Source organism: Salvelinus namaycush, chromosome 11, assembly GCF_016432855.1.
Source record: "Salvelinus namaycush isolate Seneca chromosome 11, SaNama_1.0, whole genome shotgun sequence".
Classification (NCBI taxonomy): domain Eukaryota; kingdom Metazoa; phylum Chordata; class Actinopteri; order Salmoniformes; family Salmonidae; genus Salvelinus; species Salvelinus namaycush.
The window spans coordinates 10639673-10921146 of record NC_052317.1 but is presented as its reverse complement, the minus strand read 5'-3'; the positions used below and the strand labels follow the sequence as shown (position 1 = coordinate 10921146).

Here is a 281474-nt window from a genome sequence, read left to right as displayed (position 1 = left end):
AGTTTTGAGAATGACACAAATATTAATTTTCACAAAGTCTGCTGCCTCAGTTTGTATGATGGCAATTTGCATATACTCCAGAATGTTATGAAGAGTGATCAGATGAATTGCAATTAATTGCAAAGTCCCTCTTTGCCATGCAAATTAACTGAATCCCCCAAAAACATTTCCACTGCATTTCAGCCCTGCCACAAAAGGACCAGCTGACATCATATCAGTGATTCTCTGGTAACACAGGTGTGAGTGTTGACGAGGACAAGGCTGGAGATCACTCTGTCATGCTGATTGAGTTTGAATAACAGACTGGAAGCTTAAAAAGGAGGGTGGTGCTTGGAATCATTGCTCTTCCTCTGTCAACCAAGGTTACCTGCAAGGAAACACGTGCCGTCATCATTGCTTTGCACAAAAAGGGCTTCACAGGCAAGGATATTGCTGCCAGTAAGATTGCACCTAAACCAAACCATTTATCAGATCATCAAGAACTTCAAGGAAAGCGATTGTTGTGAAGAAGGCTTCAGGGCGCCCAAGAAAGTCCAGCAAGCGCCAGGACCGTCTCCTAAAGTTGATTCAGCTGCGGGATTGAGGCACCACCAGTACAGAGCTTGCTCAGGAATGGCAGCAGGCAGGTGTGAGTGCATCTGCATGCACAGTGAGGCAAAGCCTTTTGGAGGATGGCCTGGTGTCAAGAAGGGCAGCAAAGAAGCCACTTCTCTCCAGGAAAAACATCAGGGACAGACTGATATTCTGCAAACAGGTTCAGGGATTGGACTGCTGAGGACTGGGGTGAAGTAATTTTCTCTGATGAATCCCCTTTCCGATTATTTGGGGCATCCGGAAACAAGCTTGTCCAGAGAAGACAAGGTGAGCGCTACCATCAATCCTGTGTCATGCCAACAGTAAAGCATCCTGAGACCGTTCATGTGTGGGGTTGCTTCTCAGCCAAGGGAGTGGGCTCACTCACAATTTTGCCTAAGAACACAGCCATGAATAAAGAATGGTACCAACACATCCTCCAAGAGCAACTTCTCCCAACCATCCAGGAACAGTTTAGTGACGAACAATGCCTTTTCCAGCATGATGGAGCACCTTGCCATAAGGCAAAAGTGATAACTAAGTGGCTCGGGAACAAAACATCGATATTTTGGGTCCATGGCCAGGAAACTCCCCAGACCTTAATCCCATTGAGAACTTGTGGTCAATCCTCAAGAGGCAGGTGGACAAACAAAACCCCACAAATTCTGACAAACTCCAAGCATTGATTATGCAAGAATGGGCTGCCATCAGTCAGGATGTGGCCCAGAAGTTAATTGACAGCATGCCAGGGCGTATTGCAGAGGTCTTGAAAAAGAAGGGTCAACCCTGCAAATATTGACTCTTTGCATCAACTTTATGTAATTGTAAATAAAAGCCTTTGACACTTATGAAATGTTTGTAATTATACTTCAGTATTCCATAGTAACATCTGACAAAAATATCTAAAGACACTGAAGCAGCAAACTTTGTGGAAATTAATATTTGTGTCATTCTCAAAACTTTTGGCCACGACTGTAGTTTACCCATCTGGTGCCCTTGGAGAGTTCCTCAATGTGTTTGACACCTTGATAAACTAATTTCCTGATGATGGCTCACCACTCATTGTACTGGGCGAGTTCAACCTCCGGACGCCTGACCTCAATTTCTTTCCACAACTTTACTCTTTAGACCTCACCCATTCCCAGTCCCCTACCACTCACAAGGCAGGCAATGCGCTTCACCTCATTTACTAGAGGCTGTTCGCCTAATAATCTCCTTGCAACCCCCCTCACCCCATCCTCCAACCCTATCTTCTTAGTCCACCTAGCCCACTCAGCCTTCCCAGATGGGCATGCGCCATCACATTCTTCGCCCTCTCTCTCCCACCACTCTCTCCTCTTCTATCATATCATCTCTCCCTTCTGCTAAATCATTTTCTTTCCTGTTTCCCGATTCTGTCTCTTTGACCGTACTCTACTCTCGTTCAGAATCCTATGACTCTCACTATCCCCTTTCCTCCAGGCCGACTCGGCCCTCCCCTCTTGCTGTGTGGCGGAGTGACTCACTGCGAGCTCACAGAACAGGGCTGCGGGCAGCTAAGCGAAAATGGAGCAAAACTAATTTCCGGAGGACCTATCATCCTTCCACTCCCTCCACTTTACCTTCCCTTCCTCTGTATGCCCTGCTAAAGCTGCTTTCTATCACTATAAATTTCAAGTTTCTGCCTCCAATCCTTTTCCACCTTCTTCTCCATCCTTAATAGTCCACCAGCTTCCCCTCCCTCTCTGCGAACAACTTTGTCAACCACTTTGAAAGAAAGGTTGCCGACATCCACAGAACTACCCTATGCCTTGACCTCTTTCTACCCTCTCTCTCCAGAGGAAATCCTGTTACCAGTGATGTTCAGCCACCCAACAACCTCGACCCCATCCCCTCCTCCAGACCATCTCTGGAGACCTCCCATTCTTCTCTTCCCTCCTCCATGACCATTGGCTCAAGACGGCCAGAGTCGCTTCCCTCCTCAAGAAACCAACACTCGACCCCTCTGACTACAGACCAGTATCCCTTCTTTCTATGCTTTCCAAAACACTTGAGTGTGCTGTCTATGAACAACTCTCTTGTTATCCCTCTCAGAATTACCTTCTTGACCCTAACCAGTCAAGTTTTAAGACGGCTCACTAAACTGAGACCCCTCTCCTCTGTGTTACGGAGGCTCTCTGCCAAAGCTGACTCTCTCTCCTCTATTCTCATCCTCCTAGATCTACCCGCTGCCATCAACACTGAACCATCACATCCTCTCCACCATCTCAAGGCTAGACGTCTCAGGCTCTGTATACTCCTGGATTGCATCCTACCTGGCAGGTCGCTCCTACCAGGTGACGTGGAGAGGATCTGTGTCTGCACCCTCATGCTCTCATTATTGGTGTCCCCCAGGGCTTGTTTCTAGGCCCTCTCCTCTTTTCTCTATACACCAAATCACTCGGCTTGCCATACCCACGGTTTAGCTGAACTGACGCCACTGTGTTCATCCTTCCCAAGTTATCCCATGTCACCCCGCTCCTCTGCACACTCCACTGGCTTCCATTCTAAGCTTGCATCCACTTCAAGACCCTGGTCCATAACTTCAGGCTATGCTCAAACCCTACACCCCAACCCGAGCACTCCGTTCTGCCACCTCAGGTCTCTTGGCCCTCCTACTCCTACAGGGGTCAGCTCCCGCTTAGCCCAGTCAAAACTCTTCTCTGTCCTGGTACCCCAATGGTGGAAGAAGCTTCCCCCTATCCCTGCCCATCTTCCAAAAATGTCTGAAACCCTACCTCTTCAAACGAAGAGTATCTTAAATACTAACAAAAAAACCTGCACTTGTTTTTTCCTACTAGCGTTGAATTTATTGAGGAAAAATTTACTTATGACTGTGATATGTGAATGTCTCACCTTGTCACGTCTTCTCCCGCTCCAGCGCTCGACGTCGCCGGTTTACTAACCACCGGTTCTGGCAACCCATCATTACGCACACCTGCGTCCCATCATTAGGCACACCTGGACTTTATCAATACCCTGATTACTCCCTCTTTATTTAACCCTCAGTTGTCATCAGTCCTTAGGTGTTATTGGTTTTCTCTCACGTTCAGTACGCTTCCCATGTTTGTTCTTTGTATCTGTTCAGTATTAAACTCACCTTCTGCACCTGTACGTTACAGAATAACACCTCACAATATGGAAGCAGCAGAAGATTCAACGCTCTTCCAGATGGTTAACGAACAAGGTCATCTACTCCATCAACACCATGACCAGCTGGCAAAACTGGGTACGTTCTATACCGCCTCGACACCACCAACGAGGTTCTCTATACCCCTATCAGAGGGCCTCATACCACGGGTTGTTACAGTGAGCCAGCCCCCCACCCTACCCATTCTTCCGCCCAGGTCAATGATGCCCGACTGTCCCTTCCAGAGAAATATGACGGTACTCCATCGAAATGCCATGGCTTCCTACTCCAGTACTGCCTCTATTTCGCCTATCAGACGAGAGGTTGCCATGGTAATTTCCCTGCTGACCAGACGGGCGTTGAAGTGGGCTACGGCCGTCTAGGAGAGAGGAAGAGCTGGGTTCCTATGAGAGGCTCATGGCTCTGTTCAGGGCGGTCGTCGCCCATCCTGCAGAGGGCAGAGAGGGAGGTGAGCGACTTTTCCAGCACCGGCAGAGGGCCCAGACTTCTGCGGAGTATGTCCTCACCTTTCAGACTGTGGCAGCCTCCAGCCGATGGAATGAGCAGTGGACTGCGCAAGGATGTCCCGATGGAGTTGGCATGTCGGGATGACAACATATCCTTGACGCTCTCATCTCAATAGCCATCCGTCTGGATAACCTTCTTCGGGAGGTTCGCCACTCCCCTCCCTCCTTTTGCTGTCCTGAGACAGAGCCTGAACCCATGGAGGTAGGGGCCACACACCTCTCCGCGTCAGAGCGGCGTCGCCGGAGACAGCTGGGGCTCTTTTCCTATTGCGGCCAGGAGGTGCACCAGCTTCAGCGGTGTCCGGTGCGCCCTAACCAGGGCAGCCCCGTGACCTTCCGTCTGCCAGGTTAGGCGTGAGTATGCCAATATCATTGTTTTACGCCAAACCCTTTATGGTGCCTATTTCACTGGCTGGCTGTCCCTCAAGTGTTGTCTCTACAGCTCTAGTGGACTCCGGTGCCGCTGGGAACTTCGACCAGGGCCTCGCCTCCTCCCTGAACTTCATACCTGCTCCTGCTACCTGCTCTCCAGAATGCATCTATGTCCCCACAGGGGTGAGAGATCGGCTGTTGACCTAGGCACATACATCCCTCACCACTGGACACCCAGGTATCACCCGCAACAACATCCATTCCCTCTCATGCGCCATATGTACCCAATCCAAATCTCCCCAGCACACTCCAGCTACTTCCCCTTCCAGTGCCTCAGCGGCCTTGGTCACATCTGTCCATAGACTTTGTTACTGATCTTCCCCTGATGGTTTTTGTGGACGGATTCTCCAAATTCTCCCGTTTTATCCTTCTCTCTGGTCTTCCTAACGCTCTCCAGGTCGCTGAGAGCCTTCATGGAGAAGCTGGTGGTCACGGTCAACCTCACATCTGGGGTACCGGCCTCAGTCCAATGGGCAGGTGGAGAGGACCAACCAGGAGCTGGGGAGGTTCCTTAGGAGTAACTGTCAGGACCGGCAGGGGGAGTGGGCCTGGTTCCTTCCCTGGGCGGAGTATGCCTAGAACTCACTTCGTCACTCCTCCACAGGGCTCTCCACCAGGAACCTCCCGCTGCTCCTGCCCGACCGGAAGTTGAGACCCCGGTTTGTGGGGCCTTTCAAAGTCCTCTGGAGGGTCAATGAGATAATATACCAATTACAGCTCCCCACTGACTACTGGATCTCACCATCTTTTCATGTTTCCCTCCTCAAGCCGGTAGTTCCTGGTCCCCTGGCTGATGCTGTCCCCTCCGCCATCCCTGAACATCGAGGGAAGCCTCGCCTATGCCATCAGATCCCTTCTGAACTCCCGACGTTGTGGGGGTCGGCTACAGTACCTGGTGGACTGGGAGGGGTACGGTCCAGAGGAACGGTGTTGGGTTCTGATGGACGGCATTCTAGTTCCCAACATCATCCGAGATTTCCACCCTCACCGTCCGGACCAGCCCGCTCCTTGCCCTTGGGGCCATCCCCCTGGCCGGCGTTGTCCTGCAGGAGGGGGCCGGGCGTCGGGGGAGGGTACTGTCACATCTACTCCCGCTCCGGTGCTCGACGTCGCCAGTTTACTAAACACCAGTCCTGGCAACCCATCATTACACACACCTGGCAACCATCATTAGGCACACCTCGACTTTATCAATACCCTGATTACTCCCCTTTTATTTAACCCTCAGTTGTCAGGTGTTATTGGTTTTCTCTCACGTTCAGTATGCTTCCCATGTTTGTTCTTTTGTATTTGTTCAGTATTAAACTCACCTTCTGCACCTGCTTTCTGACTCCCAGCGTATACGTTACACACCTAGTCATTTTAAGATGAATGCACTATGTCGCTCTGGATAAGAGCATCTGCTTAACGACTAATGTAAAATGTGAGCAGACGAGTATAGGCTATAAAAAATAACTTTAATTCAAAAAGCCATTGGATTATGTACGCAATAAGGTCAAAAGGATTATACCTTGACATGTAGCTACAGATTGATAGTTTGCCTTTTTCACCCTCATCATATTCAATTCAAAGCTGTACAAACTATGCAGGACATACACTCCACTGCAGTTAGAGGGTTGATGGTATAAAGGACCCACTAAATCTCATACTGACATGTATGACATGATATGGGTTTACGTGTCTTATTTAATGTGTATTGGATGAGTACTAGTGTGTATTATTACAACAACATATGGTAGTGACGATCCTGTCCATTTCGTTGGCTGATGATTGCTGTAAGTAAAATAAATCTAGCACAAATATCAACTAGATCATTTATGGATGATTTAAGACATGTCAAATACCAGGTCACTGTGCACATTGAACTGTATTCAAATGAACTCCAGTCTGACCTCTTCGGTGATGAAGGTAAGCAGACACAGGATCAGATTTAAGTTAATGGGTGTTGAATCTTTGCTCTAATTCTATGTGCCAGGATCTCTAAATCTCATGAGTTTTGGTGTAAATTAGCGTAGGCCTAACATTCTAACCTCAAGAATCCCAAGTATACAAAAAAAATTTGCTTACAATGACACCTATTAGTTGCTAGCCAGCGTTATTACTTTCCACGTCAAGACTTTTCTTCACATTAACCCTACTGCTAATAACAACTACCACCATCAAAGCAGACACACAGACTCTCTCTAACACACCATGTTTGGCATGTGGACCATGTTTGGCAAGCTCCCTGATAAAAACCCTGAGCTGTAATTCTCTGTCTCATCACACAGTAATCCCACTCTTGTCAGCTGATCTCATGCTTAATAACCAGCTTCTCTAAGGCTGGCAGTCACTCCAGGCTCAGACAAACACTGATCAGAGGGTTGGCCAGGCAGGGGATGGGAGCAGGGCCGTGGAACAGTCAGACAGAAACGGTAGGCTACAAAGTTCGGCAATCTCACTTTGAGACATGGAAATTTAACGACTACCATGTTGGCACCGAAGCTTCCCGATTATTAGTATACATATGATGCAATTGATTGACATTCTGGGTTAGATTGTTAGTGTCATGGAGCGTTTGGTGCCGAAATTAGGGAAGGGTTTGTTAGCCCAACTTTGACCAGGCATGAGAAATTATCCTCTATGGGGACTGAGCTACACCCACCATCCATCTGATTGGTCTTTTGGTCAGTTGGGTTTTTCCTTCAAGCCTCGATTATCATAGGGGGCAACTTTACTGGCTCCCGGTTCCACAGGGATCACCCCAATGCGATGAGATCACCCTGCAGAGCCTGAGCCACCGGGACGCCAGGGAGCTGCCTCTTTAACTTCCACACACATTCCTCCAGTGCCAAGGAGGTGTGGCGCTACGAGAGACCTGAGAGCTTGCATCAGGCACAGCGCAACCCAGATGTTTCAGTGTTTTAGACGACTGTCTCTCTGTTGGACCTAAATGGATAACGGATCTCTTTCCAGGATCCACTATTCCTCCTTCATGTTAAACAGATGGACATGGCTTAGTGGGATGTGCGAACATATGCTGTGTGTACATATGCTGCACAGACACACACACACAAACACACACACAGTATGTGCACAGTCGCGCGCACACACATACAGTCACAATTTCAGGGGGGTGCTCACATTTATATTTTAATTGTTATAGGGGGCCCTAATTTGAACCCTGCACACGGTTTGAAAATATTGATTGGTTTCATTAGATATGCTCCAGCTGTTAAATAGGTGAGCTGAATTCCACCAGGATAGAGATAGGGACAAGAATCCGATTTCAGATAATGAAAAACAAGATTCTGGTGATGGAAGTTCCACAACGATGCTTTTCTATATCTATTATGATTAACAACTACTTTAATTCATGTTCTCTTTTTGTAGAATGGTACCACTCACACTATCAGTTCTAACGGGTATTCTTGGCATAGTATTACAGTTGATTCTTCTACACGCTGTAAACAGAACAATTTACATGGATGCTTTTGTAGAGGAGATTCTGGGGCATACTGTGCTGGGCGAGTACTTCTCTCCCTGAATGAGTACAGCAATAATAGCCCAACAGTGGCCTTAGAGCAATTACATAAATGTACTGCTCAAATCAGGTAGTGCTGGTCTCTGCAGTACCACTAACATAATGAGATAAACAAATAAACAGCACAAACACTAACTGGTTTACTTTGTAAATCAAGTTTGAAACCACTTATTATCAATATAACATCAATAAACAATGAATCTAGTGCGATATTCTCAGGTGCAAATCAACATCACTCCAAAACGTGTAAATGTAATTCCAGAGCCATTTTACCTACTTGCTTTATGATCAAAGATCCGTGCACTATTGGACTACTACTCCATAAGGCACAAGAGAAGACTCTCTCTTGTCCTGTTGAAGCAGAGGTCCTGTAAGAGTCATAGGCATCCCAAGGTCATTACGACAATACTTTTACTGACAACTGTTGGGCTGGATCTCTTTGGACTTTGTGGTCATTATGCCACCACCGACACAGACAACAGGGGCTATTGAGTAGGTGTTCAGGAGAGGATATCACCACTGTATGAAACATAAATCCAAAATAACAGCCACTTACCTTTCTCGATGGTGTGGATACATCTTATTAAGCAGGAGAGGTGTTCTTTCTATGGAACAAGGAAATTAACACACACTGATTAATGTTACAAAATGTTTCTGGTGAAAACGTAATCTTGATGTGTGCACATCAAGATTATGTTTTCAACAACAACAAAATATTTGGACATTAACAGACAACTGGACTAGATAATAATGAACGGAAAAAAAGTGAACCGTGTGGTCTATGTATCAATAGCCTTTCAATTTATAGATCAAGGTATGTGTACACCAATATTAAAACGAATTGTCCCGACTATTGAAATATGGTCCTGACTGCAGCATAACCTAAACTTTTCTCTCATAGCAAATTTAGCAGCGCCCAATGCAATAAGTCAGTGAGAGTTGAATAGTTACTCGAAACACTCACCTCATGTCGTTGTAAAATATTAATGAGATGTATTGATCCAGGTCTAATATGGGCTCCTTTATGTTTTAGAATAGTGGCGCTGAAATCCTTCCTCTCCTGTGTCCGGATACGGATGCTTCCCAATTTACTACCGGAATTTCACTGCAAAGGGCAAGACTTGACTGTAAATAGGCTACGGTGGACATTAGCTGTCAATACAATTATATGCGCCCTGTCCCTTCACTTGAAAAGGCTTACCACAACGTTGGACATCGATGCCATCACTAAACTGGAGAAACGTGTATCAGTTGCCACAGTCCGGGCGGTCCATCATGTGTATATTTCTCAGATTTTATTCTCTTTGGCTGTACTTCAGTAACCTTGTTGTAGCGCAGTGCCCCGCAAAGCTCTGGTTCTAGGCTATACTCCTCTTGACCGCTCAATGTGAGTCGCAAGCATGCAGTGTTATGCACTGGTAGGCTACAAAGTATCGCTACTTTTATATTGGTTACATTTATTATCCCGTCAAGAACCTCGCGCGGTGCAGCGCTTCATGGTAACGATTTCCTACAGTTGTGTTTACAACCCGTCTATATACCACCACCTGCTGGTTACAGTTTGGTGGTGGGTCAAATTCCATTTAATTTTACAGTGACAAAACTCGTGCTGTAAACTACTTAATTATTGACCATTAGCAAATGCATATGGCCTACTTAACACTAATTTCGGCCATACAGTATTTCATTTTCACATAGCTCACATTAAAACAAATTCCTTAACCCTTGTGTGGTGTTGGGGACTGTGGGACCCATTTTCAACATTTACTAAAATAAAAATTATACAATAAATTATTTTTTCAACCTGAGACTCATTGGCCTTGGCTCATTTTCTGTAAAATAACACATTTTTATTGAGTGCACACTGTGTACCTCCCTACCCTACACATTTCTATTACATATGTGGTATTCGGGTCCACTGGACCCGAGGGTAATAAAAGTGTGGAAAAGTGTGTGTGTGGGTGAAAACAAGTAAAAACGAAACAAAAAGGTTTGCTGTGTGCCTTCACTTTGTCTTCCTCCTCCCTGGGCCTGCTGTTTCAACATATCACCAAGAACCTGTCTGTCTCCCTGCTTTTCTCGCACTCTTTACCCTTGGTAGTGTGTGAAACTACACAATGTCTTGCGGGATCCTGCACAATGTTATTACAATACTTTTTTAATATATTTTTTTTTACAACGTATCAAAATAATGTATTTTCCCACACTCTACCCCAGCCAGGTGCAAATTGGGGGAGGGACACAAATAAATATCTTTGCATGTGTGGCTCCTTACCACAATCAATCAATATGGCAAAAATAATCTCTGCTCAGAGGGCCTTAGAAATATTTTTTGCAGAGACAGAAGCTGGTGTGGAAGGAGCGTCCTTCCTCTTTGGAAGATGAAAAATCTTCCAAATATGAGGATCGTGTCTCTGTCAATTCGGAGTCTGACAGTGAGTTGGAAGGAGAGGATGAGATTGACCCTCAGCTTGTCCACACCAGCCCGTCAGCAACCAGATCATCAGCAGCCTGAAGGAGGAGAAATACAGATGTAAAACAAAATTGAAATTGAATGGTCTTCTTGCTCAAGGAATGAGCCACCCCGCATGGCTGCCAATGTGATAAGGATGCAACCAGGACCGACGCGGATGGAAGTTACTCATGTGCAGGACATAGTCTTCTTTTGAACTGTTCATCCCAGAAACCATCCAGAAAATCATTCTGGACTGCACTAATATGGAGAGAAGGCGTGTTATTGGGGAGAGATGGACCAAACTCATTTACATGCATACTTTAGAGGTTCTTATCCTTGTTGGTGTTTTCAGATTCAATGCGGAATCCACAGAATCCATGTGGGATGCAGAAACTGGCAGAGAACTTTTCCATGCAACGTCTCCGGAAAACATTATTTCCAAGATCATCCACTTCGATAACCGAGACACCAGACCAGCTCATACAACACGCGCATTTGTCATCTGGATGATGTTGAACCCAGATTGGGACAGAGGGAAGCTCCAGAGGAGACGGCTTTCTCGAGGAGATGGGCAAGGCATTGGTAAGACCTAAAATCCAAGGACCCCAGCTTCTGCAGCCATCGTGAGGAGGATTCATGAGGAGGATGCTGGTGCCCCATCCGTCCGACCCACAGAACCAACAACTCCAATACCGGAAGTGTGTGATGTTTCATGTGTGTGTTTCTGACTCTCCTACCTTGGTCTGCTGTAACTACAGTTGAAGTCGGAAGTTTACATACATCTTAGCCAAATACATTTAACCTCAGTTTTTCACAATTCCTGGCATTTAATCCTAGTAAAAATTCCCTGTCTTAGGTCAGTTAGGATCACCACCCTATTTTAAGAATGTGAAATGTCAGAATAATAGAAGAATGATTTATTTCAGCTTTTGTTTCTTTCATCACATTCCCAGTGGGTCAGAAGTTTACATACACTCAATTAGTATTTGGTAGCATTTCCTTTAAATTGTTTAACTTGGGTCAAACGTTTTGAGTAGTCTTCCACAAGCTTCCCACAATAAGTTGGGTGAATTTTGGCCCATTCCTCCTGACAGAGCTGGTGTAACTGAGTCAGGTTTGTAAGCCTCCTTGCTCACACACGCTTTTTCAGTTCTGCCCACAAATGTTCTATAGGATTGAGGTCAGGGCTTTGTGATGGCCACTCCAATTCCTTGACTTTGCTGTCCTTATAAGCCATTTTGCCACAACTTTGGAAGTATGTTTAGGGTCATTGTCCATTTGGAAGACCCATTTGCGACCAAGCTTTAACTTCCTGACTGATGTCTTGAGATGTTGCTTCAATATATCCACATAATTTTCCTCCCTCATGATGACATCTATTTTGTAAAGTGCACCAGTCCCTCCTGCAGCAAAGCACCCCCACAACATGATGCTACCACCCCCGTGCTTCACGGTTGGGATGGAGTTCTTCGGCTTGCAAGCCTCCCCATTGTTCCTCCAAACATAACAGTGGTCATTATGGCCAAACAGTTCTATTTTTGTTTCATCAGATCAGAGGACATTTCTCCAAAAAGTACAATCTTTGTCCCCATGTCCAGTTACAAACCGTAGTGTGGCTTTTTTATGGTGGTTTTGGAGCAGTGGCTTCTTCCTTGCTGAGCGGCCTTTCAGGTTATGTCGATATAGGACTCGTTTGACTGTGGATATAAATGTTTTTCTGGGATTGATTTGCACTTCTACGTTCATCTCTAGGAGACAGAACGCGTCTCCTTCCTGAGCGGTATGACGGCTGCGTGGCCCCATGCTGTTTATAAGTGCGTACTATTGTTTGTACAGATGAACGTGGTACCTTCAGCCATTTGGAAATTGCTCCCAAGGATGAACCAGACTTGTGGAGGTCTACAATTTTTTATCTGAGGTCTTGGCTGATTTCTTTTGATTTTCCCATGATGTCAAGCAAAGAGGCACTGAATTTGAAGGTTGGCCTTGAAATACATCCACAGGTACACCTCCAATTGACTCAAATGATATCAATTAGCCTATCAGAAGCTTCTAAATCCATGACATCATTTTCTGTAATTTTCCAAGCTGTTTAAAGGCATTGTCAACTTAGTGTATGTAAACGTCTGACCCACTGGAATTGTGATACAGTGAATTAATTAAGTGAAATAATCTATCTGTAAACAATTGTTGGAAAAATTACTTGCGTCGTGCACAAAGTAGATGTCCTAACCAACTTGCCAAAACTATAGTTTGTTAACAAGAAAATTGTGGAGTGGTTGAAAAACGAGTTTTAAGGACTCCAACCTAAGTGTATGTAAACTTCCGACTTCAACTGCATATACAACACACACAGTAAAACTCTGTCCCTCATGTGGTGTGGATGGGCCTTCATTTGTGGTGTAGACCGGCCTGTGTTCAATGGGGCTCATTTATCGTTTCCATAAAATACAAAAATTTGTCCTTCCAATTTGTTCAGTTCAAAGCAATAAACATTAGTGATGAAAACCTTGTTTCATTTATATTTGTTCAAGATAAACATGATTTATTCCACCTGTCATGATTATCATAGATTTGTTTGCACATTTTTTTGCGCTTTTATTGATAAATGTGATCTAGCAGAGGTAAATATGAACCATGTATGCTGTCTATATTGCTTGTAATATATATCAGGCAACATCTAAGTATTAAGTATTTTTATGTAAATTGTTATGGTCCATCAGACCCGCGAAGGTGAATAACAAAAACACCACACAAGGAATTACAAAAATAGACTAACGAGAACACAATTCTGAAGTCCACATGTAGGCCTAAGCTTGAGATTTGGGTTCCACAATTACCTATGGGGCCTAGATGTCAAGTCTATAAAGCTCAGTGCTAGTAGCAGTTGAGTTAATCATAATTCCAGTGACTCGTTAAATCACTTAAAATGAACGAAAAGGAGCAAACCTTTATTTTTCAAAGATTTTACAAGTATGATATTTCATTGAGCGACACAGATGACCAAAGAACTACAATAATAGTCAAACAATTTCCACAGAGAAAGAAATATCACCTCGCTCACTTCTACACAAAACCCCCTCAGAGGCAAATAATATTAAGATCAGACAAGCAGGGGGGGGGGGGGGGGGGGGGGGGTTGGCTATTTTTATGTCCTAATTGAAGGTTCTTTGCATTCCAAATTCCCTGTACCTCATGGGGGACTCAAAAGTGGTGTTTTGTTTGCTCATCTTCAAATACAGTTCAAAGGACCATTTGCTGATATTTAATCTACTTGAATTTCAACCCTCTGCATTTAGTTGTAGCAACATTTCCTTTCTCTTCAGTAGTTCCCCCTTTGAAATTATAGGCCGATTTCATAAAGGAACAACAAAAATAGATGAATGTTTAGTGATGAAACCTGCCAATTGATGTGTACTATTGAATGGGACATACACATATTGTCAGATAGGGATAGTTGTCACGGGAAAATAACACATTTTCATAATTTATCTGAGGGAACTGGTTAATGTCTTTAAGATACAGATATCATCAGATATTTCGGTAAGTACAAACATTTAGTCAGAATGGGTGGCATCTTAAACATCTTTCCACAGGTGTTCATAACAGACTGTTTAACCACGTCACTAGCATACAACTATGACTTCTGAAAATCGTAGCCTCTCACGACTCAACAAAATGACATGAAAAATGTCAAATGATACTTAATTATCACAAGCATGGAAGGAAGGGTACTACAATTACTGAGTGATGGTTACACACATTTCATAATATCAGAGTGAAAGATCTCAGACCTAAAACGAACATGGCAGCAGCGCTAGACTTGGGCAGGAGCTCACCGGAGCGGAGACCCGGCAACTAAAATGTTCTACTGCTTGAACTGCTGTACCTCTTATAGAATATTAGCTCAAAAGTATTGTGGAGTCCTGCTAGTCTTGGGCGATATACCATATACTTCAAAATACAGACAGTATGATTTTCAATACTGCCCACAGTATGGTGGGGTTTGTGGTTATTATTCTTTTGAAATAGCGCCCCTTGTGTGCACTTCCGGTAATACCGTATACCCCGGTATGGTACAGAAACTAAGAAAATCTGGATACCGCCCAACCCTAGCTCCTGCACCTAAATATAAACAGTACCGGCACACAAAATGAGTACCAGCACCTATTTCAGTCCAAGTCAAGCACTGCATGGCAGGGAAGTGACAGAAGTAGGACTTACACAAAATACTACTTTACACGTGGGAAACTTAACCATCAATGATACAAATTACATCAACATCGTTTCTCTACGTGTGACAGGGTAGGCCTACTACATGTTTGAAGATGTAAGTATTGGCGTTTTCACCAAAACTAAAGGACATTGAGGGCAAAGTCAAATGTCAACTTCAACTGGAAAATACAGTTCACACAATCTACCACATCCCCCAACATTTTTTAAAGGGGGCAAGATGTGGTGGGGGCTAGACAAATCTACACCACACCCTTTAAAATGGGCACTAAATAAAAACTACCTGTGTCTACAACACCAACGTGGACCAACGTGGACCAAAATGAATTCACGTCCTCTGGCACAGACAGAAATGCCTCCCATCTGTCAAGAAACTCATTCATGTCAGTTATCTTTTTCATATAGGGCCAATGATAGCCAGCACTGAATACCTACATTTAGCAGGTGCCAGACACTTCCAACCTTCCTTTGTAGTCAGTTATACTTCAAGAATTCCAGTCTTATGACTGTAGTATTCACACTCTTCATCTCTATAACCTCTCTGCACAGAAATTCATGTTCCCATGTGAAGCACCTCTTATCTGAAGCTAGGCTAATCATGACCAATAAAAGGAAAACATGATTTAATACAGAATTTCATGTTTAAACGTAGGGCTCTAGGGATAACTTCCTCGCTTACTGTGGGTTAATGAATTGTAGCCATGGAAAAGATATCTGCGTCCTACAAGCGCTTTCATGTCTGTGGAGCTGTGATGCTTTTTAAACTAATAATCTGGATGTCATTTAGAAGATCAAGTGATAACTGCTTCATTCGATTACAATAGGTTGGTTATGATATTCTTTTTACTCTTTTTTTGTACTACAGAACGATACACTTAGCAGAAAAAAATGAAAACTTGTCTCGCAAAACTACCACTTCGGATCTCGAGACAATAATGTCTTCCTTTAATAGTTTCCAAGAGCCATTCCACCACTTTTCCTTAGTAGACCACCTTGAGAAAGACCCAAGCGGAAAGCCAGCGAAATTCACAAGCTTCTTATTTCCGAACCTCTGCAACAACAGACCTCGTGTAGAAAACTTTCCAACTCAAAGCTGAAAAAGATGAACGGTCAGAATCCTTTCCCGACTCCTGCACCATTTGATTCCGTTTGAGATGTTCCACCACGACCTCTTGGTCCGCACGAGCCCTCTCCTCTCTCAAACATGTTCAAATGCAGAGCACGGTTCAACTTTGAGGTTAGAAATTTTCCCAAATCGACTGACTGCTTTCCCCCCCCTCTGGCTGGCAGGAGAAGGTTTTGTGGATTGAGCTTGAAGGGTTGTGTTAGAACTCCTCTTCTCAGTCTCTCTGCTCCAAGAGCAAGGAACTCAGCCAACTAACTGGTGGTCCCGGGAGGCGCGGAGATGTGACTCCTGTGTCCCCCAAGAGGATCCACAACCTTCGACCCTCAAATCATCACCGAAGGACCCGTCTCTCCGATGGCGCTACTTCCGACGTATGCTGCTTCTCCATGTCTCCGTGTGCGAGCAGGGCCTTCTCTCTCCCTCCCTCTGACTCGCTCGTCCTGTCCAGCTCAACCCCCATTTTGCTCTCACTCGTGATTGGTTGGTTTCTCTCGGCCTCTCTCCTGTTGCTTTCACACAGTGGTGCTTCAGTTGTAGCAGTGGAAAACGGGTATCCATGTTTCTTTTTTTGATTTTACCCAGATTAAAATGCAGGCGAACTAAGCTCAGCACAGGCTTAGCTCCTTTTCCCACGACCTAAGAGTAAAATAAAAACAAAGATAATTGTAATACCCTGATAAAGAGCTTCTGGTATCCTACTTACTCCACCTGATACTATGATATTACTAAATAACATCTTACAGTAACTGTTGGCTTAGCTCATAGAATGTACAGTGCAAAACGTTCACAGATAACTGTCGTCTTACACTCTAGTACTGGGACAGTCCAGTCACACCATGTTGATAGGCTCGTTCACCCTGGTAGGTGGAGTCTTGGGAGAGGGCCACGTCAATCTGGGACTTGAACTCATCGCCAAGGTAGCTGTCCTGTAAGGAAAACAACAAAGGAGAAGCTATTACCCTGCTGATTTTCATGCCTGGTATGTCTATGTCAGACCAAAAAGTCTGCTAAACGATGAATATGTAAAGGGTTCTGCTGACTTACCTGGGAGAGTTCAGGTTGGGACAGGCCAGGCTGGCTCATCTGGGAGGGCTGGCTCATGGTGATGTAGCCCTGGGTCAGGGGTCCCTGGGAGAAGGGCTGGGAGCCCAGGTCCTGGCTGGCCTGGCTGCCACTCATGTGGCCGTGCTGCCCGTTGCCCCCGCCATGGCTCGCCATACCACGGCTCCTCTGGCGCCCGCCTCGTGCCCCTCCGCCCGCCTTACCCTTCATACCGCAGCCACGGCCTGCTTGGGGGCCGTTGACCTGGCCCAGGTAGCCTGGCGGGGGCATGGGGGGCATGACCAGGTTGAAGGGGATGGGGATGTTCAAAGAGGCCATGGGGCCTGGGCCAATCATGCCAATCTGGTCGTGGGTCTGGAAGTACATGTTGGATGTACGTGCTGAAGGGAGAAAAAAAGAGACCATTTTTAGACAACGGCAAAACAAGTACAAAGACACACAAGTTTACAGTTTGACGTCGCCTCTCACCAGTGCTGCTGCGGTCATACACAGATCCAGGAATAAGAGCTTCCCTGGCATCATACATGGCTGTGCTCATGAAACGGCCCCCCTGAAAAACCCACACATAGAAAAAAACACCTCACTAAGTCGAAACAGAAGCTGACGCACATGTTCTTTTTTTTATATAACGGTGTACCGTCTACACTGAAGTAGAATCGGGAAAACACTGTGCAACCCGCATAAACATGTACACGGTCAGACACACGCGCGTGTTCAAGGGGCCGGACAAGACTCACAGGGTTGACGGCGTTGACCAGCTTGCGAGGCTTGCTGAACTGCATGAGGCTCTCCCTCAGGTTGTTGAGGGGTCCCTCCACCAGAACCTTCTGCTCCTTGTAGTAGTTGAGCAGGTGGTTCCACAGAGGCTGCTTGGACAGGGCCTTGGGGTTGCCCACGATGATAACCCCATACCTACACACAGGACACAGTTCCTTTACAGTTCCTTTACTGTCAGAGTAATGATCATTTGTGAATCCTCACAGCAAAACGTTGACATAACGCCAAAGACAAACATTCAAATAGTCTTGCAAAAGTTATTTAAAAAAAAAGACAGGATGATAAGATGTTTTTAATTGTCTGTTGAGCATCAGGAGACTGAGGGACTGCACATGTCCCGGTGTTATTTACCTGGCCCTGGTGAGAGCCACGTTGAGACGTCGTGGGTCGTTGAGGAAGCCGATGCCCTGGTGCTCGTTGGCTCTGACACAGGACAGGATGATGAAGTCCTTCTCTCTGCCCTGGAAGGCATCGACACTGGCTATCTCCACCTCCTGGGGACAGCCAAGAGACAGAGAAACTACGAACTAGTACTGTTCCAATCACCATCTGGCCTCCACTTAAAAACAGTAAAGGTAGCCATTTTTTTTTTTTAAAGTCACTGCAGATAGCACTGCACAGACTTGAGTGCCACAGTGGCGTGCCATTATTTTTACGTTCTTTCTCCCTAACCCTGTGAGCATGCTGTACCTGGTAGAGCTTGGTGTGGAGAGAGCCACTGAACTGCATGTACTGCACCAGGTAGGACCTCTGGCCCTCGTAGGGGGTGATGATGCCTATCTGGTCAGGCTTGGCCCCGGCCTTGAGCAGCCTGGTGGTGATCTTCTCCACGTTGGAAGCCTCAGTCCTGTACACAGAGAGAAAGAGAGAAGAAAAGCTTAGTCACAAAAAGAAAAGAAAAAGATTTGGTCAAAAAATGACAAATGCTTCCATTTGTCAAATACCTGTTTAGATAGGAGGTTCCGGAGCTTGCGATTTCCTCCTGGCCCTGGGTCACATAGAAGAACATGGGTTTGTCTGGCTGAGGCCACTGGAAGTCAAAGCCTTTCTTGATGCGGTCAGCTGTATAAATAAAAGAAAGGGGTCAAGATGGGGAGAGCTAGTACATTTACATTAAGGTTAATCCAGAATTAAGTGTAGAAGCCAATGACATGTTTTAGCTTTGTTTTCGGTGTTTTCCACCTTGTTCAAACTTAGTAAAAACTTGCTGTTATAAAGCAATACATGGTTGTTGTTTTCTTGGTCTTTCGAGACAGATTATGTAAACTTCCCATCTAGTTAGTAGACAGCAGGGAGTCCATTTCCCGCTTGATGGCCAAGCACATCAGCAGAATAAGCTAACCCTAACCTCTGTTTGTGAGGGTTCTACAAACTGGCCCCGAACCCTTCTCCCTCAGCGACTTACCCGCGGTGACTCCGTTCTGCAGGGAGCCCTCGTAGAAGATGTTGGAGGGGAAGGCGCTGAGGGCTGGGTGCATACGGTACTGCACCTGCAGACGGATGGGCCTGATGCCCAGCACCACCAGACGCTCAAACAGGGACTGGGACAGGCCCGCTTTGGCTGCCTTCTTACACATCACTACTGGACCCAGCTGGCAGTGGTCTCCCACCAGAATCAGCTGGAGAGAAACAGAGAAATCCTAGATTTAGTATGAACAGAAAGGTGATTCCAATTCAAATCTAATGTCGTGTGGTTTGGGAACTAGCATTGGGTGTAGGTAGAGTGCCTCACTCAGTGTTCTGCACCTGCAACAATGTCGAATTCAACCAAGCACAGACACCTGCAGGCAATAAATGACACTACACGTTTCCATCAGCAACAACTATTGATAAACATTCTGTACGAGAAACAGAGAAAAGTTGGGGCCTGTCATTGAACTAAGTGACTGGGCATAATTTTTCTTAGAGTTTTGAGATTCCTTAAGAGACTGAGACGTACCTGTTTGGCCCCCAGTATGACAGGCACCATGCACTCGGGCTCAGTGGCCTGCGTGCTCTCATCAATGAGGATGGAGCGGAACTGCATCTTGGCAAGGCGGGGGTCCCCTGCTCCCACACAGGTACAGCAGATCACATCAGCATTCTGAGGAGCAGAGATGGGAGTGAAGGGAGTCGTGGTCAGTCATAATCAACTTGAAGTAGATATTTATTCACAGTGGAATTAAGACATTTTTAGGACTTTGTTTTAAGGGAGTGTGGAAAAGGAGCAGGCGTTACCGTGAGTAGTTCCCTCTCGGCGGTGCGCTTCAGGGCCCTGTAGCGCTTCTCATCAGAGGAGGACAGCTCCCCAGTCTCGTCCTTCAGCTGCTGCAGCTTCTGAAGCTCTGGTATACTGCACACAGATACAGCAAAACACAAACTGAGAAACCAGTGCTCTTTACTGTGCTGGAATTATGTAGCCTATAATGAAGGTGTAAGACAGAGGAAAGACCTCGGGAACATGACCTGCACATCTATGCTTTCAAACTGAGTAACTCTCGTGGCCCATTGCCAAGTTCTCAAGTGGAATCGATCCTTTGTCACTAGTTAACAGGACACCTGATGAGATAAAGAAACCATCCCTCCCCGGGTAGCAGTCCCAGGTTACCTGTCCATGTTGCGGATCTGGTTGTGCAGAGCCAGGAAGGACACAGGGGAGTCGATGGCCTCTCTGCTCTTGGCACAGAGCCTCACCACCTTCAGGCCCGACATGTGGATCTTCTCAGTCAGCTGGTCCACCGCGATGTTGCTGGGAGCGCACACCAGCACTGGCCTGAGGACACACACACACAAACGCAACTGGTGTTAGGGATGGATAAAGGTGCTTTTATTAACCTTTTGGTTAGTCAACTGAGAACAATGTGTCATTTGTAGTGATGACCTCTACCAATACTAATGTAGCCACTCTTGTAGTGAAAGTTATTTACTAAGTACTGTATATGGTGTCCCCTATTAAGTGAGCACATCTTACCCGTTGCCCTGTCTGGCCAGGTGGTAGACTACAGTGGCAGAGGTGACCGTTTTCCCCGTGCCAGGGGGGCCCTGGATGAGACTGAGAGGACGCTGCAGCACGGTCTTCACAGCATACACCTACGTGACGACACACGACGTTGGCATCTGACAAACTGTCAGCGAACGTGATCGAAGGAATAACTCAAATCTACTCAGATTCTGTCTACGATAACACCCACCTGTGAGTGGTTGAGGTCAGGCAGGCCCTGGGCGGTGAAGCGTTTGGGCAGCTGACACTTGATGACCACATCCTCCACCTCGTGACCCAGCAGCTTGTGGTAGATGTACCCGGACACAGAGGTCTCGTCCACGGCAAAGGTCTTCAGGGCGCTCTGCATCCTGGAGGAAAGTTGAAACAAGTCCCCATGTCAAGCAAGCTGAGCCCAACCCATTGCATCACATATTGACGTGTCAGAAGATTCCTACCTGTCAAAAGAGGTGGACTTCCACACAAAGTCAACCTGGAAGTTATGTGGTACTTCCACAGGAGCCCCAGCACTGCTCCTCAGCTCGATGGCTATCTCGTCGCCATAGTCTATTAGGGAAGGATTAAGGACAATACACCACAAAACCTTACACCTATTCATCCCAGAGACTAATGTGGAGATGCTGTGGTGCTACTGAGAGGAGAACGCCAAATAAAGAAACAATTACGTAAATCAATTGTGCGGCACACAAGATGCTGAAGAGTAAAAGATAGCAACGTTACAGCATAGCAATGAAAAGGATACTGTCTGGGACTTTGATGACATGTCCAATACCCTTCCAGAGTGGGGCAAGATCTCCCTTGTACCTCAGGCAAATCTCATCACCCTGCATCAGGCGCATGTCTACAGAAATACAGAGAATGAAAAGAGGGACCGCAAGGGAAAGGGAATTAGCTTATGAAAGGCACAATATAGAATTGATAGATTTTAGAACATTCATCATACAAAAATGTAATCGTACATGCACACACACACATTCAGACTTAGACTATAAGACAGGCCAGCATGCGCGTCAGGGAGAATGTGAGGGGAGGTTGTGGCCGGAATGGAATGGAACACGTGAAGTTGATGAACATAAAAAGGAATTACCACCTGAGTCCGTCTTGGGAAGGCTGAAATAAGCAATCCGCTTTTTATTGAGTCCCAAGTCCCACCTGACAGTTATATTGTCTTGGGTCTGTGAAACAAACAGACGAGAGAGAGATCAATCAAATATGTAAAACCAAAACTGCCTTTACATCCAAAAGCAGGACGAGCTCGCCTGAACAGTCCAGCAGAACACAGTTGGCCTTACCTGGGACTCTTTGAGTTTCTTATCGTAGTCGGCCTCCAGTTTGACCAGGGGGCCAAATATGTTCTGGTACTGGTAGGCATCCTCATAGCGCAGCAGCACGTGCTGAGGCTCCTCGTCCACGCCGGGCTTCTCAAGGTCCTCCAGAGTGGCCGTGGGGTTTTCCTGAAGACACCAAGACAGACAGATACAATCAAACAACAACCACTAAAAGACTGCTGCTCTATAATTGTCTTTTATATCAAAAGGACCAAAGTAGTAGGCCACTGGCCTATAGTAAATTGCTGGCTAACTTATGCTAAATAAGGCATCTTATGAACCTTCCAGAGCTCCTCCAGCTTATTGATCTGCTGGGCGGTGATCTGGCGGGCCCGAAGCTGCTCCTGCTCCGAGGGGATCTTCACCAGCCAGGAGAGGAAGCAGCGGTCCTGGATCAGCGGCTGCCACTGGGAGCTGTCCCAGTTGATGTCTTTCAGACTGCTCTGACTGGCACATGGCTGCCTGCATTACCAAAACACACACATTACATCTATCAATGCACTCTATTACAAAATCTCTTTGATTCAATGATTAGAGCCATTGGGTCTGGGAAGGCCCAAGAACAGGGCATCTGATCACTGTGATACAGAATGGTATAAAGAAGGTTAACAAACACCATAGATCTGCTTTACCTGCAAAGCAATACCACCACAGAGTCTGCCTTGGCGGGGATGAACCCCAGGAGGAAGACGTTGCGACAGCCACAGTTGTAGCACTCCAGCACCGTCTCCCCCAGAGGACCGTCCTTGTGCAGAGTCACCTCCTTGGACTTTGCTCTGACCAGGTGGTTCACAATGTGACTGAGATGAAAGATGAGAGAAAAAGCACAAAAATGTATGCACTCACTACCTACTGTAAGTTGCTCTGAAGAAGAGAGTCTGCTAAATGACTCAAATGTAATTGTGAAATGTAGGTATATCAACATTTCAGGTAAATGTCTTTCTGACCCATGTTAAAAGGGTATAAGTCAATTCAGTCTCCATTTGTATCATATTTCTACTTCATGTGTGCAGCCTCCCACGTCGAGTAGACGGCAACTACATTTAGCTAAATACACCACAGATGGAAGGTCAACAACCTCCGGTTGGTTGGTCTTTGAAGCCTACCTGCCAGACGTATTGCCGCGTCCATTGCAAAACCACTTCTTGCTGGTGTTGCAATACACCACGCATGCCGGATCGTGAATGCCACAGTAACTGGGCGAAAGGAAAAAAATAACAATGACAAATTGGTGTTTAGGGCAAGGTAAAGTCGGATAAAACAAGCTATCAACACTTCAAACCTTTTTTTCCTTCTTTTTGTTATCTGTCCGACAGAACTAAAAAGTATTTCTGAACATTACCTGCATGCATGGACTGGGAGGTCTTTAGTATAATAGGTGTCCTCCTCGTCTTCTTCAAAGTTCAACTCTGCAAGGAGTTGACTTGCTTTTACAACAGAGTCTTCCCCATTCTGCAGAACTCCATCAGGCCCATTCACCTGGAGAGTAACGTGGACATTTAAAGACACTGGCAAAATAATGTAAATAACTTGGAAAAGGACACACCACCACAAATAAAAAGGTTCTCGCTAAAAGTGCATTTGACAGCTAGTTAGCTAACTTGCTATTAAATGCACTTGCTGTAGCAAACTCGCAGCAGCTAGCTAGTAACGTAAATGCCTAGTATCTAAAGCATACCAACTACCTGTTGTGACTGTCATGCAGATACATGGTATAGTCATGGCTACCTTATCAAGAAAATGAGACTGCTCGTCAAATAATGCTGGTGTCCATCTCAGAACGCATATTAACTAATGTAAGCATGCTAAATCATTATGTAAACATTCTGGCTAAGCTAATTCGTTAGCCAGCTGCGTGGCCTGTGGGGCAGATGCATGTGTTTTCTATGTAGCTCGACAACTAGCTATGCTAACCTAGCAGCTTCTGCTAACTAGCTAGCTACCTCCAAGATCCATATCAAGGACGCTGTTAGCTAGATTTCCACAAAGCAGGCAACAATTATTCCACGAACCTGGTTGTCCAACTGACTCTGAGTCTGGCCTGTTTGAGTCTGGCTCGGTAGGGTAAAATCTGTGAACTCATATTCCGAACCCTGGGTATCTGCTCCAAGCAAGTCTGCTTCCTCGGTGTCCAGGAACGTGAGAGTCTGCGAGCTCGGCCCGTACGCCTCAACACTCATGTTCTCCACCAACAGTGATATTTCAGAATTATATTTTAGGTACAGTAGCTAACTCAGCAATGTGTAGATATCCCTGCCAAAAGTGTACTTGAAAAAATATCGAAAAACCTGCGCAAATGAATAAAGAACTGACAAGATACGGGATCGAGAGCCTCAACTCCCACTCGAAATAATGACGTAACACCTTGCACCGCAGAACAAATGCATAGAGCACAGGAGTGTCCATGACGTTTACACAAAAGTCAATATTTTTCACCATCCTTGATTCGGCCCACTGTACAGTCAGTCCACTGAGCTTTATGGTACAGTCAGAAATTGTTTAGCACAAGTGCTTACCCTTCCTGATGATATTATGTCAGATGACATTCAACTGAATGCTTTTCATTTGCAATAGATGTAATGAAGAACATCAGGTACTGTACTACCATATACACTACAGCAATAGTTATTTTGTGAATTTCTTACAAAAATACAGAAAAGGCTAACTCTGACATGAGTGATTTAATCACAGCATTAGACCTGTTCCATATTCTGAAGTAGAGAATACAGATACCGAACACAAGATAAAAAATGTCATATCATTATAAATATTGATTGTATATGCAATAAATTACCTGAGATATTAACACATGATTGAGGTACATTTATCAAAGAAAACATATTGTTTCCTCCTTATATTGTACACTATAGTAATATACAGATATTGTATAATTTCACAACAAATATTAATGACACGACAAAGGGGGAGCTGGAGCTGGTCCAATAAACGGCACACTACATTAACCATAATGTCAAAGCGAGAGTGATTGGTGAGGTGAATAAGGAACTAAAGGGGGAACTATTGAAAATAGTGAGAAGCAGCCAATAGTATAGCTGTCAGGAGGACGTGGCTTAAAAGCACACGTCCGTGCACACTGGATATACAAAGATGTTTCTCTCATCTACAGCACCGTTCATTGGACCAGTACTCTGTTTGTGGAATGCAGTCAAATATCCATACCCAGAGCCATAGATATACTATCCATGGATAGAGCCATGGCTCTGCCTATGTTTATTCATATAGTCTTCCTTTCTCTAGTTTCTACAACAGGGGAGTGCCGATGCCCCTCTCTTTAGCTAACGCTCCCCAGACTACCATGGGTAGATGCTGATGATGTTTAAGTGCTTTATCTGTCCATTGAGGACAGCAGCAGTGAGTTGAGGACAAAGGTCACCGGAAGTCCTTCTTTAGTGAGCGTGCTGATGGTGCTGGTGGCTGCAGTGGTGGTGGTGGTGGTCATCATCCTCAGCTTGACCCACAAGCTCCAGCATCTCCCCCACTATGGCCTGCAAGGCTCTGCCTAGGTCCTGGGCATTGTAAGGCTTCCCCAGAGGAGGAACGTGCACAAACGCTGACCTGCCATTCCCCAGGTACAGTGACGTGTAGTAGGTGTAGTCACATAGGTATCTGACAGGGACAATGGTTGAGTTAGGGTAAGAGAGACAAAAAGAGGAATTAGCTTTTATCAGAATCAATGGATTTGCCATTCAGGTGAATGGGATTTCTGAAGCGGAAACTTAAATTAGAAATTCAGATTATAAAGGCATACACCACCCAAACTATGACATAACACTATCTTATCAGTACCTAAAAAGTATGCTACAATTACAGATTTGGATGTTCATAGATAGAATACATTTGTAATTTGAGTAAACCATCCCTTTAATGGAGTTTCATTGAAAAAAAGTAAAGGATCATAAATAGTGCTGTATTTTTTTTATTTCACCTTTATTTAACCAGGTAGGCTAGTTGAGAACAAGTTCTCATTTACAACTGCGACCTGGCCAAGATAAAGCAAAGCAGTGCGACAAAAACAACAACACAGAGTTTCACATAAACAAACGTACAGTCAATAACACAAAAGGAAAAAATATATAAAATCTTTGTACAGTGTCTGCAAATGTAGAAGAGTAGGGAGGTAGGCAATAAATAGGCCCTAGAGGTGAAAATAATTACAATTTAGCATTAACACTGGAGTGATAGATGTGCAGATGATGATGTGCAAGTAGAGACACTGGGGTGCAAAAAGGTAAGTAAAAATATGGGATATGGGATGAGGTAGTCGGGTGTGCTATTTACAGATTAGCTGTGTACAGGTACAGTGATCAGTAAGCTGATGCTTAAAGTTAGAGAGGGAGATATAAGACGCCAGCTTCAGAGATTTTTGCAATTCGTTCCAGTCATTTGCAGCAGAGAACTGGAAGGAAAGGCGGCCAAAGTAAGTGTTGGCTTTGGGGATGACCAGTGCTGCTGGGGCGCGTGCTACGGGTGGGTGTTACTATGGTGACCAGTGAGATGAGATAAGAAAGGGGCTTTACCTAGCAAAGACTTATAGATGACCTGGAGCCAGTGGGTTTGGCGACGGATATGTAGTGAGGGCCAGCCAACGAAAGCATACAGGTCGCAGTGGTGGGTAGTATATGGGGCTTTGGTGACAAAACGGATGGCACTGTGATAGACTACATCCAGTTTGCTGAGTAGAGTGTTGGGGGCTATTTTGTAAATTACATCGCCGAAGTCAAGGATCGGTAGGATAGTCAGTTTTACGAGGGTATGTTTGGCAGCATGAGTGAAGGAGGTTTTGTTGCGAAATTAGAGGCCGATTCTAGATTTAATTTTGGATTGGAGATGCTTAATGTGAGTCTGGAAGGAGAGTTTACAGTCTAACCAGACACCTAGGTATTTGTAGTTGTCCACATATTCTAGGTCAGAACCGTCCAGAGTAGTGATGCTAGTCGGGCGGGAGGGTACGGGCAGCAATCAGTTGAAGAGCATGCACTTGGTTTTACTAGCACGTAAAAGCAGTTGGATGCCACAGAAGGAGTGTTGTATGGCGTTGAAGCTTGTTTGGAGATTTGTCAGCACAGTGTCCAAAGAAGGGCCAGATGTATACAGTATGATTGGTTGATTGAAAGTAGAGTCGAGCACACCACTCACCGGCCTGCGTCCTTTGATACTGACACTGCCACACCCAGCCTTGAGGAGTTGACCCTCTTGCATACCAGGTCCATGTCTATGACTGAATCGATGCATTCAGGGCCCCCCTCCATACAGCACTGAGAGTCTGGACAGAAGCTGCAGTTGTCCACCCGCTTGTAGCCGTGGTTGCGACCACATTTCTCCAGGGTGACCGTGGTGGCTATGCCAGAGACTCCGACATGGACCACCAACTGTTGACCAACGGAGAAGAGGATGTGTGGGGTGGGGGTTGTTAGCAGGAATTTAAAGAGATTATTGTATTCACTGTAACATGAGCTACTGAGTAATATCAATAAAGACAACAAATTATGTCATTATGTTTACATCATACAGTAGAAATAAATAGCCTACAGTATGTCATATAGTAAGTGTGCAGACTGTGCACCTAGACACTACGTCAGGGCTTTTATACCATGCCATAAATACGTATAAAGTGAGGAACAACACTTGACTCTTGCCCTGATTTCTTTTGGCTACCTGTGGCTGGTGCTGTTTCCATAGAGATGGAAGCAGACTTTGAACTGCCTGGTACTCCACTGGCACCTCACAGACGTGCAGATCCACATTCTGAGCCAAGCCTAACCTCTCCAGTTCCTGTACACAGAGGAAACAGGAAGGGTGCGAGAAACCACAAACCCAATTTTATTTGCTAAAGCTTTATTATACCTCGAGTTATTTATTGTGCATCATTGTTTTAAAACCTGTTGATTTTATACCTGTGTAGTGTGTCATGATAACACTAATAACTGTAGTAACAACATTCACACATTGTTAAATAGGTATTAGTGCTATTCTTTATTCCACTTGTGTAATAAAGAAAAACGCTAAACTCCATTACTACGTAATTACTAAATTACATTTAATGTTATACAATTGTGTTACTAAATAATAAAAGTGTTACTATGTAATTACTAAATTACATTTCATGTGATACAATTCTGCTACTAAATAATAGCAGTGTTACTACTCATGTACAAGTGTAATCAATGTAAGTTGTTACCAATAAGATTAGACCGCCTAATGATGCAATGATGCGCCATGCAGAACACTCAAACTCACGCACCTGTACGGCCACCCAGCTAGCATTGATGGTGTGATCTCCAAAAGGTTCAAACCCTAAACAAAATATAGATGATATTGATAGCCTTTTAAAGTCATCGCATAGCAACACCAGTGCCGGAGGGAAACACTGTTTTTATAGCTGGCTGCTTTATCACTCTAGGCCTATGTGAATGAGAGTGACAAGACTCTTCATTCAAAGTCTAAAGGTTAGATCAAGTTAAATATTATCCATTACAACAGCTGACACGTACAGTCAATTGTCAAACAATATATGCCAATCAGTGCATGGGTTTATAGATGAGATGACACTATAGGCTGCTATAATTTTCGTTTTAGTTGTATAGGAGATGAGCACCCTAAAACCAGACTTCTTGTCAATACGACTGTAGCCTACATAATTCACAGGAGTATCACAACGCAACAATGTATCCATGAATGGCTGAATGGCTACATTGCCGCCTCTGTCTTGATATGCTTGTCATTGGTTGGTTTGCTCTTCTGCTTCATCACAAATCATAGATTTCAACCTGACAGATAGCCGATTACATGGAGTTGAGCGAGAACTAGTGTGGGGGGACCGGAGCTTCGAAGTCACATAAAGATGACGTTTTTTATTTTAAAAACGACTGATATCAGCACCCAAAGAATAGCCCGCAATTAGACATTGTTCTGTGTAATTGCGGGCTATTCTTCAGGTGCTTGAAATCATTTTATGTGGCGTCGGAGCTCCAGTCGGGCCACACTAGTCGACGCTCAACTCCATTGTAAATCGCGGAGTTGAGTTTCGTCGGCTACCTGACAGACAGACATTTCCTGAATGGAAGATGAGAATACTGTACAGTAGTTTAAAAATAATTTAGTTTCAAGGTGTAGAAACACAACACTATAGGCTAAAGTCATTCAAACCTAAAATTGTTATTCTTATGGCTCAAATAGTGCAGGCAACTAATTTCAATCAACAGTTTAGTGAAAACTGACAGCAAACTATCAGCAATTTACATAAATTAATTACCTGTCACTATTACCGTGCTTTTAGTCGCCATAATTTGTGAGTTATTGTAAATTCTGCAAAGATGTCATCAATTATTTCTGAACGCCGTTGAGTTGGGAATTCCTCCTCGATTCTCTTTCTCTATCTATTGATTCGTTATTTTGCAGGAGCTCAAGCGTTCTCGTTCTTTCTTCGACGCTTTGACAACACTGTACACCTCAACATCCAGCCGTCTATCGCCATCTACTGTAATGGAATGCATGCAGGGCCGGCTCTCTCGACCAATAGGGGGCCACCAACCCAATAGATAAATAAAATAAAAACAAAAAAATATGAGTAATTTTAGGAACGCAATTTGCTATCGAGAGTAACAATAGTAGAATACATCAGGATGCGCATCATTTGGCAGTTTCTCTCTTGTTTTGTCAGTCACATACAAATTACCTCAATTACCTCGACTAATCTGTTTTTAAATTTTTTATTTCACCTTTATTTAACCAGGTAGGCTTGTTGAGAACAAGTTCTCCTTTACAACTACGACCTGGCCAAGATAAAGCAAAGCAGTGCGACACAAACACAGAGTTACCCATGGAATAAACAAAAGTACAGTCAAAACACAATAGAAAAGTCTATATACAGTGTGTGCAAATTAAGTAAGATTAGGGAGGTAAGGCAATAAATAGGCCATAGTGGCGAAATAATTACAATTTAGCAATTAAACACCGGAGTGATAGATGAGCAGAAGATGAATGTGCAAGTAGAGATACTGGGGTGCAAAGGAGCAAAAACATAAACAACAATATGGGGATGAGGTAGTTGGGTGGGCTTTTTACAGATGGGCTGTGTATAGGTGCAATGACCTGTGAGCTGCTCTGACAGCTGATGCTTAAAGTTAGTGAGGGAGATATGAATCTCCAGCTTCAGTGATTTTTGCAATTCGTTCCAGTTATTGGGAGGACTGGAAGGAAAGGCGGCCAAAGTAAGTGTTGGCTTTGGGGATGACCAGTGCATTATACCTGCTGGAGCGCTTGCCACAGGTGGGTGCTGCTATGGTGACCAGTGAGCTGAGATAAGGAAGGGGCTTTACCTACCGATCGCTGCCCGCACCTGCCCGCCCGTCCAGCATCACTACTCTGGACGGTTCTGACCTAGAATATGTGGACAACTACATAGGTGTCTGGTTAGACTGTAACTCTCCTTTCAGACCCACATTAAGCATCTCCAATCCAAAATTAAATCTAGAATTGGCTTCCTATTTCGCAACAAAGCATCCTTCACTCATGCTGCCAAACATACCCTCGTAAAACTGACTATCCTACCGATCCTCAACTTCGGCGATGTCATTTACAAAATAGCCTCCAACACTCTACTCAGCAAATTGGATGCAATCTATCACAGTATCATCCGTTTTGTCACCAAAGCCCCATATACTACCCACTACTGCGACCTGTATGCTTTCGGTTTTACGAGGGTATGTTTGGCAGCATGAGTGAAGGATGCTTTGTTGCGAAATAGGAAGCCGATTCTAGATTTCCTTTTGGATTGGAGATGCTTGTACCCCGCACATTGACTTGGTGCCGGTACCCCCTGTAAATAGCCTCGTTATTGTTCTTTGATTGTGTTACCTATTTTCTCTTACTTTAGATTATTTAGTAAATCATTTTTTAATCTTATTTTTCTTAAAACTGCATCGTTGGTTAAGGGCTTGTAAGCATTTCACGGTAATGTCTACACTTGTTGTAGTCGGCACAAGTGACAAATACAATTTGATTTGACATGGATAATTGAGTGACTGTCAATGTAGGTAATGTGTAAAGTGACTATGCATAGATAATAAACAGCGAGTAGCAGCAGAGTTTTAAAAAGGGGCAGATAATGCAAATAGAGTAGTCACTTGACTGTTCAACAGTCTTATGGCTTGGGGGTAGAAGCTCTTAAGGAGCATTTTGGACATAGACTTAGGTCCAGCCTATGACTAGGGTGGCTGGAGTCCTTGACAAGTTTTAGGGCCTTCCTCTGACACCTCCTGGTATAGAGGTCCTGGATGGCAGGAAGCTTGTCGGTGATCAGACCTACCACCGTTGTGTCATCGACAAACTTAAAGATGGTGTTGTGCTTGGCCACACAGTCGTGGGTGAACAGGGAGTACAGGAGGGGACTAAGCACGCACCCCTGAGGGGCCACCATGCTGAAGATCAGCGTGGCAGGTGTGTTGTTGCCTACCCTTACCACCTTGGGGCAGCCAATTGGAAATCCAGGATCCAGATGCAGAGGGAGGAGTTTAGTCCTAGGGTCCTTAGCTTAGTAATGAGCTTTGAGGGCACTATGGTGTTGAATGCTGAGCTGTAATCATTTAACAGAATTCTCACGTAGGGGTTCCTTTTGTCCAGGTGGGAAAGGGCAGTGTGGAGTGCAATAGAGATTGCGTAATTTGTGGATCTGTTGGGGCGGTATGCGAATTGGAGTGGGTCTGGGGTTTCTGAGATGATGGTGTTGATGTGAGCATTGACCAGCCTTTCAAAGCACTTCATGGCTACAGACGTGAGTGTTACGGGTCGGTAGTCATTTAGGCAGGTTACCTTGCCATTCTTGGGCAGAGGGACTTTGGTGGTCTGCATGTAGGTCAGGGACAGGTTGAAAATGTCAGTGAAGACACTTGCCAGTTGGTCAGCGTATACTCTGAGTACACGTCCTGGTCATCCATCTTGTCCTGCGGCCTTGTGAATGTTGATCTGTTTAAAGGTCTTACTCACATCGACTACGGATAGCGTGATCACACAGTCGTCCGCAACAGCTGGTGTTCTTATGCATGCTTCAGTGTTGCTTGCCTCGAAGTGTGCATGGAAGTAATTTAGCTAGTCTAATAGGCTTGTGTCACTGGGTAGCTCGAGGCTGGGCTTCCCTTTGTCAGCTAACAATTTTGAGATTGGTAGTTAGTCTAGCCAGCTATCTAAACTTGTAGTAATCATGGCCGATTACTGATTGGGCACACAGGGCAGGGGGGCCCCATTCATTTTGTTAGTCATTCTCACTCAGATATCATACTAACATGACATAAGTCATGGCAAAATGTGTAGAATTGCAGGAAATTAGCTTTAAACCGGAGAAAACAAATATCTCTGTTCCATGGCAAAATTTGTAGAATTGCATGCAATTTGTTATGAAATTGCAACATTTTCTTTGTGCCCAAATATCTTTAAAACTTGTTTTGCCGCAAGGTGGGGGGGTACCCAACCAAATCTTGCTCAGGGCCCCCAAAATGCTAGAGCTGACCCTGCATGCATCCTCCCATAGTTCATTCTCCTGAGTTTATTGGCTTGACTAATTTGCTTAGTCTATTGTTGAAATGACACATGCAATGATCAATTTGTGAAGGCTGTCTAAAGCCAGAAGATAGCAAATGTATATGAATAAATGTTTTGTATTCATAAGGCATTTCAAGTCTTCTTTTCACTATCAAATGTATTTTCCTCATGCATTTATAATCTCTTCATTTGGTAACATTGGCACTTTGCATATAATAAAATGTAAATAATAAAGTGATTTTCCCAACTCCCAAAATTAGGACAGGTTCAGCAGAATAGAGCAATGCCAGCTGTAGAGGCCTTTAACTTCATAGGACCTGATAGAGTTTGCATTTAGCCATTTATAAACTTCATTACAGAAAAGGTAAATGTTGTTACATCTCACTTCAGCCATCTTCTCAGCTTCGTCACATATGTAAAGCAAAATATGAATCCATGAATTGAATTTGATAATAAAGGCACTCCCATGTTGATATCTGTTCACCATAATAACATGGTTTGTGTTCAGTCCACACCCCTGTTTCGGGACATGACTCATACATTCTAGCCTGATTTTAAATGCCATACTGCTTATGGATGAATAAAGGAAAAATGCAGTTGTTTCTGTCAAAATAGGAAACTTTTGGTTGGTGTGCGTAATCTATTCCAAGAAAGAGACATCAAAGGGAGATTATTTCACTAAAGGAACCTATTTTAATTGATGACATCCTAACCATATGTATTTTTTATGTATAATATTCTGAAGAATGCTGGAAGATGTAAATCTGGAGATTGTGTGTGTGTGCTTATTGGTGAGAGTCAATCACACACACACATACTGCCCGATCCTCCATTCACCACCCACGCATCATCCTGTACTGCAGTCTTCAACAACCTCGATCCCCTCCCCCCCATTCATTCACATGCTCTTGCTTCACAGCCTATGTCAATGTTGCCATGGAAACAAATGATGCCCTTGCTATTCTGTGGTGCTGATGCAGCCAGTCTATGGACGTCATTACTTTTTACTGGGGGAATTTGGCTATTTTGGCTGCCTACAACCCCGCTGCGCTGGGCTATTCATAGGAACAGCAGACAGCCATCACTCTTTACAGTCTTATAGGCCTAGAGCTTGAAACCATTTTTCATCACTCCTTATTTCTCACTCGGGCTTTCTGGTCTGAGGTGGCATATCTCTCATGCTTAACCAGTCTAATATTGTGTTTCCGGGCAGATAAAATATCCTTTGCAATAACCAACCGAAGAGCTATAAGCTAACCATTCACATTTTTTTTGGTTGAGTTCTTAGTCAAACATTGGCTGTTATTTTCTAAGAAAAAACATGGTTTCCTTTTCCCTCTGCAGTATTTCCTTCCTCTTTTCTGTTAAAACCTATTAGGTAATTGCATCCTCAATAAAATGCCCCTTAATCTATTTGGCCAAGCTGTTCCATCTCTCTTAGAAATGTGCTTGGATTGAAAGACACAGTATTAAACCATTTTTGAGATCAAATGTTTCCACTCAGTGTTTGACTGCACACCTATTACTGAGCCCATGTTAATGAATTCTTACAGGGCAGGGTGCCTTGTAAGAACGTGCCAACGATTAGGTAAACCACCACTTCCCTCCGTATTATAGGCCAATGTGCAATCATTAGAAAACAAACTGGACGATCTAGGATTAAGACTATCCTACCAACGGGACATTAGAAACTGTAATATCTTATGTTTCACCAAGACTTGGCTGAACGACGACACGGATAATATAGAGCTGGCTGGCTTCTCCGAGCATTGGCAGGACAGAGCAGCTACGTCTGGTAAGATGAGGGGTGGAGGTGTGTGTCTATTTGTCAATAACTGCTGGTGCGCAATGTCTAATATTAAAGAAGTCTCAAGGTATTGATCGCCTGAGGTAGAGTACCTTATGGTAAGCTGTAGACCACACTATCTACCAAGAGAGTTCTAATCTATATTATTCGTAGCCATCTATTTACCACCACACCGCACTAAGACCGCACTCAACGAGCTGTATAAGGCCATAAGCGGCACTCCTAGTGGCCGGGGACTTTAATGCAGGCAAACTTAAATCTGTTTTACCTCATTTCTACCAACATGTCACATGTGCAACCAGAGGGGAAAGAAAAAAAACTCTACACCACCTTTACTCCACACACAGAGACGCAAACAAAGCTCTCCCTCGCCCTTCATTTGGCAAATCTGACCATAATTCTATCCTCCTGAAACCTGCTTACAAGCAAAAACTAAAAACAAGTAGTACCAGTGACTCACTCAATACGGAAGTGGTCAGATGACATGGATGCTACGCTACAGGACTGTTTTGCTAGCACATATGTTCCAGGATTCATCCAATGGCATTGAGGAGTATACCACCTCAGTCGCCGGCTTCATCAATAAGTGCATCGACGACATCGTCCCAACAGTGACCGTATCTACATTTCCCAACCAGAAGCTATGGGTTACAGGCAACATCCGCACCGAGCTAAAGGCTAGAGCTGCCGCTTTCAACGAGCAGGACCCTAATCCGGACACTTATAAGAAATCCAGCTATGCCCACAGACGAACCATCAAACAGGCAAAGCAACAATACAGGACTAAGATTGAATCCTACTACACCGGCTCTGACGCCCATCAGTTGTGGCAGGGCTTGAAAAATATTATGGATTTCAAAGGGAAACACAGCCACGAGCTGCCCAGTGACGCGAGCCTACCAGACGAGCTAAATGCCTTTTATGCTCGCTTCGAGGCAAGCAACACTAAAGCATGCATGAGAGCACCAGCTGTTTTGGACGACTGCGTGATCACGCTCTCCGTAGTCGATGTGAGCAAGACCTTTAAACAGGTCAACATTCACGGGGCCAGACGGATTACCAGGACGTGTACTCAAAGCATGCATGGACCAACTGGCAAGTGTCTTCACTGACATTTTCAACTTCTCCCTGACCGAGTCTAATACCGACATGTTTCAAACAGACCACCATTGTCCCTGTGCCCAAGAAAGTGAAGGTAACCGGAGCGCCAAGTCTAAGAGCAAAATGCTCTTTAACAGCTTCTACCCCCAAGTTATAAGACTGCTGAACAATTAATCAAATGGCCACTCGGACTATTCACATTGAACTGCATTGTTGGTTAAAGGCTTGTAAGTAAGCATTTCACAGTTGTATTCAGCGCATGTGACAAATACAATTTGATACAATGTATCCCCTCTGTCTGTTTCTTTGTAGATACTGTATATATACAGTAGATCACTTGTAATGAAGAATAGACTGAGTGACACACACACACTCAAGCATACACACAGCCCAGTTCAGTTTGTTGAAGTGTCAGTTTATTCTTCATTGAAGTGTGTGTCTCATACTGGGCACATACTTCATTTCATCATCTAGTTTTTATTAACATTTGGTTGAGTTGTAAACTAATTTGAATTCAGCATGAAATCAACAAAAAATATCACCATTTCATTGGATTTAGGTAAAACAATTGGGTGAAAAAATGTGATATTCCCTTACGTTGATGACTTTTTTGACATGATGTGGAAACTACTTGAGTCGACCAGTGTTTGCCCAGTGGGGTGTGTGTGTGTATATTCGGTAAATAATAGTGTTTAAGTGCGCTTATTCACATACAGCTGTCAAATGATAGAATGGCGCTGAAGGAGATGGCTGCCGTTTTACGATCCCATAACCAAATTGTGCTATTGTGTATGTTTTTTCACGTTTTTTGTAACCTATTTTGTATATAATGTTTCTGCCACCGTGTCTTATGACTGAAAAAAGCTACTAGATATCAGGACAGCGATTACTCACCCCTTACTGGAGGAATACTTTTTCTTCTACGAGTCGGACAGGAAAGATTTACTTTAGATGCCCTACAAGGCCCTCATCCCTGTCATTCGCAGGAGAAAGCAAGGGAGGTATCGGGGACGAAGGCTCGGGTGCCTTGTAAGGATCTGACGCCGAGAGGGTAATCTACCTTTACCATCGGTCCTATTAGCCAACGTACAATCATTCGATAATAAAATAGACGAACTACAATCACGTATATCCTACCAACGGGACATTAAAAACTGTAATATCTTATGTTTCACCGAGTCGTGGTTGAACAACAACATGAATTTAAGCGGGTTTTAAGCTTTTTCGGCAGAATAGAACAGCGGCCTCTGGTAAGACAAGGGGTGGCGGTCTATGTATATTGTAAAGAACAGCTGATGCACGAAATCTAAGGAAGTTTCGAGGTTTTGCTCACCTGAGTATCTCATGATAAGCTGTAGACCACACTATTTACCAAGAGAGTTTATGTGCATTTTTCGTAGGCAGCGCTCCTAGTGGCCGGGGACTTTAATGCAGGGAAACTCAAATCCGTTTTACATAATTTCTACCAGCATGTTAAATGTGCAACCAGAGGGAACAAAACTCTAGACCACCATTACTCCACACACAGAGACGCACGCGTACAAAGCTCTCCCTCGCCCTCCATTTGGCAAATCTGACCATCATTCTATCCTCCTGATTCCTGCTTACAAGCAAAAACTAAAGCAGGAAGCACCAGCGACTCAGTCATTACGAAAGTGGTCAGATGAAGCAGATGCTAAGCTACAGGACTGTTTTGCTAGCACAAACTGGAATATGTTCTGGGATTCTTCCGATGGAATTGAGGAGTACACCACATCAGTCATAAGTGCATCGATGATGTTGTCCCCACAGTGACCATACGTACATACCTCAACCAGAAGCCATGGATTATAGGCAACATCCGCACTGAACTAAAGGGTAGAGCTGCCGCTTTCAAGGATGCCCTCCAACAAACCATCAAACTGGCAAAGAGTCAATACAGGACTAAGATTGAATTGTACTACAGCGGCTCCGACACTCGTCGGACGTGGCAGGGCTTGAAAACTATTACGGACTACAAAGGGAAGCACAGTGATACAAGCCTACCAGACGAGCTAAATTACTTCTATGCTCACTTCGAGGCAAGTAACACTGAAGCATGCATGAGAGCATCAGCTGTTCCCGGACGACTGTGTGATCACTCTCTCCGTAGCTGACGTGAGTAAGACCTTTTAACAGGTCAACATTCACAAGGCTGCAGGTCCAGACAGATTACCAGGACGTGTACTCCGAGCATGTGCTGACCAACTGGCAAGCGTCTTCACTGATATTTTCAACATGTCCCTGTCGGAGTCTGTAATACCAACATGTTTCAAGCAGACCACCATAGTCCCTGTGCCCAAAAACACTAAGGTAACCTGCCTAAATGACTACCGTCCCGTAGCACTCACGTCCGTAGCCATGAAGTGCTTTGTAAGGCTGGTCATGGCTCACATCAACACCATCATCCCAGAAACCCTAGAGCCACTCCAATTTGCATATTGCCCCAACAGATCCACAGATGAGGCAACCTCTATTGCACTCCACACTGCTCTTTCCCACCTGGACAAAAGAAACACCTATGTGAGAATGCTATTCATTGACTACAGCTCAGCGTTCAACACCATAGTCCCCTCAAAGCTAATCACTAAGCGAAGGACCCTAGGACTAAACACCTCCCCCTGGATCCTGGACTTCCTCACGGGCTTCCCCCAGGTGGTAAGGGTAGGTATCAACACATCCGCCACGCTGATCCTCAACACGGGGGCCCCTCAGTTGTGCGTGCTCAGTCCCCTCCTGGTCTCCCTGTTCACTCATGACTGTATGGCCAGGCACGACTCCAACACCATCAAGTTTGCCGATGACACAATAGTGGTAGGCCTGATCACCAACAACGATGAGACAGCCTATAGGGAGGTCAGAGACCTGTCCGTGTGATGCCAGGACAACAATCTCTCCCAATATACTGGGTCCAGCCCAGTATATCATCTGGGGCAAAGCTTCGTGCCATCCAGGACTTCTATACCAGGCGGTGTCAGAGGAAGGCCCTAGAAATTGTCAAAGACTCCAGCCACCTTAGTCATAGACTGTTCTCTCTGCTACCACACGGCAAGAGGTACCGGAGTGCCAAGTCTAGGTCCAAAAGGCTTCTTAACAGCTTCTACCCCCCCCAAGTCATATGACTCCTGAACAGCTACTCAAAGGGATACCCAGACCCCTCTTTTACACTGCTGCTCTCCGCTTATTATCTATGCAAAGTCACTTTAACTCAACCTACATGCACATATTACCTCAATTACCTTGACTCTGTACCGGTACCCCCTGTATATAGCCTTGCTATTGTTATTTTACTGCTGCTCTTGAATTATTTGTAACTTTTTTTTGTAGGTATTTTTCTTAAAACTGCGTTGTTGCTTGTAAGTAAGCATTTCACTGTAAGGCCTACACCGGTTGTATTCGGTGCATGTGACAAATACAATTTGATTTGAAATGGCGTGTGAACAATGGGCTCGTCCGAGTTGATCACTTGTCATGGTCACCGCCTTTCAGTGTGTTGCATTTTGGGGATAAAAAGTGTCTGACTTGCAAAATATTATCTGATTAAAGCTCATAAAGTTTTGACTGTAGTCGACTGCAAGTTTCTGCAGTTGCTCTTCACCAACTTCATCCTGCAGCAATCGCCTGCATTGTTGGAGGCTCATTTGTCAACCAATCATTTGGGTGGTTGACATAAGACTCGACTGAAACAGGAACCAACTTTACTGTAATTCAAATTAATATGATATTTGAGGCTCTCTCAACAATTGGTTTACAATGCACACTCATATTTTCAGCTTGTGAGTGTGTGATATGGGGGTTGTTGGAGACACGTTCATTTCGACATTATAAACAATGCAACACTGCCATGTCGCACTAAACCTAGATTTTGGAAAACCACATCAGTGTCCGATTTTCGGCTGTCACAGATGCACCTCCCCCAACTTCACTCGTCGACTTCAATCTACAGTCGGTTGCTTTCGCTTTACCGCTCAAAACGACCCCATTGTCTAAATTCAAGTGGAGTGAGCTGAATAAACCTTATTTGCGCCTTCCTAGTTTCCAATAATGCCCCGCCCAGTCTCTTTTGGCGACCCCGAGTATTCTATTTTATGACATCAAACCACAATGCACTGCACTGTTTGCAGTTTACCTAAAGTTTCCATGGTAATAATGACTGGTTCAGCCCATTATTTAAATCAGACCGGAAGCATACGTCATTTTGGGCCAATCTTAGCGCGCTGAAGTGACATAATGGAATTTTTAGGGTTAGGAAGCAAGCAGCGGGTTGGGTGTGTGCATAGCAGTCGTTCCATTGGGAAAAAGCGCTAGATGCGGGCGAGAAGAGCAGGAAAAGCTAAGCCACTACTATTGTTTTAGCCTCAGGCATAAAGGTAGGCTAAAGGGGGACAGTCGATTAACTCGATCAGAGTTTGAAGATAGGAAAAATACAGGAAACTAACCTGAACTGTGTTTTATTGCCTGAGTTTAACTGTTGAATCGTCTTAGTTTATGCGTAAAGCTCAACAGACCCTCATGTGAAGGGTTATAATGGAAATAACCCTCTACCCTGGTAGTGTGCTGAATACTCGAGGGATCTCAAGCCTCTATTCCTACAACAGCATGATGAAAAAAGACATGAGTCTAAACCTGGACGACCACAGCTCCAATCTGAAACCGAATCTCCGGGACGCAGACGGAATTCTGAACTCTTCGGACTTGGGACTCTTGAAATTGGCCACTCCGGACCTAGAACGATTGATTATCCAATCGAATGGAATGGTTACGACGACCCCAACCTCTCAGTTCCTCTATCCGAAGTCAGCCAGCGACGAACAAGAATTCGCGGAAGGCTTCGTGAAGGCGCTTGAGGATCTTCACAAGCAGAACCAGCTGAGCGAGGGGACGTGCGTACCACCGGACAGACTGGACCTAATCGGCTCCAACGCAGCCCCGGTCGGCTTGCCGTCAGATCTGCCAGTGTACACGACTTTGAACGGCTATGGAAATAGCCCACTGGGCACCACAGTGAATTATTCCACGGATACCATTCCATTCCCACCGCCACCTTCTAATCTGATGAGCGTCCATCAACAGGCGGCTGCGGCAGCGCTGTCACGGCTCCAGGCGTTCAAGGACGAGCCGCAGACGGTCCCCGACATGCAGTGCTTTGGAGACAGCCCGCCGTTGTCTCCTATTGACATGGACAACCAGGAGCGCATCAAAGCAGAGAGGAAAAAGCTGCGCAACAGAATAGCGGCGTCCAAGTGTCGCAAAAGAAAGCTGGAGAGAATATCGCGTCTTGAAGACAAGGTCAAAAACCTGAAGACTCAGAACACTGAACTGGCCTCCACAGCCAGTGTGCTCAGAGAGCAAGTGGCCCAGTTGAAACAAAAGGTTATGAACCATGTCAGTAATGGATGTCAGCTTATGCCAAAGCAAGTACAAGTTTACTAGAGGATTGTTTAGGCAACCAACATCATGGGGTTAGTTATCCTCTGAGGATATTGACTAACTGAAATACAGTAGGCTATTTGCCTTTTCTCATATAATAGAATACAAATTCATACCTGAAAATCCATTAGAACTGGAACACTATGGGTCTCTTAAAAATGTTGGCTATAAGCCCGTTTTGTAGCACAGACAATTTTTGCTGCCCTCTTTCGGGCAACAAGCATATCAGCTCTCCAATGGACAAATTTAATACATAGCCTACAAGGATAGCATTATCTGCATGTAAACTGGACAATCTCAATGAGTGCAACTAAACACCAGGATGTCATTGAGTGCCTGTCATCCACTGTGTAATATATGCCTTACTTGTTTACAAGCACTTATTTACCAATGACAAATGTATATTTTATTTACCAAAACGTCTTATTTTGCAAATATAAATTGTGCATGTCTTGTAAGCTCGTGTACAGTAATTCTGTTCATTCTGTTGTGCAGTTCTATGTGTTGTCACCATGAATGTAGCCTTCATTGTTGTTGGCCCCATGTAGCCATTTTTAATGGGATTTTATCTCAAAGATGTTTATTAAATTCACTGAATTGTTTAATCTGTCAAGTCTTCTTGTGGGCTGACTGCCCTATCACACACTGTGCCAGCTATTATTAGGGCCTCTCCCAGAGACAGATTAGTATAGGTGCATATGTTTTTTCCCTCTCTATTATCCTGTTGTATTACAGGCTTTGTTACATTAGTACAATACCGGTCACCAGAATGAAAAGGGAAAAAATAATGCTTGAACTGAACTACATCCCTAAATGTATTTGATGTACTGGGAGCTCTATACTTCTGCCACCTAGTGGCTCGATGAGGGTGATACAATTATCAGTTTGGACTAAGGGACTACTTACTGTACATCGAAAGCTAAAATGTGGAGTTGCCTCATTCAAATAAATGTTTACTAAGTTTATACAAATACTGCTTTTATATTTTGTTTATTAATTCCTTGGTTTTAGCAAACCTGGAGTTACAGTATTACAGCACAATTCAAGACTAAAACCCAACAAAAAAAATGCTTATTTACAGGGGGAAGGGAGGAGAGCTAAGAAAGCTGAATTGGACACATACCTAAGTCAGAGGCAAGTTTACAGCTGTAGCAAAACACAAATCAACAAAGAAAACTAAAGTTGTTGCATCAAATATAATAGGATGTGATTAGGGGCGGCAGGTTGACGAGTGGCTAGAGCTTTGGGCGAGTAACCAAATCCCGAGCTGGGCCAGTAATCGAATCCCCGAGCTGACAAGGTAAAATCTGTCATTCTGCCCCTGAAAAAGGCTGTTAACCCACTTTTCCCCGGTAGGCCGTCATTGTAAATAATATTTTTTTCTTAACTGACTGGCTAAGTTAAATAAAATAAAAAAGTACTGATTATACTTTACACACTTCTCCCTTTTTGAAAACTGCCACAGGGAGTAGGCATACATACCAAATGCTTCTCTTACACTACAGTACTACAGGCCTTTTACTCAGTGCAGCTCCAAAAACATGTCAAACAAGTCTTGTCCCAGTGGGTGTCATTTTTGGCTTGGTAGTCTAATTGGGACATCTTTGGAAAAAAACATGAAAGCAAAGCTGCCTAAAGACTTCACATAAACAGTATTTGTAACAGACATGACCTTTAGCAGGTTTGTTGGCAGTTAATATTGGAGAACCAGGCTGGCCAATGACACAGTATTTCTCTGAGAGTAATACAGTATTCACACTGGTACTACACCCACCCTAAAAGGTTCAGTTGGTTTAGAAACATGGAAAATGGAAGTGAAAGCAGTTCCCATTGAAACAGCTTGTACATAATCAGGAGAACATACAGTGGAATGTAAGTGTTTTCGGGCAGGAGTATTTCAACCCAATTCAATCTCAAAAAGGACAGCCTGGTTTAAACCAACCACCCCATACAATACTGATAACAGCCTTTTTTCAACTGTGATAGATTATTGTTTGCGGGCTGCGCTCTATGAAGAACTTCATCTAAAAATAAATAAGACATAATACTGTGTGTAAATATAGATGGTCGTGACATAACTGACCAAATATCTTCATGTGCCTGAGTGCATTTCGTTGACTACGATTTCCTCATGTATATACCAACAAGCAATTATCTCTACACTGAAACAGACCAAAATCACACAAACATGATGTTGAACATGCTAAAAAAATAAAAATCCAAAAAACAAATAGAAAAGACAAATCATATGGACTATGGGAAAGAGATTGGAACGTGATGTTAACATTGGTCAGTGTTGTAGTATATGGGTGCAGTAGCCCAGTGTTGTCCTGACTGTGGGTGTGTGTGTTGTACACATGAATACACATGAAGAGGCGATTGTGCTGTAGAATAGCAGTGATGCACACTGACAAGGAATAAGAAGCTACATTTTCAACTGTTGTTCACACGACCCTGACAGCGAAACAAACAAACAAACCAGTTTGATTCAGCGGGACGTGGCCAACAGCTCTTAGATGTTCCATAGTAAAACAACAAAAAAACAACATGCACCTCTCACAAAGGACAGATATTCTTTCACCTTAAATTATTGTCATTTTATACCATTTGATTATATATTTTAGAATTCTAAAATGCATATTTATTATATTACGAAGTTGAACATTTAAATATACTCTTCTACTTAAAGACACTTTTCTAGGTTTGCAAAAAAAAAAAAAAAAAAGATGGGTTAAAAAAATAACAATAAAACATTTAAACTGGGACAGGGACCAGTACTTACCACATCATCAAGTTCTTTTTCTTAAATCCAGCAATGATAAAATATTAGGAAATGACCATGACTGATAACCGATATGCATGGGATTTTGGTCGGATAAGTTTGAAAAAACAAATCTCATAAAAATATTTGTTATGCAAAATGTGGACTTTGAACATACCTCACTCACGCCACTTAAATAGATTTGATTGCTAACCAGCCAATCGAGGACATCTAAAAAAACAGCAAAACTATCAACAGTAAACAGATAATCAGCAATGTGGCCCTTCGAAAAAATACATGAAATCCCTTCAGGTTCGAGGCCGCAGTAAGGGGAGTCAGAATGTGAACTTTGGACTCTAAACACCATTGGATAGACGGGGGACTGAAATATGGAATAACAGAGTTTTCAGCCAGGCTCTTCCATCTAAAACACAAACCCATCACAGACCTCTTCCACCAGCATAGGCTGTAGGAAAAGGTGTGTGAGGGGTCAGGTGTGTGTGTGTGTGTGTATGGTGCGTGTGTAGTGGGTTTAGCAAGCACAGTCCTGGTGGGGGCGTTCGGGCTGCTCGGTGAGCTGGGGCCCCTGTTTGGCCCCTGTGACGGCGGGGTCGGCGTTGTCCAAGCTCTCTGACATCTTCTCACAGATGATGTCCACCAGCCGCTCAAACGTCTGCTTGACGTTGATGTTGTCCTTTGCACTGCACTCAAAGTACTCAAAGCCTGCAGAGGAGAGGAAAGACAGATGTCTGATTAATTAAGAGTAGTTTGAATGTAACGTGATGTGTATTTGTTGTAATGAGCAACACTTTACATGAACTTGTATTTATGGCGTGAAGTTGCTCAATAACTACTCCGGTAACCAGAACGTAATTACTCAGCTGTACACAGTAATAGCAGAGTAGGCACATAAAACAATGACTCATTTTCTAGGGAAAGGACACAGGATTTATTATTATATTACTGGGTAATTAAGTACAGTGTTCCAACACACCTAGTTGGTCAGAGAGCTGCCGGCCCCTGTCTGCTGCCACCACCCTCTCGTCTTCCATGTCACACTTGTTTCCCACCAGTAGGACCTGGGCGTTGTCCCAGGAGTACGTCTTGATCTGGGTGGACCTGTACACACACATTCAATTGTTGTAGTTATATTACAGGTCCTATCACAACTAAAGAAAACTGAGTTCCATGCATTGACCCTCATCCAAGCGGGCAAAGCAACTGACACTTGACTGGTACTGCCATTCTTTCACCCAGTCATCAAATTATTCACATTTTGCAGAACATGCACTACATGACCAAAGAAAAGTGCTCGTCGAACATCTCATTCCAAAATCATGGGCATTAATATGGAGTTGGTCTCCCCTTTGCTGCTAAAACAGCCTCCACTCTTCTGGGAAGGCTTTCCACTAGATGTTGGAACATTGCTGCGGGGGACTTGCTCCCATTCAGCCACAAGAGCTTTAGTGAGGTCGGGCACGAATGTTGGGCGATTAGGCCTGGCTCGCAGTCGGCATTTCAAATCATCCCAAAGGTGTTCGATGGGGTTGAGGTCAGGGCTCTGTGCAGGCCAGTCAAGTTCTTCCACACCGATCGACAAACCATTTCTGTATGGACCTCACTTTGTGCATGGGGGCATTGTCATGCTGAAACAGGAAAAGGCCTTGCCCAAACTGTTGCCACAAAGTTGGATGCACAGAATCATCTAGAATGTCATTGTATGCTGCAGCATTAAGATTTCCCTTCACTGAAACTAAGGGGCCTAGCACGAAACATGAAAAAAAGCCCCAGACCATTATTCCTCCTCCACCAAACTTTACAGTTTACGCTATGCATTGGGGCAGGTAGCGCTCTCCTGGCATCAGTCAAACCCAGATTCGTCCGTCGGACTGCCAGGTGGTGAAACATGATTCATCACTCCAGAGAACGCGTTTCCACTGCTCCAGAGTCCAATGGCGGCGAGCTTCACACCACTCCAGCCGACGCTTGGTATTGCGCATGATGATCTTAGGCTTGTGTGCAGCTGCTCGGACATAGAAAGCCATTTCATGAAGCTCCTGACGAACAGTTCTTGTGCTGACATTGCTTCCAGAGCCAGTTTGGAACTTGGTAGTGAGTGTTGCAATCGAGGACGGACGATTTTTACTCGCTACCCGCTTCAGCAGTCGGCGGTCCTATTCTGTGAGCTTGTGTGGCCTACCACTTTGTGGCTGAGCCGTGGTTGCTACTATATCTTTCCTCTTAACAATAACAGCACTTACAGTTGACCAGGGTAGCTCTAGCAGGGCAGACATTTGAAAAACTGACTTGTTGGAAAGGTGGCATCCTATGACGGTGCCACATTGAAAGTCACTGAGCTCTTCATTAAGGCCATTCTACTGCCACTGTTTGTCTATGGAGATTGCATGGCTGTGTGGTCGATTTTATTAACCTGTCAGCAACGGGTGTGGCTGTCCACATACTTTTGTATATAGCGTAAATACCGATACAGACAGACAAACATGCATACAGTTGTTTCACACACACACAGGTCCCGTACCAGTCCTGCACGGCGTTGAAGGAGTCCTCGTTGGTGATGTCATACATGAGGATGAAGCCCATGGCTCCTCTGTAGTAGGCCGTGGTGATGGTCCTGTAGCGCTCCTGTCCGGCAGTATCCTGGGAGAAACACACATATCACACAATGAATCATTATCTTACACATACATAATCATGCACAAAAATAGTCCTGCAGCAGAAAAAGCACTCCAAATCCCAATGTACTACAGCATATAAAAAGAACGCATTAAGTTTAACCCCACATCCATGTTTAAACATTGTAGCTGCATATAACAATGTAGTTGTGGATAAAAAAAGATACTAACTTCAGAATATTCTATGTGATGTCAGAAGTTTAGTTATAGTATCAATTTATAGCCAGCACATGCCGCAGTGCAGTATATCAGGGTAAAACACTGTTCTATACCTGAAATATGTAACTTTTGGGGCGACCCGACCACATTCACATAGAAATGTGAGTTATAGATCTGTCACTCTCAATGAAAGCTTGTCTAAGAAGTGGTAGATCGGTTCTATGTGCTCTATTTCTATGTTTCCCATTCTTAAGTTTAGTTTGTGTCTTTTACATTCGGTTTTGTACACCAGCTTCAAACAGCTGAAAATACAATGTTTTTTGTTTAATGAAAATATATTTCAACGGTTTAGATGGTACAATGATTCTCTACACTATCCATTGCTTGTGGATAGTGTGGATTGCTTGAACTATTTGAATTTTAGCAACCTGGAAATGGCGGAGCGATTTATGCATATTTCACATTTAAACAAGCAGTGAGATAGCAGTGCGATAGATGGGCGTCATTAGGCCATAAATGATTCTACACTTGAGAGACAGCAATGGCAGCCACTTTGGCATATTAATCGAGGCGATTTAGGAAACCACACACATTTATCAGCATCTCTGTTCATTTTCGGTCTTCAGCTATCTTATGACACAGGGACGTGGTCGTGCTGACAAAATCATATGAATAAAGTAAACCCACACTGACAGCATATAATCTTGATTTATTCCACACGTCAAGCAGCATATAAATCAAGATTATAAAATGAGTGTGGATGTACTCTCCTTATTAAAGTCTTGTGATGAGAATAGCTACCACCACCTTAGATCTGAGCTGTGTGTGTATTGCTTATTTTAGCTGTTCTTTTTCCCAAATAGGGCTATCTTCTGTATATCAACCCTACCTTGTCACAATACAACTGATTTAGTCAAACGCATTGAGGAAAGAAATTCCACAAATTAACTTTTAAACATGGCACACCTGTTAATTGCGATGCATTCCAGGTGACTACCTCATGAAGCTGGTTGAGAGAATGCCAAGAGTGTACAAAGCTGTCATCAAGGCAAAGGGTGGCTACTTTGAAGAATCTCACATATAAAATATATTTAGATTTGTTTGACACTTATTTTGGTTACTACATGATTCCTTATTCCTTACGTCTTCACTATTATTCTACAATGTAAAAATAAATAAAAACCCTAGAATAAGTAGGTGTCTCCAAACTTTTGACTGGTACTGTATGTGTTGTTCGACAGCGAGGTCTACTCTGCTGAAGGGGGTGGATGCAGACAACCCACCATGACGCACGTGGTGTCACAACCAATCTTCTTCAGAACTAAACATATTCCTCACAGGAGCCACAGACAGAGAGAGAGATGGAGAGAGAATCAGACAGAAAGAGAAAGAGAGAGACTGGCACTAGAGACACAAACCTCCTGCTAGTGTACCGATACTGCGGATACTGCTCCTCTCCGCCCCCTTCCCTCTCCAGGCACCCCTGTCATAGGCCTCTAATGGAGATGTGTGCATGAAAGCATAGGGGTCTGCCAAAATCCTAAACAAATTCGCCCCCTAAAAAGCCAAACTTTCGTACGGAAAAGCATCTGCTAAATGGCATATATTACTATTATAGTATGAGTCTAGCCTATTGTCATGCGATATTTCCCATCTTTCCCCCATTACTGTATAGCTTATTGGTATCAAACTTGCTGCATGCCAAGACCTTTGAGCTCATTCATATGAAAATAAGGTAAAACAGTAGTCACCAACCCTGGTTCTGGTGTGCTACAGGTTATGCAAGCTTTTGTTCCAGTCCAACAATAATACACCCGAGTCAACTGATCATGCTCTTGTCGAGCAGTTTATTCTTTGGATCGGGTGTGTTAGTGCTTGGTTGAAACAAAAGCCTGTATACCCTGTACATTTGCTCTCCAAGGCCAGGGTTGGCGATTACTTACCACTGTAGTTAAATCTGTCAATGTCAGTTTTTCACCCAAACCAGGCGACTATGTATCCATAAGATGAGATACATTTGTAATTTGGGGGAGCAATCCCTAGTGCAGTCAAAAAACAGATTGTTCTGTGTTATATACAGCACCAGTCAAAAGTTTGGACACACCGACTCATTCAAGGGTCCTTTATTTTTACTATTTTCTACATTGTAGAATAATAGTGAAGACATCAAAACCATGAAAAAACATTTATGGAATCATGTAGTAACCAAAAAAGTAAAACAAAATTTGTATATTTGAGATTCTTCAAAGTAGTCACCCTTTGCATTGATGACAGCTTTGCACACTCTTGGCATTCCCTCAACTAGCTTCATGAGGTAGTCACCTGGAATGCATTTCAATTAACAGGTGTGCCTTGTTAAAAGTGAAATAGTGGAATATCTTTCCTTCTTAATGCGTTTGAGCCAATCAGTTGTGTTGTGACAAGATAGTGGTGGTACACAGAAAATAGCCCTATTTGGTAAAATACCAAGCCCATATTATGGCAAGAACAGCTCAAATAAGCAAAGAGAAGCGATCATCCATCATTATTTTAAGACACGAAGGTCAGTCAATACGGAAAATGTCAAGAACTTTGAAAGTTTCTTCAAGTGCAGTCACAAAAACCATCAAGCACTATGATGAAGCTGGCTCTCATGAGGACAGCCACAGGAAAGGAAGATCCAGAGTATAATTTGTTTTTCAACAGGACAATGACCCAACACACCTCCAGGCTGTGTAAGGGCTATTTTCCCAAGGAGAGTGATGGAGTACTGCATCAGATGACCTGGCCTCCACACTCACCCAACCTCAACCCAATTGAGATGGTTTTGGATGACTTGGACCACAGAGTCAAGGAAAAGCAGCCAACAAGTGTTCAGCATATGTGGGAACTCCTTCAAGACTGTTGGAAAAGCATTCCAGGTGAAGCTGATTGAGAGAATGCCAAGAGTGTGCAAAGTTGTCATCAAGGCAAAGGGTGGCTGTTTGGCCCTGTTCGGGAGTATTGTCGGACGGGACCACAGTGTCTCCCGACCCCTTCTGTCTCAGCCTCCAGTATTTATGCTGCAATAGTTTGTGTCGGGGGGCTAGGATCAGTCTGTTATCTGGAGTATTTCTCCTGTCTTATCCGGTGTCCTGTGTGAATTTAAGTATACTCTCTCTAATTCTCTTGCGCGCTCTTTCTCAGAGGACCTGAGCCCTAGGACCATGCCTCAGGACTACCTGGCCTGATGACTCCTTGCTGTCCCCAGTCCACCTGGCCGTGCTGCTGCTCCAGTTTCAACTGTTCTGCCTATGGAACCCTGACCTGTTCACCGGACGTGCTACCTGTCCCAGACCTGCTGTTTTCAACTCTCTAGAGACAGCAGTAGCGGTAGAGATACTCTGAATGATCGGCTATGAAAAGCCAACTAACATTTACTCCTGGAGGTGCTGACCTGTTGCACCCTCTACAACTACTGTGATTATTATTATTTTACCCTGCTGGTCATCTATGAACATTTGAACATCTTGGCCATGTTCTGTTATAATCTCCACCCGGCACAGCCAGAAGAGGACTGGCCACCCCTCATAGCCTGGTTCCTCTCTAGGTTTCTTCCTAGGTTCCGGCCTTTCTAGGGAGTTTTTCCTAGCCGCCGTGCTTCTACACCTGCATTGCTTGCCGTTTGGGGTTTTAGGCTGGGTTTCTGTACAGCACTTTGTGACATCAACTGATGTGAGAAGGGCTTTATAAATACATTTGATTGATTGGCTACTTTGAGGAATCTAAAATATATTTACATTTGTTTAACACTTTTTTGATTAATACATGTGTTATTTCATAGTTTTGATGTCTTTACTATTATTCTACAATGTAGAAAATAGTACAAATAAAAGAAAAACCCTTGAATGAGTAAGTGTGTCCAAACTTTTAACTGGTACTGTATATGTATGTTTTGGTGGGATGGAGTTTCGGCCTGCCTTGTGACATCACGGTTCCAAACCGCTCTGCCAATAACAAGTCGTTTTCAGTTTCTCTCCTCACTCTTAGACACTTCAACCAAAATTCTTGCTTGAGAAATTGGTCTTTGCTAAGAAGCTATTTTTGTTTCTTTTTTTTACCATTTTAATTGAAAACAATCACAGTTGAAAACAATCACAGTAAAGTACTTAATTGTTACCCAGAAATGATTTGATATTGAGATAAAAACAGTTGCATTGGACCTTTAAAGCCAGAACACCCCTAATAACGAACATGACCTCATTTGTGGTTAACAGAAGGATGACAGAATCAGTTAAGGTCAGTGTCTCACCCAGATCTGCAGCTTTATCCTTTTGTCGTTCCTGTAGATGGTCTTCACCTTGAAGTCGATGCCCACCGTGCTGACGAAAGCCGGCGTGAAGGAGTCGTCAGCGTAGCGAAACAGGAAGGAGGTTTTACCCACACTGCTGTTGCCAATGATCAGGATCTTGAACATGTAGTCGAAGTTCTGGTCGGAGGACTCCTTCTGTCCATAGGTGGCTGTTGCTGAGGCCATCTTTGGAGGGAGAAAAGCAGAGAGCAAATCATACCGGGACATTCGGGGTCTCAATTTTTTCCCCAGGACTTTCAGTTTGTGATTTAAAAAAATATATAAAATGGGACTAATAGTAAAGACATGCATTTTAATGGTAAATATGCATTACCTATTAAATTGGCATGAACACAACCTGCCAAGGAGGTTCTCTTCCGATTTTCAAACAAATCACATTTAAAAAAAAGTTGACCTGCGCACGTTCGTCCACTACAAAAGAATTACAGTTTTCAAACAGTGCATTCTGAGCCCGCTGTAGGAACCATGACGCTTATAGAATGCATCTCTGTACCTTTTGTATAGGAATATGTGTATTGGAGCTATTTATATTTTATATGCCTAATAAAATGGTAACTTCACCTTAAGGCCCGGAAAATGGTTAAAGACTCCAGCCACCTAAGCCATAGACTGTTATCTCTGCTTCCGAACGTGCATCAAGTCTGACACCAACAGGCTCCTGAACAGCTTCTATCCCCAAGCCATAAGACTGCTAAATAGCTAACAAAATGGCTACACGGACTGAGTTGCCCCTTGTATTTTATTTTTGCACTGTCTATGCACACTGAACTCTACACACTGACACTCCAACACACACATGGGTTGGGCGGTATCCAGATTTTCATATCGTCATACCGGGATATATGGTATTACTGGCTTAGTACACAAGGGGGCGCCAAAACATGCAAAAAAGCCCATTGGGCGTCTATTACCAGAATGTTAACAAAAATAGCACAAGTAATAGGGAATTTCCATGGAGGCTGCTAGCTAAATATGCTAACGAGCACAAACAAAAATAAACTAATTGCAAAGACAGGTAATCCAGCTCATAGTCATGCATATATAGTTAGGAGCTACCAAAAATACATTTTGGTGAGTTTGGATAAGCGAATGTGAATGAGAAAAATTATGCTAATGAACAAAGTTGACGCATGATCGTCTGAAGGAAGAACAGTACCGGCTCTGAAGTAGCATGTATACACGTGGTGTCTGTGTGTAATATTAAGTCGCTAGGGCAACAGGCCTGCTCTGCTCTAAGAAGAGAGGAGAGAAAACAGCCGAGAAGTGAGAAAAAAAAGAAAATCTAGATATTTGTACAGCTGCCACTAACTCATCCAAAAGGGCTTTAGACATCTCAAACATGGCAGAGAGCAATATGATGCCCAGTCACCTTATTAATTCAGCCACTTCCTTCGATTAACTAGCGAGTCAAATTTAGTTGTGTTAATGCAGAATTCTGCATTTTTCTTACAGGAAAAGAAGATGCAACGCATAACAAACATCTTTCTGCGTTTTGTAAATGAAGATCTGAAATGCTTCTTATTGTCATTTCTGCTCGACATCAGACACATTTAGTGCTTCAGCTGCACTTCTCCACTGAGAATTCCCCTGACGGGCATTCTATCAGCAGACAGCGCTCTGACTGATGTGTAGCTACTTTTCTCCGGTAAAAATGCAAGATTACATTTTAGCAAAACATTAGGAAATGTACCTGGCTACATTCTTTTTATAATAAACATTAGAAATCTGATGGCCATGCATAGTTTTTTTCAAAAAAAGACTTGGCTTTTTCATTGTAAGCTCATTTAGCCTACTTGTGTGGCTGCTAGCCAAATAGTGTTGCACTTCTCTTGCCATCTGATGAAAATTAAGCTATTTTCTCATGAATGTGTTGCACTAATGTATTTTCTGTGAAGGAATACTATAGTTGCACGTCCCTGATTACTCTATTGAAGAAAAATAAAACCTTTACTTGCATTACAAAACACGATCCCAGTCTATACACAGCTGGACCTGCTCCTGCTTTCTCCCGTTGTGCTATTTACAAACAAACACATGACTGTCTCAACTGTTCTGGGCAACTACGGTAAGCTTCCTAATGTGAAATAATGTGACAAGTGAAAAGACAAAAAGCGATCTGCTTTATCTCTTAACGTATTGCACAAGTTGACTGCAGGTATTTATTACTTTAAAAAGTAGCTACAAATATTAAAATGTATTGAAATACTTCAAAGAAATAGTTTCAAATGGTATTGACGGTAGTGAAAAATCATCCCATGGCCATTTCCAAATAACTCAGTAAACAATATACCGCACAAGCCTAATGCACACACATTTATGTGAGGTTATCTTAGCTTCTAGTGTTGAGGTTGAGAGCTTCAGAGTTCCGCACTATTTCAACGTGTAGACTAACGTCTCACGTCTTTTGGTATCAATGGTTGATTATTCAGGGTCAGGCTCCCAACCACTTTACACGCCAGCAGCAACCCGGCATGTTTTGGTCTCGTAGTTTTAAACCATTTCGTGACATTCAGCTAACGCTGTCCATCAGGATGGTCTAATGACATTTTGTTAGCGGGTCCTTTTAAGCCAAAAGGGGGCGTTCCATCATGCCGACACAATGTCTGTGCTCACTTGGGCGTGGTTACTGAATGGGCACAAGTTTATATGAAAAGCAATTCTCATTTAAAAAGGCTAAAATCACATTGCTATCTTCACAAAAGTATTCTCATATTTAATCATATATGTTATTCAACATTTAGATGTAAACATAATACATAGGATGCGTACACTGAGTTACAGTTACTTTGTCACACCATCCTTAACTTATTCGGCATACAGGGAAATGTTCGGAATTTTGGATGACTGACGTGCCCAAAGTAAACTGCCTGTTATTCAGGCCCAGAAGCTAGGATATGCATATAATTGGTGGTAGCATTGGGTAGAAAACACTCTGAAGTTTCTAAAACTCTTGTTTGAATTTGGCGCCCTACACTTTCACTGGCTGTTGTCATATCATCCCGTTAACGGGATTGCAGCCATAAGAAGTTAAACAGGTCAACATTCACAAGGCTGTGGGGTCAGATGGATTACCAGGACATGTGCTCCGGGCATGTGCTGACCAACTGGCAGGTGTCTTCACTGACATTTTCAACAACATTTCAAGCAGACCACCATAGTCCCTGTGCCCAAGAACACGAAGGCAACCTGCCTAAATGACTACAGACCCGTAGCATTCACGTCCGTAGCCATGAAGTGTTTTGAAAGGCTGGTAAAGGCTCACATCAACACCATTATCCAAGAAACCCTAGACCCACTCCAATTTGCATACCGAACCAAACAGATCCACAGATGATGCAATCTCTATTGCACTCCACACTGCCCTTTCCCACCTGGACAAAAGGAACACCTATGTGAGAGTGCTATTCATTGACTACAGCTCAGCATTCAATACCATAGTACCCTCAATGCTCACCACTAAGCTAAGGATCCTGGGACTAAACACCTCCCTCTGCAACTGGATCCTGGACTTCCTGACGGGCCACCCCCAGGTGGTGAGGGTAGGTAGCAACACATCTGCCACGCTGATCCTCAACACTGGAGCGTGCGCAGTCCCCTCCTGTACTCCCTGTTCACCCATGACTGCATGGCCAGGCACAACTCCAACACCATCATTAAGTTTGCAGATGACACAACAACCTAAAAGGTAAAGGAGGACCGAGCACGCCCCCATTCTCATCGACAGGGCTGTAGTAGAGCAGGTTGAGAGCTTCAAGTTCCTTGGTGTCCACATCAACAAACTAGAATGGTCCAAACACACCAAGACAGTTGAGAAGAGGGCACAACAAAGCCTATTCCCCCTCAGGAAACTAAAAAGATTTGGCATGGGTCCTCAGATCCTCAAAAGGTTCTACAGCTGCAACATCGAGAGCATCCTGACTGATTGCATCACTGCCTGGTACGGCAATTGCTCAGCCTCCTAGTAGGTGCCATGCGCATCGGTTTGTGTCAAGAACTGCAACGCTGCTGGGTTTTTCCAAGCTCAACAGTTTCCCGTGTGTATAAAAAATGGTCCACCACCCAAAGGACATCCAGCCAACTTGACACAACTGTGGGAAGTATTAGAGTCAACATGGGCCAGGATCCCTGTGGAACGCTTTCGAAAAACCTACGCTGATGAATTGAAGCTGAGGGCAAAAAGGGGGGGGGGGGGGGGGGGTGCAACTCAACATTAGGAAAGTGTTCTTAAGGTGTTATACACTCAGTGTATAGTGCTTTTGACACTGAAAAGATCTCTACTGTAGGGCTGGCACAATTACCGTATATCCGATAATTATGGATGAGGAGCGTCATGAATAAAAAAATATATATAAGTATTTCAGACCCTTTACTCAGTACTTTGTTGAAGCAACTATGGCATCGATTACAGCCCCAAGTCTTCTTGTGTATGACGCTTCAAGCCAATCTTCTTTGCAGATCCTCTCAAGCTGTTAGGTTGGATGGGGAGTGTCGCTGTACAGCTATTTTCAGGTCTCTCCAGAGATGTCCGATCGGGTTCAAGTCCGGGCTCTGGCTGGGCCACTCAAGGACATTCAGAGACTTGTCCCGAAGCCACTCCTGCATTGTCTTGGCTGTGTGCTTAGTGTCGTTGTCCTGTTGGAAGTTGAACCTCCACCCCAGTCTTAGGTCCTGAGTGCTCTGGAGCAGGTTTTCATCAAGGATCTCTCAGTACTTTGCTTCATTCATCTTTCCCTTGATCCTGACAAGTCTCCCAGTCCCTGCCGCTGAAAAGATTTCCTAGCCACCGTGCTTCTACATCTGCATTGCTTGCTGTTTGGGGTTTTAGACTGGGTTTCTGTATAGCACTTTGTGACATCGGCTGATGTAAAAAGGGCTTTATAAATACATTTGATTGATATACCCCCCTTACCTTGTCACAACACAACTGATTGGCTGAAATGCATTAAGAAGGAAATCAATTCCACAAGGCACACCTGTTAATTGAAATGCATTCTAGATGACTACCTCATGAAGCTGGTTGAGGGAATGCCAAGAGTGTGCAAAGCTCTCAAGGCAAAGGGTGGCCATTTGAAGAATCTCAAATATAAAATATATTTTGATTTGTGTAACACTTTTTTAGTTACTACATGATTCCATATGTGTAATTTCATAGTTTATTGTCTTCACTATTATTTTACAATGTAGAAAATAATACAAATAAAGAAAAAACCCTGGAATGAGTCGGTGTCCTAAAACTTTTGACCGGTAGTGTACATAGTGGTTCTTCCTTTAAAAGTTGCGTCGTAGAATTCTATGACACGTTATTTAAGTGTCAGCAGCCATTGTTGCCATTAATGCTAGTTCGTGCTAGTTTGACCACCAGAGGGCATCTTTGAGAAGCATTTGACTGTTATTAATATTGGCTGTACTAGAGAATATAACAACATTTGCTTAATTAATTTGATTAATATTATGGTGTTTCTATTCCAAGAAAAACTAAATCCTCAGGGTTTCCGTCAGGAAAATATGGAGCTGTACAATGTGACCGGTCGGGAGTAGGCTACTAAGTGACTGCGAGTGAAGAGCAAAATAATCCTAACATTTCCACACCCTAATTGTAGGCTAACCAATACCCAAAACGGAGATTCAGTGAAAATAAAAATCTCAGATTTATCAAGACCAGTCCTCATGCTTGGCTCAGAGCAGCACGAAACAGTGGATGGACAGATCCATAATAGATTACTATGGGAATAAATATCACTGAATAACAGAAAAATGTGAATAAAGTAGGCTAATGAAGGTAACAAATTGTTGCTTACTGAAACTCCAGCCTGGGTTTGCATTGCAAATGAGGGCATAAACTGGGTCAAGACGCCAGCAGAGTAAGTAGACCTTTATATAGTCAACAAAAGGTTAAATAAAAGACCTCCAACACTTAACAGCACATTACTCAACACTAGTTAGACTCATGTCGCCTACAGTATATCTAAAAATATAGTTTTCATCTCTACATGTAGGTCTCATGATTTAAACCTGATCGAACTTGTTCGGTATCCATTGAAAACATTAATCCGTAACTCTGCCAAGCAATGATGAACTGGTGAAGGCCATCAAGACGTTTTGGCTTGAGAAATTGACGATACAACAATGCTACAAATACATTGATCTCAGCAAGGTTTTACCAGTGGTCGCTGGGGGGGGGGGGGGGGGGGGGTAATAGTGCCACTAAAATGTAGTTGGAATAAACATCTGCATTTTGAAAGTATTTTTTCTCAATTTTTTTACAAAAGCATAAAGAGGTTGATGAACAGCTACTGTACAGTATACTGTATGCTTTATCCAACATTTTGCGGTTGCATGAGGTTTTTAGTTAGAAATGTAACACTTTAGAGTACTTAAGCATCGAACACATTGCAAGTAGGGGGGGATTTTCACACCTACAATAGCCGGGCTATGAAGAGTCTATTATTGCCCTGCTAATAGCCCATCATGGAAACATTGTTTGCATCGGTAATCTGCCTTTTTGGACGCCGATTATGGCTGATTACATTGTAATCCATGAGGAAACTGCGTGGCAGGCTGACCACCTGTTACACGAGTGCAGCATCAAAAGGACCTTGTGGCTGCAAGGAGCCAAGGTAAGTTGCTAGCTAGCATTAAACTTATCTTATAAAAAACAATCAATCTTTACATAATCACTAGTTAACCTTGTAATATCATCAACCATGTGTAGTTAACTAGCTTGTCCTGTGTTGCATATAATCAATGCAGTGCCTGTTAATTTATCATCGAATCACAGCCTACTTCAACTTTGCCAAACGGGTGATTTGACAAAAGCGCAGTCGGGAGAAAAAGCACATTCGTTGCACAAATGTACCTAACCATAAACATCAATGCCTTTCTTAAAATCAATACACAGAAGTATATATTTTTAAACCTGCATATTTAGTAAAAATAAATGCATGTTAGCAGGCAATATTAACTAGGGAAATTGTGTCACTGTAACGATTGTCGTCGGGAGAAGGAGAAGACGACCAAGGTGCAGCGTGGTAAGTGTCCACATTAACTTTTAATAAATACTAACACTTGAACAAAAACAACAAAACGACAAACGAACAGTTCTGCAAGGTGCACTACACTAAACAGGAAACAACTACCCACAAACACAGGTGGGAACAGGCTACCTAAGTATGGTTCTCAATCAGAGACAACGATTGACAGCTGCCTCTGATTGGGAACCATACCAGTCCAAACACATAGAAATACAAAACATAGAACAAAACATATAATGCCCACCCCAACTCACGCCCTGACCAAACCAAAATAGAGACATAAACAAGGAACTAAGGTCAGGGCGTGACAGTCACTTCCCTTGCATTCAGTGCAAGCAGAGTCAGGGTATATGCAACAGTTTGGGCCACCTGGCTCGTTGTGAACTGTGTTTCTTCCTAACAAAGACTGTAATTAATTTTCCAGAATTAATATTGAAGGTTGTGCAATGTAATAGCAATATTTAGACTTACACGGAACCCAACCCCGCTGCGAGCGTGCGCCATCGTGCGCTATCGTGCATACATTTATTTTGCCCCCCACACCAAACGCGATCACGACACGCAGGTTAAAATATCAAAACAAACTCTCAACCAATGACATTAATTTGGGGACAGGTCGAAAAGCATTAAACATGTATGGCAATTTAGCTAGCTAGCTTGCACTTGCTAGCTAACGTTAATTTGTCCTATTTAGCTAGCTTGCTGTTGCTAGCAAATTTGTCCTGGGATATAAACATTGAGTTGTTATTTTACCTGAAATGCACAAGGACCTCCGACATTTAATCCACACATAAAACGGCCAACTGAATCGTTTCTAGTCATCTCTCCTCCTTCCAGGCTTTTTCGCATCTAAACTTTCATTGTATTACCACGACAACCGGCAACAAAGTTCATCTTTTAATCACCCACGTGGGTATAACCAATGAGGAAATGGCACGTGGGTACCTGCTTCTATAAACCAATGAGGAGATGACTTTCAGCGCGATCTGCGTCAGAAATAGGAACAACTTCTATTTTAGCCCTTGGCGTCGCAGATGCTTGTTGGTGCGCGCGAGCAGTGTGGGTGCAATAATTGAACAACATGGATTTCTAAATTTATTTTGCGACGCTCGCGCACACGACGTGTCCGGTCTGGTCAGCATGTTAGGGTTGCCACCCGTTCGACAAAATACGTAAAGGTTCCGTATTTCCCTGAAAGAATAAACATTTGTTTTCTAAATTATATTTTACAGATTTGACCATATTAATGACCAAAGGCTCGTATTTCTGTGTGTTTATTATAATTAAGTCTATGACTTGATATTTGATAGAGCAGTCTGACTGAGCGGTGGTAGGCAGCATTCATTCAAACAGCACTTTACTGCGTTTGTGAGCAGGTCTTAGCAATGCTTGAAGCACAGCGCTGTTTATGACTTCAAGCCTATCATCTCCCGAGATTAGGCTGGCAATACTAAAGTTCCTATAAGAACATCCAATAGTCAAAGGTATATGAAATACAAATGGTATAGAAGAAATAGTCGACGCGTCATAATTCCTATAATAACTACAACCTAAAATTTCTTAACTGGGAATATTGAAGAACTGGGAATATTGAACCACCAGCTTTCATATGTTCTCATGTTCTGAACAAGGAACGTAAACGTTAGCTTTTTTACATGCAACATATTGCACTTCTCCAACACTGTTTTTGCATTATTTAAACCAAATTGAACATGTTTCATTATTTGAGAATAAATTGATTTTATGTATTATATTAGGTTAAAATAAAAGGGTTCATTGTTCATTCAGTATTATTGTAATTGTCATTATTACAAATATATATTTAAAAAAAATAATAAATCGTCTGATTAATCGGTATCGGCTTTTTTTGGTCCTCCAATAAAATCGGTATCGGCGTTGAAAAATCATATTCGGTTGACCTCTAGTATGAAAACATGTTTTCAAAATGCCTCCAGCTGTCCATCACTACTGTAAACAAAGCATTTAAAGCATATTGAAGATAGAAGCCGCCTCTTAATGAGTTCCGAGAGCCGATCTGTTATCCACCGTGTATTATTATTATTAACCCTGCCTTATAATTATATAAAAGTCACTTAGATATTCTCACAGACCAGATTTGCCCTAATGAAAAATGCACCGTAGATATTCATTTAGAATCCTCCAATCCTGGAATTGTTGTTTGCAGAATTCACATCCCGCTATGCTTGTGAAAAACAAAATGCCTCCAGCTGTCCATCACCACTGTAAATAAAAACACAGAATATCTTGGGGGCTTTTATAGAATTATATTGACCTGCTCCCTTATTAATAAGTGAATAAAGATTTAGTTTATGTATAACTGACTTGTGTGATAAGTTTCTCTCCTCATTTGATAGTAAAGAAATTAACCACCACAGTATTCAAACCCTTTACTATAAGACTTGAAATTTGGGATGCACGATATATCAGTGAACATATCGGAATCGGCCGATAATAGCTAAAAATGCCAACATCGGTATCGGCCCGATGTCTAAAACCGATGTCAAAAGTACCGTGCATACCTACATAACGTAGGTACATGACGTAATAACACCACATAAAATTTTGCGCTACACATGCAACACAGCATTATTAACCTAGCCCACAATGTCTGCGGTGTGGATCGAGCAGTCAACATGTCGAGCAGTCAACATGTCGAGCAGTCATTTGAAAGAGTAAGAATATTTTGGCGAGACAGCTCAAAGGCGAAATCCATTAAAGCCAAGATAATGGAATTCATTGCCCTCGACAATCAACCGTTCTCTGTCGTGGGTGATGTTGGCTTCGCCGACTGGTCGAGCACCGGTACACAGTACCAAGTGCGCTATTTTTCAGATGTTGCCCTACCGGAGTTACACAGTAATAGCATCACTGCTATTAGCTTCACGACATACATACTATGGAACGCTGTTTGGGTCTTTGCGTGTCAAAAAAGATACAGTAGCACTGTCAAAGCTGAACAAAAGTCTGCAAACAAGCAAACACCAGTCACAAATTATGTGTTTACAATTCCACGTTGGTAATAAAGCATAATTTGTTCGACCGCAACTTCTGGGGTAGCTAGCTTTAGCTTGGTACGTAGCTAGCACCAACACAACCAGCCTGAAAACAATGACCTGTAGAAACTGCAGTCATTTTCATTATTCTTAGCAATGATTTAGGAATCCTTGTGAGTAAGTATTAGCTAGGATGCCACTTGTTGTTTGCCTATTAAATTTAACTTCAATTTATGAAAATAAATAGCTAGCCAGCTACTTAACCCTGTTGACCAAAGCTAACGTGATAAGCAGCCAGCTAGCTTCATCTGGCTAGTGAGGCTCAACCGGACTGGGTTATGTGTTGTGAAGCTAGCCACAATAAGGATTAGGCACAATAGCGGAATTTGCGGTTTGCCTTCAAAATAAAAGTATGTCATTGACAGTGACGCAAATTAATACAAATAGTAGAATTATGCCATAATTTTAATTTGAAGGCTAACCGCAAAGTCCACTATTGTGGCTAATCCTTATTGTGGTTAGCTTCACATAGATGGGTCCGACCACCGTTAATCAAATATGACATTTCTTATAAATTAGGGTTATTTTAGATGACACCAAGCTATAGCTACTGAAACAGATGATGTCGTTTTGCTATGTTTTTGCTATTTCTTTCACTTACTTGCTGTACTGTTTCATTGTTCAGTCATTTCATTCTCAACCCGAATTTGGGTCTTTTTGGGTCTTTGCGTGTCAGAGATACGTCAAATAACACTGTTTGACGTGTCAAATAAGCTTGTTGACCAATCAGGACCTGAATATGACTGCACGTCACATAATAATTGAATGCGTTCATACATTTTTTACGGAGTTATTACACATTGATTACACTATCACTCGTATTTCATATGTCACAATGATTAATCGATATGTATGCAATGATGCTGGTACGTTGTGTTTGTGTTAACTATTTAACAGTACTAGAATTCTTAAAAGGCTGCTAAAATGTTAAATATCGGTTATTGGGTTTAATGGCAAGGAAAATATTGGATATCGGTATCGGCCAAAAATGTCATATCGGTGCATCACTACTTGAAATTGAGTTCAGGTGCATCCTGTTTCAATTGATCATCCCTGAGATGTTTCTACAACTTGACTGGAGTCCACCTGTGGTAAATTAAATTGATTGGACATTATTTGGAAAGGCACACACCTGTCTATATAAGGTCCCACAGTTGACAGTGCATTTCAGTGCAAAAAACAAGCCAAGTGGTCGAAGGAATTGTCCGTAGAGCTCCGAGACAGGATTGTGTCGAAGCACATATTTGGGGAAGGGTAGCAAAATATTCTGCAGCATTTAAGTTCCCAAGAACACTGTTTGGAACCACTAAGACTCTTCCTAGATCTGGCCAAACTGAGCAATCGGGGGAGAAGGGCCTTGGTCAGGGAGGTGACCAAGTACCCGATGGTCACTCTGACAGAGTTCCAGAGTTCCTCTGTGGAGATAGTTGTCCTTCTATCTCTGCAGCACTCCACCAATCAGGCCAGACAGAGGCCACTCCTCAGTAAAAAGGCACGACAGCCCGCTTGGAGTTTGCCAAAAGTCACCTCTCAGACCATGAGAAACACGATTCTCTGGTCTGATAAAACCAAGACCTCTTTGGCCTGAATGCCAAGCGTCACATCTGGAGGAAATCTGGCAACATCCCTACAGTGAAGCATGGTAGTGGCAGCATCATGCTGTGGGGATGTTTTTCAGCTGCAGGGCCAGGAAGACTAGTCAGGATTGAAGGAAAGATGAGCGGAGCAAAGTAAAGAGAGATCCATGATGAAAACCTGTTCCAGAGCACTCAGGACCTCAGATTGGGGCGAAGGTTCACCTTCCAACAGGACAACGACCCTAAGCACACAGCCAAGATAACGCAGGAGTGGCTTCAAGACAAGTCTCTGAATGGCCTTGAGTGGCCCGGACTTGAACCTGATTGAACATCTATGGAAAGGCCTGAAAATAGCTGTCCAGCAATGCTCCCCATCCAACCTGACAGAGCTTGAGAAGATCTGCAGAAAAGAATGAGATTATCTCCCCATATACAGGTGTGCCAAGTAGAGGTCGACCGATTAATCGGGGCCGATTTCAAGTTTTCATAACAATCGGAAATCGGTATTTTTGGGCGCCGATTTATATATTTTTTTTTTACACCTTTATTTAATCTTTATTTAACTAGTCAGTTAAAAACACATTCTTATTTTCAATTACGGCCTAGGAACGAGGCAGATCGACAGATTTTTAACCTTGTCAGCTCGGGGGATCCAATCTTGCAACCTTACAGTTAACTAGTCCAATGCTCTAACACCTGATTACATTGCACTCCACGAGGAGCCTGCCTGTTAGCGAATGCAGTAAGCTAAGGTAAGTTGCTAGCTAGCATTAAACTTATAAAAAACAATCAATCAATGACTGTCATTGCTCCAATGTGTACTTAACCATAAACATCAATGCACAAGTATATATTTTTAAACCTGCATATTTAGCTAAAAGAAATCCAGGTTAGCGGGCAATATTAACCAGGTGAAATTGTGTCATTTCTCTTACGTTCATTGCACGCCGAGTCAGGGTATATGCAACAGTTTGGGCCGCCTGGCTCTTTGCGAACTAATTTGCCAGAATTTTACGTAATTATGACAACATTGAAGGTTGTGCAATGTAACAGGAATATTTAGACTCATGGATGCCACCCGTTAGATAAAATACGGAACGGAATAAACGTTTTGTTTTCGAGGTGATAGTTTCCGGATTAGTCAAAGGTATATGGTTTAGAGAGAAATAGTCGACGCATTATAATTCCTGTAATAACTTGCGGCTGAACTTGAAAGGGGTTCCTTCGTTATTTTACCGTTCATGTCTTCCATAGAGAATGTCTTGATCTACTTCAAATAAGGTCTGTGTTTCGTGCAGGCTTAAACCGCCTCGACGTTTTGATACCCGTGTAAATCTCACTAGGATAAGGTAACGTTTGTCAGCATATTTTCATAAATCCACTTTACAATTTTTTTAATCTTCGCTTATATTTAGCCAATATTGATCAGAGTTACCTTGTCCTATGGATATCTACACAGTTATAAAATTGGCACGGTGATGTAAGCCTACACGAAACACAGACCTTATTTTAAGTGAATCTAAAAATATCCTATGGAATAAATGAAGGAACCGCTTTTCAGATTTTGCTAGAAGGTGTCATGGGAATTATGACTCGCACTTTGGTTGTCAATTCTTACCATGCCCATTATTAAAATAGGATTTCCTGCATATAGAAATTAAAGTTTTTGTTTTCAACATTCATCACAGGTAACTTAAACTCTATTTTTATTCAAACAGTTGAGAGTATTTGTCTCCTAAGCAGACTCTTCAGTATCATTGTCACTTCAGAGCTGTGTGCGTGTGTCTATTTATGTATTATATTAAGTTAAAATAAAAAAAAGTGTTAATTGTTCATTCAGTATTGTTGCAATTGTCATTATTACAAAAATGTGTGTGTGTGTATGATATATATATATATATATATATATATATTTTTTTTTTTAAATAAATCGTCCGATTAATCGGTATCGACTTTTTGTCCTCCAATAATCGGTATCGGCATTGAAAAATCATAATCGGTCGACCTCTAGTGCCAAGCTTGTAGCGTTATACATAAGTAGACTCAAGGCTGTAAACACTGCGTAAAGGGTCTGAATACTTATGTACATTTGATATTTAATTGTTATTTTTGCAAACATTTCTAAAACCAGTTTGTCATTATGGGGCAGTGTGTGTAGATTGAGAGAAACAATTTCATCCATTTTAGAATAAGGCTGTGGAAAAAGTCAAGGGGTCTGAATACTTTCCAAATTCCCTGTAATTGCGGGCTATTCTTTTGGTGCTGTAATCAGTCGTTTTTGATTAAAAACAATTTTATGTGAAGTCGGCGCTCCAGTCCGCAGACACTATTTGCCACTCAACCCCATTGTAAATCGTGGAGTTGAGTTTAATCAACTAACCTACTTTCAAAAGACATCTTTCCACTAACGCCAGGATCAACCCCCCCCCCCCCCCCCAAAAAAAATAACATGCCCATAACCCCATCTTGGGGAAGTGGAAATTTCCTTCCTATCTCTTCCCAAATGTAGGGTATTCCTAAAGGAACGTGTATTGTACATTATTCAATTTCCCCCATCTTCAACATCAGATAGGGGAAAACAGTAAAGTGAGCGTCCCATGTCGTGTCCTGGGATGCTATAGTCTGCCCCCGCATATTATAGTGCGCTTATAACGTTTAACCAGAAATAAACGATACTGCGATAATCTTTATATTATTCACAGTTTAGCAATTCAATAAAAAAACATTTTGTTATAGATAAACGTAGATAGTTACTGCTTACATTGGTTGGACATTTTAGACACTAAAATCGTCTATGGCACTCCTGTCTTTGCCAACGCACCCGACCAAGATCAACAAGGCGGAAACGTTGCGGCTTAGGCAATCATTGGCTAAACTGGCTAACAAGCTATGGCTGGGTGTCTTGAGAATAGATTTTAGCGCATGTCTAACATTGAATGGACATGCAGTTACATCAGGCGGTTTAACTTGACATTTGCTATAGTCAACGTATGTTGGTAGGTAATTGCATTTGCATGGGTTAGCCGTCTTGGTCACAGGGAGATCAATTAGGCTAAGACCATCTCTTTGGGTCACCACTGTTTCCTAACTAGGTCCAGAAGCTGGTTAAAGGGTACAGGGTCTCGCGCACAATTCAATCAGAAGAAAAAAATAACACTTCTACCCAATAATAGCTGCTCACGGTCATTCAAAAGGACTGTTGCTTTAATGACAAAATGTCGCTATTTTTCGTTTTAAAGACCGCATTGACAGCATAAACATTAGTTCACCAGAAAATACATGTCTCCCTGCAATTAGGCTTAGCTAGCATACTAGGCTATTATTGATGCTAGCGAAGCATCCTTGTCTATATGTCAAATGAAGGTTACTCTTCCTTATTTTGCGACTACATTTGCCCTCCATTATTTGATTTACATCTGCCAACATATTCAAACACTTTCTGGTGCTACTGTTATTTTTTTTAAATGCCTCGCCAGACAATACAGGTTGCGGCTTACCGTGAATTGTCTGTTTTATCTGCAGCTCCGTTGCAGTAGTACCCAGTGTTGCACCTGCAGAAACTAGGGCGTCACTTGGGTGATTCTCACCGAGGGGGCGGGCTCATAGTAGAGCTAGACGATGACTGGCAGTCTGGAGTACCAATCAATACTGTGAAGCATGCTGAGCAACCTGGGGCACTATTCAACCAAACCAGTAAATGTGGAGGAGGAGTTAAGATGGAGCGTCTCTTTTCTACCGGTTTACAGTAGTTATCACAGCCACAAAGTCAAAATCAGCTACATAGTAGAAGTGCAAAAACATTTTGGGTTGCCTTAAGGTCTTAATTTAAGGTTAGGGTTAGGGATAGGCATACTCTTAGCAGTGTGGTTAAGGTTAGGGTTAGGTTTAAAATACAATTTTAAGAAGATAAATTAGAAATAGGCGGGGTTTGAGACGTTGTAGCTGTGGTAACTAGTGATGACACTAGTGATGACACTCTTCACAGGCTCTCTTTCCATTTCCTCTGAAAACCGGAGCATCCAGGTTGTTGGGGACTTGGCCACTGAGGTATAATGCTTTGATCACACCTATTGTGCAGCCTCATCTAGAAATGTGTGCAACAAAAGTTCAACATTCACCTTCTGCTACCATTTCGGTCAAGCCTATGCATATGCATACACTTCCGGTCAACAGTTTAAGACCACCTACTCATTCAAGGGTTTTTCTTTATTTTACTGTTTTCTACATTGTAGAATAATAGTGAAGACATCAAAACTATGAAAGAACACATATGGAATCATGTAGTAACCAAAAAAGTAAAACAAATCAAAATATATTTTATATTCTTCAAATAGCCACCCTTTGCCTTGATAACAGCTTTGCACACTCTGCATTCTGTCAACCAGCTTCATGAAATAGACACCTGGAATGCATTTCAATTAACAGGTGTGCCTTCTTAAGTTAATTTGTGGAATTTCTTTCCTTCTTACTGCGTTTGAGCCAATCAGTTATGTTGTGACAAGGTAGGGGGGTATACAGAAGATAGCCTTATTTGGTAAAAGACCAAATCCATATTAAGGCAAGAACAGCTCAAATAAGCAAAAAGAAACGACAGTCCACCATTACCTTAAGACATGAAGGTCAGTCAATACGGAACATTTCAAGAACTTTGAAAGTTTCTTCAAGTGCAGTCGCAAAAAACATCAAGCGCTATGATGAAACTGGCTCTCATGAGGACCGCCACAGGAATGGAAGACCCAGAGTTACCTCTGCTGCAGAGGATGTTCATTAGATTTACCAGCCTCAGAAATTGCAGCCCAAATAAATGCTTCACACAGTTCAAGTAACAGACACATCGCAATATCAACTGTTCAGAGGAGACTGCGTGAATCAAGCCTTCATGGTTGATTTGCTGCAAAGAAACCCCTATTAAAGGACACCAATAATAAGAAGAGACTTGGGCCAAGAAACACGAGCAATGGACATTAGACCGATGGAAATTTGTACTTTGGTCTGGAGTCCAAATTGGAGATTTTTGGTTCCAACGGTGTCTTTATGAGACACAGTGTGGGTGAACGGATGATCTCCGCATGTGTATTTCCCACCATAAAGCATGGAGGAAGAGGTGTTATTGTGTGGTGGTGCTTTGCTGGTGACCCTGTCTGTGATTTATTTAGAATTCAAGGCACACTTAACCAGCATGGTTACCACAGCATTCTGCAGCGGTACGCCATCCCATCTGGTTTGCGCTTAGTGGGACTATCATTTGTTTTTCAACAGGACAATGACCAAACACACCTCCAGGCTTTGTAAGGGCTATTTGACCAAGAGGGAGAGTGATGGAGTGCTGTATCAGATGACCTGACCTCCACAATCCCCCGACCTCAACCAAATTGAGATGTTTTGGGATGAGTTGGACCGCATAGTGAAGGAAAAGCAGCTAACAAGTGCTCAGCATATGTGGGAACTCCTTCAAGACTGTTGGAAAAGCATTCCAGGCAAAGCTGGTTGAGAGAATGCCAAGAGTGTGCAAAGCTGTCATCAAGGCAAAGGGTGGCTATTTGAAGAACATATAATATATTTTGATTTGTTTAACACTTTTTTGGTTACTACATGATTCCATATGTGTTATTTCATAGTTTTGATGTCTTCACTATTATTCTACAATGTAGAAAATAGTAAAAATAAAGAAAAACCCTTGAATGAGGTGTTCTAAAAACTTTTAACCGGTAGTGTACGTTCGATTAATCCAACGTATGCACCACACAGAACGCACTGCAACTGCCTCTGCAACGCAATTCTGCAAGGCAAACTCAGCGTTCCCTTGAAAAGTAATGTACTTTTGGTGTACCAAAATGCCATTACGCTGTCGGTGTGATCGAGGAGTAGGAAGAACTGGACTGCATCCAAGATGTCTGCCTGTTGTTTTCAAGGTAATCTACTCACGTTTGCGGGTTCATGGAACATCTATATCCATCAGTGGAGGTTCCTCATAGGAGGAAGGGGAGGACCATCCTCGTCAGTGAATTTCAGAAAAATACAAATAGTGAAACATATAAAAAGTTATAATTTTTAGATAAAGCTGTACTAAATATGTTCACGTCACCAAATAATTGATTAAAACACACTGTTTTGCAATGAAGGTCTACAGTAGTCTCAACAGCACTCTGTAGGGTAGCACCATGGTGTAGCCGGAGGACAGCTAGTTTCCATCTTTCCCCTTCCATAGACAGTAATTATGACAACTTCCAAAGGACGTCTTCCAACCTATCAGGGGACTTGCCGCATGAACTGACATGTTGTCCACTCAATCAAAGGATCAGAGAATGAATCTAGTACTGAAAGCATAAGTTAATGAGGTGAGTAGATGACCACAAAGCGAGGGAAAGAAATTCGTTGAACAGTTTTGAACAATTACCAGCGAGAGAGGATTTTTTTTCACGTTCACTTACTTAACTAGCGAATGCAGCTAGCTAGTTTGGCCTACTCAAACAACCGGCTCAAACAGAGAGGAATGCTATGTTAGCTAGCTTGCTGGCTATGGCTATACAACACTGGAACTCTTCCAAGTCATGGTAAGCTTTTGGTTTTATAAATGTAATGCCATCGGGGCCCGCCGGTGTAACTGCTGAACTGCTTGCTGCTGACTGTACACTGTACTGCATGATTGTAGTGGGTCTGTAATGCGTTAGTTCTAGTAGCTATGTTGACTATGACGTTAATATGGTGACAGCGATGTAGGCTGTGTGTAGAGATTAGCGGTTATTATATGAAGGTTTGGCATGGAAAGGTTTTTTCGCTTGGTCACAGACAGCTGATGTGTTGTGCACTGAAGTCCACAAGCGAAGGTAAAAGGTGAGAGGAGGAGAGTTCGTAGATGTGAGAAGGAATTATACAACGATCAAAGGGATTGTGCTGTTTGTATGTGGCTACTATAAAAGTGAACTGTGTTTGCGTGTGATCAGGGGTGTATTCATTCTGCCGATTCTGTTGAAAATAGTTTCTTAAACATAGGCAGACGGAACGAAACAGGGATAAACATATCTGAATTTGTCCAGTAGAATAGAATAAAACTTTATTGTCCATCCAGGATGCATATATTTCTTTGGCATCACATTCCATTAAAAGGATCACATATACATATTCTCACATCACACGCATTTAAACCATTCAGTCCATCATACTGCATACACTAAAAACATATACGTAGAACATTGATACATTCACTCACAATGCACTGGATTGACATATACCAATATAACCAATATAATTTACGTTGAGTTTAGTAGTCCAACAGCACAAGGAACAAATTGTTTTAACACGTTCTTCTTGGCCATGGGCATTCTGAAGCGCCGGCCAGAGGGAAGACTCTCGAGCTGACAATAACAGCCAGTAACCTTCTTTTTGGTTGCCTTGTGGAACAGACTGCTCAAATGTGCCTGTGGTCGACCAATTACTTTGCTGGCTGTGTTTACTATTTTGGTCAGTTTGCTTTTGCTCCTCAGGCTCAGATTACCATACCAGACTGTCATATTGAACGTGAGGGTGCTCTCCACCAAGCTGCTGTACACCCTCTCCAGAACATGCTGGCTGACCCCAAACCCCTTTAATTTCCTGATTAAAAACAGGCATTGGCTTGCTTTAAAAGAAATACAGTCTGTATTCTCTGTAAAACTCAGCTTGTTATCAATTTGTGTATTTGAAACACTCAACCATCTCCACTGGTTGGTCGTTCAGAGAGAGTGGTTGGGACATTGGCAAGTTGTTGTCATTGATGGTCAGCTCCGTTGTCTTTTCCACATTGATATGGAGGGCACTTAACCCGCAACATTCTTGAAGGTTGTTTGTCTGTTTAAAATAGCTGTTCCCATCTGACGTAGCATCTTTAAAAAAATAGTCCTACTAGAGCCATGTCATCCACGTACTTGAAAAGGCTCACATTGTTTCCTTGGATCTTCATCTCATTAGTGTAGATAGAGAACAACAACGGTGAAAGGACACACCCCTGGGGCGCCCCTGTCTTCAGGGTCAGTTCATCAGAGAGGGCCCCATTCCTGAGGACCCTCTGTGGGCGGTCAGTTAAAAAGTCCTTGATCCAACCTGTGAGGCCTCCGTTTACATTCAGGTCCAGTAGTCGTTTCAGCAGTGTGTGTATTTGCATTGTATTGAAAGATGAACTAAAATCAATAAATAAAATGTGTGCATATGATTTAGCATGTTGAAGGTGATTAGCCACCATGTTCACCAAGGTCAGGGTAGTGTCCTCCGTCCCCCTCTGCTCTGTGCCTTATAGGCAAACTGTAACGGGTCTAGTTGATCTGCTATGGACAGGGTAAGGTGCTTACTGACAACCCTTTCCATGCATTTGGCCAGAGGGGCATGAGGGCCACAGGTTGAAAGTAATTTGGTGATTTGGCCCCTGACTTCTTAGGCACTGGTACGATGATCAACACCTTCCAGGATTATTTGGCACTGTACAGATGCTCAGCAGGAGTTGAAATAGTCGTGTGAAGACTCCCTTGAGCTAGTCAGCGCAGACCTTCAGTACTTTTCCCCGTAGTCCGTCTGGGTCTGGTGCTTTGTGTGGCTTAATATGTGACAAGCATGAGGCCACCTCGTTCTGTTATCTGGACAGGAGAGGATTTGTGGATACTCTCACATATGTGTTTACATTTGTCAAATCTTCCATAAAAACAGTTAAGGTCAGCCTCCCGAGAGGCGCAGCTTCACTACAGACCCAAGTTCGATCCCGGGCTGTGCCACAGCCGGCCGCGACCGGGGACCCATGAGGTAGAGGCACAATTGGCCCAGCGTCGTCCGGGTTATGGGAGGGTTTGGCTGGCCGGAAGGCCCTTGTCCCATCGCGCTCTAGCGAGTCCTGACCCGGCTTCACTACAGACCCTGGTCCGATCCCGGGCTGTGTCACAGCTTTCCGCGACTGGGAGACCCATGAGGCAGCGCACAATTGGCCCAGCATCGTCCGGGTTAGGAGAGCGTTTGACCGGCCGGGATGTCCTTGTCCCATTGCGCTCTAGCGACTCCTGTGGCGGGCCGGGTGCATGCATGCTGACACGGTTTCCAATTGTACGGTGTTTCCTCCGACACATTGGTGCGGCTGGCTTCCAAGTTTAGCAAGCAGTGTGTCAAGAAGCAGTGCGGCTAGGCAGGGTCGTATTTCGAAGGACGCATGGCTCTCAACCTTTTTTTTCCTTTTCCCCCCCTAAGGGTTGGATCAGCTTAATATTGCGGAAAGAATGTTGCTTCCATCAATGTAATTGTCTGCATCATTTCCAATCCCCCATATAATTTTTGGGTAAAAATATATATGCATATACATACACGCATGCATACATATACACATATATACATACGCATACCTATATAGACATAAATACTTTTTGGGGAATATACCTTTATTATTCCCCGCAAACCCTACCACCCTTCCCCCAATTGGAGTAAACCAATAAACACTTAGGCTTCTACCTTCAGTTTACACATCTTATACACTTTTTACAGACACAATCTATTTTACAATAGTTATATTTTGTTTGTTTTTAGTCCTTCCTCTATTTCTGATGTCCATCCAGTTTGATTTCTATTTGTAACTGTGCTATTTCACAAAAGTTCTGAACATATATACATTTTACAGACCCCGTATGTTTCACATTAGTTATCTTGTTATTAGTCCCACCCTTCAGCTCCATTCAATCCCTCCCATTCCTTCCTCCAACACATTGGTGCGGCTGGCTTCCAAGTTTAGCAAGCAGTGTGTCAAGAAGCAGTGCGGCTTGGCAGGGTCGTATTTCGAAGGACGCATGGCTCTCAACCTTCGCCTCTACCGAGTCCGTACGGGAGTTGCAGCGATGAGACAATACTGTAACTACCAATTGGATATCACGAAATTGGGGAGAAAAAGAGGGTAAACATTTTTTTTTTTAAATAATACAGTTAAGGTCATTTACAAAGGATGAACTTGTATTGTTCTCTTTTCTCTTCTCTTCCCATCATTGTCTTGGATTGCCTGTACAGAACTTCTGCTGTCCTTTTTTTAAGCTTTCCACCTTTTGGACCTGAATTAATTTTCATTCTCCTTTACAGCATCAGTATCTCCTTTCAGGAAAGCAAAATTCCGTTCATTGAGGCACATTTGTCAAGTCCTTAGACAGCCATGGGCTTGTTGTTGGGTAATACTCAGACAGTTTTTGTGTTTAATGACAGTCTACTCACAGAACTGGATGTTTGATTTTGTCGTTCTGTCTGTCAACTCGTGGGGAATCCTGCACGAGTCAGAGAACACCTCCCAGTCTGTGACATCAAGCGATCCTTGAGCTCCTCCCTGCTCTCCTCTGACATACCTGAATGATTTCTCTATAGGTTTCTCGCGTAGATCTCCGTAGGAGATGGATAACGTTATGGTCTGATTTCCCGATGGATGCTCTGCACACTGCCGTTTATGCGTCCTCTACGTTGCCATAACACTGGTCCAGGATGCGAGTTGGACAGGTGACACACTTTTGCAGAGTGGGGAGGTGCGCGGAGATGGAGAGCGTATTAAAATCCTCAAGCACAAATACTGACTGGTCAACTAATGGTGAAAGTGCAGCAATAAAACAGTATGTAATCAGCAGGGTCTTTATAGTTAGATCCAGGCACATAGACCAGAATAATGGTAATCTGTACAAATTCGCGTGGTAGATAGACTAGTTTGAATGACACGACGAGAATCTCATAGTCTCTGGTGCACACTTGTTCAGTCACATTACACTGCGTGGCCCAAGTATTATCTACAAAGATACATAGCCACCCACCAATTGATTTATGTGATGTTGTTTAGTCTCGATCTGCTCTAATAACAGCGCATCCATCAATGTTCACATCAATATAGTTCTGCTTGAAACACGTTTCTGTAAAGCAGATTAAATCACTTTGTCTAAAGTCCTACTTTGTCTAAAGTCCTCTTCACATTAAGCACTTGCCGCTAACTCATCCAGTTTATTATTTAGTGACCTCACATTTGACAGAGTAATCACCCGGAGCGGGTGACGGTTTCCCCGCCTCCGTAGTCTGTTCCTAACACCACCTCTTCAGCCTCGCTTCTTCTTAGTTTCACTTTTTGACTTTGTAGAACAACCATCAGGCAAACCAATGCTGTTTTCGAGAGTGTGAGCTTTATCTCGAAAAGAAAGCCGAAACTCACAGGAGTAGGGGATGGTGGTTGATTTACTCACTGAATCCATACAACCCCCGTTATAGATTGTACAATTTTGTGCATATTACAGCGATTAGGATTGAGAAAGTCACACACACCATGTACAATCCACTTTCAAATTTGCGACCCACTTGGAATTACGCCTCGATCACACATTGAGGTTTCCGGGTGGCGCAGCGGTCTAAGATACTGCATTTCAGTGCTAGAGGTGTCACAAACGACCCAGGTTCGATTCCAAGCTGTATCACAACCGGCCGCGATTGGGAGTCCCATAGGTTAGGGTTTGGCCGGGGTAGGCTGTCATTGTAAATTAGAAAATGTTCTAAACTGAATTGCCTGATTAAATAATTACATTAAATTGCATTTTGGTACATTCATTTCTAATGGAACGCTGCGTTTGCCTTGCAGCATTGCTTTGCAGAGGCAGTTGCAGTGCGTTCTGTGTGGCGCATATAGATTTATCGAACATATGCGAAAAATGTACAGTATGCGTAGACGGCTTGACAGAAACGGTAGCAGAAGGTGAAGGTTGAACTTTTGTTGCACACATATCCAGATGATGCTGCGTACCATTTTGCGCAATGACACTGTTGGTGTTCAACAAAACAAAACAAAATTGAGCAATATAACTATAAACAAACAAACAATTCACGCAGGTGAGCTCAGGGACTGGCAGCAGTGCGTGCCCCCACATTGCAACATCAGTAAAACCAAGGAGCTAATTATGGACTACAGGACTCTCGTTTGCAACTATTGAACTAATGATTATGTTAGCTAGCTGGCTATGGCTATCCAACACTATGGCTATCCAACACATTCAATGAATGTGTCACAATTTCTCTCGACCTAGTTAGGATTTATGTTTATGCACTATAGCCTGTTAGCATATTGTTTGAAGATGAATATTGTTTTGTTACACACACACACAAACAATACAGATGGGTGTGTGTGTAGGTGTGTAAGGACTGACCAACACAGGCCATAAAAGCTGTGGTCAGTCTGGAGAGGGGAGGGGTGCATCACTCTAGGCCAACCAGGGAGGTTGGGAGACTGTTCAGTACCATATTAGGAATTGTTTGAGTGAAGAATCAAGGGGAGACACTAGACGGAGCTAATCTACCCAGCAACCAGATGTGGACAAAGGAAAGCGCCAAGGGGCTTGGACAAGTCCGGGTGCCCCCAAAGGCGGAGCAAGAGTCTAAACCGTGCTCAGCCTCTACTAGGATAGGCCAACTGGACGAGTTGGAACTAAAAATGGCATAGTATAAGAACTGCTTTTTGAGTACATTCCACAGTTCCCTGATCTACCCTGCGCGGAGATACAGTGAACCCGTATATACGAAAATTGCATTTACCATTTATCGTTTGAGTTTAATTAAAATACTTAAAATATATTCGGTGACTCTGAATCACATTTTGTCCTGATGCCAGATTTGAACTGACGTGAATCTCTTTCAACCTGTGCACCTACTTGTAAACGTTCATTCATAGGCTAGGTTGTAGCAACCTCATGATGGGTATAGAGAAAATGTGGGTATCATGTAGTAGCCTAAACCTATCAATGTTACATTGAGCTGGGTGAATGGAATATGAATGACAGTCATCCAATATGCTGTAATAAAATCTAATTGTATTGGTCACATACACGTGTTTAGCAGATGTTATTGTGCGTGTAGCGAAATGCTTGTGCTTCTAGTTCAGACAGTGCAGCAATATCAAACAAGTAATATCTAACAATTTTACAACATATACCCAATATACACAAATCTAAGTAAAGGAATGGAATGAAGAATATATAAATATCTAGACAAGCAATGTCAGAGCGGCATAGACTAAGATACAGTAGAAAGTATAGAATGCAGAATATACATATGAGATGAGTAATGCAAGATATTTCAACATTATTAAAGTGACATTATTAAATTTACTAGTGTTCCATTTACTAAAGTGGCCAATGATTTCAAGTTTGTGTATAGTCAGCAGCCTCTCTGTGCTAGTGATGGCTATTTAACAGTCTGATGGCCTTGAGATAGAAGCTGTTTTTCAGTCTCTCTGTCCCCGCTTTGATGCACCTGTACTGACCTCACCTTCTGGATGATAGCGGGGTGAACAGGCAGTGGCTCGGGTGATTGTTGTCCTTGATGATCTTTTTGGCATTCCTGTGACATCGGTTGCTGTAGGTGTCCTGGAGGGCAGGTAGTTTGCCCCCGGTGATGCATTGTGCAGACCGCACCACCCTCTGGAAAGCCCTGTTGTTGTGGGCGGTGCAGTTGCTGTACCAGGTGATGATACAGCCAGACAGGATGCTCTCAATTGTGCATCTGTAAAAGTTTGTGAGGGTTTTAGGTTACAAGCCAAATTTCTTCAGCCTCCTGAGGTTGAAGGGGCGCTGTTGCGCCTTCTTCACAACACTGTCTGTGTGGGTGGACCATGTCAGTTTGTCAGTGACATGTACACCGAGGAACTTAAAACTTTCCACCTTCTTAACTGCTGTCCCGTCGATGTGGATAGGGGAGTGATCCCTCTGCTGTTTCCTGAAGTCCCCAATCATCTCCTTTTGATTTGTTGACATTGAGTGGTTATTTTCCTTGCACCACACTCCCAGAGCCCTCACCTCCTCCCTGTAGGCTGTCTCGTTGTGGTTGGTAATCAAGCCTACTACTGTTGTGTTGTCTACATGCTTGTCTGCATTCTTGGCCGCGTGGCCAAGCATGCAGACAAGCATGTAGACAACACAACAGTCATGGGTGAACAGGGAGTACAGGAGGGGGCGGAGCACGCACCCTTGTGGGGCCCCAGTGTTGAGGATCAGTGAAGTGGAGATGTTGTTTCCTACCTTCACCACCTGGGGATGGTCTGTCAGGAAGTCCAGGACCCAATTGCACAGGGCGGGGTTTAGACCCAGGGCGTCAAGCTTAATGATGAGCTTGGAGGGTACTATGGTTTTGAATGCTGAGCTACAGTTGAAGTCAGAAGTTTACATACACTTAGGTTGGAGTCATTAAAACTCGTTTTTCAACCACTCCACAAATTTCTTGTTAACAAACTATAGTTTTGGCAAGTCAGTTAGGACATCTGCTTTGTGCATGACACAAGTCATTTTTCCAACAATTGTTTACAGACAGATTATTTAATAGGCTATTTAATAGGCTAATTGACATAATTTGAGTCAATTGTAGGTGTACCTGTGGATGTATTTCAAGGCTTACCTTCAAACTCAGTGCCTCTTTGCTTGACATCATGGGGGAAATCAAAAGAAATCAGCCAAGACGTCAGAGAAAAAATGTAGACCTCCACAAGTCTGGTTCATTCTTGGGAGCAATTTCCAAATGCCTGAAGGTACCACATTCATCTGTACAAGCAATAGTATGCAAGTATAAACACCATGGGACCATGCAGCCGTCATACCGCTCAGGAAGGAGACGCGTTCTGTCTCCTAGAGATGAACGTACTTTGGTGCGAAAAGTGCAAATCAATCCCAGAACAACAGCAAAGGACCTTGTGAAGATGCTGGAGGAAACAGGTACAAAAGTATCTATAGGACACTCACCAAGGAAGAAGTCACTGCTCCAAAACCGCCATTAAAGGCCACACTACGGTTTGCAACTGCACATGGGGACAAAGATTGAAATTTTTGGAGAAATGTCCTCTGGTCCGATGAAACAAAAATAGAACTGTTTGGCCATAATGACCACCGTTACGTTTGGAGGAAAAAGGGGGGGGGGGGGGGGGGGGGGCTTGCAAGCCGAAGAACACCATCCCAACCATGATGCACGGGGGTGGCAGCATCATGTTGTGGGGGTGTTTTAGTGCAGGAGGGACTGGTGCACTTCACAAAATAGATGGCATCATGAGGCAGGAAAATGATGTGGATATATTGAAGTAACATCTCAAGACATCAGTCAGGAAGTTAAAGCTTGGTCGCAAATGGGTCTTCCAAATTGACAATGACCCCAAGCATACTTCCAAAGTTGTGGCAAAATGGCAAAGTCAAGGTATTGCAGTGGCCATCACAAAGCCCTGACCTCAAGCCTATAGAAAATGTGTGGGCATAACTGAAAAAGCATGTGCGAGCAAGGAGGCCTACAAACCTGACTAAGTTACACCAGCTCTGTCAGGAGGAATGGGCCAAAAATCACCCAACTTATTTTGAGAAGCTTGTGGAAGGCTACCCGAAACGTTTGACCTAAGTTAAACAATTTCAAGGCAATGCTACCAAATATTAATTGAGAGTATGTAAACTTGTGACCCACTGGGAATGTGATGAAAGAAATAAAAGCTGAAATAAATCATTCTCTCTACTATTATTCTGACATTTCACATTCTTAAAATAAAGTGGTGATCCTAACTGACCTAAGACAGGGAATTTTTACTCAGATTAAATGTCAGGAATTGTGAAAAACTGAGTTTAAATGTATTTGGCTAAGATGTAAGTAAACGTCCGACTTCAACTGTACATCACTGGGCCCAACCCATCGCCCCACTGATAGCTCCTGATTCAATTATTTTTCCATCTATCCTTTGCTAGTATGACTGTAGGCAACATAAATATGTTTTTATTTAGAATGATTGTTTAAACAATTTCCTATTGAAATACACTTAGATGACATAATGTAATCCGAATTCAGTGTCATTGGGAAAAAAACATGCGTATTATTGTAGAATTCCATGGTCAACATTATTTCCAATAAGCATCCATGATGTCAAAGGCATGAAGACTCCTTTATTGAAAAGGTGGACAGGCGTACAGTAACAGTAAGCGCTTAGAAACCCGTAGTAAACAGTTGTGTTTGGATTGTCGAGACTGTAGACAGGTGTTCTGGGCCAAGTTTCCCAAAAGCATCATAAGGCTAAGTTCAATTTAGCCTTGAGATGCTTTTGGGAAACCGGGACCTGGTCAGGAGAGAAATATAGGAACAGAGTGTCTGAAACTGGGATCTCCTACTCTACTGATGTTATCCAGAAAATCCTGAAAGTTTGAGTATTTTTCCTTTCTTTAATGGCAGACATAGGGAAACTAAAACATTTGGTTGAGTACTGTAGTTGAAATCTGTCCCATTTTTTTTCTTCTCCCAAAGCTCGGAAGGTAGCTACAAATAAATACTCCGCCTCCGACAAAGTCTATAGTTCTTCATTTCGGACATATATATAGAAATAATAAATAAACTGTACACAAAGCATTGTGAGGAAAGTATACAAAACAATAAATGAAATATACAAAACAATAAATGTTAGACAGTCATTGCAAGGGCTGGTGAAAAAATGTTGCATGGCAGCTGAGGAAGGCAGAAAGGCTTGCTTGAGTTCTTGACTGTTTGTGCTCCTTAGCTACGTTATGCATGGCACTGGTTTCTCTCCACCTTATATCAAATCTATGCTGAAAGAAAACATATGCAAATATAAGGCTCCAGAAAGTCTCATTTCTAGATCTTTCGTAAAAACACAACATAAATTTACTCCACGATGGCGGTTCAATGTTTGTGTTTCGTCCACAGATGAGTTTATCTTAGTTACTTGAAAACTCTCCTTATGAATCTTGCAGCAAAAAAAATCATGTATCTTTATCAAAATATATTGTGGTTAGTTACAAAAAGGTTCAATTCCATAAGCTAACAAGTCCCCTATTTCAGCTGCAGTGGTCCAGCCTGTGCTGTGAATCAATTGTAATAATCAGGCCGTATAATACCAGAATACAGACAGAAAACTAACGTGGATTCGTCAAGTTACATTACACTCAACTGTGCTGGACGTGCAGAGACTTGTGAAAGTACCATACAGAGTGCTTTGGTTTCTTTACAAATTCAATTCATCAAAACGTCCAACCATTCAAACATACCACTTCTTTAAGACAAGTACAGTTATCAGGGGATTATTGTTCTGAAACCGAAAACCTACTGGACAGAACGAGTACACAGGGAGGGTGACATGATCAACAATGCTGTCAGTCAGTCATTGATGGAAATTAGCTAGGGGCAAAATGGAAATTACAGTACAAATTGTGTCATGCTTGCTTGGCACTTGTACTGTCATTGGCTTTGTCCCTGTGAAGAGCAGAATATTGACCAATGACAAAGGGAAAGGGGGGAAAACATTCTGGCACAGAGAACTGGCCCATGACAGAATTGCGCTTGAGTGGCACATCTTTCACACATCTCTGAAATAGTTTGGCAAATATTACAACTTACACATTTTCTTCACAAACCCAGATGACATAGTACATGCTACCAATGTATCTTATTTAGTAATTCAACTGGTTGAAAATGTGACCAGTGGTGATGTTACCTGTGGAAAACGTGAGACCTACTGTATTGTAACAACAATAATGGACTTGAAAGGACATTGTCTACAGACCTACTGTCAAACAGTTCTTATCTTAGTCCAGGTTCCCCTAAAAAACAACCAGTTCTCCTAATGTGCCAGGCTCGGTAAGTGCTGGTTACACCTTCCTCCAATGTGTTCATGGATTGGCACAAGCCCTTTCAAGCAGGATATTGGCTGTGAGTTAAATTGTAAAGTGCTAAAAGTGGAGGCAGACTGATGAAAATGAGTGCCGTAAAAAGGTTAATGCTACACACACATTTACAGCATAAAGCAGTATGTATACACTTTGAGTGACTTCCAATAAATAAAATCATACAGAAAAGGGTTGATTCTTAACTAAAGTCCTTGTTTTGGGTACAATAAAACCATAGCTAAACCCAATCCAATTAACATAACTATAGTCAATTTACAGTAGGTATGGGCATTTTCAATGTCTTGAATTGTATTACACGGGCTGACTTCAATTCCGAATTTCAACACTGGGAGGCGCCAGGTGCAAACAGCATAGCTTTGTCTTACTTTTATGCCCCTATAACGACTGGCTCAGGGTTGGTTTTGTAGGTGTACACGTAACAGTTCAGGTTAGGACTGTGTGAGGAAGAACTGACCCTAAACCAGTTGTTAAGTGTTTGTAATGCTGCTGCTGCTTCAGTCAATCTTAGCACAAGACCCCTTGCGAGGCACCTAGTAGCAGTTGCAACAGTGGTACCCAAAAAGTATTGTTGCTGCATTTTAAACAATCTCTTCCTCAAACCATTCTGAAGGCCTGCTCTGTACTTTGTCCTTTGTGGTACATATCTGGTAAGGTCTGCAAAGGACTTGAATAAAATATCAAATCATCAACAGTTGTAAAGGCAGGCAAACATTGCCATTGGCCAAATTCCTGTTTATTGCGCTGTTTGGCATAAAGTCTCAAAATACTTGATGGTGTTTGTTGTTACTAAGTTCAAAGCGCCGTCAATTGTTTCAAGCGGTCATAAGTAGTATAAAGGAAGACGTGTCCCCGCAAAATTCCTCGCTCCTTCGTCGTAGACCTGGCTGTCAAAACAGGATGGTTGGTTATCTCAGCGTCTCTGAAAAACGTAAGCCAAACACGGTGACGCATGTTCAACTCCGAAACATATCGATAAAACACAAAAGACCAGCTCAAAAGCACGGGTTTCCTGTTCTCTGCAACCTAACAAATAGGAACTGTGGGGCTCTCGTCTCTCCAGTGCAAGGTGACTGCTGTGTAAGTGCAGACTTCCTGAACGCACCCCCTTTACGTTCTCTACCTCAGCTTTGTCCTGCCATTCACTCCAAGGAAGCCAAAGATGTGGGGTAAAGGGTTCAGGGGGAGGCACAGACAATCAACAACAAAAAACGAACAAAAAAGAACATTGCACTGGTGTTATGTACCTAGCCTGAAGCGCCTCACACCGGCATTACCTTCTTGGTCATGTTCTTTGTCTTCGGCTGCCTCCTTTTCTGGGTCAGAGTCGGTGGACAAAGTCGTGCCACCGAGATTGAGGACAGAGGTGGCCATTTTGGAAAGCCCCTGATAGTGTGGGTGAGCAGTGGCAGACACGGAATGGAGTCTGCTGTCCGGGTCAGTTCTAGAAGGCTCCGCCCCAGTGCTACTGTACCCCTCCTCCTCTTCTGGGGGGCTCTCTGTGTCGGACTCGCCTTCCTCCTCTAGGGTCAGCTCAAACTGGAATTTGTCTCCGATGGAAGATCCACCCCCTCCGGCCCCAATGGCTCCCCCAGGCAGGCCCACCTTGTCCTGGGCCTCGGGGGTAGGCGATGGGCTGTGGGGGATCATGCTCTGGTACCACTCACGGTTGTCCTCTAGCGTGTCTAGGATCTCCTGGGCGTCGGGATGGACCAGGTCGGCCCACGTCTCCCATAGAGGATGAACGATGTAGTCTATGAAGCCCACCTGGAGGGGAAGAGGAATATATTCATTGACATATTTGCCAGAGAGGCAGACCTTTCCGAAACAGACAGCGTATGTCTCTCTATGCATGTGTACATAGTGTGTATCTGTGTCTCTGTGCTTGTGTGTGTCGTAACCGTACCTGGTTCTTCTCGATGGAGGCGTTGTGTTTGTCACACATGGGGCTGATCTCCATGCCCTTGTCCCTCTCCCTGTCCCCCTGGGTGAAGAACTCCACCATGATGCGGTCGGTCCACTGGCGGTACAGCTCCAGGGGTTTGGTGGGGTTACTGAGGTCAGCACAGTGAACCATGTTCTGGAGGACCTGGAGAAACCCAAAACCACTTCTTATTGAGCATTGAGGAATGAAACGGTGCAAAACGGTGCAAAGAATCATATCAGTCAGTCAATCAATCCAATCTATTTTATAAAGCCCTTTTTACATCAACAGTTGTCACAAAGTGCTTTGTACAGAAACACAGCCCAAAAAAAACTAAGATCAAGCAATGCAGATGTAGAAGCACGGTGGCTAGGAAAAACTCCCTAGAAAGACAGGAACCTAGAGAGGAACCAGGATCCGAGGGGTGGCCCAGTCCATTTCTGGATGTGCTGGGTGGAGATTTTGAGAGTAGATACCCATTAAGGCCAAATCGTTCTTCAAGATGTTCAAAAGTTCATAGATGACCATAAGGGTCAAATAGTAATCACAGTGAGGGTGCAACAAGTCAGCACCTCAGGAGTAAATGTCTGTTGGCTTTTCATATCTGAGCATTCAGAGGTCGAAACAGCAGGTGCGGTGATATGACAGTAATATGTTCCCAATGGTTCAGTTGGTTGGAGCATGGTGCTGTCAGTTTAGGCAAATGTTTTGGGGTTCAATTCCTGAATATGCCAAATACACTGAATGAATGGGTTAACTGTAAGATGCTTGAGATGAAAGTGTCTGCCAAAATGGCCATATTATCATCTAATTCACATCAGTTATGCTGAATACGAATCCCTGCTAAGAGAATGAATGGGATTCTTTCGAAGTCTAACCTGGATGCGATCTCCATAGTTGTCCAGCAGCAGCACTCCAGAGCTGGTCACTTTCTTGGTCTCCACCATGGTCTTCAGGTCCGCCAGCAGGTTCATGTGTTTGGACATGTCTGTGGCTAACACCATGTCTATGACCATCTTGCGTAGGGACTGTCTCTGTTTCTTGCTGAGGTTCTGGAAGATGTCACAGTTGTTCTCCTGCAGCAGCTTGAAGCCCACAGCCAGGTGGTGGTTCTCCAGGACTGACACGTCATTATACATCAGGGCCAGCTCTGAGTCTGAACGGACACACAGGAGAGAATGGAACAGTGTTCTACAGACAAAGACAGATATATACGCACACACACAAAGAGAGATATTCTACAGCAGGGGGTCTCAAACTGGTGGCGTGCGGGCCATATGTGGCCCGTGAATTGATTTTAATGTGGACACACAAAGGATTCCAAGATTTGAAACATCTACATCCTAGTGCCCCATGTGAACTCACTGGTGTTGATGAGGAACTGGTTGGACACCCCCGGATGGTCCACATCATGTATAGCACTGGCAAACAGAGCAGCCAAGATCTCCAAGTCAGTGAACACAGCCTGCAGAGATGGGAGAAACACAGGGATGTTAATGCAGGTAAATACTGTATGTGTGTGGGACTCATACATAGACGTAACAACAATACAGTATTAAAAATACAGTATTGTCAGTTTCTAGCTAAAAAGTTGTATTGTATTGACGTACCTCCAGGGCGGGGGTGGAGAGAAGGACGTGGGTGGACTGGACCACGTCTGCAGCATGGATGTTGTTGTGGTAGGCCACGTCGTGGTGGTAGTGGTCCTCCAGGGTCATCATGAAGGTGATGAAGGTGTCTGCAGGGATCTTGAAGGACTTCCGCAGCTCTCGCTCCTATAGAGGAAACATAGAAGGGGGAGAGAGACTACTTAATTAGAGATCATTCTATTTAGAGAAATGTCATTTGAATCATATAAAACACACTTTTTATCCTTCAAGACAACAGTGACATCATCTAAGTTTCCCAAACAGTATCTTTGTGGACGCAGACGGATGATATACCTGGAAAATGGAATACATCGCCACCGTCAGTGGACGATTCGCAGAATATTCAGATATTTTGAAAATATCCACACCCCATTGGTTGATCTCTTCCAACTCCTGCCAGATGGAAAAACATTTCAGTTAGAAAGAACAACAGATCCTTTACCCCCAAAATGTGCTGGGGACTACTAGATCCTGTCATAAGTGACAACTTGTGACAGAACAGAACCCTAAAAGGGAGGTATGTTCTAGTTAAATCGTCAGAAAAGAAGGGTTGTGTAGACTACCTTGGCAAGGAGGCTCTCCTGACTGGAAGGGACACCGAAGCGGGGAATGCTGGAGGGGGCCACACTGGGGATCAGGATAGGCTTCTTTACCCCCACGATCTGGGACATGGGGCGCTTCTTCTTGTCCGTCTTCTCCTTCTTCTCCTTGGTGGGCAGAGACATGATCTCCATGTCGTGTTGCTTTTCTGTGGTACGGACAGACACGGTGCGTTATTACACATTGACACCGTGATAACCATAGGTTCAGAATGGTTGTCTATTGAAACTAGGGCTGGTGCCACTTTATATTGAGTTGAAGTGCCACAGATATCATGTGGTTACATGGAATTATATTGTATTGGTGTAATGACATGTCACTACTATACAATACGTATACATTAGTAACTATTAGGTCCACATTACAGGTCTCTACTAGCACAGTCAGTCAGTGAAGGCTTGTGGAGAGAGAGAGAGAGAGAGAGAGAGAGAGAGAGAGAGAGAGAGAGAGAGAGAGAGAGAGAGAGAGAGAGAGACGTACCTAGGAAGGTGCTGGAGATGAACTCTGACACCTGGTTCCCTGATCTGCTGGTCTCTGATAGCTGAGTAAGCTCCCTGTTCAGCATCCTCTTGAACTGGGGAGACAAACAACAACACAACACACCGCATCACTCTGACTGTACCAATATACTTTCTACTATAGACAGTAGACATACACATGGTAGGCACATGTACAGTACACTATGAGACATTTAGTAGTATGCAGTAAATGGTGTGTCACTTGCTGACCAACCACAGCTGAAATAATACACTCTTAGAAAAAAAGGTGCTATCTAGAACCTAAAATTGGTTTCTCTGGCTTTCCCCATAGGAGAACCCTTTGAAGATCCCCTTTTGGTTCCATAAGAACTCCTTCCACAGAGGGCTCTACATGGAACCCAAAAGGGTTCTACCTGGAACCAAAAAGGATTCTCCTATGGGGACACCCGAAGAACCCTTTTGGAACGCTGTATGTAACCTTTTCTGAGTATGTCCTTCTGCAAGACTATGTAGCTGGCATTAACTTTTCTACTGAAGTGGATGAGAATAACACCATTGTCTTTCTGAGATGCAGGGTCCTCTTCTCTATAAATATACACTAGTGACATCTAGTGACACACGAGGCCTCCCGGGTGGCGCAGTGGTCTAGGGCACTGCATCGCACTGCTAGCTGCGCCACCAGAGTCTCTGGGTTCGCGCCCAGGCTGGGCTGGGTTCGCGCCCAGGCTCTGTCGCAGCCGGCCGCAACCGGGAGGTCCGTGGGGCGACGCACAATTGGCATAGCGTCGTCCGGGTTAGGGAGGGTTTGGCCGGTAGGGATATCCTTGTCTCAGTATGTAAAAATGTAATAAAATGTATGCACTCTACTGTAAGTCGCTCTGGATAAGAGCGTCTGCTAAATGACTAAAATGTAAATGTAAATCTATACAAAAGTATGTGGACACCCCTTCAAATTAGTGGATTCGGCTATTTCAGCCACACCCGTTACTGAAAGGTGTATAAAATCGAGCACACCGCCATGCAATCTCCATAGACAAACATTGGCAGTAGAATGGCCTTACTGAAGAGCTCAGTGACTTTCATCGTGGCACTGTCATAGGATGCCACCTTTCCAACAAGTCAATTTGTCACATTTCTGCCCTTCTAGAGCTGCCCCGGTCAACTGTAAGTGTTGTTATTGTGACGTGGAAATGTCTAGGAGCAACAATGGCTCAGCCGCGAATGGTAGGCCACACAAGCTCACAGGACAAGACCGCCGAATGCTGAAGCGCGTAACGTGTAAACATCGTCTGTCCTCGGTTGCAACACTCACCACCAAGTTCCAAACTGCCTCTGGAAGCAACGTCAGCACACAATGACATTCTAGATGATTCTGTGCTTCCAACTTAGTGGCAACAGTTTGGGGAAGGCCCTTTCCTGTTTCGGCATGACAATGCCCCCGTGCACAAAACAAAGTCCATACAGAAATGGTTTGTCGAGATCAGTGTGGAAAAACTTGACTGGCCTGCACAAAGCCCTGTCCTCAACCCAATCAAATGGGATGAATTGGAACGCCGACTGAGAGCCCGGCATAATCGGCCAACATTATTGCCCGACCTCACTAATACTCTTGTGGCTGAATGGAAGCAAGTCCCCTCAGCAATGTTCCTACATCTAGTGGAAAGCCTTCCCAGAAGAGTGGAGGCTGTTATAGCAGCAATGGGGGGACCTCCATATTAATGGCCATGATTTTGGAATGAGATGTTCGACGAGCACGTGTCCACATACTTTTTGTACCTCAAAGTCTGTTCAAGAACGTTCTGGGGAAATGTACAAACCGCTCCGCAACGTAGCAAACGTTCAAGGGAACTGAATGCACCTCAGTATGTAGGCAATCTAGTTTCAGGTGTTTCTTTCACCCCTGCTACGTTAGGTGGGCCCTAGGCTGCTCAGCAAGAGTAAACAGTCTTGATTGGTACTCCGGACTGCCAGTCATCATCTAGCTCTAGTATGAGCCCGCCCCCTCGGTGACAGTCAATCAAGTGACGCTTTAGTTTCATGTAGTGTACCTTCATTGTTCCCTGTGCTTCACTCATAGTGGCTAGAGTACAGGCTGGCTAGAATATCTCCATTAAGAGGAGCTTACAGCGGAGGCTGAGTAGAGAACGCTTCCTTCATAGGTGCAGAAGATGATCAAATAATGTATTATGTAATCATCATACACAAGGATAATAGAGTTCCCCCTGTCTGAAACAGCGTCAGTCTGCTCTGAAGACGCACACCCACAGATATATATACAGTGGGCTCCAAAAGTATTGGGAGAGTGACGCATTTTTAGTTCTTTTGACTCTGTACTCCAGCACTTTGGATTTGAAATGATGCAATGACTATGAGTTTAATTTGAGGGTATTTTCATCCATATCGGTTGAAGCGTTTAGAAATTACAGCACTTTTTGTGTATGCAGTCCCCCCATTGTGTCATTTTGGAGTCACTTTTATTATAAATAAGATTAGAATATGTTTCTAAATAATTCTACATTCATGTGGATGCTACCATGATGAGTGAGAAAGTTAGACTCACAAATATCATAACCCCAAGACATGCTAACTTCTCACCATTACAATAACAGGGGAGGTTAGCATTTTTGAGGGGGTGTGATATTTGTGATTCTGTAACTTTCTCACTCATCATTATTCACGATTCATTCAGGACCATCCGTAATCATGGTAGCATCCACATTAATGTAGAAGTGTTCAGAAACATATTCTTATTTACAATTAAAGTCAATCCAAAATGACACAATACATTATTTACCATTAATTTCTATTGGGCAAAGTTGTACTACTTTAACAGGCTTATAAATGAATTTGTCCCAATACTTTAGGTCCCCTAAAATGGAGGGACTACGTACAAAAAGAGCTGTAATTTCTAAACAGTTCACCCAATATAGACAAAAATACCCTAAGTCTGCATTTTAACCTCAGTCATTGTGTCATTTCAAATCCAAAGTGCTGGAGTACAGAGCCAAAACAACATGTGTCTCTGTCCCAGTACTTTTGGAGCTCACTTTATATGGGTCACTCTACAGAAGTGGTGCAAATTGGGGGTTGGAAGAAAAAAAAGAATCCCATTTGTATAGTATTTTCCCCAAACTTTCAGCACACATCTTCATCAGGTAGACATATAGAGTATAATCTATGACTTTGTACTGTATTAATTTAACAATATATTTGCTATTGCCTTGGATTAAATTAGAACATACCATGATGTAAATAAATGTTTGGAGATTGAACTTTTTTTATATTTTTAATTGTGTTTTTGAGATGGGACTGCAATTTGCACCACTTCTGTAGAATCAACCATATGTGAGACACGCACACTTCTTACACACACACACACACAAAGATAAAGGGACACATCTGCATGCACATACATGAATGGACTTTATGGACTCACTCCACGCTCATGCACTCCTGGATGCACACACACACACACTCATATACATATACATGCCCACACACACACGCTGCAAAGACAGCATCACTTCCCAACTAACTGCAAAGAACTCTGCAAACAAGGACACCTGTACTACACAAGTGCATCCCAGCCCAGCCCATCTTACCTCAATGTACATCCTCGACACAAAAAACAAGTAATTGACTTCGGGCATTTCAGCACCAAATAAATCATGGAGTAGAAAGAAATGAATTAAAGACCAGATTCCTTCCTCTAGCTACTGTACTGTGTTTACGGTCCCTGGTACTGTACAAGCAGAACACACTCCGTGCTCCTGTCCTGCTTGCCTGAACTCCTCAATTCCACTGCAAGCAGACAGTCCACAAGAAAGCCTTTATCCACATGCTACAGGAATGGGCAAAGATAAGAGTTTGCTCGCAAAAGGAAGCGCGAAAGCCAGGGTGAGGATGCGGGGTGCTGGGGAGCATGGCCGAGAAACGACTCCTGCCTCTCTCCCTCAGCAGCACTATTCTGCCTGCTCTGTGTGTAAACTCCCAACTCCACCCCCCCCTTCCATATTGCCTAAAGGAAGGAGCCGATCGGTGGCCTGCTGCATCAGAGGCTGGGACAGGGGGACAGAGCTCATTGGCCCATGGTAGAGGAGACAGGTGGGGGCTGGTTGGGTTGGAGGCGGGGGGTTGAGGCTGCACCATATGCACCAAGTTTGAAGATGATGTGAGGGAGCCCGATGCCTTGAATGGCTGAGGTATTTATTTCACATATATGTGAACGCATGAATGCGTTGCTAGTACTGACATGATGACGATGACGCTATGAGGAAAGAGAAAATCCTCATAGGAAAATGGGAGAATAGGATGATTTGGCATGATACGCAACATGCTGTAGTATCATTATCATATTATAAATGTACAAATCCTAGATATTTGCAGAAAGCAGAATAGAAAATCCATTATTTTAGAAGATAAAAGATATTTTCAGAAATCCATTGCACATTATACACTGAACTAAAATAAATGCAAGAATTTCAAAGATTTTACTGAGTTACAGTTCATATAAATTCATATGGCCTTAATCTATGGATTTCACATGACTGGGAATACAGATGCATTTGTTAGTCACAGATACCTTAAAAAAGGTAGGGGCGTGTATCAGAAACCAGTCAGTATCTGGTGTGACCACCATTTGCCTCATTCAGCGCGACATCTCCTTCACATAGAGTTGATCAGGCTGGTGATTGTGGCCTGTGGAATGCTGTCCTACTCCTTTTCAATGGCTGCGCGATGTTGCTGGATATTGGCGGGAACTGGAACACGCTGTCGTATACGTCAATCCAGAGCATCTCAAGCATGCTCAATGGGTGACATGTCTGGTGTGTATGCAGGCCATGAAAGAACTGGGACATTTTCAGCTTCCAGGAATTGTGTACAGATCCTTGTGACATGGGGCCGTGCGTTATGGTGAAACATGAGGTGATGGCTGCAGATGAATGGCATGACAATGGGCCTCAGGATCTCATCACGGTATCTCTGTGCATTCAAATTGCCATTGATAAAATGCAATTGTGTTGGTTGTCCGTAGTTTATGCCTGCCCATACCATAACCCCACCGCCACCATGGGGCATTCTGTTCACAAGGTTGACATCAGCAAACCGCTCGCCCACACAAGTCCATACACCTGTCTGCCATCTGCCGGGAAAGTTGAAACCAGGATTCATCCATGAAGAGCATACTTCTCCAGCGTGCCAGTGGCCATCGAAGGTGAACATTTGCCCACTGAAGTCAGTGACGACGTCGTACTGCAGTCAGGTCAAGACCCTGTTGAGGACCACGAGCACGCAGATGAGCTTCCCTGAGATGGTTTCTGACAGTCCTTTGGTTGTGCAAACCCACAGTTTCATCAGCTGTCCGGCTGGCTTGTCTCAGACCATCTCGCAGGTTTTGAAGCCAGATGTGGAGGTCCTGAGCTGGGCTGATGTGGTTACACGTGGTCTGCGGTTGTGAGGCCAGTTGGACGTATTGCCAAATTCTCTAAAACGACATTGGAGGCAGCTTATGGTAGAGATTCAATTTTCTGGCAAAAGACATTCCTGCAGTCAGCATGCCAATTGCAAGCTCCCTCAAAACTTAAGACATCTGTGGCATTGTGTTGTGTGACAAAACTACACATTTTAGAGTGGCCTTTTATTGTCCCCAGCACAAGGTGCACCTGTGTAATGACCATGCTGTTTAATCAGCTTCTTGAAATGCCACACCTGTCAAGTGGATGGATCATCTTGGCAAAGGAGAAATGCTAACTAACAGGGATGTAAACAAATTTGTGCACTAAATTTGAGAGAAATAAGCTTTTTGTGCATCTGGAACATTTCTGGGATCTTTTATTTCAGCTTATTTATTCGGTATATTTCTTGATACAATGCAATGTGGTGAAGATGGTTAACATACAAAGTTGGTCAAATAGACCATACAAAGATGTACGGCAAAGGGTGAAATATTCATGAAGCCAAACATGCTTTTTTTTAATAGGAAAAATCAAGTGATGCAGAAACAGCCCTCTCCTGCGAGTTGTTGCAAGGTGCTAGCATGGATGATACCTCCCACTGACTCTACCTTTTCATTGACTAATCTGCAGCACATGAAACACACCAACACGTGTGTGTGTGTGACTGGCGTGAGTGCGGTGTGTGCATCCAGACAGAGCCTGTGTGTGTTGGGTGGATGTGTGTGTACCCAGCGCACATGGCTCTTGCGTAGGCAGGCTAATCATGGAATCACACAAGCTATAAACGTCTGGAAGAGTGTTGTAGTGCTATTCTTTAGCTGGACATCATTATTTCTTCAAGTTTATAGGCTACCAACAGATAGCCTATCGAATATCATTATAGAATATGCTTAAAATGCCTACGCCCACACATATTGTCTCAATAAATTGTTTTGTTTTTAATACCCTCAAACACCAAGTTAGGCATACCTAATTTCAAAATAGGCCATCATCACTGTGGATGATAATTCTTCACGTTTGCAGTGAAACATGCAAATTGCATCTGCATGCCAATCATTTGATCTCAATCAGTTTCACGGGAATATTCATTTAGAGCTTCATGAGTTACTGTTTCATGAGCGAATTAGGGCAGATGGTGTTAAACTATAAGCCTTTCTGTATTTTGATTCAATCAAAGCACGGTCTGCCTAGTGTCACTCTCTATTGAGTTTTGGCCGCGTGCAGTGTCTTTTTGTTGACTATTCAGCTAACCATCCTAAAATGTAATAAGAAATTAGGTGGTGTTTTTGGTATTACAGTAATGCTATACTAATCAAATCAAATCAAATTTTATTTGTCACATACACATGGTTAGCAGATGTTAATGCGAGTGTAGCAAAATGCTTGTGCTTCTAGTTCCGACAATGCAGTAATAACCAACGAGTAATCTAACCTAACAATTTCACAACAACTACCTTATACACACAAGTGTAAAGGGATGAAGAATATGTACATAAAAATATATGAATGAGTGATGGTACAGAACGGCATAGGCAAGATGCAGTAGATGGTATAGAGTACAGTATATACATATGAGATTAGTAATGTAGGGTATGTAAACATATAAAAGTGGCATTGTTTAAAGTGGCTAGTGATACATGTATTACATCAATTTTTCCATTATTAAAGTGGCTGGAGTTGAGTCAGTATGTTGGCAGCAGCCACTCAATGTTAGTGGTGGCTGTTGAACAGTCTGATGGCCTTGAGATAGAAGCTGTTTTTCAGTCTCTCGGTCCCTGCTTTGATGCACCTGTACTGACCTCGCTTTCTGGATGATAGCGGGGTGAACAGGCAGTGGCTCGGGTGGTTGTTGTCCTTGATGATCTTTATGGCCTTCCTGTGACATCGGGTGGTGTAGGTGTCCTGGAGGGCAGGTAGTTTGCCCCCGGTGATGCGTTGTGCAGACCTCACTACCCTCTGGAGAGCCTTACGGTTACGGAGCAGTTGCCGTACCAGGCGGTGATACAGCCCGACAGGATGCTCTCGATTGTGCATCTGTAAAAGTTTGTGAGTGCTTTTGGTGACAAGCCACATTTCTTCAGCCTCCTGAGGTTGAAGAGGCGCTGCTGCGCCTTCTTCACCACGCTGTCTGTGTGGGTGGACCAATTCAGTTTGTCCGTGATGTGTACGCCGAGGAACCTAAAACTTACTACCCTCTCCACTACTGTCCCGTCGATGTGGATAGGGGGGTGCTCCCTCTGCTGTTTCCTGAAGTCCACGATCATCTCCTTTGTTTTGTTGACGTTGAGTGTGAGGTTATTTTCCTGACACCACACTCCGAGGGCCCTCACCTCCTCCCTGTAGGCCGTCTCGTCGTTGTTGGTAATCAAGCCTACCACTGTAGTGTCGTCTACAAACTTGATGATTGAGTTGGAGGTGTGCATGGCCACGCAGTCGTGGGTGAACAGGGAGTACAGGAGAGGGCTCAGAACGCACCCTTATGGGGCCCCAGTGTTGAGGATCAGCGGGGTGGAGATGTTGTTACCTACCCTCACCACCTGGGGGCGGCCCGTCAGGAAGTCCAGTACCCAGTTGCACAGGGCGGGGTCGAGACCCAGGGTCTCGAGCTTGATGACGAGTTTGGAGGGTACTATGGTGTTAAATGCTGAGCTGTAGTCGATGAACACCATTCTCACATAGGTATTCCTCTTGTCCAGATGGGTTAGGGCAGTGTGCAGTGTGGTTGCGATTGCGTCGTCTGTGGACCTATTGGGGCGGTAAGCAAATTGGAGTGGGTCTAGGGTGTCAGGTAGGGTGGAGGTGATATGGTCCTTGACTAGTCTCTCAAAGCACTTCATGATGACGGAAGTGAGTGCTACGGGGCGGTAGTCGTTTAGCTCAGTTACCTTAGCTTTTACTAGTATTTTACCTGAGTGGAATTGTCATTTATTTAAATATACTTAAATCATACTTCATGAATATATTTAGGTACATAAACGTATGTCCGTGATAAATATAATTTAGAATATTTAAAATTATAAAATGGTGAGTTTGTGTAACGGATGTGAAATGGCTAGCTAGTTAGCGGGTACGCGCTAATAGCATTTCAATCGGTTACGTCACTTGCTCTGAAACCTAGAAGTAGTGTTGCCCCTTGCTCTGCAAGAGCCGTGGCTTTTGTGGAGCGATGGGTAACGACGCTTTGTGGGTGACTGTTGTTGATGTGTGCAGAGGGTCCCTGGTTCGCGCCCGAGGTCGGGGCGAGGGGACGGTTTAAAGTTATACTGTTACATTGATGCTGTTGACCCGGATCACTGGTTGCTGCGGAAAAGGAGGAGGTTGAAAGGGGGGTGAGTGTAACGGATGTGAAATGGCTAGCTAGTTAGCGGGTACGCGCTAATAGCATTTCAATCGGTTACGTCACTTGCTCTGAAACCTAGAAGTAGTGTTGCCCCTTGCTCTGCAAGAGCCGCGTCTTTTGTGGAGCGATGGGTAACGACGCTTTGTGGGTGACTGTTGTTGATGTGTGCAGAGGGTCCCTGGTTCGCGCCCGAGGTCGGGGCGAGGGGACGGTTTAAAGTTATACTGTTACATTGATGCTGTTGACCCGGATCACTGGTTGCTGCGGAAAAGGAGGAGGTTGAAAGGGGGGTGAGTGTAACGGATGTGAAATGGCTAGCTAGTTAGCGGGTACGTGCTAATAGCATTTCAATCGGTTACGTCACTTGCTCTGAAACCTAGAAGTAGTGTTGCCCCTTGCTCTGCAAGAGCCGTGGCTTTTGTGGAGCGATGGGTAACGACGCTTCGTGGGTGTCAGTTGTTGATGTGTGCAGAGGGTCCCTGGTTCGCGCCCGTGTCGGGGCGAGGGGACGGTTTAAAGTTATACTGTTACATTTGGATCCTGGATGCTGATTGGTTTATAGCTATTAGTTATTCACAATAGTTCATGCAAAATGCCATGATGCCATTATGCCATTATTACATTTCAAGTATCAATGTGCATTCAGAGTCCTGCAGCCCAGCCAGCCATTCATAAACTTCATCACCCACGGAGAAAAGCATCTATACATTATTTCCCCATGCTTCTTGCCTAGCATTTGGTTTGGTACAGCGGGGGTACCAAACACAAGTCAATTAAGAACAAATTCTTATGTACAATGACAGCTTCGCTGTGTGCCTATCTGCCCTGTGTAAAATGTTGACTTTGCTTTTTTGTGATCTCCACTGTGCCATGCATATGAAGGTGCCGAGACTGACAGCTTCTCTAAACCTTAAAAGTTTAAAATAAGTTTAAAATAAGTCAATACATGATGTGTCCTCCATAAATTACATTGCTCTTTTCAGAGCGCCACACAGACACCATAATCAATTCATAAGTTAACCTATAGCAACCTATAGCATTTGTCAGAATTATTATAATGGATATATCCAAAGAATTGGCAATAGATGTGATTGTGTGTTAGCTTTAGTTGGTTAGCTAGCTAGCAAAGGAGAAGTAACGTTAGCTTAGCTTTAGCTATCTTATTGACTCGACAATCAGCTAATTGTTGCTTATTTATACATTATTTAATAATTAATTGTCAGCTGAAGTTCTTGTTGCCTATTTAAACATGATTTATTAAATCATTATTTATGGAAGATCATGTCTCTCGTCATCATTGAACCGCTGCTAGCTAGCTACAGTACATGCTAATGATTTGTTTAACATAGCAATGTGGAATGAATAGAACGACTGGGTCAAAATATGATAATATAATTAACGACCAGCCTGTTTGGTTAGCAACTTCAGAACCTCAGAAACAACTGGCTTTTGCCTAGACTATATCGTCTGGTGGACGGATAAAATAAAAGTAATTTACTAATTAAAATATAGTTTTTAATGAAAACATGTTGTCAATCTTTTTTGAAATATGTTGACAACCTTAGCTTCGCTTCGGGCCTAAGAACAGCCCTTAATCGGGAGTTATCACACGATAATCCCTGGGGTCTCATGACTTATTGTGTAATTATCTAAGTTGGAACAATTTGAAATACAGTTAATGCATTTAATGTATTCTTTATAAGTGTCTTATTAGCATTTAAGTATATTAAATACATTTAAAATGATCCAAATTGGGACACTTTTTAGTTCTTAAGCACATCCTTAGTATATTAGATAAAGAGGAAAACAAATATTCTTTGAATACCCTTTAGGTACTTTTGATGTATCTTTTTCATAAATAAGAAGGACACAAAAATTCAAATTCAGTATAAATGTAAGTTTGATGTAGTTCACCAATCAATGTCATTATATTATTAGTATTGTAGCATGATCAATTAAATGCTATTTGTATTAGAATTTCTGTATATTATTTATTAATTAAATGTACATATAATGTGTTAAGCATACCTTTACAAATATACTTGTACTCATTAACCATATTGGCTATTGTAACTAGCCATGTAAAGGTTACCTTGATTGAACAAGGCATCCTCTCAGCCAATGTTACAACAGGCTATGTACAAAGCAGTTGTGGCTGGAGTGGCAATTTGAAAGTCTATTTTTGGTAATTGTGCACCAGTGGCAATTCACACTTTCGTTGCTCACATTATAGTGATAAATTAACATTTTAAAAACGCACAATGTGTTATTAAAAGTACAATATTATTCAGTTGTAAAATGAACATCAAAACAATTTGATAAGCTAAATATGAGGAACAACATCATATTATTAATACAAATTTCACCTGTAAAAAGGATTCTGGGTAATATGCTATTTTCTTTGCACATACTTTACAAAAAGTATACATTCAGCTATGCATTATCATTGTCAACTTTCTCTTTCTCTGCACTCTTCTGAAGCGGAATTCAGCAAGCACTTTGAAACTCATTAATGGCATTGAAACTATACTTATAGTGTACTTGATCACTCACAAGCAAAGTTTCTAAAACACACACAAAAAATAATTTACAGTACACTTTTAATACATGTATTGAAGTGTAATGATAGTGAACATATAGTATACTTAAAGACTGAAAAACAATACATTTAAAAAGCACCTTTAATATGTGTATTGAAGTGAAATGATATTAGTGAGTATATTTATAGTATACTTAAAGATATACTTGAAAAATACATCTCGTATTTCAAGTATATTATATAAATTTGTAGTTTATTTAAGTACACTTCAGTATACTTGTAATATATTAAATCATTAAAAAAATGTGTTCTGGTATATTTGGTTCTGTTATGTAAATTACTAATGAATCATTATGTGATCTTGCGAGACATTGATTCCGCTTTGCTCTAACTTTATTAAATGAACACCATTGTGAGAAGTGGCGGAGTGACTCTCCGGTGCGCTCCGGCAGCACTAACCCCTGGTCTGGAAGAAGGAGGAGGGGAGAGAGGGATGAGGATGGATGGATGGATGGGGAGGAGATGGGGGATGCCGTTACAACCACAGATCCCACTCCCTCATTAAAAAAGTTTGACACATGAGATACTGGGAGTTGAGGGAAGGGTGTGGGTCTGGTGGTGCATGCATGCAGCCATCTCATTCATTCATGGAATGAGCTTTCAAACGTCAGAAGGGATTGGAGATTTCATTCATATTTCCTAATCGCTGATGGAATTCATCGTATTAGTGGCCTTTCACATGAGCTCAGTCAGGATCAGAACGAAATGCATTTGCAGAGTCAGTCACAGGCTTAGTGGGTTCTTTCTAATTTGGGAGGCCACAAAAAGTACATTGGCCGAAATATTGCATAAAAAATCTCTCTCTCTCTCTCTCTCTCTCTCTCTCTCTCTCTCTCTCTCTCTCTCTCTCTCTCTCTCTCTCTCTCTCTCTCTCTCTCTCTCTCTCTCTCTCTCTCTCTCTCTCTCTCTCTCTCTCTCTCTCTCTCTCTCTCTCTCTCTCTCTCTCTCTCTCTCTCTCTCTCTCTCTCTCTCTCTCTCTCTCTCTCTCTCTCTCTCTCTCTCTCTCTCTCTCTCTCTCTCTCTCTCTCTATATATATATATATATATATATATATATATATATATTGTTCACATTGACATATATATATATATATTGTTCACATTGACATAAGTGTGAAATCATTTTTTCTCTGTTTTAATGGGGGGGGGGGGGTTACGTGTTTTGGCTAAATAAGAAGGAAACTAGATTAAATCAAAGTCTGAAAGAGAGTCTTTATAGATATTGTGCAGATACAGATACAGATGTGATACAAATTCTCTGTAGATTCATTTGGCTAGGTCATGATGCATACAGCATACAGCACTCTACGTCGCAGTCATTCATGACAACTCTTCATAAAGCCACGATGATTCTAAATCACTGGTGGGCCTTGAGCTGGTAGGATATTGTATCTTGTCTAAGTCCATCATAGCGAATGAACTCAAACTGAACCAAATCTTGATGTAAGACATTAGTAGCTTCAACCTTACCATTGAAGTCAAGGGTACAGGTGACTCATTAAAGCACCCAGGGTTATGAGTGTGTGTGTGTGTGTGTGTGTGTGGTTTTACTATCCTTGTGGGGACCAGAAGTCCTCACAAGGATGGTAAAACAAAGAAAAATTTGGTGGGGACATTTCTCCGGTCCCCAAAAGGAAAAATGCTATTTTAGGGTTAGGGGTTAGGTTTACTGTTAGGGTTACATTATGGTTAGAATTAGAGTTAGGGGTTAAGGTTAGGGTTAGATTAAGGGTTTGATTTAGGGTTTAGGGAAAATAGTATTTTGAATGGGAATCACTTGTTTGGTCCCCACAAAGATAGTAAAACAAATGTGTGTGTGTGTGTGTGACTGTACCTTGTTGGAGGCCATCTCGCTGACAGAGTGGCGTGTCTTCAGAGTCTCCAGCTGCTCCAGACACCAGTCCAGCTCGTCCAGAGTCTCCACGGCCAGCTGCTGGAACGGCTCCTCTGTCACACCCACACAAGGACAACACACAAGGAGATGAGCTTACGAATCAATGTTCTTTTAACGTTCAACGTTCATTCAAGAACCAATGATTCAATCTAGAATGTTGTCCAGTGACGCAAGTCCCCTTTGCGGTTTCTATGGGTGGTGATATCATCAGTTCTGTTTAATCAGTCAAACAAAGACGGGTAACCTAGGAGGCAACCTTGTTAAGCTCTCGCCAACTTTTGTAAAGCCCAAAAAAACTTTCAACTGCTGAATGAATAGTCAAACGAACTCAACCAATCACATACTTCAGAAACCCTCACCTGCTAAGGTTGTCTTGCACATGGATGGTGGGTTACTGCCAGTTCTCCTATGGACACAGACATCCCAGTTTGAGTAAAGTTTATAAGTATATATATATATAATGTATATCTATATCTACTTTGTATCTCCTGTTCACTTCATTGTTAAAGGATTTGGGGGACATGCGAGTTTGGGTATGAGAGGTGTAGATTGAACTTACTTGCTGGGTTGACGATCTTGCTGATGGGTCAAAACGGCGAAGTTACTTCTTACCGTCCTCAAACTGGCAAGTACCTACAAGAACGGTAAAGATAAATAGGGTACGTCATCTCTGCATTGTGATAGTTGAGGTCCGTCATGTATGAATAAAAACACATACAAATTGTTATTTCAACACTAGATTAGTGGGATTCATATTTACTCTGTGAGTGTTTGTATCCTATCAAATTTGCTGTTGAATGTAAGGTACCTCAATTGTTTGTGTAAAATATTTTTGTCAGAATGACAAAAGCTACACTACAAAAAAGTACCAAAAGTATGTGGACACATGCTCGTCGAACATCTCATTCCAAAATCATGGGCATTAATATGGAGTTGGTCAAGTGGAAAGTCACTGAGCTCTTAAGTAAGTTCATTCTACTGTCAATGTTTGTCTATGGAGATTGCATGGCTGTGTGCTCAATTGTATATACCTGTCAGCAACGGGTGTGGCTGAAATAGCTGAAACCTCTACTTTGAAGGGGTGTCTACATACTGTTGTATGTATAGTGTACCTTATAAGCCCCACCCCCCATACGTCATACATGTCAGAGTCTGGGCGCCCATCGAAATCTTGAGTCGGCACATTAAAAGAGACGGTATCTGGTTTCCTGCGGGTGTCTTACCAGTCAGCAGCCATATCGAGGGAATGCCGTATTAGATTCCTAGCTTGTTCAGTAAAGTGAGTCCAGCTGTGACGCACTTCCGCCGTCATAGGCCCGGCTGCCGGGATGCGCCAGCCACATGCCAAAGGCTGTTCCGGTGGTCCTCTCTACTAGTGTCACCGGTGCCTAGTGACAGCTGTGACTTCACTGGGCCAATGGCAACAACCTATTTATAGGTATTCTTATTTTTTTTTAAAGTCTTAGTTACTCAGGGTTAGTCCGTGTTCAGTCAGATTTATGAGTTATTTCCTTGTTGTGTTGGTGTGCTTAACAAAGGTGAAGCCAACATTACAGCTAAATCTCATTCCATATATCTATTTTCTAAGTATTTTGTATGTTTATTGGCTAGAGAGAGATAAAGGTAAAAGGTAGAAGAGAGACTGCTGAAAGAGCAATGGGCAGGATTCAAAGCTATGCTAGCAGCAATACACTGGTCATGTGCTCCAGTGGCAGCAGCCTAGACCCCGAGACCACCCCAGGTCATTTGCTGAATCATTTGTTCGGCTGAAAAACACAGGAAAGGGCAGAATATTTCCAAAACTAACCTGTGCAAATGGTGTCACAATCATGTCTTCTCCATGTCTACAATGGAGAAAAAAAACGGAACAAAATGAGGTTACATCTAGATATTGGTTTAGGCTCTGGTCTTGATGTTTTCAAAGTACAGTAATGGAATCAGTGAAAGAGTTAAACAAATTGCAACCACTTAGTGCGCATACAATATTTAGGTTAATTAATCTAACATAACTACTGTGGTACTAATGACTACTGTGGTACTAATGACTACTGTGGTACTAATGACTACTGTGCACATTACACATTTGCAATAATCCTAATCCTTAATCAGGACAGTTGATCAGTGTCTGAAATAAAACTTCAACAACCTGCAGACGGACATTAAAGCAAAGAAAACAGAGAAGGGTAGACCAGGCCAGGTGAAATGCAGGTCAAACAAAGGATGCCATGCACTGTACATGTTATGAACCGTGAGGTAGGGAGACATAAAAGTGCAACTGGTAAAGTTACAGGGTTGGGGAGTTATGCTAAGGTATTTTCTTGAAGCTTCACATGCAAAACAAAAATGGCTTTCTCGGGGGTCACCTAGGGGAGGGCTAGAGTGTTAGTCACTGGTGCCATGGGGAGGGGACAATGGCTCTGAAACCTGTAATGGAGAATGCAGGACAGGCCTTTGAGGGAACCTAGTCAGTGTTTTGTCAAGTTCTTCTCACCGAGACAACCAGTTGACTTCCCAGTGCTTCAAGCTTTCTTCCCTTTAAAAACAGAGGCAAGAGTTGGTGACCTGCAACCGATTAATCACAAGCTAAGGTGTTCAGACACGTGGAAACTGGCTTAGGCTGACAGTAGGCTGGAAAAACAAACAGCAGAAGAAGAAGAGAAAAAAAATGGAAGTGGACAATTTTTCCGACTTTGTCTATGTCTAATCCTACTGAAGCAGAGTTGACATGCAAGCGTGCTGGGATGGAAAGAACTGCTGGTTTCAGTAATAGGGGCTTTCAAACTGGAGGACGGTAGATTTTTCCAAACCCACAGAGAAATATGGTTTAATATAGCATTTTGTGCTAATAAAACTGTGCTACATTAAAAAAAGCACAATAAAGCGCTTAAGATACAGTCCACTTAGTAGGCTCTTTCACAGAATAACTTAAGGGACCACACAAACTACTGTAGTATAAGGGAAAGATTTCAAATTGGCCTAACGTGTTCCTCATGCTTTGCGATTGGAATTCCTTTATGGAAAGCGACCCAAGAAACGACTTGCTTTCCACATATGATTTGATTAGTTCCACAAAACCATATCTGTATATAACCTTGGAGTGGAAATCCTTGTATCATCAAGGCCTACAGTGAGACATCTCTGCCATGACACTTACCAATAGATATGAGAGGAAGGTGAAAGGTCACAGAGGGAGACATTAACCAATAGGAAGGGGGGGGGGGCACTTACAGCTCACTGGCAGTGGAGGAGTTCCTCGAGGGGGCCTTGGGTGAGAGGTCAAAGTCAGAGTCGGAGCGGTAGAGGAAAGATTCCCGGCGCTGGCTGTGAGCGTAGTTGGCCTGGAGCACCAGGCCGGAGCCGGGACTGGCCTGGGGGTCCAGAGGGCTACGCCCCACTGACAATCCATTCTCAACATCAAAACTATGGGGGAGATAAAGAGGAAGAGAGAAGATGAGGAAATAATTCACTGTTCTCAACATCCAGTTCTCACTCATTTCTTCCTATCATTCATCATTGTAATAATCATGCTCCAAAAATCATTGGAATTTCTTAAAAATGATGCTCTGTCACTCAATAAATTGAACGCACCTTGTGCACACAGCATACACTCACATTTCGTTGTCGCACAACACACAAAAAAATTGAATAATTCGCAAAAATGTACTTTTCTTTGAGACTGATGTCTAGTCAGACATCACCAAAGGGTCTCAGGTAGACCGGACAAAGGCATCAAGCCCCCCCCCACCACACACACACACACACACACACCTCCTCAACAAATTAAGTTCATTTGAGAAAGCCCCCAAACTAAAAATATCAAAATGGCGTCAATCATCGCACAAACCCCTTTCAACAATGAATGTGATTTATCAAAAGAACAGGAAATGGCAGCATTTAAAAAAAGGCCCATCATTGTTCCAAGTCACACCAATAAACCTGATATGAAAGAAAACATTTGTGGTTGAGAGGGGAACAAAAACATATAATAACGCATTGTGGAGTTGGGTACGTCAGAGAACATTTCAATGGCACTCAGGAAGAACAGTGTGTCTGAATGGTGTTGGCTGGTCAGACTGTGGGAACTGGCTATTTGATGACGAGGGTCAGTCTGAGGTAGCTGCTACCAGGACTCCTATAAACTATAAAAAACATCTTTATGGCAATTCTATAAACTATAAACCATATTTAAGGCAATTCATATAGATATGAACACATCCATATGGATTCAGATTACTGCATCTCTGCCATGCGTAGCCAAGGTTGACATGCATGAACAGTTCTCTTTGATAATAACGCATCTCAATAGTCTAAAGGGGCTTCCTCTCCTCGTCTCCTTCCCTTCATCTGCGACAGATCTTAAAAACACAGGTGGATCAAAGGAGATCCCCCAAATGAATTCTACACTACATATCTGCCCCATCACATCCACCAGCAGAGCATTTTCAGATCTGTGCAGACAAAGGGAAGGAGACGAGATAAGGAAGCCACTGTAGATTATTGAGATGCGGCTGCACTGCCTATAGTAGAGGGAGAGTCTGCACTGCCTATAGTAGAGGGAACTGGGATGCAGCCACGTATTGATCGGACTGCAAGATCAGTGTGATGTAGGATTCGGGGGGGAGATAAAAATAGCCCTTCAGTATTGACGTGGTAGAATGTGAGTTGTGCTATTTATAGACTATCGACTTTTCAGGTAGAGTGGAGTGTCCCGGTCCGTCTCCAGCCAAATAAAGGCATTTCCACCTTGATCCCCATCCACAGTCCCCCAACCTCCGCTAACATCCAAGCTTTGCTCCCCTTGGTATGCAGGTTCTGATGAACTCCAGAGCCCGAAAACCGTTTGCAGAAACCGTGGCGGTTCATGGACAGAGACTGGATGTAGCTCGATCCCTTTGCAGATAATTAGTGCAGAGTGATATGGGGGAAAAAAACAAAAAAAACATCATGCTAAAACCGTTATGGAACACGTAATTGAAACTAACCCGAGCTCGAACTTTCCCCGTAGACGTCTCTCGTCTGATGACACGAGGCAATTAGACAACATTAACATCTGTCGTTTGTAAGATGAGCTATTAAACAGTAGAGCCAGTGGTTTCATGGCAAAATCAAACTTCCTGCTCTGCTTTGGGAACCCCACTGGAGGGATTTATTTTGCTGGCAGTCAGGTGCATAGAAATAGGTATTGATACATAATAGATCATTTCAGATGTATACAGTACATACTTCATACATTATTGTGGTCATAGTACATTATATTGCCAAAACACCTGTTATATTGAATATATCACAGCATAAAGTACTATGTCTATATGCAGGAACACGATTTATACAATGAATGTATTTTCTGATTGCAAAAATTGTATACAATGTAAGTAAAAAAATGATATCTACACAATCTATTATATACAGTGGCAAGAAAAAGTATGTGAACCCTTTGGAATGACCTGGATTTCTGCATAAATTGGTCATCAAATTTGATCTGATCTTAATCTAAGTCACAACAATAAACAAACACAGTGTGCTTAACTAATAACACACAAATTATAGATTTTTTTTTGTCTATATTGAATACATCATTTAAACATACAAAAAGTATGTGAACCACTAGGCTAATGACTTCTCCAAAAGCTAACTGGAGTCAGGAGTCAGCTAACCTGGAGTCCAATCAATGAGAGAAGATTGGAGATGTTGGTTAGATGAAGATCAGATCAAATGTTATGACCAATTTATTCAGAAATCCAGGTAATTCCAAAGGGTTCACATACTTTTTCTTGCCACTGTACCTGTTTTAGGATTAAAACCAAAAACGCGTAAATCAAATGGAGAGAACAATAGGCCAAAAATATATATGGCTACAGTAGGCACTCCATTCAATTTGCCATCCACTTCATTCCCTGGGATGTTGCATGAGGGCAAGACGCTGGTCTAATACAGTGTGTTATGCAATCGATGCTGAAGCCCTCCTCCATTCATATGACAGAATACTATAGATACTGTAGTGACAGAGAGCGATGGGGGAGACACTGGCCGTGGCCCCACTCTCCGAGGTTGTCTCAGGGAGAGTTGGGATATGCAAGAAAAACATTTCCAATTCCCACATGCGTATAAAACACACTTGTACATGTCTGAAATAGGACAAATATAAGCATCCACAAAATTATTATTTATTACTATGTAGGAGCACAGACTGTTCAGTGCTGAGACGAGCAGAGAGAGAGAGAGCGAGAGAGTGAGAGTGAGCGAGAGAGATTTCCAAACCTTCCATAACAAAGCCATCACCTACAGAGAAATAAACCTGGAGAAGAGCCCCCTAAGCAAGCTGGTCCTGGGGCTCTGTTCACAAACACAAACACAAACAGACCCCACAGAGCCCCAGGACAGCAACACAATTAGACCCAACCAAATCATGAGGAAACAATAATTACTTGACACATTGGAAATAATTTACCAAAAATCAGAGCAAACTAGAATGCTATTTGTCCCAAAACAGAGTACACAGTGGCAGAACACCTGACCACTGTGATTGACCCAAAAATAAGGATATGTACAGAAGGATATGTAGTGAGAATAGCCTTGCTATTGAGAAAGGTCGCCGTAGGCAGACCTGGCTCTCAAGAGAAGACAAGCTGAGGTGAACATGAGGTGGAGACTGAGCTGCACTTCCTAACCTCCTGCCAAAAGTATGACCATAACAGAGACACATATTTCCCTCAGATAACACAGACGCACAAAGAATTCAAAAACAAATCCAATTTTGATAAACTCCCATATCTATTGGGTGAAATACCACAGTGTGCCATCACAGCAGCAAGATTTGTGACCTGTTGCCACGAGAAAACAACAAGAACAAACACCATTGTAAATACAATCTATATTTATGTTTATTTATTTTCCCTTTCGTACTTTAACTATTTGCACATCATTACAACACTGTATATATACATAATATGACATTTGAAATGTCTTTATTATTTTGGAACTTTTATAAGTGTAATGTTTACTGATAATTTTATATATATTTTTTAAACTTTTATGTATTATCTATTTCACTTACTTTGGCAATGTAACTGCCAATAAAGTACTTAAATTGTAATTGAATTGAGAGAGCACAGGTTGTTCAACACTGAGACACATTAGGGCATTTCGCTCGTAGTGTACATACTGAGCGTGAGGGGATTCTATATTGAACGAGGTGGCATTGCTAGGGGCGCTGTGCATGTATATACGTGTGTGTGAGAGTGTGAGAATGTGTTGTGTGTAGTGTTCTAAAAATACCTGTGCCATCGCTCCCTCTCTCTCTTCCTCTTCTGGTTGATTCTAGACACTGACTACTGTATGGCTATTTGTGCATCTGCAGCTCGATCGCTTCTGTCTCTGCGCTGCAAAAAATAGCCTCTCCGTGCTGGGATTAGAGGCAGAACATCTAAAAATAGGTTTTCAGGTGAATCGGGCTCCCACTTTCTCTCATTTTCTCTCCTTCCCCCACTCCCATCGCCGAGACCACAGTCTTCCCTTCATTCATAAATATTTATGGAGGGTTTCTATTTTAAACAGATGCCAGGCTAAATTTAGTTTCCATCAAAAATGTCCGCCCACGTATTTCCCTCGCTGGCACTCGCACAGCTTTTCTCCTCAGCGGCTCGGTTCAAAGCCTTCTGAATGGGCCTTCTGACTTAATCATCAGTTTTTACTTTGTTTACCTTTCAGTTGATTACTGCACAGTGACGCTGTAGGCTACCACGGTTGATTCGCTCGTACATGTTGTGCAGTGCGAGAGTATACATTGTTTCCTTAGCACACTCTTGGGCTATTGTTTTTCGATATGTATTGAAAGTACAAATACATTTTTGAAATATGAGTATCATTACACTTGGCACATTGGATGTGTTACATTAGCCAATTTTGGGCATATCGACAAAACATGAGTGTAGTCATACTGTGATACAACAAATACTGCTGGACACATGCAATAATGTGCATGTTTGGCTAAGTTTCAAATCATGTTTATACACTTAAAGAGACACACCACAGGTCTACATGTCCAACCTAGGGTTTTGTATATGGATGCGAGCCACCATGGAGAAATGCTGAATATGTTATCTGTATTTGTTTGGAGTTCAGGGTTTAAATTCAGAGCAGAGGAAGCTCCCATATGGCACCACTATGGCTTCTTTGTGCTTCTGTACTTAAAAAAACTCCATTGTCTTCTCTCATTCCCATACCTACCAGTCATACCCTCAGACACAAACAAACACAAGTGTGAACAGAAATTAAAAGAGCGGAAAGGAAAACGGTCCAAAAATAATTCTGGGGGAGTGGGCGTTCAACATAAGATTGGGAACATAGTGAGTGATCGGAGAGCTGTAGGTATTGAACATTTGACTGTGAATGTTTGTTCTGCTTGGGATAGGGTCCCTCTACTGGACTTTGTTGAAATCACAAGCCTTGAATTGACTCAACCGAGTGCCCTAGAACAGTGGTTCCCACTGAAGTACTCCCTCATGAGTCTTCTTAAGTACCCCCTGTGGATAGGCCAAGTACTCCCAGGGGTCCTAGTACCTCTGGTTGGGAACCACTGCCCTAGAACATGGGTTCGCAAACTTTTTGGGGACCGGGGACCCATTTTGTGATGGCAAATTCATCAGGTACCCCCTCAAAATCAGAACACAACTTTTGTGCATACAACACATACAACACAATTTGTGTGCATACAATGACTTTTATTATGAATGCTGCCGTACATGGTCAGACTAACCAAGTCTCAGACCCTGTGAAATAACATTTTAATGCCCCCACCCCCCACCCCAACCCCTTTCAGTTTTAAAGCTAATTTCCTGCAATTTTCCCATGGAGAAGAGAGACAATTTTGCAGTTTTAAGGCTTAAATTACAGTGCACTTATGTTCAAACCCCAAAATGTAGGGAATACAAGAAGTAATGAGTTGAAAACTGGATCATTGATGGAATACTGTGGATCCCTGTGAGTCTCCCAGGTCCTGTTGTGCATCTAAGTGTATATTGTAGATCAGGGCTGTTCGATGTCGGTCCTGGAGGGCCGAAACATTTCTGGTTTTCGTCCTTCTCCTTTTAATATGGGACTTCAGACCTGGGACACCTTCTGAGTGCAATTAACTAGTATCCAGTAGAAACAAAAAACAGTAGGACCGGAATTGAACAGCCCTATTAATAATATTACATTGTATTGTGTTGTATTGCACCGTCTACCTTTTTCCATGGACCCGTTGGCCAAATGTATTTCATCTGTTGTTGCTAGCAATATTCATTTATTTATTTTTTATTTTGCCGCGGACACCCTGCAGTACCTTCGCGAACACCAGTTTGGGAACCATTGCCCTTAGAACACGATAGAGATGCTAGTAAAAACAACTATTGATAGCTATTGAATATTTATTGTGATTTATTTTCTCTTTCTTCTTCTTCTTTTTTGAAATAGGTCTAGTCGTATTGTTCTTTAGTCTCAGTGTCCTTAGCTGTTCCTGTCCATTAGTGTTCTGTATTTTGTCATGTTCTATGTTTTGTGTGGAACACAGGAAGAATAAATGTTGCTTCTTAAAAAAAAAATACCCCAAAAATCATCATTGATGTTCTCATGATAAAAGCCCTTCACACATGAAGATTGCATGATACCACACTAGTTCTAAACACACATTTCCCCTCTTGCAATCAATAAGATATCTTCATTCATTATCATAAAAAATGTAGGTAAGTTACTGTCAGTGCCGTAACTACATATGAAGACATAGAGTAATCAAAAATAATATATATAAGGGCCTCCCGAGTGGCGCAGCAGTCTAAGGCACTGCATCGCGGTCTAAGGCACTGCATCACGGTCTAAGGCACTGCTTCGCAGTGCTTGAGGCGTCACTACAGACCCGGGATTGATCCCAGGCTGTGTCACAACTGGCTGTGACTGGGAGTCCCATAGGGCGGCGCACAATTGGCCCAGCGCTGTCCGGGTTAGGGGAGGGTTTGGCCGGGGGTTGGCCGGGGGTGCTTTACTTGGCTCATCGCGCTCTAGCGTCTCCTTGTGGCGGGCTGGGCGCCTGCAGGCTGATTTTGGTCATCAGTTGCACAGTGTTTCCTCCGACACATTGGTGCAGCTGGCTTCCAGGTTAAGCTGGAGGGTGTTAAGAAATGCGGTTTGGCGGGTCATGTTTCGGAGGACGCATGACTCGACCTTCGCCTCTCCTGAGCTCGTTGGGGAGTTGCAGCAACGAGACAAGATCGAAATTGGGGAGAAAAAGGGGGTTAATTACACAAATATATACAAAAGTATGTGGACACCCCTTCAAATGAATGGATTCGTCTATTTCAGCCACACCCGTTGCTGACAGGTGTATAAATCGAGCACACAGCCATGAAATCTCCATCGACAAACATTGGTAGTAGAATGGCCTTACTGAAGAGCTCAGTGACTTTCAACGTGGCACCGTCATAGGATGCCACCTTTCCAACAAGTCAGTTTGCACATTTCTGCCCTGCTACAGTAGCCCCGGTCAACTGTAAGGGCTGTTATTGTGAAGTGGAAACATCTAGTAGCAACAACAGCTCAGCAGCGAAGTGGTAAGTCACAGGAGGGGACCGCCGAGTGCTGAAGCGAGTAGCTAGTAAAAATCGTCTGCCATCGGTTGCAACACTCACTACCGAGTTCCAAACTCCCTCTGGAAGCAACGTCAGCACAATAACTGTTAGTCAGGAGCTTCATGAAATGGGTTTCCATGGCGCTACAGCATACAATGACATTCTAGACAATTCTGTGGTTCCAACTTTGTGGCAAGAGTTTGGGGAAGGCCCTTTCCTGTTTCAGCATGACAATGCCCCTGTGCACAAATCAAGGTCCATACAGAAATGGTTTGTCGAGATCGGCGTGGAAGAACTTGACTGGCCTGCACAGAGCCCTGACCTCAAACCCATCGAACACCTTTGGGATGAATTGGAACGCAGACTGCGAGCCAGGCCTAATCGTCCAACATTCGTGCCCGACCTCAGTAATGCTCTTGTGGCTGAATGGAAGCAAGTCCCCCGCAGCAATGTTCCAACATCTAGTGGAAAGCCTTTCCAGAAGAGTGGAGGCTGTTATAGCAGCAGAGTGGGGATCAGCTCCATATTAATGCCCATGATTTTGGAATGAGATGTTCGACGAGCAGGTGTCCACATACTTTTGGTAATGTAGTGTATATATCAGCAGTTTCCCTCTTGTTTTATGTCACTCACTGACAGTCACTCAACTAGCCCAACTCAGTAAAAACAAATTGTTTGGTAAATTAGTGTAGTTAGTCTAGACAGCGATTTAAACTTGTAGTAATAATTGCCAAATTACCGACTGGGAAACCAGGGCACATGACCAGGTGCCCTGACCTCCAGCGGGCCCCATTGATTTTGTTCGTCACTCTCACTCAGCTATCATATTATCATGGCATAAGTCATGGCAAAATGTGTAGAATTGCAGGAAATTTCCTCTAAAACTGCAAAAATGTCTTGTTTAATTTGTTTACTTTTTTGTTAATAAAATACTTTTTCTGCTAACAGATCGTACGTGATATTTTTTGATCCCAGGGCTGTGTTCATGTGAGTTAACGTGTAGCGGCTAATTGTATAGCTAATAGGCCATGTGTTTGTAAATCGACTGATGTGAATGAAGCTACAGCAGCCAAGGTGATAATGATCTGCGGTCATTTTTGCTTGTTTTTGCTGTTCTCCAAACAGCATTTAGAGTTTTTAAATTGTATAGAAGAATCCCCACACCCCAAACGCCAGCCCGCTGTCCGGACCTCACTAAAACAAACTCTGGTTACGGCCCTGGTTACTGTGCAATCCAAGAGCTTTTGTGTACAGAACCGCATTAGGCTGGGGGCCAGACAGACAATGAAGACAAACCCACAGGAGCAAATACCATGTTTCTCTGAAGCACACCTGATTCTCTGTTCTAAAGCTCACATTCCAGCGTGAACCTTTCCTGAAAGAAAAGGAGGCGTGTTACTTAATATGCTGCCTGGTAAGTAAGCGTGATTGATGTCAGCCTGTCAGTAGGTTGGCTACCTGACACCCCGCCTGCGTCACTGCATGTCACGGCTGCGTCAATTCCAGCTGGAGAACGTTAAAGCACTGGAGCGCCCTGCCTGCACTGCGGGAGGTCTACCTCGTCCCTCTGAGGCACGGTACGAGCGTTGGAGAGAGATTACGAGAGGCAGAGGAGAGTAAGAGTAGCTCCGAAAAAACCAGGCCAGGCCTGTCATCCGACTCCTCATCCATCATTTTCATCCACAGAACTCTCCAGACATACACCCACTGTACAGTTAGTTACACCAGACTCCAGCACCAGCTGGCCAATTCATAGGGCTTTGAAACGAAGAAGCTCCCACCAACTGCTTATAACGCTACTTGCAGAACTTGGTAGGATATTGGTTTACTTTACAGTCCTGGTAATGGTGTTAGCCCAATCTTTACTATAAAATCATGTCGTAATAAGGGACACGATACCTTTGCTACCTAATGTTACATGAGAGAATTCACCGCAATTGACAACTACCTACTGCTAAATGATGGGTAATGAATCCCAAAGAGTAATTATTTGGTAATCATCATGAAATTACTATTTTACCATTTCTATGTCATATCTGGTAAACAGAAGCCTGTCAATTAAAGCCCAGTGTCTCACTTTTTTGAAGCGAGAAGTGCTAACTCTGACAAGGGTTCGTAAACAGAAATGAGCATTGTCTTGTTATAAACTCCATTGCACCTGCAAGGGTACTAAAGAGCAACACCACCAATGCTATACGGGATCCTTGGGATATTCTGACCCTAACCCCTACCCTAACCCTAACCATAACCATAACTCTTACCTAACCCTTACCAGAACCATTTCAAATGTAAACTTCAATGGGGGTAGGGATGTCCCAAAGATCACAGATAGCAAGGACCTCTCAAAGAGGGAAGGTAGGCGGGAGGAGGCGAGATCAGCTGGGACCATTCTAGCCAATGAGAGGGAACATACGCATGTGAACAACAGGCACAACTAATGCGTGCTTATCTCACGTGGACAGATTTTGGGCGGAGTAAGTCCTCTTGAGTCGCCTCTTCCTCTCTGGCAGGACTTGTAACATGCTGACTAGACCGGGCGTGTGCGTGTGTCCGCGTGTGCCATTGCGCGTTTGTTGATTTTGTCCACCCATACCAGACGCAATCAGGACACACAGGTTGAAATATCAAAACAATATATTTGTGGACAGGTAAAAAAGGGTTAAACATTTATGGCAATTTAGCTTGGTAGTTTGCTGCAGCTTGCTAATTTGTCCTGGGATATAAACTTTGGGTTGTTATTTTACCTGAAATGCACAAGGTCCTCTACTCTGACAATTAATCCACAGATAAAAGGGTAAACCGTGTTTGATTCTAGGAATCTCTCCTCCTTCAGGCTTCTTCTTCTTCTGACTTTATATGGTGGTTGGCAACCAACTTTAAGGTGCATTACCACCGCCAACTTGACTGGAGTGTGGACCTCAGTTCATCTTTCAATCTCCCACGTGGGTATATGCTCCTAAAAACCAATGAGGAGATGAGAGAGGCGGGACTTGCAGCGCATCACGTGTCACAAATAGAACCAAGTTCTATTTTAGCGCCTGCCTACGCAGACGCTCGCAAGCAGTGTGGGTGCTATGATTGAATAACATGTATGTATATATTTACTTTGCAACGCTCGCACTCGGGACGCGGGCGGTGTGGTCAGCATGTCAGGCCAAAATAAAAGAAGAGCCGTGAGAAAAGATGTTATTACACCAGCGTGTCCACTCAGTGAAAAGCTACCGTGAGCAGAAAAGTCTCATGCATAACTCAACTTTCTTCTATTTTTTTGTTTTTTTCTCATCAGTTGTGTGTGAAATAATGTTGTGGTCCTAAATCCACTGACTCCAGACAGAGGGAGAGTGTGACTAGGCGATATGGCCTAAAAGTCATATCTCAATTTTTTTCAAACCTATGGACGATTCACGATATACAATACCAGTCAAAAGTTTGGACACGCCTATTAATTCAAGGGTTTTTCTTTATTTTTTACTATTTTCTACATTGTAGAATAATAGTGAAGACATCAAAACTCTGAAATAACACATATGGAATCATGTTGTAACCAAAAAGTTAATTTGTGGAATTTCTTTCTTTCTTAATGCATTTGAGACAATCAGTTGTGTTGTGACAAGGTAGAGGTGGTATACAGAAGATAGCCCTATTTGGTAAAAGACCAAGTCCATATTATGGCAAGAACAGCTCAAATAAGGAAAGAGAAACGACAGCCAAAAATCACTTTTAGACATGAAGGTCAGTCAATACGGAACATTTCAAGAACTTTGAAAGTTTCTTCAAGTGCAGTCGCAAAAACCATCAAGCGCTATGATGAAACTGGCTCTCATGAGGACCGCCACAGGAAAGCAAGACCCAGAGTTACCTCTGCTGCAGAGGATAAGTTTATTAGAGTTACCAGCCTCAGAAATTGCAGCCCATATAAATGCTTCACAGAGTTCAAGTAACAGACACATCTCAACATCAACTGTTCAGAGGAAACTGCGTGAATCAGGCCTTCATGGTCGAATTGCGGCAAAGAAACCACTACTAAAGGACACCAATAAGAAGAATAGACTTGCTTGGGCCAAGAAACACGGGGCAATGGACATTAGACCGGTGAAAATCTGGCCTTTGGTCTAATGAGTCCAAATTTGAGATTTTTGGTTCCAACTGCCGTGTCGTTGTGAGACGCAAAGTAGATGAACGGATGATCTCTGCATGTGTGGTTCCCTCCATAAAGCATGGAGGAGGAGGTGTGATGGTGTGGGGGTGCTTTGCTGGTGACACTGTCTGTGATTTATTTAGAATTCAAGGCACACTTAACCAGCATGGCTACCACAGCATTCTGCAGCGATACACCATCCCATCTGGTTTGCGCTTAATGGGACTATCATTTGTTTTTCAACAGGACAATGAACCAAAACACACCTCCAGGCTGTGTAAGGGCTATTTGACAAAGGAGAGTGATGGAGTGCTGCATCAGATGACCTGGCCTCCATAATCACCCGACCTCAACCCAATTGAGATTTTTGGGGATGAGTTGGACTGCCAAGTGAAGGAAAAGCAGCCAACAAGTGCTCAGCATATGTTTGAACTCCTTCAAGATGGTTGGAAAAGCATTCCTTATGAAGCTGGTTGAGAGAATGCCAAGAGTGTGCAAAGCTGTCATGAAGGCGAAGGGTTTCTACTTTGAAGAATCTCAAATATATTTTGATTTGTTGAACACTTTTTTGGTTACTACATGATTCCATATGTGTTATTTCATGGTGTTGATGTATTCACTATTATTCTATAATGTAGAACATAGTAAAAATAAAGAAAAACCTTTGAATGAGCAGCTGTGTCCAAACTATTGACTGGTACTGTGTATCTAGATAGTTAAAAAAAAAATGTTGTCTCTTATTAAAAAAGGATTGTTGGACAATGAAAGGTCAAATACACTGCATTTCAAACAGTCAGCAATAATCTAATGAATTCAGGGCTTGTGAAGTATTACCTAGTAAATATAAGCCTTCCACAACCAGAAGACCCACTGATAATTTTATTATTTTATCAAAATAGTTTAACCTGCTTTTTTTTGTGCAATAATCACTGATCTGGCTTTCAAGTCTGTCTATGAAAATGTGTTACAAATTTAACTGAAACCATGCATAATGCACATTCACTAATAATGACTAACTTCTTGTAGCAGGCATTAGGCTATAGAAAATTAACACCGGTCTCATCAACAATCTCTTAAACCCACGTGCTAGTGGTTTAGCCAGCTACTCTTTATATTTCACCTTTAGCCTACTTGGATCTATACTGAACAAAAATATAAATGCAACATGCAACAATTGCAAGGAAATCAGTCAATTGAAATAAATAAATTAGGGCCTAATCTATGGACTTCACATGACTGGCCAGGGGTGCAGCCATGGGTGGGCATAGGTCCACCCACTGGAGAGTCAGGCCCAGCCAATCAGAATGAGGTTTCCCCACAAAAGAGCTTTATAACAGACAGAAAAACTCCTCATTACTCCCCACCCCCTTTTATTGTCCCCAGCATAAAGTGCGCCTGTGTAATGAGCATGCTGTTTAATCAGCTTCTTGATTTGCCACACCTGTCAGGTGGATGGATTATCTTGGCAAAGGATAAATGCTCACTAACAGGGATGTAAACAAAATACGCTTTTTGTGCGTATGGAATATTTCTGGGATGTTTCATTTCAGCTCATGAAACATGGGACCAACACTTTACATGTTGCGTTTATATTTTTGTTCAGTGTATTTGCTAGCTACAAGGTTGAACAGTTGAATTGGTATGAACACACCCTTCTGTCATTCTCCAACTGTTTGAACAGCATGCTAGCCTGTCCAGTTTGTTCAGATGTTGAAATCAAGAGGCCTACCTTACTTCTCAGAATGAGAACGAGTTGCCATGTCCCTATATAAATTGTGTGTTTATGCTTATTGCACATTTATAAAACACAGACTAGACAGCTAGTATAACAGTCTTTGGCAAAAATGCTGCTAGAGGTACGTGGTACCACAATGCGTGACAAACTGAGCATTCATTTTCCATAATCAATGTTCATTGACACTCGTTTTAGTAATGTCTGCAATGCGTCCAATTGGAGTAGTTGAGACATAAAAAGGGTATCGTTAGAAAAATGAACATCTCCTCCTATTACAGTAAAACAATGTCTCAATGTGTGTTGGTGTCCATATGACCCATTCTGTCGGACCAAACCTCAAATATAAATAGCGAGTTGAAACCGCTTGTCAGAGAGGAAGATGTGATCTCTCGACTGTGTTGGCGTGAGATGCAGGGGGAGAGGCTTGGCATGTGTGTAGACCATAGAGAAAGAGGCAAAGCGAGAGCTCAAATCTGTCAAAAATAAGGCCAATGCATTTCTATTGGCTTAATTTGAACCTAAGCTTGTCGCCTGTCTTCCCGCCTTTGGGACAACGACTGCCATTGTTAGGGCAGAGACGTATATCTCGTCATACAGATCTCTGGTGTAAATGGGAAGGCGCACACAGCACAGATGGAGCAAAGGAGACGAGGCCAGAAATACAACATGAGAGCAAGCGAACATAAATGCTCCTAAAAACGAAAAATAACAAAACCTTGATTATTGCGTAACAGGCATTTAAACGTCGCGCAAAAACATACATTCAATATATCGCCCATCCCTAAGTGGGACTTGTTTTGTTTCCAATGTACTGCCTTTCCTGTGGCATTAGACATTAGGCCGCAGGCGGGGTGAGGAGGGGAGGTGGGGGGAGGTAGTGAGGGGTACTGGGGTGAAACTATAGGCCTGTTGGATTAAGATACTCCCTGCCTGCTGAGGTTGAATAACCAGTCTCCTGGGACACAGGTCTGGTTCAGCCTGTCTGGTGTGCGTTTGTACTGTGTCTCCATTGTTCCTAATCAGACATTAGAGAGGACGTGACCCGCGCATGTGGAATGGGCTGGGGCCAGGAGAGAGTATCGGCTCAGAGAACATAATTAATTAGCTGACTCTTTATTTTATGATGAATGGATTATACAGTATATAATGAAAAAATTGCGCATGCCCTTAATGTATTTGTAACACTTAATTTGAGGATCTGCATATAAACTAATCATAAACATTAGTACATAGTTTGTTTACTAGTAAATCAAGTAAACACATGTATAAGGCCTGTTGTTCATGATTTGTATATGCTAATAAGTACATGAACAAAGAGTTAATTAATGGCTAATAAACTAAATGGTTTGTGAGCAGTTTACCCTCAAATAAAGTCATATCGCCTATTTGTTCATGTGATTTTGCACGTCTTATTGCAGGAGCAGCAAAGAGGAGAAGCAGCGGAAAAAGTATGAAAAATCCCAGTCTGGGTGGTCTGTATAATCAGCACGTGTGCATTTTGGCTTGCCTGCTGATTGGTTTTGCACACATTTCTGGCTGCACTCACTTTCACTGCGTTTGTATTACTTTATTGGGCGACTATACTGTAGGTTCTCTATATTGTTGCACGTTTCCATGGACCATAGTCTTAATTTGGGTACATAACATTCTAGAACTCACTTACTTGAGATTTACCAATGAGTTTAACTTCAATGGATCCAACTCACCAAATTTGGTATGCCAAGGACCTGAGCATTAACCGCAGAGCAAGACATTACAAGACTTCCCAGTAAAATAGAAATATAGGCAAACAAATAGCACAACTCCAAAGACAGCTAATTAACTGTTGTGTTTTGGCTACACACACACACGTACGCATGCACACACACACACACACCTTGCTGCACAGTACATCCCTATGACTCTATAAACGCCGCTGAGATAGCCATCTGGTGTTCTGGGACTGGTAATCCCCGGCTGTGCTAGGTCATGTTATGGGGATTCGAGGAACCCAGAGGAAGTGTGCTCCTAGTTCTCTCTGATTGGTTTAATCACCGTTTCCAAGCACAAGCCCTTTCCTCAAACCCCCAAATAAAAACTAATCGTATGGCACTGGGACACCCGGAAGAGACGTATAACCCATACAGTCTGGGAGGTCTGGTGAGGACATATTACATACAGACCCCTTTGTGAATTAGTATGTAATGTGTAATGGCGGACAGTTTTACTGACCCAACACGGGCCTAGCAACACGGGCCTAGCCTCACCGACGCATTGAAACATAAATATGACATTAGGCACATAAATAAGATACTAATACTGACTAAAACAAATAAAAGCCCACGTTAACAAAGTACGTAAGCACAATTCTGCTCCAATGAACACCTCTCGCACTACAGCGAATTGTAAAGAGGACGGCAGGGCTAAAGGCTCACTATAAAAGCCGCCGAGTCGAAAACCTCTGAGTCATAATTCATAAAAGGGCCTTCTAACTACAAACAGAGCAAATGGGGCGCATCAGTCTTTCCATGCTGGAACCGTAGAGCTGTTCCGGGGCTGACCTGGGCTATGAAAACAGGAGGGTCTCCTGTGGGGCAGGGACTCAATGAGGACTCTCTCTCTGTTATCCTCCGGGATCGTTTTGCACTCAAGAGAAAACATTAGAGTGAGATGAGAGGGGAAAGGGGCTCGGGCTACTGCAGTGTGTGTTCCAGGGCTGAGGTGAAGGGAAGGGGAGGCAGTCTGGAATAAACTGATGACTGGAGTGGGGAAAAGTAGTAGAAGGAACACAGCTGGGATAGGGATATTATTATGCTATTATGCTATGTGGCATTATTGACGAATTTACACAGAATCCATTCGCATATGCGCTAATGGTCTAGTATTTGCTATGGCACACATTCACGGTTTCTATGGAGTGGCTTTAAAAGCGTTTCACATCTTCTTGGATCTGGAGATCTCCTTAGTGGACAGTTAAGTCGGGGTTATTAGGAAAGCATCCACTATGGAGAGTCAAAAGAGTTATTCAATCATGACAGAACTCTCGGTGAGCTTGTAACTAATGACCCCGCAGCACACCGTAGGAGTGCATCCCAATAGCACCAAGACCTCTGTCTGTGGATAGATGAATGCCTGTGAGGACATCCAAGACCCACCATTACACCCTACTCAGAAGTGATTTAGGAAAAGCTTGGAAATGCCTCTAGACACATTAATAACAACAAGTCCTCTCCTGGCTGTTACCGGCACCCCCCCTGCCAGAGGAATGAGTTATAGGCTATTCTGTGGAACAGGCTTGATGACTTTATAATCTGTGTAAATGAGGTGTTTCAGGTACTAGATAACGTCTTGAATTATTTTATCAAGAGCACATTGATGTGACATGCCATGGAATGAATCAATTGTCCACCTTTGTTTCAAATGCAGTACATTCATCTGATCTAAGCAATTTGTCATGTTTTCTTAGAATACGTTTCTATTTTCTGGCCAAAAAATAATGTTGTTTGCAACTTTGCATTTGGCCACAAAAAACAGCACCGGCCCAGGCTTCATATTATCTCAATTTGACATATCAAGCATTAATATCTTCCTTTTCCACTCACTTCAAGTCGAGTTGGATGAGGGGGTTGATGTATTCAACTCTCTGTTCCAGGAAGTAAGCCTGCTGTAGAATACTGGGGATCATGACTAAAGCACCCTCAATTACCTCATTCACTTACCACTAGCCAAAACTGTCTGTGCCCCAAACCGTTTACTCACATGAAATTACATAACACATAAATCAAACCTCCGGTCCGACACCGAGCAGACGGAGCAGACACACAAAGCTCATACGTGTGTTGTGTCAATGTCTCATTTAGAAATAATCCTTAGGCTCCATTAAATGTTTCCACTCCCCCCCCCTTCCCCCCCGTGCCATTACTTGCATAAATGTCATTGCCGCTTCATTTTTTAACTTGGCCTTTTACTTGAGTGTTGAGGGAAATGAAATGAAAGGGCCTTCGACAGACAGCTGGGTCTGAATGGTGGAGGCAACAGAGGATGGACGGCGTGGCTAAAACAGATTTAATCAACTAATGGATTTTGTCAACTGGCTTTTTGCCTTCAATTTAAAGTGAGGATACACTGTGACTGCTCGCCTGCCTCCCTCAAGCATATTACTGCGGCTGGTAACAAGGTTTTTAAAGGGTAATGGTGTGCTTCTCGAAATCAATTTCTACGATGGTTTGCTTATGTATGCAAATCAACCACAGACGTAAATGTACACCCTGTGTCTGTTTAAAAAAAAAAAGATTTTGAAATGAATAGATTGAGATTGAACCATGTATCATAAACTGAATGTTCACAGACCATGACAGTGAATCGCCAGGATTCACTCTGAAATTCCAGGAATTTTTTTATCTTCTTTCCTATCTTTGAAAGAACTGGTGGTAGGTTACTAGGTTCTACGAATAACACAAAATATCTCCCCCCCATCAGCTGAAGTATGCTGATCAAGAAAAAAAAGGTGTTATGTAGGGAAGCAGATATGCCCAACACTTATATGTCTTTCCTACTCATACCTCACCTCATCATAACATCATAGGAAACATAAAATCTAGCATAACATGACATATCTCCACTGTAACTATTCCCCAAGTTGTTGCTGTAAATGAGAACGTGCTCTCAGTCAACTAAATTCAGTCAACTGAATAAAAAATATAACGATAAAAATAGATGTATCTAATTTCGGTGCGGTAGAGCGGAACGTCTCAACTGTAAATCAGAGATAGTCGAATCTTAACCGAGACCGGTGGGGTGCTAGACCGGTGTCTGACGTCAGACTCATTTGTATCCATCCTCCCCTTACAGTTCCACTCCTCACAAGCCTCTCTGCTTATGTCTGAAGATGCACCCATACGGACAATATACACTCACTGGCCAGTTTATTAGGTACACCACCCGTTCACGAAAATGTATCGGTCCTACAGACAAAGTTGGCATCAAGGCATTCAGTTACTGTTTTATTGAACGTTAAAATTGTCAAAACGAATCACCTAAGTGACTTTGAGCGTAGTATGATCGTCGGTAAGGGGCGCTGGATCCAGTATCTCAGAAATGGCCGCCCTCCTGGGCTTTTCACGCACAACAGTGTCTAGGGTTTACAGAGAATGGTGCGACAAACACATCCAGTCAGCGGCAGTCCTGTGGCGAAAACAGTTAGTTGATGAGAGAGGTGGAAGGAGAATGTTATGATTCGTGCAAGCAAACAAGCAGACCAAAAACAGACAAGTAACGGCCCAGTGCAACAGTGGTGAGCAGAACGGCATCTCGGAACACACAACTCGTCGATCCTTGTCACGCATGGGCTATTGCAGCAGACGACCACACCGGGTTCCAATCCTATCAGCTAAAAACAAGAAGAGGCGGCTCCAGTGGGCACGCGATCGCCAACACTGGACAATTGAGGAGTGCAAAAACATTGCCTGGAACATGACAGCACGTTCAGTTTACTTGAGTGACCTGCGCAGTCCTCAGACCTCAACCCAACAGGGCGTCTTTTTCAGATGAGATGGAACGGACTGTTTGCAGCATGAATGTACCGCCGTCCAAAATATGCAGCAACTGCGTGATGCCATCGCGTCAGCATGGACCAACATCCCTGTGGAACCTTTCCGACACCTTGTAGAATGCCCCAAATAATTCCGGCTGTTCTGGAGGCAAAGGGGGGGGGGGGGGGGGTGACCCGGTACTAATTCCTAATAATCTGTCCGGTGAGTGTATGTGAGGGAGTGCCTGACCCGTAGTGTAAAACCATGTATCTCCCTCTCCAGCTGCTTTAATAATGACACTTTGTACGCTTCTTTATGAGAATAGATTGGGCTGAGAGGGTCACTCCAAGTAAAGAGTAAAGCTCTTGGTGATTTGACATAGGCACTCTTGCAGGTGATGAGGGATTAGATTACCAGGTAGCCAGCATATAACACCCTCCACAGATGAAAGGCTTTTCAGACGTTTGACGGATTATCATTTTTGCTCACTTAGACAGCTGGAACTCGGGGCAAAATAAACACCATTTAAATCATGTGTTCCTAGGTTCTCCAACAGGCAAATTGATTATTAAGCAGGTCCATATGCACCAACAACCACATACAGAAGGCCACACTTAAAGCCCTACTCCTCCAGAGCAGACAGCTAAAAGGCAGGCGATGAAGCGGCCCGCGGAGACCGGTTACAACAACAACAGGAAGCTTCTTTATTTGGGTTGTGGTATCGATCGCCCTCGGCCCACTAATGATAGAGCACCAGACTGGCAGCTAGCCTCTCACAGTCTAATCTCTGTTTAACCCAGAAGTAAAATCTTGCGTAATTTGGTCCGCTGCGTGTTTAACTTTTGTGTTCATATGTGTTTGAAATGGAGAGTTCACGCAAAAAAAAACGAAGTCTCCACCCTTGCAAAAGGAAACTCTTAGCCAATGCCCCCCCCCCCCCCCCTCTTCCGATCTGCGTGAAGCACTCGAGGCAAAGCAGTTTAAGCACCTCCTTCGACTAACCCTGATTCATCCAAATAACCAGTGAAGAAAACCCCAAAACTGGAACTAATACTGCTCTTTATCTCACCCATCTCATCCCTTCAATCTACACACAGAATCTGCCCACGGGAGATTACTCACAGTCAGGAAGCCATTTTGCTCTCTGGGGAGCAAGGCTGGGTCGGGGAGTTATTCAGAAGCTCGCAGGAGTCCCTTTGTTCTATAATTCCCTTCAGTGGCCCATCTTGTGGTCATACAGCACAGGAGGGTGAAAAAAACGAGTGGGCTGTTCTCACTGGTAGGAAAAGCTCTGGTACACTACAAGTGCGATTGCTTTTTCCAGTAGACTCTAAGCCTAAACCATCCAACTGAATTAAATATACAAGTACTTTCATTCCAGAATTTCACACAGTTGTTGGTTATTGTTCGGGCATATCCTACATATTTTTTTGGGGGGAACAAAATACATTTTCTATCCAAATTGTGAAGAGAAAAAAAATCTGTAATGATATCGTTGAGGAGATACAAGAGGCCAGTGATTTCCCTGCCCTCTGACTCCCATACTCCCAAATGTTCTGCATTATATCTGATAAACATAGATCAGGCATGAGAAAAGGGTCAGAGGAATGAAATGTAAACATGTCTTTATGTCTCGATTTCCTCACTCCCTACTGGCATTGAGGATTGATTATATGTGACATAAAAAATCTCCAACTTCTTGAGCCCTGTGAGAAGATTCATTAGAGTCGATGGAGAGCTTTGTTGAACAGTATGTCCATAGATGTGAGTGTGTGTGTACTGTATATACAGTATATATGTGTGTGTGTGTGTGTGTACTGTATGTACAGTATATATGTGTGTGTGTGAGTGTGTGTGTGTGTGCGTGCGTGCGTGCGTGCGTGTGTGTGTGCGTGTGCATGTGTGTGTGTGTGCGCGTGTGTGTGTGTGACTTGTTCTCCCACAGCCCACACAGTCTAATTGATAGTGGAGGGGAGAAGCTTCGAGACACTGCTATGCTGCTGTTTACAGAACTGCCTGGCGATTGTTGCTGGACCTGCCTGTTCTCAAGTCTCGACTGCTATGCACAAGGCTACTGTTTTAATGTTGAACATACATATCTAATGTAGGAGGACATCCTTGAAGCGATATCGCTGTAGGCTACAGTATGCGTTTTTTGAATGATCCCATGAAGCTGAACAGCTATCTAATAAGTTAGACTCATAATGGAGAATACATGATAGGGTAGTAGTTCATTTGGAAATTGTTGGGGGACATTTTTACTGCTACAGTATCCCATTGATTAGCTGTGATTAGATGGATCAAGATCACAGAAAATAGATATTCTCCATTTCACAAAGAAACCCCTTAATATTTAATTTCATATACAGTAGGCCTGTGATGATAAAGAAACCTGGGATATCTGGGATATATCTTTGTAATCACAGAAACGGCTTCTTTGGAGTCATCTCAACAGCCATTATGGTAACTTTCAACTTTGAGTCATTGTATCAATTTTAATGATACCACTCCAAATAGTGCATTCTACAGCAGCATACAAATGGCAAGGCAACAAAATGTAGATTTGTTTAGCATATTACCGCCTGCGTTTTTGTATGATGTCAATAGGCCTGTTGACGGAACAGGGCGATCCACAGACATTCCCGTTCCGCGCTTGGAAAGAGCGATCAGCGGAGAAATAGAATCCACAGTTCCTTGGCACACTCATTTTTCACCTTCCTTTTCTCTCTCCCTCTCTTTCGCTCTTTTCTTTTTCTCTTGGTGCTTCTTCCCAGGTTGTCATCTCAAGTTGTCATCCCTGTACAACCCATTGTCTCTTTCTTGTTCTGTCAGGAGGGCCAACTCTTCTGCAATCACCCTTGGTTCTTATCACCTCTAAGGCAGAAGCTATGCCCCGGGCTCCAAAACATAGGGAGGATAATAATGGTAGAAATGTGCATTTTATCTGTTCTTCAAGCACCTAGATTCTTCTAGTACTTTTCTTCAGCGTTGATATGAAACATCAATGACAAAAGCACATGGATGGGTTCTTGAAGCAAAGCCAGAAAACGCAGACTCTGCCTGCTGTCAATTTCTCCATTTGTTCTCAGTGGCTCTCAGTCTCGGTACTTCTGTCCATGTTTCAGGTTTCTTCAGGTTTACAAACGGAACACCGTTATCGTCTTCTATCTGTTTCCCTCTGGTTGTTAGAACTTAAACTCAGCACTGACTCCTGTCCCTGTGTAGTCCTACAGGACTGGAAGCAGTGGTTCCTGTGTGCCAGCCTGCCACTCTAACCCTATGAGAGAGTGAGGGTGTGTCTCTCTCTCTCTCTCTCTCTCTCTCTCTCTCTCTCTCTCTCTCTCTCTCTCTCTCTCTCTCTCTCTCTCTGCGTGCGTGTGTGTGTGTGTGTGTGTGTGTGTGTGTGTGTGTGTGTGTGTGTGTGTGTGTGTGTGTGTGTGTGTGTGTGTGTGTGTGTGTGTGCTAGACAGGGAGCAAGTTTCACTGTGAGGTCATGGCTAAGAAAGGGGGCGTGGCCCCAAGGAGCATGGTTCCAGCCTCCTCAGAATGTCTGACACATTAACCCTTTGTTGCACTTCCACGAGACTGAAACGCTTATGGAGTGCGGTGTGAGTTAGTTTAGCTCCTAATACATCAATGTAGTAATTAATAGGAACAACATCCTGCAGATAACATCAGAGCACAACATTCTTCGATATTCTCTCATTGGGCACAGTAAACATATTATTTCCGGAGTTATTCCTATGACCAGAAAAAGTGAAGTATTCCTCGATATTAAAATGGACATAACGAGCTGCTAATAATAATAAAAACACAGGGCTATCGATACATTGCAGCTGCAGCGTGACTGGATGTAGGGAGAAGGACGTTTTCCGGTTTTGGATGGTGTGATGTAGCAGAGGGTTTGGTGAGGTGGGGAAGGATGGCTGTTTTCTGGTTGCCCAAAGGATAGGTAGTGAGTCATAACAGGAAGGGAGTATCATGATGGGGTTACTTAGTACCTCCTAGGGCACAGGTCTTCCTAAGGAATGACTTGTGGTTTTGACCAGGGATGGGCAACTAGCTCATTCGGGGTCTTCAACTTACTGTTGCTAGGTAGAATAGTAAAATACACCAGGTGCAATTTTAAAATGTGGTTGTGCATCAGTTTTTCTCTTATGTCAGTCACTGATAGTCAGTCAATTAGCCCATGTCAGCTAACATTATTTACATTGGTAAGTTAGTGTAGCGGCCAGCAATCTAAACTTGTAGTAATCATGGTCAAATTACCGATCGTGGGGCCCCCGTTGATTTTGTTTGTCACTCTCACTCAAATATCATATAAAAAAACTGAATTTGACATCACGCCCCATGGAAAAATGTACAGAATGGCAGCAAACTTGCTTTAAAACTGCAACATTTTCTCTACCCCCTTGGCAAAATTTGTAAAATTGCACAAATTTTACTCTAAAACTGAAATGTTTTCAAAATACGAAACCTTACCCGGCTGACCCACTCTAGTCCTAATAGGAGAATTTACAGCGGAACGTTTTTGACAGTAGACCACATATGAGCCCTAAAGTTAAATTCTATGAATGTGATACAATAATGTATGGAATCGACTATAAATGTTGTGGCAAATATAAAAAAGTGATGAAGCAGACAAAAACATCTCATTGTCTAAGTATTCAGAGATAACAAAAGCACTACTTGGAATAATGTGAAATCAGATATGTAAAAGAAAAAATAAGTAATTATTTCTACTGCAGTCCTGTCAACAGCTCTTTTCTCCTCAACAAGAACGAGGCCAACAGATACATTAAAACACATTCTGAGAATGTAAGTCTTTTGCAACAGGGTATTATTGGCAATTACCCCCACGTGTCTTCCTCATATCTATCTATCTATCGGGTTGCTGTATTCACATTAATCATGTAAAATGGACGCCACTATATTTACTCTGTTTGAGAGCCCTTTTGCCAAAGCACTGGTTATGAGTTAATCAGCACAATGACTTGTGCTTTGGCAGGTGGGCCTATTACTAGCATATTAGTGGACAAAAAAACATTACTGCGTTCTTGGGATGTGAGATGTACCAGATGGCCTTTTCGCAGAGCAATATTCTATAAATGAAAAAAATTATATTTGGACTTATTTCACCACAGAGCAAAAATAAAGTAATCAAAGAAGATGAATAAGGAGCTAGAAGTGCAAGGTCAAATACATTATTTCTGGCCTCTTCTTGTGGTGTGAATACACACTGGGCTCCTATCCTCTCCAATTTCTGCATTATAAAGGGCTTGGGGAGGACTCTGGCTCCACGTCACAATCCTGGAAGCTGGTGGACATCTGAGGAAAGCCAGATTCCAGTGTTTAGGTCTGGTCAACGTCTTCCCATTTGTCCTGAAACAATGGTTCTAGAACAGAACGTTGGAGCTATGTTGACCGGTCTAGATAAAAAAGGCAGACTATTATTGTCACAAACTCTGACAAGCTGAGTCAGACTACAATAGGCATTCCACCAAGTGAAAAGTAGGACATCAAGTATCAAGTCAGTCTTTTTCTGTCTTCATTTTAATATTGTCAAATCACCTGATTACTAAAAAGCTTAAGAGTGAACAGTAGAACTTGTCTCTGTAACGATTGTCTACTTCTTCCTCCTCCTCAGACGAGGAGAGGCGAGAAGTATCAGAGGACCAATATGCAGCGTGGTAATTTGACATAATGATTTATTAACTGAAGTCTAAGACGAACACGAAAAACACTTGGAAAATTACAAAACAACAAACGAACGTAGACTGACCTAAAACATGTGAACTTACATATAACGAAGAAACGCACGAACAGGTACAGACTACAACTAACGAACGAACAAACCGAAACAGTCCCGTGTGGTGCGCAGACACAGACACGGAAGACAATCACCCACAAACAAACAGTGTGAACAGCCAACCTTTATATGGTTCTCAATCAGAGGAAAACGTCAAACACCTGTCCCTGATTGAGAACCATATAAGGCTAATTACAAGTGACCTAAACATAGAAACACAAAACATAGAATGCCCACCCCAACTCACGCCCTGACCAACTAAACACATACAAAAATAACATAAAACAGGTCAGGAACGTGACAGTCTCAGTGTTTGGTCTATAGGCATTGGTCAGTAACCTAGGGAACGCTACAGTTGGCCCGCATGAGCCAGACTCAATGGTGATGTGTCTGTCTGGGGCCGCCGCAACGCTGGCTGCATGGGCCAACAACATCCCCATACGTCAAAACTAATGGACCTGCTCAAGTTGAAAAGTAACATTTGGTGCCATGCGTAGACACCATTAACATAAACAGCCAAAGGAAACAATGACACAAATCTGATTATGCCCGAAAAAAAATGAGCGCAGGGGGAAACACTGAAAGGATAGAGGGAGAGTTTTGTCACAGCACCCATTATATTAGCTACACGTGTTGACTTAAAAAAAGAAGCCAAAACGGTTGTCACCCAGCTAGGAGTGAACCTGCTCGAGTATGGTACTTGCCAAAGCCTATATATATGTCTCAGGGACATCAAATGTTATGTTATGGCATGTACTCTGGTGGGGTATCAGTGTGTCACCGTATGAATCATAAACTGCCGTCTGTCAGTGATAGGGGGTCTCAGAGTGGCCTGAGGACTCGTCAGGAGTGGGCTACATAACCTAACCCGGCCCCGCCCTGGTCTGGAGCCCTCCTCTATGTAACCCTATCTGGCCCAGGCATGCACAGTCACAGTCCCCACGTCACTGTATCACCCCTGAAGCATGGCCAGGCACACTGAGATTACACCCTGGCTAGGTATGTGTGTATTTCCAAGTTTATGTGTTTGTGCATGACAGTTTGCGCACTGTTTCACCCACTTTCTATGTATATATTGTATTCTAGTCATGGCTCATTCTATATAAAAAAATATAAAAAATCTGGATTATGTGTGTATTGTTTAAAAAAATATACAGTATATGTTGTTAGGTATTACTGCACTGTTAGAGCGAGAAACACAAGAATTTTGCTGCACCTGCGATAACATCTGCAAATCTGGCTACGTGACCAATAAACGTTGATTTGATTTGATGAGTGCTTGATAACAAAACGAGGAATAATCCTCACAAGTTTGTTCCCAACCACTGTTCCTTTGCTCAGCCAGTCTCCATGCAAAAGCTAGACACTTCCTCCCTCTAGTGGTCGCAAACAAGTCCTGGTGCCCTGATACTTCCACAACACCCAGGGCAACAACCACATGCCATGTGAGAGAGAACAGACTTCAATACAGAGCTCAGGTCAGGACCGAACAGATAGGGCTTAATACCTTGTTAGAACACTACAAAGCAAGGCATTAGATCCCTCTGACACCTATCAGGACAAAATCCTCCTTAAACATTACGAATCGTATGAAGGCAATTTACTAAATGCTCTAAATTAGTTGTAACCAATCACGCTATCGTCATCAAAATATGACCCAAAACAATTCAACTTAATAAATTCAATAAATTCTCAGTCGACACGGTGTAAAATATAAACTGAAAGACATTTGCCACAATGTCTTAATGACAGGCCCAGACTGGGCCTGGTTTAATTGTGGTTCATTGATGTGACCTGGGTCTGGACAATAGGGAGGTAAACAGGGAGGCTTGGAAGCGGCGGCTTGGCGCGGTGACAGCCAGGGTTGGCCCAGGCCAGGCAACAGCCACGCTGGACTGGATCGATGTGCTTTGGGAAGGGGGGGGGGGGGGGGGGGGTGATTGGGGAAATCAGTCATGCTGAAAATATGGAGCAGAGCATTGACGCACATGGACAGTGCCCAGCCACAGCAGCGCTTATCGACTATTCTGGGCTGGGGGCTATTTTGGGAACCTGTGGACACTGACACTGTTGTCCTGTAATTGTGTTACCTCGCTTGACACCCTAGATATCTCTTATTAACACCCCTAATCAGATCCTCGCTAAAACTTCTCCTCTAGAGAACTATGGCCCTTAGGCCTAGCTCATAGACGTAGAACACAGAATGTACTAAGGCAATTCATTATTAGGAATCCAAACATTCCTTTCATACCAGAACGAATAACTGTCTATTCCATTGCACCTCGTTAATATACCATCAATGTATTGTTAGTTGACTTGAATGGTGTCGAACTGTAGTGAATCTAATCCATCTCTGCTAGAAAAATGATGCCAGTGATGTCTCCAAGTCGTAATGGTGTCCTGATACCAAATGTTACAGAGATGAATGGTGGCCTGGTACTACCAGAACAAGCTGATGAGCTTCTATTGTGATGGGTTGGGAGCACATCTCGAATATCACAGACTGCTTTGTCTCGGCTGTGTGTGCGTGAGTGCATGCGCGCTCATGTCTGTGTGTTCAGAGGGATTGTCACTATTGGGGGATAAAGATTTCTGAAGCCAGCAGAGTTCTATTATGACATGCAGGGCAGAGAGAGGCAGGCTCCAGTGGCAAACAAAACAAAGGATAAACCAACCCGTTATTAAGTCACCCTATATGGCGCTTTCCCTGAACATGTACACTATAACTCTATAATCGACATGCATGACTGATTTACAATGAATAATAGTTATTCTCATGAACTACACTATTACATAGTTAAATAGAGCCATGAATAATAGTTATTCTCATGAACAGCACTATTACATAGTTAAATAGAGCCATGAATAATAGTTATTCTCATGAACAGCACTATTACATAGTTAAATAGAGCCATGAATAATAGCTATTCTCATGAACAACACGATTACATAGTTAAATAGAGCCATGAATAATAGTTATTCTCATGAACATCACTATTACATAGTTAAATAGAGCCATGAATAATAGTTATTCTCATGAACAACACGATTACATAGTTAAATAGAGCCATGAATAATAGTTATTCTCATGAACAGCACTATTACATAGTTAAATAGAGCCATGAATAATAGTTATTCTCATGAACAGCACTATTACATAGTTAAATAGAGCCATGAATAATAGTTATTCTCATGAACATCACTATTACATAGTTAAATAGAACCATGAATAATAGTTATTCTCATGAACATCACTATTACATAGTTAAATAGAGCCATGAATAATAGTTATTCTCATGAACAACACGATTACATAGTTAAATAGAGCCATGAATAATAGTTATTCTCATGAACAGCACAATTACATAGTTAAATAGAGCCATGAATAATAGTTATTCTCATGAACAGCACTATTACATAGTTAAATAGAGCCATGAATAATAGTTATTCTCATGAACAACACGATTACATAGTTAAATAGAGCCATGAATAATAGTTATTCTCATGAACAGCACTATTACATAGTTAAATAGAGCCATGAATAATAGTTATTATCATGAACAACACGACTACATAGTTAAATAGAGCCATGAATAATAGTTATTCTCATGAACAGCACTGTTATATAGTTAAATAGAGCCATGAATAATAGTTATTCTCATGAACAGCACGATTACATAGTTAAATAGAGCCATGAATAATAGCTATTCTCATGAACAGCACTATTACATAGTTAAATAGACCAATGAATAATAGTTATTCTCATGAACAGCACTGTTATATAGTTAAATAGACCCATGAATAATAGTTACTCTCATGAACAACTATACAAATAATACCATGTATTGTTGCGGAATAACTCTCTGTTAACTCTGTTGTAAAACTCTGTCACAGACTACGAGAATCTTTGTAGATTAAAATGTTTCCTATGACACCAATTTAGACTTCCCTAATCCCTACATGAACTCCACTTTGGAACGGGTTGGCGAGACATGCGGCAAGACATGTGGCGATACTAATCTGGTCATATTATGGGCGAGTGTTCTGTTCTGTTGTCTGTGCGCTAGATCTCTGTCTTTGATCTGCTCATATGATTGTGCCATAATCACAGCTGGAGGACTGCTTGGAGGCAAAGGGGTAAGACTGAGATCAAAAGACAGAGTTACTAAAGCTCCCCCATCATATTTTCATGTCTCTCATTTATTTAACTCACGGTAGAGGAGTGAAAATGCGAATTTTGGAATAATGGATTAGGCTATATGTCATTTCAACTTTGGCTTTTTATTATTTTATTATTTAGTTAATAAACCAGTATCAACATATTTTCTTGGAAAACTTGGGGATTTGAAATGGGTAACTGCTGTATATGTAAACCCCCCCAAAATATTATCAATGTTATAGCTCCCTGACAATTCTGACTACTTTAGTGTGACACTATGGCTAACCCTCATTGTGTGTGTGTGTGTGTGTGTGTGTGTGTGTGTGTGTGTGTGTGTGTGTGTGTGTGTGTGTGTGTGTGTGTGTGTGTGTGTGTGTGTGTGTGTGTGTGTGTGTGTGTGTGTGTGTATGGTGAAGGGGTCTATCCTCATATGGGATCATGGCATGTCTGATCATCGTGACTCTGCTTGGCTGCGGCCCATCGCCCCCCAAGGAAAGACATCAATGGACACTGGCTGTGCCATCGATACCCCGGTCCCAGCGCCCTCAGGGTGGGACACCCAGAACTACAAAATGCACCACGGCGAAAACAACAAAAAGCACCACAGCAAAAACGCACCACAGCCAAACTACAAAACGCAGCATAGTGAAACTACAAAACGCACCACAGCAAAACACACCACAGCCAAACTACGAAACGCAGCATAGTGAAACTACAAAACGCACCACAGCAAAACACACCACAGCCAAACTACAAAACACACCACAGCCAAACTACAAAACGCACCATAGTGAAACTACAAAACGCACCACAGCCAGACTACAGTGCCATCACAAAATGCCCTAGAACATAACAAAATGCTCAACACTCCAAAATACTCTATAAAAACATTGAAAACACACCACAGAAAACTGCTGAAACTAAACAAAGAATAGCAACACCACCAAATGACAGAGCTTTGGCTTCAACATTGGCTTCTCTTGTCACCCACTTGAGGGTGTTTTAGCACCAACTAAAATGCTGAGTATGTTACTATAAATAACAATCCCGTGGCATATCACAACTTCCCTGAAAGGCAAAAAGCACAAAGTGAGCACAAAGTGATACAACTGAAACCAAATGCAGACAAGTGCAATATGTTAGAACTGTTAGGGATAGCACTTCTGTACAGCAGTGAAACTTTGGTTGTTAAAAGATACAATGATTTGGGGGGGAGTCTACTTCTCAATAATATTCCTCGATGATAACCTTATGAAAGTTTACTATCCACTACATTAGAAACCCTTTGGTATCACCAACAACAGGTCAAAAAAGAGGCAACACATAAAAAAATCATTATTAAGGATTAATTCATGATCATTATCCTTACTTAATGATGATTAATTATGTCTTACTGGTTACAGGGAGAAAAATGTAATAATTTGTCATGTGTAATGAATATGAAAACAACTTATAATAGAGAACATACAATCCAGTATTTGTTAGTGATGGGGGGATCGATACAGTTACATACTGCGATATCATTTTTTTACCATATTATATCGATACTTTGACTCCAAGTATCGATTTGTAAAATGTTGTTTTGTTGCTAGGTAGCGTTAGCTAGCGCTACACTCTTAGAAAAAAGGGTTCCATAATAGTTATTCGGCTGTCCCCATAGGATAAGTATTTTTGGTTCCATGCAGAACCCTCTGTGGAAAGGGTCCTAAATGGAACCAAAAAGTGTTCTACCTGGAACCAAATAGGGTTCTTCAAAGGGTTCTCCTATGGGGACAGCCAAAGAACCATTTTAGGTTCTAGATAGCACCCTTTTTTTCTAAGAGCGCAATCGGCAGTACCTGCGCCAAAACTCCAGTATTTTTCATCATACAGCTTGTTCTCCATCTTCTTTTTAAATAGTGAGCCAACATGTTTTCAGCACATTTATTTCCATGATTGATCAAAACTCATTTTCTCGTGCTCTCTCTTATCTCTCTGCAGCAGACATACAGTGAGCAATATGTTTGGAACATCAAATCGTAGTATCGAATTGCAATACATAATAGAATCGTGAGAATTGTGAGAATCGCAATACATATTGTATCGGCACCTAAGTATTGTGATAATATTGTATCTTGAGGTCCCTGGCAATTTCCAGCCCTGGTATTTGTACACTACACACACACACACACAGTAGAGTTGTGTCAGCAAGTAACTCATCACAACAAACAGCTTACACCACAGGACTGTACATACCCAATGCATGAGTGTCTTCGAGAGGAGGGGTTGCTATGCACAGCTTTCCTGGGGAAGCGAGAGTCTTTGTTCATCATTGGGCCGGCTACTTCAAAGAGCCAAAGGTACCGGTGGAATTCAGAGACGCAACAGCCTTCAGATGACAGGGGATGAACAGAATGGACTGCAACATTTATGTGGCCTGTCTGGGTTGAATGTGAATGTCCAATGTCTATTGGTACTGTTCAGTTACAAACTAAACATGGTACACCTTTGTGAGAACAATCGGTCCACAAAAGCAGAACAAAGTTACATCTACTGCATCTAGCAGAGACACAAGAGGGATTAATTCAAGTTCTGCACGGTCAATAACAGGTTTTCCATGCAATTCCTGAGAAGAAGAACATGTTATGATAAAGTAGTGCCTTCATTGAAAAGCAGAAAGCTCAACTGAGCCACCAAAGTTCTTCAGGTTCTGGTCCCTGCAGTGGGGATATGTCCTTTTTTTTTTTTTACTGATAAAGTTCACCTAACTCTGCGTAAACACACCTAAAAAGGCAGAATGATGCCTGTTAGGAGCCCATCTCAGAAAGCATATGAGTTTACCAACGGGCCAAATCAAATCAATTTATATTGTGTCTCATATCAGCTGTCAGCGCAGGTCTGGAGCTAATTCCCTGCTTGTTTTCCGTTCTGCTCACCAGCAAGAAGCCGAGATAAACTTTTCACTTTTACTCCTCGCATTCCTAAATAGGTTAACAGCAAACTCAATCTTCCCAATAGCCAGAGGACTGACAGGGGGAGGGGTGCGAGAGTCCTCCAAATAGGGTCCAAAAGTCGCCTTAAAACAAATACTGCGCTGATCTAGAGCCCAAGAGCTGCTTCTTTCTTTGTTCAAATAAAAGCTTGAAGAACTTTATAAAAATCAAGAGAGACAGAGAGAAAATAATCCCAAAAATGCTCCCAGGAGTGTGTGGCCCCTCAATCGTCTATATCAGACTCTCCTCTCTTCTGAAACTGCTGGGACTAAACTCTGGCCTGGAACAAGAAACAACAACACTTACTCCGCCTTGGAATAACAGACAACAACACTAACTCTGCCGAGAGAGAGAGAGAGAGAGAGAGAGAGAGAGAGAGAGAGAGAGAGAGAGAGAGAGAGAGAGAGAGAGAGAGAGAGAGAGAGAGAGAGAGAGAGAGAGAGAGAGAGAGAGAGAGAGAGAGAGAGAGAGAGAGAGAGAGAGAGAGGGAGAGGGAGAGGGAGAGGGAGAGGGAGAGGGAGAGGGAGAGGGAGAGGGAGAGGGAGAGGGAGAGAGAGAGGGAGAGGGAGAGGGAGAGGGAGAGGGAGAGAGAGAGAGAGAGGGTCATAAGATGAGAAGTTGGAGCAGTCTGAATGGTGCTAGGGGCCGGGTTGTACTGCTGAAGCCTACCGGGACTATGCTAGTGAAGGGGGAGGCAGGAGGAGAGAGGTCTTTTCTAAACCCAGACGCAAGCTTCCATTGCGGTCCTCTACGGATGCCTCGTCTAGTTCCCTATAGCTCCGCTACAAGCCGCACTCATAGGACTGACCTGCTTCCAAATGAGGCAGCGGCAACTCACCCCAGTAGCTCAATAAAACTGTGTTTTTTTTAAAAATCCAATAGATAATGGGAGGGGGAGGTGTCATGGACATGGAGTTCTGTCTGAGTGCTTAAACTATGGAGCGGCTGCGGATCAGACTTTTCCCTGGTCTTTTTTTACGTGCACTAGTCCAGAAGCTTCTACGCACGTGTTTATTCTATATGCACAGTCTGAGAACAGGCTACTCGGGCGAATGCTGCTTGTTTAACCCTTTACACTCATGGGAATTGGCCTATATGGATAGGGTTAAATAGAAATGTTTCTTACAGAAGAAATATGAAACGCATGTGCATAACCATGGTAGCAATTGAAAGGGTGCAGGTTGTCATGCTGAAACAGCAAAGGGCCTTCCCCAAACTGTTGCCACAAAGTTGGAAGCACAGAATCGTTTAAAATGTCATTGTATGCTGTAGCATTAAAATTTCTCTTCACTGGAACTAAGGGGCCTAGCCCGAACCATGAAAAACAGCCCCAGACCATTATTCCTCCTCCACCAAACTTTACAGTTAGCACTATGCATTCGGGCAGGTAGCGTTCTCCTGGCATCCGCCAAACTCAGATTTGTCATGCCAGATGGTGAAGCTTGATTCATCACTCCAGAGAATGCGTTTCCACTGCTCCAGAGTCCAATGGCAGTGAGCTTTACATCACTCTAGACGCTTGGCATCTTAGGCTTGTGTGCAGCTGCTCGGCCATGGAAACCCATTTCATGAAGCTCCTGGCGAACAGTTCTTGTGCTTACATTTCTTCCAGAGGCAGTTTGGAACTCAGTAGTGAGTGTTGCAACTGGGGACAGAAGATTTTTACACGCTACACGCTACAGCACTCGGCCGTCACGTTTTGTGAGCTACCACTTACGGCTGAGCCGTTGTTGCTCCTAGACATTTCCACTTCACAATAACAGCACCTACAGCACGAGCAGGGCAGAAATTTGACCAACTGACTTGTTGGAAAGGTGGCATCCTATGACGGTGCCACGTTGAAAGTCACTGAGCTCTTCAGTAAGGCCATTCTACTGACAATGTTTGTCTATGGAGATTGCATGGCTGTGTGCTCGATATTATAAACCTGTCAGCAACGGGTGTGGCAGAAATGGCCAAATCCATAAATCTGAAGGGGTGTACACATACTTTTGTATATATAGTGTATGTCACCTGTTAAATCCACTTCAATCAGTGTAGATGAAGTGGAGGAGACAGGTGAAAGAATGATTGAGACATGGATTGTGTATGAGGGTGAATGGGCAAGACAAAAGATTAAGTTGGGGGGTGCAACTCAATTTTAGGAAGGTCTGTTTAGTAAACTCAATGTATATGCATAGTCATCTTTCCCATCTTCATATGTCCTTGAATGTGCCCTTGGTTGTGAGTCCTCAAGTTATTCATATGAAAACAGACTCATATTGTTTATGGTCATGCTTCCTCTGCAGTAGTAAGATAATGTTTACATGAAACAAATATCTCCTGCAGCTGGTTTGCAGCAAAGGAGGGCAGGCCTGTATGTTGCATAAGGCTCCAGAGTGACTAAGACATGGGTGGGCAACATACGGGATTACTGTCAAGGAAACACATCAATCCAACAGTCTGAGCATAAGCCCAGAGGCAAAAAATATGTATCTACAATACATAATATAGCAGCCTCTGGTGGAAATTAGAGGCATTACATTGTTTAATTGTTTGTCCAATTTCGAAAAGCGAGGGACAATTTTGATCCATAACATGATTCAAACCTTGGCCCTGATGTAGTTTCTAACTGGAACACTATGCAAAGCCTTGTAAAACCAGTCCCAGAGCCTTGTAAAACCAGTCCCAGAGCCTTGTAAAACCAGTCCGAGAGCCTTGTAAAACCAGACACAGAGCCTTGTAAAACCAGTCTGTGAGCCTTGTAAAACCAGTCTGTGAGCCTTGTAAAACCAGTCCGAGAGCCTTGTAAAACCAGACCCGGAGCCTTGTAAAACCAGTCCCGGAGCCTTGTAAAACAAGTCCCGGAGCCTTGTAAAACCAGTCCAGGAGCCTTGTAAAACCAGTCCCGGAGCTTTGTAAAACCAGACCCGAAGCTTTGTAAAACCAGACCCGGAGCCTTGTAAAACCAGTCCCGGAGCCTTGTAAAACCAGACCCGGAGCCTTGTAAAACCAAACCCGGAGCCTTGTCAAACCAGACCCGGAGCCTTGTAAAACCAGACCCGGAGCCTTGTAAAACCAGTCCCGGAGCCTTGTAAAACCAGACCCAGAGCCTTGCTTTACTATAAACAGGCTACTGTTGTGTTCAAGACAACTGTCTGGTGACCTAGACAGAGAACGAAAAACCGTACCCCAAAACAAAAGGATTAACCTAAGCACAATCAGTGTAAAAGGACAAGGATGTGGGTTTTTGCACTATGTCATGTCTGTTGAGTGTCATACAGAGGGTAAAGCAACTGCAGGAGAGTTGAACCACCTGGAGGCACTTGAAAGTGAATGCCGTTGGGGTCAGGCCTTGATAATTTACGCCTGCTAACGCCAGACAGCACTTAACAATCCTCAAGACCAGACAAAACAACAAGACTGAACAACATACAGTACCATATGATTGAATTGTGTTGCTAATGAAACAATGCTATGAAAAAATGGATGCCTCACCTGACTAAAGGTATTTTTCTAACAATCAACTAAAAAACAGTTTGAGGTGCAGTACTTTCATTCATCGCTCAGAAATGACGTTTTACATTTATTTTTATTTTTTACTGTGACTCACTTTTATTAGGGAAGTGCCTGTCAGTCCAGCCGTTTTTCTAATGCAATCAACATAAAGCACAATGCTTGACAACAAAGCATCACATTACACCGGAAGGAACTACTGTGGTTTCCTCCAACATGGTCTCCAACATTTCCCTCAAACTAAAAATTTATCGTCTCCTGCCCTGATAAACTTAAGCTGCCTGTCTGTACGTTTTTCCAACAGACTGCTAGTTTGTTTAATTCATCCCCTTTTCCAGCCATCCTGCTATAACTCATCTCCAGCAGTTTGTTTCATTCTCGTTGTTAGGGGCACTGTACATTCTCAGGGGCTCAGGCCCTTCATAAGGCTCCGTCCCTACAGGATGGCCCCTCTTTCTAATTATAGTTTTAAGAAGACCAAATTTCCATGAGATGGACAGATCTGAGATAAACCATAAAGATGGAGTGCCTTTCTTGGTTTATATCACACACTCACAGGCAGGACCATTAGGAGTAATGTTTAAATGCCTGAGCAAACCCTAACCCTAACCCTAACCCACCAATAAAATGTATTAAAGATGTATGAATCCATAAAATAAAATAAAAGTTTATTTATATGCAAATTAGAGGCTAACATAGGTGACAAGGTTTTGTACCATGTCAACAGTCTCAGGGTTTTTACGTTTTTCATGGTTGCTGAAACGTTACTTTGCTTCCAACAATTCAGAGACACCTCTTTAACAGTCCTGTGTGCTTACTTCTTACTTCTTGTGAGGGTGTGTGTGATGTTGATGAGTGCAATTTTCTCCGTTCTCCTAAACTGCACTTTGCATAAGCAACACATGGTGTATAAACTGGAAACACCCATCCCTCTGAGGCAGACACTGTCACAAACATATGAGAAAAAAACCCAGTGAGTGTTTTGCTGTTTGAAAAAACTGTCCTACCCGACAAAATATTTATTTCGCTCCAACGCAATTAAGGTCAAGTGCTCTTTAATCGGCCTGGCTGCTTCGTCTCTTCAACACAAACACAGTAAATATTTGATTTGCATCAATATCATGGGTTATGACTAGTGGGAATGGCGTAACAGGGTCATTAAACTAATCCTATCAATAGGCTTAGTCAGAGAAGGGCTTGAAAAGCATCCCTATCAGGCAGCTGTCCTCATTAAGTACTACTAGAATGAGCGTGGCTCTGCCTTTTCAGGGGACGTCGCACATCACGTTGCTTTCTAGTATCCGAGCAGAAAAGGTGACGAACCGCAGCGTATGACAAAAAGCCACCTAGTCAAGAAACACATTTGTACTTGACAATGCAGAAGAACTTGAGTATACTGTACGACTCAACTTCAAAGAGAGTCTTAAACTTAGGCCTAACCAGGTTATTGGAGGAGAGATTGACTTCATCACTACTTGTTTTTGTAAGAAGTGTTGACATGCTGAATGTACCGAGGTGTCTGTTTAAACTACTAGCACACAGCTCAGACACCCATGCATACCCCACAAGACATGCCACCAGAGGTCTCTTCACAGTCCCCATGTCCAGAACAGACTATGGGAGGCGCACAGTACTACATAGAGCCATGACTACATGGAACTCTATTCCACATCAGGTAACAGATGCAAACAGTAGAATCACATTTAAAAAGCGGATTAAAATACCTTATGGAACTGCGGGGACTGTGAAGAGACACACACAGGTACAGACACACATACGCACTCTACACACATGTACACATGGATGTTGTATTGTAGATATGTGGTATTAGAGTAGTGGCCTGAGGGAACACAATGTGTTTGGTAAAGTGTTATGAAATGTAATGTGATATAATATTTGAAATTGTATATAACTGCCTTAATAACTACCAAATACAAATAAAAATGAAATATTGCAAGTTTGTCATCAGTGAGCCCATGTTCAAGGACTGTATATTGAACTACAAATAAAACTCCGGTCACACAATTGTAACAAATCTTCAGTAAATGTATATAGTATGTTGTAGGCTTAATGCAAATTTACATAATTGGCCTATATTTTTTTCACCTCAGCAGAGCACCCAATGAATAAGCATTTGGCAGACCAACCAAAAACGGACTAAATTCACATTTACTTGGGAGTTTTTTTTAAACCTTTATTTAACTAGGCAAGTCAGTTAAGAACAAATTCTTATTTACAATGACAGCGTAAACCGGCCAAAACCTAACCCGGACGACGCTGGGCCAATTGTGCGCCGCCCTTTTGGACTACCAATCACAGCCGGTTGTGACACAGCCTGGAATCAAACCAGGGTCTGTAGTGACGTCTCTAGCACTGAGATGTAGTGCCTTAGACTGATGCGCCACTCAGGAGCCCTACTTGAAGAATATCATGAACACCTAATCTAATTTGTTTTGTTAGTCCACAAGAAAAACAAGGACACGTGTGCAGATTAAAGAGGGGATGAGATTTTTAAAATTAAACAAGCAAAATCCAGAGAACAAATCTTTTATATTCCACAATATTGAGTGTAAATCTGTTTATTACAACAACTCTAGTGTATGAAGAGGACCTTGTAAAACCATTTCATGAAAGCTCCTAACTTTAAAGAATCCATAATATTTTTTTTCTAATTAACAGTTACTATGTGCAAAACACAACAAAGAAACAAGGCTCCGACTAATTTAGACCACCTCAGGCCAGAAGAAATTCTGCTCATACACAACAAAGGCATCTATTCAAGCACAGCACAAGTCAGTACTTTCAAAAGTAATTGTTAGCAGCAGTATAAAAAACCCTCACTGCTGACTTAAACTTCAGATCACCTTTAGAAAGGGTCTCGAAGAGTTTTCTTCTACCACCTTTGAAGGTTTGCTCTCTAAATACAACGGGGTAGTCACACAACCCTGAGGGACCCCAAGCTCAGATAAAACAGGCATGGAACACAAGGAGCTCTCTACCTGGGAGTGTGGGCCAGAGTGAAGCGCCTCTGTAGACTAATGCTCCGGTTCATCAGCAGCTTCCTGAAGAGCAGCGGGGAGTCACGGGGGGACATCTTGGGGGATGTGCCTGGCGATCTGGGCTTGAGTTGGATGACTGGAAGCCTGCTGACCGGCACCTCCTCAGACTGTTCTTCGGACCGCTCCTCCTCAGAGCTCTCAGAGCACGCTTCACTCATGGCGTCAGTCGTTTTCACTCAGTTGTTTGATCCTGGTTCCCTCTGTCCCTTTGTCCTGGGGGTGGCAGGTAGCCTAGAGATTAAGTGTTGGGCCAGTAACCGAAAGGTCACTGGTTCAAATCCCTGAGCCGACTCAGTGAAAAATCTGTCAATGTGCCCTTGAGCAAGGTACTTAACACAAATTGCTCCTGTAAGTCGTTCTGGATAAGAATGTCTGCTAAATGACTAAAATGCAAAAAATGTAAATGTCCTGGCTTGGCTATGCTGTCCTGGTGAATCTGATCAACCGTGAAGCTTGGCTGTTCCAATCCTCCTCTCACAAAACTAACTGGTCAGCGCAGAGGCCAGTAAACCTGGGTTTATCTCTCCATTAGTCAGGGATACAACTAAAACTGACTCTAGAAAGTGCTCTGATAAGAGCACCTGAAAAAGCTAGACAGCGCTCTATCTGACCCTGTCCTTAATTTGAAAACAGCCCTGTCTCTCTCCAAAGATCATAGTTGTGGTTAATGGACTCAAACATTAGTGCAGTGCAATCCCTCCCCTGCCTGCCCAGGCTTTTGTTTACATAACTGCTAGGCCTTCCCTCCCTCCCTCCCTCCCTCCCGACTAAATATGGACGTCTGATTTACAGTGAACGAGAGGCATGACAGATCACCCCCTCCCCCTCCCCTTGCCAGAGCATAGCACTGGTCCACTTCAAACTATGCTCCATAATAACTTCCTCTCTCAATTTCTCTGAGTATAAACATTAACCCTGCTCAACTTAACATTACTCTGGTCTAAGTCCCAGCGCTATTGCGAAGTCCAAAAATCCATTTTGCCTTTCACATGCTCACAAGTCTACCAGGAAAAGTCACATGAAGGGCCCGCGACTATAAAAAAGTCAGGGTAGATAAAATGATAAAGAGCATGGGCCCTGTCACGATGGCTCTCTCTATCTGTGACTAGAGTACTCGCTTCCCTGGGGGGCTTTGTTTATCAGGAGGAAAAGAGAAAAGGTTTTCCTGCGATCTTACGACTTGCAGCTGAGCACCGCGCTCCCCAGAATAACCTAGGAGTCAGAACATCTGACGCAGGAGGAACCTATGACAGCCAGCCGGGTAGAGGCTAAGACAGTGTTGCCTTTTAAAAACAGGCTCTTTTGGTTCTCTCGCAACTGTCAACGAGTGTCCTTATTAAAGAACACCAATCCTTAACAATGGGACTGTGGTGAAAAGAGCTACTCGACCCCTTTAGGAGAGACTGACACACCACTTTCTAACAGACACAAACAACCATCTCAGGGTAAATGATTAAATGTCTGAACCAACCTGCTGTTCTAAAGTTATTTCTTAAATAAGAGTAACATTTCAAGTTAGCCTTCGACAGATCACCAAGGTTCGTTTTAAGAAAATATTGAATACAGCTCAATTGAAATGCTTTTGTTGCGTCAAAAGGACTTGTTTTTTTAGCTGAAGTTGATTTTGGCTTGCAATTCAGACAATGCTAAAGTGGGCACAAATTAACCCAGTTTTTGGGGAGGATAATCAACGCTAATATTAGCCAGTGAAAGCATCATTTTGGGTTGCAGTCACCCCTGGCCCTTGGACTACTTCCAAGAAAATATAATGAAAATGTTATATTTGGGCAAACTATCCCTTTAAACACAGCTGTTTTTCAGTGTTAACCAGACCAAAATGACCTGACCATATACAGGGATATTAGCAGGACATGCATGATGGCATATTTTTGCTTTCGAAAGAAAGCAGCGTCTTGTAATGCTTCCCATGAGAACAAGCATGAGGACGATGACTGGAGATCTCAGCAGTTAGGTCAACATAAAGGCTATAAATAACCACAATCCATACAGTTAAGAGGAATGCACAGTGCCAACTGTTAAGAGTACTACACTCTTAACGCCCAGTTCTAAAGGTTTGACGTTAACAGGATTGATCAAGTTTTGTTTAGATTCCATTGAACTACATACTAGTTTGAGAGTGTATCGTAGCTACCAACCCAGTCACTTCAATTCCCCTGGCACTGCATAAAACTGCACTTGCAACTTAACATGCAAGCACATGGCCGTCTCGCCAGACAATATGGCCACAGTGAGAAGCATATAAAGACTGTGAGGCACTGTTGTCAATGCTGAGTGTTTTTAATGTTTTGTATACTCAGTGTATATTATTATGATTTTTATTTTGGGGCTTTGGGGGCCTCCTAGTGGTCTGGGGCCCTAAGTAACCACGTATGTTGCTTATGCCTGGAGCTGGCCCTGTAATTTACATTTAATTTCTGTAGTTGCAGTTGCAGAGCTGTCATAGATCATTATTGGGAAAATGGCGTTCCATTGAATGAGGAAGACATGTCAAGAATGAAGTTGATATTTCTATAGCTTGTTCATACCAGACCTTCAACAGAGCCAAGCAATGTCCTTAATTATTAAGTAGGGCTCTTTCATGTGCATATTGCATCCAATAATATGCTATCGGGAGTCAGCAAGGACTTGTATTAGGACCATTTTACTATTTCAAAGTATCAAAATATTGTCATTTATTTTTAGGTTGAGGCAAGCATAGCACGAAAGATATAGAAAGCACTACTCCAACTGAGAGGATCTAAACGTCTAAATATAGCCCACCTTCATCTGCTACCTTTCCCACTCACTCTGCACCACACCACAGGGAGAAGAGGCTTGGAAAGCCCCAGCATTCCAAACAAACAACCAGACTAACAAAGACCTATGAGGAAAGAGTCATAAATTGGTTTGGAATTGGGCCCAAGAGCAACAACAAAAAACATTTCACTTACTGGAGAGCCCTGGAAAAGCAGCCGGTGATGGTTTCCAGGCTCCTAGTGAAGTGGAGGCCGAGCGAGGAGGACTTGGAGACGGGCTGTGCTTGTTCTGCGCTCTTTCTGACGTCCTGGGTGGAGTGTCAGCTGGACAGAAGGGGGAGTTGCAGTCTCCCAGAGAAGAGGCTTTTGACAGTACAGGTGAGGTCAGGCTTGAGTATGGGTTCCATGGAGTCCTCCTCTGAATGTTCTTCATGCAGGTTAAGCATTTTCCCACTGGTCCTGGATGGGAGTGAAAAACACATTAGAACACTAGCAGTGGCCACCTAAGGCCTGAGATTGCGACTCTGTGGACAAAACTTATATCTGACTGTTTGTTAACATTTTTCGGGTTGTTTGGTGTTTGTCCACCCGTCAAGCTCAATATGCCTACATCACAATGCCAACATTTAATATACGTTTCCTCAATGTAAAATATGACCGTCTCAGAAACTCAAATGGAATCTCTTAATAAAACGGTTTTCCATTTTCAAAAGGTGCCACAACATAACAATAACAAAAAATACAAAATGTTTTATATACCAAAATACCTTCAAACCAAATGTATTCCTTTACTCCACTATTTGGAAATAAACCTAACAAATCTATAGAATCAAACACAAGACAATAAATGTCTGTATGTTGTACTTAATTTGAAGACTGGGAGAACGATGACAACAGTAGATAAGAAACTCTAAATTGGTCTACAAAGACTTTGGTGTTTTCATGAGAATGTTGGAAATGTGATGAAATCTTAAAATCTTCAAAGCCATCTAAGCTCTGTTTCTTGGAAATGGGCTCTATTCCTTTGCCTGGCTACCTGCCAACCTGCCAACCTGGTCTCAGAGCATTTAGTATTATTCTGTATGTAAATTCGCTGTCCCTCCATTTCGTATGATATGTTACGAATTACAATTCTTATGATATGTTACGAATTTGCAAAACCAAATATGTTACGAATTTGCGAAATGCATGATATGTTACGAATTCCAATTTGTTGTGGCTAACAATAGCTAGGTGACTATTTGGCTAATGCTAACGTTAGCTAGCTGGCTAGCATTAGCTAGGCTAGGAGTTAGGGGTTAGGACCCCAAGGAGTGCATGTTTTGTTTTTTGCCCTAACACTACACAGCTGATTCAAATGATCAAAGCTTGATGATTAGTTGATTATTTTAATCAGTTGTGTAGTGCTAGGGCAAAAACAAAAACGTGCACCCCTTGGGGTCCCGAGGACTGTTTGGGAAACCCTGGGTTATGGTTAAGGTTAGGATTAATGTTAGGAGTTAGGTTACATGACTAAATGGTTAAGGTTAGGGTTAGGGTTAACTGAAAGGGTTACAGTTAGGGTTAGGGTTAGGGGAAGGAGAAGGGTTAGCTTACATGCTAAGTAGTTGCAAAGTTGCTGATTGGCTAAAATTCTCAAGTTGTCCGACCAACCACCCTTCTTTCGTTTTTGTCTTAAGTAAGCTACTGTCTTATGTAACCATACCAAACGTGACATATCATACTAATTTGAATGTACTGAATTTACATGTATTATGTTACGTCTTGTCTGTGAGACCAGACTGCAACCACCCAGACTTATGGCACGCCCACTGACAGCAGTGGAAGAATACATGCCGCGTTCAAAACAACTGGGTACTCGGAACTCGGAACTGGGAAATCTCCAACTTCCGACTTCAGTGAGTTCAAGTCAACTGGGAACTCTGACAAAACGAACTCTGACAAAAAAAAATGGTTTTGAACATTAATCCAACTGGAGCGCCGACTTTTCAACCTGACGATCACTGACGTCCTGATTTGATCTCAGGTTTTTTTTCAGAGTTCCCAGTTGTCTTGAAAGCACCATTAGTGTGAGTCATCCGGCTGTTCCTGGGACTGTATCACCTTTAGCACAATTTTCCAGGTCACTGTTTTGAAACTAGGTCTGTCTTTCAGGCCATCTCTTAATAAAGCTTCAGAGGGTTGAAGCAAACAAAACCCCTTCAATCCCATGACTTCATTTTCCATCTATGACAGAATGGTACCTTGCCATAAACAATAACAACAATAGCAGGAAAGCTATCTATGCTAATACACTCACTATTGTCATATTTATAAGACCACTGAATACATTGCCATAAAATACCTGAAATACCTGAAATGTTGTACTCTTGTACAAGATAAATCGTATTAAAGTGAATATACACTGAGTGTACAAAACATTACAAAACACCTGCTCTTTCCATGACATGGGCTGACCAGGTGAATCCAGGGGAAAGCTATGATGTCACGTTCCTGACCTAGTTCTGTTAGTTTGTTGTATGTGTTAGTTGGTCAGGACGTGAGGTTGGGTGGGCATTCTATGTTTTCTGTTTCTGTGTTGGTTTTGGGTTGCCTGGTATGGCTCTTAATTAGAGGCAGGTGTTTGGCGTTCCTCTAATTAAGAGTCATATTTAGGTAGGCGTTGTCACAGTGTTCGTTGTGGGTGATTGTCTTCCGTGTCTGTGTCTGTACACCACGCGGGACTGTTTACGGTTTGTTCGGTTTGTGTAGTCTATGTTTCCTATTCGTGCGTTCTTCTTGTTTTATGTAAGTTCGTCGTCTAGGTCTGTCTACACAGTTTGTTGTTTTTGTTAGTTTAGTCAAGTTCGTGTTTTCGTTAATAAAATATGTCATTTCACTACGCTGCGCCTTGGTTCCCTCAATACTCCTCCTCTTCAGATGAAGAGGAGGAGGACTGCCGTTACAGATTCACCCACCAAGAATCCAGAACCAAGCAGCGTAATTTGGAGCAACGGGGAAGTATACAGGACTTGTGGAGTTGGGAGCAAATATTTAACGGAGAAGGACCATGGGCTAAAGTGAATCACCGTCCATGGGAACAGCTGGAGGCACAGAGGAGAGCAGAGGCTACCGGAGAGAGGAACCGGCGTTATGAGGGAACGCGTCTGGCACGGAAGCCCAAAAAGCCCGTGAGTAACACCCAAAAATTTCTTGGGGGGGGGCTAAGAGGTAGTGGGCCAAGGGCAGGTAGGAGACCTGCGCCCACTTCCCAGGCTTACCGTGGAGAGCGGGAGTACGGGCAGGCGCCGTGTTACGCAGTAGAGCGCACGGTGTCTCCTGTACGAGTGCATAGCCCAGTGCGGGTTATTCCACCTCCCCGCACTGGTAGGGCTAGATTGGGTATTGAGCCAGGTGTCATGAGGCCGGCTCAACGCGTCTGGTCTCCAGTGCGTCTCCTCGGGCCGGCATACATGGCACCTGCCTTACGTATGGTTTCCCCGGTTCGCCTACATAGGCCGGTGCGGGTTATTCCACCTCCCCGCACTGGTCGGGCGACCGGGAGCATTCAACCAGGTAAGGTTGGGCAGGCTCAATGCTCAAGAGTGCCAGTACGCCTCCACGGTCCGGTATTTCCGGCGCCACCTCCCCGCCCCAGCCTAGTACCTACAGTGCCTACACTACGCACTAGGCTACCAGTGCGTCTCCTGAGCCCTGTTCCTCCTCCACGCACTCTCCCTGTAGTGCGTGTATCCAGTTCGGTGCCTCCAGTTCCGGCACCACGCACTAAGCCTCCTGTGCGTCTCCAGAGCCCTGTACACACTGTATCTTCTCCCCCTACTAATCCTGATGTGCTTGTCCTCAGCCCGGTGTCACCAGTGCCGGTACCACGCACCAGGTATAGAGTGGGCTTTGAGAGTACAGTGTGCCCTGTCCCTGCTCCCCGCACTAGTATGAAGGTGCGTGTCCTTAGCCCGGTGCCTCCAGTTCCGGCACCACGCACCAGGTCTACAGTGCGCATTATCCGGCCAGAGCCATCCGTCTCACCAGCGCCATCTGAGCCATCTGTCTCACCAGCGCCATCTGAGCCATCTGTCTCACCAGCGCCATCTGAGCCATCCGTCTCCCCAGCGCCATCTGAGCCATCCGTCTCCCCAGCGCCGTCTGAGCCATCCGTCTGCAATGAGCCTGCAAAGCCGCCCGTCTGCCATGAGCCTGCAAAGCCGCCCGTCTGCCATGAGCCTACAGAGCCGTCCGCCAGACAGGAGCCGCTAGAGCCGTCCGCCAGACAGGAGCCGCTAGAGCCGCCCGTCAGACAGGATCTGCCAGAGCCGCCAACCAGACAGGATCTGCCAGAGCCGCCAACCAGACAGGATCTGCCAGAGCCGCCAACCAGACAGGATCTGCCAGAGCCGCCAACCAGACAGGATCTGCCAGAGCCGCCAACCAGACAGGATCTGCCAGAGCCGCCAGCCTGCCATGAGCGTCGAGAGCCGCCAGCCTGCCATGAGCGTCGAGAGCCGTCAGCCAGCCATGAGCGTCGAGAGCCGTCAGCCTGCCATGAGCGTCGAGAGCCGTCAGCCTGCCATGAGCGTCGAGAGCCGTCAGCCTGCCATGAGCGTCGAGAGCCGTCAGCCTGCCATGAGCGTCGAGAGCCGTCAGCCTGCCATGAGCGTCGAGAGCCGTCAGCCTGCCATGAGCGTCGAGAGCCGTCAGCCAGCCATGAGCGTCGAGAGCCGTCAGCCAGCCATGAGCGTCGAGAGCCGTCAGCCAGCCATGAGCGTCGAGAGCCGTCAGCCAGCCATGAGCGTCGAGAGCCGTCAGTCAGCCATGAGCTGCCCTTCAGCCAGAAACGGCTATATACCCAGAACTGCCCCTCAGTCCAGAGCTGTCTCTCTGTCCGGAGCTGCCTTTCAGTCCGGAGTTGCCCCTCTATCGTGATCTCCCTCTCTATCTTGATCTACCTCTATTTTCTGATCTATCCCTCTGTCTGGTGCTATCCCTCTGTGTTGATTTATCTCTCTGTCCCGGTGCTGTCCATGTCATTGATGTTACTAAAAGGATTTTGTGGGGGTAAATTGAGGGTGGACATTTTTAGGGGGAGAGGGAGGTTAGGATTGATTATGGTGGGGTGGGGACCTCGCCCGGAGCCTGAGCCACCACCGTGGTCAGATGCCCACCCAGACCCTCCCCTAGACTTTGTGCTGGTGCGCCCGGAGTTCGCACCTTATGGGGGGGGTTATGTCACGTTCCTGACCTAGTTCTGTTAGTTTGTTGTATGTGTTAGTTGGTCAGGACGTGAGGTTGGGTGGGCATTCTATGTTTTCTGTTTCTGTGTTGGTTTTGGGTTGCCTGGTATGGCTCTTAATTAGAGGCAGGTGTTTGGCGTTCCTCTAATTAAGAGTCATATTTAGGTAGGCGTTGTCACAGTGTTCGTTGTGGGTGATTGTCTTCCGTGTCTGTGTCTGTACACCACGCGGGACTGTTTACGGTTTGTTCGGTTTGTGTAGTCTATGTTTCCTATTCGTGCGTTCTTCTTGTTTTATGTAAGTTCGTCGTCTAGGTCTGTCTACACAGTTTGTTGTTTTTGTTAGTTTAGTCAAGTTCGTGTTTTCGTTAATAAAATATGTCATTTCACTACGCTGCGCCTTGGTTCCCTCAATACTCCTCCTCTTCAGATGAAGAGGAGGAGGACTGCCGTTACATATGATTCCTTAATGATGTCACTTGTTAAATCCACTTCAATCAGTGTAGATGAAGGGGAGGAGACAGGTTAAAGAAGGATTTTTAAGCCTTAAGACAATTAAGATATGGATTGTGTATGTGTGCCATTCAGAGAGTGAATAGGCAAGACAAAAGATTTAAGTGCCTTTGAACAGTGTATGGTAGTAGGTGCCAAGTGCACCGGTTTGAGTCAAGAACTGCAACACTGCTGAGTTTTTCATGCTCGACAGTTTCCTGTGCGTTTGAAAAATAGTCCACCACCCAAAGGCCATCCAGCAAACTTGACACAACTGTGGGAAGCATTGGAGTTAACATGGGCCAGCATCCCTGTGAAACGCTTCCGACCTAGTAGAATCCATGCCCCGACGAATTGAGGCTGTTCTGAGGGCAAAATCAGGTGCGCCTCAATATTAAGAAGGTGTTTCTAATGTTTTATACACTCAGTGAACTGTATATTATTTCACTACAGAGTTTAACATAAACACATTTCCATCCTCAATTAAGTATTGATCTTAGTACAGTACGCACATTTTATTTGAACTCGTCTATAGCACTCAGTATGACATAATTTCCTCTTACCCACCTAACACAATGTTGTGGAAAAAATGACTGTGCCCGCCGTCAAATCTAAGTTCGGTTTTGGTTGAAAGTTGAAAAGACAACTTTTTTCAGGTCATTGAAAATACATATTTCTCAGGTTGTGGAAAATATGTATATTTCATGTCGCTGAAAAGACGACAATACAAAGATGTCCGTCTACGTTCGGTTTTGGTTGAAAGTGAAGGTTGAAAATACCTATTTTTTTTGGTCATTGTTTCAACGACTTGAAAACTACTTCATTTCAATGTGCTTACAGCCTATACACATGGACGCAGTATACAGAATTGATCTATGAACAATTTTATTAGCAATCATACATCACTCCAGTATTTACACACAGTATTTCTTTACAACAAGTGCTTATTGTCTTTATTCCACAGTAATTGAACTAAAACCATGCAGTCTCGTAATAACCCACTGGGCAAGAACTGGTTGAATGAACATTGCTTTCACGTAATTTCAACAAAATAAATCTATGTGATGAAGTTGAATCAACATGGAACACTGATTGGATTTGCAAAATGTCATCAAAGTAAGGGAATTACGTATTTATTTCACTCAACTTTGAACCTAAATCCTATATCATGGTGAAATGTTTTGTTGAATTCACCATTAGTTGACAACTCAACCAAATATAAATCAAAACTCGACGTTGAACTGTCGTCTGTGCCCAGTGGGAACTGACTCAGTAGATGTCATTTAAAGGTATAACAATCCAATGGGAATCTCTGTTGTGTTAAACTGAAAAACCTTGATGAAGAGTCTTTCTTCATGCTTACCACAGGTCCTACACGATGAGCCAAGCTTTGAAACAGTCCCACAGAAATGATTTGAGTACCATGATGTCATAGATCTTTTATAATATCCATAAAGACATTGGCCTGAACTGGCCTTTCGCACTCCATTGCAACCGGTCTGTGTTCGTTCACTCTCCTTCACAAAAAGATGATTCATAGATCGAAATATGCATGTCAACCTGTGATGTGGCCAATAATCGGATTTGAAGTGTACAAAGGGAAGAGTTCAGGGAGCTTTCCAGTTCAACTGCAGAGCAAGAGATCAGAATAGAGATGCTGGTTTGAAATAGATACTTGTCTATCTCCACAATCCTCAGCTAGACCTACTAGTTTGGCAGGCCTGGGAGGGTTCGAATTCATACGTCACATTATATTATCCACTGATTATCCACTGAGCAGATGAACTGATGAAATGTTGATGAAATGCTGATGAAATGTTGACCCCATCTGAATTTGACTTTGAAAAGCTTCCAATACTGTAATAAAAAGCAGTTTGTTCCGAAAAAGCAGAAAATTACCCTCGCCAACGTTAAAAATCACCAGGTCTGCCTGCAAGGTAGGCTATCCTTATGCCTATGCCAGTAGGTAGCTCAGGTTACATGTAGTAGCATCATGTGCTACACTTTGAGGCCTTCTAAAAAGTCTGGAAAATAATGGCATCTTGAGGATAGAACATTTTCTTCACGCAGGTAATACATTTACAATACACGGTGTTGTACAGTAACTGTCCAGCGTTTGCAGTTTTCTATGAAATATAATTAATTGCAATATGAGTGGAATAGTTTTCCTTCCAAAAAATGGTAATTAGGGTGCAACTTCACCCTTAAGGAAAACATATTTTTTTCTGAGAACAAAAAAGCTAAGTTTGGTAAGATTTAGATATGTGCATACTGGCTATCCTTAGGCATAAAAAACTTCAGCGAAAAAGAGGGCAGAATGAATAATTTTTTGTTGTTCAATAAAAACTGACTTAAAAGCTCAAGTCTGGGTACCTTATTTTAATTAAATAAATCAAAAAACGAAACAAAATCACCTTGCACAATTTTTAAAAATGTATTTTGTATTTCAATTATGACTGAGCACATCTCACTAGGTCCCTCTTCATTTTCACGCTTCCTGTTCAAACCATCCTAAAGTATCTCAAAATTGATAATGTAACTCAATGAAGTTACTTGTAGATTATTTGGACATGATTTGGAAAATGTTTGTATAGGTACCATTGACTTGCATTGGATTGCCCTGGGGCATTTTGCTTTTTGCCCCAAATTTACTCAAAAGAACATACTCAATCTACCTCTAAATTGTTTTGTTGGCGTGACTTAAAAAGTTGAGATGAGACAGATTACAATTTTAGTTGAGCAAGAGAAGTGGCAGCAAGGGAAAGTGTTGAAAAAAATGTGGTGACATAAAGTGGTTTCTGTGCGATTACAGGCAGGAGTTGCGTTTAACCCAGGGAGGCAGGGGGCGTTTAAACCCAAGCCACCCTAAATATGTTAAAAAGCTACTTCTCTGTGTTGGAATGGTGTCGGCATACCCCAACAACAGAATGTTGTTGGTGTATACGGTCATAAAGAATAGTCATGCTGAGTAGACGGCTGATTGGCCAGCTCATCCTCAGAAGGATGACATCATACTCTATGAGGAAATAGCAAGCATTTTTTAAACGGCTTTAGTGTTTTTTCTCAAATGTATGCTTTGGCCATTTAGTCAAAACATTATTAGGGTATGAGGTAACAGAATATGAACTTTTAAAAGTGAGATTTTCACTGAAGAGTTACTTTAACCCAATTGAACCCACAATTTAACATATGAGATTACTTCTTGAAAAGTTTCTGTGCAAAGCATGTGCTCTAGAAATACAAAATGTTTGTGGAATCATTTTGACTCACCTGTTCGCCTAATTGCGTGTCTTCTCTTCGTCATCCATAGTTCTTACAGTATGAGAATTTTACCACAAACTAAATAAATTGGAGCCAAATTAGGCAGGCCTTCTACTGTAGTCTCTCCCCGAAAGTAGTGTCAGAATGCCTAACTCTCCCACTGAATTAAGTGCTTGCAGATGACAGGAGAACTGGAGAAGTGAAAATGCTATGGACAAATCCACATCAAATGTATGTCGTAGTGGTGTCATGCCCATAGGGGGTACATTGACATGTGCCCCCTCAGATTTGTCCTGTTTAAAAAAAAAATTGCAAAACTATTATTTCTTCACATTTTAAGTGCAGTAATGTGCACACGGTGGTAGGTGTAATAATATAGTTAAAAATATATATATAGATATATATATACAGTACCAGTCAAAAGTTTGGACACCTACCCTTTCCAGGGTTGTTCTTTATTTTTACTATTTTCTACATTATAGAATAATAGTGAAGACATCAATCACATTCTTTAGCATTGGGTTAAATCTGGGTCACGCAGTGTTTCTTGGTAGTCTTAAACAAATTTACTTTGAAACAAAAGTATACACCTCACACACATGGTTATGGGCTTAAACAAAAGACGACACCTGTATCATGTCAGATATAGAGTTCAAATGTATTTGATTTGGAGTTTGCATCCCATATATTACACTTAATATACATGACAGATGACTGAAATGGAACAAATCCGTTTGACATAGAAACACCCGTTTTTAAAATACATTTGAAATAATTATAAAAAATACGAATAACATTCCACCTATGAGGCCATTAGAAGGCAATTTGTCCAATGACTGCAGAAAAGGGCTACACATGTTCAATTGCTTTAATTAGCTTATTCTCTCACTGCCCTGAGTTTTAGACAAGGGTTTAGCCATCTTGAAATTGAGAACATTTCCAAGAACAAATCCAATAACTTTATTTTCAAGAATCAAATGTCTTCTTAACTTCGTGCTTAAGGAGAACCATAAGAAATAACGCAATAACATTTCAAACAACCTTTTTGAGGAATAGCAACTTTGCTTAACTTTCTTCATAAGTCTATAGTTAAGGAAGAAAATGGCAGTTAAGAAATTTCTTCTTAAGAAAGTTTTGTGAATCTGGGCCCTGGAGTTTGTTGTTACAATGCAATTATAAACATACATTTTGTTTGGAGATTAACATTATCTTTGACCAGTTGCAGCTACAGTATTGGATTGATTCATTTGACATACTGTATTATAAGGCATTTATTAAACTTCAATATAAACCTAAGAAACCTACAGGCATATTATAAATAATATTCGATATTAATACATTCAAACCATACCAGTAAAGAAATCGGTTGAAATTAAAAGACATAATTTAAATAAAAGATTATCAAGATTTTATAACTCTTTTAAGATGCTTGAAAAAGCTATTCCTATCAATAAAATATAGGATTGTTAAATAACACAAGAGGAGTAATTCATGTCACCTACTAGACATATATTAGCCTATGCCTATTACACAAGAATGATATGTGTAACCTTCTGCACATCAGTCATTACTTAAACAGGTTTGACTGGGTAAACAACATAGATTACATTAGAGTAGGAGAAGTAAACTGTGGCACACCTGAAACAAGTCTCACTCTCATTAATAGGTTGGTAGATCAGCAACTGAGATGACCGGGACATTGCCTTCGTATACTAATCAACTAGACACTAAATACACCAACAACCAGACAACGCTTTAGGCTATAGTGGAAATGCATGCACTATACAGTACATGTGGTATGCATTGTCTGGGCGCCACATTTTTCACCACAGTTTAGTATAAAACTGTTGAAATAGGTAGTGCTTTTAAGGCACACATGATAAGGAATGTTGCCATGGTCATGGTCAGTGACATTGACATCGAATTCAAGTCCGGCGATGCTCCCAAAAATCCAATGTTAGAGCTTCTCTTTCAACTGTTTGGTTGCTGACCCTGACACTTCCAGTTCTGGCTCATTCAACTCAGTGACATCTCCAGTGCTTCCTTCAACGTTGTCTCCTGGAACAACAGAGACGATACTATTACTGTTAAAGAACATCTGAATCATTGGCGGTGTAATGTTGAATAGACAAAAACAAAATGGCGTCAGAGCAGCTCTTACGGTGTTTGAGGTAGGAGAGGTAGGTGTCCCACCCCAGGGTGATGACATTGACATAGAGGACACGGAACTTAGGAGGCAAGAAGTAGAAGTTGATCATCTGTGCCGCGGGCCAAACACACCAGTCCGCCTTGAATGAAAAGGAGCACAAACAAACTCTGAGAACTAGGAGCATCAACCGGGACAGCAATATTCAGTACAATAGGCTTGGGTTTCTTAATCAAACTGTTCCTCATACTCTTAGCCAAACTGTTCCACTAACCTTGTAGAACTCCCAGAACTTTTCTTTGAATTCCTCTAACCCCTCAGATAGACTGTGGCCCTCCATCTTTCCCATACCTGGAGAAAGAAAGGGACAATAAAGAAGAAATACATAAAGAAAAACACTTTGTATTTTTTTGCCCTGACAATTCCCATTCTCTGCAAACAGTCCAAGTACACATTGATTTCAGTATACTGAAATATTGACTTCTTGAAAAAACACATCAATATCTCACCAATGAAATACCATGCTCCCATGGTCGGTGATGCAATCAGCTGATCAGTGAGGACTTTCTTGGTGACAGCAGGTAAAGCATTGCCGAGAAAGAACTTGTCCAGCCACTGGTACCAGTAGTGCATGAAGGGCCCCATTGAGCATCCCACTGCAAACATGCAACCTGCAGAGGGTAGCAGTAACACAGCTAAATGAAACGTTCTTTGCAGTTAGTGAAACCCATAACTACTGTATAGGATGTTGGAAAACATAATAAGCAAAAATTATGTCAACATAAAGCATATCATTATACCTATGGTTTGGAATATTATAGTTGAAGTTCATTGTGTATGCTTTGCATTTTTATTTCGGCTAGGCTACTTTATGACTATGATTGGCTCTCTTGCCCCTAGCACATGGTTAATTTCGCTTCAGAACTTATTTCATACAAGGTGGAAATTGGGCTCCATATCGGCTGCTGTCCTTGGTCGTGGACCTTACCTGTTCGCGTCCAGTCACGTGCCTTCTCGGGGACCCTCCGTCTCTCCCTGGTTTGCTGAATGATGTCGCCGGCGGCAAGCATACACCCACAGCTCACAGTATTCGTTACAATTAGAAACCTGCCTTTGAAAAGCGGCTTCCAATAACCAGCAATCTTGAAGAGAAATGCTCTGCTCGACTGAGGAATCATGATTCTTATTCTAAACGACGTAAATCCAATTTAACTGGTCCACTACGGCACTATAAAAGGTTCAATATCGTATATATATTTTTGCAGTACTATCGAAGACTGCTGCTATCCATACTTATATAGGCTGCTATATCAGTTTATTTCATCAGGTCCCCTGACTAGGCCTACCTGCCCTTGCCAAGCGCAATTTGGTTATGTGACAAATGCGTAACAGGGAGGAGTTTGAGGACATCATACTCGCCGCCAATGCTGCGCAAAAACAAAAAAACAGCTGAAGCGCGAATTCGGATTTCTCAAAAAAATGTACGTTAACACATCAAATCATTTGTATGATGAAAAATACTTGACAAATTAAATCCATAAATAGACCAACATTGAACTGTTTTGACATAACTTTCTATGCCTAGCCTACTATTTTGTCTTTCATAAAACACTCCAGAAACAATGCATAGAAAATGAACAAAGGTCATATGTCTGCTTTGATTAGAAAGACATTGAGTAAGCAGAAATCCAGACTTCAGGTTTGTCACTGATTCACTAGGGATCATAATCCATATTGTGTAAAGGTGGTTTGTTTTAAACAACCAAATGGCTCAATAAAAATGGTGCATCCATCCAAAACTAGGTAGGGCCTATGCAACACAAGTATCTCCAGCCTTAGATCAGTGTGTAAGGCCTGTGAGTATGCTACTCATTCTTGAACAGGTAAAATCTGATGTTTAACTTGTCAATAACTCAGCCATCTTTTGACCAATCCCTTAGCTTTTCTCAAATGAAGTTAAGCCATTAAAATGGGCCTACATTCCAAATTGGTGTCATTTGGTCCTATGGTTCATGAGAAGAAGATTTTTGAAGTATTTTTTGCATATTGTAGCATATTAGCATATGTCCTAATATGCATCTACTGGTAAAGTGTGGCCATCTTTGAGTGCATCAATATTATTTTCTCAAACTCTTTAGACTATTGTGATTAGTCCAAATAACACATCTGGAGTGAATCGGACTTTTAGTCCATGAGAACAAGATTTTTTTATGGATTATTTTAAGCATTAGCGTTACATAGTCAAAATGTGAATTGTTAATACTGTAGTTTCCTTTTTCTTAAAGATATCAATGCCAAACTTAAAATGGTTCATCATGGTAATGTCTGATGACCCTACAGAGTTTCAAGATGATAGGACATTGTGAAGTGTATTAACAAAATATTTAAATGGACATGTAAAATCTGATTTCCTGATTTATCAATAACTCAGTCATCCCTTAACTGATCCCTTAGTTTGAGAAAAGCTAAGAGATGCACCATGGTCTAACAAACATTTGAAGTTTTTAAAAGGTTTTCCAAAATGTCCAAGATGGAGGAAAATCTATCCTGACAGACCTTATGGGTCCTCCAGGCAAATTTGTTCAGCGTGAGGAAAGACGTCAAAAGATTGGCACTGATTGGCCTATAAGTGGCACTGTTATAAGTAGTCTCACTTAAACCCTCATATCCGCTGCCCCGTTTGACCTAGAGACTTTGTATGTAGGTGTCTTTCCTAACGGTCAAATAATTTTGCTGTGAACCCCTTCTAACAACCGAAGAATAATCAAAAAGCCTGAAATTTTGTAGCCATCATACTTTCAATCTCATCTTGCATTTCTTTCTTACCGGTATACATTTTTAAAATTGTGATCCAATAGACAAACCAAATGATCTTGAAGGACATGACCCTTTATCTCGTAATCAGCATTATATAGAAGAACATGGCTCTTTAACACTACTAAATGCAGCACAGGCAGTCCTATTAAACCACCAGGGAAGAGGCTTGTTATCACTGGTTTGACTGCTGTCTCCCCTAGGCAAGACTGAGGCCATGCAGAACCATGACAACCACGCCAAAGCCTTTCTACTGTAAGAGCCCTCACTCAAAGAGGTATTCATCTCCATTACACCACAGCGCTTGTCAAAAATGAAAGATCTGCTCTCGTAGGCTATACACCCATCACATTCAACATAAAATGCAGATTAAGTGAAGACAGAGTCCTTTTAAAATAGTTAGCTTTAATTTCGTCCCTTCATAAAAACAGATGACTAAGAGAGAGTTTATTTCACATAGCTCATTCCACAGAAGGCTCATTCACTGAGCAATGTGATACAGTACACGACATCCCTTTTCTTGAATATCTGAAGAACTATGTGATACCGACAGTCAAACCAGTTTAAAACATTATTGATAGTGTGTCAAAAAGTTCAGATTTACCATCCCTATTTGGTAATTGAAGTTGAACACAAAGGCATACGGCGGTATGGTAAGACGTAGATTATTTACTCGTCATGGCAGTAACTTCTGTGTCGTTTCATTGGAGCTGCACCGCAGGCTTCAGGCTTGGGCCCCTAAAGGATAGTATGACAGAGTATACTTCAGAAATCAAAGGATGGCACGCTTATCTTTCTTTTTCCTCACAGCATACTCTAGTGGAGAAAGGCATCAACAAATTCCAACTTCAGAGGGTGACTGAATTACCTATTTTTAGTACAGTATCTGCAAAGACTAGTCTATACTCATTCTAATCATTTGATCTTAGTCAGTGGTTTCTATAGACAGGAAAACTACGCACAGTGCATTCGGAAAGTATTCAGACCTCTTGACTTTTCCCACAGTAACGTAAAAGAAAAATGTGGAAAAGGGAAGGGGTCTGAATACTTTCCAAATACACTGTATAGAAACAAGGAAGGAAGAATGGACAAGATGGATAGGACATAACACTGTTAAAACTGGAATGGTAATTTTGTTCGCCAAAACCTACCTTCCACATGCTACAGATCAGAGTGAAGAGTGAAGACATTGCTTTGTTCTGAAGGTCATCGGAGTGCTCCTGAAAGAAGATTCCGGATATAACAAATCGAGGCAATAAACTTTGTCGAATGTGACAGACTTTACTAGAAGCCGTTAGCAATACAGTAAACTTGCTGACATATACAACTAAAATATTTCGCCTCAGTGAACTAACCCCATTTATGACAATCCAAGGCACATATTCGTGGGCTGGCTTCAAGGCACCAGTCTTCACTGCGTTCTGATGCATCAGCTGATTCCCCTGGTCTCCCTTCACACAGGTCATGATGCTGTCCCACTTGGTGTTCGGGTCATAGAGCGCCACACACTGTCAAGGGGACAGGTGGTTGGAACATTATTATTGTCAATATTTCCAAGTATCCTCATATTTACAATGTCATCCGGTCATATCTTATCTTGCCCTCCAGCCATACCCTTAGACTACCACATGTGAGCAGAACACATCATTAATCACCAACCACAAAAAGTGATTCGGTATTATACATTTCTGGATTTAATTTCAGCCTCTTTGTTTCGTATTTCTCAGGAGCATTTGAATAAAAATAGGGGGTTGCTGTATATTGTTTGAGGCGTGGTCTTTTCATGGTCTTGTGTTGAGAGAAAGAAGGTAAGAGGTAACATGTCACTCACCTTCTCTCCCGCTTTAACTACATCAGTGGAGGCCTCCATGCAGTAGGTGATCTGGAATGCTTTGCTTCCTGTAGCATTCAATATGCAGGTCTGGAGAGAGAAGGGAAGATACATTTTTTTTTTTTTAAGGTGTAAAACAATGTCACTTTTTTTTCTTCTGGAAAGCTTCATGTTACAGCCCGTTTTAAGCTGCTACTTACTTACCTGCTATTCAACTAGGAAGCTATGTGGTGACAATGGACACTTTCTGGTACTTACATCAAATAATTCAGCTTACAAAGTGAAGCGTGTGCCAATGAATCGCAGAGAAACCAAAGTGTTATTACTATGCAATTATTAGACAAGTACAGTTTTAATAAGTCACTTACAAGTAACTACCTGGTCAACAGTGGGCTGTAAAATAAAGCGTTACCAAAATCTCACCTCAATCATGTTGCCAAGACACTCCTCCTCACCATGCTGGCAGGTGAACTGATACTGCTTCCCATCAAAAGATTCCTGTAGTGAGACCAACGAAAATGATTTCAAACTAAAACACAGAATTCCTCAACTCCAATCACTGCTAACTACGTTGTCTAAGCAATATCCAATATCCAATATAGTGTCATAATACATGAGACAAGCGTCATCATTTCTAGCCTACTGTATAAGACCTACGTGTGCATTTCCGTAGGGCACCAGTGTGACACTCATGATGTCCTGCAACATGGTCCATGTGGGAAAGAGCTGTGAGGTAAGGAATAACCGGCATCCTGGGCACAGACTTTCAAAATACAGCTCCACCTGCACGGGCTGCACCTGTGTGTTGGGCTTGGTGGAATTGGCTTCCAGGCACTGCTTCAGAACCTGCCACAAGAAAAGTAAAACGACTTTACAGTAAAGCAATACACACACAGAATGAGTTTGGGTGAATGTTTAGTAGGTCTAAATTGGTTCTAGATATCATATGTCAATCAGGACATATGGAAGAGAAAAAGTTGATGGGTGTTGATGTTATATTTTAATATTATTTTTAATGTACAAAAAGATTCACCACACGTTTCTCATTCTCTCAGTCCATTCTCTAATAAAGCGGCAATCAGGAGTTGAAACGCACCCGTTTCGGGAAAAAGCTGAGGGATGTGGCTGGAGAAATTAAACCACACTCAAATTCATAGACGTGGCTATTGGATGCAAGGACTGACGATCCATGTAATCAAAATGAAAGTTTTCATGCAGTGTTACCAAAACATTCTATCCATTTAATCCCGAGAAGAAACTCGTGAATGTATCTTACCCCACATTCGATGGCTGAGTCCACGGAGGTACACCACTGTGATGGAGAATATGAGCACGGCGTACAATCTACATTTGACCAGATGGTCAAAAGTGTGAACAGAATAATACCCTTCATCTTTCCTTCAGCACAAGATGACAAACTCTGCCGTCACCCACCTAAACTAGCAAATATCTCAAGTGATTCAAATTGCGTCGCTTGCCCTCTTCCTTGTTAAAGAGATTTTCGATTATGTGATTGGTTCTAAGTCATGTGACCACTAACAACGTCACTAAGCACCGGCAAAGTAGTGCTATAAAAAACAACGGTGGCGTAACATTGTAGCCCGGAAAAACAGACCCTATCGGGACCATTTGAAAAAGCTAGACAACACAGATATCTAGAGAGACTAGTAACATTGTACCACATCACGAGTTGGAATTGTCTTGAAAACGCTTACGTTGTCACGAGTTGTTATTCACCTGGAGATATTTTTGGAGCTTTGTTTCATCCGACTCTTATTACTGTTTATAGAGATTCATTACTGTATTGTAAAACGAGCATAACTTAACTGTTTATAATGTATTATAATAATATCATATCCTGACTAAATATTTATACCATACTTTTTATAGCCTACTTCTTATACCTAACATTCTGAGCCAGTTGAAAAGCTGATACATAGACAAAACATTTTATAAACCTTATAATACATTAAAGGCTCATACATGTACATGATTATTACAAGTTAAGCATTATACCTGCAAGCTTTACCCAGATACACATACAGTTGAAGTTGGAAGTTTACATACACCTTAGCCAAATACATTTAAACTCAGTTTTTCACAATTCCTGACATTTAATCCTAGAAAAATTCCCTGTTTTAGGATCACCACTTTAAGAATGTGAAATGTCAGAATAATAGTAGAGAATCATTTATTTCAGTTTGAATTTCTTTCATCACATTCCCAGTGGGTCAGAAGTTTACATACACTCAATTAGTATTTGGTAGCATTGCCTTTAAATTGTTTAACTTCGGTCAAACGTTTCGGGTAGCCTTCCACAAGCTTCTCACAATAAGTTGGGTGAATTTTGGCCCATTCCTCCTGACAGAGCTGGTGTAACTGAGTCAGGTTTGTAGGCCTCCTTGCTCGCACACACTTTTTCAGTTATGCCCACAAATGTTCTATAGGATTGAGGTCAGGGCTTTGTGATGGCCACTCCAATAGTTTGACTTTGTTGTCCTTTAGCTATTTTGCCACAACTTTGGAAGTATGTTTGGGGTCATTGTCCATTTGGAAGACTGATTTGTGACCAAACGTTAACTTCCTGACTGATGTCTTGAGATGCATGCTATTCAACCGATCACTGCCCGCACCTGCTCGCCCGTCCAGCATCACTACTCTGGACGGCTCTGACTTAGAATACGTGGACAACTACAAATACCTAGGTGTCTGGTTAGACTGTAAACTCTCCTTCCAGACTCACATTAAGAATCTCCAATCCAAAATTAAATCTAGAATCGGCTTCCTATATCGCAACAAAGCATCCTTCACTCATACTGCCAAACATACCCTCGTAAAACTGACCATCCTACCGATCCTCGACTTCGGTGATGTTATCTATAAAATAGCCTCCAACACTCTACTCAACAAACTGGATGCAGTCTATCACAGTGCCATCCGTTTTGTCACCAAAGCCCCATACACTACCCACCATTGCGACCTGTACGCTCTCGTTGGTTGGCCCTCGCTTCATACTCGTCGCCAAACCCACTGGCTACAGGTTATCTACAAGTCTCTGCTCGGTAAAGCCCCGCCTTATCTCAGCTCACTGGTCACCATAGCAGCACCCACTCGTAGCACGCACTCCAGCAGGTATATCTCACTGGTCACCCCCAAAGCCAATTCCTCCTTTGGTCGTCTTTCCTTCCAGTTCTCTGCTGCCAATGACTGGAACGAACTGCAAAAATCTCTGAAGCTGGAAACACTTATTTCCCTCACTAGCTTTAGGCACCAGCTGTCAGAGCAGCTCACAGATTACTGCAACTGTACATAGCTAGCCTATCTATAATTTAGCCCAAACAACTACCTCTTCCCCTACTGTATTTATTTATTTTCCTCCTTTGCACCCCATTATTTCTATTTCTACTTTGCACATTCTTCCACTTCAAATCTACCATTCCAGTGTTTTACTTGCTATATTGTATTTACCTCGCCACCATGGCCTTTTTTTGCCTTTACCTCCCTTATCTCACCTCATTTGCTCACATTGTATATAGACTTATTTTTCTACTGTATTATTGACTGTATGTTTTGTTTATTCCATGTGTAACTCTGTGTTGTTGTATGTGTCGAATTGCTATGCTTTATCTTGGCCAGGTCGCAGTTGCAAATGAGAACTTGTTCTCAACTAGCCTACCTGGTTAAATAAAGGTGAAAAAAAAGAAGAAAAAAAGAAATGTTGCTTCAATATATCCACATGATGCCATCTATTTTGTGAAGTGCACCAGTCCCTCCTGCAGCAAAGCACCCCAACAACATGATGCTGCCACCCCCGTGCTTCACGGTTGGGACGGTGTTCTTCGGCTTGCAAGCATCACCCTTTTACCTCCAAACATAATGATGGTCATTATGGCCAAAAAAGTTATATTTTTGTTTCATCAGACCAGAGGACATTTATCCAAAAAGTACGATCTTTGTCCCCATGTGAAGTTTCAAAGCCGTAGTCTGGATTTTTTAATGGCGGTTCTGGAGCAGTGGCTTCTTCCTTGCTGAGCGGCTTTTCAGGTTATGTCGATATAGTACTCGTTTTACTGTGGATATAGATACTTTTGTACCTGTTTCCTCCAGCATCTTCACAAGTCCTTTGCTGTTGTTCTGGGATTGATTTGCACTTTTCGCACCAAAGTATGTTCATCTCTAGGAGACAGAACACGTCTCCTTCCTGAGCGGTATGATGGCTGCATGGTCCCATGGTGTTAATACTTGCGTACTATTGTTTGTACAGATGAACAAGGTTCCTTCAGGCGTTTGGAAATTGCTCCCAAGGCTGAACCAGACTTGTGGAGGTCTAGTTATTTTTCTGATTTCTTTTGATTTTCCCATGATATCAAGCAGAGGCACTGAGTTTGAAGGTAGGCCTTGAAATACATCCACAGGTACACCTCCAATTGACTCAAATGATGTCAATTAGCCTATCAGAAGCTTCTAAAGCCATGAGATCATTTTCTGTAATTTTCCAAGCTGTTTAAAAGCACAGTCAACTTAGTGTATGTAAACTTCTGACCCACTGGAATTGTGATACAGTGAATTATAAGTGAAATAATCTGTCTGTAAACAATTGTTGGAAAAATTACTTGTGTCATGCACAAAGTAGATGTGCTAACCCACTTGGCAAAACTATAGTTTGTTCACAAGAAATTTGTGGAGTGGTTGAAAAACTAGTTTTAATGACTCCAACTTAAGTGTATGTAAACTTCCGACTTCAACTGTATATTGTTCTAGATATTCACATCAATGCATGCTTTACATTGCTACATCACTGTAACAGGTTGATGTGGAAAGTGAGCTGTAACAGGGTTTTGATCCATCGATCCTGCGATGCAGAGGCAAGAGCACTCCTCCTCTGGCCCTGTCGGATCCATGGATTAAACCAGTTACAACTCACTCTTTCCAAATCGTCCTGTTACATTGCTGCGGTCTTCTATCGCTTTAAGCGCCTACACACTACTTTGGTCTATTATTGACTGTGTGGAGCACTGACGTCTTGCAATGTACTAAGTGTCCTTTAGGAAGCAAGTTTCTCACATTGATTAGAAGTAGTTTTTCAGGCAGAATGAGGAAATATGAGGTTTATGTCAACATGTTCGTAGTAGTGTTGGGTTGCACAATCAGTCTATCAGTGGCAGTATTAAATTGTAACTTCCAACCAATCAGGCCACTGGTGAGTCAGTGTGGTCTTCACTCAAAGATCTTGGAAGTTCCCCCTTTATTATTAGAAACCCTGCTACTGTTCCTCATACCACCTGACTGTTCTTACTCAAGTCATGGCCTCATGGGCAATGCACACCACAGCAAAAGACAGACTAATTTATTGTTAAAGATTAACCTAGTGTCATGGGATCCTTTAGGGCTGTCTCATAATCTTCAGTGCAGACAAACAGGACAGGAGGATGACTTTATGATGATCCTGTGACAGTTGACTGTTTATGACTGGACTACTTTTCTGTAGTCGGTTCTCCTCTAAGGATCGATTGTTGCCTCGGTCTGTCTCTGCTCTCTTGCAAACTCCTTATGGAATAGTCTACTTAAAACCCCAGGAAATGCATGTTTCAATGAACCCAAACTGAGTCCCGCCCCTCCACCCCAAGTGAACATATAGTAATAACAAATATGCTTTTCGTTGAACATGAGAAAAGTGATTCTTCTGAAATTTGGCTCAAATGCAGTCAGTACAGGTTTGATTGATTCCAACCCTTAATGTGTGTGTAGGCCCACACATGTTGAAATTCATCCAGAAAATGGCACCCTCCTGTGGTTTAAATTCAATACCAACTGCGTCACACGTCGGCAAGTCTACCATAGCCTTCAACTGACAGGAATTCAAGAAGGAATTGACCCAAACTATCCTCAGAGCAGGAAAGGCTCCCACTCTCTGAATTTTTCCCATTTATTCATGGTGCAGGTTTGACTGAAACTTACTGACAAAATACACAAGACCTTTTCTTTCTTTTTCTTACATATTTTATAGATTTTTTTAAATCATTTCATCAACCTAAGGAAATAACAGTACAGAAGTAAGAGTACCTGTTTGAGACAAACAACTCCAAAGCAAGCTGTACACAGAAAACAAAAGAAATAAAATGTTGCATCTGAATTAAGACAGATTGGGGAAAGAGAGAATAATCATTTTACGTACATAAGGATTGTGCACATCACAACCAGTAGACTCCCACTGGTTCACTGACAGTGCTCCCTCCCTCTGAGTTCAATTGCACTTTGGTGTAGAGTAGCTTTATCAGACTGTCCTGTTAATTTCCAGTCACCGTTTTGAAAAAGGGAAAAACTTCACACCACATCTCAGAACAATAAGAATCATATCATACTGTACTTTGTTTTCTCCAAAGAAAGGTTTGTCAAAATGTACTGTACCTGACCTGCATTCGAATGACAGTCACATGATCACATACACAGCCACTTAGGATGAAATCTACATAGAAGGCAGTGTTGGCCAGATTATTTAAAATTTAATCAGTTATGGATTACAGTTACATGAAAAATTCAGTAATCAGATTACATTACTCATTTTGAGTAATCAGATTACTTAACGTTTTTTTAAAGTTATTTTTTAACACCCAGATGTATATGTTTTTTTAAAGTGCACCTAGTTGGTAGAGCATGGTGCTTGTAACGCCAGGGAAGTGGGTTCAATTCCTGGGACCGCCCATACATGAAATCTATGCACGTATGACTAAGTCTCTTCGGATAAAAGCGTCTGCTAAATAGCATACATTATTAATTTAGCAACATGACTATTTCCAAATTGGGGACTATAATTCACAAGTTCTATATTCTAATGTATTAGAGCATAGTCACAAGGCTCCATACTAAATGTTTTTAGTTGGGGCACCCACCCATGATTTGGTCGCACAAAAAATGTTATTGCAGGGTCACGCAATAGAGAGAATGTGTTGCCTAATTAACTTATAGTCATTCAAAATGCTTCATTAAAAAGGTGGTGTATTAGTATGATTCAAGAAATACATTTGATTAATCTAACATGTCCAAGCAGGAATGCATTATTTCAGATATTTAGATGTGCAATCTAAACCAGTCATTGTCATGAATTTTGAGTTTGTAAACTAATAACAATTGCCTAATTGTCAGTCACAATAGGGTTCCTGAATCTTCCAAAATGTTTTTTCAAGAGATTACATTTGTCTACATAATTTTGTTCACTTCAGGCTAAATCATTTGGGGCTCATTCAACACCTGATGAAGTGGTTAGCTAGTTGCTAAATCTACATTCTAATTATACCTGTGTAATTGATTATTAATCAGTAAATTAATGAATAATAATAATGATGAGTAGGCCTATGAAATCACCTTGGAATTGAATGGCCGACGTGAGTGCCCTTCGTTCAATATTAAGAGTTGATCAATAAAAGTAAACCTACAGAAAGCTGGGATCCTCTTCTCTTCTAAAGTAACAACAGTGGTTGCTTTCAAGACTGTGTTTTTTGTTTATTGGCCAGAGAGCTAATCAGAGAGCATTTCTCTCTCCCGCTAGGAGCACACAAAGCCAAAGGAGAGAGCTAGAGTGAAAGTGCACTGCTATAGAGCAGCAAGCAGGAACACTGTTGAGTCCAGACGACTGTCTGATTGACCAGAAAGCTAGGTGTAAATCTTTTGGAAGCCTTACCTAGTCACTAAACCCGTTTGAATACAAAAGAAGCCACCCACCCTTGATGGGCGATCAGCAGAACAATAGCATATTTGAGTGCATGGGAGAAGTCTTGAGGGTGTGCTAAATGACAGCAAAACTGACAAAAGTTGTATCCTTTTTTTCTCTTGATATTAGATGAAGTAATCCCAAATGTAAATCAGATGTTTTTAATAATGTAACTGTAATCCGATTACATTATTATAATTTGAAAAAATGTAATCCGGGCTGATTACAGTTAGGCCTACTTCATATATTTGTAATTGAATTGCGTAATGCCCGTTACATGTAATCCGTTACTACACAACCCTGATTGAAGGGTTACAGAGATTAGATAAACTTTTAGAAGTAAATGAAAGCATATTTTTAAATGGAGTTTACAAAAAGGACTGAACAAATAAAAAATGTTTTGAATGACAGAGAGCAAGTCACGGAACGTCTTTATCTTAGAGTGTAGTGAGACGAGAATGACTTAGTGCAAAATCGAAATACATGCCTCTTCACTTTCACACATTTCCAAATTAATTTAATAGTTGACTCAACCCAAGACTGTAGACATACATTTTTCACCAAGTAGTGTGCACCTCCCTCGCTTTCAAACTTGAAAAGCCTGAAAACTAAAACCTCCCAAATCATCTAGGGTGCAATCTACGGCCAAATCCTAACTGAGATCTGCAAGCGCAACTCAAAATTTCCCATTGACATCAAAAAACGCGAAGTTAAGCCTTTATCTAAAGTTAAGATTCAGTCGTGAATACACAAGGCTCAGTCTAAGATGAAGTAGTCGGCAGTACAGAAGGTAAAGGAACAGAAATCAAGGATTTTGAGCCACTCAGGGAAGAGGGCCCATTGCAGACCATTCAAAAAATGATTTAGTCAATTCTTTTTTTTCTCTTTCTTTTTTTTTTTTTTTAGAGGGAGCACTGTTCGACAAGTACAAAAATAATCAAAACAAATGAACAAGCAGTCATAACATTTTCAAGTTTAAAATGACAAAGGAAAAAAAGAAATCAAATCAATCTATTGGAGTCCCTTTTAGGGACAGACAGATTGACTCTCAAACGCATACTTGCTATTTGGTTAATTAGATATCGTAAACATTTGTACTTTTCTGTATGAAGGAAAATATTCAAGCTAGCTTATTTTATAGATTCTGTAAGGTTATCATTAACAAAGATAAACAAAAACACTTGGACAGACAAATCAATTTGCTAAAAAAAAAAAAAGTCTAATTAAAAACAAACCCTAGGCACCATAAAGGAACACTTTCCAATGACATCATTGTTCCATCTACAAAGGTTGGTTATTCACTGAAGGAGTGTTTCTGAACTGTTGAAATTTGTTCCTTAACTTGTTGGCAACATGTTTGGCCGGTATGAAGTATCATGTGTTGTCTAGTGCATTTGGGGGACTTTTATCCGATTATTAAATGCCCCTCTCTTCGAATCATACATTATTTTCATACCTCAAACACTCCCCTGTTATCACTTTCAAACTGCCTCCTCTCGCAATATAAAAAAACACAGCCAGAATCTCCAAGCTGAGACTATATTTTCATGTAATTTTTCCACCATGATTTAAAATAAATGAAAATAAAAAAAGGTGCTTTCCCCATCCCTATGGACAAAGCATATCTGTATAGGAATCTATTTTCTGCTCAGATAATACATTTTATAATCTCAAAATATACAGGCTGTAGTCTAGACACCAGTTAGTCCCAGTATTGGTCAACTCTGTCGTCACCGTCCTTGGTAGGGTAGCAACAACGGAGCTTTGCTGAAAGACACTTGTGTCAAGACTATTGATAATCTCTACTCAAATTTGACAGAGACACTTATGTGTGAGTAGGTGAATGGGGCCAAGGTTTGCCAATCAGTATGTCATCATGGACAACTAGATTCAGCGCTGCATTTTAAAACGTAGATGAGCCTGCCTCCTCTTCCTCAATCATTGCGGGTCAATTAAAACCAATAATACCACGATCAAAAAGGAAGGAACGCTTGCTGGTGATAATGATAAAGCTTAGCTTATGACTTACACATCAGGGCGTTAACACGCAAACTAGAAATGACTTGGCCCACTGATGCAAAGCTGCTGTGGCACTTGTCAATAGACTCGTTTCACATCTAAGCTCATTTAATCAGCGTCTGTTTCGGATCCATTTCCAGCATAATTAAAATCAGAATATATAACCCAAAACAATACGTCAAGATATATTTCAATATATTTCTTTCAAATATGCTTCAAACCTAAATATTCAAACGTAATAAAATGTGAATTACTTGTATTCGGTAACTGATATGGTAGAAGTATGACACCACTATTTACAGGTGTTTTGTACCAAAGATAAGCAATAGTAATGGCCTGGATAATTCACCTGAACATTTTGGAGAGTGCTATGACACGGTTTCACGATAACTGGGTAAAGGACAACTCAAAGCTAACCCCGCTCCAAGTCATCTCATGGGCACGACCGCCAAAACACTATCACTGCACATGTGTTATCATTAATGTTAATGCAAGTGACGTTATTGTGACGCGATGACATCCATACCGTTGGAGCGTCGAGGACCGACCAAATATGCCGATTGCATATTAGCTAGCTTCCCTTTCATTTGGTATGAAATGAGTCACCCATTTTCGAATGGGAAATGGGTGGGCCTGGCACAATCAAAACCAAACACAGATTTATAACACAGTTAAACCATTAAAATCATGAAAACAGCAATAAATGGACATTTGTCCTACTTGCCCCAATACCGGCTTACAATTTCAGAGTTCGTGAAGCCTCCACCAAATGTATCGAGTAAGGGGAAGACTGAATGTTTTTTCCCCCACACTCTGTTTCACAAAGAAAGTCCGATTAAAACATCCCTGACATGACACTTAATAAAACAAACAATACTATCATGGCCTACTGAGCTTCACTAATGCGGTTTAGAATTAACTAATTTTGGAGACTCAATTAAAGAAAAACTCCACCCAAAAACGATCTTTTGGTATTTGTTTTAGTCCCTGTTGAAGTTTTATATATAAAAACTTTAAAAAAAAAACCTTACCTCCATTAATGATATAGTCCTACATTTTTTTTGCATGTCAGCAATCCAGTTCTCGAGATGGATGACTTTCGAAATACAGAAATACAACCGGTATGATAAATTTTGCATCATAAGCAAAATGCATCATACCGGCTGTATTTCGAAAGTCATCCATCTAGAGAACTGGATTGCTGACATGCAAAAAATGTAGGACTATATCAACAATGGACGAATGAAACAAATACCAAAAGATAATTTTTGGTGAAATTTTCTTTAAGGAAAAAGTGCATTTGCAAAATGTTGGTCCGATGGACTGAGTAAATACATGAGTCAGTAGATGGGTAAACAGAATATGAATTCACAGGGAATTGACGTGAAAACACCGTGAGAAGTACTGCATGCATTCACTTAAGAGCTTATTGAATGAGATTCGGTTTATTAAACAAAAAACGCTACGTATTGGGCTACGACTGTGTATTCACATTTCTATCCACTCTAGGTGTGATTCAATAAACTATACAACAAACCCCAAAGGAAACTGCCTCGCTCACTGAAGAGCACTAAGCTATAGCCCGTCACAAAAAAAATACAATTGTAACCTTATTAAAAATGATGTAACAAAAGAAAAGCATAACTAAACTAACACAATCTCCATAACTCGGACCTCGCACACTACAGGAAAGACTACAACTACGCGCATTTGCCAGTTCTCTTCAGGGTTTTGACATTAGATCATTGGCAAATGCTTTTTTAACAAAGCATACAGTATGCGGTAGCACGGTCTATAGGAGAGAAGCTCCTCCGACAACGACAAGAGAAGAGCTAAGGCACTTCTTAACTTTGTGAATCAGTCTTTTATAGGCATCTCACTACTGCCACTTCCGAGTTTAATTCTAGGCTATTCTTCTGGCCAAGAACTGTGCAAAACACTACTATACAGTACCAAGCTATTTTTCCTTTAGATAATTATTTTTCTTCTACTAATATTTGTACCAAAAATACATTTTGAACACAAAATGCTCTCGCCAATATGCAACGCTCCACAAAATGTTTTTTTTTTTCAACTTCCAATTAAAATGTCCCAATTACACAAACCAAATTACTCCAATATCCTCCAACTAGTTAACCAATCCAATAGCATGACTATTCAGTTGCAGTATCCACGTATCGTACTTAATCTGTACAACCAACATGAGAAAAATACATCTGCTCTGAGCAAATTATCATGTTTAAAACTACCCAAAAGGAGCGCCATTCTACAAAAAAATAGCACAACTCCTTTTCTCTGGAAAGTTTCCTCTTTCTCAAGAAATCTGAAAGCGCCACCACGTTTAAAATCCTCAATATCCTCTGTTTCATTACATCAGACTTCTTTTAGTAATGAATCAACGTTTGAAATTTGGCTGAAGTGTCTTCACGCGAACAAAGTCTGTGCTACGCAAAAGCATAGAAGAGTCGGCAAGAAGTCGTCCTTTAAGCCGCAAAATAAAAGTACTGCTCAGTACCCGCGGAGGGATTCACCTAGACAGTGTGTCTGTCTGTAAATCTATATGTATTCTTATTCACTTACTATTGTTTGTGCATTATACAGGTCTAGTACACAAGACGTATGCACTTAAAACAGCACAAGTACTAGAGCAAGTTGTCTAGGTACTAAACAAAAGAAGGATTTTCATGCATATGGTACTTATGGAAAATCCCCCGGACCTCCGTGGTCATGCTTACTGTCAAAAAGGATCCAATCTTTTTTTTGCTACATGAAAAGACATCCTTCATTTGGGCTCACGTTTAGCTGGATACCATGCGTCCTCCAGCAGTTTCCCCTGCAGGGGGGGACACAGTTGAAAAGAAAACCATTCAATAGTTTCTGTTTGACAGTCACACCGCCTGTTACTGTCGGTAGATATATGGATCATATAAACGACAAGAATCATTTTTTTTTCATTTTGTACAACAAAGTTCTACAGCTCTGTGAATCAAGCTCGTGTCAAATAAAAACAACAGTCAAGCTCAAAAGAGGAAGTACCGTGAGTAGTAGTGACGCTGCGACATAAAAGCAAGCGCTTGTGAAAAGAACACTGCATAGGCTTCCTAGAGACTAAGCCATTCAGTACTGAGAGTTAAGATCTGATAGGTCGATGATCTGTGAGTATATTAGCATAGAAATGAGAACATGTCAAGAATACTAACAGTAATACCTTAGTCCATCATGGCTATAGGCTACAGTATAAAGGAAAGCACTTGAAGAGAACATTTGAAATAAGAAACGAGCTTGCAGGGATTTCTCCACTACCCATGATTAAATGGAAAGGGAAACCTGAATCCCTTTAGAAACGGCATTCATCTATTCATATATATATATATATATATTTGATCTATTGTGAATATCTATCTTTTCACAATACAACAAATATACTATGTCTATTTTTATAAAGAATGTTTATCTTACAACAAACTGGAGACCAGTAAATTAAACTTTTTAAAATATATTTTTCTAAAGCTTTCTGTCATGCCCCCCTCTCCCTACCCCAGCATCCCACCCTATATAGTTCCCCTCTTTCCCAACACAGGCTTGTAGTCAATCAAGGCTCTTTCTATGGTACTTAAGCAATCTTTTTATAGAAAGTAACTGGTGCGTCCAGCCACTTCACCCTGCCTTTCCAGGACCATGTATCTGAAAGCTGGATTCCCCCCCCCATCTCTTAGATCTCGTTGTTGTGAAGCGCAGTGTGGTGAGCAGCCAGGTTAGCCAAGTCCTTACTGGGGATGACAGCTCAGGCCTTTGCCTAGAAGGGTAAGTGGGTGCCAAGACAAAAAAAGAAAAGGTGAGCTCCATCCAGTATCTTTAACCTCCAGTTCCCCGACTCTCTCCCCTCTACTCTCGCTCCTTCTTGCTCTTCTAACTATGGTCTGAAAGCTTCCATCATAACTGTGTGCTTATGTTGTTTTCAGTCTACAAACAGGGTTTTCGTCTAAATGTTTACTGCGGCTGGTACGGTGGTACGTAATGAGTGTGCTTCTTTTTTTTGTTGTTGCCATGCTTTGGAAGTGCTGGTCACCGTTGGGGGTCGTCGTGTCACACTGCCCTTCATCTAGGGTGCTGCTGCTGGGTCTGGGTGAGGACTGGGTAGGCCAGGGTTACATTCAGCTGGTCGTTGTGTTGGACCAGGGACTCTTGCTTGTAGTGGAGCACCAGGTCCTTCAGGGAGCCGTACAGGTTGTAAGGCTCGGCGAAGCCGTAGCCTTTATCCGTTTTGTAGATGACGCAGTGTTTGGCGTCGCCGTCCACACTGGAGGAGACAGCGCAAACTCATTTAATGTTTTACAGAAACAAACTAAAAGTAAAAATGTTTTCACTAATAGACATTTCATTTGTAATTAAACACTAAAAACGACATTTTAAGTGAGACGTTAGGGCTGGATCTGAAGCCCCAACCCTGCCAAGGTTTTCCAGCACACAGCTTTGACCTCCCCAGGAGCTATATTGGTCTCCCCCCTTTGGTATCCTCTTTATTAAATGGCACAGTGTACAATGGTCATTTGGGGGAAGGCCAACAACAGGTGGGAAGTAAAACCGCATGCATTTTCTTTGCCCGTTTTAAAATAGTTCAACCCATCATAGAATAATCTTAGCCCTTTTGACTGACATGTAACACACTGAAATAAACACTCACACCACGGAGCAGGCGTAGGAGCCCTTCTGCGTCTGGCTCTCTCGGATTAGGAAGGTGCCGTCACACTTGTCCCTAAGCAGCTCCTCTGCCTGGGTGCGCTTGATGTCGCTCACGTACCATGTGCACTCGTCGTGGTGGGGCGAGCCCTCATCCTCCTCCACGAGCGAGTATGAGCTGTAGGAGGGAGACAGGGTGTTAATGACTCATCGTCTCACTGGATGTTTTACAAAATCCTTTATAAAGGTGTTAGGATTACTTTTGGGTAGCTGGTGCAGAGTTTAAAGGCATTGCAGCTTTTACGTAAAGGCAACCTGGTTATTCTCAGTGGGCAGAATTGGTTGCAAGGACATAATTGTCATTTTGTAAATGTCTTTTTACAACAAGAATATGGACACACATGCTTTGTTTAATGACAGTGGCAGGTCAGTGGTAAAAATAGAAAAGAGTAGAGGGTCTAGAGAGCTTCCCTGCAGTACACCACACTGTTTTAATATATTTTTTATTCATTGAATATTCGAAACATACAATATACTTGCAGTGAAACCGCTCAATAACTACATCATACCAGTCATCCAACAGATTCCCATTCAGAGCGACACACCGTAGCATCCAGGGTAAATGACCTGCTCAAGGGCATGTTGACCGATCTACCAACAGGCCAAAAAACATGAACCCGAATCCTCAGGGACAGTTCCCCAATAGCCAATACACGTTTGACATAACAGAAGCTTCCATTAAAGAAAACCCTCCGAGTTCTCTCAAATTTCTCGAATGAACAGCAAACCTGGTTTCAAAAAACAGCTAAAGAACTACCTCACGGCACAACGCCTTCTCCCCTATTTGACCTTGATAGTTTGTGTATGTATGCATGTATTGATTTTTTAGGCTACGTGTGCCTTTTTAAAAATGTATGTAGTTCTGTCCTTGAGCTGTTCTTGTCTATTACTGTTCTGTATTATGTCATGTTTCATGTTTTGTGTGGACCCCAGGAAGAGTAGCTGCTGCTTTCGCAACAGCTAACGGCGATCCTAATAAAATACGTCAATATGACGTCCATACAAAATACAAGAACAATATCACGTCAATACAGAATACAAGGCAACAGTTTCAAATTCACGTTTTACAGACGCACCCAACGGGTATAGCTTTATAACATGCAATCTAAACACTTGCCAAATGTTGCAGCTTTGTCACTTACTCTTCTGCCTCGTTCTTTAAGCCCAGCCACTCATTGATACTCTTCTGCCTCGTCCCCTTCTGTGTCAACCATCTGCAAGACCAAAGAAACAGAATTGCACACAAGTCCACTTCAATTCAGTCAACAAATACTAATATAATATATATATATAAACTGCATATTTAAATAATATAACTTGTTGAACATAGCTATAGCCATCAGTCTTGCGTGTTTTCATGATCACCAGCATTAGCTATCCTGCTACAGAGCTTTTGATGATGTCGGGATGACTGCACATCAATCGAACATGTTTCATGGTAAACAAAAAATGTCTCTATAGTATTGTATTTTCTTACACCAGGTACTGGTCCCGGATCTTCCTTAGCTGAATGAGGTCCGGCTTCAGGCTGTTCATCCTCTTGTCAATCTCTCGGTTGTCAGTGGCCTGCTGCTTCAGATCTTGCTCCAGCTTTCTCTTGCTGTCGTGGATCTCCGTCACCCTAGACTTCAGACGCTCTGAGTTGCTCTGGATCCTGAAGTGAGTGGGGGGGGGGGGGAAAGCCCCATAACAAATCACCTCTGGGGTTCATTGGTAGTGGTCTGGTTTGACTGTTCTTTACAATACATTGACTGATGATTTATATTGTCTTAAAATACAGCCTACGTACATACAGAGGTACTAGTTTGACACAAGTTGTGGTTTAAATACCCATGTCACTATGGACAGGCAAAACCCTTACTTCTGGATCTCCTTGTCGTTGCCTTCGCGTAGGAACTTCTCGATGGACTCTTTGCTGTAGCGCTCCTGGGTCTCACACTGCTCCTCGAAGATCTTGATGGTCTCGCCGAAGGCCTCGATAGCCGTGCGCTTCATCTGGAGCTCCTGACAGAGACACACAGGGGAACACAAGTCAGCATGGGGCATGATGGGACCAATGCAATCCTCCTATTTGTTTCCTCTCCTTTTGCGACCACTTACAGTCATGCGTGCATACATTTTACGTATGGGTGGCCCCAGTGGGAATCGAACCCACATCCCTTGGCATTGCAAGCGCCATGCTCTACCAACTAAACCACACAGGACTTTGAAATACTTTGAAATGGAGTCTTATCTTCTTCGCTTTTCCACTCATGGCAATGGCAGTTAGGAGAGATGTGAATTTCCACCATTTTCTTTTCACCTGTCCTCTCAGATCATTGGTTATAGAGCAAGGATAAAAGAAGGATACAAGAAAAATATCTCATTTCAGAGTATTGGGACAGAGCCTGAGACAAGAGGTGTGTTCCAGAAGTATGGACCCAGTACGCCCTTTACAGTACAGGAAGCAGTATAGTACCTGTGAGGTGCGTGTGTACTCCTCGTAGAGCACGTCGTACTCCCGGCTCTTCTCCTGGTACTGCTCATGGTACACCTTCAGCTGCTCGCCCACCGCCTCAATGCTGTCCTCTTTCACCAGCTGCTCCTGAGGAAAGCAACGTTATACAATCGTCAGTGACAATATTCACAAAGCAGCCAATCAAGCGGGAAGACAATGATGCTGCAATACAAATTGAGCAGGAACTGAATCAAACGTTCCATGAAAATGTAATTCTAACTTGCACTCGAACCGGAAATGTCTTGGAATTCGAGGAGTGGAGAGAAAAAAAAACTGAATGTATACATCTGAGTTGGCTGAAATATGCATCTGTGGTTCTGGTATAGACTACAGAAGATTAGGAAGGTTAGAAAGGCCAGCAATAGGACAAAGTTCAATTTCGATGCACAGTAAAGTTGTCTGTTGTTGTCAATGTACATGTAGTGTAAAGTAGGTACCTGTTGGTATTTGGAGACGGGGTAGAGGAGCCGGGTGTCCAGCTTAGCGTTGTACTGGGCCAGGGAATCGTGGCGGTAGTGGTTGATGAGCTCCACCACCGTGGCGAAGGTGAGCGGCTCGGAGAAGCCATAGCGACCGCCCCGGTGGCAGATCTTTATCAGCTTGTTGTTGCCTCCTTTCCTGTGGTGGAGAAACGGTGAGAAATACATTTGAAATCTCTGTGAAAGTTTTTTTAAATTTTACCTTTATTTAACTAGGCAAGTCAGTTAAGAACAAATTCTTATTTTCAATGACGGCCTAGGAACAGTGGGTTAACTGCCTTGTTCAGGTGCAGAACAACAGATTTGATGTCAGCTCGGGGATTCGAACTTCCAACCTTTTGGTTACTAGTTCAACACTCTAACCACTAGGCTACCCTGCCGCCCCAAGTGACGTTGCTTTCATTAAGATTCATTCTGTAGATCCTTTTAACCATTTGCTCTTTTTCCAAACCTGAACCCAAGAATCGCAATAGCAAACTTACATTCCACATTCTAAAAGGAGATCAAAAATCACTAATTTACAGAAGTTTAGTAAATGTGTAATGTTGACCGTCCTCCGCTCTTTACATAAGACATATACTGTATTACTTTATACAAGGAGTAGCCTCTCACCTGAGGGTCAGTGTGTACTCTCCTTCCAGTTTGCTGGAGGCGTCGCGGACCATGAACGTCCCGTCAGGGGTGTCTCTCATCTTCTCGTTCACCTCCTCCCTGGAAACACAATGGCACAGTTGAAGGGGATTGTGAATTCATGAAAGCGCCACATCCTTCACAATATAATCTCCCGTGGGCAGATTCTGCGCGTAGACCAAAGAATCTTCCGGGACTAAATGGAATGCGTGAGATAACGAGCAGCAGAAGCTCAGATTTTGGGGTTTTCGTCACTGGCTATTTGGACGTATTAGGATTTGGCGAAGGAGGTGCTTAAACTGCTTCGACTCTGGCTGAGAGTTTCCTTTCGAGAGTGTGGAAACTTTTGCCGGAACTCTCAATTTCTAACACGAATGAACAAAGCAGTTAATCACGCAGCTGACCAAATTACGCAAGATTTTACTTTAACAATACAATTTAATGGCTAGCACATGACGACAATAGGCTGTTTCATGAGAGCTGATTATCGTATACCATAATCTACAAATAGTTTTTACTATAATCCAGTTTTAATCCACACAAAAATGTGGTTACTGGATAAATAAATACTATAGGCCAGGGATCATCAACTACATTCAGCCGCGGGACGATTTTTTCTTGAGCGGATGGTCAAGCGTCCGGAACATAATTCCACATAATAGATTGCAAATTGACCGCAAGAAACCCAAATAGATATAATATTTGATTAAAACATAACCACTTCAAACCTTGCTTACATTTGTATATGATCACATACAGCGCCTTCAGAAAGTATTCAGACCCCTTGACTTTTTTCACATTTTGTTACGTTACAGCCTAATTTTAAAATGTATTAAATAGAAATCCTCAGCAATATACACACAATACCCCATAATGACAAAGCAAAAACAGGTTAATAGAAATTTTTACAAATGTATTAAAAAATGTAAAACATTAATACATAAGCATTCAGACCCTTTGCTATGAGACTAAAAATTGAGCTCAGGTGCATCCTGTATCTTTTGATCATCCTTGAGATGTTTCTACAACTTGATTGGAGTCCACCTGTGGTAAATTCAATTGATTGGACATGATTTGGAAAGGCACACACCTGTTTATATAAGGTCCCACAGTTGAAAGTGCATGTCAGAGCAAAAACCAAGCCATGAGGTCAAAGGAATTGTCCGTAGAGCTCCAAGATAGGATTGTGTCGTGGCACAGATCTGGGGAAAGTGTAACAAAACATTTCTGCAGCATTGAAGGTCCCCAAGAACACAGTGGCCTCCATCATTCTTTAATGGAAGAAGTTTGGAACCACCAAGACTCTTCCTAGAGCTGGCCGGCCAAACTGAGCAATCGGGGGAGAAGGGCCTTGGTCAGGAAGGTGACCAAGAACCCGATGGTCACTCTGACAAAGCTCTAGAGTTCCTCTGTGGAGATGGAAGAAACTTCCAGAAGGACAACCATCTCTGCAACACTCCACCAATCAGGCCTTTATGGTAGAATGGCCAGACGGAAGCCACTCCTCAGTAAAAGACAAGTGACAGCCAGCTTGCAGTTTGCCAAAAGGCACCTAAAAACTCTCAGACAATGAGAAACAAGATTCTCTAGTCTAATGAAACCAAGATTGAACTCTTTGGCCTGAATGACAAGGGTCACATCTGGAGGAAACCTGGCACCATCCCTACTGTGAAGCATGGTGGTGGCAGAATCATGCTGTGGGGATGTTTTTCAGCAGCAGGGACTGGATGACTAGTCAGGATCAACGCAAAGATGAACGGCGCAAAGTACAGAGAGATCCTTGATGACAATCTGCTCCAGAGCACTCAGGACCTCAGACTGGGGCGAAAGTTCACCTTCCAACAGGACAACGACCCTAAGCACACACCCAAGACAAGGCAGGAGTGGCTTCGGGATAAGTCTCTGAATGTCCTTGAGTGGCCCAGCTAGAGCCCGGACTTAAACCTGATCGAACATCTCTGGAGACCTGAAAATAGCTGTGCAGCAACGTTCCCCATCCAACCTGACAGAGCTTGAGAGGATCTGCAGAGAAGAAATGGGAGAAACTCCCCAAATACAGGTGTGTCAAGCTTGTAGCGTCATACCCAAGAAGACTTGAGGCTGTAATCGTTGCCCAAGATGCTTTAACAAAGTACTGAGTAAAGGGTCTGAATACTTATGTTAATGTAATAGTTCAGTTTTAATATGAAATACATTTGGAAACAGGATGCACCTGAGCTCATTTTCGGGTCTCATAGCATATGGTCTGAATACTCATGTAACTAAGGTATTTCTGTTTTATTTTTAATACTTTTGCAAGCATTTCTAAAAACCTGTTTTTGCTTTGTCCTTATGGGGTATTGTGTGTAGATTGATGAGGGAAAAAAAACTATTTTAGAAGGCTGTAATCAACAAAATGTGGGAAAAGTCAAGGGGTCTGAATAATTTCCGAAGTCAATCTCTTATTAAAATCACTTGGAGCTGATTTGCTGGTGTTTTAACAGTTTCTTTTATGTCTAACAATAAAAAATAGTTGTTTTTTTTCTTAGAAAACTTGGGGGCCAAAACTATTTTGTTGATGTAGTAAATTATTTAATTGAGGATTTAGAAGTGTTATTGATACACGAGTGGCTCTTTACCTGGAGATTTCCCCCCAGTACCACTCGGAATCACTCAGTATGTGAGTCTCAGTCATGGCTGGAGTCGTGGTTTTGGCCTTCATTGGCTTGACTGGTAGAGCTACAAAACACACGGATACAACCGAAAACCCCATTAGATTAGAATGTTTTGGACAAGCAAACATCACAAGAGATTTTCAATAGAAAAGGTCTCATTTACACATGTAGATCCTGACACACAAGCCAAATCATCTTTAGTTGGGGATGTTTCGTGTGTGCTTATTGGTCTGTACAAATCAGCACTAAGTTATGCACAGTAAATAGTACAATCCATTATTCTGTGCAAACCATTCTAAAAAAAACACTATTTCCATCCAGTCCAGGTTCTAAATTAATTTCTATTGAGCCCTCCAATTTAAAGCACTGTATCTACCCATCCATACCAGGGGGCGGGACTTCCTGGCCCATGGCCCTCTCCATCAGCAGCCTCTCCAGCGCTAGTGCAGGGAACTCCTCCCCCACCTCCAACCTGTCAATCAACAACAGCAGGGAGTAAGACACATAGTCATAAGATGTTCAGTCAGCGGCAGGTCATTCAAACACATGGTGCTGAGCAGGCAGGGGAAAAGTACTCAGCTGCAGTCTGTAATAACAGCTTTTAGCGTTAGGGATTTCCTCTCGAGTCACACGAGGGAGAGAGCACTAACAATCACATGTTCTTCCACTAATCCAGTGCCATTGGAGCCCTCACTTGTCCATCTCAAGAGGATATCACTAGCTATGTGGTTGTATATTCCCTAGCTGTGTGGTAACTACGCAATCTGACACAAAATGGCTGCTGTACATCACAAGGGTGGGGTTTGAGGTTAGTTACTCCAATACAATGTAAAGCAATTTGAGAACTATTGAAAAGCAACGGTTTATACAGTATGAATGCAATCCATTAAGATGTTTGCGCACTGTTCACACAATACTCCCATTCCTGACACCAAACGCTGATTGAACATGCCGAATTGGACAAAATATTACCAAGCAAAATGGCAACCAACACAGACGACCGGCGTACACTGACCCAACTCTGTTGTTTGTTGGCATATGTCTGGGTGGTGTGAATGCGGCGTTAGAACATTGTAAAAACAACAACCAACAAAGACTGACTTCTTGTTTTTATAAGAAACATTAATGTGTTGGAAATTCCAAATTGCTGTAATCGCTGCCAAAAGGTAATTCTACAAAGTATTGACTCAGGGGCATGAATACTTAACTAATTTTTCCTTAGATGTTAGATCATGTATTTTCCTACTCACCCAGTGGAGGAGCTGGGCCGGATCAGCAGCGGCCCAAAGACCAGGCCCAGGGTGTGAGGGTCCAGGCCGTTGAGCTGGGAGCCCTGGCCCACCTTGCCCAGGTGTGTGAGCAGGTACTGCAGAGTGAGGCGATGGTGCAGGGGCACACTAGTGGCCCTCTCCAGGACCAGGCTCAGCTCCCTGCCTCCGCTGCTGCTTGCCGCCACGTCTGTGATAGGAGGCAGACCACATGTTACCACAGCCCCTTACTCACTCACACAAGCAAGTGTGAACACACAAAAAGGAACTCGCTCTCAGCATACATACACACAAAGTCTCTGACATCCCCAGGGACCAGGGTAGCTGTACAAGTTTCATTTTTGGGATGCCTGTGACTAGCTCATCGCCAGCACTCCACACCTGGCTTATTCTCACAGGCAGGAGGGGGGCACGCGATTGACACGCCACACAATCAGCTTCATGCGATTCTGTGACTTTCTATAGCCTAGGTCTGTATCGTCTGGGATGGGGATAGGTTGGTGGGAGGGGGTGGTTGCGCACAAGCAGGGGTCAGTGAAATGTGGCATGTACCCGCGGCGCCGTGCTGCAGCGCAGCCTGCAGGTCTGGGTAAACACTGGGGGGGATGACGGGGGACGGCAGCTCCCTCAGGTAGCGGACCACACACTCCGACAAGGCGCCCACGTCACTACCTGACTCCACCTCTGGAGAGAGAGAGAGAGAGAGAGAGAGAGAGAGTCAGTGGGTCCGGCCAGCTGCATTTCATTCAGCCAGATTTGCCACACGGAAAAAGCATTGGAAGCATTTTGAATGCATTACGTGCATGATATACCTACATTTATATGCTAATAGTGTAGCAAGTCTTATCATGCACTATGGGTTTGAGAAAAGGTATACATGTATTATTTATAGAGGTTGTACAAAGTAAGTGTTACCGCAAATTGGATATAAAATGGCCGTCTACTACAGTTTAAGTCTAATAAGATAACTCACCCCCCACGAATTTAACACTCATTCAAAACATTTAATTTCGAGCATTACTATACTAATAATTCTAACAGAACAAATACAGCTGGAGCGTAACGGGAGTAACTCACCACCACTCCAGCTCTGTGTTGGGCTCTCCGAGTTGGAGGACGCCACAGGTGTCCTGTACAGTGTCTTGCAGTCCAGACCTGCAGACGAATCGAGACAATAGCTCATCAGCCTTCTAAAAACAAGCCCCTCTATAGTATGCATGACTGCCTGACTTGGCATGACAAACGCAGACAGATGGTAACATTAAATGTAAAGACCCTAGGGATTAGAGCCTGGCATTTGAACTTTGACTGTTGGAGCGTGTGATTTATCTATATGCCAACAGTACCTAATTATGAGCAACAATACCTTATGTATCACAACCATTACAGATAGTGAATCCTAATTGCTAAAATGACTCATATTCAGTCTATAAAAAAAAATATTGCCATTTAAGATTAATTTATTGAAACTAATATCAACTGGTTATATTATATTGTGGAAAACAATCTTCAAAAGGGTAGTAACCTCGGCAGTGTGGCGCTTGCTTGTAGAATCCTTTTGCTGGGCAATGACATAGCCTTGTTTTGATAATGTAGCTCCTATTTACAGAGCCTTATTACAATCAAGACACCTATTTTATAGTAAAAAAAAACATTATGTATAAAAATAAATAAAAATTAAACAGTAAAGTGGGATTCGCATCTCGTGTCTGGAACAGCTATTCTCAAAGAGTGCTCATTCGAAACGTGGCTCAATTTGGCAGTTGAAATATATTTTTCAGGGTTACAAAACAAAATCGGTATTTTCGATATACAGACGTTCGATTTAGTTTATTATGCCTCTTCCTTGGAATGTTTCTACATTTAACAATGCATGGGGATGAATTATGTCCAGGATTCTGATGAAAATACGCTCCGTCTTTATCAAACTAATGTTGTTGCCTATTTTCAGTGTGGAACCAGTCTATGTTTACGGGGTAATAGCCGAGTCGAACCAATTCAAAATGTCACTAGCAGCTCGCAAAGTACGGTCATCACTAACGTTAGTTACCACAGCTACAAAATCATAAACCCTGGCCTGTTTCTACAATTTCTTAAAGTCTGATTTTAAACCTAACCGTCAACCCTAACCTTAACCACACCAGTGACCTTATGCCTAGCCCCTACCTTCAATTTAGACCAAAAAGCAAATGTTGGTTTTCATGAATTTTTACGATATAGCCAATTTTGACTTTGTGGCTGGGGTAACCAGTGTCAAAAGCAAAGTAGCCTAAACGGAAAATGACAATTATTCCAAAACTGCAAGTCATTGTTGGAACACATATTTCCATACTTCAGTCAACCAGTCCATTTAGAATTTGTTTAAAAACTGTCGTTATTTGGCAAGGAATATAGCTTGTGTATCCTATCAGTTAGATACGTTTTTATAGGCATTTATTTCTGTAGGGTGTAGAGGGAGCAGTCAGAACGCTATTGAGTGAGACACGAAAGGGAATTTAAGGAGCCCGCAAATGCACAAGCACAAATGGAACACCAGAGTCAAAGCAAATTAACGTTGTCATGAAGACAACATTTCGACCAAATCGTTTTACAGTATTAGATTTTTGTATATATTTTTTTACATCTCTGGTAAAAATTGAGTTTTGACGTCAGTTCGAGGACTTGATTACTCATGCCCATCTCTACTAGGGATGTGATTATGAATACACTCCGGGGAGCTATGATGCAGGATAGAGGAAGAGACCGATCTGTGCAACCTGTGTGGAAGAAAATGTTAGAGGAAGTATTTCAGTCTGCATACCACAAGGCACCCTTTTCCTTATATAGTGCACTACTTTTGTCCAGAGCCCAATGTAGGGCTGAATGTGTTCTCAAAAGAGTGGAATTGCTGAATGTGCGATGTAAATGAAAATGTGTCATTTACACTATGGGCCGAACCGTGAAATTGACACGTCTGTCTAAAATATATATATTTCACACAATGTTGTGGAATTGGTTGGAGTGGGAGGAAGTGTGTGTGTTGAATGTGTAAAAAAGAGAAACTGTGAATGAAGACCTCGTGCATAATGCAGTGTGAATGTAGCCCCCTGTCCTGCATCACTGCATGGCACTATCAGCGCACAGGTGAGAAATCTATCAGCGACAAATAAACAACAGTGTAATGGTGCAGTGCAGTCTGTGGAGGTATTAGACAGTATTCCATTATGCCAAAACCTATGAGTAATTTATTGCATTCCCATAGTATCTCTCCTCTGAATGGCCACTACTATTTATGTTTACTGTGTATGCATGTTTATGGTGCTGTGTGTAGCGTTGTATGTACCTTTCTTCTCAATGGCCTCCACTAGGTTCACCAGGGTATGGGGAGCAGTTTCTGGCGGTGTGAACTGCTCGGTCAAATCCAGAAGAGAAACAGCTGAAACAACACAAATGATGGTTACATTTTCTGACAAGACCTTAAAACTGGACTCCAGGAGGCCTCCATTGACATAGGAGCATGACCAGACTATTTCTTGTCCTTTACAATGCATGTGCTTTTCATTTCATATTTGCTCAAGAAAGACCACATAGCCCATAAACAGCAGTTGGAGGCAGCCAACAAGACTATTGTCTTATACATTACTTTTACATTGTTCAAAATACAAATACTCAGAGAAGCAATTTGCCATTGAGACAAAGGGGAAGAAAGACAACAAAACCAGAGCTGTCGACTTTTCACCCTCACCACAACCACCCCATACAGTAAACCAAATATGTTTTCAGTCACAGCGGGAGAAAGAGAGGGAGAGAGCGATACAGGGAAAGGAGAGAGGGAGGGATAGAGGGAAAGGAGAGAGGGAGGGATAGAGGGGGATAGAGGGAAAGGAGATGGGGATAAATAAAGACCTCTCCTTTCCCTCTATCCTTGACTTGCCTAGTTTAAGGTTAAATACATGTTTTACAATTATATAAAAATAAAGGGAAAGGAGAGAGGGAGGGAAGAGAGAAAGAGAGGGAAGGGCAACAGAGCGAGGCAAAAGAGAGAGAGAAAAAAAGAGAGATCCCATTTCCCTTTTTATTTTCCCTCTCCTTTTTCCATCCCTCCAGTCATTTCTCTGCGTTTGTTTCGCCTTGGCCCTTTGCCTGAGTGGAGCACAATAAAGGATTGAATCAAAAATCCTGAACAAGCAAAAGCTCTGTGGCCGGCTGCCAGGGCCTCCTTTTCGGGCCCACCGCTCGCGAGGCCAGAGCTTGGCAGCCTCCTGCTCCTGGCAGTGCACGGCTAAACCGCACTGATTATTAATTTGGGGAGTTAAGACACACAAAAAAACACTGTGTCAGCACATTCCGCCCCTCTCGCTCGCTCTATCCGTTGCACATTAAACATGGAAACTTTGCCTGCTTTTCGGAGGATGAGCGAGCGGTGAGCGTTAGCCTGCGCTAGCACGCAGCAGCGCGCATTTTCGGTGGGTTGATTTTCGAATGTCAGTTCTCCCTCCCTCACCTCTCGATAACGGGCATGCAGTAAGTACACGAAAGCTCTTCCTCTACTCGCTCTAACATATGCACATTTTTAAAAAAAAACTCCTCAAAAAGGTTGAGACACACATGCACGCATCCACAAGTCATGTGAAAGCGAGAGAGGGAAGAGGGAAAGAGAAAGGAGGCATGTACATACTTCCAAGATGTGAGGGAGGGAGAACCGACATTCAGAAATCAACCCACCCAAAAAATTTCATTAAAAAAGGGAAATCCGGAACGTTTCAATATGCCGTTGAAGGGAGCCCCCCCCCCCCCCCACCCCCAGAAAGGGACATTTTCCCACTGACATTACCTGCTGACTGATTGTAATTATCCCACAATTAAAAATATTATTTAAAAAATATATATAAATAAATATAAAACACAACATGTAAAGTGTTGGTCCCATGTTTAACTAGCTGAAATTAAGATCTCAGAAATGATCCATGTGCAAAAAAAGCTTTTCTCTCAAATTCAGTGCACAAATTTGTTTACACGTGTGAGCATTTCTCCTTTGCCAAGATAATCCATCCCTTGACAGGTGCAGCATATCAAGAAGCTGATTAAACAGCATGAACATTACACAGGTGCACCGTGCTAGGGAAAATAAAAAGGCCACTCACTCTAAAATGTACAGTTTTGTCACACAACACCACAGATGTCTCAAGTTGAGGGAGCGCGCAATTGGCATATTGACTGCAGGAATGTCCACCAGAGCTGTTGCCAGAGAATGTAATGTTCATTTCTCTACCATAAGCGGCCTCATCGGCGTGCTCGTCATCCTCACCAGGGTCTTGACCTGACTGCAGTTCGGCGTCGTCACCGACTTCAGTGACTTCGATGGCCACTGGCATGCTGGAGAAGTGTGCTCTTCATGGATGAATCCCGATTTCAACTGCACCAGGCAGATAACGTGTATGGTGTCATGTGGGCGAGTGGTTTGCTGATGTAACAGAGTTCCATGGGGGCGGTGGGGTTATGATATGGGAAGGCATAAGCTACGAACAATGAACACAATTGCATTTTATCAATGGCAATTTGAATGCACAGAGATACCGTGACGAGATACTGAGGCCCATTGTCGTGCCATTCCTCCGCCGCCATCACTTTGTGTTTCAGCATGATATTACATGACCCCACGTCGCAAGGACCTGTACACAATTCCTGTCCCAGGTCTTCTATGGCCTGCATACTCACCAGACATGTCACCCATTGAGCATGTTTAGGATGCTCTGGATCAACACGTATGACAGCGTGTTCCAGTTCCCGCCAATATCCAGCACTTTTGCAAAGCCATTGAAGAGGAGTGGAACAACATTCTGCAGGCCACATTCAACAACCTGATCAACTCTATGCGAAGGAGATACTGACCGGTTTTCTGATCCATGCCCCTACCTTTTTTATATAAAAAAAAGGTACACTACATGACACCTGCTCGTCAAACAAAGGGTGGCTACTCTGAAGTAGTAGTGAAAATATATTTGGATTTGTTTAAGACTTTTTTTGGTTACTACATGATTCCATGTGTGTCATTTCATAGTTTTGATGTCTTCACTATTATTCTACAATGTAGAAAATAGTAAAAAGAAAAGAAAAACCCTAGGTGTGTCCAAACTTTTGACTGGTATTGTATATACAGTATATATATATATATATATATATATATATATATATATATATATATATATATATATATATATGTTATTATTAGGGCTGACCACCCTTGACTGGTCAATTGTTTGGTTGATAGGCTGTTTGGTCAACCAAAGTTTCTGTAGTCGATTAGTCTCAAAACAAAATAAATTATAATAATTAATGGTGCACAAGACACCTGTCACTGGGATTGCACAGTCCATCACGCTAAAACATGCGATACTGAAATTGTATATCGTTATGATGTACAAAGTGGTGCAACACTAATATATCAAATACTAACAAATGCACTCTCCCACGTTGGATATGGTCGCTGTCCACGGTTCTGAAACAATCTTCAGTGCGCCGTATAATTGGTGCCTTTCCCTATGTTATTAGACTATAGTCAGCTAATATTAGCTGTACTATTAGCTGTATAGTAACCACAGTTGGCTACCTAGCTGACTACGTATCAAGCTAGCCGGTGCAGTTAGCTACACACTGTAGATAATTCTGCAGCTTTGATGGCTTGCAGCACCAGCAGCAATTTGTTATACTAGCTAGCTAACAAACGTAAATAGGTGAACAAAGCTTTGCCTGTTTGTTATCCATTCTTTCATTGCTCACACCCTGCACTTTTTTCCAACAGGGAACCCCCATCTCTGGAATCCTCGAGATTCCTACAAGTCAAGATGAGGACTACAAAAACAGGGACAAGTGGCTCAAATGCCTGCACAGGCTGAGCACAGAGGTGCCCTTCTCAGGTATGTAAACGGAATGTGATGATAGTTCCTAATTAGTCATGGGATATCAATTGTGGGCTCCCACTTTCCTGATCTAAGAAGTGGGTTATGTATACTGATGCAGAGTATCTAGTTAATTCAATTCATACAAAAAATGAATTTCAATTCCCATGTATAGTGTATTGGTTGTATTATAACCAACACATATATACAGCTCGCATGGTAATACATTCTTTGCGTTTGCAGTGGAAGAGCTGAAAGAACTGCAAGCACAAGATGGTCTGTGCCAAGTGATCTGGATCAGGAGCAGATGTGTACAATTCCAAATGGAAATATTACAGTCAGCTCATGTTTCTACGGGACTCTATAGAAACCAGTGTGAGTACTGACAACCTTGGTGCCAAACTTTCCCTGGCAACCCCTTCAACCCTCCAAGTCAACCCAGCAGGAAGCGAGCCAAACCGGAAGAGCGTGCAGCAGAGGCCATGGAATGTGCACACATGGCGGGTAAGGGTTAGAGACCTGAGGAAGTTGTGCAGTGCACACGCTGCATTGGTGATGGTCACCACTTTGACCGGCTACCTGAAGACCCTAAACCGGTTTACCAGAATTCCAAAGACATTCTCCACACACCTCCTCACTCTGGAGAGGCGGTAGTTGTAGATCTCCTTTTCCTCATCCAGCTGTGTCCGAGGATAAAGGCTGCATGATGTAGGGCTTCAGGCCAAACGCCTCATCTTCCACCACAACACAGGACACGGGGACCTCTCTTACTGACAGACTTCTTGCAGGTGGCATGTGCACTGTATTTTCCTCCAGTGTGCTGATCAGGCCGCACCTGGCTCAGACACCTCCATCGCCGACCCTGCCATCGGTACCAACATCTATATAAATGAACCGCAGATCGGCATCTGCTAGAACCATAGGCACAACGGAGTTGGGTCCCTTTGTAATTATAATAAATGGGAACCAGCATTAGGTGGTATGGTGATGGGTTTGCCGTTTAGGGCACCAAGACACTGTGGGTAGTTCCAGCTTTCCCCAAACTTCCTTGGAATGGCCTCCCACTCCTCCACTGTCGTCAACACTTTCATGTATTCTTCCCTGAAGATCTCATACAGGGCGTTGCATGTCTAAATAACCATTTAAAATACTGTGTTGACTCACACGGAAGGTGTATTCTAAAGCGGAGAAAGTAAACCCAGTGGCCAGGTATCTCAGTGTTACTGTTAGGCGCATTCCCCTGCAGGAATAGTCTTGCAGAGTTGTGTATCTCTACCTCTGGTCTGTGGCTCCACCATCCTCAACAGGAAATTGAAGGCATCCTTGTCCATCCTCAACCAGCTTCTATAGGCGGGAGAGTCCTCTTCATCCAGTTCTCTCAGCAGCACCTCCCCTGTCACTGTAGCAACAACCACCTGGTCCATGTCCTCTATTTTTCCGCAACATTCCCCTTGTCTTTGCTAGGAAACATGTATAAATGATTTTAACATCGTATCCATCACATGGATAATGAATTGGTAGAGATAATGTAAGTAGAAGTAATACTAGTAATAATATTTACCTTAGCAAAATGAAAGCTGAAACAAGCACAAAGGGTTTCAGCATCCATCTTCACTGTCTCTGCCAACTGAATTTACTGTCGACTATGCTCCGATTGGCAGAAATAAAAATGTAGATCATCCAAGATTCCATTTCAGTTGACAACACTGATGAATGCACCAGTGTCTCATCCCGTTGCTGGCAACATCCCACTGCCAGTAATATTGCCCCCCCCCCCCCCAAATTGCCAGTGTATCAAGGCCCTTCAGATAAAAAATAAATGGCATAGAGCTAGGCAAAATCCTAGAAGAAAAGCTGGTTCAGTCTGCTTTCCAACAGACACTGGGAGACAAATTCACCTTTCAGCAGGACAATAACCTAAAACACAAGGTCAAATATACACTGGAGTTGCTTACCAAGACGCCGTTGAATGTTCCTAAGTGACTTAGTTACAGTTTTGGCTTAAATCTTTGGCAAAACTTGAAAATGTCTGTCTAGGAATGGTCATCAACCAACTTGACAGCGGTTGAAGAATTTTGAAACAAATTAAAAATGGGCAAATATTGTACAATCCAGAGCTGTGTTCGAATACTCATCCTAACCGCACTAACCATACTATTTGTGATGTAAATTTGGTATGTAGTATGCTTAATGGTCATAGTATGGATAGAGTTCGTATGCCAAAAGTTCCCGGATGTCGTACTACATTCGCCTAAATTAAAGTTAGGGCCCATAATGCAATTTGAAGAAAATATGCAGCCGAAGTCTGACGAGAGCGGATACAAATTCATTGCTTTAACTAATTATGACAAATGTTAAGAAAATGTTCAGCAATGTAATAAAGTAATGACTTTTCAAATAAGTTACACGTTATGTTGGCTGACAATTTGTTGGCTATGCTATCCTTACAAACCGCATATCATTACAGCAGTAGGTACCGGTATGTTAGCTAGCTACCTAATGTTAGTTGGCTACTAATACATCAAACTTACCAGTATATTAACTATATGCCATCTAACTGACTACCCAACCTTTGACTTGATTATTCACATCATTCTTAGCTAAGTGCTATAGTCGTTGTGCATTCTCAATGAACATAAATTCGCTCTTAGCTATCTACTCCGATTTCAGAGCACTCGCGTCTGAGTGTGCCAGAGCGCAGAATAACTGATGAATTTACGAACACTCAACACCTGTTGAATATGGCCGGTGTCAGTAAACGTCGGCCAAAAAGCATAATTAATTGTTACAAGGCCTCCCGAGCGGCGCAGTGGTTTAAGGCACTGCATCTAGCTGTGCCACTAAAGATCCTGGTTCGAGTCCAGGCTCTGTCCAATTGCGCACAATTGGTCCAGCGTCATCCGGGTTAGAGGAGGGTTTGGCCAGGAGGGATGTTCTTGTCCCATCGCGCACTAGCAACTCCTGTGGCGGGCCGGGCGCAATGCACGCTGACACGGTTGCCAGGTGCACAGTGTTTCCTCCGACACATTGGTGCGGCTGGCTTCCTGGTTAAGCGGGCATTGTGTTTCGGAAGACGCACGGCTCTCGACCTTAGCCTCTCCCGAGTCCGTACGGGAGTTGCAGTGATGGGACAGGACTGTAACTACCAATTGAATACCATGAAATTGGGGAGACAAAAACCCACCTTTTTAGTCACCAATGCTCTGGATAACATTAGAACAGCCTAACCAGCTCTGCTAGTGTGAGTAAAATGGTCCGAGTGAGGTGTTCCCTCATTTGTGTCTGGAAGTAGCTATCCAGTTAGCTTGTGTGCTTGACTGCCGTTGTGATGGTCAAAAAGCTCAGATCAACCCTACTCCTCGGCCAGAGTATCCAGTGTGCGCTCTGAACGCTCCGAGAGGGAAACGCTCAGAATTTACAAAATGGACAATCTGACAACGTTCTCAATTTACAAAACATCCAGAGCACAGACTCTGGGTATGTTTGTAAATTCAATCTGGAGTGCTAGAGTGGTAAAATGTCTAGCTAGTCATTTGTTATGCTAACAAGCTAGCGAGAGGTTGTATAGCAACAGCATCAACTTCCGGTAGACAGGCGTAGCGTTAGTATGCTCAACTGAAAGGATACCGTTCGTTTACAGTACACTAAAATTAACTAATAATATGCAGTATATACTGTACACTCATTATGTAGTACACAGTATGTTAGTATGGGTATTCGAACACAGCCAAGGTGTTTGTATGTATTCATTCAACACACACACCAAAAATATAAAAACGCAACAATTTCAAAGATTTTACTGAGTTACAGTTCATATAAGTAAAATCAGTTAATTGAAATTGTCTGCGGTTGTGAGGCCGGTTGGATGTACTGCCAAATTCTCTAAAACGACATTGGAGGCAGCTTATGGTAGAGAAATGAACATTCAATTCTCTGGAAACAGCTCTGGTGGACATTCCTGCAATTAGCATGGCAATTGCATGCACCCTCAAAGAACTTGAGACATCTGTGGCATTGTGTTGTCTGACAGAACTGCACATCTGGCCTTTTATTGTTCCCAGCACAAGGTGCACCTGTGTAATGATCATGCTGTTAAATCTGCTTCTTGATATGCCACACCTGTCAGGTGGATGGATTATCTTGGCAAAGGAAAAATGCTCACTAACAGGGATGTAAACATATTTGTGCACAAATTCTTTCCCATTTCAGCTCATGAAAAATAGGACCAACACTTTTCATGTTGTGTTTATATTTTGGTTTAGTGTTTTTTTTTTTGTTATAATTTTTCTTCCACTGAGATTAAAATGGTGTTTTGTTTAGACCGTTGACAGAAAATGAAAATGAAATCCATTTGAATCCCACTTTGTAACAACAAAATGTGGATAAAGTCAAGGGGTGTGAATACTATCTGAAGGCACTGTATACACTTTCTTCCAAAGTACCTTCTATGGATTACATTTAATATTTTTGGTCTAGTTCCGTGAGGAATCACCATATACTCCTCCAGAACGATACCTCTCTTCCATCTCTCCCTCACGCTTGGAGTTGCTTGGGTTTTCGTGCAAATAAATATATATATTTTTAATCTTCTTTTTGAAAAACAGCTGTGGCCCTGGAGTCATCTTTGAGTTTTTGGTGACAGCACCAACTCATCATTACGCAATTAGAACTACCTTGGCAGTCTGCGTGCTGGCAGGCAGGCCTGCAAGTCAACATGCCCGGTGAAGCAGCCATTGGGGGGTGGCTTTATAAACAGCTTTATTCACGCTGGAATCGGTAGGCTGTGTAGAAGTTTAAAGGTCTGCTCACAGGCTCACCAGCCGAGCCTCTCTGGCTAGCGCCTATTTCTAGACTTCTACACCGAATAAAAATCATCTTGACATTCAGCCATGTTCACTTAATTGCAAGATTATCAAGCGTAAAAATGTTGCATTTGCTTACCATCTTCTCACAGTGGTTTGTGGAAAGCAGCAGTGGCACTGCCGACGCAGATTGGATAAGGCCTTGCTATTTGAAGCAAAAAAATATTTGAGCTATCCCCTCCATCAGTCTGGTTATGTAAGACATGGCTAGTTCTCCCACATTCATTCCCTCCCTCCCTTTCTGTGTCTCTCTTTACTCATGAGGGCTTTAGAGCCATTCAGCCGAGGATATTTCATGCAGAGAAATGGAGATTAAATTCTTAAAAAGATGAAATACGCAGTAGGGGGAAACGATACCACTGGCCGCCCCAACACCGTTCGTTTTTCTGGGGCTTATCTGACGGCTGTCGTGCAGCATGATAAAACAATTGCAGTACATATTGTGCTCTAATCGCGTGTGCTTGTTTGCAGTAACTTCTTTGTTGTTGTATTATGCCAAAACGGACTTGGCCGTTTCATCGATAAGGATTCCAGCTTTACGATTGCATTAGTCAGGTTAAACATTTACATTTGCATTTCATTTTTACATTTGTAGTCATTTAGCAGACGCTCTTATCCAGAGCGACTTACAGTAGAGTGCAAACATTTTTATTACATTTTACATACTGAGACAAGGATATCCCTACCGGCCAAACCCTCCCTAACCCGGACGACGCTATGCCAATTGTGCGTCGCCCCACGGACCTCCCCGTTGCGGCCGGCTGCGACAGAGCCTGGGCGCGAACCCAGCTCAGCCTGGGCGCGAACCCAGAGACTCTGGTGGCGCAGCTAGCACTGCGATGCAGTGCCCTAGACCACTGCGCCACCCGGGAGGGTTTACAATGACGGCCTACCCCGGCCAAACCCGGACGACACTGGGCCAATTGTGCGCCGCCCTATGGGACTCCCAATCACGGCCGGATGTGATTCAGCCTTGATTTGAACCAGGGACTGTAGTGACGCCTCTTGCACCAAGAAGCAGTGCCTTAGACCTCTGCGCCACTTGGAAGCCCAATGGGTTGCCGTCACTCCTGGTGTACAGACTAAGTTCTGTTCCAACGACAGTGACCCCAAAAAAAAAAAGATAATTTGTATAGTAAACTGAAAGATTCAATACTGCTCTGGCCAAGAGAATGGGGGAATAGGCCAAGGTAATACATTGCTGTCACAATGACAGCGGTTCATACCAGGCAAATTTCATGGCTCCACCTATATAGTGTTCTATCTAGAGCAGGGATGGGGGGCCACAAAAAACAGAACTCATCATGAGGGGCCATGGTGATCAATGGGCCCCACCCTGGTCTGCTAGACTAATATAGCAATTCAAAAATGTTTAGCTGACATGGGCTTATTGAGTGACTACTGATGCAGATTTAATAATGATATCCACATTTCTAAATTGCACCTTGTGTATTCATTATTCTAATTCTCAACAGTAAGTTGAGACTGCGACTGAGTTCCTAAAAAAAAAAAAATCAAATAAAAAAAGATATATTTCTCAAAGGTTTCTCAAACATTTGAGAGAAATAAGCTTTTTGTGTGTAAGGAACATTTCGGGGATCTTTTATTTCAGCTCATCAAACATGTGACCAACACTTTACGTTGCATTTATATTTTGTTCATTCACAAAGCAATATAAAGCCTGCAAATAAAAGCGAGCACAGTTCCAGCTGGTCCCTACATCTGCTGCCTTGGACTGGATTGGCATAGCATCCCCTTCCCTTCGTTGGGTTATTTGAAAGCGGGTTCCTGGTAAGGAGAATGGAGCAGAGTAGAGAAAGGCCTCTCCTTTCTGAGAACTGGGGCGGGTGGATAGTTTATAGCTGCCTGGAGACAGTATCAGACGTGTATGTGAACCAGGGAGATGAGGAGGAGGAGTTTGCAAAAATGCCAAGCCATGGTTCACTTCAGCAGGCAGTAAAAGTGAGGCCAGGGAGAGGGAGAAAACCCTCTTCGTTCGCAGAATTATTTTTGCAACACGAGAAACGCTTAATTTTAAAATGTCAAAAGGACAACAGTGGGGCCTTCAGCCTGATTTGATTTCAAATCTGATGTAATTCCCAAAGTGCCTGTGTTTCTCTGGCAAATAACACACATATGTGAATGGAAGTATCTGTAAAAACTATCTGCAAAGGAAAGGCCTAGGCATACTTGTCTCTTAAAACAGCCAGGACCAAAGTTGAGCAAATTTGAAAAGCATTGAGTCAAGGGATTCTTTCAATTGGCCATTTTATTCAAAGTTACGTTTCCCTGTGAAAGGTGAGGAAGAAACTAGAGTGTACTCGTAACATATGCCTAGACTGTGCATTCTAGAATACGAATACAAAACCAAGTCATCTTCAAATGCATGAAGAATTCAGCCCATACAATAAAGCCCATTAGATAAAGGTTCTGTTTTTTTAACAATGCAACTAAACATTAAATCAAGGCTAAATGCTGAATCTAAAAAATAAAAAAAAATACAGTGCCTTCAAAAAAGTATACATAACCCTTGACTTATTCCACATGTTTTTGTGTTACAGCCTGAACTCAAAATTGATTCTCACCCATCTACACAAAATACCCCATAATCAGAAAGTAAAAATATGTTTTTAGAAATGTTTGCAAATTTATTGAAAATGAAATACAGAAATATCTATTTACATAAGTATTCACACCACTGAGGCAATACATGTTAGAATCACCTTTGGCTGTGATTTCAGCTGAGTCTTTCTGGGTAAATCGATAAGAGCTTTCCACACCTGGATTGTACAATATTTGCACATTATTATTTTTACAATTCTTCAAGCTCTGTCAAATTGGTTGTTGATCATTTCTAGACAGCCATTTAAGTCTTGCTATAGATTTTCAAGACGATTTAAGTCAAAACTGTAACTAGGCCACTCAAGAACATTCAACGTCATCTTGATAAGCAACTCCATGTATAGGCATGTGTTTTAGGTTATTGTCCTGCTAAAAAAGGTGGATTTGTCTAAAGGTGGAGTTTTTACGGTGCATTCGGGAAGTATTCAGACCCCTTCTCTTTTTCCAAATTGTGTTACATTACAGCCTTATTCTAAAATGGATTAAATAAAACATTTTCCACATCAATCTACACACAATACCCCATAATGACAAAGTGAAAAACAGGTTTTTAGAAATGCTTGCAAATGTATTAAAAATAAAACAGAAATACCTTATTTACATAACTATTCAGACCATTTGCTATGAGACCCGAAAATGAGCTCAGGTGCATCCTGTTTCCATTGAACATCCTTGAGATGTTTCTACAACTTCATTGGAGTCCACCTGTGGTAAGTTCAATTGATTGGACATGATTTGGAAAATAACACACCTGTCTATAGAAGGTCCCACAGTTGACAGTGCATGTCATAGCAAAAACCAAGCCAGGAGGTCAAAGGAATTGTCAGTAGTGCTCTGAGACAGAATTGTTAACCCCCAAAAAATCATTCTTAAATGGAAGAAGTTTGGGACCACCAAGACTCTTCCTAGAAATGCCAGGCCAAACTGAGAAATCAGGGGAGAAGGGCCTTGGTCAGGGAAGTGACCAAGAACCTGATGGTCACTCTGACAGAGCTCCAGAGTTCCTCTGTGGAGATGGGCGAACCTTCCAGAAAGACAACTGTCTCTGCAGCACTCCACCAATCAGGCCTTTATGGTAGAGTGGCCAGACGGAAGCCACTCAGTAAAAGGCACATGACAGCCCGCTTGGAGTTTGCCAAAGGGCACTTAAAAGACTCTGACTATGAGAAACAAGATTCTCTGGTCTGATGAAACCAAGATTGAGATTTGGCCTGAATGCCAAGCGTCATGTCTGGAGGAAACCTGGCACCATCCCTACGACGAAGCATGGTGGCAGAATCATGCTGTGGGGGATGTTTTTCAGCGGCAGGGACTGGGAGACTAGTAAGGATCGAGGGAAAGATGAACAGAGCAAAGTACTAAGAGATCCTTAATTCAAACCTGCTCCAGAGCGCTCAGGACCTCAGACTGGGGCGAAGGTTCACCTTCCAACAGGATAACAACCCTAAGCACATAGCCAAGACAATGCAGGAGTGGCTTAGGGACAAGTCTCTGAATCTCCTCGAGTGGCCCAGCCGGAGCCTGGACTTGAACCCGAACATCTCTGGAGAGACTTGAAAATAGCTGTGCAGCGACGCTCCCCATTCAACCTGACAGAGCTTGAGATGGTCTGCAGAAAAGAATGGAAGAAACTCCCCAAATACACACACACACGGGATAGTCATTTAGAAATGATTTTAAACACTATTGCACACAGTGAGTCAATGTAACCTATGACTTGTTTTAAGCACATTTTATTATGGCCATAAGAAAAGTGTTTAATACTTATTGACACAAGACATTTCAGCTTTTCACTTTTAATTACATTTGTAAACATGTGGGAAGTCAAGGGGTATGAATACTTTCTGAAGGCACTGTACATATGAGGGAAAAAAGTATACACAACGAGTAGGCTACACTCGGTCAATCTATTCACACAACAAACTAGGGCCTCCATTTCTTGAGGAAGATAAAGATTATATCTGTCAAATGTGGACCTACCCATTCCTAATCTACAATGCATTGTTGGTGCTGTGCCAAGCCCTACTCCCTCTCCTCTGGCTCCACTGTCTCTGTTGGCAGAGCATTTGGCATGTCTCCCCAGCTCTACCCAAATCAGAGAGATCTCTGCTGCCCAACTGGTTTCTCTCACCGATCATCAACTCTGAGGACCTCTCCTGACAACCCAGTCTGTCCTATACGTTTACAAGGACTGGGAAGTGCCAGGGATCTCACAGTGCGATATTAAATCGGGACACTTATGTATTGTGATTCCCACGATTCTATATTCAATGTGATACTGCGATTTCATTGCAATTTGATGTTCCAAACATATGGCTCACTATACTGCCCTGCCAAGCAAAAAGGCAGTAACTGCTCATAGCGTGGAACTGAGAATTGTTTATTTTATTTACCTTGGTTTCACAGTAAATGTATGCAGTTACTTCTAACATGACCCCCATTTTCTTCAAAGCACAATAGAGGCAGGATACTTGTCCACATAATTAAGCATGTATTTAATGTAACAAAAATGACATTAACTCTTTTTCAACCAAATGAGAAGTTACTGCCTTTTTGCTTGGTAGGGCAGGACAGGTCTGCTGCAGAGAGACGAGAGAGCATGAGAAAATGAGTTTTGATCAGTCATGGAAATAAAAGTGCTGAAAACATGTTAGCTCAGCATTTAGAAAAAGATGAAGAACAAGCTTTAGGATTAAAAAAAATACCGGATTTATGGCACAAGAACGGCTGACTAGCCCTAGCTAACGCCACCTAGCAACAACAACAAAAAGTATCCAAAAGGATTGACTCCCTTGATAAAGATGAGCAAAAAAGACAGTATAAAATACAAACACTAAGCTATATTCTATGAAAAAAGGGGCAAATTAAATTATAGAAATGCTCAGAGAATTATAAACTCAGCAAAAAAAGAAACATCCCCTTTTCAGGACCCTCTTTCAAAGATAATTTGTAAAAATCCAAATAACTTCACAGATCTTCATTATAAAGGGTTTAAACACTGTTTCCCATGCTTGTTCAATGAACCATAAATAATTAATGAACATGCACCTGTGGAACGGTCGTTAAGACACTAACAGCTTACAGACGGTAGGCAATTAAGGTCACAGTTATGAAAACTTAGGACACTAAAGAGGCCCTTCTACTGACTCTGAAAAACACCAAAAGAAAGATGCCCAGGGTCCCTGCTCATCTGCGTGAACGTGCCTTAGGCATGCTGCAAGGAGGCATGAGGACTGCAGATGTGGCCAGGGCAATAAATTGCAATGTCCATACTGTGACACGCCTAAGACAGCGCTACAGGGAGACAGGATGGACAGCTGATCATCCTCGCAGTGACAGACCACATGTAACATCACCTGCACAGGATCAGTACATCTGAACATCACATCTGCAGGACAGGTACAGGATGGCAACAACAACTGCCCCAGTTACACCAGGAACGCACAATCCCTCCATCAGTGCTCAGACTGTCTGCAATAGGCTGAGAGAGGCTGGACTGAGGGCCTGTAGGCCTGTTGTAAGGCAGGTCCTCACCAGACATCACCGGCAACAACGTCGCCTATGGGCACAAACCCACCGTCGCTGGACCAGACAGGACTGGCAAAAAGTGCTCTTCACTGACGAGTCGCGGTTTTGTCTCACCTGGGGCGATGGTCGGATTCGCGTTTATCGTCGAAGGAATGAGCGTTACACCGAGGCCTGTACTCTGGAGCGGGATCGACTTGGAGGTGGAGGGTCCGTCATGGTCTGGGGCGGTGTGTCACAGCATCATCGGACTGAGATTGCCTGCAATGACAACAATCTGAATGCTGTGCGTTACAGGGAAGACATCCTCCTCCCTCATGACCCTACAGCATTACAATGCCACCAGCCGTACTGCTCGTTGTGTGCGTGATTTCCTGCAAGACAGGAATGTCAGTGTTCTGCCATGGCCAGCAAAGAGCCCGGATCTCAATCCCATTGAGCACGTCTGGGACCTGTTGGATTGGAGGGTGAGGGCTAGGGCCATTCCCCCCAGAAATGTCCAGGAACTTGCAGGTGCCTTGGTGGAAGAGTGGGGTAACATCTCACAGCAAGAACTGGCAAATCTGGTGCAGTCCATGAGGAGGAGATGCACTGCAGTACTTAATGCAGCTGGTGGCCACACCAGATACTGACTGTTACATTTGACCCCCCCTCCTCCCCCTTTGTTCAGGGACACATTATTCAATTTCTGTTAGTCACATGTCTGTGGAACTTGTTTAGTTTATGTCTCAGTTGTTGAATCTAATGTTCATACAAATATTTACACATGTTAAGTTTGCTGAAAATAAACGCACTTGACAGTGAGAGGACGTTTCTTTTTTGCTGAGTTTATATTTTGTTTAACAAGTAATACAAAATATGTGTATTATTCCCACCCCTGTTTCCAATACTTGCAGCCAAGTTTCATACTCCTGGCAGAAGCAACCAGGTTTCTGGCTAAAATGTCCAGGTACTTGGTAAAGATCATGATGCCGTTGGCTTTAACAAGGCCCCGGGGACCAGTGGAATCAAAATAGCCCCATAACAAAAGATCCATGAGGTACTTTTCTGCATAAGCCTCCATTTTTCCCAACACCAAACACACCAATGGCATTAGAGCTCTATTTTCATGTCATCTGACCATAGCACCAGTTTCAATCCAAGTGACAATGCCGTTAAGCGTACTTTACCAAGTACCAGGACATTTTGGCCAGAAAGCCTGGTTGCCTCTGCCAGGAGGCTGAAACTTGGCTGCAAGTGGATCTTTCAGCAAGACAATGACCCCAAGCACATGTCAAAAACCACAAAGAAATGGTTAAATTGACCACAAATCTAACATTTTGATACAGTGATCGCAGTCTCCGAACTTGAAACTCATTGAAAACCTGTGGTTTGAATTGATCCCTCTTAAATATGTGTTCTCCAATCTCATAAAACTTTTGAGAAAGTGACAATTTTGACCCCCAATTTTGAATAAAAAAAGTATTACTTTTATGTATGTACTGTATACACTGAACAAAAATATAAAACAATTTTACTGAGTTACAGTTCATATAAGGAAATCAGTCAATTGAAATAAAGAAATTAGGCCCTAATCTATGGATTTCACATGACTGGGCAGGGGCACAGCCATGGGTGGGCATAGGCAAATTTCCAGATCTTTGAAGGTTTCTTCAAGTGCAGTCGCAAAAACCATCAAGCACTATGATGAAACTGGCTCTCATGAGGACCGCCACAGGAAAGGAAGACCCAGAGTTACCTCTGTTGCAGAGGATAAGTTCATTAGATTTACCAGCCTCAGAAATTGCAGCCCAAATAAATGCTTCACAGTTCAAGTAACAGACACATCTCAACATCAACTGTTCAGAGGAGACTGCGTGGATCAGGCCTTTGTGGTCAAATTGCTGCAAAGATACCACTACTAAAGGACACCAATACGAAAAAGAGACTTGCTTGGGCCAAGAAACACGAGCAATGGACATTAGACTGGTGGAAATCTGTCCTTTGGTCTGATGTCCAAATTTGAGATTTTTGGCTACAACGCCATGTCTTTGTGACAAAGTAGGTGAACGGATGATCTCCGCATGTGTGGTTCCCACCGTGAAGCATGGAGGAGGTGTGATGGTGCTTTGCTGGTGACACTGTCTGATGTATTTACAATTCAAGGAACACTTAACCAGCATGGCTATCGCTGCAGAATATTGTGGTACGCCATCCCATCTGGTTTGAGCTTAGTGGGACTATCATTTGTTTTTCAACAGGACAATGACCCAACACACCTCCAGGCTGTGTAAGGGCTATTTGACCAAGAAGGAGTGATGGAGTTTTGCATCAGATGACCTGGCCTCCACAATCACCCGGCCTCAACCCAATTGAGATGGTTTGGGATGAGTTGGACTGCAGAGTGAAGGAAAAGCAGCCAACAAGTGCTCAGCATATGTGGGAAATCCTTCAAGACTGTTGGAAAAGCATTCCAGATGAAGCTGGTTGAGAGATTGCCAAGTGTGCAAAGCTGTCATCAAGGCAAAGGGTGGCTACTTTGAACAATCTCAAATATATTTTGATTTGTTTAACACTTTTTTGGTTACTAAATGACTCCTTATGTGTTATTTCATAGTTTTGATGCCTTCAAAATAAAGAAAAACCCTTGAATGAGTCGGTGTCCAAACTTTTGACTGGTACTGTATATATAACAAATCGATACTTGGAGTCAAAGTATCAATATAATATCGTCCAAAATTATACCCCCCCGACCCCTCACTAACATTCACTCCAGCTTACCCTTAAGCTCTACCATTGCTTCTTTCCAGGTAAAACATTCATCATGTTCCTTTCCAGGTAGCATAATAAACGCTTGCAGAATTCCAGTTAAAATGTCATGCAAGACAGAAGAGTTTGCAGCAGGCCTGTACTCGGGCTAAATAGGCCTGCACTGGCATGCTTACCAAATGAGTGAACATGAATTACAATGAGTCACTGTACAGCCTAAGTGATGAAAACCTAATCGCCAAAACTACAGGCAATTCAAAGTTCATTACGTGTTGGGAGATGGTGCTAAGCGCATCTTTCACTAAAGGGCAGAAGGGAGCTTTGGGGAATATTACTTTTGACAGAGAAGGAATGTGTATTTTCATCCAGACACAAATCACGTAAGTGGCCAGATATAATTTTTTTATTCATTTTGGCCCGATGAACCACTGGCATTCCTAATAAAAGAATGAATGCGAGGGAGTGAGTGAGAGAGAAAACTAGGAGTGGAGAAGGACCAGTAAATGCATAAGTTGGCCTTGCTGAGGAAGGGCCAAAGCCAAGGGTATATTTGAGTTGGCCAGCACCTCAGTAAAAATACTTCATGAATTTATATTAAATCATCCATATATTTATGCAGTAATATAGTAGTTCAGAGATTAAATGGCCGGAGAGTTTATCGCTTGGTGAAACAATGTGATATTATGTTCCCTGACAATTTGGCTTATTCATAATAAATTAAACTAGAACATTCCTCTACTCAGGAGCAGGCCATTAGAAATGCAAACTCAGTTCCTAAATTACTTAATAACCTCTCATATGTGTATCGGGAGTTTAGTCAAATCAGTGTAATGGGTATATAAAAAGTTTGCGTCGCACCATAGAGCTAGGGTTGGTGGATATAGTTAGTTGAAAAATGTTGACTGTTATTGAACATCTTCATCATACTATCCAAATAAAGTCAGTAATGGGCTCTGGGTCACAACACGGTTGACTGCAACTCAATCCTATCCTTCGCAGGAGAGTTGAATGGAGGGTCAAGGCAAAATATACAAGACAGTCTGAAGAAAACTTGACCAAGAGAGTCAGGTCAGTAACTGGATTAGGTTCAAATGAGAATTTGTTAGTTGTGTTTGGAATGAGGGAAAGGCCTATGACAGCTCTTTAGGGTACCGTAGATTAGAAGGGTCAGTGTGCGGTCAGAGTAAAACGTGAAAGCTTTCGACAACTCCCAAAACAATAAGCTAAGAGCAGGGCAAACCAGCACTTCCTTCCAGACAAATATCATTAGTAGCAAATATTAACATTTTCTAACAAATATGGGCTTTGATTTATGTTATAAATCATTTATAAATCATTTATAAATCATTTATGTTTCCTTACCAATCTCCAGCAGTGTTTTTTGAAACAATTTCGAGAGGAATGCACAACTCCCCTTGACGTTGAAGGGCAATTTCATTGGAGAATCAATCAACATCTCAAAAATATTTTTTATGACAGAAAATATTAATACAAACTAAAATGCTGGTGACATATTTCTGAAGAAACAATCAATCAATAAAACAGAATATTGAAATCCATAGTGAAATATGTTAGCTTCAGGCTTTACCTTGTTGTGGCTCAGGCCCCGGGGCTGCTGGGAGGGGTCTTTGGGAGCGAGGCTGACTGGGCGGCGGTGCCATCCTCACGGGGCCCACAAACTGGACATATGTCCCCGGGAAGTCCCCCCTCTGCTTAGTGCGTTCGTTGAAGCCCAGCAGCCAGCCCAGGAGCTCGGGACGCTCCTCATCCCACTCCTTGAAGTCCAGGGAGGCCTTGCTGACGGTCAGAATGTCCCCGGGCTGCAGGTCAATGTCCTCCTCCAAGACCTTGGTGTAGATGTAGAGGGCACGATACTGGAAACCATCGACCGCCATTTTAAGAAACCGATAAAAGCTGCCGAAGACGCAGAGAGGATGCGAAAAATCGGCCCAATGCTACGGCAACCAGGAAACGATGATGATTTTGCGTGGAGTAGTGGTCGTTTAGGGCCAAAGAACTATCAACTGAAGCTTAGAAGCATTGCTGAAATGGCCGAGTCTATACAGCAAGGTAGGTAGGGTGCTCCTGCCTTAGAGCTGGCCGGTGTTGGCGCAGTGGAGCACTTTCCTCAGCTTGATACCCCGGTTTAACCAAATGATGGAGCAGAGGGACAGCGTTGGCAACATGCTCCTTCAAGCAGCAAAAACGAGCTAGACTGCTCGAAACCTAACTGAGGCCCAGTGTTGGTCTCTTCAGTCAACCTCTCGTCTGTGGGGGTGGAGGCAAAGTTGGACAGTCCAGCAGTCGTTGATTTTCTCAGGCTCCTCACGTTCTGGACAGTGACAACCTGCAGTGCACAGAGGGGGAAAAAAAATACAAAAAAAAGTGGGCTTCTAGGGGAAAATACATAGATAATGCAAAAAAGAATACATACGTTAAATTTAAGACATTATCCTAAAGTATGTATTCTACAGATACGCAGTAGCCTACAATAAGGAAAGCATCCCTGTGTCACCGCCGCAAAGCACAAAGCATGAAAACGCAGTGCAACACGTTAGTGCAATCCTGTTTGGGATGGAAGGATCGGATGATGCTACTGCGTCATAACTTTCCACAGACTCCCCAAATCAGATCGCATCACATTTTCAAATCTCAATTTGAAACAGCTACTTTGAAATAAGTCACATCACTATACCGCAGTTCTCTCAATAAAATCGGTGATGCTCTGAAGAGGATTATACGGATAAATACGTGTGAAATAGCAAATGTTAGAAATCAGGAAATGTGACGAGCCTTACAGTTTTAAAGCATAAAAATCAAAGAATGCAGTTTCACTTGCGACCGTTTTTAATTATGGGAAAATGGGCTATTATGACCCACTTAAGACTGTTCTGCTGCTTAAGAAATATTGTCAGCCTTCTCGAAAAGTTGCCTAATCGTGCCAAAACCCTTCAATGCAACAAGATTGAAAGAAAGACCTTTCGATGCAAGATGCGCCTTGCTCTTATAATCTGATATAATCCATTGCAGAATCACATCTTTCCCATGCATTCATTCATACTTGCTTCATTTCAGTCAATATGGTAAATAAGGTCCTCAATGGCTATGTAGACCCATCATTACATCATGGTTTTTCAGATCTCACCTAGGCCTAATAAATTATTCAAGACTAGTTAAGTGTCAAAATCTTACATTTTGTCAGTTAATTCAGAGCCACAGTAGGAAAATCCTATTTTAAATCATGAAGACCTAGACGACTGTATCCACAGTCAAAGACAAATAGTAAATTACCTTTGTTTTTGCGTACTGTAGCTTCAGAAATAGTGAAGCAAAAATATTTTAAAAAAGCGACCAAGTCAAAAACAGCAAATGTGCCTCAGAGAGACATTAGGCTTTCAGTCTAGTGTTTGGTCCCACAAAGTAAGGCGAGATTAAATCTCCTTTTTCCCCCTGGATGAATTGATGACAAAAAGAAAATCAAAAGACAGAGGGGTTGTAATGGAGGGGTTGGGCTTGTGACTCAGGAAATAAGAGCTCGGCAGCCCCCAGAGTTTTTGGGGCATCTCTCGAAAACGTCCAAATAAACGACTCTTTGTGAAGCCCGGTTTAGAGCAGTACAGTATGTTTTGAGTGGATATGATAGGTTGCTGCTAAAATCTAAATAACAGGAGAAATTCAAACTGTACACCTCTCTCTTCATAGCCGGGGGTATGCGCACTTCAACCCTCAGACAAACTCCCCATTTGAAAAGCAAGCAAACATTCTCGTAATAGTCTGTCCTCATATCACCGCTATAAAACGTTAAATAGTTATCATGATTACAGGACGTACCGTTGGGCAACACTACTCAGAAACTGGAGAGACTCACCAAGGCTCTCTGTCTGACATCCTCGGTGTCAAAAAAAAGAAGAGTTGCCAGGGTAGACAAGTGGCACTGGCATACCCAACCACAGCCGGCAATCCCCCTCCCCCCTCCCCTTGCGTCTCCCCCCTGCCAAAAAATTCCATTCCTCTGCCATTTTGTTTGTTTATATTCACAATCTTGCAGAAGACAACTGCAATCATCCCGCACTCCGTGGTGGTCCACTTCAGCATTTTATTCCACAGCAACAACAAAAAGTGCTGCAACTAATACCAGTTGAATGGAGAATCAGCTCTGTTACAATCCTACACATGGAGTGCAGCCCACATTTCAAGGCAGCAGCTGGCAGGCTGGTCGTCACTGGATCCATCCCTTTTCCCCCCTCACTTTTATTCAGTCAAGAGATGACACACTTTGCTATCAGGAGAGCACAAACGGCTGAGGGAGACCACAGAAAATAATTAATGAATAAAAAGGCAATAAACTCACTGTTGCTAGAGAGAGGGAAACTAAACCTGGCCTCTCATTGGCTGCTGTTTGGCCATGTGCTCCGGAGTCACCAGAGAAGCTCAGGCAAATCAAGGAAATGTTCTAATATTAGAAAATGTATCTAGGCAGTGATCAAGCTCCTGACCCAAACAACTCAACCATTTTTTACACATCCTCAAAGACTGACTCTGCTATTTGATGAAAATCTATGCAGTATGATCATATATATATATATTAATGAAACATTTTTATTATACAGACAATTATTGTCTGATGCTGCAATATAATTTAAGCTATATTTTACCATTACCAGGAAAGGACCATCAAAATTAACAGACAGGTTATTCTGGGGAAGTAAATAAAGGGCTTCATTCCCAAAATCCAGAATGTCACAGAATGGCACTTGAGCCAGACAGATATTTTGAGTTCAATATCATTACATTGGACATTTTTGAATGCAATCAGCTTTATAAAATCAGCAATATTTTGCATTATGTTAGCATATTATCACAAACAAGGTACTAGGGTCGTGAATTGATGCTGGCGTCAGCTGTAAGCTAGCAAGGAAAGTTAGCCTACAAAGCTGAAAGCTACCGGTCTTGCATTGTAGTGCTCTAGTCTGCACTGGACATTGTTTTGGGAGCAGTAATTAGCAGTTTCAACATTGCTACATGCCGTGTTGCATTATTCAAGTGTGTTAACTTCTGAGCAGCATGAGTGGTGATGCAGCCCACACTGCCAATGAGTTCAACGGTTCCTCACTGCAGGCTAAAGCTAGCAATGGGTAAGAGGAGCAGGCACAGTGCTCTCACGCTATAAGGGGACATCGGCTACGCTGACAGACAGACTTGATCCTCTCTCAAATCAGTAGATGGCATGATACACATTTGACACTTTTTTATTCTAGTACTGAACCGTTTTTCATGTTCTAGTATCGAAAAAGTACTGAAGTTTCAGTATGCCGTGCAACACTAATAAGAATTGCAAAATGTTTGCAGGATGTAACATATCATACGAAATGGATGTGTACAATTTTCGGGGACCCATTTTGGCTTGGGCACTACTTTCAAAACTACTGGCTTAAATGAAACAAAAGCTCTGGAGCATCAGAGGAGCTGCAAGCCAATATATTTTGGTACATATTCATTGCTACTTCTGAGCAATTTTGAAACAGCTTTTCTTTCCCAAAATAAGAAAATAGTAAAACATAATACCACCGTAAAGTATGGATGGGCGTTTGAAATAACTTAACTATTCGAATATCAGTTTTTTGTTGTTGATTTATTTGCTTGTAAATGTATATTTGTAATATATATATTTTTACTTAAGTTTTTAACCTGTGCACTGCGGCGGATGCCACTATTGCTGCATCGGGTGAGCGGAAATGGGATATGCAGGGGAGTGGACAGGAAGGAAAGATACGCAGTAGCCAAGTCAACTTTGCTACAGTAAAGACTAGTTAACTAGTAGCAGCCACAATGTCATTTATCATCCCATATAATAGTGCATGTCTTGACTGGAGTAGCCTAGAGAAGCTAGCTATCTAAGCTAGCCAGCTATATCTAGCTAATCGAGGATGGTCAGCGCTATCTGGGATCCTTGGGTCATCCCTAACCTAAACCGAACCTTAAAGATGCAATATGCTGAAATCGCTTTGCCATTTCCTGATTGCTAAAATTCAAATAGTTCACCTAATTTCAGTTTGTGACAATGCAAGCAGTCACTGCGTAGAGAATCATTGAACTATCTAAACCGCTGTATAATATATTTTCCATAACCAAAAATATTGGATTTTCAACTGGTGTACAAAACCAAAAGTAAGACACAAAAACTACATTTAAGAACGGGAAGCATAGAAATAGCACACATAGAACAGATCTACCGCTTAGACTTTGAATGAGAAAGAAATGTGAGTTATAGATTTGTCAATTTGGTCAGCTTGTCCAAAAAGTTACATATTGTAGCTTTAACCCTTAGCTTAACAAATTCAAATGTCAATTTCAAATGGGGTAGGGACATCTCCCAGCACCATTCAGATTAAACAACAGCCTACCTTCAGTGGCGCTCTTCCTTTTTAGGGGAAAAGGAAGAGAGCCTGTGACGTGACCTCCGCTTTTGGTCGTGCGCATCGCTGTTTACAGTCCCCGGTGAAACATAAAGCAGATGCCTATAGCTAGTGCCAGTCTTTCTTCCAGATGAAGTTCTTGACAAAGTCGACAGACACCACATACCAATTTTGTTGGTGACAACTCTTGTCGCTACCTAATATCTGGCTAGCAGCTAGCTACAGCACGTGCTAGCTTGCTCTGAAATGGTTTCCATCCGGAATATAAACAGGGCGACACTCCATCTTAACTCCTCCTCCAAATATACTTGATTGGTTGAACAGTGCAGAATAGAACCTCCTGACAATTATTTCCTCTCTTCATGACCAGAATGTGGGGCATCCCACTCAGGCGTTTTTGTGCCTGCTACGTTAGTTTAGTTGGTTGCACGTAATAGCCTACTCCTTTTCATTTATCTAACTTTTAATTCTAATTAATTTACTGCTGCACATGGAACCGGTTTGACTGTAGTGCCGCTTTGGTTGGCCAACAAAAACAACAAGGTACACGTGTAAAGGCTAACAGGTTTTATGAGGCGCACGTCAGAAAAAATATATTCAAAAGGTAAAAAGTGTCCTATGTAACAATGTCACATGGATATTTTAATTCAATTTAGAAAAAGGCCTTTTTCCACTGTTAAAATAGGCCTATCATTTCTCTCTCAATAATTGAATACTAACATCCGTTCGGATATTCTAATAATCGTGCCCATCCCATATGTAAAGTGGTCCTGAACTGATCAAATACGGGTTGCTTTGGCTCCAGCTGGCTGTTTACAGCTCCCGTTAGTACTCAGCTTAACCTCAATGCTACCTCCCAGTCCCCACTCAGATTGCTGTACAGGACCGTTACTGGGGGTGAAAATACTGACAATACCCTTATCTCTCACAGGGCCATGACATAATATTAAGCTATGATGTATTAAAGATGTTATTGACATAAACATCAGTCACAAATGGGTGCAACATCTTGCATAATATTTTATAATTACATTTCATAAAGCAAAATCTCTTTGTAGCTTTGTGTTTATTCCCTCAGTGTGTTTTTACTGTAAAACAATACAGCCAAGAGGATATTACAAATAGGCCTACTTAACATTAACATGCTTCATATTTCATAAAAGAAAAATACACATCTCAGTGGTGTGATGTTTTAATTTCTGGAGTGTGACCATTCATTTCATACACAGTGTACAAAACATTAGGAACACTTCCTAATATTGACTTGCACCCCTTTTTGCCCTCAGAACAGCCTCAAATTTGTCGGGGCGTGGACTCTACAAGGTGTGGAAAGCGTTCCACAGGGGCGCTGGCCCATGTTGACGCCAATGCATCCCACAGTTTTTGTCAAGTTGGCTGGATGTCTGATACACACGGGAAACAGTTGAGTGAAAAACCCAGCAGCGTTGCAGTTCTTGACACACTCAAACCTCCTGGCACGTACTACCATACCCCATTCAAAGGCACTTAGATGTTTTTGTCTTGCCCATTCACCCTCTGAATGGCACACATACACAATCCATGGCTCAATTGTCTCGAGACTTAAAAATCCTTCTTTAACCCATCTCCTCCCCTTTATCTACACAGATTGAAGAGAATTTAACAGGTGACATCAATAGGGGATCATAGCTTCCACCTGGTCAGTCTATGTCATGGAAAGAGCTGGTGGTCCTAACATTCTGTACACTCAGTGTAGATGGAAATGCACTAATACTGCAATACAGTCAGACACGTTCATCTTTGCATGGGGATGACAATGACACAGAAAAACTGCAGTAATACTTTCCTAAAAATTACACATCAAAGCCTGAACCAACTATCAGTGCAGGAGACAAGTTCTGTTTGTTTATCATTGCTTTTCATAATGGACATTGACCCAATTCTTTGAGTGAAAATGATCATTTCTGGAGACAGCCATTTCAGTGTAAGTATTTTAAAATGTCAGACAATGCTGCAACTAATATTTAAATGCACATCTGAGCCCCAAAATGCAGCTAGTATGTAGGCCTAAACTAGAATTGACATACATTCACCTTGTGGCCATCTGTCCGCTGGTAGACACCATATGCTAGTTGTGAATGTCAACAGTCTACAACATGATATAGCCTAGTAATATCTCATAAGCATATTTGAAATCTAATCCAGGTTATATTGTAGCAACATACGGAACAGCACTAGGCCTATATGTTGCATAAGACGATTGCAGAAAACAAGACCTCTATACCTAATTGCAGCAACAAAAGATCTGCACATTTTAAGGTAGGCCTACATAGAGCAGTGGTGCTTGCTAAGAGACAGTTGCCCTTAGGTGCACATCAGGGATCAGCTTACCTAACCCAGATCTGTAACTGTTTTTAGGTAAAATGCAAAATTGGCATGAGCAGCAGCATTTTGAATGCTTTTTTAATACCCTGGTTGAGAAAGGGCTTGCCCCTATCAGGGCACATATATAATGTAAAACAAAAAAAGGGGGGACATATTTGCATAACTGGAATGCCATCAACTTGCTGTAATGGAGGAAGTTGACGATTTTTTTTGACTAGTTTTTCCAGTCAAAATGAAAAAGCGACTTGGGGCTTCAACGACTTTTCAATAATGAGTGTAAGTAGCTCCATTAAACTGAATAAACACGGGCAGCCATAACACCTCAAGGGGTAGCTATATTTTCTTTAAAAACGAGATACAGACGTTAGAGGATGTCCTAACTGGAACTATTCAAAATATGTCGTTATATGTAGGCTAGTTATTTCTTTCTTATTTGTAAGTGTAATAGTTACCCATTGTTACACTGTACATAAGTAACCCTAGTAGTAACCTTTACCTTGCCCCAAGTACAGTTTAGCAATGAGTTAATACAAAACTTACATTACACTGTATTTTAGCAACTATCAATTATACAGTAATACGGTCACTTTAATGTAAAGTTTGACAGACATTTTCCCAAAACTGAATAGGCATTGTTGCCACAGACATGGGTGATTCTGCAAATTTTGGACTCAATCCAAGAGAAATCTGGTGAGATGATTTGGCATAGAGACCTAAAACCACACAAATGTGCAAAACAAACTACACTTTAAAATAACAAAAACACACCAACTATCTGGATTAACAAATATTAGAACGGTCCAAAATATAGGGTGCTGTCAGTTACAGTAGATATTTTTCTCGCAACAACGTTGCAAGTAAAACTAGCACAAGAAACATTTCAGCTTCCAGAGATAGCTGTCGTGTTCGAGAAATTCGCAGCTGTAGCCATGTTTCGATACTGCATAAAAAAAATGTAGCCAACAAAATAATGCAACATTCACGCACCATATGGAAACTCTGGAAAATATGGTTACAGTAGCTCGACTTGCTAGACTGAGATGTCAATAGAGGCACACTAGATGCCAATAGAGATGTCAATAGAGGCACACTAGATGTCAATATAGGCTATTATTTTAACATTTAGCGTGCTATAAAAGTACAGAAAACGACTTGTTGCAGTGTTCTTTGACAAGTTTATAGACATGTGCAAGTTCGTACTGCGTTGTGTGCGTAGTGCACTTCAAGCTCTTCCACCATTTTCCTGTTCAGTGGCCAGCACTGGAAATGTGCAAGAACTTGGAAAAACTCACCCGCAGACATTTCTTCCAAATCTCGCTGTTGCGGCACTTTAACTGTTCAACACGTCGAAATGTAGACAGCTAATTTCCTTATCTTTCACCGTTTCTTTCCCTCAATGCTTTAAAGTCTTCCACCTGCCTTGTTCACTCCTGATCCGCTTTCTTTCTTTCTCCCTTTCTTTCTTTTGCCGCACATAACTCTCAGCTCCCTACACAGCCATTTCCAGCACAGCACCGCGCATAAAAAGGAGAATGCGTGGGAACTAATATGAACAGCCGAAAATAAACGAACCCAGTCGGAAAAGCACGAATCCCTGCAGGACAGGACGCATATGCTCATTATACATATTTCGAGATTCCCTAAAATCACGCCCCTTCGATACAGACTACGATTTTTTCGTAGCGGGTTAGGAGAATTTGCGCAGCAGATTGGGAGAATTAAAGTAGCAGGTTAGGAGAATTAGGTCAATGTTAGGAAAAGGGTTAGGATTAGCAAAAATGCTCTCCTTACCTGGTACAAAGTCACTTGTATCTAAGTGGCGTTTTTTAGGGAGTCCCAAATAGTTCACCTCTCCTGAATTGAAGCATTTCAGTTATCCAAAAATGGCCTGATCATGCCTGTTCACAACTGTGTTCTATAATAATTGTAAAATACAGTGAGTGTACAAAACATTAGGAACACCTATTTCTATGACAGACGGACCAGGTGAAAGCTATGATCCCTTATTGATGTCACCTGTTAAATCCACTTCAATCAGTGTAGATGATGGGGAGGAGACAGGTTATTTTTAAGCCTTGGTACATGGATTGTCCATGTTGTTGGGGATCGGAAGTGTCCGGTGCGAGAGAGGCAGGTTGAGGTGGCCAGAGTAGTGCAGAAGCTGAGGAGGAGTAGTAATGCAGAAGCTGAGGCAGTAAAGAAAGTAGAGGAGGATGGGTGAGGGATCCTGAGAACACTGAGGGATAGGTCAACGAGTGATACTTGTATAAAGTATGCTTCAGTAAAGTTGGCTTCTTAGCGTTCATAGCAATGGTGTCCCGTAATCCCAGGGCATTGGCATGGTGCAGGAGCAGATGGGGTCAAAGTAGTGTAACAGGTTAGTGGGTTTTTAATGAGTGTAGGGTTGGTTGGAAGGGTGTTATTTTAAAAAATTGTATCACAGTATAATGGATTTATACTATAGTCCAGTTGGGGATGGTAATGCAACATATTGGATGCCAACTGCCGTTAAACCCCACAGAAGAAGAAATGGAATGTGTACTGTATGTGTGCCATTGAGGGTGAATGGGCAAGACAAAGATTTAAGTGCCTTTGAATAGGATATGGCAGTAGGTGCCAGGCGCACCGGTTTGTGTGTCAAGAACTGCAACGCTGCTGGCTTTTTCATGCTCAACAGTTTCCCGGCTGTATCAAGCATTTCACTACACCTGCAATAACATCTGCTAAATATGTATATGTGACCATTAAAACTAGATTTTGAACAGTCCACCCGTTAATGGACATCCAGTCAACTTGACACAACTGTGGAAAGCATGGGCCAGCATCCCTGTGAAATGCTTTCGACCATAGCCGCGGGAAGTCCGGGGTGCTGAGGCACCCCCTGAAAAATCTGAATGAAAGAAAATTGTCTTTTTCTTTACTAAAGTAGTGCACTGGGCCTTTACTAGTCCTAGATCAGTCTGTAATTTTTTTTAACCACTACACCTAACACACACCCCCCCCCCCGGGATGAAATTCACAGCACCCCCACCCCAGACATCTTCCAGCAGCTAACTCAATATTAGGAAGGTGTTCCTAATGTTTGTACACTGTGTATACTGTTTTAGAAAGGGCCAATAACTAGGCTACTCTAAAATTAGCAGTTTTGTCACACAACACAATGCCACAGATGTTTCAAGTTGAGGGAGTGTGCAATTGGCATGTTGACTGCAGGAATGTCCACCAGAACTGTTGCCAGAGAATTTAATGTTAATTTCTCTACCATAAGCCACCTCCGTCATTTTAGAGAATTTAGCAGTACAGTACATCCAGCCAGCCTCATAACCACGTGTAACCACGCCAGCCCAGAACCTCTACATCAGGCTTAGTCAACAGCTGATGAAACTGTGGGTTTGTACAACCGAAGAATTTCTGCACAAACTGTCAGAAACATGCTCAGGGAAGCTCATCTGCATGCTTGTCATCCTCACCAGGGTCTTGACCTGACTGCAGTTCGGCGTCATAACCGACTTCAGTGGGCAAACGCTCACCGTCGATGGCTAGTGGCACTCTGGAGAAGTATGCTCTTCACGGATGAATCCCAGTTTTAACTGTAGCGGGCAGATGGCAGACATAGCGTGGGCAAGCGGTTTGCTGATGTCAACATTGTGCCCACTGGTGGAGGTGGGGTTATGGTATGGGCAGGCATAAGCTATGGACAACAAACATAATTGCATTTTATCAATGGCAATTTGAATGCAGCGATACCGTGACGAGATCCTGAGGCCCTTTGTCGTGCAGTTCATCTGCCGCCATTACCTCATGTTTCAGCATGAGAATGCACGGCCCCAAGTCGCAATGATCTGTACACAATTCCTGGAAGCTGTAAAATGTCCCAGTTCTTCCACAGCCTGCATACTCACCAGACATGTCACCCATTGAGCATGTTTGGAATGCTCTGGATCGACAGAGTGTTCCAATTCTCTGATCCATATCTGTATTGCCAGTCATGTGAAATACATAGATTAGGGCCTAATTAACTTTTTTACATTGACTGATTTCCTTACGTTAACTAACTCAGTAAAATCTTTGAAAATATTGCATTTATATTTTTGTTCAGCGTATATAATTGTTTTGAATGGAAAAATATGCATTGGATCACAATGAGCCTTGAGTAGTTAGTTGTGAATGTGTTTATCAAAATTGTAGTTCATAAAAATAAGTCCAAAAATAAAATTGTCCACTTCATATTAGTCTTCTGCCATTCATTTATTTCAAATGCTGTTAGACAGTATAAAGCAATGGATTTCACACCAACTTTCACCAGAAACCAGTTTGAGAAATATGAAATGAAGTCGTTCAAGGGCCACCAAGGTAAAGACAGAACCAAACAATGTGAATTATCTATATGAATTACAATTGACCACCCATGTGACGAAATCAACATTACAGATGTCCCCTTTTTCATATACAGTATCAGGAAAAATGTGAGAAAGTATCATCAGCTGGTTGTATACCGCGTGCACCTCATACTTTACCCCCTTTATTCTTAAGTGTTATTGAAGTTGAATAAAAAAAAATAAAAAAATTAATACAATTCAGTGATGTAAAAAATGTACACGAATTTGGGTGCATTCAGAACCCGTGTTTTTTTTGTGTAACATAGAACAGTGTAGAAATGCAGAATGGTTGTGTTCACAATCGTGGTCAGCTTAGCCATACTAAGAATCAGACAAATTCTCTAGCAAGCTAGGCCTTAAAAAAAAAAAAAAAAAAAAAGACAAATATAACATGTAGTTATTCAGTAAAAATGTCTAGTATGACGACACCGTAGCAAGATGCAGTATTTCCAATAAAGGGACCACATTTTGACATCATCAAGATCTGGGAAATCCATTGTGAATTGAATTACTTACTTGATTATATCCTCAAGAAACACACACGTTTCAAGTACTAATTAAGTAAACAATGTTGGGTAATAAAACAAGTAGATAAGTTTTAGGTTTGACCTTGCGCTATCCTATCTCGTTCCAGTTGTTCAAGTATTAGTTGGTGCTAAATTATTTTAACTCTGTCAATATTCCCATAGTCAAAGCAAACAGTGAAACACATGTTCCTAACATCACCTGACAGTTCATCCTGATATTACAGCTTATTTGAAATAACCAAGAGTGGAAGCATTTTGGTTGTTAATTCCATAGTTGCAGAAGAAAACAATGTGCCAATGAGAGTATACAAAGTTCAGAGCAAAACCATCTTCAAATCTCTCACCAAACCACTGTCATTCTATCAAGTCTGCTGTTCTACCCCCCAAAAAGTCACTTTTGCCAACTGCCGTTTAGATTAGTTACGGTGTGTGTGAATAGCATAGGCGAATCAGCAATACAACAAGACTGCTTCCATGTCAAAATATACAAAAAAAAACATTTCAATTTATTTGTCCTTCAGGGCTTCTGTTGGAATCCTGCTGTTTCCCATCATTTGTTGTAATAATTTAACAGCAGATGGAAAAACTTCAAATACAGTATACTTGACCCCAAAAAATGTAAACATTCATATAACATGGTTAAAAACAGCAAAGAGAGCCAGTTCCTACATACACTGTACGATTCTTAAACCAGGGTTCTGAAAATTAACGAGAACTGCGTTGAGGAAATGCCTAACCTGTCCAAACGCTCTCCTGCTAAATTAGATTGTAGGGTAGCTTGCTTCAACGAGCAGGAAAGTACGGCATTGCAGGATCGCCAACAATCTAGTATCAAAAGGTAGAACTTAGCTTAATTTATTTTGTGTCCTGTCAATCATTTTGAGATTTAAACCAATGAGAGAATTGGTGGAATCCATTTGATGACTTCACGGATGATTGACAGGGCATGGCAGCAGGGCCCCATTCCTGAAGCCTCATATGTACACTACCTCTTTTTTTAGAAGGGTTCCTATGAGAAATCCATGCTTTGGCATGAGGGAACTATCCAACACATTATTGTTCTAGTGTGTTAAAAGACAGCACTGAATTAAAAGGGCTTGGACACAATAAGTACATAAGCATTCAACATACGTTTGAAAGGCCATTTTTGATCAGACAAAAATCAGCAGCCATTTTCCAAAAAATTAAACACGTTTGGAATACTAATAAAATGTTACCCAATTTAAAATTTAAGAGATAATGGACAAAAAAATTGCTTCATCCTCTGTCTCCATATCTAAAACATTTGTTCTTAATTTAGTTTCCTCAAGTCCCTATCAATTCACACAACAGAATGGCTGCACCTAATGTGTACAATTTACACAAAAAGGGCCAATACATGACGTCATATTCAGCCATGAAATAAAATAAACATTAAAAAGTCATGTATAGGTTATTTCAGTAAAAAAAAAAAACATATTTACAAGGTACAAACATGTTACAGTGAACCTAAAACCCAAAGGGGGAAGGAGGGGGAAACCAAAAATAGGATGTAAATTTTGGCACTCAAAAGTTTGTGTTTAGTGTGGTAGGATGCGGACTGTAACGTTAACTCGACCATGTAACAACTTTATTTTTGTTCTTCTCTCCCTCCGGTTGCCTCGATTGGCACAACTTGAGTATATACTTGCAGATAAACATGCAAGCCCTTCATATACTGTACAGTAGTCGGTAAGAGAGTATGTAACCTTAGTCTAGAGTCTTGCTGTCTTGAGAAAGACTCTACCTTTCACCTTTTTGGAGCAACGCTAGGCTAAAACCCCTCCCTCTCTTTTGGTTTGGATTTCTGTGCTGCTGTACCCTGTGTTCCTTGCCCCGCAGCCTCCAGGCTCCAGTCGGACTGAGCCAAGTTAATCCACGATGCCTTAAACCGCGGCTGCCTGACGGGGAGGGTGGGTCTTTGCTCCTTCTCATCCGGGTCGTCAAAGCTCACCTCCTGCACCGCCTTCTGCTTCTTAAAGGAGTCCCTCCTCTCGGACAGGGCCAGTTTCCTCATCACCAACTCCTTGGAGCAGTGGTCACTGCGGTGGTCGCTGCTTGTCGACTCCCTGTGGATTCTCTGACCGCCCAGATACAGGCCCTGGCGGCCATGTTGTTCCCCCACACAGACAAACCCTCTGGCCGTATCCAGGGCCTCTAGCCCCTCCCCCTCCGACAGGGGTACCTCCATGGTGTGTCGGCGGGTGGCGTAGGCCTTCTTGTCACCGTGGTACACCCCTGAGAGCTTCTCAGCCGACTGCACCCTCTTGAGGAGGGGAGAGCGGGGCGGCTCGGCACTGCGCGGGCGGACAGAGTGGCGGGCAACGGTGGGAGGGGACAGGGTCTTGCCGTGGAGGCCCTTGGACAGGCCAGGGAGGGAGGACGGAGAGCACTGGGAGGAAAGGGCCTGCGGAGGGGGGATACAGGCCAGCGGGGAGGGGGGGATGCTGCTGGTGGACTTGCAGCGGCCTGCCTTGGTGTAGCGGCCTAGGACCTGGAGGGAGCTGGGACGGGCCTGGGGGACGGGGGAGTTGGGAGAGCTGGAGCAGGGAGAAGAGCTCTGGGGGGAGTTGGAGTCTGAGAAGAGATAGAACATGCTGTAGATAAGCTTTTGATTTCTTCAGTGACAAAGAAAGCATTCTCGCTGTAGTGCTGTTAAACGGTTTGAGAATAATGAGAATCAACTTTTGCCTGCATTTCTGTATGACATGTACCATGAACACCAAGAGCTTTTACATAACCCAGGTATCTTCTATTCAGATACCAATTGACTTGGTATATCATAACAGTTGAAACATTGTCACACACCCACCTTATTACATTAAAATATGCACATCACAAAATGGCCGACTATCGAACCAGTTTCCATCCAATAGAGGCTAGCTACTCACCTCCAGACTGGTCGGGGGAGGGGCAGGGTGTGCTGGGCCCAGGCGAGAGGCTCTGGGTGGGGGAGCCAGACAAGCTGTCACTGGAGGATACTGAATGCTGTAAGCCGGAGGAGAAACTGCGACTGCTCTGCATGGGAGGGTTGTGCTTGGCCATCTTCCTCAAGACGCTACGTCGTCTACTACAGGAGAGAAATGGGATTCAATTTAAGTGGATATTTTCAGCAAACCTTTTCATGTGACGTTATAATACACCAATTCTGTGGATATAAAAGATAGGAATATTAGCATTAGGCGGCACAGAACTCTATATATTTTTTTTGTTATTATATTCTTATTTACAATAGAAGTTGCTCCAAAATGACCCAATACATTATTTACAATTCCTTTCTATTGGGCACATCTGGAATACAACCAAAATAAACTGCAAATGCATTCAACAACTTTGTAGAGTCACATGCTTGATGTAGTGATTGTGTGCTAGGAATATGGGTCCAAACACTACACTGAACAAAAAATTGTAGCATTTAGCGTACATTTTTAAGACTTTACCGAGTTACAGTTCATATAAGTAAATCAACCAATTGAAATAAATTCATTAGGCCCTAATCTACAGATTTCACATATGCATCGGTTGGTCACAGATACCTTAAAAAAAAAAAGGTAGGGGCGTGGATCAGAAAACCAGTCAGTGTCTTGTGTGACCACGATTTGCCTCATGCAGTGCGACATGTCCTTCGCATAGTTGGTCAGGCTGTTGATTGTGGCCTGTGGAATGTTGTCCCACTCCTCTTCAATGGCTGTGCGAAGCTGCTGGATATTGTCAGGAACTGGAACACGCTGTCGATCCAGAGCATCCCAAACATGCTCAACGGGTGACAAGTTTGGTGAGTATACAGGCCATGGAAGAACTGGGATATTTTCAGCTTCCAGGAATTCTATACAGATCCTTGCGACATGGGGCTGTGCATTATCATGCTGAAACATTAAGTGATGGCGGGCGGATGAATGGCACGACAATGGGCCTCAGGATCTCATCACGGTATCTCTGTTCATTGAAATGCCATTGATAAAATCAGAGTGACTGGTCTGAGACGATATCGCATGTGAAGAAGCCAGATGTGGAATCCCTGGGCTTGCGTGGTTACACGTGGTCGGCAGTTGTGAGGCCCCTCCCCCCAGCACACCCTGCCCCTCCCAGGACACACTGCAAAATTCTTTAAAACGATGTTGGAGGTGGGTTATGGTAGAGAAATTAACATTCAATTCTCTGGCAACAGCTCTGGTGGACATTCCTCCAGTCAGCATGCCAATTTCACACTCCCTCAAAACTTGAGACATCTGTGGCATTGTGTTGTGACCAAACTCCACATTTTAGTGGCATTTTCTCCCGAGCACAAGTTACACCTGTGTAATGATCATGCTGCTTATCAGCTTCTTGATATGCCACACTCTGGTGGATAGATTATCTTAGCAAAGGAGAAATAATCAAACATTTTCTAGAAATAAACTTTGTAGATATGGAACATTTCTAGGATCTGTTATTTCAGCTCATGAAACCTAGACTTTACATGTTACGTTTATATTTTTGGTCAGTATACTTTAAATACACATAAGTGAACATCAAAATCCATTCGGTTCCCTAAAATCGAGGAGGACTATGTACAAAAAGTGTTGTCATTTCTAAATGGTTCACCACTACCAATACGGATGAAAATACACTCAAATGGGGGGATTGGAGGGACGCCATGTGCGACTGACGTGTTTTCCGTTTGCTCCCGTGGTATTTTTAAAGTTTATGTGAATTTTGCAGCAGAACCGTATTTATTTTCATATATTATTTTGGTGATCCCTTCCCGTAAAAACCAAGACTACTTTACTTCCAAATATCAGCATGTCGACGAAACATAAGGCCAAAAGCATGACTTTGAGAAAACCCGGCCTACAAGACACACTCTCATCACCGCCCTCCCCTGAGCCTGACGGCCCGGGGACTGATACTTTACCCGGGGGGGCGGCTTGGCCTGGCGGCGCTGAAGTGAACATTCGAGGCCATCAAACTACTACGCTCTGAGATAGTTGAAATGAAAACGGAGGTGGTTGCTACGATTGAGGCCCGAATAAAGGAGGTTTCTGATACTTTAAAAGCAGATCTAACCATCCTGCGGAACGAGACGGTGCCGGCAATCGCATCACTCAAAACAACAATGGAGTCGCACACTACAACGATTGCAGCACTGGAGACCTTCGCTACAAATGTCTCCGACTTAACTACATCCCTGGAGGCTGACGTGAAACGCCTAGCTGCGGATTTGAAAAAGGTGAAGGAGAGCTGTGTAAGTTTGGAGGGATTCTCTCGCCGCAATAACCTGAGACTTGTATCAGTCCCAGAGTCAGCGGAAATGCCTCGCGCCACGGATTTCGTTTCTGGGCTGCTGAAGGATGTTCTTGCCTTAGATGAAAAGCCCCTGATTGATCGTGTCCACCGGTCGCTGCGCCCAAAGCCCCGGGATGGGGAGAGGCCCCGTGACATAATTCTTCGAGTGCACTTTTTCCATGAGAAGATGGAGATTCTCCGACGAGCCCGCAATACCACTCTGAGCTTTCAAGGACAGAGCTTCTCCATCTACCAGGACTACTCCCCCACTGTTTCCAGGCAGCGCGCAGCTTTCGGACAGGCCAAACGACTACTTCGGGACCATCCAGGTGTGAAGTACGGACTGCGATTCCCGGCCCGTTTATGGCTATCTCATGATGGTAAAGACTACACATTTGAATCTCCGGATGAGGCTCTCTCTCACATTCAACGTCACATCAAGAAGTCTTGAACTTGCTCATAGTTCAGCAACTGTTGCTTGCGAACTGTGGATAGTAAGTAACCCACCTGTGGTACAATTATGTTTAGCTACAACATGCTAATTTTGTATAGTTGGGGAGTTGGCGTACCCATTCAGGCTTATTTGATGTGATCTAATGTTTTGATCATCTAGTGTGCTTGCCTTACAAGCATTGTCATTTTAATTTCATTGTATTGCGGTTTTACTATACTCCTGTGTTTTCTAGGCTGTCTTGCTCACCTATTCAGTTTGTTTACATAGTGTCTCAGTGACTCAAAATATTCTTGGTTATTTGCTTACTGCATCCGTTTGCATTGACCCAGTAAACAGTAAATGCTTCCCGAGGCGACACGTTTTTTGGGGTCTTCACTTAAATTTTAAAAGTTCTGAGCGTCATTTATGCCCAGCAAGCGTTCAACGTTGCGCACACGTAGTTTTTTGGTCTTGGTTGTAAGCTGTCTCAGCATTCAACTAGACAACTATTATAATAATAATAATTATTATTATTTTTGATTGTCTTACTACGATTTCCTTACTTCAAATTAGGTTTTCGGCTGAGAGCCTTTATACATTCTATTTATTTTCTTTATTTTCTCTCTCAAATGCCTGTTATAAGACTGGGAATATAATTATATACATCTACAAGTGGTGCTTTTGTAATTTCGTCTGCACAAGGGATTCACTTTAATTTTTTTTATTTAAAAAATGATTATCTCTTTTTGCTGTTTGATCCACTAACAAAACACGACTTTAAAGAGCGGGACTGTGGGTTTAGGTTTAAGACCGCACTCTCACAGACATACTGTGCGAAGAGAACATGTTCTATTTAGGCTTGTACCTCGTTTGGGGAGGTACTGTCTGGGATGGGGGGAGGGGGTGGGGGGAGGGGTTGAATTGTTCAGTTCTAATGTTGTCATTCTGTCTTTTTTGTTTTTTTTTCTGTACTTTTTCCAAACATCTACCACCGTACATTATTACTCTGAGACAAGTTATTCTGGGGTTTTTGGGTGCTCATTGCTTTTCCATTCTATGCTCTAATGACAGGGTTGTATAACGGGAATGCCCAGAGGGGCCGAAACAATGCGATCAAGTACATTTCGTGGAACACCAAAGGGGTTAATAACCCAGTGAAGCGTAAGAGGGTGTTGACACACTTAAAGGGTTTGAATGCAAATGTTGCATTTCTACAAGAGACTCACTTGAGGACTGGTGAGCACTTTAGGATGCGTAGGGACTGGGTTGGTCAAGTGTTCCACTCTAACTTTCATAGTAAATCAAGAGGGGCTGCCATTTTGGTTGATAAAGCCACTCCCTTTGTAGCTTCTGAGGTTATCGCTGATCCTAAGGGACGATACGTCATAGTAACCGGTAAACTGTTTTCTACCCCTCTTGTTTTGGCTAGTGTTTATGCTCCCAATTGGGATGACACAAGTTTCATTTCTTCCTTTTTGTCTGCTATACCCAATTTAGATTCTCATTTGTTGATTTTAGGGGGGGATTTCAACTGCAAAATGTCCCCAGTTCTTGACAAGTCCTCACGAACAACTACAGGCCCATCTAAAATGTGCCCTACTTATTCAAGCCTTTCTTCAGAAATATGCCATGTTTGAGGCCTGGCGTTTCCTACATCCTACAGATAGACAGTATTCCTTTTATTCTCATGTTCATCAAACATACTCCCGGATTGATTACTTCTTTTTGGACAAAAAACTTCTGCCTAACCTTCGGCAGTGTACTTACAAGAGTATTGTTATTTCTGACCATTCACCATTAGTGCTTGAACTAGAGTTTCCCCAGCGACCTCCTATGTGTTATCAATGGCGTCTTAACCCCATTTTACTCTCAGATAAGGAGTTTGTCAATTTAATTTCTTCTGAAATCACCTTATTCCTAGAAACTAATTCAACACCAGGTATGTCCTGCTCTACCATATGGGAGTCTCTCAAAGCATACCTACGTGGCCAAATTATTTCTTATACAGCCAACCAAAACAGAGTTCGCTCTCAGCGACTTCGGGACCTGAGCGAATCCATAGCCACATTGGATGAGAAGTATGCCACGGTTCCTTCCTCTGATCTGCATAAAGAGCGCCAACTACTCCAATCTGAATTTGATGAGCTTTCTACCAGGCAAGCTGAACAGTTACTCTTGCGAGCTCGGTACAGAGTGTATGAACAAGGCGACAAGGCCAGTAAACTCCTTGCACATCAGATCCGTAAATCTGAGGCCTCACGTTTAATCCCACAAATAAGGACCCCGTCTGGTGCCACCACAGTTATACATAAAGAGATCAATGATCAATTCAAACAATTTTATTCTGCGCTATACACCTCTGAATCCCCTCAAGACCCTTTGCTGATTGATTCCTTCTTTAATGGCCTGAATATGCCTTCAATTGATACAGACACCCATGACTGTCTAGAAGAAGAATTTACACCTGAGGAGATTGCAACAGCAGTGTCCGCAATGAAAAGTGGTAAATCACCAGGTCCAGATGGTTTTCCAACCGACGTTTTCTGGTCTGCTTTGCCCATTCTTGTCTCGACTATTTGCAGAGTGCCTTAATACCTCAAAGCTACCGCCTAGTCTTTATCAGGCTTCAATTTCATTACTATTAAAGAAAAACAAAGACCCCCTGGAATGTGGATCCTATCGCCCAATCTCGCTTTTAAACTGTGATTACAAAATCCTAGCCAAGCTTTTAGCCATCCGTATGGAAGGCTCGCTGCATCAAGTAATACACTCTGACCAGACTGGCTTTGTGAGAAATAGGCATTTGTTTTTCAATATTAGGCGCCTTATGAATATACTGTACTCCCCTGCGTCGGAGGACCCAGAGGTGGTGGTCTCACTTGATGCAGAAAAAGCGTTTGACCGCGTTGAGTGGGATTACCTAACAGCTACCCTTTATAGATTTGGCTTTGGCCCCAAATTCATTGCGTGGATAAAGATTCTTTATTTTTCCCCCATGGCTTCGGTACGGACTAACAACTTGTCCTCTGACTATTTTCCCTTGCACCGCGGATCCAGACAGGGCTGTCCACTCTCCCCCTTGTTGTTTGCTTTGGCAATCGAACCTCTCGCCATTGCACTACGCTCTAATGATGCCATTCAAGGAATAATCCGGACGGGCTCAGAGCAGAAAGTCTCGCTATATGCGGATGACCTCCTTTTGTTTATCTCTAACCCTGATACCTCATTGCCACGCGCCTTATCTGTTCTTAAAAGGTTTGGATCAATCTCAGGGTACAAGCTGAATCTAGGCAAGAGTGAGCTTTTTCCTGTAAACAAGGCTGCTTTAAAGTGCTCTTTTACAAGTTCTCAGTTTAGGATTGTCCGGGATCAATTCACCTACTTGGGAGTTAAAGTGACAAGGAAATATTCAAATCTGTTTCAGGAAAACTTGGTTGCTCTAGCAGACAGTTTGAAACAATCTTTTACTTTTTGGAATGCGCTACCTCTTTCTCTTATCGGAAGGATTAATGTCATTAAAATGAGTGTGTTGCCCAAATTTCTATATTTATTTCAATGTTTACCCATTTTTATTCCAAAATCTTTTTTTATTTCACTGGATCAAACATTCATGCATTTTATTTGGGATGGCAAGGTACCACGGATTGGTAGAAAACATTTACAGAAGCCTAAGTCATTGGGGGGTTTAGCTCTACCAAATTTTCAGACATACTATTGGGCTGCAAATTTCAGAGCCCTTCTGTACTGGCTGCAGACTGATCCTACTGGCCCTAGACCAATCTGGGTCCAGATGGAGTCTGAATCGTGTAAACCTGCTGCACTTTCTTCTGTGTTGTGCTCGTCTCTCCCAGTGTCCCTAGGCAAAAGGTGTGTCAACCCAATTGTAAAGCAGTCTCTTAAAATTTGGAATCAGTTCCGTTTAGCCTTTGGCCTCCGAGGCTTTTCTCTATCAGGCCCAATCAATCAGAACATTTTATTTCCTCCATCTTTGAATGATGGGGCTTTTGGCATCTGGCACTCACTAGGCCTCTCACTAGCCCAATTATTCTTTGATGATACATTTGCCTCTTTTGCTCAGCTACAGGAAAGGTTCAACCTCCCCCAATCCCACTTTTTCCGCTATCTCCAGACTAGGAACTTTGTCAGAGCTAACACACCTGAATTTCCCCATAGGCCTGTGAATACAGCTATAGAGAGCATCCTGGAGCTGAACAAGCTTCCTAGGGGCGCAATTTCAGATGTATATGCAATCATTCATGACTTACAGAACCCTTCTTTGGTGCCTTTAAAGACTCGATGGGAAAAGGATTTGGGGGAGGAACTTGGGGAAGACACCTGGGAATCTGTGCTGCGCAGGGTGCATTCGTCCTCTTTTAGCACTAGACACAGCCTCATTCAATTCAAGGTGGTTCACCGTATCCACTGGTCTGGGGCCAGACTTGGAAGAATATTCTCTGATTTTGATCCTACCTGTGTCAGATGTAAAATTGAACCAGCCACACTGTTGCATATGTTCTGGGGCTGTCATAAACTGTCAGGTTTCTGGGAATTAATATTTAAATGTTTCTCTGATATATATAACACTGTTATAGATCCCTCTCCCCTTACAGCCCTTTTTGGAGTACTGCCCATAGGCACCCCCCTGTCAAGAATCCAGTCGGACACTGTTGCTTATACAACTCTTTTAGCTAGACGGCTAATACTACAGAACTGGAAGATGGCAGCTCCCCCATCTTATAAATATTGGGTGAGAGATGTGTTGTGCTCTCTGAAACTAGAAAAAATTTAATTCAATTCACGTGGGAACCCCAAACTGTTTAATGAGGCTTGGGCTCCATTCCGGTCTTACTTTAAACAGTCCATCCTCTGATGGCATTCCTATTAAAACCAAAATAAGTCTGTATTTGACCCCCCTGTGACTTAGAGGTTGGATGAGCATTTCTCTGTGTTTTTTTCTGGGGTGGGGGGCATTAAGGTTGATGTGCTTATTGATTGTGACCTGCGGATGCCTTGTTCATCTTGCCCGGGCAGAGACTAAGGTGTGAGCTTGTTTTTCCCAGTTATTTTTATTTTTTAATTCTGTTCACGCCTACATAAAATTATTATTATTCATTTTTTATTTTAAAGCATTGTAAACTTTTTATTTTTGGTCCAGTGGATGGTTGGTCTGTGGCCTTGACTGTCTGTGAGTGGTTGCATTTCTCCACCCCATCCCTTGACTGTTTACAGGAACAATGGTGAGGTGTTTGCTCTGTCCCTATACTATAGATTGCCCTTTAACCTTTTGTAGCCTTCTGCCTGGTGTGTTTAACTTGTCTAAAGTATGGTATCTTTAAAGTTATTTTTTTTATATGTATTATTTGTATTTTTTTCTAGTTGAGTATATTATTTATATTGCTTTGTCTTGTCTGTGTGTGTGTAAAACTTAATAAACAGAGTTTTCAAAAAAAAGAAAATACACTCAAATTAAAGCTGAAAGCAAATGAAAGCAGCCTGCACTTTAATCTAATAGTCATTGTATGGGTCACTGTGCACTTACCTGTCCTGGCCGTCCTTCCTCTTGCTCTTCTTGCTGCGTCGGGCCATCTTGCTTTTGTAGCTGGTCTTCCTGGCTGGGCCCACCTTGATGGAGGTGTTTTCCAGGGCCGTGGTCTGCAGCATCACCTTTTTGCCACTCTGTGAATAGAAGGGCTATTGGTTTACTGGTCTCCAAATACTGGACAAGTGAAAATAATATGGTATAATTTGGCCACTTTGTGATAAAGGAAGGCAAAAAAAAAGGCTAGAGAGAGAGAGGGAGCAAAGGAACAACCAACGGAAGGAATTTATATTTTATTATTAACCAATCTGCCATGTCCTCTTCGGAAGACAAATATATGTTTTACAGATTTTCTGCTACATAAACATACATGGTACGTTTATATAAAGCAGTCACATAAAAATAAAAAAATCTTTAATCCCAACTCTCAGCTCATCCCACCAATCACCAAAGACCACTCTCGTTTGGTTTCCATGTGACATATTTTACATAATTTTTTTTTACCTTTCTAAATCGTATAGTATCCACAGATTGTGAGCTAAAGATGAAAACTTTTCCTACGAGTTTTAAATTTTTTTTTTTTTTTTATTGACTATGGCTTTCCAAATCACCCAACACTGCTATTTGTAAGGTTAATTTTAAGTGCATGTTGTGATTTTTTAACCATTCCTGAACCTGTGACCAGAAACAAGCTACATCGGGGCAATACCAGAATACATGATCTATTGATTCGGTCTCTTCGTAGCAAACTCTACAGAGCTAAGATTGTTGTATGCCCCATAATATATATATATATATATATACACACAGTGGGGAGAACAAGTATTTGATACACTGCCGATTTTGCAGGTTTTCCTACTTACAAAGCATGTAGGGGTCTGTAATTTTTTATCATAGGTACACTTCAACTGTGAGAGACGGAATTTAAAACAAAAATGGTAGCATGAGACGGAGTCTACAACCCACACAAGTGGCTCAGGTAGTGCAGCTCATCCAGGATGGCACATCAATGCGAGCTGTGGCAAGAAGGTTTGCTGTGTCTGTCAGCGTAGTGTCCAGAGCATGGAGGCGCTACCAGGAGACAGGCCAGTACATCAGGAGACGTGGAGGAGCATTCAAAAGTGACCAAAACATCAGCCAGGAAGCATAGGAACTGAGAAGTGGTCTGTGGTCACCACCTGCAGAACCACTCCTTTATTGGGGGTGTCTTGCTAATTGCCTATAATTTCCACCTTTTGTCTATTCCATTTGCACAACAGCATATGAAATTTATTGTCAATCAGTGTTGCTTCCTAAGTGGACAGTTTGATTTCACAGAAGTGTGATTGACTTGGAGTTACATTGTATTGTTTAAGTGTTCCCTTTATTTTTTTGAGCAGTGTATATTTCTAGAATGAGTTTCCTGTAAACAATAGATATATTCTAAAAATGTCTATATTTTTTTAATGATCTGCTAAGCCATTACAATTATAACCGGCTATACTTACCATAATGACACCCAAGTTTCAATTATACTTACCACAACCAATGTTCGTAAACTTAACATTAAAAAGCACCATGATGATTAAGTGTCCTCATAGCCTACAATTGTCCTAATATTCCACCCACTAAAACCTCCCCCCATATCTAGGTCTGTTGTCACTAAGACCATCAGACCATCTCTCTGACTCATGACACACCTTTGCATCCTAAGGCAAACAATTGGCATTGGCCAGAGGGAAATATGGGCAGTCCCATGATAACATAAATATCTCTGAGTGTGCTTTTTAAGAGAACTAACCAAATAACATGGAAAACAGACAGAAAAAAAATTATAGCAACAATAATAGATAATATTTATAGAAATAACAGCACAATCTTATAAATGCATACTCATGTTTAGAAAGTCCCAGCAAGGCTATAAGCATGTCAGCCCAGCCTGCTCAGTTCATTGGATTCAATTATTCGATTAAAAAAAAGAGAAACCGACAGATAGATAAATAGCAAAACCAGTTTTTTATGTCCATTAGATGCAAGATATTTCATGTTGTCATTATATCCTGTTTTATTCAACAGGAAGATGACTGCAAATAAAAATTGGTCTTAGGCATCACACTACCCATGGGTATTCCTTTCAAGTTTAACTAACAATCGAATGACACAGACATGGAACGATAGCCAAGAATACGCGCTGTACTAATAATCCAGAGGGAGTAAACCTGTAAAACCAACCCTCTTCACACACACATTTTGTTTTTAATTCCAGGGTCGTTGGTCTATCACCTAGGCCTATATCATTAGGCTCAAGAATATTACAGGTAGCGTAAATAGTAGAGATGGAGAGAGAGAGAAAAGGAAAGACCAAGGGAATGAGGAGTATTAAGACAGTCCTCTTCCAGTGGGTCTCACCTTGAGCAGCAGCTCCACCACCTCAGTGTGCACAAGCCCCTGGACCGACTCTCCATTCACGTGGGTGATGAGGTCACCGGCTCTCAGCCCTGCCTCATGAGCCGGGGTGTCCTCCTCCACACACTACAGGAACACATGAAGAGCCAATCAGAACGTAACACTGACTGCTTTGGCATTTGTATTTATTATGGATCCCCATTAGCTGCTGCCTCTTCCTGGGGTCCAGCAAAATTAAGGCAGTTTATACAATTTTAACAACATTACATTCACAACACACTGTGTGCCCTCAGGCCCCTACTCCACTACTACAACATATCTACAGTACTAAATCCATGTGTATAGTGCATATGTTATCGTGTGTGTGTGTGTGTGTGTGTGTGTGTGTGTGTGTGTGTGTGTGTGTGTGTATGTGCATGCATGTGCCTATGTCTGTGTTGCTTCACAGTCCCCTCGGTTCCATAATGTGCTTTTTTATTTTACAAATTTTACTGCCTGCACCAGTTACTTGATGTGGAATAGAGTTAGATAGAGCAATGACTACATGTAGTGCTGTGCGCATCCCATAGACTGTTCTGGACTTGGGGACTGTGAAGAGACCTCGTGGCATGTCTTGTGGGCTATGCATGGGTTTCCGAGCTGTGTGCCAGTTGTTCAGACAGATCGGTGCATTCAACATGTCAATACCTCTCAAAAAGTCAATCTCGCCTCCACTTTAAGCCAGGAGAGATTGACATGCATATTATTAATATTAGCTCTATGTACATCCAAGAGGAGGCTGTGCTGCCCTGTTCTGAGCCCATTGCAAATTTTCGAAGTCCTTTTTTGTGGCACCTGACCACACGACTGAACAGTTGTCAAGGTGCCACAAAACTAGGACCTGCCTTGTTGATAGTGTTGTTAAGGCAGAGCAGTGCTTTATTATGGACATACTTCTCCCCATTTTAGCTACTGTTGTATCAATATGTTTTGACCATGACAGTTTACAATACAGCGTTACTCCAAGCAGTTTAGTCATCTCAATTTCCACATTATTTATTACAATATTTAGTTGAGGTTTAGTGAATGATTTGCCCCAAATACAATGCTTTTAGAAATGTTTAGGGCCAACTTCTTCCTTGCCACCCATTCTGAAACTAAATGCAGCTCTTTGTGTTTCAGTCATTTCAGTCGCTGTAGTAGCTGAGGTGTATAGTGTTGAGTCATCCGCATACATAGAGACTCTCGCTTTACTGAAAGTCAGTGGCATGTCATTAGTAAAGATTGAAAAAAATCAACGGGCCTAAACAGTTGGGGAATTCCTGATTCTACCTGGATTATGTTTGAGAGGCTTCCATTAAAGAACACCCTCTGTGTTCTGTTAGACAAGTAACTCTTTATCCACATTATAGCGGGGGGGTAAAGCCATAACACATACGTTTTTCCAGCAGCAAACTATGATTGATAATGCCAAAAGCTGCACTGAAGGCTAACAAGACAGCCCCCACAATCATTTTGTCATCAATTTCGCTCAGCCAATCATCAGTCATTTGTGTAACTGCTGTGCTTGTTGAGTGTCCTTCCCTATAAGCTTGTTGAGTGTCCTTCCCTATTTTTTTACCATGAAATAGCACTGTATCCGGTTCAACAATTTTTTCCAGAAGTTTACTAAGGGTTTGTAACAGGCTGATTGGTCGGCGATTTAAGCCAGTAAAGGGGGCCTTACTATTCTTTGCTAGCGAAATGACTTTAGCTTCCTTCCAGGGCTAAGGGCACACACTTTCAAGTAGGCTTAAATCAAAGTTGTGGCAAATAGGAGTGGCAATATCCTCAGTAATTTTCCATCCAGATTGTCAGACCCCGGTGGCTTGTCATTGTTAATAGACAATTTTTTCACCTCTTCCACAATGATTTTATGGAATTCAAAAGTACAAGTCGCCTGTCATAATTTGGTCCGTTATACTTGGATGTGCAGCGTTTGTTGCTGTCATGTCATCCCTAAGTTTGCTCATCTTGCCAATGCGGCAGATAGCCTAGTGGTTAGAGCGTTGGACTAGTAACCGGAAGGTTGCAAGATCAAATCCCCGAGCTGACAAGGTTGAAATCTGTCATTCTGCCCCTGAACGCAGTTAACTTCTTATGGCTGGGGGCGCCATTTTCACATTCGGATGAAAAGCGTGCCCAGAGTAAACTGCCTGCTACTCAGGTCCAGAATCTAAGATATGCATATTATTAGTAGATTTGGATAGAAAAAACACTGAAGTTTCTAAAACTGTTTGAATGATGTCTGAGTATAACAGAACTCATATGGCAGGCAAAAACCTGGAGAAAAAAAATCCAACCAGGAAGTGGGAAATCTGAATTTTGTAGGTTCTCAAGTTTTTGCCTATCCAAGATAGTGTAAATTTGGTCCGATTGCACTTCTTAAGGCATCCACTAGATGTCAACAGTCTTTAGAACCTTGTTTCAGGCTTCTACTATGAAGAGGGAGCGATTAAGAGCTGTTTGAACCAGGTGTCTGGCAGACTGCCATGAGCTAAGTCAGGCGTGTGGCCCTGAGAGCGAGCTCTGTTCCTTTTCATTTCTAAAGACAAAGGAATTGTCCGGCTGAAACATTATTGAAAATTCATGATAAAAACATCCTAAAAGATTGATTCTATACATCGTTTGACATGTTTCTACAAACTGTAATATAACTTTGACTTTGTCTGGCCTTTGTGCTCGCGCGTTGTGCATTTGGATTACTGGACTAAACGCGTGAACGAAAAGGAGGTATTTGGACATAGATGGACTTTATCTAACAAAACAAACAATTATTGTGGAACTGGGATTCCTGGGAGTGCATTCCGATGAAGATCATCAAAGGTAAGTGAATATTTATACTGCTATTTCTGACTTTTGTTGACTCCACAACATGGCGGGTATCTGTATGGCTTGTTTTGGTGCCTGAGCGCTGTACTCAGATTATTGCATGGTGTGCTTTTGCCATAAAGCTTTTTTTAAATCTGACACAGCGGTTGCATTAAGGAGAAGTATATCTTTAATTCTATGCATAACACTTACCTTTTATCAACGTTTATGAGTATTCCTGTAAATTGATGTGGCTCTCTGCAAAATCACCAGATGTTTTGGAGGCAAAACATTACTGAACATAACCCAATGTAAACAGATTTTTGGATATAAATATGAACTTTATCGAACAAAACATACATGTATTGTGTAACATGATGTCCTATGAGTGTCATCTGATGATCAAAGGTTAGCGATTCATTTTATCTCTATTTCTGCTTTTTGTGACTCCTGTCTTTGGCTGGGAAAATGGCTGTGTGTTTTTTGGACTTGGCGGTGATCTAACATAATCATATGTTGTGTTTTCGTTTTTTTTATTTTTTTATTTTTTTATTTTTTTATTTTTTATTTTTTTAAATCGGACACGATGGGTAGATTAACAAGATGTTTATCTTTCATTTGCTGTATTGGACTTGTTAATGTGTGAAAGTTACATATTTAAAAAAATAAAATAAAATAAGAATTTGTTCTTAACTGACTTGCCTAGTTAAATAAAGGTTAACTTCTTATGGCTGGGATCCCGTTAACGGGATCGATATGACAACAGCCAGTTAAAGTGCAGGGCGCCAAATTCAAAACAACAGAAATTTCATAATTAAAATTCCTCAAACATACAAGTATTTTACACCATTTTAAAGATAAACTTGTTGTTAATCCCACCACAGTGTCCGATTTCAAAAAGGCTTTACGACGAAAGCACAACATATCATCATGTTAGGTCAGCACCTATTCACAGAAAAACAGCCATTTTTCCAGCCAAAGAGAGGAGTCACAAAAAGCAGAAAGAGATCAAATGAATCACTAACCTTTGATGATCTTCATCAGATGACACTCATAGGACTTCATGTTAGACAATACATGCATGTTTTGTTCGATAAAGTTCATATTTATATCCAAAAATCTCAGTTTACATTGGCGTGTTATGTTCAGTAGTTCCAAAACATCCAGTGATTTTGCACAGAGCCACATCAATTTACAGAAATACTCATAATAAACATTGCTAAAAGATACAAGTGTTATGCATGGAATTTTAGAACCACTTCTCCTTAATGCAACCGCTGTGTCAGTTTGACGTTTGAGTGGGCAGCTTGATGAGCCAGTCAATATTTAAATCACCCAGAAAATATACTTCTCTTACCACATACATTATCAAGCATTTCACACATATTATCCAGATACTGACTGTTAGCGCTTGGTGGTCTATAGCAGCTTCCCACAAGAATGGGCTTTAGGTGAGGCAGATCAACCTGTAGCCATTTTACTTCAACAGTATTTAACATTAGATCGTCTCTAAGCTTTACTGGCATTTCTGTCTTTTTGGTAGATTTTATTACTATGCATTGCTACCACTGTATCAAAAGGTATTATCTAAGTGCGTTTCAGAGATGGTCAGAATATGAATGTCATCTGTTACAAGCAAGTTATTGACTTCATGGATCTTGTTTATCAGGCTGCATATGTTAATACAAGCTTTTTTTTTTAGCACTTTTCTGGGTTGCTTGATTGTTTTTTAATACTTCACTGGGAAGCTTATCAGAAGTAGACTTGCTCATGTTATTTATATTGGAGCCGATAGTGCAGAGTGAGCTGCACAAAGTGGTCCTCCCACTAGGGCACACTGCCTCAAGTGCTAACAGTGTAACGCCAGTTTATAGGCTCATGATTACGGCATACAATATCTGTAGGATAAACAGAGGTATACGGTGCAATTTGGGGCACGTAAATTAAGTTAATTACAGTGCCTGGCAAAAGTATTCATCCCCCTTAGCGTTTTTCCTATTTTGTTGCATTACAACCTGTAATTTAAATGGATTTTTATTTGGATTTCATGTAATGGACATACAAAATAGTCCAAACTGGTGAGGTGAAAAAAATTACTTGATAAAAACAAAAAAGTAACAGCGGTGTGTGCATATGTATTCACCCCCTTTGCTATGACAACCCTAAATAAGATATGGTGCGCCATATTACCTTCAGAAGTCACATTATTTAACTAATTATGTGCACCTGTGTGCAATCTAAGTGTCATATGATCTCGGTATATATACACACACACAACTGTTCTGAAAGGTCTGCAACACCACTAAGCAAGGGGCACCATGAACCAAGGAGCTCTCCAAACAGGCCAGGGACAAAGTTGTGGAGAAGTACAGATCAGGGTTGGGTTATAAAAAATATCCAAAACTTTGAACAGCCTACAGTGCACCATTAAATCCATTATTAAAAATGGAAAGAATATGGCACCACAACAAACCCGCTAAGGGCCCCCCACCAAAACTCATGGACCCGGCAAGGAGGGCATTAATCAGAGGCAACAAAGAGACCAAAGATAATCCTGAAGGAGCTGCAAAGGTCCACAGCAGAGATTGGAGTATCTGTCCATAGGACCACTTTAAGCCGTACATTCCACAGAGCTGGGCTTTAAGGAAGAGTGGCCAGAAAAAAAGTCATTGCTTAAAGAAAAAAATAAGCAAACACGTTTGGTGTTCGCCAAAAGGCATGTGGGAGACTCCCCAAACATATGGAAGGTACTCTGGTCAGATGAGACTAAACTTGAGCTTTTTGACCATCAAGGAAAATGCCATGTCTGGTGCAAACCCAACACCTCATCACCCCGAGAACACCATGCCCATAGAGAAGCATGGTGGTGGCAGCATCATGCTGTGGGGATCTTTTTCATCGGCAGAGACTGGGAAACCGGTCAGAATTTAAGGAATGATGGATGGCGCTAAAAACAGGGAAATCCTTGAGGGAAACCTGTTTCAGTCTTCAAGAGATTTGAGACTTGGACGGAGGTTCACCTTCCAGCAGGACAATGACCCTAAGCATACTGCTAAAGCAACACTCGAGTGGTTAAAGGGAAACATTTAAATGTCTTGGAATGGCCAATCCAATTGAGAATCTGTGGTATGACTTAAAGATTGCTGTACATCAGCGGAACCCATTCAACTTGAAGGAGCTGGAGTAGTTTTGCTTTGAAGAATGGGAAAAAATCCCAGTGGCTAGATGTGCCAAGCTTAGAGACTTGGGATAAATATTTTGCATCTTCAAAGTGGTAGGCATGTTGTGTAGATCAAATGATACAAACCCCCAAAAATTCAATTTTAATTCCAGGTTGTAAAACAAGAAAATAGGAAAAATGGCAAGGGGTGAATACTTTCGCAAGCCACTGTACATTGTGTTTGCCAATGCCCCTAGGATCAGGTACTTTTGATGCAGCATTATGACGACTCATTGTCACAATGGTAGGGATTAACTGAGTGGTCTTGGATCATTGAAAAGTTATTGTTTCAACGCAGCCTTGAAAAACATAACTAAATGTACAACAAGACAAAATAACATGTTGGCTAAAGTAGAAACTGTAAGACTAAGATTGAATAGCCCGATTTCCCTGACCAAGATGGCCGTCCTGTAGTTACGTTGCCGGGGTACCAAAGACCATTCTAGTGTTCTATTTCATTCTGTGGTAGGGACACTTACCCAGACCCTGTGGTGCACGGTGTAGACGTCTGAGTCACCCATGTAGACACGGATGGCTCGCAGGGCGAAGCCAAACCTCTTCCCAGAGCTGTGGATGACCATGGGGGGGCGCAGGCTACTGAGGGACAGGTCCCCTCGGCTGGGGGACGAGTCCCGGGACGAGGGGTTGGAGGACAGGGACGACTTGGGGCTGGCGGGGGCACCGTCCGCAGTGTCTGGGGGGGTATGGAGAGAGGCCATATGCTAGGACTGAGGAATTTCTTGGGGAATTTAGCAAAAGTATAGTCTGTTTATGAAGCCGGAACAAGCATATCAAATCACACAGGCTTGCAAGGCACATATACAGTACAATACTAGGTGTGTTGTTGTTGCTAGCATTATGTTAACCTAGAGAGACAGTGGCTACATCTCAAATGAATGGCCCATATAAAAATGCTACTTTTAGTCATAGCTCTGGACAAAAGCAATCGACAGAAATAGAATTCTAAAAAGCGACACTTGCACCAGGAATAAGGTAGCATTTGAGACCAGACACTCTCTTAATATGTCAGAGTAGGTTAGTACACGATAGCTAGCTCCAGTAGGTTTACCAACCTGGGGTGATGATGAGGGACAGGCCAGAGACGGAGGCAGACTTGGGGACCATGCAGCCCGCGGGTGACCTGGGCTTCTCGGGGGTGTCCAGCTGGTGCCCAAAGCGGCGGGACCCCCCGCGCCTGTAGGAGGGCCGCGTACCCGTGCTGTTACTACGGAGACGGATACGCCGCAAGTTGGACACGACGCCATCTGAGAGAGGAGGGAGAGAGAAAGAGGGGGGGGGGGGGGGGGGGGGGGGGGGGTTAAGTGAATGTGCTGGCTGGAGTGTGCAATCTTGTCTTTTAGAAATGTAAGCCCAGTAAAAATATCCTGTGTATACACACACACACAAAATACCTGTGTGTATGTTTACTTTATGACAGTGTGTCTATGTCTCTAAGTATGCGTGTGTAGCCCTAAACACATTTGTGTGTAGTCTCAACTCACCCTCTTCCTCAGCTGAGATGGTGAAGCGTGGCATGGTGTCCAGGCTCTGGGTGCTGTTCATCACCAGCGGACTGACACTCCTCTCTGACTGGGACGAACCGGAGGAGGCCCTGGGACGCAGGCTAGAGGACATGAGGGGAGGAGGACTGAATGGAAGGATACAATCAGAGAGGGCAGTTGCGATCTGGTTGTGCTAAAATTGATGGAAGAATGAAACCTCCTGCCCACTAATTCATATTTAACTTTAAAATGTGTGCATGTTTTCAATAGTTATTTGGAGTTGAATGTGATGTCTCCCTTATAACCATAGAAAGAGGCAAATAATGCTGTTTAGTGAATTTTGCCGCTGTTCCGGCTAAAGCTAGACTACGCTCACAACTTCACACAAAACATAGTGTAGTCTGAGTGCTGTGTTATTGACCAAGGGCCTTCATCGCTCACCTTCCTCGGTGTCCCTCAGTCCTCCGATCCCCGCTGGCCCCCTTTTTGTGTCCTTCTTCTGGGGAGAGGAAACTCCTCCCCTCCCACCTCCCTACCTTCTCCTCACTGTGGCTGCGCTCTGACGACGACAGGCTACGATTGGATGGCGTGGAGGTGGACAGGTGCTCCGTGCTGCTGTACACCTGGGGGGCACAAAGAGGTCAGAGGTCACAAAAAACAAGCATGACCTCCTAAAAAAACAATTAAAAAAATAATGCTTATTAACAAAACCACAGGTTATTTCAGGAGAGCTGTTTGAAGGGGAAGTCATTACAGTGAGACTTTTGCATGAAGGGAAGTTATTTTCCACTTTACAAAAAAAAAATTGTATTTCGTCCCGACAAATCAAAACATTATGATTTTACAAGGGGCAGTGTTGCAAGGAGTATTCTTAAGTAAAATATATGTTCGGCATACTCTAAATCTAAACGATATGAACAAACATTGGGTCATTTCCCACCTTGCTAAAGCGATGTGCCACAGAGGAGAACTGCTTGAGCTCCAGGGACGTGTCTTCATCACAGGTCTCATCATCGTCATCATCATCTGAGCCCAGGTGACTGTACCGCTCAGATCGGGCTGGAGAGCAACACATTTACAAATCAGTAGCCCACACACACACTCATCCAGCGCAGAGCAGGTTATGTTCACCGCCCTTATGACTAAGATTAGGCTTGGTGGGGTAAGGATCATAGAGCCATATTTACAGGCAACTTCTACCTTCACTGTCTTACACAACAACATTTAAATACTCCCAAATGAGAGTGGTAAAGGTCGCCACCTACTGTCAAAGTAGCTGGTGTCGTCCTCAGTCTCCAGTTGGGGGATAAACTCTGCTTTCTGTCGTAACAGTCCGTTCCAGTCCAGACCCACAAAGAACATGTGCATCTTGACCTCTGGTGTCCCCCCTGGGTGTAACATAGGGATAAATGATTTAAATCAAACCAAGTAATCAATATGGCCAATATAGTCAAACCCACATCACTTTAGGTGGTGCTTTTTTGATGAATCTCATCAAACCATCTCAGTAATAAGAACAACAATCATGACATTGAAATACGTTTCAGTGAAAAACACAATGATTTGTGCGTGAGCCTCTAGAAGTTTCTCATTCATCCTTATTCACAATTCGTTCACGATTACCCATAAACAACATGGTAGCATCCACAGTGACGTAGAAATGCTCCCGAAACATATTCCTAAATCCTATTTACAATAAACGTGACTCCAAAATGACAAATGAAGAAGGCAATAAAGAGGCCACCCACCAGTCCCGAGGCGGTCCAGAGGGCTTTGCCTCAGCAGCCTGGTGATCAGGTCCTGGGCATCAGCAGGCAGGGCGTCCTCCCCCTCAGGCCAGATGATGTCATCTGTGAAACACACACATTTCCTGAATACCATATCATCTGAAATACACACAATACAACATGAAACATTTGACAATGATTCAAAACAGACTGGTAGGTGGGAACTGTGATATTGATGACGAGAACGTCATCTTGACATTGGTGACTAGATGTTTGAAAGACATCTGGCACTTTGGACATTTGCCTATCCCAGAGTAAGAAAAACTAGAGGGTATGTTTGGGTCGCAGTCTTTTTACACCACGCAACAGAGGCAATCCATGGCACTCCTCTCTGACTTGTAGAGCCTATTCATTGAATTCATTTGACCAGTCAGAGCCATGTTACCCTAGCCTGGATAAACCAGAGTGAACGATTAAAAACAACAGTAAGCATAGCATTCAGTCTAATTTAACCAGGCTAACGTTTCCCCCATTCAGGAGATGACTCTCACCATTGACCACCTGTCCGAAGAGCTGTTCGGGTGTGTCTCCGAAGAAAGGCACGCAGCCCACCAGGAACTCATAGAGGATGATGCCCATAGCCCACCAGTCCACCGGCTTCCCATAGCCCTGCCTCAGGATCACCTCTGGAGCGATGTACTCCGGAGTACCACACACCTGGGACAGACAACCAGAAGGGAGGATTTAAGAATGGACATTGGACAAGAGAGAGTATAGACCAGGTAGCTAAACTGAACAAGACGGTATGAGACTGACAAGACCGTTGTAGAGGACATTAGAAACCAATTAACACAAACATTTAGAGAAAGAGGACAGAGAGAAATGGAGAGCTCACCTGCTTGTCTATAAACTCCCTTGTGTCCTTTTCAATGTGTTCCTCATACAGGTTGGTGGTCATGTTCATCAGGCCGATCTTGGACAGCCCAAAGTCAGTCAGCTTGATGTGGCCCATGGACGTGATCAGCAAACTACCCAGGAAGAAAACACATTAGAAAACAATAGTTTACAAATGAACAAACAGACGTTGATGCTGGATAGTGAACAATGCAGAATGAAGCCTTGGTGTAAAAAATCATTTAAAAATCCAGAATGTATGTTATACACATGAACACAAAGTAGAATACACCCTGCCATTAATGTATAATATGAGCAGGACACCTGGCTAGTCAGGTTCCAGACTCACTTGTCAGGTTTCAGGTCTCTGTGTACGATGCCGTAGTTGTGGAGGTACTCCAGTGCCAAGACAGTCTCAGCAAAGTACATCCTGGTCATGTCCACTGGCAGCGGGCCAATGTTTTTCAACAGGTTGGCACAGTCCCCACCTGAGGAGGATGGCACGCCAACAGACTGTGTGAAAGGCTGGCAGCAACGAACATGAGAACCTGATTTGATTTGTGTGCTGCTGAGACTTGAATTTGAACTGCAAGGCAGCAGAGTTACAGCTGCTATAACAGAAGTTTGTCTTGACAATCATTTCAACTAAATTTCTGCCTTGGGCTTCTTCGACACTCAAAATAGTGAATTTGGAGTCATTACGTTTAGAATATGTGGGTTGAGGGAGGGTAAGGTGGTGTTCTGACGTACGGTCATGCTCCCGAACCATGCAGTAGTACCGTCTGTAAATCAATAAGTAGCATCTGAGTGTGTAAAAATCAGTGTGTGTGTGACCGTGTGCATCTTGTATGTCATTCCAGTGGATCCTGCCCTTCCATATACATTATGTCTGTGTGAGTCTGCAGGGGTGTATATCTTCATTAAGAACCTACCTTCTACATACTCCATGACCATACAGAGGTGTCTGCGAGTCTCGAAGGAGCAGAACATGGAGACAACGAAGGGGTTCTCGGCGAAGGTCAGGATGTCCCGCTCCACAAATACCTGCTGGATCTGGTTCCTCAGCATCAGGTTCTGACGGTTGATCTTCTTCATGGCAAAACGCTGCCGGGTCTCCCTGTGCCTCACCAGAAACACAGCACTGCGACCGTGGAAAAGGAGAGAGAAGGGGAGATCGAGAGAGAAAGAAAATGGAGAGAAGAAAAGTCAGTTACTTCGGTGCTTCTTATAACCGTCTTAAATTACTTCTTCTGCACTGATGTGAGAGAGTACGACCAGTAAGCATCAATCATATTGCTTTTGCCATATTGTGTAGTGGAGATGAAAGAGGAAGCGGTCTTCCGTAAAACTATTAAGACACAAGCCCTTTTCAGAAACAGCCCCTAGTCACTTTTGGAGATCTGAGAGGATTGGACAAGTGTAAGCAATGCAGGGCGTACACAACATCACTTTCCAAATCCTAACGTCGCTGAGCCTCTCACATTAAAACGACTGTCTTTCCGGTCATTTTTTTTTTTGTCGTCTCGCCAACATAGCGGTGCGCACACTAAACGATGTGGCACAGACTGGGTGTCAGACACCACAAGATTCTTCACTTGATCGTGAGGATATGATGCTGCGCGGTCTCACGAAAAACAATTGAATCACATCATCGTTGAACGCAGCTAGAACGAGCGGTGGCTCGATGCGGCCTCAAAACGTTTTCAGTCAGACATTCACGTTTGCCATACAGAGTAAACATTTCTAGCTAATATTTTTTATTGAATAACATTTGCTTGTGAACATCAGAGCTATAACGGTTTGACACTTTGGCTAAAAGGCAAGTACAGACACATACTAGTTATAGTCGCTCCTGCTCAAGTGTCTACGCATTCTGGGTGACGCAAAACAATATCATCTCACTGGCTTCTTCTCTGGCGAGCTCTCATTGGCTATTGCTGATCACCGTTCTCAAAACTTGTCGTAGCACATCTCACCCTACAAGAGCGGACTTTGTGCCGATAAATCAAACACGTTTGAAACGTCCGGGACGTCTGGGACTGCTCACAATAAACGAACGCCTGTGACGGCCGCGTGCCTCGAGTAAGCAACGACATGGTTATTTTGTCTCCGATCTCAAAAACGTGTCTGGGATAGCTAAATCAGGGCCAAAATCGTATAGTGTACACCCGGCTTAATATGGCGCAGTTGGTCCACTGTCAACATATTTGAACAGGCATTTGGCCAGTTGGTCATAAACATTGGCGTGGTATTTGTTGAAGAAATGTCATTCTGGCATTTTAGCCAACTGTATGGCAGCACACGCAATCAAGATATCCTATTTCGGTTTCACTTCTGCGTTCTGCACACTCAGATTTCCTCAAAAAAGACAGCCCGCTTCAAACGAAGAGCTCGTACTCACCCATAGGCCCCGTTACTGATGAGCTTGAGGGTGTCAAAGTCGCTCTCAACTGGTTTCCTGCGAGAAGGAGCGCAGGCTGCTCGGTTCTGAGACACAAAATTGGGGAACAAAGCAATTTCTCCTGAACACATTTGCCAGGTCCAAACGATTAAACATGCCGTGTAATTGCCACAGTATGTGTTATCATTTTTTTGAGAGAACTTTCTTAACTGTCTTCTATGCATCTCATCTCAAGCCAAGCGAATTCTAGAATGTGCACGTTCATGCTATAGGCCTACACAGTACACGCGACACTATGCTAATACATAGCTTAGCTGAACTTATCCTGCAGTGAAAGTGTTTCTGGTTGCCTTACCTCCCCATTGTCGTCACCGTCTCTGCAGGCCGCTCCGTGACCAGGGCAGGTCTGCTCCAGATGGACCATGTCTACAGTACAATAGTGGGAGAGAGACAATGGTCAGGCACCAAACGAAAGGAAACAGACTGAAACCTGTAGACTACCTGGACAATACGAAAAACTCCTTTACTGTAGCAAATGTTTTAAAACGTTTTATCTTGCAAGCCCAAATGAACATGACCCTTGCCATCCTCACAAATGTCACCCTTCCGCAACTCAGTGCGATCACAAGTTGATCTATTGCACATTATATTCAGAGACAACATGGGAGAATCAAAAAGGTAGCCGCACCTTTTCAACAGGTAGCCGCTTGGCCAGGTTTAAAAATAACCCTAAAGTGCTTCATATTAAAAGAGATGGTGGAAGAGAAAGCCCCACGGTACTGTACCTTCCAGAGGGTCTCTGGTGAGGCCCAGCTGGCTGATGATGTAGCGGGGGATGTCCGTCTTGATGACCTGGCCCACCTTGGCATGGTCCTCTGCTGCCTCCAGACGGTGCAAGAACTCCTCTGGGTTAAACTCCTATTGGTGGTGTTAAGACCATAGGAATATTGGTTATTACGATTCACATTACAGAGGTCGATGTATTAGTGTTATAACCCTGGAACAAGCTAGTGAGTACACTTAGTGGTGGAGTACTTAAGTCTAGCTCTCAATGTACTTAACCTACGAAAAATCTATTAACATCAGAGGCTGGACAAAATGCATCGTGGATGTTACGTATCATATTAGTTGTGTTGGTTAGCAATTGCTTGAGGAGCACCACTTCCTGAAATGGAGAAGAAAAAACTGTTTGCATGATTGTTGGAATCTTACCAGACACTCCAGTAACCTGGCTGGCCTGGAGATAATGATGAGAATCTTCTTCACTAGCTTGATGATGACGGTCACTTCCTCACTGTCTGACCGCTCATACGCCTGATGAACATGACAAGAACAATACAGAACCTTATATGCCATATGCAGCAGGTATATCAATTCAAACTATATTTGTCACATGCGCCAAATACAACATGTGTAGACCTTACCATGAAATGCTTACTTACAAGCCCTTAACCAACACTGCAGTTCAAGAAAGAGTTAAGAAAATATTTACCAAATAAAAAGTTTTAAAAATTATAAAAAAGTAGCCTAGGGGTTAGAGTGTTGAGCCAAAGGTCACTAGTTTGAATCCCTGAGAAGACAAGGTGAAAATCTGTCCCCTTGAGCAAGATACTTAACCCTAAATGCTCCAGGGTCACTGTTGATAATGTCTGACCCCGGCAGCATCCCCACTCTGAGGGTGTTGGGATATGCAACAAAAATATAGAATAATTGACACGTGCGTATAATACAAACTTGTACATAAGCACCCACCAAAACATATTAATAATTAGAGTTATCATGATGACACCACTGCGATGCATTGGTACGGAACTCCATAGAAGCATTACAAAATAATCTGCTATAAATGTCAGCGGCTTAGTCTGTAGTCTGTATAGTAACGATAATCAAATAGAACATTCACAATATAACTAATTCTTCCATAATCAAATGACCCTTTAAGCGAGAAGAGTCTGGTTAAGCTGCAATTGCTACATTCATTTCTTGACCTATAAATTAACGATATATATCCATTGTTTCTTGAAGACTAATTTATGAATGCCTCATGAGCTTAGTTCAACTGTTGCACCCCATCAGAACACAAAATCTAAGTTTGTAATTTTCTTTAAAAAAAAAAGTAATTGTAAACAAACACTGTATAGCATCAAAACATATTGAAAACAATAATTGTGAGGTCATGGCAACCATATCTCCGTCTATGAATTTTAAAGTGGTTACATTTCTCCAGCCCCATCCCTGATCTTCGTTATTGTTTGAACTGCAGATTGCCCCTTTAAAGATTAGGGTCAAAGAGAGGTTTTTGAACGGCTCCTTATTAGTAATCGGTTGGTAGTTGGCTTAGTATTCACCGTTTCAAGTTATTACAAATGTGGCAAAAATAGCTCCGAATCATGTGCAAGGCATGAGACCGGCAATCCTCTTTCTGAAAAATCTAAGTTATAAAGTTGTAGTCGATGCTTTGACAAATGGTGATTGTGATTGGGGATACTGAGGAGCCTGCAACACCGTCTAACGAGAAAGTACAACAAAGTGTACGAACAATGACAGGGTTGCATAATACTTTAATTCCGTCTAGGATGTGACACTTTTTTTGAAGAGAGGGTACCTCCTTGATCTTGGGACAAAAACAAACCATCATAAGGAGGACTGAATGAACTCTGATGCATCCTATATTTGAAAAATGTATTACATACAAGGGAGAAAACTGCCAAAAAAACTAACATAGCAGATAAAAATAATAAAAGCAAGCCATTGTATGTACAGCAATGATTAAGCATTGGTCCTATGGAAAGTTAGATGTAATTGCGTAAGTAGGGCTCATTGCCTAAGACCGGAGAGATCCATTTGGCAGGCGCCAACTAACGGTCTAGAATCAAAGCACGGCAAGAACCTACAGTATCAAATAATCTATTCTTCTCAATACACAGGAGGCTTTAAAAAGCGTAAATCAATAACCAGGATTCGAGCCAACTTTTTAATGCTCTTAAAGTACATACAGTTGGAAAGTATTCAGAATCCTTGAATTTGTTACGTTAGTCTTATTCGAAAATTGATTAAAAACAACATTTATCAATCTACACGCCCATAATGACAAAGTGAACAGGTTTTCAGAAATGTTGTAAAAATAAAAAACAGAAATAACTTATTTACATACGCATTGGAGTCCACCTGTCATAAAATCAATTAATTGGACATGATTTTGAAAGGCACACACCTGTCTATATAAGGTCCCACGGTTAACAGTGCATGTCGGAGTAAAATCCAAGCCATGAGGTCGAAGGAATTGTCCGTAGAGCTCCGAGACAGGATTGTGTCTAGGTACAGATCTGGGGAAGAATAAAATAAATAAAAATTCTGCAGCATCGAAGGTCCCCAAGAATACATTCTTAAATGGAATACGTTTGGAACCATCAAGACTCTCCCTAGAGCTCGCTGGCCGGGCAAACTGAGCAATCGGGGGAGAAGGGCCTTGGTCAGGGAGGTGACCAAGAATCCGATGGTCACTCTGACAGAGCTCCAGAGTTCCTCTGTGGAGATGGGAGAACCTTCCAAAAGGACAACAATCTCTGCAGCACTCCACCAATCAGGCCTTTATGGTAAAGTGGCCAGACGGAAGCCACTCCTCAGTAAAAAAAGGCACATGACAGGCCACTTGGAGTTTGCCAAAAGGCACCTAAAGGACTCTCAGACCATGAGAAACAAGATTCTCTGGTCTGAAAAAAAACTAAATGTAACTCTTTGGCCTGAATGCCAAGCGTCACGTCTGGAGTAAACCTGGCACCATCCCTATGGTGACGCTTGGTGGTGGCAGCATCATGCTGTGGAGATGTTTCTCAGCGGCAGGGACAGGAAGACTAGTCAGGATCGAGGGAAAGATGAACAGAGCATAGTACAGAGAGATCCTTGATGAAAACCTGCTCCAGAGCACTCAGGACCTCAGACGGTTCACCTTCCATCAGGACAACGACCCTAACCACACAGCCAAGACAACGCAGGAGTGGCTTTGGGATACGTCTCTGAATGTTCTTGAGTGGTCCAGCTAGAGCCTGGACTTAAACCTGATCGAACATCTCGAGACCTGAAAATAGCTGTGCAGTGACGCTCCCCATCCAACCTAACAGAGCTTGAGGGGATCTGCAGAGCAAAATGGGAGAAACTCCCAAAATATAAAGGTGTGCCAAGCTTGTAGCATCATACCAAAGAAGACTCGAGGCTGTAATCGCTGCCAAAGGTGCTTCAACAAAGTACTGAGTAAAGGGTCTGAATACATTTGCAGAAATGTCTAAAACTTTTTTTGCTTTGTCATTATGGGGTAGTGTGTGTAGATTGAGGGGGGAAAAAACGATTTAATCAATTTTAGAGTAAGGTTGTAACGTATCAAAATGTGGAAAAAGGGGTCTGAACACTTTCCGAATGCACTGTATCGGATAAAACAACAAATGTCAGTAAACGTTCCTGATGTCGACAAAACAAAATAGGAAAGGTGGGATATTTGTGTGTCTGTAAAATGAATTATGTAAGAATTGGCAGTAAAAACGTTTACGCGCAAATATGAATATAATAACCATCAACCAACCATTGAAGTAAACTTGGAGTCATGCAATTACATGTCGTAATGGCAGGACCACACAACACGGGAAAACATGCAGTTTCTTAGGATACAGACTACGTAAATGACGATGAACTTCACAGGGTAGTGGAAGAACATGGTGATGAGCTTGATGCTCATTTCCAATAAATATTGAGGGTCTTATTCTGGTGACATGATTGATGCTCTGCTGCATTTTGACAAATTAAAATAGGTCTCGCTCTTTTGTCCATATTATTAATAATAATCTCATCATACAACATGAGGGGATGGCTGCCATTTTATTGGCTCGTAACCAACCGTGCTATTTTGTTAGTAACTTTAAAAAATGTTAAATTAATTTTGATTAAAGAGCACATAAAGAACATGTTCCATACATACACAACTTGTCTTTGCTAAGGAGCGTAGTTACATTCACATGTTAAGGGTACATTTTGGCTGTATAGAGCAAATACTTCAAGATTCTGAATAAGTATACCACTTGGATTAAGCCACACAAAAACTGAAACAAACAAAAAAGCCCATAAATTACAGAAGACACGTACGATATGTCAGGAACTCTGACCAGACACCTTCATACCTATGCTGTCTATGTTGCAAGATTGATGTAATTCTCTGTCAGCAAGTTCCCCGCATAGACCTAACCACATATCTTTTGAGGGTGCATGTTCATTTTCCCAGCATTTTGTTACACATTTCCTTGCTGCTGCTGCTAAAAGATAATCTATCAATTTAAGTGGAGAGGATTGGAGTATCTCCACAGGAACAATACCTAGGAGGAAATGACATGGGTCCGGTTGAATACTAATACCTGTGATGTCCTGAATATCATTGAGAATTTCAAACCAAAAATACTATTTATCAGACATGGCCAAAATATGTGATAAAGTACCTATTTGTCCACACGGCATCCAACACGTAGCTGATAAACTTTATAAAATTGAAAAAGTAATATCAGGACTCATAAAAAAAAACGATGTAATACTTTGAATTGAAACTCCCTGTGTTTTCCATATATTTCCCCAACTCTCCTCTGATATCTGCACCTGTAATTCAACCTGCCTTGAGTTCCTAAGATTATCTGGCATGTTAAGGATATTGTGATACAAATTTGAAAACGGTTCCAATGTTTTCCCCTTGATAAAGTGATTCAATCATCTCGTCAATAGGTGTAATTGGCTCAGTCATTTTTTGTAACAATCCTTTAACAATTAATTGCCTTACTTGAAGGTAACTATAAAACTTTGTTTGGGATATATGAATTCCTCCTGGATTTCTTGAAATTATATATTTAAAAAAAAAATATTGAGCCTTTGAATAGTTAAGAGACTCTACAAAGCCCTCATTTCCCATTCCCTAAATCCTTGGGACATATTAGCAGGGAGAAAGGCTGGGTTGTGAAATATAGGCGCGTCTAGAAATGTCATTACTCAGTTTATATTGGCGTTGAAACTCCCTCCATGTCTTCAATGTAAGAGTAATAATTGGGTTTTGTTTAATCCGGTCCATAGAAATAGGGTCTGCTATAAAGAGAAGACAACGTAAAGGCATATCACAATATTGACTCAATTTCAAGCCATGTCAAATCCTTTGGTTGTTGAATCCATGATGCTATGTGATTAAGTTGAGCTGCCCAGTAATATGATTTCAGGTTAAGGAGGCCACGCCCACCTAATTCTTTGAACAGCTTTAGTTTTTATAACTAATACGAGCCTTTTTATTTTTGCTCCCCCAAAAACGTGCCTTTTGCTGCATTTAGGCGAGTAAAGGTTTTAGCAGGGATTTTAAAAGGAAGCATTGAACACCGATAATGAATCTCTTACCAAGACTGCTCTTTCACTGAAGCAACCCGACCTGCTAGAAATATAGGGAGGGCATCAAACAAACAGTCTAGATCTTCAGTGATTTTACAAATCACAGGGTGGGGGTGGGGGGGGGGGGGGTAGTTCAAAGCACATACAGTTGAAGTCAGAAGTTTACATACACTTAGGTTGGAGTCATTAAAACTCGTTTTTCAACCACTCCACAAATTTCTTGTTAACAAACTATAGTTTTGGCAAGTCGGTTAGGACATCTACTTTGCGCATGACAAGTCATTTTTCCAACAAATGTTAACAGATTATTTCACTGTATCACAAATCCAGTGGGTCAGACATTTACATACAGTAAGTTGACTGTGCCTTTAAACAGCTTGGAAAATTCCAGAAAATATCATGGTTTTAGAAGCTTCTGATTGACTCAAATGATGTCAATTAGCCTATTGGAGGTGTACCTGTGGATGTATTTCAAGGCCTACCTTCAAACCCAGTGCCTCTTTGCTTGACAACAGGTGAAAAATCAAAAGAAATCAGCCAAGAACTCAGAAAAAAATAAAATAATTGTAGACCTCCACAAGTCTGGTTTGACATGGTCCCTCAAAAAAGAACAGCGGCTGCTGGTACAGTGTATAACCCGCCAGCTGTATGTTATTCATGTTGTCGTTCAGCCACGACTCGGTGAAACATAAGATATTACAGTGTTTAATGTCCCGTTGGTAGGATATACGTGCTTTCAGTTCGTCCCATTTATTTTCCAGCGATTGAATGTTCGCTAACAGTACTGATGGTAAAGGCAGATTAGTCACTCGTCGCATGATCCTCACAAGGCACCCCCATCTCTTTCCACAAAATCTCTGTTTCTTTCTCCAGCGAATAATGGGGATGAGAGCCTGTTCGGGTGTGGAGTATATCCTTCCCGTCCGACTCATTAAAGAAAAATTATTCGTCCAAGTCGAGGTGAGTAATCACTGTTCTGATGTCCAGAAGCTCTTTTCAGTCATAAGAGATGGTAGTAGAAACATATGTAGAAAATACATTAAAGGTACTTCCTGCATGGAATTCTGGGGAAAGGCCATGTGCTGATCAAGCTCTGACAATTTTGGCCTAAATTAAACTTCACGAGTTAAAAGTACATATTTGACCTAAATCAGACTAGCAATGAGTCCTTACTCATTGTAAGTATTCAAGTGAAAGACGGCACCAAAGAGAAGATAATCCGCTATGCTCACCGCGTTCAAGTCGCTCACCGAGCCCAACTCCACGAGGTGGTGGAGGCCATCACAGCCCAAACAGTGATGGCAGAATTGAAGTTCGACGATTAACAGCACCTCACTCGGCAAAATGCAAAACTTTATCGATGGCATAAAGGCTACTTTAGAGATAAATGATAAACGGATGCCCCGCTACTGGGTCTTATGAAGTATCCTGTACATAAGAGGCTGAGACAAACGATTCCAAATATATAAATATTAATAGGTGAATAGTGCTACACATCAGGATATAAAATGTACGTTTGTAAAACTATTGCTGTGACGCACCCTCAAGTGTCAAAGACAACTAAGCATTTAAGTGGACTAATACAAGCATGCGTTACTTGGGTGTAAATATTACGTCAGACTATGGGAAACTACAGTTGAAGTCAGAAGTTTACATACACCTTCGCCAAATACATTTAAACTGTTTTTCACAATTCCGGACATTTAATCCTAGTACAAATTCCCTGTCCTAGGTCAGTTAGGATCACCACTTTATTTTAAGAAAGTGAAATGTCGGAATAATATTAGAGAATGATTAATTTCAGCTTTTATTTCTTTCATCACATTCCCAGTGGGTCAGAAGTTTACATACACTCAATTAGTATTTGGTAGCATTGCCTTTAAATTGTTTAACTTGGTTCAAATGTTTAGGGTAGCCTTCCACAAGCTTCCCACAATAAGTTGGGTGAATTTTGCCCATTCCTTCTGACCGAGCGGGTGTAACTGAGTCAGGTTTGTAGGCCTCCTTGCTCACACACGCTTTTTCAGCGTGTGTGATGTTTGTGAAGGTTTCACCATCATCATGGTCGTCTCAAATAACTAATCTATGTAAAAAAAAATATTAAAACAGCATGCATAATCAGAAGGATAGCTAAATATTTACCGGGAAAAATTATTCTGCAAATAACAAGCATTAATTGATAGTCAGGTGAACTACTGTTCTGTGGTCTGGGGAAATGCATCATCAAGTGAAGTTAGGAGGCTGCAGAATGCACAGAACAAAGCAGCAAGGATTGTTTTAAGGTGGAGATATGGTTCTTCTGTTGCAGTCATGCGCAGTGTTCTTGGTTGGTCATCAAATCGACAAGATGATTGAAAAAAAATGCTTATTTTATTTCATAATATACATAATTTTAAAAAGCGGCCAAGTTCTATTCACACCAGTATTCAGTTGGTAAGAGACAGACATTCCGTAAATACTAGGAATAGATTGTCCACCATCTATGCGTTGTACAGACAGAAAAGAGAAATAGGCAAAAGAACATTTCGATTTAGAGCAATAAAGAAATGGAATAAATTAACTGAGCAAACTAGAAACCTTTCAATATATACATTTAAACATTATTTTAAAACGATTTAAATATAATACATAGAAATGTTGTGGGACTATAGTAGATAAAGAATCAATATTTTTTAGATTGAGTATTTATTGGGTCATTATGTTAGTATATTATGCACGTTTGTAATATTGTGTTATATGTGAAAATGTGTTCATATTATAAATTGTATTTTAATGTTTAAGGACTCTTGGAAGATTAGTCCAAATGGGGACTAAAAGAGATCCAAATAAAATGAAATCATTGTAAAGGCCTCGTTATTTTGCTGCTTTGACAAAAGTCATTTCTGAAGATTATTTATATTCATGTGAATAGTGATGCATTTACATCTGTCCCTCATTTTAAGGCTACCCTGTTATGGAAACAATTTACCCCTTTAAAATAATGGACCCCATGCCACCAAGTTAAATGATTCACAGCGGACATCGTTTGAGTTCTCTGAACGGCACGGTAGAAAAGGAAGTAAGTCTTCTTTCTTTTTGGTCTATTTATAATTGTTTTAGCTTTGACTGAAGTGGTCGAGCTCAACACAGCAAACACGTTCGCTCAATACATTTTTGGAAAACTTTGATTTGACTTTCATTAGGTGTGGAACATAGGTATAATTCCCAATTCCATGAACACCATGTGGTTCCATGGTTTTCACCACATGAGTAATGGCCGATCTTCACCTAAAACATCAACCCTGTCATCATCAACCCTGTCATCATCAAGCCTGTCATCATCAAGCCTGTCATCATCAAGCCTGTCATCATCAAGCCTGTCATCATCAAGCCTGTCATCATCAAGCCTGTCAGAGGCCCATCAGTAACGTTATCAGTTTTATATTATATGCAAGTTTATTTGTACAAGGAATACTTGATCCATGACAAAACGTTGGATTTATCTCAAAGAGTTAGGCGGTTTCCATAATAGGGTTAACAGACAGCGTGGTACAAGTTCAGATAAAAAGATCTACCTTCATAGGCTTTTAATGCCTGAGATGGGAAAATGTGTTTTCCCCCCATAGGCTAAACATATCCTCCATGCAACTGAATGTTGAAAGAACAGGCATTTAAGTTAATTTCTTAAAACGTGCATGTCCAAAAAGGCACCTGTTTCATGGAACGGCCCACATACTGCATCAGAGTTACCGGAGTCATTCAGAAGAGAGCCAATAGAAATAAGAGAGCAGCTCCTCAGACCACGGCAATTTGACAGTGCTAAAAAGCTCCATCCCTGAATACACTCATGTAAATCTATTTCTATGAGAGAGCCTACCTGACGCAGACATATTGCATTAGGCTTTTGCTGAGTCGTTCTGGAGAGAACCTCACCTCATGCAGTAGTTTCTCCAGTTTCTCCTGCAGCTCCATGAAGTAGCGCGAGGTGACCTGGCCCATCTGGGACTTGTCCAGGCAGTCTCTGGCCAGCTCCACTAGCTGGTGCTGGATGAAGCCCAACACACCGTCAGCCAGGGGCAGGGTGCTGTCTGGAGAGCAGTCGGCGAGGATGTCCAGCAGACGCCCCTCCATCTGAGCTGTGGCCTGGAGATCATATCAACTGTTACCATAAACTTTATCGCCACAAACAACAACGCATGTCACAATGCACATCATAGACAATTAAAAAGATGGAGATGATTGAAAGAGAAGATCGTAGACTTGGCAAATAAAAAAGCAGTTAAAAGCAACATATAAAAGTGGACACGATGAAAGTATTTTGTGACGAGGATGAATCTATTGATGTGCTAGGAAAAAAAGGGGGGTTAGTCAGAAAATAATACCTACCTTGGGAAAGCGCTCTTTGTAAACGTGATTCATCATTACAATCTCATTATCAAAGCTGCCGCATGTCCGACCAGGGCTGGAGGAAGAACACATTTCATAAAAATCACTCAATTTCTTCATTATAGCACGATCATAAGCTATTTTAAAAAGACTAGTAGTTCAACGGAAAGCAGAGAAAACATAACAAACGTATCAAATGCCACTGGCTTGGACTCAATTACATGGGTGTCCAGAAGTGTGGGGCTCACAGCACCAACCTCACATCAACATACTGTTTGTTTAAAAAAAATGGCACGTTTCTATGTTTGGTAGTAAAAAAGATAACGATATAAGTGTTTCCAATGACGTCAACCAATTAGTAGACAATGCCTACTCACATTTGGTCAAAAATCACACGATGCACACTGATGTCATTGGAAACACTTATCCTTCTCCATCCATGCTGTATCACAACAAGCCGTGGTTGGGAGTCCCATAGGGCGGCGCACAATTGGCCCAGCGTGGTCCGGGTGGTGTAGGCCTTCATTGTAAATAAGAATTTGTTCTTAACTGACTTGCCTAGTTTAATAAAAGGTTAAATACATGTTTTATTCTATTTTCCTACACCACATAGAAACGCACCATTTTCACATACAGTGCATTCATAAAGTATTCAGACCCCTTTTTCTACATTTTGTTATATTACATCCTTATTCTAAAACAGACTAAATAAATAAAAATCCTCAATCTACACACAGTAACCCATAATGACTAAGCGAAAACAGGTTGACATTTTGGATGAAAAAAAAAACAGAAATACCTTATTTACGTAAGTATTTAGACAGTATGATATGAGACTCAAAATTGAGCTCAGGTGCATCCTGTTTCCATTAATCATCCTTGAGATGTTTCTACAACTTGGAGTCCACCTGTGGTAAATTTAATTGATTGGACGTGATTTGGAAAGGCACACACCTGTCTATATAAAAAGGTCCCACAGTTGACAGTGCACGTCAGAGCAAAAACCAAGCCATGAGGTCAAAGGAATTGTCCGTATAGCTCCGAGACAGGATTGTTTCGAGGCACAGATCTGAGGAAGGGTACCAAAACATTTCTGCAGCATTGAAGGTACCCAAGAACACAGGGGCCGCCATCATTCTTAAATGGAAGAAGTTTGGAACCGCCAAGACTCTTCCTAGAGCTGGCCGCCTGGCTAAACTGAGCAATCAGGGGAGAAGAGCCTTGGTCAGGGAGGTGACCAAGAACCCAATGGGCATTCTGACCGAGCTCTAGAGTTCCTCTGTGGAGATGGGAGAACCTTTCAGAAGGACAACCATCTCTGCAGCACTCCACCAAACAGGCCTCTATGGCAGAGGCTAGATGGAAGCCACTCTTCAGTAAAAAAGGCACATGACAGCTTGCTTGGAGTTTGCCAAAAGGCACCTAAAGTCTCTCAGACCATGAGATACAAGATTCTCTGGTCTGACGAAACCAAGATTGAACTCTTTGGCCTGAATGCCAAGCAACACGTCTGGTGGAAACTTGGCACCATCCCTGCGGTGAAGCATGGTGGTGGTATCATCATGCTGTGAGGATGTTTTGTAGCGGCAGGGACTGGGAGACTAGAGATCCTTGATGAAAACCTGTTCCAGAGCGCTCAGGACCTCAGACTGGAGCTAAGGTACACCTAACAGGACAACAACCGTAAGCACACAGCCAAGACAACGCATGAGTGGCTTTGGGACAAGTCTCTGAATGTCCTTGAGTGGCCCAGCTAGAGCCCGGACCTGAACCCGATGGAACATCTCTGGAGAGACCTGAAAATAGCTGTGTAGCGACGCTTCCCATCAAACCTGACAGAGCTTGAGAGGATCTGCAGAGCAAAATGGGAGAAACTCCCAAAATATAAGGTGTGCCACGGTCGTAGAGTCATAGCCAAGACCCGAGGCTGTAATCGCTGGCAAAGGTGCTTCAATAAAGTACTGAGTTAAGGGTCTGAATACTTATGTAAAATGTGATTTTGTTTTTCCTATTTTTAATAAATCTGCTAAAACTTGTAAAAACCTTTTTTTGCTTTGTCATTTTTGGGGTATTGAGTAGATTATTTATTTTTTAACTCAATTTCATTAATTTTAGAATAAGGCTATAATGTAACAATGTGGAAAAGGTCAAGGGGTCTGAATACTTTCCAAAGGCACTGTATGTTGATGTAGTGCTGGAGATGATGAATATGAAGTAGAGTTTTCCCTTTATTAATAAACCAGGACAGTCGCATCAGTTAAAAATAGTAAGGTTGTGGGGATCCCCATAACCGTAAAAAATATAAACATTTGTCCAGGACACCATTTCATAATTGCGGCTGACTGACACGTTTGATTTGATAAAGAAAAACTTGGTCACATGCGCCGAATACAACAAGTGTAGACTTTACAGTGAATTGCTTACTTACAAGCCCTTAACCAACAGTGCAGTTCAAGAAGAGTTAAGAAAATATTTACCAAGTAGACTAAAATAAAAAGTAACACAATAAGATTAACAATAACGAGGCTATATACAGGAGGCACCGGTACCGAGTCAGTGTGCGGGGGTACAGGTTAGTTGAGGTAATCTGTACATGTGACTCAATTTTTTTGTAAATTGATGCAAGCAGAGACTTGTGATTACATCCAGCCATCCAATCTCAGTCGTCAATAGCTTTATGCATAGCAGATGCAAAAGCATTCACCTCTGTGTATAGATACGAACCTAAACCAATGTGAAAGAATTGTGAGTGAGAAGCAAGTCGGGAAGCAAGTCACTAAGCAAATCATGACAATCTCAGTTACCCAGAAGTAAAAATATGTTGCGAAAGTCTGTCATTTCTTGTTTTACATCTTGGGAGAATAGCGTTAACAATTGTGATTACCTTTTTGCAAAGAAGCTAAGTCTCCTCCCTTGCAAACAGAAACTCAGCCAATCCCCTCCCTTCACTAAATTTCACACGTGTTCATCATGGCCAAAAGCACATTTTTGTTTTGATACATTTTTTACGATACAGCCAATTTTGACTTTGTGGCTGTGGAATCTAGTGGAAACCATTTATCATCCGCACATGGGCTTGAAAATCCCTGGACCAGTATAAGCACCGCCTTTGCTCAATCTTGAGTTGTCCAAATAAGCAACAACAAAAACCCGAAACCAGGAACTACTGCTGCTCGTAATCACAATTCTGTGAGCCTTGACAGGATCTCGCCGTTTCGTCAGTCCACGACAGATTAATCATAACATGAATATCATCCATTTTCCAGTATGTTTTCCCTCAGTAAAAAACGAAGGCTTATCGAAAAAGTGGATATCTATTTGCAAGGGCTGGGAATTGCCAGGGACCTCACAATACGATATTATCGCAATACTTATGTAAATATTGCGATTTCTCATGATTCTAGATCACACGCACAACTTTGACCGACGTATCAAATTGCGTGGGGAATACGTCGTTTGGAGGGTTGGCACCTTGGGAAGAAGTCAGTGAGACAGAATAGAGTTGTGACGTCTGGCCAACGTACAGTATAAACAATGTAGAACTAAGAATGTTGGAATTCTACATACATCTGCAAGACATCTTTTACAAACGCTGTCTAAACTGCATCTTCCCAATGAATCCTGTAGACATCGTGCCTACGTTGGGCAGATGTGTGTGCTATCTGGGAACATATTGCTCACTACATGTCTGCTGCCACTCAAATGTGCATACCACCACAGATGATGCAATCTCTATTGCACTCCACACTGCCCTTTCCCACCTGGACAAAAGGAACACCTATGTGAGAATGCTGTTCATTGACTACAGCTCGGCGTTCAACACCATAGTGTCCTCAAAGCTCATCACTAAGCTAAGGACACGGACTAAACACCTCCCTCTGCAACTGGATCCTGGACTTCCTGACGGACCACTCCCAGGTGGTAAGGGTAGGTAACATTTGCCACGCTGATTCTCAACACGGGGGCCCCTCAGGGGTGCGTGCTTAGTCCCCTCCTGTACTCCCTGTTCACTCATGACTGCACGGCCAGGCACGACTCCAACACCATCATTAAGTTTGTCGATGACACAACGGTGGATGGCCTGATCACCGACAACGGTGAGACAGCCTATAGGGAGGAGGTCAGAGACGCTACAGAAGGTAGTGCATACAGCCCAATACATCACTGGGGTCAAGCTTCCTGCCATCCAGGACCTCTATACCAGGGGGTATAAGAGGAAGGCCCTAAAAATTGTCAGCTTCTACCTCCCCCAAGCCATAAGACTGCTTAACAGCTAATCAAATGGCTACCCAGACTATTTGCGTTGACCCCCCCACACAATTGTTTTGTACATATTACCTCGACTAACCTGTACCCCCACACATTGACTCGGTACCCCCTGTATATAGCCTCATTATTTTATTGTTGCTCCTTTATTTAGTAAATATGTTCTTAATACTTTCTTAAAACTGCATTGTTGGTACATGGCTTGTAAGTATGCATTTCACGGTAAGGTCTACACCTGTTGTATTCGGCGCATGGGACAAATAAAATTTGATTTGCAGAGAAACAAGCGAAAGCATGAGAAAATGAGTCATGAAAATGTGCTGAAAATATGTGGCTAACTATTTAAAAATATGTTGTCGAGCAAGCTATAGGATGAACAATGCCGGAGTTTTGGCACAGGTACAGCCGACTAGCGCAAGCTCACGGTACCTAGCAAAAACACAAATTCCTATCATTTACAGTATTAAATAACACTAATGTGAGAACAATACTTTTGGCGAACAAATGTTTCATTTTGTAGTTAATAATAAGGTTAATAAGTTAATAATAAGGTTGGTAGCAACGTGAAATTCGTTGTGGAAATCTGTTGCAGCTCAACTACACTACAAAACCAACAATGCAATGCTCTCTTTAGGCTGGCTGGCTGGCTAGCTAGCAAGCAAACGTAGCTACACACAACAATACCAAAGTCAACATCAGCATGTGAAGTAGCTAGTTATATGATCAATGGCTCATTCGAGAGAAGACAACCTTATGCTTTATGAAATTGGACAGTATTGACATTTTAAATGCATGATAGTCGTTTTCCATCTAAAAGTAGTATTCCTATTAATTTCCAGTGTAGTTTATCGCAATGCTACATCATACCAGATTGATTTCTGCCTGCTTGAACAGCAATGGCTCAGATACAAATGAAAACATGAAATGAGAGATGCGCAAAAACAATATAACATTCAAAATGGGTGAATCTAAGTAAGCATTTCACGGTAAAGTATACACCTGTTGTATTTGGCGCATGGGACAAATACAATTTTATTTTTGGAATCTTTCTTTTAACACTTCAACTGTTGTGCAGATTCATAAATGCATTAGGAACATCTGAAAAACTTTTATCTGTTGGCGAACGGTCCCTTTAAGTGTGTTGGTGGTCAGATTGGTGGCGTGCCTACCTAAGACTGCGGGAGCGGAGCCTCACAAGGGATGAGGGCTGCCCTTCCTCGTCCGCCAAACTCTCTGTGCTCCGGAAGTGTTTAAACAGGAAATTAAGCTCATCTGCCGTGGGCTGGAAGGGCAGCTGGTGCAAGAGCTCCTGGGAGGAGGAGGAGGACTGGGGGAGGAGAGCGAGAAAGAAGGAGAGAAAGATAGAGTAAAAGAAAGAAAGAGGTGTGAACGAGACAGATCAGTTTGTGTTGACAAAGTTGTTTTTTTTCTTCCATAAGATGAGGCCCTGAGGCCTTGATACAACAACAACAAGCTAGACTTCTGTAAATATGTGTACATGCAATCAAAGCAGCGCCCTTTGTGAACTCATTATCTAAGTTGATTTTAAAAGTGCTGACAAAACAGTGTTTTCAGGTTAACTCAGCTCTGCAGATAAATGAGATTTGGCTGAAAATATTTCCCTTTCCATAAGTAAGCTATAACATCACCTTGCCACGTATTATAAGACAATGCATAATGCTTAGTAGCTGAATTGTCTTTGATGCTTCTATAGAGCCAACTAAATGTCTAAGCTAAATTGGATTTCGTGGGACTGCGAACGACATCCTGCATCCAGTTTGGTCTTAAAAAAGGATTCCGTGAGCTTTCAGTGTGTCACCAGAACCAGTATTTGTTTCCACAGTAGCCCAAGGCACAGATGACGGTGTGTATTTTCATTTAAAACCAAAATGCGCAACACGCAGACAGTGGAATTTATTAGCGTCCAAAAGCTTGTGTTTCCCTGAAGGAGGATCATATGACCTTTTCTCCGAGGGAGGAACCGGAGCACTACATAATGGGTTAACTGACACCGGGCAGTGAATGGGGTATTGTGTGGGAGGGGAGGGACTGACCTCACTGCCTAAGCCATAGAAAAATCACAGCCCAGACATAGCGGCCTGAATAGAATGGGCCTTGTTTGTCCGCCGGCTGGGGTGTCTTTCGACAACTCCAAAAAAAGAAAACAATGCCACAAGACCCAGAGACAGACACAGCTGACATATTTAGTTGCCCTCGGTTTGACTTCCTGTATACAGTGCAGTACGAGGAAATGTGCAATGTCATCCAGTACTTGTCTGGCTGGTGATGTACTGTTTTTCCACAGGTCTAGGGTTTATTGTTAACCTGGGTTTACCCAATAGGTGACAAATTATCTTAGGCTGGGGGGGATATATAGCTAGAAAAAAGGGGTTCCGACACACTGAAATGGTGCTGGGAGACAAGGCTAATTCAAAACTAGTCAAGAAAAAACAATTTAGTAAACTGAAATAAAATAACAAACCTGTTCGAAAAACAAAAACTATTATCTTTGACTCCAAAACGAATTAAAATAAAAATCATTAGGAATTATTCAAATTTTAGATTTTTTTCTAAACTTAAAAAAATAAAATAATAATAATCTAATGAGGTTAAGCTTTTTGGAGGATTTACTGAATATGGTCGGTAAGTGCGGCCAGGAGATGGCTTCAAGCTTTTCACGCCTAGCTTGAGCATCACTATCAACAGGTAGCCAACTTGACTTCTTACATGTACCATTAAAATTCTAAAGGATTAGATTGATTTAAAACATGGATGAAAGTTTCCTTCCACCATATTTTTTTTACTTGTCTCGGCACTCTTCCTATTGAATCTAAGACACATTGAGATTGACTTTATAACTATAATAATAATACATTGACTAAGAGACACACTTTTTTTTTATATAACAAGCAAATCAGGTCTGAAAACTAACAAAAAATAAAATGAATTGCTAATTTTAAAAAACAAAAGGGAATAAAAACAAATATAAAAATACAAAACTATAACAACCTTACAGAAATAACGTTAAGCAGTGCAAAGCAAACAACCAATGCCCCGAGCAACTGAAACGATAAGTGAGGATTTCACTTCAAATTAAGTTATTTTGGGCTTTTAATCATGGGGGTTAATGAATAAATCATTGTACAAGAACTACAAAGTAGTCATTTTCCTAAGTTCCACTCTAGCATAACTCCCTCAAGCCAAAACACTGACAAAAAGCTTAAGATGGATGAGGAGGGCTGGCGAGGCGTTTCATCAGTATTACTGTTCTCCCATCAGGTGACTCATGAGTCCTGCTCTTACGACTGTCCCCACAGCTGGTTTACATCATTCACAGATGTGCTGAAAGGACACTCAGCTGTTTATAGGGGACACTGTCAACAGACAATATAGAGATGAACATTAAACCCATTCTGTGGTGAACCATCACAGCCACGTCAAGGCCAGGAGACTTAAATCCCGGAACAAGGACAAGGCACACAGAATATCCCGGACAAGCACCTAAAACAGAATATGCAACCCAAGTCACAAAAGGACAGAGAATATCCCAGACGAATCCCCCCCAAAAAATGATTTAATTTTTGTTTTACATGTGCCTCGTCTTCCCTGGTTCCTGTTTAGCGATCTTCTACAGTATAAAATGTCTTACCTGGACTTACTTACTATTACTAACCTTAAATACTGAACTTAACAGCCACATGTCCTATGAGTCTACTGTACAAGGTGGTGTTGCTACATAGACATTTGATTGACAGCTATATTGAGTATTGACGACACAGCAAAAAAAAAAAGAAAGAAAAACAACAAAAAAACACTCCCTTGCTGGTCTTCGAGGAAGAAGGGCTTAAATATTTAAATGAGGACCACTTACAGACACTGAGGAGCTGGGGGGGTTGGTTCCATAGCCAGACGACGGAACGGAGGCCACAGACCATCTCCGCCCATCCGCTCTGGAAAGACATGGCGCTTGTGAGTGTTTCAATCTCTTACACATCCTCTTGAGAGTTAATGACGAAGCACTACCAAAAGCTGTTTAATATGTTTAAATTAAGTATCATTTAAAATTGACATAAGGGGGGGGGGGGGGGGGGGACAACTGTTTTCCTACCTTTCAGTGCGGGCCAGGTGACTGGTTCATCACATTATGACAGACAGGGAGACGGACAAAAACAAACAATCAGGTAAACGTAAACGTAAAGCAGTCAGAAGCTCACAGACTGGAGTCAAGGTTCTGAACATCAGGCTACATCTGAACAGCTGATAACAGGCAACAATGCTATGAACACATTGGCACCTGCCTAATGAGTCATTTCACACACACACCACATTGCACTACCCTTCAGCTCAATCGCTCCGGTTTATATCCCAGCCAAATCTCCCACCTCAACACAACTCACTGAAACTTCTTCGTTTACCAAATGTGATACGCCATGTTGACAGACATGTTACTTCAGGGCCCATTTCCCCTCCCCATTTCCCTGACAGGTTTAAGGATGGAGTCGATCCATAATGGCATGTGTGCCACAATATTCCTCATGCGTCAGGTTAGCGCCTTGTACAACCAGCTTGACTAACATGTCGACAAATCAGGTCGGACTTAATGAGATTGGGGTTTCTGTGGGTATCAGGGCAAGGATTAGTCGGCTGGAATATGTCCCTTTCTCTTCATATCTCAGATGTATTATTAAACCTTTCCAATCACAGGACCCGTCAATCCCGTACACGGGTTGAAAATGGCAGATTTTGTCATTGATAAACACCTAAATTGGAACGCAGTGGCTGTACAGTATGCTATATATGAAGTCAGAACTCAGGTTATCCACTTCCCAGTGCTGTATGGGTTTTGACTGACGTTTAACTTGAGCACTGCGCACAACAAAAAGATACACCCATCCCTCCCGCTAATTGGGCTACTTTTGCACATTTGTTGTTGTCCCAGTGAGGGAAACGCTGCGAATCGAAAGGAGTCGATGTGTTCTGAAAGATGAGTCATTGAAGATGATTATAAATACCACTTTGATGTCGTACACACAAAAACCACACCCCCATGAGTCCAAATGTGCACTTAAGTTACATATTCGAAAACGCATGTCATTTACAATATCAACGTTTATGATTGCTGTGTTTGATCCACAGTTCCAAAGATGACATGCGTTATACCCTGGCTTGTCCCGAACACAATGAGCCCGTTTGTCGTATTGTGAAGAACATTTGTCGCAGAACACGCACTTGAACACACTCATGACTCAATTCTTTGCGCACCAAAAATTACAAATCGGTTGGTCTGAAGTGCCTTTCGAAAGCCTAACGCCATAAGATTGTATTTTATAGCTGAGGTAGCCATGTTGGAAATATAAGCTTTCAAACGATGCCCACCTGAACCAGGTTGCGATTTATAATGGAACATGTTTGGATTACAACAGTAAATTGTATACACACTATAATTGTGCGATGGTGGGGATGCAGGGCTGTGTTCCAAACACTTCCTCAAATGGCAAAGCTCAGAGAGCTTTGAGGCTCATTCCTTGAGTCATAAAAAGGTGCATTGAAATCACTTAGGAACTTTGCACAGTTTGATCCATTACTCAAACACCCGTAATCGTTTTTTCTGATCTTATTCTCTCCCCATAATCTCCAAAGTGTTCCCTTTCAATTGCTACCACAGTCATGCGTATGCTTTTTATAACTGTGTTAAACATTTCAATTTGTCTCTATCGATGTAGGCCAATTTCCACGAGTGTAAGGGGTTAATAAGTGATATTATTTAATATTAAGGCACCATACCGCTGGAGAGGAATGGAAAGGGAGGCTGTTTTGATGTGCTCATTTTTTTTTTTTTAAATCAATACCCGGGTAAGCCAAAACAATGGGAGAATTATGCGATTAGATTTATTTATTTATTTATTTAACTAGGCAAGCCAGTTAAGTACAAATTCTTCTTTACAATTACAGCCTAGTGTACAGTTGAGTCCCTTCTTGTTTCACACGGTTAAACATTTGCTTTAGTACATTAACCAAAAACACACTTGGTTGCAGCACCTGGAAAATGTGGACATAACCTGGGAGCTTTCCACCATAACAAAGTTCCGGTAACAGCTTTGATTGAACGATACCCATGGCACCCATTTTATTGTGTGGCAGTATTACTCGCATGGTGTTGTTTACGTGGCTAAATAATTGCATGCACAACTACAATCTATAAGTAGGACAAACAGACTGCAATCTATGAGTAGGACAAACAGACTGCAATCTATGAGTAGGACAACAACTATCCCAACTCAACACCTTACATAGTGCAGCCACAGCATCTGTCCACATCGGCATCTCGGAAACCTCAGTAAATTTAGCGGTGTCATGTAGTAAGTTAACGCAAACTTGCGCACGGCTAAAATGTTCCGTGTGATTTCCCCCCACTTATCTTTAAGGCTTATGGTACGGTACAGTGATACTGTACCATAAAAGGCTTTACCTCACCATCCTCAAGCCTGACTGGGTTGCACTGTTGACCACTGAAGTGGATGATTGACTGTGAGCAAGCCCACCACTGGATACAACGTGAAGCATGATGACTCGACATGAGGCTCTGCTTGTAACACATCATAATGGCAGCCAGAGCATGGGCACTGCATAGTGACTCTCCCTTTAAAATTGCACTGATAAATAACAAGTCCCGCGAGTGCCCCTAGAGCCATTCGGCTGGCTTCGTTCTAAAGCACGGTCCTCCTCATTAATAGGAGGTTTTTGATGCATTGGCTGTGGTCATGGGAATGATGGAGGTTACCTACTGTACCAAACCATCTTGTTCCTATGCAATTATGGGAGGATCTATCCTTTTTGACACTATATGATTTCCATTTATTTCTATTGGCCACCAAATAATCTGAAACACAACCAAAACAAATGGCAAATGAATCCAAGAAACGTGTCACAAGCTTGATGTAGTCATTGCGTGCTGGGAATATGGGACCAAATACTTAACTTTGTGCTACTTTAATACACATAAGTGAATTTGTCCCGATACTTTTGGTCCCCTAAAATGGGAGGACCATGTACAAAACGTGCTGTATTTTCTAAACGGTTCACCCGATATAATATCCTCAAATTAAAGCTGACAGTCTGCACTAACCTCAGTCATTATATCATTTCAAATCCAAAGTCCTGGAGGACAGAGCCAAAACAACAAAACATTTGTCACTGACCCAATACTTTCGGAACTTCAATAACACAGCCAAATTAAAAACTAAATTTCTTCTATTAAACTGAATTTATTGAAAGGAAGATAGGATTTTTTCTTACCTGCGCGCAAACTGGAAGTTGGCGGTGGCACTGGCAGAGACATTTCTGGGGCTTTCTTGGGGACTACTTCCAGCTGAAACACAACAATCAGACTGTCAGAGTTGTATCACTGGGACACGTTTTCTAATCATCAAGAAATAGGCCATGTTGCTATAACTGCAGTCCGCTGTCATTCTTGGGAACTGATGGCGCACAAGTAAATGCAAAGAAATCGGTCTCAGGCGGAACTGAATTCAATAAACTCAATGCATATTTACGAGCATGTGGTCTGGAGAGGACAGGGTTTTTGTGACGGGCCTAACTCATGCTCCTTTGATAAGTCTCAACTCCATCCGTAGCACTTTTATTAACTGGTCTGGCCATCCGGATTTGTTATGATGAAAATAAGCCTGACTGTCCGCTTGTTACAATGGAAGAGGATAACAAGTCTCAGATTTACTAAGTCCTCCACTGGCTCACAACCAATAACCATGAAGGAAGCCTTTCTCTCTTTCATGTGAAGTATATTTCATGTTATTCCCCTAAAGCGATACAAACCCCTCTGGTTTCGCAGTAGGGAGATCGTGATCTGTACATGAACGTCTTCGGTAACTTCAGCTTCAAAACAGAAGCCAAACAGTAATTTGAGCTTTGTCAGCTCAGCTGCTGCGTTTTCATTTGACTGTGAGAAAACTCTGAACACATATCATGTGGTTAGCTGTGTCTGTGTGCATTGTGCTCTGCTGGCACAATGCACTGGAAAGGCCTGATTGGTCTGCTATCTCTAATGTCACATGTTGATTGGTTTGCTATGTGTTTATCGCATGCTGGTCTGGTATCTCTATCGCATACAGGGTGCAGTGCAGAGACGGCTCACAACAACACCTACCTGTGGCAAGGGGGAGAGGTGAGAGTGGTCGGGAGAGTGACGGCGAGGGGGTCCCGACCGCCAGACCCCTTTTGCTGTTTCGGCAACTGTGGAAAAAAGGGAGAAAATTGCTTTGTGACACATTAAAGTAGTGGAACGTAAACAGAGTTGTGAAATTGGGGCTTGAATGCAACATGCAGGTGTTACAAATATTTTGCCTGTATGATACAGTACATACTTTCACCACAAGTTGAGAACTCATGATACAGCAGATTTATCATTCAAATTGTGTCGGAAAATTATTTGGACCTTCTGTTTTTGGCTTATAGTTCCCCATCACAATCTAGGCAGGGCAGTAATGACCTAATTTGGTTGAATTGGACAATTTAGATAAACCCAAATTAGTGCGCTCAGCAGTCCATTGGTTAAAAACCATCTCTGTTATTGGAGGACTACAGTGCCTGCGGGGTGTGTACCCACCAGGCTCCATGGCCAGGGGTAGATTTACAGAATGGAAGGAACTCATTTTCAGTTTGTTTGTTTTCGGAGATGACGGATCCCCAGCCCCCATTGTTGACGTTGGGCTGCCACTAATATCAATACCATCTCGCTGCCAGTGACCTAAAATAATTGAGGAGCTCAGACGACAACTGAGTCTGACATTTCTGGGTTGGCATGGAGATCAGATTACAAAAGATGCCCCTTGTAATAAAATGTATTTCATGAATCTATTAATTCATTCAACTTTGTGGAAATCAAATCACAATCAAAACACTTAGAGGCAATGGAAATGATTTTTGTCTCAGTCTATAAACAACCCGTATCGCTAGTAGGGACTTTACCCAGTTCCATGCATAAGGAAGCCAACTAAAAGAAAACAGGCAGGTTTGTCATGAACAGAGATTGTGGTGAATGCTTTGGCTGTTGACACTGCTGGTGTTAGCGGTCAGGCGCACCTTGAAGTTTTTCCCCATCCACCGACAGGATTTTTTTTTTAAACGTAGTAGGCTATGGTCAAACATGTAGGCTACAGACATTTACTGAATCGCCAATGTAAGCTACTGCAAGTATAGCGAAGAGAATCATTGTACCATCTAAACTGAAATATATTTTCCATAACCAATACTATTGTATTTTCAGCTGGTGTACAAAACAAAGTTAAACACAAAAAAAAACTTAAGCACGGGAGGCGGAGAAAAAGCACACAGAACAGATCTGTGAACTGACCTCAAAAAGCAATAATATGTCAGATCGCCCCAGATCTACCACTTCTTAGACTTGCTTTCAATGAGAATGACATATCTATAACTCACAACTGTGAATTTGGTCAGGTCGCCCCAAAAGTTACATATTGCAGCTTTAATGCACAGAGCTTTTGCTCATTTGCGTAGCTAATTGTTTAATTTATTTAGACCCAGCGTTTATTTGAAAAAGGCGTTTATTTGCTGAAATGTGTGCCGTTGCCCAGCTATTAAAAGGTAAATTATACAGTTTTGCTTTATATTTCAGCCTGGTCTCATACACTAGATGTAACATAATAAATGAGAATCTAGGAAATTAGTATGATATGGTTACATAAGACAGAAGGTTACTTAAGGCAAAAACAAAAAGTTGGGTGGGTGGGTGTAGAACACGAACGTCTAACAACGCAAAGGTTGTGTTTGAATCTCATCATGGATAACTTTATTCTTTTAGCAACTACTTAGCATGTTAGCTAACCCTTAAGCTAACTCTAACCACTAGCCTAGTTAACGTTAGCCACCTAGCCACAACAAATTGGGATTTGTAACATATCATACAGTATGTATCAAAAACTCATAACATATATGAAATGGATGATGGAAGTCCACAAATTAATCCTTAACATTACATACAAAATAGATGACGTTGTCCACAAATTAATACATACCAAAACAAACTTTAACATATCATATCAGAGGGGTTTGAGCTGTTACCTACACAGTCTGACAAAATCATTTTAGTAGTTCAAAGTAAATAAGGCATACTTTTATGACTACTGAATACCAATTATCAAATCACTTAGATCATGTATTTTCAGGCTCACAAAGCAACTGCTTTCTATCCCTCTAGATCTTGTGTTCTCTCATTCTGTGTCTGCGCTGCACAGAACGGACAAGTTTAAGGGGGCATGTAGTGGATTATGGTCATTGTAGTTAATTACCATGTTTTCTGTGATAAGCTACATAGAATATTTTCCTGTTGGAAACTACAACTCCCTAATACATCGCACAATTCAGGCTTGATCTGATTTCTCTACAGAAACTGCACATCAAGTAAAAAATAAAAAAAACAAACGAAATGGAATTAAAATAATTGAACTGAAGTTGGTAAATTAACCAAAAAAATAACAAATGTTAGTTAATCACTCAGCACTACATATCATACTAATTTGAGCATCCCAGATTTCCATTTACTATGTTACATCTACCCCTGAGTCCAGGTTGCATTTTTAGCTCGACTATAGTATAACCTATACCAGTTGCATTCAACTCCTACCCTACTTGGTCCGCTGCCTGCTGGTTTTCTGTTCTACCTGATAATTGCACCCACCCGGTGTCCCAGGTCTAAAATCTGTAGAGGGGAACAATTTTTAAAAAGCAGTGGAACTGGCTTCGATGTTGAGTTTGTGGGGCCTATACTGTAATGAACAAGTTGTGAGCCTTCTGCATGAACAACACTGTGTCCCCATGGACAGCTGCTGCTTCTATAAGACAATACATAGGCAACAATAACCGCATAGTCTACAATGGCCACGTTTCTCTATCGGAAAAACAAAACTAGGGCGGATGTAAACCGACAAATACGGTAGTTGAGACCATAACGCGAAACCATAGTGAACAACATGAAAGCAAAGGCCAATGTGTACTATTGTCGTGAATGGGAAAGTTACTGTTTGAGAAAATCTTAAACAAAAAACATTAAATAAGCGACGTCATTTTAGTCTGTGGTCTGGTGTTGGCATTTTGCATTTCAATTGTCTTAGTCAAAGCAATAGGCTAAATTGCGCGGGTCCCATCCATAAGTCTTACACTATCACTGATTTAAATAGTTTGACAAATCAGATAGAAGAAAATCTAATTACCTTTTCGATCTTTTCATCATGGCCCCAGTCACAAAACTTGTTTTGTAGCTGGGCAAGACTGTCCAGTAGTAATTCTGATCAGACATGATGAATTAAAGCGATACAAAGTGATACTTTTAATCAAATTTCGTAAATGTCCACTATCTCTTGAGAAACATAATTGTTATTTCCTCGGAAAGCACTCGGAGTCCGAAACCAAAAACTCCGACAATGGTTAGCACTATTTGACTGCATACCCGTGGCAGTTCAGGCAAGAAAGCAAACGTAAATGATGCCGTCATCGCTTTATTTCTTCCCTGTGAATTTTCGCGCACTACATTACAAGACTTTCGCGCGCATCATCAATATTTCCAAATCACCAAAACTGATAAAAACTTCCCAGAAACAGCTAATAATTGTACAGATAATTGTGTCAACCCATCGGTTGGAGGAGGGATTGCCGCGGATGGGAGGAAGTTGTCATTTGGGGATTGTTGCGCTCACATGAAAGTTTGATCATGGGTTTTACATCGACTTGAATGTCATTGACCACGTTTACATCTATACCAATATCCAGTTATTACTCGGGATAATAAAGTATTCTGTTTTTGAGTTGACGCAAATAAAACATCTTATCCCGTTTACAATAACCCGACAAATCTTGAATCCCGTTTATGAGAAACCCGGATAAGATGCCCGCTATAAACTGATATTAGACGGGATACTGTGACATGTCGACACCTTATCCCGTTTACTGTTGTTTTTCACGGTCTGCGCAGGCTCAGTTTCGCATATCATGGGTGTGGTGTGATAAGTTGTCACCGGATTGTCAAACAAATCACTTTAAAAAAGTAGGCTATACATGCCGCAGTTTGATCCGCCATAATAATGTATTTTTCTGATACACCGTACTGGACCGTATAGCCTACTAGCTTAGGCTACTTTCACCCCTTATTTATCTAAGTTTCCACTTATAATTTCCAACATTAGGTAGTCCATTTGTCAACTAGGCTATAGTTAAATACATGCAGCTTCTCTTCTGTTATAACTTGTTGCCCCAGAAGACTAAATAAAGTAGTGTTCACCAGAATAATGTCTTACATCGGTCCAAAAGGCTTCTTAACAGCTTCTACCCTCAAGCAATAAGACTCCTGAACAGCTAATCAAATGGCTACCCAGACTATTTGCATTGTCCCTCCCCTCTTTTTTTACGCTGCTGCTACTCTGTTTATTATCTATGCATAGTCACTTTAATAACTCTACTTACATGTACATAGTACCTCAATTCCCTCGACTAACCTGTGTCCCCGCACATTGTACCGGCACCCCCCTGTATATGACCTCGCTACTGTTATTTTACTGCTGCTCTTTAATTATTTGTTATTTTTATTCTTATTTATTTTTACTATACACTTATTTTTCTTAACTGCATTGTTGGTTAAGGGCTTGTAAGTAACTATTTCACTGTTGTTTTCGGCGAATGTGACAAATACAATTTGATTTGAAAATGTGATTTGATCAGTAAAACGCAACATGTAAAGTGTTGTCCCATGTTTCATGAGCTGAAATAATGTTCGATTCTCAAGAATAGATTGTGCACAAAATTTGAGTAACAAATGTGTTTACATCCCTGTTAATGTGAGCATTTCTCCTTTGCCAAGATAATCCATCCACCTGACAGGTGTGGCATATCAATAAACTAATTAAAAAGCATGAGCATTACACAGGTGAACCGTGTGCTGTGGACAATAAAAGGCCACTCTAAAATGTGGATTTTTGTTATACAACAATGCCACAGATGTCTCAAGTTTGAGGGAGTGTACAATTGGCATACTGACTGCAGGAATGTCCACCAGAGCTGTTGCCAGAGAATTGAATGTTCTACCACGTCGTTTTAGAGAATTTGGCAGTAGGTCCAACCGGCCTCACACCACGTGTAACCACAACAGCCCAGGGCCTCCACATCTGGCCTCTTCACCTCCGGGATCGTCTAAGACCAGCCACCTGGACAGTTGATGAAACTGTGGGTTTGCACAACTGAAAAATTTCTGCACAAACTGTCTGAAATCGTCTCGGGAAGCTCATCTGTGTGCTCGTCATCCTCACCATGGTCTTGCACTGGCTGCAGTTCGGCGTCGTAACCGACTTCAGTGGGCAAATGCTCACATTCTATGGCCGCTGGCACACTGGAGAAGTGGGCTCTTCTCGAATGAATCCCGGTACTGTACCAGGTAGATGGCAGACCATGTGTATGGCGTCATGTGGGAGAGCAGTTTGCTGATGTCAACGTTGTGAACAGAGTTCCCCATGGTGGGGTAATGGTATGGGCAGGCATAAGCTACGGACAACGAACACAATTGCATTTAATTGATAGCATTTTCAATGCACAGACGTCCCGTGACGAGATCCTGAAGCCCATTGTTGTGTAATTCATCCGCTGCCATTACCTCATGTTGTTTCAGCATGTTAATGAACGGCCCCATGTCGCAAGGACTTATACACAATTCCTGGAAGTTGAACATGTCCCAGTTCTGCCATGGCCTGCATACTCACCAGACATGTCACTCATTGAGCAAGTTTAGGATGCTCTGAATCGACATGTACGACAGCATGTTCCAGTTCCTGCCAAAATCCAGCAACTTCGCACAGCCATTGAAGAGGAGTGGGACAACATTTCACGGGCCACAATCAACAGCCTGATCAACTCGTGCTGCATGAGGGAAGTGGTCACACCAGATACTGACTTTTTTTTATCCATGCCCCTCATTTTTTTTTAAAGGTATCTGTATTCCCAGTCATGTGAAATCCATGGATTAGGGCCTAATGAATGTATTTCAATAGGCTGATTTCCTTATTAACTCTAATTTAGTAAAATCTTTTAAATTGTTGCATGTTGCGTTTATATTTTTGTTCAGCGTAGGTAAAGTTGTCTGTTTCATTTAGGGACCGGGGAGAAGACAACTCCAAAACAGTGGAATGATTGGTCCTGTGCAAAAAATATCCAATTTCCATATAAACAGTTTGACTTTTTTTAAAAGGAAATGAAAAGCTGAGAAAACAATTAAACACATTTCTGATAATACGTCTGTTCGTCTTGGGTGCCTATTATATGTGGTTGAAATACTGTCTGCTTGCATAAGTGACAACACGTTACATGCCCATTCCCATTTTCTCAAGAAAATAATTTTTTTATATATACATTTCTCCACAACCTGTTCAAGACAAAATTAACATTTGTTGCATCCTTTTACTGCAAGAAATGCATAATTCTGCAGGAGTTAATATATTAGGCTACATGTGAGAAGTTCTAGGCCTCCAGTCAGTATCCATATTTTAGTTACTATTCCATATAACCCATATGAACTTAAACATTTTATAATATTCTGTTAATTCATGGATACAGGGATACTTGTGAGCGAGATATCAAAAGTTGCTTGTAAACAGCTTATGCCGAATAAGACCTTAAGCAAGATATGAGCTACTATCGGAATACAGTGTGGGCATGTAAACGTGGTCACTGTAGGCCTATGTGGTTATGACTATTTCAAAAAGACTCAGGTAAATTGATAAAATATTACCTAGTGCAACCATTAAAGTGGCCTATTTTTATCATTCCATAGTAAATCATCAATCTTCTATAAAAACGCACAACAGAAATGATAAACAAATAATATATTTTGCCTATATGTTGAGAAAGACCTGTCAATAAACAATTAAAATCTATTTCACAAGACTTTCCCATTATATGCTCCATTCTTTATGACACCCAGGGCTGGCTCCAGGCATACGCTGTCGCTTAGAGCACCAGGCCGCTAGAGGGACCCCAAAATAATAATTATTATTACTACATGTTTTAGGAACTCAAATAAGGTTCTCAACTTACTGTTGAGAATTAGAATAGAAGAATACACCAGCTACAAGTTCGAAATTTGGTTTTGCATCAGCAATTTTTATCTTATGTCAATAGAGTTGCAAGGAATTAGCTTTAAAACTGAAAAGATCTCTCCACCACATGGCAAAATGAGTAGCATTGCATGAAATCTGTAGTAAAATTGCGACATTCTCTCTACGCTCCATGGCAAAATATGTAGAATTGTAGAAGACACTTTAAAACTGCAACATTTATTTCATTTTTTGGGGGAACTCAGTTGGGGTCTCAACTTACTGTTGAGAGTTCGAATAGTAGAATACACCAGGTGCAAGTTCGACATTTGGTTGTGCATCAGCAGTTCTCCCTTCTCATGTCAGACAGTCACTCAATTAGCCATTTCAGCTAACAATTTTTAGATTGTAAATTAGTCTAGCCAGCTATCATGGCCGAATACAGACCAGACACGTACCCAAGTTTAAAACTCTCTCCACCCCATGGCAAAATCTCACTCAGGGCCCTCAAAAGGCTAGAGCCGGCCCTGATGACACCGGTTACTATGTCAATAAGACGCCCACAACAGAACAATATCTGTCTTATTGCACACCAATGGAATATGCCAGAGCTTCATCTTGGAGCTCTGCAATAGGCTATGACAGGGTCACTAGGCAAATACACAAATTCTGACTGACATGTCATTAGGGAACGTGTGTAGAATTCAATGCATGATAGGTGAAATTATTTATTTTGAATAATATAGATTATTTCCATACTAATTGACAAGACCTCAAAGCATTGATGTGCATGCACGCATACTATAAACATACATACAGTCCTTTCATAAAATGCGTGGGTGTACGTTTGATTAGATGTATCTATACACCGAGTGTACAAAACATTAGGAACACCTTCCTAATATTGAGTTGCACTCCCTTTTGCCCCCAGAACAATCTCAATTCGACAAGGCATGGAATCTACAACGTGTCGAAAGTGTTCCACAGGGATGCTGCCCATGTTGTGTCAAGGAGCCTGGATGTCCTTTGGGTGGTGGACCATTCTTGATACACATGGGAAACTGTTGAGCATGGAAAAACCCAGGAGCGTTACAGTTGACACAATCAAACCGATGCACCTGGAACCTACTACCATACCCCATTCAAAGGCACTTAAATATAATGATCTCAATATCCAAATTGGTAGTTACAGTCTTGTCCCATCACTGCAACTCCTGTACGGACTCAGGAGAGGCGAAGGTCGAGAGCCATGCGTCCTCCGAAACACAACCCTGCCAAGCCGCACTGCTTCTTGACACACTGCTCGCTTAAGCCAGCCACACCAATGTGTCAGAGGAAACGCCGTACAACTGGCGACCGTGTTAACGTGCATGCGCCCGGCCCGCCACAGAAGTCACATAGAGCGCGATGGGACAAGGACATCCCGGCCGGCCAAACCCTCCCCTAACTCGGAAGATGCTAGGCCAATTGTGCGACGCCTCATAACCCATCTTTAGTGATGCCTCAAGAAATGTGATGCAGTGCCTTAGACCGCTGCGCCACTCAGGAGGCCCCAGCACTTAAATATTTTGTCTTGCCCATTCACCCTCTGAATGGCAGACACACACACACACAATCCATGTCTCAATTGTCTCAAAGCTTAAAAATCCTTATTTAACCCGTCTCCTCCCCTTCATCAACACTGATTGAAGTGGATTTAACAAGTGACATCAACTAAGGATCATCCTTTCACCTGGTCAGTCTATGTCACGGAAAGAGCAGGTGTTCCTAATGTTTGTACACTCAGTTTAATAACACCTTGTGACACCCTTTGGTTTTGTATCAAACGGTGAAACAAGAGCAGAGATAACCAGTGCTGATCTTCAGTGATACTTACATGTTCCCCCTTCGTGGAAGGCTCAGCTCTTTCTGGAATTGAGAGAGTGACTCATTAAAATAGTGACAATGGCAGTAAAGATAGTCTTGCAAAAGGTAAAGGCTGTTTGATTATGAACTTAGTCTATGACAGCTATATCCCCTGCTGTTCATTCCCCTCCTATATGTAAAGATATTATAACTCTGGCCTAGTTCTGTAGGTCTTAAATAGGTATTCTCATTCAGTCATTTTGTAGGTTGTTCGGTTTGCTCTGATTCTTAAGCCCTTGTATGTAGAATATGCATGATAATGTACAGAGCATACGCATGCCGAAAATGATGTGCCTCAGTGTGCTGTATTTTCAAAGATAAAAGCAGGTCGTTTCACAACCAAAAGCACATTCTCATTGCAGGCTCATGTAAGATGAAGGTATCAATCAATATAATAAAATGAAAACACTTATTTTGGATATGGGGGCAAGCACATTCCCAGCAACACCTCTTTTATAATAGGTTTAGAGCAAACAACGCCTAAGGGATTTTAACAGCAAAGCCGCCATCTGAGTAATTGATTGGAATTTAAAAAAACTCTGAACACGGGCCGTCAGAAGGACTAGAATTGAGTCATCTATACTGGATATAAGACACATACGTTAACATAAAAAGGGATGTTTCTCTATCAATCATCCTCAACGCCCATATCACCACAGCAACCTAGTGTTGGCAATAAGACAATCTGTAGAAACATACGATTTATTAACTACACTTTCGCATCCACAAGCTTGCCCTTGAGTGCCAACGCACGCAGCATTCATGTGTGTAGAATGGATCGATAAGGTAACCTATCCATGACCATTTCAAGACAAGGTGGCACAATACACGGGAAAGCGAAATTGCTTTGATACTTGTGATCACAAGAACTGGCCATAAAACTGCGCCCAATGTAAACAGTTTATTTCGTTTAGTAAAACAGCAATTGACAATCACAAAATAACCCTAGAGAAAGAGAGAAATGCATGTTTGCCCTAACGTGGGTCAACAATTGTTTGTGTTGGCCTATCATTAAATGTTCTAATGCCAAAACACAACTGCAAAGCATTATCATTTCAATCTTCAATAGCTATGCTGATGTTTTTCTATTATTGGGTTTCTTACCTGCAGCCCACGACGTCTGAGAATGTTTGGCTCGTCCATTGTAGTATAAATTATGACTATACCGCTGACTCCCTTTTTCCAATTTCATTCAACCCATAATGCGTCCTCCTGTATTATTCGCTGCGAGTGGATGTCGCGGACGCAACTAGCTTCATCCCAAAACGGAGAATTTCGTTTAATTGCCAGCCGCCCGGTGACCTGACCAGCCGTAAGAATTGGGAATGCATGTGCAGGGAGGTACTTCTGACAAATCGCCTTAGGCGGCAGTGCGGGGACCTTATATCTCATTGATCCTACGCAACCTTTTTCCAACCCCTGTCTCACTCGTTTTTTTTCAGGTAGGATATGCACTAATATCCTATTTGCAGTTCTACAATATATTTACATTCTATTTATCTGTATATGTCTACCCATGTTCTGTGTTTGTGTGACGAGAAGAAGCAACTTTTTGCTTAAAATCCCATTCAGATGTCTTTCATGTACCCCTTATTAATTTACTAATCAATACAATATCGACTTGAAGGAGGTTCGTTATACTCTTCATATGAGTGCACTATTGTGATACATATGTTGTGTAACTCTACATCATAATTGGCCCATGCATGAAATAAAAAAATAAAAACTTCAGATGACCATAAACAATGGTGCAACTCTGACAGTCAAATGGTGAAATGACTTGATCGACGATGAGAGTCTCCAAGTGGCACCACAATGTTTTCATACAACAATGGCTGTGTCTTGTCATGTGGTGTCATGTCCATTGATGTTAGCTGGCAGCATTGTTCTGTTTTTGCCTAAAATGACATACCCAAATTTAGCTGCCTTGTAGCTCAGGACCTGAAACAAGGATGTGCATTTTCTTGATACCATTTGAAAAGAAACACATTGAAGTTTGTGGAAATGTGAAATGAATGTAGGAGAATATAACACATTAGATCTGGTAGAAGATAATACAAAGAAAAAAACATGATTTTTTTTGTACCATCATCTTTGAAATGCAAGAGAAAGGCCATAATGTATTATTACAGCCCAGCTGCAATTTAGATTTTGGCCACTAGATGGCATCATCTATGTGCAACTTTTTAGACGGATCCAATGAACCATTGTATTTCTGCTCAAAATGTTGTATCAAGACTGCCCAAATGTGCCTAATTGGTTTAATAATAACTTTTCAAGTTCATAACTGTTCACTCTCCTCAAACAATTGCATGGTATTCTTTCACTGTAATAGCTACTGTAAATTGGACAGTGCAGTTAGATTAACAAGAATTTAAGCTTTCTGCCAATATCAGATATGTCTATGTCCTGGGAAATTTTCTTGTTAAAATTAGCTCAACTGTGGTTGAGTGATTACTTTGACCCAGCAGTAGGTTGCTTTTTACTCTTTTGCTGGGTTATTTTTATTCATGTATTTTTGACTCAGCAGTGGGTTATTTCTTACTTTATTGCTGGGTTATTTTTCTACCTTCTCTCTATTACAGAATCTGTTAATTTTCTAAATGTACAAAATATGTCTAACAATAATAATCAATGTTATAAAATTTCGACACAGTCTATGAAATTCTTAAAATGAAATATGGCCAATCATGACAAATTGTAGATAAAATACAAAAGATGTGTTTGAGTTATTAATTTCAGCTCCAAAATGAAGTCATGCAAAAGATAAACAAATAAGGAACACACAAATAAAAACTTTAGCACAATCCATAATTTCAAAATCACAGTAGCCCTAGCAATTAAAGCTGAGGAACGGGGCTGAAGAAAAGTAAACACTTTACCCTTTACTCCCCCAACCCCTACCAGGTATCAATTTTCCATATGAATTCTTGTAAAACACCAAAACATAAATGTATTCTGTTCCAGAGCCTGCCCAGTCATGATAGTGAATGCCAGGGAGTAGAGGTGATTGTCCCCGAGAGTCAGAGCGAAGGGTTTGGTTTCTCTTGTTCTTTTGGTCACCCGGCGAAGATATTCAGTCATATTAGTTGCAACCTGGGGATTATAAAATATGATTATAAAAAGTTGAACAATAATCAAGGCACTCATCATGCTCTTGCACACATTAGTATCTGGGGGACAAAGACATAACAAGGTTATAGTGGACAGTCAAAATGGATAAACATTTGAGAAACTACTTTCATTTCAATATGTAACATCAGCTACATGCATTTGATACACTGGTGGTGGGAGAAGCACTCTCAGAGCCATGCAGCCCCTAGTGTCTGGGCAGTGGGGGACAAAGACATTAGCACAGTTTAAGTGGAGAGTCAAAATGCATAGCCTAAACTAGGTTTGAACAATTGTGACACTCCTTTCATTTCAATATGTAGCTAGATAGCTATAACTACCTAAATCAACTGTCTGCCTCTAGACTAAGCCAACTAACTACCTCGCTAACTCAGAAACAATTTGGGAGAAAAAAACACACAGTAACTGAACCACCATAAAATGATGAGTAATACACTTGCCAACTAGCTACAACTATGTTAAATTAGCTCAGAGACAGTGAATAGGCCTAGCTAGCATATACAGTGCATTCGAAATTCTTCCGACCCCTTCACTTTTTCCACATTTTGTTACGTTACAGCCATATTCTAAAACGTATGAAATAAAACATTTCTCATCAATCTACACACAATACCCCATAATCACAAAAAACAAATACCTTATTTACAAAGGTATTCAGACCCTTTGCTATGAGACTCGAAATTGAGCTCAGGTGCATCCTGTTTCCATTGAATATACTTGCTGTTTCTACAACTTGATTGGAGTCCAGCTGCGGTAAATTCGATTGATTGGACGGGATTTTGAAAGGCACACACCTGTCTATATAAGGTCCCACGGTTGATAGTGCATGTCAGAGAAAACACCAAGCCATGAGGTCGAAGGAATTGTCTGTAGACCTCCGAGACAGGATTGTGTCGAGGCACAGATCTGAGGAAGGGTACCAAAACATTTCTGCAGCATTGAAGGTGCCCAAGAACACAGTGGCCTCCATCATTCTTAAATGGAAGAAGTTTGGAACCACCAAGACTCTTTCTAGAGCTGTCCATCCGGTCAAACTGAGCAATCGGGGGAGAAGGGCCTTGGTCAGGGAGGTGACCAAGAACCAGATGGTCACTCTGACAGAGCTCTAGAGTTCCTCTGTGAAGATGGGAGAACCTTCCAGAAGGACAACCATCTCTGCACCACTCCACCAATCAGGCATTTATGGTAGAGTAGCCAGACGGAAGCCACTCCTCAGTAAAAAAGGCACATGACAGGCCACTTGGAGTTTGCCAAAAGGCACTTAAAACCTCTCTAGGGTACGTGAGACGGTAGCGTCCCACCTCTTCAACAGCCAGTGAAACTGCAGGGCGCCAAATTCAAAACAGAAATCCCATAATTAAAATTCCTCAAACATACATGTATTTTACACCATTTTAAAGATACACTTGTTGTAAATCCAGCCACAGTGTCCGATTTCAAAAAGGCTTTAAGACGAAAGCAAACCAAACGATTATGTTAGGTGAGTGCCTATTCACAGAATAACACAGCCATTTTTCCAGCCAAAGAGAGGATTCCCAAAAAGCAGAAATATAGATAAAATAAATTACTAACCTTTGATGATCTTCATCAGATGACACTCATAGGACTTCATGTTACACAATACATGTCTGTTTTGTTCGGTAAAGTTCATATTTATATCCAGAAATCTGAGTTTACATTGGCGCCTTAAGTTCAGAAGTTCCAAAACATCCTTTGATTTTGCATCAATTTACAGGAATACACATAAAAAAACATTGCTAAAAGATACAACTGTTATGCATGGAATTTTAGATGCACTTCTCCTTAATGCAACCGCTGTGTCAGATTTCAAAAAAGCTTTACGGAAAAAGCAAACCATGCAATAATCTGAGTCGGCGCTCAGAGTCCAATCAAGACACAAATATATCCGCCATATTATGCAGTCAACAAAAGTCATAAATAGCATTATAAATCTTCACTTACCTTTGCTTTGGTAATGTCCATCATTTATGTACAAATAGCTACTTTTGCTAGCGCATTTGGTAAACAAATCCAAAGTCACGAAGCGCGTTCACTAAAAGCAGACGAAATGTAAAAAAGTTCCGTAACAGTCAGTAGAAAGTATTGAATCAATCCTTTAGGATGTTTTTAACATAAATCTTCAATAATGTTCCAACCGGAGAATTCCATTGTCTTCAGAAGTGCGATGGAACAGAGCTCGCTCTCACGTGAACGCGCATAGTCAGAGCATGTTCAGGTCATGATAGACCTTACTCATTCCCCTCTCCTTCGGCCCCACTTCACAGTAGAAGCATCAGACAAGGTTCTAACGACTGTTGACATCTAGTGGAAGCCTTAGGAAGTGCAACATTACCAATATCCCACTGTATCTTCAATAGGAGCAGAGTTGAAAATCGACCAACCTCAGATTTCCCACTTCCTGGTTGGATTTTTTCTCAGGTTTTTGCCTGCCATATGAGTTCTGTTATACTCACATACATCATTCAAACAGTTTTAGAAACTTCAGAGTGTTTTCTATCAAAATCTACTAATACTCTATGCATATTCTAGCTTTTATGGCTTTGTAGCAGGCCGTTTACTCTGGGCATGCTTTTCATCCAGACGTGAAAATACTGCCCCCTACCCCAAAGAAGTTAAAATACTCAGACCATGAGAAACACGATTCTCTGGTCTGATGAAACCAAGATTGAGATTTGGCCTGAATGCCGAGCGTCACGTCTGGAGGAAACCTGGCACCATCCCTATGGTGAAGCATGGTGGTGGCAGCATCATTCTGTGGGGATGTTTCTCTACTAGTCAGGATCGAGGGAAAGATTAATGAAGCAAAGTACTGAGAGATCCTTGATGAAAACCTGCTCCAGAGCACTCAGGACCTCAGACAGGTGCGAAGGTTCAACTTCCAACAGGACAACAACCCTAAGCACACAGCCAAGACAACGCAGGAGTGGCTTCGGGACAAGTCTCTGAATGTCCTTGAGTGGCCCAGTCAGAGCCCGGACTTTAACCTAATCGAATATCTCTGGAGAAACATGAAAATAGCTGTGCAGAGACGCTCCCCATCCAACCTGACAGCGCTTGAGAGGATCTGCAGAGAAGACTGGAAGAAACTCCCCAAATACAGGTGTGCCAAGCTTGTAGCGTCATACCCAAGAAGACTAGAGGCTTTTATTGCTGCCAAAGGTACTTCAACAAAGTACTGAGTAAAGGGTCTGAAAACGTATGTAAATGTCATATATATGTCACACACACACACACACACACACACACACACACACACACACACACACACACACACACACACACACACACACACACACACACACATTGGCATAAATGTCTAAAAACTTGTTTTTGCTTTGTCATTATGGGCTAATGTGTGTAGATTTGAGGGGGGGAAACTATTTAATCCATTTTAGAATAAGGCTGTAACGTAACAAAATGTGGAAAAAGTCAAAGGGTCTGAATACTTTCCAAATACACTCTATATACTGTACTTATTTAGTGTTGTTTACACTGTTCCAAATGGTCAGAAAAAGGTATAAAATTGTAATCTAACAGCAACTGTATGTCACACATAATCCACACGCTACGCTTGCTCCTGTACCCTCCTTTTCCTTGATCTCCAGTAGTTTCCACAACTACGTCAAATGTCTTACACAGATCTGACTTCCCCTTTCCCTCCTCAACAACCAGTAAACATTTGCTCGTTTCAAGTTGCTTTTTCATGTCCTCCGCATCCAATTTATTGATGTGATTATGATAGGCTATTGGTCAGGCCCTATTGGTCACATGCATGCAATGCTTACATGTTTCACGTAAAGAGAGCAAGGGTTTAAGGAATAGAGAATGTTCCCCTCCCCCCCCGAAAAGGGATTTCGGTAACAGAACTTTTCAGTCAGAAACAAGTAAGAAACTAAATGGCTGAAATGATCTTGCAGTTTCAGCATGGATTGCGCAATAAACACTTGCTGTGCTGTGGTGCCTTTTTTCTGCAGTAGGGAGGATAGCGAGACAACATGTACCAGTCCTACAGGCACTCGCTAGCTAAGTAACTAGCTAGCTAGCTAATGCTCAAGCTAGCATGAATGGGGTTGTTTGCTATCTAGCGAGTTAACATTATCTAAAATTGTCAACGACTGAGATAATATGTAATTAATATAGCTAGGTCTATTTAACCTGAATGGATAATAAGTAATGTTTGCAAGCTAACTTTTTACTCACAGTTTTTGGTCAGCCACAACGCCTTGCCCATGTGTCAGTCGAAAAGTAATTCCAATCTTCTTCGATGGGGTTTAACAGCGGTTGGCATCCAATGTTAATGGTGCATTACCGCCACCGAACGGGGTATTGAATAAGAAACAAAGAATACATTGCGGGGAGGGGGGAAAATCATACAAAATTAAACACTTCAACTAACAAAACCTATCCACTTCTTCAACCACAGTCCACTCAAAACTACACTGCTCAAAAAAATAAAGGGAACACTTAAACAACACAATGTAACTCCAAGTCAATCACACTTCTGTGAAATCAAACTGTCCACTTAGGAAGCAACAGTGATTGACAATAAATTTCACATGCTGTTGTGCAAATGGAATAGACAACAGGTGGAAATTATAGGCAATTAGCAAGACACCCCCAATAAAGGAGTGGTTCTGCAGGTGGTGACCACAGACCACTTCTCAGTTCCTATGCTTCCTGGCTGATGTTTTGGTCACTTTTGAATGCTGGTGGTGCTTTCACTCTAGTGGTACCATGAGACGGAGTCTACAACCCACACAAGTGGCTCAGGTAGTGCAGCTCATCCAGGATGGCACATCAATGCGAGCTGTGGCAAGAAGGTTTGCTGTGTCTGTCAGCGTAGTGTCCAGACTATGGAGGCGCTACCAGGAGACAGGCCAGTACATCAGGAGACGTGGAGGAGGCCGTAGGAGGGCAACAACCCAGCAGCAGGACCGCTACCTCCGCCTTTGTGCAAGGAGGAGCAGGAGGAGCACTGCCAGAGCCCTGCAAAATGACCTCCAGCAGGCCACAAATGTGCATGTGTCTGCTCAAACGGTCAGAAACAGACTCCATGAGGGTGGTATGAGGGCCCGACGTCCACAGGTGGGGGTTGTGCTTACAGCCCAACACCGTGCAGGACGTTTGGTATTTGCCAGAGAACACCAAGATTGGCAAATTCGCCATTGGCGCCCTGTGCTCTTCACAGATGAAAGCAGGTTCACACTGAGCACATGTGACAGACGTGACAGAGTCTGGAGACGCCGTGGAGAACGTTCTGCTGCCGGCAACATCCTCCAGCATGACCGGTTTGGCGGTGGGTCAGTCATGGTGTGGGGTGGCATTTCTTTGGGGGGCCGCACAGCCCTCCATGTGCTCGCCAGAGGTAGCCTGACTGCCATTAGGTACCGAGATGAGATCCTCAGACCCCTTGTGAGACCATATGCTGGTGCGGTTGGC

The 281474-nt window shown here is 42.4% G+C and overlaps 9 protein-coding genes across 16 annotated transcripts; 1 reads left to right on the top strand and 8 right to left on the bottom strand.

The window, feature by feature from the left end:
* Positions 1 to 13578: 13578 nt before the first annotated feature.
* LOC120055805 (regulator of nonsense transcripts 1-like) lies at positions 13579 to 24724 on the bottom strand. Of its 2 annotated transcripts, none has more exons than XM_039003783.1 (23): positions 24177 to 24724; positions 23507 to 23643; positions 23271 to 23360; positions 22797 to 22964; positions 22446 to 22626; positions 22129 to 22290; positions 21924 to 22011; positions 21579 to 21677; positions 21274 to 21382; positions 21027 to 21186; positions 20807 to 20925; positions 20444 to 20608; positions 20074 to 20188; positions 19796 to 19939; positions 19262 to 19475; positions 18801 to 18918; positions 18547 to 18703; positions 18208 to 18350; positions 17817 to 17991; positions 17548 to 17629; positions 17062 to 17459; positions 16824 to 16943; positions 13579 to 16653 (listed from the first exon to the last, which is right to left on the bottom strand). In XM_039003783.1, exons 1-22 carry the CDS (start codon positions 24342 to 24344, stop codon positions 16827 to 16829), a joined length of 3309 nt encoding a protein of 1102 aa, XP_038859711.1. In that variant the 5' UTR covers positions 24345 to 24724; the 3' UTR covers positions 13579 to 16653; positions 16824 to 16826. The 2 variants fall into 2 exon arrangements, with proteins under 2 accessions (XP_038859711.1, XP_038859712.1); XM_039003784.1 differs by having other exon boundaries at positions 21927 to 22011.
* Positions 24725 to 24830: 106 nt separating this feature from the next.
* On the bottom strand, positions 24831 to 29619 carry LOC120055806 (pyroglutamyl-peptidase 1-like). The gene is made up of 5 exons (XM_039003785.1): positions 29438 to 29619; positions 28427 to 28479; positions 27841 to 27957; positions 27322 to 27554; positions 24831 to 25791 (listed from the first exon to the last, which is right to left on the bottom strand). Exons 1-5 carry the CDS (start codon positions 29466 to 29468, stop codon positions 25572 to 25574), a joined length of 654 nt encoding a protein of 217 aa, XP_038859713.1. The 5' UTR covers positions 29469 to 29619; the 3' UTR covers positions 24831 to 25571.
* A 10264-nt stretch (positions 29620 to 39883) lies between these two features.
* On the top strand, positions 39884 to 41535 carry LOC120055803 (transcription factor jun-D-like). The gene has a single exon (XM_039003782.1). It carries the CDS (start codon positions 40175 to 40177, stop codon positions 41078 to 41080), a length of 906 nt encoding a protein of 301 aa, XP_038859710.1. The 5' UTR covers positions 39884 to 40174; the 3' UTR covers positions 41081 to 41535.
* A 2273-nt stretch (positions 41536 to 43808) lies between these two features.
* On the bottom strand, positions 43809 to 51687 carry LOC120055508 (ras-related protein Rab-3A-like). Of its 2 annotated transcripts, none has more exons than XM_039003371.1 (5): positions 51582 to 51687; positions 50961 to 51185; positions 46378 to 46496; positions 44833 to 44957; positions 43809 to 44561 (listed from the first exon to the last, which is right to left on the bottom strand). In XM_039003371.1, exons 2-5 carry the CDS (start codon positions 51183 to 51185, stop codon positions 44371 to 44373), a joined length of 660 nt encoding a protein of 219 aa, XP_038859299.1. In that variant the 5' UTR covers positions 51582 to 51687; the 3' UTR covers positions 43809 to 44370. The 2 variants fall into 2 exon arrangements, with proteins under 2 accessions (XP_038859299.1, XP_038859300.1); XM_039003372.1 differs by having other exon boundaries at positions 51334 to 51676.
* Positions 51688 to 78593: 26906 nt separating this feature from the next.
* LOC120055802 (cAMP-specific 3',5'-cyclic phosphodiesterase 4D-like) lies at positions 78594 to 140098 on the bottom strand. 6 transcript variants are annotated; one of them, XM_039003776.1, is made up of 16 exons: positions 139722 to 140098; positions 101532 to 101723; positions 100795 to 100836; positions 100111 to 100147; positions 98863 to 98936; positions 98663 to 98709; positions 98244 to 98365; positions 85016 to 85109; positions 84499 to 84683; positions 84230 to 84328; positions 83897 to 84061; positions 83652 to 83751; positions 83165 to 83442; positions 82269 to 82451; positions 81640 to 82129; positions 78594 to 81249 (listed from the first exon to the last, which is right to left on the bottom strand). In XM_039003776.1, the coding sequence occupies exons 1-16, from the start codon at positions 139937 to 139939 to the stop codon at positions 81158 to 81160; spliced, it is 2418 nt and encodes an 805-aa protein (XP_038859704.1). In that variant the 5' UTR covers positions 139940 to 140098; the 3' UTR covers positions 78594 to 81157. The 6 variants fall into 6 exon arrangements, with proteins under 6 accessions (XP_038859704.1, XP_038859708.1, XP_038859705.1 ...); XM_039003780.1 differs by having other exon boundaries at positions 78594 to 79267; XM_039003777.1 differs by having other exon boundaries at positions 98244 to 98356.
* Positions 140099 to 151985: 11887 nt separating this feature from the next.
* On the bottom strand, positions 151986 to 155027 carry mpv17l2 (MPV17 mitochondrial inner membrane protein like 2). Its single transcript, XM_039003370.1, has 5 exons — positions 154652 to 155027; positions 154173 to 154334; positions 153938 to 154014; positions 153679 to 153805; positions 151986 to 153575 (listed from the first exon to the last, which is right to left on the bottom strand). Exons 1-5 carry the CDS (start codon positions 154839 to 154841, stop codon positions 153475 to 153477), a joined length of 657 nt encoding a protein of 218 aa, XP_038859298.1. The 5' UTR covers positions 154842 to 155027; the 3' UTR covers positions 151986 to 153474.
* A 1838-nt stretch (positions 155028 to 156865) lies between these two features.
* LOC120055506 (gamma-interferon-inducible lysosomal thiol reductase-like) lies at positions 156866 to 159806 on the bottom strand. Its single transcript, XM_039003369.1, has 7 exons — positions 159585 to 159806; positions 158966 to 159154; positions 158732 to 158806; positions 158309 to 158398; positions 157833 to 157985; positions 157629 to 157697; positions 156866 to 157215 (listed from the first exon to the last, which is right to left on the bottom strand). Exons 1-7 carry the CDS (start codon positions 159699 to 159701, stop codon positions 157147 to 157149), a joined length of 762 nt encoding a protein of 253 aa, XP_038859297.1. The 5' UTR covers positions 159702 to 159806; the 3' UTR covers positions 156866 to 157146.
* Positions 159807 to 171601: 11795 nt separating this feature from the next.
* On the bottom strand, positions 171602 to 211224 carry LOC120055801 (phosphatidylinositol 3-kinase regulatory subunit gamma-like). Its single transcript, XM_039003775.1, has 16 exons — positions 211011 to 211224; positions 202527 to 203285; positions 183626 to 183718; positions 181381 to 181458; positions 180856 to 180987; positions 180286 to 180493; positions 179422 to 179507; positions 179000 to 179099; positions 176364 to 176462; positions 175710 to 175890; positions 175234 to 175359; positions 174637 to 174779; positions 174253 to 174429; positions 173918 to 173989; positions 172720 to 172893; positions 171602 to 172335 (listed from the first exon to the last, which is right to left on the bottom strand). Exons 2-16 carry the CDS (start codon positions 202831 to 202833, stop codon positions 172134 to 172136), a joined length of 2178 nt encoding a protein of 725 aa, XP_038859703.1. The 5' UTR covers positions 202834 to 203285; positions 211011 to 211224; the 3' UTR covers positions 171602 to 172133.
* Positions 211225 to 214495: 3271 nt separating this feature from the next.
* On the bottom strand, positions 214496 to 267202 carry LOC120056275 (microtubule-associated serine/threonine-protein kinase 3-like). Its single transcript, XM_039004521.1, has 26 exons — positions 267117 to 267202; positions 264031 to 264120; positions 263167 to 263232; positions 259742 to 259820; positions 257040 to 257197; positions 251605 to 251680; positions 251152 to 251361; positions 242050 to 242151; positions 241623 to 241755; positions 241193 to 241263; positions 240838 to 240923; positions 239369 to 239577; positions 238786 to 238924; positions 238438 to 238570; positions 238094 to 238259; positions 237564 to 237665; positions 237081 to 237203; positions 236756 to 236874; positions 236293 to 236438; positions 235816 to 235946; positions 235387 to 235578; positions 234793 to 235007; positions 228268 to 228390; positions 225880 to 226016; positions 217534 to 217712; positions 214496 to 217219 (listed from the first exon to the last, which is right to left on the bottom strand). The coding sequence occupies exons 1-26, from the start codon at positions 267200 to 267202 to the stop codon at positions 216417 to 216419; spliced, it is 4074 nt and encodes a 1357-aa protein (XP_038860449.1). The 3' UTR covers positions 214496 to 216416.
* Positions 267203 to 281474: the final 14272 nt, after the last annotated feature.

Bases quoted from the DNA above. Each gene is read 5' to 3' on its own strand.
- LOC120055801 (XM_039003775.1), bottom strand. From the start codon at position 202,833: ATGGCGGTCGATGGTTTCCAGTATCGTGCCCTCTACATCTACACCAAG. The intron at 181,459-183,625 runs GTACATACAACG...ATTCGTCTGCAG, and splicing joins GGAGGCCATTGAGAAGAAAG to GTCTGGACTGCAAGACACTG. The intron at 180,494-180,855 runs GTACATGCCACA...CTCCTATCACAG, and splicing joins GCTGCAGCACGGCGCCGCGG to ACGTGGCGGCAAGCAGCAGC.
- LOC120056275 (XM_039004521.1), bottom strand. From the start codon at position 267,202: ATGTCTGATCAGAATTACTACTGGACAGTCTTGCCCAGCTACAAAACA. The intron at 241,756-242,049 runs GTAAGATTCCAA...CACCACCAATAG, and splicing joins CCAGGTTACTGGAGTGTCTG to GAGTTTAACCCAGAGGAGTT. The intron at 238,571-238,785 runs GTGAGTCTGGAA...CTTCCTGGGTAG, and splicing joins AGAGACCTGAAACCTGACAA to TTTGCTGATCACGTCCATGG.
- LOC120055805 (XM_039003783.1), bottom strand. From the start codon at position 24,344: ATGAGTGTTGAGGCGTACGGGCCGAGCTCGCAGACTCTCACGTTCCTG. The intron at 20,189-20,443 runs GTAACCTGGGAC...ATCTGTGTGCAG, and splicing joins CAGATCCGCAACATGGACAG to TATACCAGAGCTTCAGAAGC. The intron at 17,460-17,547 runs GTGAGAGGCGAC...TTCTCCCTTCAG, and splicing joins GTATGACCGCAGCAGCACTG to CACGTACATCCAACATGTAC.
- mpv17l2 (XM_039003370.1), bottom strand. From the start codon at position 154,841: ATGATTCCTCAGTCGAGCAGAGCATTTCTCTTCAAGATTGCTGGTTAT. The intron at 154,015-154,172 runs GTGAGATATTGA...TTCTTTCTCCAG, and splicing joins GGGAGCATGGTATTTCATTG to GTATGGGAAAGATGGAGGGC. The intron at 153,806-153,937 runs GTTAGTGGAACA...TTTTCATTCAAG, and splicing joins AGTTCTGGGAGTTCTACAAG to GCGGACTGGTGTGTTTGGCC.
- LOC120055803 (XM_039003782.1), top strand. From the start codon at position 40,175: ATGGAAATAACCCTCTACCCTGGTAGTGTGCTGAATACTCGAGGGATC.
- LOC120055506 (XM_039003369.1), bottom strand. From the start codon at position 159,701: ATGAAGGGTATTATTCTGTTCACACTTTTGACCATCTGGTCAAATGTA. The intron at 158,399-158,731 runs GTGAGATTTTGG...TTCTCTCTCCAG, and splicing joins GTCTTGGCAACATGATTGAG to ACCTGCATATTGAATGCTAC. The intron at 157,698-157,832 runs GTTAGTTCACTG...ATCTTCTTTCAG, and splicing joins CTTGGATTGTCATAAATGGG to GAGCACTCCGATGACCTTCA.
- LOC120055806 (XM_039003785.1), bottom strand. From the start codon at position 29,468: ATGGCGACTAAAAGCACGGTAATAGTGACAG. The intron at 27,555-27,840 runs GTAGCCAAAAGA...GTTGGTCAACAG, and splicing joins GGAAACAGCACCAGCCACAG to TTGGTGGTCCATGTCGGAGT. The intron at 25,792-27,321 runs GTGAGTGGTGTG...TGTCCCTGTCAG, and splicing joins GTATCAAAGGACGCAGGCCG to ATACCTATGTGACTACACCT.
- LOC120055802 (XM_039003776.1), bottom strand. From the start codon at position 139,939: ATGAGTGAAGCGTGCTCTGAGAGCTCTGAGGAGGAGCGGTCCGAAGAA. The intron at 83,752-83,896 runs GTACGTCAATAC...CCATCTCTGCAG, and splicing joins TCTCCACCCCCGCCCTGGAG to GCTGTGTTCACTGACTTGGA. The intron at 82,452-83,164 runs GTTAGACTTCGA...GGGTTTCTCCAG, and splicing joins ACTATGGAGATCGCATCCAG to GTCCTCCAGAACATGGTTCA.
- LOC120055508 (XM_039003371.1), bottom strand. From the start codon at position 51,185: ATGGCCTCAGCAACAGCCACCTATGGACAGAAGGAGTCCTCCGACCAG. The intron at 44,958-46,377 runs GTACGGGACCTG...GTGTGTGTACAG, and splicing joins TTCAACGCCGTGCAGGACTG to GTCCACCCAGATCAAGACGT. The intron at 44,562-44,832 runs GTGTGTTGGAAC...TCTCCTCTGCAG, and splicing joins GCAGCTCTCTGACCAACTAG to GCTTTGAGTACTTTGAGTGC.